At 41.3% G+C, this 288,358-nt stretch overlaps 1 protein-coding gene across 3 annotated transcripts; it reads left to right on the plus strand.

Annotated features, from left to right (window-relative positions):
* The first annotated feature begins 21,755 nt into the window (after positions 1 to 21,755).
* Positions 21,756 to 110,506, plus strand: LOC148031609 (serine carboxypeptidase-like 42). Of its 3 annotated transcripts, XM_087685192.1 has the most exons (10): positions 21,757 to 22,460; positions 23,058 to 23,165; positions 28,775 to 28,867; positions 53,046 to 53,138; positions 53,245 to 53,330; positions 53,429 to 53,707; positions 53,876 to 54,009; positions 109,498 to 109,596; positions 109,693 to 109,810; positions 110,205 to 110,506. In XM_087685192.1, exons 1-10 carry the CDS (start codon positions 22,211 to 22,213, stop codon positions 110,364 to 110,366), a joined length of 1,422 nt encoding a protein of 473 aa, XP_087541318.1. In that variant the 5' UTR covers positions 21,757 to 22,210; the 3' UTR covers positions 110,367 to 110,506. The 3 variants fall into 3 exon arrangements, with proteins under 3 accessions (XP_087541321.1, XP_087541318.1, XP_087541320.1); XM_087685195.1 differs by lacking the exon at positions 28,775 to 28,867 and having other exon boundaries at positions 21,756 to 22,460; XM_087685194.1 differs by lacking the exon at positions 53,046 to 53,138.
* The last annotated feature ends 177,852 nt before the right edge of the window (positions 110,507 to 288,358 follow it).

The following is a 288,358-nucleotide window of genomic DNA, read 5'->3' on the forward strand; positions in this document are numbered from 1 at the left end:
AAATGATGTTTTTGGTCCGATGCAAACACCATCTTTTGGCAAGTACTTGTACTTCATGCCTTTCATTGACGACCACTCTAGGCATGCATGGATTATATGCTCTAAAAGTGAAGTCTCAAAGTGTTTTGGTGCTTCAAGCAATTTCATGGCTGAAATTTTGTTAGTACCATATACACCACAACAAAATGATGTAATTGAGAGAAAGATTAAATCTTATGGATATGGCATGATGCATGATTAATTGTCAAGCTTTGCCACATAGTTTTTAGCTTGAGGTTGTTTTGTGTGCAACTTATGTACTCAATAGGTTTCCTATCAAGGCATTGCAATCTATTACTCGATATGAGGCTTGGCATGATGCTTGGTATTTCAGACATCGAGCAACTTTTCAACATTATGATGCCTACATATTATCTTCCTCTGATGAGGATGGTGATAGTGTCGTGGATTATGATTTTGTGTCTATAAATCCTCATAGAAACAACCTACCCCCAGATAATTTATTACACTCACTCTTGAATGCCCATGATGAAAATCCTTTACCTCTTAATGCTACCACTAAACAACAATTTGGTAGTATAAGTGCTACTTCTACTTCAAATTCTAAAACTTATTACACTAGTTTCTATAAGAAAGTTGGTGTCCGAGAAAAGGTTGGCTCTTTTCCAATCTGGTTTATTGATGGTAAAACACTAAAAGAGATCAAATTACTAATTTACATTACGTATGACTATGTCAGCCCACAGAAAATATTGGGTAAACCATAAACTAATCACATTGATATTCCCAATGCAATGGCTCATGGTTTTGTAGGTGGTTTAAAGCAATAGTGGATTTCCATTCACCCACAAGTCAAATCGGCTATTGTACAGCATGGTGACCCAATGCAACTATTCTTTGAGCTTCTACTTGGAGAACTAGTAGGCAATAAGCTAGATGATGTACTGGAGTCAAGAGAAGCAATTTTTCAGGTCCAAACTCTATGATCCAAGATAGTATAAGGAATATTTGATCTATATGAAAGATTTGCTATATGAAGGGCTTGGAGCACATGAAAACAATATGAAGGAGCATTTAGTATGTTCATTTCTTGAGCCTGTTCCTTTTTACTGTAAACAAAAAATGAAACAGGAAAATAGAAATTTTTTCGATAGTTTTGGACAAATCATACAGATTATAGAGCAAACCATCAAAGAGGTTTGTCAACACCAGAAAATGACTGCTCTCAATCAAAAGTTTCCTCAATCAGTCTGCAAGTCTGTTGTTAAGTTTGATGTGGATTTTGGATGCAAACAATGTTCTTGTCAACCATGAGTAATGGTGGTTACTCTCAAAACCGCTATTCTCGCTCTTTCTGCTTATCATAGGGGAAGAGGACACAATTACTTCAACAAACAGGATTCCCATGAATATCATTCCAAAAAACACAAAAGACATTCTTCTCATATGAATGGTGGGAATGTTGGATCTTCTAGACACTCAAGAAGATATTCTTCTCATCAGAAAATGTCTAATTCAGAGAAGAAGAAAGATCTCAGATGTTTTCTTTGTGGCATTTCTTCCCATCTTGCAAATAACTGTCGGACAAAGAAGAAACAAACAAACAACAATGCTGCTAAGGTCGATTTGCACTATCTTCATGAAGCTCCTTCCAGTGATGTTTTCACTTAATCTCACTATGACTATGGTTATGATTCTGACTATGATTTTGCTACTCCCAGTGAGTCAGATAGTGAAGCTAGTTATTGGTATACCGTAGCAACTCATTCTGAGTTTGATTCGGACTCTATAGTTTCTGAGGGTTCCTAGACCAATGAAACATTCTATACTAAATCAAGTTTGGAGTTGTCACCTACTCCTTCAAACTCTTCTATACATTCTGAAACTTTTGTTCCTGTGAATGTTCACGCACTAAATTTTTCAAGATGCAAAGACAGATTTTTCCTTAGTTCTCCTACTTCTACGGGTCCTGGTTCTTCTTGGAGACATAAAGGCAAACAAAAACAATCAGATTATGAAGATAGTGACACTTTAGAAACTGAAGTAGGTTCTTCAAATAAAAAAGCAAAAGAAAAGCTTCGTCAAGAATTTTTCAATAATCCGTATGACCTTCCCAAACCAAGTACTCTCAGTTCTGAAACTAAATCAAAGGCCAATATGTTTGTACCACACAATTTGGAACAACTCCATCATCCCATAACTACAACTCAATTATTAAAATCTTTACTTCATACTAATCACTCCACCCAACAGGAAGGTATGGTTATGGTGCAAGCATTTACACAAATGAAGCAAGAACTGCATTCTCTCTATAAAGTCTTCAAAAGAATACTCAAAGGATAGAAATACATTGCTCAACAAACTACAGAAGTTTTGACAGAGTTACAAACCCAAGCTACAGATCTTTCTGCCAAACCTATCAACCAAATAAGGTTGTCAACCTCTAATCAGGTACATAAAGTTAATGCTTTATGTAACCACAAGAGGTCCAATTCCAATTATATATATACAATTGGAAAATATGCCCCAATTTCCCCTCTATGTAGATGCCTTACTAGATACATGTTCTAGCCTAACTATAGCTCCATATGAACTATTCCCTCCCTAATTGTATAAAAATCACTCATCTTATTATTGTAAACTTTCAAATAACAAAAAGGTGACCCTAATCCATGTAACTTAAGCATATCTGCATCTTGGTCTAATCAAAGTGCCTATAGAGATTTAACTAATGAAGCAAATGGGCTATGACTTGCTAATTGGTATTGATATTCTACAACATCTAGTACCATATACTTTTTGGTCATAACATTTTATAGCATCATATTTGGGGAAAAAGGCAGATATTCCTCTCCTCCCAAAAATTGGTCGCAATATATATTCTATTGTTGAACTTCCTTCTACACAAAAGAAAACTTCCAAAGAACAATGGATCTAGAACGAGAAACAAAAATATGCTAAAGAGATTTTGCAAGTCACAAATCATCTTAAAACATTCATGCATGAAGATCCGCAAATGTACAAAGAAAAAAAGTTTATTTTGCCATTCCACTACCTCTCAAACCTAATGTTGTGCCAACTAAAGCTGTTCATTCTAGCATGAAAGAAGAAGACTTAATCCTCTGTAAACATGAAATTTAGACTCTCTTGGATAAAGGCCTGATTGAACCCACAACATCTCCTTGGGCGTGTCAAGCTTTTTATGTTAATAAACAAACTAAGCAGAAAAGAGGTCACAAAAGAATGGTGATCAATTATAAGCCTTTGAATGCTTATTTAATTGCTCATGGTCATCCCATTCTATTGAAAGACATCCTGATTAAAAATTTGAAGAAAGCTAATATCTTTAGTAAATTTGATATTAAATTAGGATTTTGGAAATTACCACCCAAATAAGAAGATCGATACAAAATTGGGTTTTGTGCCCTCAAGGCCACTACCAATGGATAGTCCTGCCATTTGGAATCAAAACAACTCCAAATTATTTCCAAGCACGGAAAAATTTAGTCTTCTCCAAATTCTCTTTTTGTTTGGTTTACATAGATGACATTCTAGTTTTTTCAAAAACCATCAAAGATCATATTGAGCAACCTTATCAATATGCAAAGGCTGTTGAAGAGGCAGGAATGGTGCTATCACCAACATAGTCTATTATGTTTACTACTTATGTTGGATTTTTAGGTTTCAAAATTCAGCATGGGAATATCAAGCTACAAGAACATGTCTTAATCAAAGTTCTTGAAATGCTTAATGAATTGACTATAGTGAAACAGTTACAACAACTTCTTAGATGCCTTGATTTCCTAAACTGTGCAACCCCTAACTTGGCAATCTACTCCAAATATTTGTATCCTTTACCTAGAAAAAGACAGTTCCAATGGAAACCTATACATACCCTTGCTGTCCAAAATGTCAAGAATCTTATCTGCCATCTTCAACCCCTTCACCTACCTACAAGTCTTCCTCTCATCCTTTACACGGATGCTTTAGATTCCGGATGGGGTGCTTGTCTATGTGAAGAAGAAAATTCTACCTCACCACCAACATTGCATATTTGACACTATGCCTTGGGTATTTTCAATCAGACACAACAAATTATCCATCATACCAAAGAGATATCTTTTCCATGATTAAATCTATTAAAGCTTTTTGCATCTTTGTGGAGTTTGTCCCTTTTACTATTCGGATAGATTTACAACACATGCCACGCTACCTAACCAAAAAGGTGCCAAATGAAATCAGCAACAAAAGACTTCTTCAGTGGTCCCTATTTTTTGATGCGCTTGACATCACTTTTCAACATATTCCTGGCATACAAAGTAATGTAGCATATCTTTTATCACACCAACCACCCTGAATACTTTTTGTACAAATGTTCCAACCGCACTAACTTTCCACATGTGCCAAATGGCACACACTAAAAGATGTGCCTCACACTCCTCTTAAGAGCAATGATTTTTTCCACTAACCAAAAACCTATACATACACCCCTTGTATCTCACTTGAGCACAAGCATCCAACATATCTCAAGCCTTGTATACTCTCTGCCATAGCCTTTGCTCTAAACAATAGACTTGTATCCAAGCAAGTTTTCTAATATAGTGATGATATTTCTTGCACTCAGTGATCAAGATTTCTGAGTTTTCTTTGTCTTTTGTCCCCACTTCTATAGCATCTCTATGTGTGTGTGGTATCAGAGCGGTTAAAACATTTCAGTCTCAGGAGCAAAGTAAGGTTGTTAGTGACTGTGTGAGGTTCTACTTGTTGTAAGGCTTTTAGGCTGTGTCACCGTTGGTGACGTTTGAGTGTTTATCCTCGTCATCCTGTAAATCCTTCATGCCTTCCTCCAAGACTAGTGCTAATGTTTTCAACTTTGCATTCAAGACACTCTCGGAACAATACAAATCTCTGGGAAACTCAAGGATTATTGTTGATGAGGCACATCTGAGTTCCAAATGGATTCTTTCTGGCATAGGTGCAACTCATATCTATGGTGAGAATCAATTGTTTAAATTTAAATCATCAAATGTATACATAGAAGATCAAGGCATTCAAACTGTCAGTGAAGACATGCTGGCTAAAGATCAACATATTAATATGCTTTCTTTAGTTCTTCCAAAATTCCAAAAACATCAAACCAAAAAATAGTATCCCTATCTCCATCTAGGCTACATAGCAATTGGTATAATCCCACTCTTTAGAAGAGGCCTTAATGTATCTTGCATGGCTGCTATACTAGATACTCAGCATGTTGAATTAATGGACATGATTATTGGTGCTCTTGTCTCTCCTCTGTCCAACGGACCTATCTTCTTTGAGCTTAGACCAAATTATGTAATTGCAATGGATGATCCTTATCTACCAGAATTACTTATGCTACATATCCATACTATGGGTCTTCAGATGAAAGCTCCATCTACACATCTTGCAATACAATATCACATGGTTTTTAGATTCATGTCATTAGCTATACCTAGAGTCGTAGAAGGTATGAATTCCTGGAAAGATAGAGGCCAAACAATCATCATGAAGTCTGATAAAAGCACACAAACAAAGGTTTTTACCAGACTATGTGAATGGGTCTGCTGACATAAACTTACCCCATGAGTGGCAACTTGATATCTCTTCTCTCAAGAAAAAGGAATCATTACCTCCCAAAGTGATTAAGGTTCAAGATATAAAATGGAAAACACTTCATGTGCCCCAAAGGATGGCTCGAGAAGAAGAGAAAGTATCTCAGAAGGTTTCTGTTCTAGTATAACCACAACTCAAAATATCTCCATCACAGAGAGCTAATGTTTTGAAATTTCATACTCTGCCTTGTGACCACTCAATTATGATACATGGCATCTGTCTCAACACTATAAGAAATTGATTGAGCAATCTTCTTCCTCTTCTATTGTCAATGTTATTCAAGAGTTTGAATATGAAAACAAGTATAAGGCTTCTCCATATCTTTGACCCCAGGATTCTACTTCATGGACTGTAGAATTACAAGCATCAAATTGGATGCACAGGTCACATTGAAAAGGTAGATAATTTGCAACAAGTTTGTGATAATGTGCTTATTCTTTGTCAACAACTAGTGAAATCTCAACTACAACTAGCTCCAGGGTTTGGTTCTTCATCTACTACACCATCTTTGTCTTCCCTACTTTCTGTCTCTCCTACTTCTACTGTGATAGACTGGAATACCTTTTCTACTAGAAGGCTGCAGAAAGGCTGGAGTTCTTATTTCTCCGCCCCTTCTCCTAGTTCACTTAATATGCATCACGTGTCTTGTGAAGTAGAGAATTCTAATGACAAATGTAAAGGTAAACAACTTTGCATAGCACATACATTTAAGTCTTATGATCTCCCTTATCTTAATGATTCTGATGATCGAGATGGTATTTTCAAAGAATCACAACAAATCTATTGTCCCTCATTAGTGTCAGTTATAAAAGGAGAATATTCTCACCAAGAATCAAGTTTATTTCAACCTACTCTTCAACTTGATGACTTTGCTGCAGAATTATCTGAATGTCTAGAAATGATGTTTCCATATTGGTTTGAAAGATATTATCAGATTGCATTTGATAAGGTTGATGATTATGTCTTTGAAAGAATCAGAAGACAAAGTGAAGCCAACAAGGTTCTTGACCAAATGCAGTTATGTATTGATCCAGAAGATCGAAACAAAGAATGTTTTAGAAGAAATGTGAAAAACCGTATGAATTCTAGAGTCATGGGTGAAAGTATTGAGCAATCACCCCCATTTGGTGCATATATTTATTTTACTTGGTTCATGCTTAAGGATCAGTGTAACAACATAAGAAATTAGATGTTAAGGATGTGAAATGCATCTTTGTCGATTGCAGTTTAAAAGTAGAGATTATAAGTTATATCATCCACAAACCAAGTGTATTTTGGTTAGTCGTGATATTATCTTTTGGAAAGATGTTGTACAATCTTTACTTTTATGTACCAAAGGGATAGATGTTTGCTCATAGGATGTCCATAATACTTTATTTCTTGTGTGCATAGTCATATGTAATACCAAATGAGGCATTTTCTTAGCCTATGTAGGCTTTTCATGAATCTGCAGATCGTCCTATTTCTTATGCAAATGTGAATAACACACTTCTTATACAGAGAATACAAATTGAGCAATCCAAAACCATACCAAAATGGCTAGTGCAAGCATTGTGTGATATTAAACTAGATATAACTTTGTCTAGTTGCACTTATTATGGCTCTCGTAATGCCTCTTATGCATCAAATTGTTATGCATTTTCTGTTTCTAATCTATGTGATAAGGAGATGAGTATGTTTCTCTTGATGAGGCATAAAGTTCAAAGCATTGAATAGTTTCTACTTAGTATAATGTTGTTGTCAAAAATGGTACTTGGTTCTTAGTTGTGATATTATCTTTGTGAAAGATGTTGTTCAACCTTTACTTTCATGTACCAAAGAGATAGATGTATGCTCATAGGATATCTATAATGCTTTGCTACCTTTTTTTAATGGTGTGGAATCACATATAATACCAAATGAGATATTTTCTTAGCCTAAGCAACATGTTTCTCATGAATCCATAGATCAACCAATATTTGATGCAAATGTGAATAATGCAGTTCTTGATGAGAGATCAAAGATTGAGTAATCCAAGACTATGCCAAAATGGCTAGTGTAAACATTGCAAGATAGTAAACTAGATGCAACTTTTTCTAGTCACACTCCTTCTAGCTCTCATAATGCCTCTTATGCATTGGTTGTTTCTAGCTCAAGGATTTTAGTCATAAATATACGTATGTATCATGTGGGTTTAACATAAGGAATTTTTAAAATACTATTTTTACATATTTTTAACATACAAAAGGGCCCCATATTACAAATTGAATAGAAAAGGGTTATGTTTTATTAAGGAAAATTTCACAAATAAGGATATTTATAAATAGGCCTTGAATGTAGTGATATAGAGAGTATACATATAGTGAATTCCCCAAGTTTCTGGTCTATGTGATGAGGATGGTCATGTTTCTTTTGATGAGGCATAAAATTTTTAAAAATGGATGGTTGATATGCAATCTAAATATGATGCTATTGCCAAGGATTGTACCTAGTTCTACTAACTTACCTTTGTACAAAAAGGTTGGTATTGGGTGGATTTACAAGTTTAAATGTAAATGAGATTGTAGTGTCAATTATTATAAGGCTAGACTTGTGGCAAAGGGTTATCCTTAATAGAAGGGCATTGACTTTGACAAGACCTTTTCTCCCACTTGTTGTATGAAAATAATATGTAGCATTTATGTATTGGTGACTCATAATAGTTGGAATATATATCATTTGGATATCAAAAGGAGATTTATATGAGGAAGCATATAATTTTCAACCTTGTGGTTTTGTTTAGAAGGGGTAGGAAAAAGAAGTGGGCTGATTGAAAAAGGCATTGTATAGTTTGAAGTAAGCATCTTGCACTTGGTTTGCAAAGTGTAATATTCCCGCTCAAAAATATTACTAAACTTGACTCCCCGCACGCCGCGTAATACCTGCGCAAGGTTATCTCCCGCATCGTAACTACCGGCAGTTTAATCCGTACCTCGCACGTGCAAAAACGAGGCCTCCGCATTGTGAAATCGAGCCCGGGGGCTCAAGACTGCATAACCACGGGGAAACACCCTTTTGGAGGGGGGGCAAAATGGATAATGATGAAAATAATGCAAATTTTTTTTACTAATTCCCCCAGCCGATACATGGCTGGAGGAGAGGGGAGTGTGGGGAGGAATGGGCTAGGTGAGTGGTGTGGGTTACATGAGGGGGGGAAGCCATGCACAACCCACGTGGTGGAGCTTCCCTCTCCCCCCCTTAAGCCTATATAAGAACACCCCTTAGTGGGGGATAAGGAGGATGGGACGAACAGCTGCTGCCATCGCCATGCTGAGGGGAGAAGAGGGAGAGTAGGGCACATTAGGGAGGAGGTTGCCGAACGGGATAATCGAAGGGGGAGGAGTAGACGTTCAGAGAGGGAAGTGGAGGGCTGCGCTGAGGAAGGATAAGGAGGAGAACGCTCCCGTGGCCGCCGTGCTGGAGACGTCGCCGCCAGGTTGACCGCCGACTGTTGCTGCCTATAGTGCTACTGCTGCCGCCATTTTCCCCCCTGCCATTGTCCTCATAATCCCCTCCCTTCATCAACGGAATCATCTACCCAATCATTGGCCTCTTTCTTCCACGTCGGGCCTGCTCAAGTTCAGAAGCTTCCTAGAAGCTTCTCTAAGAAGCTTCTAAAGGATAAGGCCTTTGGGCCTTGTTCCTGCGTGCCTTCCCGGTTTTTAAACCGGGTTCATAAAGCTCCTTCCCACAAGCCTTCCCATAAGCCCCAATCCCACAAGCTCCCGGGTTTTCAAAGATCCGAATTTCGGTGAAGGAATCTCCTGCGTACAAGGGAGAAGGCACATCTCGAGGCTGTTCGGAGAACGCGTAGAAGCGAGGGTAATCCGCAGAGTCCGTGATCACGCCTACGATGGCCCCCAAGAAGTCGCAAGGCGTGCCTGCGGGAGGTTCTTCCCCTAACATTCAAGTGGACATCACCGCAGATCCACAAACCTAGGTTCCACGAATTTAATTTCCACATAAAGAAATGCTTTAAAAGCACTTATGCATGTTTCAAATTCACCTAGCATAGGGATAATGCATTTCTCGCTTATCGTTAGTTCAAGTAATAGCGATAAAAGTACATTCGATAAATTATCTCTTTGAAAGATAGATAAGGATTGGTGCATATCATGAAATTGGATCGTTGCATTTCCAGAGTTGTCCGTCTTAGGAAATTAGCTGCATGTTTTTTTGGTACAATTCCAAAGTAATGAGACTAAACACCTATTACTTAGGGCAAACGAATGAAATTGTTAAGTGCATTTTTGACTGGACATGGAAGGAATAAGCGTATGTCGCATTTTAGGAAATATCTTCCTTGTAATGATTCATGAGGAAAAGTCATTAACACCCGTAGGATGTCACCCGAAAAGAAATAGCAGAGCACGAAAATGATTCTATGGACTTGCATGTGGCATGTGCTTGCAAACTAGAATAAACCAACACTAGTCCTACAATATTCACTTTGCATGAACTTCATTAACTACGTTGTAGTTAGGAAAGGGTTGCATGTTGCACATTCGTCGTGCGTAAATTTCAATTCATCAAGTGGCATTTAGAAAGGATTGCATGGCTTATCAAAGCATGAAACTCAAATGCCTAGACAAAAAGGTTGTAGGCATGATTCTTTGATGTAAGTCCTAGTAGACCCTATGAAAGTTATTCTGCAAATTATCATGCGTCTTGACTTTTAGCAAGAAAGGATAGGATTATTGCGAATCTAGTGGTACATAGAAGCAATGAATCGCATGTTTACGTGTATTGTGACATTTTGCAACTATTTTTCTCCTTTAGATCAAGTTTATCATCTCTAGGAAAGGTTCGTCCTTATCGTAAGACAAGTAGATCGAATCATCTAAATCACCTAACCCGCAAGGGATTCGTATAGGCATGGTTCAGTCGATATGATAACTACCCCAAGTGCTAACTAGGGTTTAGCACGTTAAGGATTCGGCCTAGTTTCACACTTGCTGCCAAGTCAAAACCCTCAAACCCAAAGGTCCTACCCACATTCACGGAATGTTGGGTCAATTGGACACTCATGCAAATAATGATCTAGGGTTTCTACCATAAGGATCATTCGACCTAATGCTAAAACTCGGATTGAGTTTGGAAACCCTAAGACCTATCGGCCTAGTGCAATTAGGATTGGGTTGGGTAAGAAGACACCCTAAACCCTGCTTCTTGTCTAAACATAGTTCCTTGACCAGGAAACACTGTTCAATGGGTGAAATAATCCCATGGAATAGATGCGACACTTGTGCAACAAGTTGCAACGTCGCATGGCCTTGTGGTTTGATCACAAGAGAGTTTTGCCATTCCTTGGAATGGGGTTGGCAGGTTCTTGTGCAAGTTTAACTTGCAAGAGGATGAGTAGTCATCCTGTTACATCACCTTTCTTGGGGAAAATTGCCAAGTTAAGGGAAGTTAAGTATTTGCTTGGAAGCAAAGGAACAATCAAGTTAGAGCGACATGGTCGTCACAACTTACTGTTAATTTATGAAACCTAAGGTGTTGGTTAAGTTGGGTTGACGAGGTATGACCCTAACCCAAGGACAAAAGGGTGAACAAATAGACCCTTGGGGATCTTGCCAAGTTGCAGTTGATCCCGGATCGAATGCTTGATGCATTCGGAGAGAAGGATTCACTCCTTAGCAGTTGGCCAAATAAACGACCACTGGATTGATTGTGCTTGTAACAGTTTAGGAGCATTGTTTGCCTTGTTTGCTCAATGAACTAAGGATGGAAATATAATTAATGCTTCAGGTTGAAGGCCTGAAGGAAGAGGCAACATCAGTTACCCCCGACTGTCTGCCTGACCCTAACCAAGGGGGTTGTTAGCCGTGCCGGGAACGTGGACCAAACCCGCCACGTGGAGTCTCTCCATTGAGCGCTACTTGGAGCAGGAGGATGCTTGGGTGCCAAGGGGCTCTGGCCGTAAATCCCTTGCCTTCCGGGCCCTACACAAGAGGCCAACGTGACTCGGGATTGGATCTCGAGGCCCGCATACTAGTCTACGGGCAGAATCTTGGATTAGTAATCCATGTGGATTGCTGGATAGCCTTCACACGGATTATGGATAGCCTTCGGGCGGATCATGGATTAGCCTATGGGTTGGACTTTATGGATGTATTCCAAAGATAAATAAGATAACCTGTTGAAAAGGAACTTGTTTGACATTGTTTTTCCATGTCAAGTGCTAAGATTACGTGAAGGAACCAGTGTCTAACTGGCTAATTAAGGAAGCTGCTTGATGCATGTTCAACTAAATGTGGTAGGTAATTAGACAACTAAAGCAACCCTAAGGAAAGTGCAGTGGATGTGGTCATGGGTCCGTTCTACGGATGGGTGGTCCCGGTTGGTCGGAAACTTTTCTCAATCGAAATGGACAGTAAGGAGCTTTTCTCAAAGGAAATGAACAGCAAGGGCATTGACCTAGAGTTTAGGTTACTCAAATCCTAGTTTATGTTGTTTTAGGGGAACGGAATGGGACTATGCCTTATGGGCAGAGAGGTTGAGCCGTGCATCCCTCTCGTTTCCCATTCTCCTTGAACCAAGTGCAGCATGAATCCACTTCGTCCTTGGCGTTTCTGCGTAAAGTAGTTCGCCTGGGGTTCGACGCTAGTTGCCGTTTAGGAAAGCGACCATTAGGGGAAACCCTAATTCAGGTCCGTCGTAAGTGGGAACGGCTGGAATACTTCTGCTACGTGGCAGACGCGGGAAGACCTAGATTGCAAACCCCGTAACATTCCATGGGAGTGCCGGGTGGAGCTTTCTAGACTCTCTTTCCGATGGACTGCTAAGACATGTCCTGAAAGGGAACAGGTGGACACGTTATAGTTAGTATCAGAGCGAACCATCGAAGGATCTATCTTTATAAGAAAACTTAATAAGAAGAAGTAAAGAAAATGTTGCTGTTAAGAACATTTCCTTACTTATCGATGCTGTCTTGCAGAGTCATGAAGCATGGAACAGGTTCATGGTGTTCCAGGTCATGTTTATGACCATGATGCATGCTTCAGATTATCGACATAGGCTCGATATGATGAATATCTTAGACCGCATCTATAACCCATCACCCCTGTACATGGAGCAGAGATGGATGGGTGTTTCAGGGATCTATTACATAGCTGCCCACCGACTTGCGTACCTTTCAATCAACTTGAAGAGAATTAAGTGGATGGAGGACCTAAAGATCGTGAAGCTGTTCGTCTTTGTTGAGGCTCACGCAAACGCGACCCTACATGTCGGAGTTCAAAGGGTTAACCAGAATAAGTATGTGTACAGGGAAGTGACTCGAGTAATCCCTGTCGACAGAATTAAGGTATTGGGACATCATGAGAAGAGCGGATATCAAAGGAAAAGATACCCTAATCTTCCAATGACCTATCGATTTCTAAGAATCCATGATCCCAACCCATACTATTACACAGTTCCTGTAGCTGAATGCAACATCTTATTCTCCTCGAATTAATGTATCAGCTTGTCCATCGCCCAAGAAATAATTGTACTTCGAAAGGGCTATGCCGATATGAATGGAATAATACTTTTTTTTTATCAACGATTGTCTTGACTATGAATATTGATAAAGAAGTAAAGTGATTTGGTCAGTTGGCTAAAAGCTGAAGTAGATATGTAATGTAATGTGGATTTCTTACTGGGAGGAAAGTCGACTTCGGTCAGATTCAGGGTCATGAACCTAGGTATCCATGAGTGTTTGCTCGGAATGGATTGGCTTAAACCTAATGACACCCACATTCATTGTGGAAAGGGCCAAGTTTCATTTTGAAACTCTGAAGGGGAATTGGTCACAACCCAAGGAGAGCCTGGGAAGCCGAAAATTCAATTGGCCAAAGCATCTCGAATTATAAAGGGATTATAATGATTGTTGTAGTAATTGTTTCTGTTGCAATTCCTGGTTTTGTTTTATCATAGCATTTACAATGTGTACTTTGGTGTTGTGGTATGTTCCTATGCCATCATGTACACTTGGTGATCTTGCAAGCTTCTTTGAGCAACACATTGCAAGATTAAGGATATTTCTTAGATCTAAGCATATTGTTGTTTATTTTGGACAATGAATGCATGCAATTATGGAAATTATCTACATAAAAAAGGCATCTCGGGAATGCTTATTTGTTGAGAAACTAAGTCCCTTCACATTCAATGTTTTTTTTGAATCTTTGGTAATTTTTTAAATTTCTACATACGAATGTCATATTGATTGATTTCAAGTTCATTTTGTGCAAATAAATATTATTATGTTTGAATCTTGAATATTTCAAATAAACATACAATTTGAGGCATAACTATTATAATCAAAAAGCCTAATTGTTGTTTTTAGGGTTTTAAATCAACAAGCTCCCCAAAATCATCGAAGCTATCTTAAGATCTAAAATTCAATGCAAATATTTTGAGGTTTTTCCTTATCAACATTATTGGAAATATTCAAAAGTAATGTTCCAATGGAGTATCAAGGTGGTATTTTCTTATAGAAACCAAGTAAATGCCATACTCGTCATTTTGAAAGTCAAAGTAAATATGATTGTATCCTAACAATGGAAGCCCTTACTATGTGATAGTATCATTCAAACCAACTTGGACATCCAAGTTCTTTGTTTCTTCCATAGAGCCTTTGCTTTTCTACACTTTGAATAGAGGTTTTGGGATGTTCTCATTACTTCTTTTACAAAATATGCACATGGGGGAATTTATTGGAACTTTAGCACCTACCCTTAGTCAAGAATTTATGTATCAAAAACCTATATAATATCAAACTGGTTTTGTTTGAGGAAATGGTCCTCCTTACCTTCTTCCTCTTATTCTTAAATCTTCAATGAGTTGGGATATACATTTTTAGACATCTTGACCTTTAACATTGATCAATTTTGTCACTAAATTTCTAGCTAGAAATAACAAGCTACATTAAAAGCCTCCACTTCAACCTAGATTTACTGGAATATAGTAAGAGCTTGAAGAGCTTCTCTACTTTTCTAGGCCTCTTAAGCTTTACAACCTTTGCGACCTCCATCGTAAAATCCTCACTAGGTTCAAGGTAGAAGTAGTGGATTAAGAAGAAGAATGAAAGTTTTAACTAGTCAATATATGAATGCACTTACAAGAGGCATATTATACACATATTGTAAATCATGTCTTCACACTATGAATTTGTATGTTGATTATAAAATGGATAGAACACCAATAGAAAATTCAAATTCCAATCAAGAAAGACAAAGTGAATGTATATTATCATGAATGTCAAATGGCTAGGCTACATAGAATTTTTTACTTGTGTCAATAATGAAACTTAAGAGAATCTTTGTATGAATCCATGTGAACATGGGGCATCTTAGAGTATGTCTACAGTAAACAAAAAGAAATCATGCAACCCCATTGTCATTTTGAGGATTATATACCTTCATAGTAATGATAGTGTCACATGGACACTTAAATTTGGCTTAGCTTTGATAGGGGATGCTTATAATTAGATTTATGGATATCCTTAGTAAAACCTATATCAATTTGTGAAATACATTGATGCTCAGCTTTAGCTCCAAAAGTTGTATGGTATCCATGTCTACAAGAAAGCATGACAATTGGAGGAGTTAAGAAAATAAAGTTAAGAATACAGATGAATAAACTATCCTATGAAAAAGAGAACAAGAGCCACTACCCACTTCAATGGGTATCCCCTAGGAATTATTGTAGGCTTTCAAGAACAAGCTCATATTTGCAAGGGTAGACGAGGATGTATACACAAGGTAGGGAAATGGAGAAAATTGTGGGAGATGGAGGTAATAGAAGCTCCAACTTGCAATTGTGGTAGAGGATATAGAAGAAAGATGATGGGAGGAGAAAAGTGAGGGAGATGGAGAAAAGGGGGTCTATTAGACTTGTAATGGTGGTGAAGGTTGGGAGAGGGGGAGAGTTTGAATGGATAGGAGAGGAAATAGCAACAATGGTGAATAAGAAGTAGAATCAACGTGAAAGAATGATGGGGAGGGAACAACATCAATCGTAGAGGGAATGCTTGAAATGTGATGGAGGAGAAGCAATGCATAGCAATGGTGGAGAAAAAGAAGTCACAAGGTGAAGGCTACAATTGAGAGGAAGTAGTTGAAGCAAGGAAAAAGCTATGGTGGAGAGGAATCAATAAGAATGGTGGAGAGGAAGTTGTAACAAGGCTGGCAAAGGGAGAAAAGTGAGGGAAAATCAAAAGTAGAATAGTTCTAAAACGTATTTGGGAGAGAGAATGGTCCCTTTTGGGAAGAAAACCAAAAGCTTGAGAAGTGGGGCCTAGAAAAGAATGAGTTTCTTAGGAGAATAAGAAAGTTGGATTGACAAGACCCATAAATTCAACTATTAAAATAATAACATGGATCCCCCAACATTGCACTCAATTAGCATATATTGGTGAAAGTTTATGTAGGTAAAAAATCCCTTAGACTAATGATCCAATCCTTTTTTAGTCAACTTCTCAAGAAATGCAAATATATTTATTGAAAAGTCTACCAACTTCTAAATCAAAGCATGTAGCACTAGCCTTAGCAGCCAAATATACTTTAACCATCTAACAAAGTGGCTATAAAACTTGTTGATCAAACTATCTTTAAATAAAAATTTTCATGCCATGAGGACTACATTTTTGAATCCTCAATTCACCTCAATATCACATCTTTAAGAATATATCTGAACTTAAAACAATTTCTCATTACTACATTCTTCATATATGAATATCATGTATTCTCAAATTGTCTTGGTGTGTAGCTCGGATGTATACCTACCCTACTATGGCTAGAGAGGTAACATTTGGTAGGCACTCGTGTCCCTCTCCACGAGCAACACCAGCCAAATCTCATGGGATGCATGGAGTTAGCTATTTGGATGATTTCAAAGTCTACCCTACAAATGAAGTGCTTGGCCACAATCCATTAAGATCGTCCTGAGGTTCCTGTGACTTCTAAGTCTCCTAATAGCAATCTAGCACCTAATCAAGAAGGGTCACTTTGCAATCAATCAAGATTGAGAGTGGACTAACATTACAATGGGTTCAAAGAGAGTGTAAGATGAGGGGGTGTTGAGCTAAACCGCTTTGTCCTACATTCACACTCTAGTCCCCTAAAATGGTGTTAGTTAAGCTCTAAGACATGACCCTAAGTAGTCAAGTCATATAGCTCTAGCCTAAGTGCTTCATTTAGGAACCCACATGACTAATTGAGTCCACCCAACCATAGAGTGCTCATATAGAGGGAAACACCTATTCAACCATAGAGTGTGTCTATTGAGGGAGATGCTTACCCATTTCTCATGTACACACCTAAATGTATTTGCTTATCTAATTAAGTCCTACCACACTATTTAGACATATACAAACAACTTTCTTAGTTAACTAATTATACTAGTTCATTCATGTAACTTAGGCATTGATACAAAATTACTTGAAAACTTTCCTTTAGAGAACACTTTCTCTTATTTCAGGCATCCACACCTTCTCCAAGGTGCACAATAGCTCATCAGCCAAGTTGCACCTTCTCCATGGCACATCAACTTTTTGACATTACCTTGCTCCTTATCTAGAATTCAAGGCCTTCCAATGTGTATATTGGGCTTGCAAAGATCTTCTTCACTATCCTTAGCTAATGATGGGGATTACTAGCCTACTAACCAAAGCCCCATTGGTTCCCATCCCACCAAAAGAGCAAACATTCCCCTATGATGACCTCTTGCACTAGGTGTGTTGGGTGGAATTTGGCTACTAGTAACGAGGACTCCAAGAAGATCACTTGCTTACCACATCTAATGATATGAAAATCAAGTCAATGTCCTCCATAATTTTCAATCAAGGAAAATAGACTACTAATCTAACAAAACATTCCTTTCATAAAGTAGAAGCATGAAAATTGCATACATAGCAATAGCTTCACAACCCATGGAAAAAACAACCCATGTATCATATCAAAGTAATAAGTTACAAAGCAACAATTAGCTTTAAGAAAGTTCATATCACTCACCTTTAAAAACACATTGTCCTTTTCACATTTACCAGTGAGAATCTAGAACTATTAATTCATTTCCCAAGCAAGTCTAAGGTAGTTTTAAGGCATACCATATTGGTATTTCATGGGAAATCTATTCCACATCCCTTGAGGGAGATGTCACATCACAATCGCTATCACAATCGCCTTTTGTAAGACACAATAACACAAAGGAACTCAACAATTGGAATCCATGCACAAATATTGTTCTTTAATTCTCATCATTGTTGCAACACAACAACGGCTAGGTTAAGGATCAAATAGTCCTTATGAAGGAGTCTCCAATTCTCCTTTACTTAATTTCAATCATTGTATGGCAATGCTCTTTCAAATACATTAGGTAATGATCAAGATAACATCACCACGAGCACGACAATATACTATTGACTACGAATAACTCTAGGTAATCACAGGGTTCCTTTTTGTAGGACCTCTTATCCATACCTTACAAGCCAAAGCATAAGGACTCTTAAGTTTGGAAACTCAAATTCTAACTCTCAAGTGCCAAGTTCTGCCTATAATCCCCAAATTTCCTATTATGCTTGTGTTTAGGTTTAGGGATTCATGACCCTTCTTCCCCCCTTGAAAGCTCTCATGTCCTTTTGGGGTCTCACAACCCATCTCTATAGTGGCTAGCAACTTGATACTCAATAGACATCTCTAGCTGGTCATCTTAATGCCTAGTTTTACGCATGGAAAATAATGACATGATCTAGTCACATCAAGCGAGTTGCAAGATTTAGACACAATACAAATTTATTTGGAAAGAAGAGTAATCCTTAGTCATTGGCCCTCTTTAATCCTTAAGAGAGTCTTAAGGACATATTCATACTTTAAGGAGTACTTTTTTGGATAAAGTATCTTCCTTAAGAGAGGGACAACATCAAGGTCCAATCAATATGCTTATGCGAAATATGCATCTTATTCTTAGCCTAAGAGAACAAGGTTTAAGTATGACGCTTAATGGAGTTAACACTACCTAACTTCGAGTTTACTCCACTATCATTATATTTATGAAGATTTTATTCTATCATTATCCCCTTTTAGCCTTGCAATGAGCATCTCTATAGTTTCCATCCCACCATTTCTCTCCATATTTACCTTTACCATTAGTACTCATAGTAATATTACGACTACTCCTGTTTAGAGCCAACCTTGTGACATTATCAACTCTATTAGAGCATGTAGCCCATCCCCTACGTGTTGTTGTACATATATTTAATAGGCACAAGGTAATTTTTGCATAGGTTTTCTTAAGCCTTGATAGAAAGAAAAGTTGCATGAAGAGATTTGTAGATCTTCTTGTATCCCCTATGATCATTTCTTATTTTCTCTTGTTGTAAATGCATAGATCCTCTTGTATTTAGAATCTTTAGCATATCACATGCTCGTTGCATGGCATTCTCATGTTTTAACTACTCCATGAGTAGAGCTAATGGAAAAACCTCGAGGCACCTCTATTGAGAGGTGCTTTTAGTCGGAGACTCTCTACATGCATTGCCATACATCAACATAAATATTTTTGAAACTAATGCCACTTCTATTCCCACCAATCCTCTCCCCCTTTACGAACCACTCAACTAGTTGGCCAAGTTCACAAGCATGTTCATTTCAACCTCTCACTATTGGCAACTTTTGACTATTTTTTGTCTTGCCATTAAGGCATGGCATACATCCCCCTTGGCCATCCATCAAGGCTAATGGACGTTAGTCTTTAAAAGTCACATCCATAATTTCAATTACATGTAAAGGTCTCATCTCATCATTCAATGCTCTTTGATATAGAGATCATATTTTGTTCTTTTATTAGACTTCTTTTCATTCAATGCTTTTTACCCTCGGGTAAGTTACTCATGAATATATGTGTGCATCATGTGGGTTCAAATTAAGGTATTTTTTAAATACCATTTTTATACATTTTTTACATATAGAATAGTGTAATACAAAGGGGTTATTTACAAATTGAATAGAAAAGGGTTATATTTTATTCAAGAAAATTTCATAGATAAAGATATTTATAAATAGGCCTTGAACACACATGATGTACAGGATATAAATATAGTAACTTCCCTGAGTTTTACCTATCGTTACATATTACTTTTGGCTTCCACATTTTGAAAGGATCATGGTTATTGTTGCAGAGTATCATCGTGCCATTTATTTCCTTCTCTTTATATGTGGTAGGACCATAGCCAGTATTTGGATCTTGCTGGGCTCACCATTTATAAATGCACACCATATCCCTTATTAAGCCAAAGCCATTTAGGTTAATAGAGATAAAGTATTTGAAAGCTCACCTAGTAGCATTTGGTGGGTTGCCAAGTATTTAAGGTTTTTTCTTATTTTTCTAGTCTTTCAAGTTTTTTACTTAATTTCTATTAATAGCTAACTAACTATTTAATGTGATGGATTTGATCCTTCCTCTTCATCTACAGCAATTAAAAGTAGAGACCTTATCCATTAAAATCGATACAAGATATGATGTTGTAATTCACTTTCTTTGTGATTCAATCCTTTTGTCCATTTTCTTTTATCATTTTTACTTCCACACATTTCTTCTTACTTGCACATTCTAGTGAGGATCATAAATCCTATTCACATTAAATTTCTTTACTCTATATTTCTCTCCATCTTGAAGGGCTATAGCTAATCTTTGGCTCTCATTTCTTACTTTGCCAACCATTTAGTATGATGACTACATCAACCACATCTTTTCATTTACTTCTCATGCATGTAAAGGCATTACTTGTCTTCCTCTTCACTCTATTTTAATGGATAATTTTCATTGGTCTTTGTTACATGTTGCCTTTTCACTTTAAAGTTTTACAAGGGAAGAGGCTCTTCTTTGCATGGACTCATACACTTTTTTGTTGTTTCTATCAAAGGATAGTTTATGGGCATACATGCACCTTAATGAGCCAAAACTAATCAAGTTTGGTAAAGATTAGTCTTTAATATGTAGCTTTTAACTGGCAATGAGGCATGCTAGCATTTTTAAGACTTTTAGGTCGTGCTTTTGTGGGTTATTCTTCAACTTTGTAATTGATAAGCATGCACTTATAGAATGGTTTCAATCATTCTACCATTGAATACTCTTCGAGATACTTAAAGATCTTTGGTCTTCTTATTGACCTCCTTTTTCTTTCCACGCTAGTCTTTTATAACTTTTTTCTGAAGCTCTCCCTTTTAATTTATGGGATCATTGTCTTTGGTAGTACTCCTCCCCTATCACATTGTCAATCACATGATAAACATGACTCCTTGATGTTCCTAGGGATTTCAAGTATTCTCACTGACTTGATGTTCCTAGGTATTTCAATATGAACAATATATATCATGTTTCGAACTTGTTATTGTTAATTGAGTAATCCGTTATTGAAGTTCCAAGTAAGACTCAATATTCAAGGGCTCCATGAACTTGGTGGTATTAATTTTTTTTGTTTTTCTCCTCTGCATAAAAACATCTATCATATCCCATCACGATGTTAGAAATTTGTTGCTTACTTTTTGTTTACTATCAAGAAAAGCGTATTTTTCAAAAGATTAAAGGATTTCTTTTACAATCCATAAAGAATTTTCCATAAATGTAAGTGTTATATATTTACAACTCTTAATACAATTTCTATTGCATTTTACAATAATATCTGTTCACATGGTATTCTCTATGTTTTGAATCTCTTTATCTTTAGATACGACGAGAATTAAAAAATAACGACCAATGTTCGGCTCTTTTATATTTTCTTCGTGTCTGTACAGTAAGGGACCATAGCTAATTCTCAATTAAGTGTTCTTCTCTTGAAGTAATGCCAACCCATTGGGTTTTAGCTAAGGCATTTAGGAGCTTTAGCACATAGTCTTCCCTTGGGGGGAGGGAGGGCTTAAGTGATTTCACATTCTTCTTTTTTTTTCTTGTTGAGTTGGAGGAAATTTAGATTAAGTTGTAAAATAATTGGAATACCAAATTCAAAAACAGCAACGACAAAATATTGGTTTACATGGATGTTGTGTATACATACACGTGTGTGTCTGCACATATAGCTAGTAGATGTATATATATATAAGTAACTCCGAGGAGAGGGGGTAGAAGAGACGAGGCCTGGTGCAGGTTCTTCCTATTTCCATGGCCGATTCTGAATTTTGCCTGAGGCAGGAAGGGGCAGGAAGTTATGGCGGTGGAGGTGGGCAGGGGTTGCGGTAACATTGCTGGTCAAGTCTTTTGGTCTTTGTAGAATTATCTAATCTCATTGGGGTTGCATTAGAGGAAAGGGAGCCTAATGAGTATATTTAGCCGCTTGTAGCCTTCGTCTCATTGCCAAAGAAATTCAAGTTTACAGCCATGGAGGTAGCTGCTGCGCACACACAGAGAGGAAGCTGAGAAGGGAGAGGGAGCGTCATTAATGACATGGGTGGGGGCTCTTAATGTGATATAGTGATGGTGCAGGCCGCATGGGGGAATCAAAGATGGGCTAACATCATAGAGCTAGCAATATAAATTGGACATAGATATTGCAGGAGGCTGTGGTACTGAGAGGAAGAGAATGATGAATTGCATGAGGGTTTTCATCAATATACTGGTGGTGGCGGTGGTGGTGGTGGTGGTGCATACTGTGGAAGGGACCCCGGCTGAGGACCTCATCAGGCAGCTCCCCGGGCAGCCCCCGGTGCCGTTCCGCCAGTACGCCGGCTACGTCACGGTTGACGCTGCATCCGGGCGTGCTCTCTTCTACTACTTTGTGGAGGCTCAATCCAGCCCTCATACAAAGCCCCTCACCCTGTGGCTCAATGGAGGTAATGTAACATGGCTAATCCACCCACGTAGTATGAATCTGACTTCAGTTCCATCAAACTGTTCAGGTTATACCTCAATTCCAGCTATAATCTGAATCTGCCAATTCATCAGTGATTGCCATAATCGCAGCTGACCTGATCTCAATTCAATCAATAGCGCTGTCAGAATCCCAGATCATCTGATGCCAATTCAATCACTCAGGCTGCCATACATTCCTTCCTGCATTTTGATATCTCAGCTAACTAACCATCTTCTGTCTCACGATTAATTAACCATGCTGCAAATGTGGTTAATTAGCTCAGCAGCCTGGAGCTGGACCATCTGCATGCACCTAACCAAGTGATGGCTGTAATTAAAACACTGCTTACCATCTGCATGCCATGAAATAAGCGGTGGCTGTGATTGGAGTGTTTCAGGGACCATCCGAGATAATTAAATCGGAGAGAGAGTGATAATGTAATTATACTGGATTGTGCCAGAGAAATTGGCTTTGATTAGCGCTAGGCATGTGAGATTAATAGGGAGGGATTATGGACTGAACTTGCACTAATCGGGTGAGATTAAGGATGGGTGATGGATTGAATGGATTGTTGCAGGGCCGGGGTGCTCGTCGGTGGGGAATGGAGCGTTTGAGGAGCTGGGGCCGTTCTTCCCGAACGGCTATGGCAGGGGGCTCACTCGCAACAAGCATTCGTGGAACAGAGGCAAGTCTAGTCTCTCTCTGATGATTGATGAATGAATGGATGAGAGAGAGAGAGAGAGAAAGAGGAGCTCTTTCTACCAACCTCTCTGTCTGCTTCCTCTCATTGTTGAATGTGCCCATGACAGCGGCGTCTTTCTCTGACTTTCCTCTCTGTTTATAAAACTAGGCGCTGCCACGCTGCCACCGGGAGAGAGAGAGAGAGAGAGAGAGAGAGAGACCTTATTTCTAGCTTCAGGAGGGAAATATTATATATATATATATATATCGGAGAGATGAGAGAGAGAGAGAAAGTTTGTGTGTGTGTGTCTCTGTTTGTGTTTTTCTAGCTTGAGAGAGAGAGAGAGAGAGAGAGAGAGAGAGAGAGAGAGGGAGTTATTCTAGCTTTAGGATGAAAAATGTAGAAAAAGGAGAATACAATATAAAGAGTATTAAGGGGAGGATTATACTCTAGATTCTAATAAAAAGAAGAGAGTTTTTACATTGTAGGACAGAATTTGAATGCCTTAAGAGATATCTCCCATTGGGTAGATTACATTTCTATTCCACCCTTACTTCACACTTGCTCTCATAGGGAAGATTCTAAAGATGCATTAAGAGATATCTCCCATAGGCTAGATTTCTCTATTCCTCTTTGTGAGCTCACACTTGCTCTAAAACCTTTCAGGTGGTAGCTTATCAAAAAGCCGCAAAGGGAAATTTCCCATTGGGTAGATTGTACTAGTAAAACTTTTTTTTATTTCTTGCATTTTAGAAAAAGGAGATATCTGTAGTTATCCAACCAAGCATGCGCATGGACGCATGTACTCCCCCAACAAAAAGGAGGAAGAAGATTCCAAGCAAAGTTTTGTACTCTTTTGTTATTGGTGCTCAATTCAAGTGACACAATTGACTCTTATGGATGCCAATAGGTATTTGGGTCTTGTCATATACTAGTGAACATGGTATATTTCACATGCCTTGGGTTTTTATGTGAACATTGGTTTGAAATCAAGGTGAAGGGGCCAATGGGAGACATCTAACAATCCCCCACAATATCTTTTATTTATTTACATTCCATAGCAAAAAAACCAGGGAATCTTAAATATCTTAATTAAGTAGGCCTAGTTACTAAATAATGAAGGGTTTATAGAAGAGCAACCATGCGGAGCCAATCGAGTGACACTATATCATGTATTGTGTTAAGGTTTTACAAAATCTAAAATATAGAAAAGGTATCTCACATTAAACTTATGTATAATACATAAGTATTAGTTTAAGGTTGCTAAACAACATGCATCTTGTTGTCCAAAATTGTCACTAAATTGGGATGGGGTGCATTTCGCTTTTTGGGGGGGGGGGGGGGGGGGGGTCACTTTATTGGCCCCTTTACTTTATATTTAAGAGCTAAAAGTACACACTCATAACAGATATATCAAAGTCGACTTTGCTTTAAGGAATGAGACAATTTTGTTTTAACTCTCCTAAATGACCCTTAGAGCACCAAAACAACTTTCAAAGACCTATCTCCATCTGTGTCATTTCCATATCTTGATACATTATGATCCCTAGCATTTCTGATGACCCCAATCCTTTTTAATCACCATAGGACAGTTGAGTACTTTGATTAGCATACATGATGACCAAATTCTTCCTAATCCCAAGAGCTTTGATTATTTCCCAAAGCCTCCACAACTCCTTACTCATGTCACCTTTGCTGCCTAGGAGAACTCGCTTACATCGATGGTGCAATGGAAACTTGATCTAAACATAGATTTCTCAAATCTTTGTCATATCGGACATGTTGCCCCTCATTCCCAAAAGTTGTGGTAGATATTCTCTCTTTTCCTACTACACAAAACCTAGAAAGGAGAGAACCAAGAGAGACCTTACTAAACTTTCCAATCTAATCCTTTGTAGGCAAGCTTTCATATCGTGTTACTGCCAATCACACAAGGAAATGGCACCCCATGTCTTAATTATGTCAATCAAGTCTATGAGAATACTGAACAAGAAGGCAACAATTAACAATTTAAGATTCAATGTAATTTTTTAAATGTGCTATCAAATTTGTGGAAGCACTTGATGTGTATAAAGCCACAAAATTTAAGATTCTAAAGATGCATTAAGAGATATCTCCCATAGGCTAGATTTCTCTATTCCTCTTTGTGAGCTCACACTTGCTCTAAAACCTTTCAGGTGGTAGCTTATCAAAAATCCGCAACGGGAAATTTCCCATTGGGTAGATTGTACTAGTAAAACTTTTTTTTATTTCTTGCATTTTAGAAAAAGGAGATATCTGTAGTTATCCAACCAAGCATGCGCATGGACGCATGTACTCCCCCAACAAAAAGGAGGAAGAAGATTCCAAGCAAAGTTTTGTACTCTTTTGTTATTGGTGCTCAATTCAAGTGACACAATTGACTCTTATGGATGCCAATAGGTATTTGGGTCTTGTCATATACTAGTGAACATGGTATATGCAACAATTAACAATTTAAGATTCAATGTAATTTTTTAAATGTGCTATCAAATTTGTGGAAGCACTTGACGTGTATAAAGCCACAAAACATGCATGGTAGCTAGCAAGTCAAGCATGCCAAATATGATTTCACTTCCTTTTCCCCCATTCGTACCATGTCTAATGTGTTTTTGATGATCCCATGTGTCACTTAAACTACAAGCTTGAGATGAATGTGCCATTATGCCATCAGAGTTGTTCTCATGAGCCCAAAATCAATTGCTAGTTTCCTAATCTAATCTTAGGTCACATGGAAGTGGAGTATAGGAGCCAAATTACAACTAGTTGTCGTGTCACAACACGAGAGGGGGGGTCTACTCAACTTGCAGCCACTCGAGAAAAAATAAGTGGACCACAATCTCATTTTCCATTCACAAATGTTTAAGTGGCTCATGTTTTTATGCATGGTTGTATCTTATTGCTACTTCTCCCTTTATTCCGTTTGAGAGCTTTTGTGTATGTGTACCTACAATAAATGTACTCTAAAGATTTAGTGATGCCTTTTGAGGACCCAATGCTCTTCAAAGAAAAATATAAGGTATTTACTCTCTTTGGTTCATTAAGAGGTTATCAATTGACATGTTCTAGAAGGTACATCTAGCACAAATTTAAAGTGTCAAACAACATTGTTAGGTGGGTTTTTATTTTTAGCACTCAAATTGGGCTACTAATGGTAATGGTGCATTTACAAACAAAAGAGCAAGCGATTGAGTGCGGAAGCCTTAGAAAATAATAGAGCACCAAGTGTCTTAACAAAGTTTATCTACTAGATGTATGGTGTCATTTAGGAGTAGATTGTGGATTTAGAGCTTAAGAGATTGGTTAGGAAAGCTTAGAGCTCATATGTACCACATGTATCAATTTGTCATGGTTAGCACAAATCTACTATTCATTTTAAATGCTGAGATTGTGGATTTAGAGCTTAAGAGATTGGTTAGGAAAGCTTAGAGCTCATATGTACCACATATATCAATTTGTCATGGTTAGCACAAATGTACTACTATTCATTTTAAATTTTAAAAAGTATATTATATACGTTGTTAGTGGAAATTCTGAGTTGAGTAAATTGTTTCAAATTTAGGTCATGATTCATACATTTACAATATGTAATTTTTCTAACTCATATTCAAGTTTTTGTAAAAACTAATGATGTAAAGTGAAACCTTATGTGTAGTTATCACTTATTAAAGTTTTTAAAGAAGGCTTTTGCTTTTCTTACCAACAATATACCAAGTCATTATCTTTCTAGTGGCATCGAACAAGAAAATCATTGGATGCCTTGAACCTTCCACAAGGTCGTTCACTTAAAAAGCTCGTAGAATAAAGAAAAGATTCCCGAATCTGCCGAGAGGTTCCGCACGTGGCAAAAATCATCTGTTAGCACGTGGGCAGTCTTGCAATTTGTACGCTCCATTTGTGGATATGCAAAGTACGGGCACAGCACCATTCATGAGCACCCGCCTTGTCAATTTAGTGCTTAATTATAGTCAATTACGATTGAGCTTAGTTACACTCAAAAATTGAGCTTTTCAATGATTGAGCTTAATTATAGTCAAGCTGAGGTGACAAGAACTAGCCCAGCGCAGGCAGAAATCTGATTTTGACTGGAAGATCTTCCAACACCAAATGATGCTTTCAAAGACAAGAATTTGGAATTACTGAACCTTGTCTGTAACCAGCAATATTATGGGTGGTTGTGGACCCAAATACAGTTAGTGCATCTTTCGTGCAGGCTCCTTTCTTGTATGATACGAAAGAGTCGTTCGTGCAGCTTGTGCAACACTTTGTGCTCTATCCTGTTTATGTGTCTAAGCAAAAGACGAGCATAAGAATATGCATCGGGACACCCATCTTGCTGGAGCCATTAGATCACTTTGCCCCTTTTCTCCCCTAATGGCATCTTTAGCATGAGATGTGGTGCAGTATCCAAGGCTTTTCCCATATCTATCCAGTCCATAAATTATGCGAACTCAATGGCAATGCACACATGAGAGATAGTGGGACTGGAAAGGGGGAGGAGGAGATTGGAGACGGAGAGCTGGATAATGAGTATCAGGAGGAGGGCCGTTGGGTACTAGCTCAATTTGGCAGTCGAGAGTCCAGCTGCCTCATTACATCCTGGCTAACCATTGTGATCACCTTGCAACGCCTCATAATGACCATGTTACATACAGCCTACTACCTCTTCGGCCATCCTTATAGGAGCTGTCATTTCTGTTCGATGTCCTCCCATGGATGCTGTGTGTTGGATGGGCATCTCGTTGACAAGTCCAGTGGTGCATGCTCACCTCATAACTTGTGAAGCTACCCTTTTGTTATCTGCATATTCATAGCACTAATGCATGAATGTGGCTCTTAAGTCATTATCTATAGCAATGCATTTGTTGATATGCATCTCAAACATGTGCTTTAGTGTCTTTTGATGACAAGGTTTTGAAACCAACATACATGAATGCCATCACATCCACCTCAAAACAATTTCAAGAAGGTTTCCATATTTTACATGCTTTCCATCAGTATAATTAGTTACCTTTGCTACCATGTTGTCAGGCACAATAGAGAAGCTATAAAATGGCCAAAATTTGCGTGCCTTTTTAGTTTTTTTTATTCTCTCATGTGCTTGACTTGTACATGGATTAGCCACGAGAATCCATTTAAAAAGAGAGACAGAAGCTCATGTAGTAGCCTTTTCATTGATGGGGGCACATGTAGTCGCCTTTTTATTGATGACCGGGCATTGATCTGCCCATGTGCATAATTTGTAACACATGTAAAGATTTTCTCCATTGCTTAGCCACAATTGCGGGGGACAACTCCAAATTGCCACAAAATACACGATCAAATCGATGACACATCTTTTATACTCAAAAGAAAGGAAACATCATAGACTTATCACTATCTAGACATGGCTAAACTATAAGTGTCTGGTTACAGTGTTTTGTGGTGCTTTATCAAATTTTGCTTGCAGTATCAAAACCCTTAATTCCTTAAATCCCCTGTATAAAAGAAATACCATACTGCTGTTTCACTAGCTAGAACTATACATAACCCACAAGCGTCCAGCTAGAGATTTTTTTGGGTACTGTGTAGACACATTCAATTTTTTCTTGCAGCATCAAATGTCTTATTCCTTGAGTCTCCTGCTGGAGTGGGCTTCTCCTATAGTAACACCACAGCTGATCTTACAACTAATGACCAGAAGACAGGTATTTAAGGTAGAGTGCTTTAATTCACTTCGGTATGTAGACTTGGCTGCATATTACTTAAATTTCATGGGGCATGTATTCTCAGAATATCTTTTGTTTTGTGTGTTGCTACACACTGGTATGTATATGAAGTGAACCAGAAGGACAGGCAATCACTGGTATGTATGTGAAGTGAACCAGAAGGACAGGCAATCACTGGTCTGGGCAGCAAGCTGTGAAGAAAATTTGATGGCAAGTAGCTGAAGCCAAAGGTTCCTAACTTTTCTTACAGGTGTGACACTTCGATTAAGGATGATCACTCTGCAGAACATGCAATTAAGCGATGGAGGTGGAAGATTGTGAGGAAAGGGATGCTCAAGCATATCGTAACTAGGGCACACTATGGCATGGGTATGGCATTTGACTCAGCCAAATAGCAAAGACATCAGCTAAGGCTCGGCAAAACCAGTTTGAGAAGAAGTGCCTTGTCAGTGTCATCAACCTTGGGAGTCGATTATATGGGTTGTCCCTCACTGAAGGGGGAGTCCCAGGCATTTCTTTCATCACCTAGGTGAAGGAGATCAACCTCGGGAGTCAATTATATGGGTTGTCCCTCACTGAAGGGGGGGTCCCAGGCATTTCTTTCATCGCCTAGGTGAAGGAGATCAAGGATAAGTTGGCAGCAGTCAAATCACCAACCGACGACATGCAGTCTGTACATACCTGCTTTAGTAACTTGCCACCATGATTCAAGCCTTTTAGCACTTCTTTTATAGTTGACCCGTGTGCTATGCCTCTCCAGTTTGAGCAGCTCTGCTTGAGAAGGAGCTGTGAAACCAGATCTTTCTTCCTAGTATAGGGAATAGGCACAAGCATTTGGAGCCAGCAAGAGGACAGCCAAGAAAAGTAAGTGTTCATATTGTGAAAGGGAGGCACATATTATGAAGATGTGTTGGAAATGGAAACAAGACAAGGCTCCAAGCAGAGCCAAGCACAAGTTGGCAGGCATGATTTTGATTCTTGTTCTACGAATGATGACACTTAGAAACCTTTGGAGACAGCAAAACCAGTGCCAGTAGGTGTAGTGGAACCCATGACCACGATTAGCCCTTTTAGTACTGGCATTGGCTCCCATGTTCCTTCCAAAGGGGAATGTGTTCTGATGAGGAGGTTTGACTCCTCATATCTTTTGCAGAGGTCTTCATCAGCAATTACCACTCTACAGCAACTGAGGCTAAGGATTTCTAGGGTATGAGACACTGGATGGGCTGCTTCCACATAGCTAGTTATAACAGTAGCAAGAGAGGCGACCTGCCCTAACCATTGTTCTTTGTCTTGGCCATTGTAAGTGATCTTGGCAGATATAGTACAGAAGTAAAAACTGCCAAAAGTAGACAGGCTTGTATTTGGCTTCATGATTCATGGTTGTGAAAAGTCATAGTTGGAACTAGGGACTTCTAAGCATCTCTGCTTGTGCCCGGAGTCTGGCCAGACATCTGAGTGCCTTTTTGGGCTTAGTGCCTGTATAATTAGTGGCCCTTATATTTGGGCGTCCAGCTACTTTTGGGAGCTCAGTTTCTCTTAATGCTTTGGTCTAGGGCCTTGGCCAATGTGCATAGAGGCAGGCAGCCTCTTGTGCTTATGGAGAGGGCCAAAAAATAAGTAGTTTATCACCAACTTTGATGGGTCTATCTGATAGCGTGAGATGGAGGATGGTAGTGAGAGAGACCATAGTAACATCAAAGCAAACTACAGCATTCTGATCCCCCACTTTGCCCCACACATGACATAGTTCTAAAGCATCTGTATTTGGTTGCTCACCAACAAGATTATGTACCATGCTAGCTGTAGTTTTTTGCTTATTGCCTTTTTGTAGAGTTTTTAGACTTACATTCTAGGCACTCATGTGATATATGCCCCTCTGGTTCACAAAGATAGCATTTGTTTCCGTAAGCCTTCCTTTCAATGACTTACTTGGCACTAGAAAATGACCTTTTGCCTTGCATGCCTTTTGAAAGAATGACTTAGACTAAGTCTTTGTTTTTGTTTTTTCCAAGAGAAGAAAAATCTATTAATAACGTCTCGAGAACGTCCCCTCAGGGAAAATTTAAGTACAAAGTAACTATGCAGAAAGTGTCTAAGTACATTACAAGTACAATGGTTCTCTGAACAACCTATCTGGTGGGCTATGATGCTATACCATCTTGGGGGGAGAGTCATATGGAAAAAAGTTCATGAGTCTCAGATCTAGAAGAAGATGTCTCTTCTCCTCCTCTTCCTCCTCATCCTGTCAGATCCTCCTTGCAGCCTCTCCTATCTCTTCTGGAGAGTGTGGATGATCTTTGTCTAAATCCTCGAAAGAGGCTTGGCTGTATCCTGAAGCATGGTTATACCTTGTGGTCTAGATGTACCAAGCTATAATACAAGCAATCAATGCCCATCTATGATAGTGTTCCTTAGTCATGCTTGCAAAAATTTTGGAGTGGAAATCCTACTCAAATGCTGTCCAATAATGAGGAAAGACCGTCTCCCTTGAACATCCTCATATCTGCATGCTGAAAATTCTGGAGTGGAAATCCTGCTCAAATGCTGTCCAATAATGAGGAGAGACCATCTCCCTTGAATATCCTCATATCTACATGTTGGGTCTCTATTGTGACCCAAGCTACAACCTCCTAGGTCATGACCCTGGTCTCTGCTGTGCTGTGGAATGTGATGCTAAGGGTTCTCTTCCAAACCTCTTGAGCTCTGGAACAATCCCATAGGCAATGTCTTTATGTCTCCTTTGACTCACCACATCTCGCACATTCTAGTAGGTCTTTGTTGTATCCAAGCCAAGTGACAACTGCTAAGCTCTTGTGGGCTAATAGCCATAGGAAGAGGGATACTAGGCCTAAAGCTCTATCTAGCCTCCTTCAAAAGTCTAAATTAAAGACATGCTTTCTGAGATGCCCTGTTTGTGCCAATGGAAGGCGGCTGCTAGCTGTACTATGATCCTATGCATTTGTATCCTTCTCGTGAGCCTAGTAGTATAACCAAAGAAGGCTACATCACATGGTCTATTAAGAATGGGATCTCTCCATATCAACTCTCTTGGATCCCATTCGAGTTTGTAAGGGCCTCCTCTAATAAGCCCAATATCTCCATCCATCTATAAGGTCATTGGGTTTGGGTCAGTTTGGGTCAATCTGCCACTCTCTCTCAAAGTGTGCACTCACTCTGATCCTCTGTCTAGCACATCCTATGAACTTTGTGATCCTCTTGTTGGAGGTATCCATCCTCCATCAAAAAAGTGAATGCCCTGTCTTTGCTAGTCACAACTACTAGTAGAATGTCCCCTTTGGAATAGAGACCAACCTAGGTGTGAGAATTGTGTGTGTCCATTTGCCACTTAGGAGGTAGACCCACTGTCATAGCCTTAATCATAGCCCTAGGCCGTGTGAGACCCTATAGTCTCTTATCTTTGAATCTTCTATGGTGGCTCTTGAAATGTGAACCAATCTCCTACTGAGGCGGCGACGTGTAAAAAGAACCTCCCTCAAGATAGAAAAGTCCTTTGTTTAAGGGTGTGACCCAAATCTAACCTTAAATGGTGATTGAAGAGAAGAGACTACATCCTCTTCTCTTCGGGTGTAGTTGTTGGTCACTAATGAAGGCCAGAAGAAAAGATCTCCATGCTCTGATAATAGCAGTCGAAAGTTTAACTTCAAAGCTCCTCCCTAAATCTTTGGTCCTCCTAATCTCCTAAAAAATCTAGTTGTTGAATTTTGGGCTGCCATGGTCCTCCATGTGTGGATGTGATGGCCTAAAGCTTCCCTAGACCCTATCAAAAGCTTATTACAAGCTTCTCACTTGGAAGAAGGCCTCTCTCAATGAGCTCGGCCAATAAGGCTTTGCTATGCAAACTTGGGTGTATGATCCACAAGCCTCCTCTAGACATGCACTGAATGATAGTGTCCCAAGGCACTTCTAGATATGGGCCATATGATAACATCCCAATCCACCTTTTCTCTAGTTGGGCTCCCATCTCTTCTTGACTGGATAAAGTTCTTGATAAGGTGCTTCACCTGTCCAATGCAAGATTTGGAGAATGCCCATTGGGAAGTTATGCACCACATGGTGGCAAAAAGGACTTGGTTGGCGATTGACCACCACAGATTTCCATACTAATGAGAGTCTCGCTAAGCTCCAATAGAGGACCTTTGTTTGATGCTCAAAAGAAGAGGTGCCAATTGCTACTTTGAGGTTGTCAATCCCCACGTGGCATCCAAGATATCTCACTACAGCTTTGCAAGGAATTGGTATGAAAATTAGGTGTGGTTATCATTTTGGTTGCCTAGTATCACATACCTAGAGGCCATAGGACTTGTGCCAATTAATGAAGGCTTCCCTTTTGTGTTTTGCGTTTAGGGTTTGTGCCTCTTTTGCATTTAGGGTTTTCCTAACTGTGAATTAGGGTTTGCACGCTCTTTTGGGCGTTCTACCCACTTAGTGGGCTCTAGGCCGGTCAATCCTTGAAGCATGCTTGTACCTTAGCCTAAATAGACCATGTCTATGCTAATCTAACCACAAATACATGTGTGTAACCCATGCAACACTTGCAGGTGCGACAAATATAACTATGGGTGATAAATATAATGTGCACGGGAGTGAGCCCGGCTCTCACAAAGTAATACGACCATGATAATGTGATGATGTCCATAATCCAAAATAGTGGCCGACACTTGTACTTTCTGCAGCCTTCCCAAAATACTGTTAACATTATTTCCCCCCTAGACGAGTGCCAGTCCCATGGCACTCATGTCGTAGGTAGCAGGCTGTAGCTTGCACCAAAGACGCAAAATGCTAGGAACAGTCGATAAAGGAGTAGTGGTCGTGATGGTGGAGAAATGAATGCTGTTAGATGAAGATTATATTATTTCTATCGCGGTTGGTACTGATGATAGTGCTGGTATTGGGGTAGATGGTGACTAAGGTGGTTGTTGGTGACAATCCTATAGAAGTTGGTGATTCTAAAGATTCATTTCAGGATTGATCATGTTGATGGAGACAGCTTGAATGGTCATTGGAGATGAATGGAAGATTGCAGAGGTTGGGGATGTGGTGTTGATGTAGCACTGATGATGCCAGATCCTCCACAAATTGTTGTACTTGCAAAGGAAAACCTCTCATGCAATCACTTCCTAGGGGAAAGTGCCAGTCTACTATTTGTGCACAAGACAAATAATGATGTTGGTTTGGGAGATGGGTTGAACACCAGGCAAGCCTGAAGTGTTGTCCCACACTTGAGGACCCAAAACTGTGAATAGATTATGGTGCAAATACTAAGTGAGTGCACGTGCTTACATAGTCTAATACATAGTTAGACGACTTTTCCAAGGGTGCTTCTGTTGATGATGATGCTTGATGAAGCAAAGGAACTTGAACAGATGATGATGGGAAAAATTGTCGTGGCTGAGGGAAAAGGAGTTAGCAGGTGTCCAATCTAATAAACTCTTGAAGAACATGGGTCGCTGCAGAATCAACCACACATGGTAGCTGATGCAATGGTTCGCTTTATGTTGAAGAATCTTTTCCACCTTGCTCTGGGAAGTGAGGATTGATGACACTGGATAAATCAAATAAAGGGATAAAATGTGCAAGTGACTCAGGGAGACAAGTCTAACCTAGGCGAGTGAAGACTCCCTAGGTATGTCCTTACCTTGATGTGCCCTAAGCAAATGTGCGGGAAAATGGGAAAAGGGATAGGGGGTTAGAGACGGAGCCAGCCGACTGAAGCCACTGGTCACATCCAACTTGAGGATCCCTATGTGCGGTGCAGTTCATGTGAGTGCTTTTTTTTCTCTCTTTTTTTGCCTCTCATTTTTTTCACTCTTTTTTTTCTTCTCTCTCTTTGTTCTTCTTCTTCTTTTCTTTTGGCAAGTCAAGTAGCAATAGTGATATACAATAAGGCATGCTTCCTTACAAGGAGAAATGGAAGTATGAGATCAAAAGGCTGACTGCAAAGAATAAAACTTGGCGCATAAGATGATTGGTGCACTGAGGTGCATACAATGAAGATTTGAATATTGAGCATGGACATTGAAGCACATTGCCACATTGTTGATGAAGTTGTTGTTGAAGAAGAACTGAACTTGGCAATGAAGAGACAGGTATGCTCATTGATGAAGCAATTTGCAACGATTCCTAAGAAAGTAGATGACCATTGAATGTTGTAGTCAAGGTATGTTGTCATTGAAGAAATGGAAACCTCATTGTTGAGTTCTTTAAGTTCTGTGTTTCTTCAGTGAGGCTCCAAGATAAACTCGTTGTCTTGATTGGCCTTTGATGTCTTGATGTGATGCCTCTCGAGAGCTTGAGATCTTTAGGAAGGTTCTGATGCTAGTGTTAGCTTCAAGTCGTTAATGTCGTTGCAACGTAGGATATTCATAGGAAGATTCTATTGCCAATGATATTGTCTTCAAGCCTTGAGGCTCATTGCATTGCTTTGTCACCTATTGTTTTCCTGCATTCACTTGGTGAAACTTTGAGAGTACCATGCAATGGAAAAAGATAGATGTTGGAAATAAAGGCCTCGTGCCTTTTAAATGTGCTCAGGTGTGAACACACCCTTAGCACTTGTACTTACACATATGTATCTATCCTACCGAGCATTCACGCGTGGAGGCACAACTTCCAATTTTTGTGCAATCTTGGACCAGAAATTTGGAGCTTTTCCCAGATTTGGGGAATTTGATGCAGGACAAGCAAATCTGTCTTAGAAATTGCAGGAATTTGTGACATTTTGTCCTTGACATTTAGGGCTTTTCATGTACATGCACAAATTGGGCTGAAATTTATCCAATTTCTCGACATTGATGCACATTGGACCCTGTGCAATTTGGGGCTTTTGCAGTTTGGAAAAATTTTGTGCAGCATTTGGTCATTTTATGTACATGCAGGATGAATTCCAGGCAATTTGGACATCAACACTTGGTAAAATTTAGGGATTTTGCTGAAATTTCTCTATTTTGGAAAAATTGGTCTGTTCTATGCATGATAGAGAAAATGTAAATGTGTGTTTAATGCTTAGAGCACAAAATTTTGGAGCTTTTGACCGTTCGTGTCAAATTTTATGCCCGTGGGTACATGCACAACAGAAATTGCAGCTAAAATTTGGGGATTCTCATGTAATGTGATGCATACGCCCTTGATACAACAGTAATCAGTTGGATATTGCTATAGCACATGGTTTGGTGCTTGTGAAAATTTATTTACAGATCTGAAATCTATGCTTCTATGTGGCCATTTATTGTTGATTGGTACTTGTTTGTACCTTGGTCACTTGGGTGATAGTTTTGGGCCTACATTTGTTGTTTTTTTGTCACATTTGGGCTGAAAATCATGGCTGTCAGTAATGACAATAGTAATTTGATGCACATAAAGAAGCTTGAAGGCGCACATAACTTTGTAGTTTGGCAAAAGCAATGCTACAATATCTTGTTGCAAAAGAAGCAAACAAAGCCAATCAAAACCAAAGGGGCAAAGCCCGCGGACATGGAACAGGATGAGTTAAATTTGCACGCTCAACCATAGAGCTATCAATTTTTGATGCCTTGCTGTTTAACATTGAAGGTTTGGATTCTGCATATGCTATGTGGACTAGATTGGAAGAACTGTATGCACAAAAGAGTGTTGCAAGCAAAGTGTACTAGCTAAAAAAGCTTGTATGAAAGAGGGCACAGCAATGTCTACTCACTTGAGTAAGTTTAACTCCATTTTCAGCTAGCTGGTTGCCTTGAAGTTCATGATTGAAGAGGAATTTATGGCTACTTTCTTGCTTTGCTCTCTACCAGAGAGTTAGGATATATTCAGGATTGCTATGATCAATTCTAATGTAATCCTTAGATCAATCATTGCAAAAAACTTGGCATAAGTAGTGTATATGGCCTCAAATTGGAGTAGGCATTTTGGTTCAGAGGAATTGAATTTATTTGCCAAATGAGCAGCCATGGTACTCAATGGTTGACATACTAGAAAAGGCTTGATGTATGCCAGAAGGAGGGTCAGGTTTAGTAGGGATGATCTGGAGATGTGTCTCAGCAACCTCCTTTGGAGCATCCCGGGGTTCAACTAGCTCAATTGGGACTAACTGGTGGGGTGAGCTAGTAGGGATATTAGTGGCGTTGGGCCTAGGATCTGGAGTCGCAATCATCTCTCTTCCAACTACTGTGTTTGGGGGGTTAGGAGAAGGTTTGTGTATATTACTCTGCTTCACATCATTGGATGAAGATTCAGTCATTGTAGTACTAGAAGTAGAGGTAAGATTTGGTGTTGTGTCATGCAGCCTTGGAATAAACCATTCATAGAAATTAGGATTGTATTCTAATGAAGCATGCTCATCAAGAAGTTGTGGGTCATGGGTGAGACAAAAGATATATCTAGTGATATCAGTTATCATGTCTCGTTGTCCTAATTGACTTGCAAAGTGTAGCTCTTCCTCTAAAAGAAGTTTTTTACACAAGGGATCAAGCTTAGCCAATTTAGAAATGTTGACACCACAGACAAGTGCAAGCACTCAGAGAGATGTAGGAGCAACATATGTAGGATCATGCATTGAATTCCAAAGTGCCTTTCTTTGCTCAGCAATTGTCATTTGGCGGATACCATATCGTGCAACTAACCCTCAACTAGAATACCATTTTTGTTTGAACTTACTTTTTCCTTTTGCTTTCTTGGGCAATGTTGCAACATCTTCCCAACTTGTTGTGTGCTTCCCAGTGTAAAACACAGGAATTGAGAGATGCTTCTGCTGCTCTACCTTGGTCATTTACTTTATAACTTCTCCTGTGTGACAGCCGGGTAAATCCAACAAATTTTTCATTGCTCTGACCATGTCAAAGGCTTTTCTAAGAGTTTTTGATGCTCAACAGTTTGAATTTCAAGGTCAGCATGAACATATGCACGAGCAAGTGAAGTCAATAGTGTTTCATCTAGTTCTTGAGAATCGTAGCTTTTGATTGATCTCTGTGTTGTCCCCTCTTTTCTAACATCTCCATCAATCATTTAGTTGGTTTCAAGTGTATTGGAGCCTTTGGTCGAGGAGAACGTGACTTGTGAATCAATGGGCTCATTCTGCTCTCTAAACTAGATTCTATATCCTTGTGTGAGATTGAAGTACTAGAGACTTTTTCTTCAATTGAAGTGATAGTCTTAGTCATAGCCAAGGATTGTGATTGTATGGGTTTCATCAGTGGAGTAGTCAATTGTGATAGTCATAGATGACTATGCACTTGGATCCTTGTACTGAGTGGAAGTATTCATGGTCTTGGTATTTCCAAATTTGTTTGTGACCACTTGTAGAGGGAGGTCGTCGCTCTTTTCATGTTTTCAAAGTTGTCCCTTGTGGATCCTTTTCCTTAGATTGAGCAGCTACACTAGGTTGTTGTTGCTAGATTTTGTGTTTTGGTTTCGGTGACAAAGGTTCTTAGGTTCGAGGAGATTTTGGTGGTTTTGAAGAACCATCAACAACCTGGGGTTGATGCTTATCAACACTTGAGGGCTTTATCTCATCTATCCTTGGACTTTTTGTTTCAGCTTGAGCAGCCTCACATGGAAGTGGCTGCTTTTAGCTCTAACTTTTCCCCTTGCTCGAGGACTTTTTGGACACTACCGGTTCCTCTTGTGGAGTAGCAGCAACTTCAAGTGGTTGCTCTTTTGGAATGATGGACTCAAGTGTCACAGGAACTAGCTCGTCAATCACTAACTTATCTGGTGTTGTCTCCTCAAGTATCTTGGTCCATGACCTAGATCTGTGTGTGGGTCTCTTTTGCTTTCTCTGGGATTTGGATGGGACTTGGTCTGTGGTCACGAGAGGTGGCTTTGTGGGTGGTTTTGGTAACTAAATCCAACAATTTTCCACATAAAACCCTTGAGCACGGAGCAACACTTTGGGCACTCATCATGGCCTTGTGCTAGCTCTCCATTGATGCTTCCAATTACTTGCACTAAATCTCTTTCCCCTTCTAGATGTGGTTCTATTCCCAATAGCTTGAGAAGCTGTGGTAGTGTTTCTAGTAGCTGTGGTCTTTCCTTTGATTCCAAGAGGCTTCCTACTGAGTGGTTCTCTCTTGTTCTTGTGTGCCTTGGTAGTTCATTAAGAACTCTCTGGCTGTTCGCGATGCATTTGATCTGACTCTGAGACAAGCTTCTTACCCTTCTCTAGAGAGGAGACAAGGTCCCCTTTGCTGAAAGTACTGACAATCTCCATGTCTCGTAAGCTTAGGTGTATACAATGTGCTTTGTAGTCCACAATGCATGCGGTTGCATGCTTGAAAGGTCTTCCAAGCAAGACTTCCTTTCCCATATACGGAAGCACTTAAAACACTATGGACATGCTTTCAGTCTCAACATTCAAGAGAATTTTGCATCGTCTTAAGAGGGAATAGGCTGATAGTTGCATTGGTTGGGATGAGTTCATGTTGTCCAATCTTAGTCCATACCTCATAGGTTAAGATGTTGTAATCTAAACCTTCGTCTATGAGAGTGTCAATGATGAGCTCTCGCTTGGCAATTAGTTTGACCCTAAGATATGCAGGAGGGATTAGCTCTTCATCTTCTGGGTCAGTGTTTGTGGCTTGGACCTTTCGTATATTAGGCATGGTAGACCTAGTTAGGGTACTACATGAAACCTTGCATGTTGGACAATCATGATAGATGTGAGTGATGCTACACTCAATGCATCTAAGGTCAGCCCTTGGAAATTTATCTATCACCATCCGGTTTGCTAGCTTTGGCTTAGGCTCTTGTGTTGCTAGCTCTAGCAACATGTGAATGGATAGATGGATGGGAATATTCACTCAGTTGTATTGACTCATCAGGTTTTAGGACTTCGAGACCTAAGTTTGAGTCCACTATGAGCATGTCAACAGAGAGTATGGCTCTAAATAGCTAGATGACAAACTCTTCAACTCTTCTTGCAATGGTCTTGTGTGGTTCTTGGTGTGGATGTTCTTGTTCAACTCTCTAGGCTTGTCAGTTTAGGACTTGTGGTGGCAGCTTGGTTGACAATATTTTACTCATCGGACCCTTGTAATGATTGGAATGGAGCATATTGTGATAGCAGCTTGGTTGGATGAGATTCCCCCTAATGACTTGTAATGTGTCTTATATGAAGATGTGAAAGTGACTGTTGTGGTTGTGTACTATGATCCTAAATGACTTAAGGTAATGTCAATCCAGTGTGTGTTGCCAAGGTTGCCTGGGTGCTAAGTGCAATGTGCGTCAGGTCCTTGCAATATGATGAGGTGGTAACTTAGTTTAATAGGCTCCTTGTTGAGTTCTTAAGTCATTAAGATATTTACTTCAAATGCTTGACTTCAAGACCTACAAGTTATCAAGGAACTTTCCAACACTTTGGTGTTGATTCAAAAACTCGCAAGAGTGAGCTGTGCAAAATCAAGCTTTCTTCCTTTCCAATGCAATGTGCATGGGTGCAAGCAATTCCTCAAAGTAACACAACCATGTCATGCTAACAATATGGCAAGTAAGGATGGCGCATTGATGCAAATACGTAAAGCAAAAGGTTCAAATTTAGAATGCGAGTAAGACAAATGGGAGTGAATCTTGAGGCATAGTTCAAGTGATTATGGGTGTGAGTGTAGGTGAGAGTGTGAGTGAGTATGTGAGTGATTGGTTAATGTGAGTGAGTGATAAGTGAGAGTTGAGAGAGGATGAGTGATTAGGGATGAGTGAGAGATGAGTGTGGATGAGTAAGTGGGGGATTAGTGAGAGAGGAGTATGAGTGAGTTGTGGTGGTTCAAGTGAGGGGTGAGTGGTTCATGTGATAACTAGGGTTTGTGAGGGATTAGGGTTGGGGTGGTACGAGTGAGTGCACTGGTTCGAACGAGTAGGGTTAGTGAGTAGTGCGAATGAGGTGGTTCGAAGGAAGCGGTGCAAGTTAGTATGACCTAGATGGTGCGAGTGAGTAGTGAGGTGGGTGTAAGTGATCTAGGGTCAAGGTGGTGCGAGTGAGTAGTGAGGTGGGTGTGACCTGGGTGATCCAAGTGAGTGGGCTAGGGTCAAGGTGGTTCGAATGAGAGAGGTGGTTCAAGTGAAGTTGTGCGAGTGAGGTGGTGCGAGTGAGTGATGGTGTGAGTGAGGTGGTGGTGGTTCGAATGAGCGAGGTGGTTTGAAAGAAGTGGTGCGAGCGAGTGTGACCTAGATGGTGCGAGTGAGTAGTGAGGTGGGTGTGAGTAAGTGATCTAGGGTCAAGGTGGTCCGAGTGAGTGAGGTGGTGCAAGTGAGGGATGGTTCGAGTGAGAGGTGGTTCGAGTGAGTGTGGTGGTGTGATTGAGGAGTGGTGTGAGTGAAAGAGGTGGTTCAAAGGAAGTGGTTCGAGTGAGGTGGTACGAGTGAGTGAGGTGGTTCGAAGGAAGTGGTGCGAGTGAATAGTGGTTCGAATGAGAGGTGGTGTGTGTAAAATATTACACGGCGCAGCGAACAGAATCTGAGAAAGAGATAGAGAGTACACAACAGATAAGAGGAGAATCAGTAAATTCTTTAACTCCAAACAACTGATACAAAGATGGCTCTGTCCACCCGTGCGCTTCCACTGTGTGAAGCTTAGATGGCGATCTAGACAGAAGATAGGTGAAGAGCTTAAGGCTAGCTGGAACAGCAACTCTGACTGGGTGAAAGATCAGTGACTGATGGCTGCGAAGGGGTTTAGCTTTTATAGCCCGCGAAGGTCGTTAGGTCGGCCTGCTGACCGACCTACCATATGAGCCTCCACTAGTCGGCCAGGGAATATTCCAGGGAATATTCCCTTTACCATCGGGCCGGGGGCGCTGCCCCCGGACCCCCGCCAGGGGGGCCGCTGGCCCCCCTCAGCGGCCCCCCTGGGACCCCCCAGCCAGGGGCCGCTTCCGCGGCCCCCGGACCCCACAATAGGGGCCCCTTTTAACTCCCTTACCACGCAACTCAATGCAATGTGCCTCGAGTTGCTACCAGCTTAACCACTCCGTCTAACCCAAAGATTAGACCCACAACAGTCACCTTTTTGCCATCCGGTCACATAGACCTCATCTGATATACAAGTCAGGACTCAACCAATGTCCGGGCTCACATTTGGCTTCTCCTCATAATGGGGGCCTTACAACTTTGAGCACCATGGATCATTGGTAGCACCTAATGAAGGTGGGGCATTGATCATATCTAACACCCCCCCTCAATGTCCACCCATAGAGGTGAACTATCTCCTCGGCCCAATGCCGAGTCTCTGAAGATGAACTTGAAGCAGATCCTTCGTAAGTGCTTTGGTGAAGATATCTGCTCCATTCTCCTCTGTTGGACAGTAGACCAATTCCACTATCCCATCCTCCATCAAATCACGCACATAGTGATACTGGATCTCTATATGTTTGGTGCGTGCATGAAACACTGGATTTTTGGCAATGGCGATGCAACTCTGATTGTCACATCTCAGCACAGTTGGTTCTTCATCCTGCACTCCCATATGCCATAGAATCCTTCTCAACCATACGGCCTCACATGCAGCAAAACAAGCTGCCTTGTACTCTGCTTCGGTAGAAGACAATGCCACTGTTGGTTGCTTCTTACTAATCCAAGAGAAAATTCCTGAACCCAAAGAGAAACAATAACCAGAAACTGACTTCCTGGAATCAATGTCTCCTGCCCAATCTGAGTCACAGTTCCCCACAAGAGAAGTTCCGAAACTGTATGTGATACCATAGTCAAGAGTTTTCTTCAAGTATCTGAGCACCCGCATCCCAGCCTTCCAATGACTCTCATGAGGCTTGTTTGAGAACCTGCTCAAAACACCAACAGCAAAACTGATATCTGGTCTGGTGTTACACAAGTAGATCAGACTGCCGACCAACCTCCTATACCTCCCAATGTCTGCTAGTGCTGATGTATCCTCGACGGATAACTTTGCATTCACCTCCATAGGTGTAGCTATCTCCTTGCACTCGGTCATGCCAAATGCCTTCAAGATCTCCCATGCATACTTCTTCTGAGAGATGAAGATCTTTCCTGGCTCTTGCCAGACTTCAATCCCCAAACAATAGTGTAGCAAGCCCAAGTCTGTCATTTCAAACTCAGAACTCAAAGCCTTTCGAGTTTGGTTGATCATATCTTCATAGTCACCTGTAATAAGAAGGTCGTCCACATATAGGACAATCACTACAGACTTTTTACCATCCCTGTAAACATACAAGTTAGCATCTGAGGCACATCTTTTGAAGTTTAGGTTTAAAAAGAACCTATCTATCCGCTGGTACCATGCTCTGGGGGCTTGTTTCAGCCCATACAATGCCTTCTTCAGTTTACACACTTTGTTCTCAGAATGGGGGGCCTCAAACCCTGGTGGCTGAGCCACGTACACCTCCTCCTTGAGGTCACCATTTAAGAACGCTGACTTAACATCCATTTGGTACACTGGCCACTTCTCATGGGCAGCCACTGCAAGTACCGTGCGAATAGTGGTCATTCTGGCAGTTGGGGCAAATGACTCTTGAAAATCAAACCCTTCAACTTGTGAAAATCCTTGGGCAACCAGTCTAGCTTTGTACTTTTCTAAGGTACCATCAACCTTGTACTTTACCTTCCAGATCCACTTGGTGCCAATAACCTTCCGCTTTGCTGGTCGATCCACTAGCTCCCAAGTGTCATTCTTCATTATGCTGTCATACTCCGCCTGCATAGCAGCCTTCCATGATGGATCTGCAAGTGCTTCTTCTAAGTCAGTTGGCTCCTTTACTTCTCTCATAATCTCAACCATCAAGGCCATATTGACTATGTGAGCAGAAGCCCTCCTTTGCTCCTCTATTCTCTGAGACCTCCTTGGTCCGTCTGCCTTCTCCTCAACAGATGCAGGCATAGGATTATTGTGGTCATAGAGCTGCTTCACCCAACGCGGCAATGGCTTTTCCGGTGGGGTGATGTCAGGTTGGTGAACTTTTTCCTCATCATCTGAAGATGATGCTTCCTCCTCCTTAAGGATAGGGATAGCTCTTGGGACAGGTTCATAGTGGACTACTTCTTCACTTGATGATAAAGTGGAAGAACTTGCCTTCTCCTCCTCCACTGCATGCGGCTCCTCCTTGAACACCACATCACGGCTCGCGATGATCTTCTTTGCCTCTTGGTCATATAATTTGTAAGCCTTCTGCTCATCACTATAACCCAAGAAGATACATTTTTTGCTTTTTGGTTGTAACTTGTTTCTCTTCTCATCTGGAACATGTGCATAACATTCACATCCAAAAATTCTGAAATGTGAGACAGATGGTTTCTTACCAGTGTAAGCCTCATGAGGTGTTTTTCCCTTGAGAGCCTTTGTATAGCTCCGATTTAGAATGTAGACTGCAGTATTAACAGCTTCAGCCCAAAAATGGTTAGGCAATCCCTTGCCCTTTAGCATGCATCTTGCCATCTCCACAATGGTGCGATTCCTGCGTTCCACAACACCGTTCTGCTGAGGTGTGTGAGGCGTCGTTAATTGACGCTTGATCCCTTTGCTCTTGCAAAAGCCTTCAAACTCCTTTGAGTTGAACTCACCACCACCATCTGTTCTAAATTTCTTCACACTTTTCCCTGTTTCATTCTCAACAAGTATTAGCCATTCTTTAAACTTACCAAAAGCTTGAGCCTTATCACGAAGGAAGTACACCCACATCTTCCTACTGTAGTCGTTGACAATCAACATAAAATAAGAAGATCCCCCCAAGGCCTGTGTAGGCATCTTACCACACAAGTCAGCATGCACCAACTCTAGAGGAGCCTGTGCTCTATTCTTGCTTTCTTGTGGAAATGCCTTTCTTTGTTGCTTGCCCATCATACAAGCTTCACATGGTTCCTTCAATTCAGTTATTGTAGGTAGGTGGGCAACCATACCTTGCTTTTGCATCTCCTTCAATACTGCAAATCCGATGTGTCCAAACCTTTCATGCCAAAGCTTACTTGTGCCCACTCCAGCGGTGGCTGTAAGAGCACTTAGCTCATACAGGTTGTTCCTTCTTTCTCCTTTGCCAACAATTGTGCCAGCACTATCAATAATTTCTGCACCTGTCTTCTTGAACCTCACTTCATGACCAAGATCAGTTATGGCAGCAACTGATAAGAGATTTCTCCTGATTTCGGGAACATACAACACATTTGAAAGCTTTTTGACTTCACCATTTGCAGCAACAAAAGAAATAGTACCTGTGCCCGTAGCAGGGCATTTAGCATCATTTCCAACCGTCACAGTGATGGATTCTTGTAGAGGCTGCATAGAACTGTATAGACCTTTCTTGTTGGTCATGTGACGGGAGGCCCCACTATCCAACACCCAAGAGTCAGTGGTAGATTCTTCTTGCGCCGAGGAGCACACTTCCTCAATGGTCGCCATGAATAATTCCAACTCTGCTTCAGCCGTATTGGCTGTCTCTTTCCCTTTACTTTTAAGGGTACCATTCTTTTCATCTGCCTTCTTGACACGACAATCTGCAATTGCATGTCCTTTCTTCTTACAGTAGAAGCACTCTCCTTGAAACTTCTTCTTGCCGCCCTTCTTCTTTTTGTCACCATCATTTTTGGTGGAGGAAACACCTTTGCCTTTTGCATTGGCAGAGAATGCAGCATCTCCATTATTGCTTCCTTCTCGGGCTTTCAGCCTCAACTCCTCCTCCATTAATAATGCACAAAACTCCTCAAAAGTCAAAGCTTGAGGTCTCACCTGAGTATTAAGGGCAGTTACTAGTCCATCAAACTTTTGTGGACAAATCCGAAGACACCTCCGAGCTAGCTCTTCGCTACTCTTTTGTATCCCAGCGCCAGCCATCTGGTCGCGCAGATTCTTAATCCGAGTGATGAATGCTTCAACCGTCTCTCCTTCAGCAAACTTCTCCGCTGCTAGTTGATTCTCCAAGTTTTGAATCCTTGTTTGGTTTCGTGTTTCATACTGACTCCTTAGTACATTCCAAGCCTCTGACGCTTTGGTTGTATGCTGAATCAGAGTCAAAACACTGTCAGAACAGCTTGTAACTAAGGCACACAATGCATCTGCATTCCTTCGTTTCCAAGCTCGTAGAAGATCTACATTCGGAGGAATCATCACACTAGGATTTGATGGGTCGGGGGTAGGTTGTGGTTCTGCGTCAGTCCCCAGCACAGTCTCCAGAAGCTCATAAGAATCAAGGATAGTTGTAATTTTGAACTTCCACAAGGTGTAGTTTGTACCATCTAACTTGCCTTCGCTGAAGGTTGGTGGACGAATCCTCAGTGTTTGAATAGCCGGTACAGCAGCACCACCTCCTGCACCGCTTCCTGATGCGCCAGAACTGCTTCCCGGAGTCGACATCGTTTCTCTTTGCTGTTGAAGCCTTTGCCTCTTGCACGCTCTCCGATCTCTAGAGCCCCCTGGGCTCTGATACCATGTAAAATATTACACGGCGCAACGAACAGAATCTGAGAAAGAGATAGAGAGTACACAACAGATAAGAGGAGAATCAGTAAATTCTTTAACTCCAAACAACTGATACAAAGATGGCTCTGTCCACCCGTGCGCTTCCACTGTGTGAAGCTTAGATGGCGATCTAGACAGAAGATAGGTGAAGAGCTTAAGGCTAGCTGGAACAGCAACTCTGACTGGGTGAAAGATCAGTGACTGATGGCTGCGAAGGGGTTTAGCTTTTATAGCCCGCGAAGGTCGTTAGGTCGGCCTGCTGACCGACCTACCATATGAGCCTCCACTAGTCGGCCAAGGAATATTCCAGGGAACACCTTTTTGCCATCCGGTCACATAGACCTCATCTGATATACAAGTCAGGACTCAACCAATGTCCGGGCTCACATTTGGCTTCTCCTCATAATGGGGGCCTTACAACTTTGAGCACCATGGATCATTGGTAGCACCTAATGAAGGTGGGGCATTGATCATATCTAACAGTGTGAGTGAGGTGGTTCGAATGAGTGAGGTAGTGCGAGAGAATGAGCTAGGGTTGAGGTGGTGCGAGTGACTGCACTGGTTCAAAGGAGGGAAGTGGTTCGAGTGAAGGGTGCTGCGAAGGAGTTGGGCGAGTGAGTGTGGTGGTGCAAAGGTGGTTTGAGTGAGGAGTGGTGTGAGTGAAAGAGGTGGTTCGAGTGAGAGGTGGTTTGAGTGAGTGCGGTGGTTCAAAGGAAGTGGTGTGAGTGAGAGGGGTGTTATGACGAGTAAAGTGATGTGAAGGAAGTGGTGTGAGTGAGGTGAGTGGTGTCAGTGAGTGGCTAGGGTTGAGGTGGTGCGAGTGAGTGCACTGGTTTGAAGGAGTAGGGTAAGTAGTACAAATGAGGTGGTTTGAAGGAAGTGGTGCGAGTGAGTGTGACCTAGGTGGTGCGAGTGAGTGGGCTAGGGTCAATAAGGTGGTTCGAATGAGTAAGGTGGTGCGAGTGAGGGGTGGTTCAAAGGAGGGAAGTGGTTCGAGTGAGTGTGGCGGTGCGAAGGTGGTTTGACTGAGTGAGGTGGTGCGAGTGAGGAGCGGTGTGAGTAAAAGAGTTGGTTCGAGTGAGTCTGGTGGTGCGAGTGAGAGTGGTGGTTCAAAGGAAGTGGTGTGAGTGAGAGAGGTGTTACGAGTAAAGTGATGTGAAGGAAGTGGTGTGAGTGAGGTGAGTGGTGTGAGTAAGGGGTGGTTCAAAGGAGGGAAGTGGTTTGAGTGAGTGGTGGTTTGAGTGAAGGGTGGTGCGAGTGAGGTGGTTCGAGTGAAGTAGTGCGAGTGAGTGTGTGAATGAGTGGTGTGAGTGAGTGAGGTGGTGCGAGTAGGGTTAGTGAGAAAAGAGGTGGTGGTGGAACGCATAATGAGAATGACCTTATGGGAGTGAGCTAGCGAGAGTGAATTGTAGGAGAGTGAACTCGTGAGAGTGAACTCTAGTGTCTAGTACAAGTGTACCCTAGTGCCACTAATGTGACAGTGAATCCCAATGCCTAATGCAAGTGTGAACCTCTACTTAACTTAGTGCAATGCAACGTGCTAAGTACCTACCTATAAGAATGTGTGTGCATGGTCTAAGTGCTAGAGTACAAAAAGTGTGTGCATGAGTGCAACCTAGGGAGTGTGTAAGGGTGAGTGAAGGGCCATGAGGATAAGGTGATGTGCAGGGCATGTGGAGGGTATGTTTTAAAAAATGGGTGTGCGTGGGTAATAAGTGTGTATGGGAGTGTGTCGCGTATGGTGAGGTAAAACGGGTAAGTATCTGTGGTGGGTGAATGGGGGTGTGGAAATTAGGGTTTTATGTGTGGGATGTATATGGAAGTTAGAGTTTTAGGGAGGGTTTGACGTATGGGAGAGGTGTAGTGTTAATGTGAATGTGTGTGTGTGTATGGGTGTGTTAATAGGTGAGGTGTATAGTGAAGTGTGTGTAGAGGTTTTTGTGTGTGTTGAATTGTGTACGTGTGCGTGTTGTGTATGTGTTAATGTGGGGTGAAGATGTGCAAATGGGTGTAAGCACAAGGTGTGTGTGTGCGGGCGGGGTGTGTGTATGTGTGTGCGTGAAGGGGGTTTTGTGATGAGTGACATGCACTAGTGTGTGTGTGCGTGTGTGTAGGGTGAATGAGGGTTATGTGAATGAGGGTTAAGGAAGGTTTTTTTTTTTAATTAAAAGAAATTTAAAAAAGAAGAAGAACGAACTTGACGTGGAGTCGCGCCACGCTGCCGTCGCCAGCCGCCAATGCAGTCACTGCCAGCCCTCCTATACCACGCAGCTGCCTGCGTTGTCGACAGGCTGCCGCTACCAATCGCCTCTACCACGTAGCTAGGCTGCGACCAGTCCAATGCAGCCGTAGGCAGGCTGCCGCCGCCACCAGCCCGAGACTATGTGTATGCAGCTGTCGCCAGGCTGCCTCCAACGCCAACGCAGATAAGAGAGAGAGAGAGAGAGAGAGAGAGAGAGTTTCGTCTTCTTCTTCTCCCATCTTCCTCTTCTTTCTCCTATGCTTTCTCTTCTTTTACTCTTCCACTTCTTCTTCTTCTATCTCCTTCACTCCACCTTCTTCTTCTTTTCTTATGCTCCTTAACCCCTTCCTTCTTCTTCGTACCGTCCTCGATCACTACCTATTCTTCTATCTCCTTCTTCTCTCTCTTATTTCCCTTCTATTTCTTCTCTTCCCTTCTTCCCTTTACCTCCTTTCTATCCTCTACTTCTTCTTCTATCTTCTTCTTCTTCTATGCGCTCTTGCCTTCTTCACCTTCTTTCTTCTTCTCTTACCTTGCTTACCTTGCTCTTACCCTCACCCCTTCTTCCTCTCTTACCTTCACGCATTGACACGACAAAAGCTTCCAAGGGCAATCACAAGGACGAGCAAGATGTTGAGTTAGATTTTAAGCATGAATGCATATGTAACCAATGGCAAGATAAGTAAAATAAACCTGCATTCTCAATGTTGCCACACAAGATTTCCAACAAGAGCACCTTGAGTTTTGAGTTTTTTTTTGTGTTTTTGTGTTTTTGTGTTTTTGAGTTTGTACTTCAATGTTTTTTTTCTACTCTACCCTATTTCCATCTCAACCAATGAACAAGTTCCTTCAGATTCGGCCTTCCTAACCTAGTCACATGGGTTTTAGAAGCTAGCCACAAATGTGGACTGTGAATTAGGGTTTGCATGGATTTCAGAATCTCAATACAACTGTGAATTAGGGTTTGCACTCTCTTTTGGGCGTTCTACCCACTTTGTGGGCTTTAGGCCGGTCAATCCTTGAAGCATGCTTGTACCTTAGCCTAAATAGACCAAGCCTATGCTAATCTAACCACAAATACATGTGTGCAACCCACGCAACACTTGCGGGTGTGACAAATACAACTATGGGTGATAAATACAATGTGCATGGGAGTGAGCTTGACTCTCACAAAGTAATACAACCATGATAATGTGATGATGTTTATAATCCAAAATAGTAGTCGACACTTGCACTTTCTGCAGCCTTCCCAAAATACTGTTAATAGAGCACCACTATGCCCCTTTGAAACTAGTTGCAAATCACCTTTTCCTTAGATAGGGTTTTGCCCATGCATTGGATGTATACAAGTAATACCACTTGTAGGAGTTATGTGGTGAGAAGTGCCACAGTCCACAATCCAATCGTGAGGCTATGGGGCCATCATCATTGTATTAGACGTTATTGGTGTCAAATCCTCAATTAGCTCCAAATGTGACAAGTAGATTCCTTGTCTTGTCTTGCTTAGTCTTCTCATCTTTCTTCTTCTTCTTCTTCTTCTTATTCTTCTTCTTGTTTTTCCCCTTTGTTGAGAAGATTGACTCGTTAACACCTCCGTCTTGGAAGTTGGAGAGTTCTGACCTTTGAGTTGGGGTCCTCCTGATCCAAGACCATCAGAACCGACTTTTTTTTCTTAAGGGTGTCTTTCTGCCCAAAGCAATCAAGGCAGAGTAAAATACACTAAATCATGGTAGTAATTGTGAGAGAAAAGTTATCGCCATGTCCTTTGAGGTAATTGCCTTCCTTGCATTTTGAACCATCATCTGCAATTGCCGAAGCTTACTAGCATGTTGCTACATGGAAGCAAACTTGGATGGGTTCAATGTCAACATAATCCAGAGACACCCGCTTCATCATGGTCATTTGATTGTACAAGTGATCCAATTCTAGGTATATCTCCCAAACAACGGTCAAATGCTCTATGTGGGCTATCAAGGTCGGTGTGCATAAGAGAAATAAGAATGATAGAATGAAGGCATTCGACTTGTCCCAATCTGCATGTACCTTCACCAACTCAACTTTCCTATTAGAAGAAAGCTTGGATAAATCATGGGCTATATGACAATTTATGGCCTCGATCACAAGCTCCGCTAAATCATAGGACTTTAAGATGACAAGCATCATTGCCCGCCATATGCGGTAATTCTCTCCATCGAGTTTCTGATCTTGAGGAAGAGCTCGTAACACGAGGACCTTACGGTCCATAATAGCTGGAAACTCCATGTTGAGCTTGGAAGACATTGTCACCTGAATAATGTGTACAAACCCAAGGGCAACTCCCTTTGACTTTGAAAAGGTAGCATGCTAGGCCTTCCTCTGCTAGTCTTGAACTTGTTTTAATTGCCAAAGGTGATTGGAAAAAAAAGTCAAAATTTGGAGCAAAAGGTTGAAAATGCAGCCGTTTCTTCTTCACAAATAGCAAAAACTTGCAAAACATTAGCAACTTTACTTTTTTCCTATGCTTCTCCACTCGTCTCAGCCTTGTGTTGATGCATAGCCCTCTTGTTCACCCTCAAACGTTGAAAATATAGCCTTTTGTGACACTGAAATCTCCTTTTCAGGTTTGCCCATGATCAATCAGCCCTTCAATGATGCTTTGATACCATGTCAGAGTGCAGCAAGTCCAAAAGCATATGACTGGACTGAAAAGAGAATGAACACAGAGAGAAAAGCGAGAGAGAAAGAGGCAGTGCAATGCAGAAATCCACAATGATTGAACACTGAATAAAGGGAGCAGATCTAGATACTGCAATGCATAGATATGTGCCCTAGAATTACTCCATTAGGCAAAGGGTGCACGTTGGTTGCCCAATGACCTACCAAGTCTGGAGAGGTGATAGTTATCTTACCAAAGGAGGCCAAGTGATCACCCCAGAGAAGCCGAGACATCAGAGAAAGGGTGCTTTTTAGCTTCCCAGTGGCCTACCAGGATGTACAAAGGCAAATGGAACCAGAGTGGACTTTGTCTTTTGGAGCAAAGGGAGACTTTCCTTGGAGACTCCCATGTGAGCTGCCATGAATATGGTGGATCTGGAGTCAACTACTCTTTGACCAAAAAGAGATAAATGTGCGTAGATGCATGTTTACGAGAATAGAATGCCAATGCACGGGTAAATGCAAATCATCATGCTCATGCAAAATGCTATGCAATGGTGCTAGTTGGAGTGCTTTCCACTATTGAGGGGTCCTCCACTCCCATTTTTCCACATATGCTCTTGGCATCTTCTAGAGGGTTATCTCCCTCTTTCCATCCAACCATGCGGGCGTGGAAGGCTTTAATTTTCCTTCTCTTTTCCTCTTCAAGTGCTACATTTGCAAGCTCTTCCTTCTTTGTTGGTGTCTTCTTTGCCACTTCGATCCATTTGGATTTTTCAGCCACCTTTGCTTGTGCTTGTTTCAGTATGATTGCCCATGTATTAAACTCCTTCCTCATGTGTGTCTTCATCTCATCTGTTTCAGTTTGCACATTATTGGGCATCTCTTTAGTGATTTACCCTTCCTCCCTCTTAAGGAGGTCAAGTTGGTTCCGATATTCAGTGATCTAATGCGCGAGTTCTTCAATCACCCTATTTCTCTCTTGGAGAGAGGTTTCAATCTCAGTCCTCCAAGAGGTGAAGTGTGTTGTAATCTCCTTGTATATTTCGTTCTTCCATTCTTGCACCTTCTTAGCCATCTCCCCCTTGATTTGTTGTATGGCTTCATCACACATTGCTGCCATGGTCTCTTTGATATTCTTCATATCCTGATCCTGCATTTTGCACATGTCCTGGAGCACAAGTGGTGAGCATGTCATTATTCCGAGTTTTCTCAATCTATACAACATGGTTTTCCTTACATCTCTTCTTTGTCCACACTGTGTTATTGCATTTTAGTTTCAGCTAGATTTGCTTCATTTTCTGTTTGATCTTCTGACAAGAGTGACCTGAAAGCATGTGCAACTGTGCTTTCATTCCAAAGGTATGTTATATCTCAAAAGGGAGTTGTGATGGAGAAATGCCGCTCTCAAATATGACAAGGAGACTTATTTTGTTAAGTTTGAGTTTAGGGATGGCCAAAATGATTTTCAATTAGTTTGGACAACAAGGGAGGAGCACTTGTGCATGCTATATACACTAGGGGAAATAGTTTTTGATGCAATAATATGCTGGTATCTCAGCATTATATAAAGGCATTTTTGAATTAAGCATGAAGTGGTTACTTCTTGGATATTTTGTTTCTCTGGTAGTATGCCTCATGTAAACAAGCCTTATGTGAAGCATTTCACATTAGTGTTGGTGTTGCTAGATGCGAGTCTAGTAACAGTTTATTTGCTATTAGTAGCAGCTTGGATGGGGTAGCAGTACTCTCACAATGTTGGATGACTTATACTTGTTTTCAGCATGCTTTTAAGAATACAAAGACTTTGCTTTTTAGATTTGTGATACTTTTCAGTGAGTATCTAAGAGAAATTTTGCTGGAGGGCTATGCAGCCGAAGATTCTCTGAAGTTTTTACTTGGGTGGTTTGAGAAGTTTCCGGAATACAAAAATAGAGGTTTTTTCTTAACTGGTGAAAGCTATGCAGGTATTTGTGTTTAGTTCTTGATAGATGTTTTATGAAATAATTGGAAGGTAAGCTTACTTTTGTTTCAACTTTGAAAAATCTGATTCATCTGCAATAAATCATGCAGGCCATTACATCCCACAACTGGCCTCTCTTATACTGGAATACAATGATAAGGCAGAAAGTTTGGTGTTTAACCTGAAAGGAGTAGCTGTAAGTATTTTTGATGGGTCTCAAGCTAAATGCTGAAGGTTGAGTCAGCTATTGATACATTAAATTAGTTCGTTTCCACTTTTCTGTTGATTTTACAGATTGGGAATCCTTTGTTGAATCTTGCAGTAGACAGCTATTCAACCTATTTTTACTTTTGGTCTCATGGAATCTTGTCTGATGAGACTTTCCATGGCATCACTAGTGCATGCAATTTTGATGATTATACTGCAGATGTACCTCATGGTCAGCCAGTATCCTGCAATCTTCTCTTGAACAGTTCCACGGTGGAAGTTGGAAACTTCATCAATTTCTATGACATCAATTTGGATGTCTGCTATTCATCAGTTGCAGAGCAAGAATTGCGACTGAACAGAAGGGTATGTGTGGAAGGTTGATCATTTGAGACTTGTTACATATTTGTTTCACTAATTTCGATGTCTTTTTCAATTGCTGCCATGGCATGCCCACAACATCATTCTTGGAATTTTGTCTTTATGGATAGTGAAATAGATGCCTATTTATTTTCCCTTTTGATATCTTCACAGGTCCATAATATTAGTCTTGGGGTTGATGTTTGTATGGATAGTGAAATAGAGTTCTATCTCAATCTTCCTGAGGTCCAAGAGGCTCTTCATGCCAATGTCACACACTTGGCTTACAACTGGACATTGTGTAGTAGGTATCATCTTTGATCCTTTGGTTAAAATCAGGAGTGCATTGCCATTGCTTCCATTGGAGTTTCTTAAAGGAAAGAAAGAAATAACGTTTTCTTTATGTCTTCTTGGAGCTAAGTATGTCTCATCACAAAAGAAAGTAAGTAAAAGTAAACTTCTCAAGGCCATAAGGTCTTTAAACCAAATACAAGCTCAAGATGACAATCCTAATTAAATAAAACGCTAGGTCCTCTAGACTTAGTGGGCCTCAAATAAGTCAGTCAACCTGTATGCGAACCTGTCTCTCCTCCTGATCATGGCCACCATTATCACACTATGTGATGCATAACCAGCCATTGGTTGGGTTGCCTATGAGGTATGTGGGACATTTTTTTCCCGAGAAAATAAAACTCTATTGCTGACACCTCAGGAAAATTCTTAAGGTAATAGTGAAGTACAAAGTGGGCTCAATGAATAACAACTAAGTACATCATAAATACAGTGGTGGTGTGAACAACCCATCTAGTGGCCTATAGTGCTAGACCATATGAGGCACTAGGTATGTGGACCATTAAATGGCCTGTGTGCATTAAATATGGGTCAGTATATTAATGTGGGCTTTAGAAGCTTAGGCCTACCCAACAGGGGCCAATGCAACATCCACCGCCTAGCTCATTGTGCAATGACCATGACACTACCATTCATATTTCTTGTCCCCTTGCAAGCAAAATCTGTGTGTCTCTGTGTGCACAGGCATGCGTGCACACATGTTTCATCTGATCCATCTTAGGATATGTTACTAGCAATCCTAGAGCTCTCACATATGTGCACGTGCACATGTGCAGGAGAGACACAAACACACACACACACATTTTTTGTGATATTGTTCATCAACTCATAGAAACAGTAGTAAAGCATGCCCATAACAGAAGCATCCAGATAACCGGCATAGCAACAATCGTAAAATGGTTGCTGTCAGGAAAGTCCAATATAGCTATAAGGCTGAAACGACCAATCACCTGTAAAAGCATAGTCTGGAAAACCTCCTAAACAGCCAAAAGAACTTTCCAAATCTTCGAATTGGAAATTGAGCATGCAATTTACGAGAAATTCCATCTAAAAATGTACGAGTTTCTATGCAAGACCAAATTAGACATGGTATTGTCTCATTGACATGGGAGCATCAATGGCAAGAAGAGGAGGCAATACCAAGTTTTGCCAAATTTTTTCCCACTGGAACAACCATGCATCTTCATATGAAAATCCTTTGCTCCAAAGGCAATTTGTATTTCCAAATTTTATGTATATTTGATTTCCACTAGGTCAAAGATCTATCTAAGTGCCATAATGCATTTCCCTGCTTATCAATTCAATGTGGAGTTGAAAAATCCTATACGCCTTCACGGAGGACATTTGTATGTATTGGGGTATTATGTTTAACTTTCCAATCCACCATTTTGTCATCTAACTGCAAATTTCTGCGTTCTTGTGTCTCTTTTCTCTCTCCCTCTTCTCTCATGTTCATTGTCTTTCAATCTTGTCCATATGCTTCTGTATTTGCTACACTCTAACATGGTATTAGAGCAATGTAGAAGGGCTGATTGATCATGGATAGACCTGATCGGGCGGATTCTTTGCCTGACAAAAACTTTCATTTTCAACATATGGATGCTAAGGCAAATAGGTGAAGCATGGGGAAGGAGCGAAGTTGCTGTTTTTTGTAGAATTTTGCTGTTGGTGAAGGAGAAAAGGCTATGTTTTTAGCCTTTTGGAGTAGATTTTGAGTTTTCATCACCTCTAGTGCGATTGAAACTCATTGAGGATGAGTAGAGGAAGCCCAGGCAGGCACTAGCTTCATGTACAGGGTTAGAGGGGGCTGCCCTTATTTTTGTGCAGATTATTCCATTGACAATGTCTACCGAACACGACATGGAGTTTTAGGCTATTATGGACTGTAAGGTCCTCATGTAAGTGGCTCTTCCTTCAGATCAGAGGCTCAATGGGGAGAATTACTGCATCTAGCGAGTAATAATGCTAGCCATCTTTAGAGCTCGTGGCCAAGGCTATAGACCGTCCTACAACTTGTGATACCTCCAAGCTTTCTTCTAATGAAAAAGCCAACTTGATGAAGGTACATGCACATTGGGACAAATTGAATGCTCGTATCCATTCTTTCCTTTTTCTCTCTTACACTCTAGCTGTCATTGCTTACATCGAGCACTTGATTGTGGCTTGGAAGTTATGGTTGGAGTTAGATCAAATGTACAATCAGATGACCATGATGAATTGGGTGTCTTTGGACATTCAGATGTGGATTTTAAGTCCCAACAAGTCTTCTTCTATGCAAGACAATGTCAATGAGCTTTGGCAATTGCAGATCCAGATCTAGAATGCAGAGAAGGTGATTGCCTCAGAGGACATGGTGATAACTCTTCTCTCTCAATTACAATCCTGATTCAATGCATTTTATTCCGCTTGAATTGCTTCAAGGCAAACAGAGACCCTGAAGTGGGAGGAGTTGGTTCTGATGGTTTTGGACCAAGAGGAACAACTCAAAGGTTAGAATGCTCCCCAAGTCGAAGGCTTTGATTGGTTAGTCTTCCCAACATAAGAAGAAGAAGAAGAAGAAGAAGAAGAAGAAGAAGTCTAAACAGGATAAAGCCAAGGAGTCTACTTGCCACATCTATGGCAAGACGGGTCATTGGAAGAAGGATTGCCCGAACAAGGACAAGGACACCAAGGAGGAGAAGACTACAAAGGACTGGGGAGCAATGGTCGCTCTTTCATCGGTCACCTTCCTCCATTTGGAGATGCTAGAGGATGTGCCTCCGATGGCCATAGCAATGTTGGACCCACAATCTCTTGACTGGGTCGTGGATAGTGGCACTTCGTGCCGCATGACTCCTTTTTCAGATGGTATCTTCCCATATGCGTCCGATGTATGGGCAAATTCTCATAAGTGATAGCTCTTTGGTCCTAATCAAAGGCAAAGGTAATATGTAGCTGATTTTGGATTGGCAAGGTGGTACCTACACATAAGAGGTTCTCTATGTACCAGGTTTAGGATATCATCTACTTTTGGTGAGCAAGATTTGTGCTCTTGGCCTTACAATCAAGTTTGATAAGGACTCCTTCCAAGTTCTTGATGGAGTATCTCAACAGATCCTTTGTGCAGGCCATGAGGAGAATGGAGTCTACAAGATGTGGTCTTCTTTTTCCTTTTCTTCTCTTCTTCTTTCTTCTCGAACACAGACCTGACCTATGCATACTCGGTTTGGCCACCTCAACTACGAGTACTTTCAGAAGGCAACTTATGGTTAGCTTGTGCAAGGATTGCTATAGATTGGGGTGAGCCACCCGGCATGTGTATCTTGCATTTGTGGCAAGTACCATAGAGATGCTATTCCCAACAAGGCTTCACATCGCGGCTAAGGAGCCCTTGGAGCTTGTTTCAATAGACTTATGTGGACCGATGTGGGTAGAATCCCTTAAGGGGAGTTTGAATTTTATGCTAATTATTCATGATTTTAGCGGGATGATTTGGGTGTACTTCTTGGAGCTAAAGTGTGAATCATTCTCACATTTTAAGGATTGTTTGATTTTTTAGGAGATCCAATCTGGTAGGAAACTCAAGACCTTGTGTTCTGACAAGTGTGGAAGCCTCTTGCTCAACCACCAAGACCCATAGATTGCTTATTATTTCAAGCGTTTTAAGCCAAGTGCAATGGCTACCTCTCACATAGCCATACGTGCTCACACCTACGAGTGTAGTGAGCTTACCTCCATGCTCGATCGAGCTGTCTCCTACCTCAAGCACTCTGGTAGCTCTAGGATCCAAGGTGCAAGCTCAATCCTCAAGCTCCAAGCTCCATGCTCTATTGCTACACGTAAGACAAGAGAAGAAAAGAGAAGAAAAAGAAGAGAGGAGAAGATAGAGAGCTTCTCTACCACGGTCCCTCATTCTCACAGACTCACTTCCTCACTTCCTCATGCCCTCACACTCCCTTTCTCAAGCACAAGCTTAAGCAAGCAAGAATAAGAAGAAGAAGAGAAGAAGAGAGCTAGTTTTGGCCACACACAAGAATGAGCTTCTTTGTTCACTTTTTGCCTTTTATACAAAACCCTAATTCCCTTTGGGCACCCATTCCTTTTTTACATGCCTGGCTATTTTAGCTTAGGTTCTCTTTTCCTACTTCCTTCCTATTTGCATTGTGCCTTTGCGCTCGCCCTAAACTTTTAAGGTTGTACTTGCGCTTTTGGCATTGTTTTCTCCTGTTTCTTCAGCCGGGCTGCCTTTTTCCACTTTGCCCTGCGTCTTTTTAATTTTCTTTTTTCTTTCTTGCACTGGGGTTAATATTATCTCTCTACTAGCCGAGTGCCAGTTCCATGGCACTTGTGGGCACTTGTTGATGAGGACTTGGGTGGTTGCAGGGTTGCCATATAGGTTGGTGATGGAGCTTCGTAGAGATTGAACGGGGAGAAGAAGCATCACAAAATGGATGTGAGATTGTGGAGACTGAGGGTAGATTGAGTGGGTGGTGGAGGCCTTCGAAGTCAGTGGTCGGTCATCATGGATTGTCGAATGTACCCGAAAAGGAAAAGGAAGTGCACTACCTGGGGGATATGCCTACCTCACCATGCAACGCAGGATGTCCATACTAGTGAAACTCGGAGTTGGATCGAACCTGAGGAAAGCCTGTGGTATTGTCCCACACTTGAGGACCCAGTTTGTGTACAAGGGAGGTGCTATGGGTGTGACTTAGGAAGACAAGTCTATCCATAGGTGAGTACAAACTCCCTACGTGTGTCCTTCCCTTGATGAGCCCTAAGTGTGAAGTGGGGGGACAGGGAGGGCTAGGGAATTAGGCATGGAGCCGGTCGACCGAGGCCATCGGACGTATCTAACTTGAGAACCCCTAGGTGAAGCTTTTTGTTCCTTTCTTTTTGCTTCGTGTGGGTCTTTTCTTTGTTTTCTCTTTTTTTTTTTCTTTTCTTTGTCGTTCCCCTTTTTTTTTGGTGAGATACATTGGGAGGGAGTACGCCAGACATCATCCTGATGCTCATCAACTACATTTCAAGAGGGCCTAAGAGACTTGGTAAGGAAGGCTCTACTTTGCAAGTAGCCTTTATGTCGATGCATACATTCAAAGGTGTTGTTGATAGAAAAGGGTGGCTACACTTGGTGAAGCAGCTGTCATTCTTATCTTCGAGAATGGCCATACATCATACTATGCTGGGCTCGGCTCTCATGGCTACTCTTCTTCATCTTGGCGGTTTTGTTGGAGCTACAGTGGATGGTTGAGCTTGTTATTTTGGTTCTCCAAACCCTAATTCTTCCAGCTCCTTGGTCAAGAGTCTAGCTGGCTCAGGTATTGTCATTGTTGCTTCGTGCTCAGGTTGGTGCTCTCTTTTGGTACTCTTTTATGGAGGCCGTATCTGAGGGTTAGTCTTGTAAGTTCTAGCTTCCTCCATAGCCCTTCCATGGTATCTTCACTCTCAGCTTGGGTCACATGTAGGGCTGTGTTCAGAAAGGCCTACTGTTGGACCTCAAGTCCTGCCTCCACTGCTTTCGCCCTTGTCAGTGCCATGATTTGTTCACTCTTTGCCAAGGTGAGGCATTCGGTGAGGTCTGTGAGTCTTCCAGCAGTCTCTTCCTCTCCCACACCCTAGCCTTTTCGCTCATCCTCTCTACGCCTTGATTCTAGCATTGAGTTAGCGTCATTACCATCTATTCTTGCTCTTTCTAGATTCCGAGCATTTCCTCTTTTTGTTGTTTGAGGTGGTTCAGCTGCTCTGCCAATCATTCTCGCTCTAAAAGGGCCACCTGTAGTTGGTTTTCCACCTCTCTCAGCTTTTTGGCTAACACTTTATCTCTTCTGTTAGCAGTCATGTTTGTCATGCCTTGTCATCTCCTGCCTGTGAGCCTCAGTCTGAGTCAGACGAGGACATTAGGAGCTCTGACTTGTCTATCACTTGTTTTGACGGAGGAGGTAGCTCATTCTAGAGCACTCAGATGTGCATTTCCCGGGGCAGTTTCTGCATTCTTCAGCTTGCCTCACCTACCGGACATTGTCCACCCTTTCCGGGATTTTTCTGAGCATTCCTGGCATTTTTACCAGCATTAAATGCTGGTCGGACATATTTATGGCCTCAAATTTCAGGTCGGCCAGTTTGTGGGTTTTTTGGCTATTTATAGCCATTTCCCACTTGGCAGTCAGTTGTATTATCAACTTCCCTCCTTCTTTGGCAGGGGCACACTTCGACTCCGTCATCTTCCTCCGTCTTCGGTGCTGCCGTCGTCATGAGCCTGATCTGGTGCCCTCACTGACGCTTTGGGCTGCGTGCAGGGACTGATCAGTCCATTTCAGTGTATTCAGCATTCATTTCAGTCAGTGCAGATTTTCTTCCTTCATTCTCTGCTTTCTCTCTCCTCTCCTCCGTGTTCGTGTTCTTCTTCCGTTGCGCACTCTCACATGGTATCATCGCCAAACTGAGAGCACGGAGGTCTTCATCGACTGGAGAGACACCACACCTATCATCTGTTGCTGCCCCCCTTCTCTCCAACAGCCAGGCGGCCCCTCCAGGTGGTCTGAATATTTGCGTTTGCTGCATAGGTGGTCTGAATATTTGCGTTTGCTGCATCAGCCCCTTCCAGAGGCTGCCACGTCATCAACCAGCCCCTGTCTACTTGCGTTTTCAGCTGGGCGGCCTTCTCTTCAGCTGGGCGACTCCACTACTGGCTGCGTTTTGCATCCAAGGTGGTCATTTTCCCTCCTGGCGGCTCCTCTCCAGCTGGCGCTTCTCTTCTTGGCTGCGTTTTGGTGCCTGGCAACTTTCCCTCCGGATTTTGTGCCCTACACAGCTGCGTTTTCACCTCCTGGTGATAGGCGACCTGATTTCCTGGAGTTTGGTGGTTCTTCTGGTGGTTGGTGACCCTTCTGGTGGTCATTCTTCGGCATCGGCACAGTTTTCTTTGGTGTTTGGTATTTTGCAGATTAGAAGATGTCTTATCATCAGTTTACAGGTTTTGATGATTCAGATGATGAGCTTTTGTCTCGACATTCATCTGAACGGAGGCGTGATTTCTATCACGAGGACCGTCGTCCGGAGTCTATTCCTCTTTCCCGTCCCCCTTCTATTCATGTATCTCGAAGATCCCCTTCCAGTGGGCCGAAGATGCAGCCTTTGGTACCCCCTGTACAGGTACCCGTACTTCCTCAGCTGCCCAAAGAGGACCGGTTGGATGGCTCCAACTTTTCTCTATGGTCCTGCAAGGTGGAGTGTATCTTGGACTCCTTCGATCTTTGGGAGCTTGTTTCTGTTCCTATTCCCCGGCCTCAGGTGGATCCCGCAGATGGGACATCTATGGATCGTGCAGCCTTATGGGATCGGCTCAATTCTAGAGCCCGATCTTTCCTCTTTCTGAGTTTGCAGGATTCTGTCCTTGTTCATGTTCACAGGTTGAAGACTGCAGCAGATGTGTGGAGAAAGCTCGCGTCTCTCTATCAACAGAAGACGTTTGCCCACCGGATATCTCTTGAAAAGAAGTTGCGGATGCTCGCTATTGATGATAGTCCTTCCATGAAGGACCACATCAACAGATTACAGGATATGAGGGATGAGCTTGCATCCCTCGGTCGGACGATATCTTCTGAAGACATGGCTATGATTCTCTTGACTCAGCTGCCATCGCCTCGGTTTGATGTCTTCTACACCAGCCTACTTACATCGAGGACTCGTGAGAAGCTTCTATGGGAGGAGCTATCCCCGCTTGTCTTGGAGCATGACGAGCGACTCAGAGAGGTCAGTGCTAGTGGATCCGACTCCACTAGAGCCTTTGTTGCAGGTTCGGGAGGACAGAAGAAGAAGAAGACGAAGTCAAAGGCTATGAAGAAGGACAGTTCTTCAGGCTCTGACTTAGATTCAGAGAGACCGAAGTGCCCACACTGTGGGAAAGGGACACATCCAGAGGAGAAATGCTGGAAGAAGTACCCTCACCTTCGTCCGGGAGCGAAGGGTGGATCTACATCGGAGCCTTCTTCTACCTCTACACCAGTTGTTACCCATGAGTCAGTGTTCCTTCATATCCATGCTTTGGAGGAGGATCCTTCTTCCGTGGCTGCAGTGTCTTCTGCGCAGCCTTGGTTAGTGGACAGTGGTGCTTCGAGTCATATGACTCCCCGAGGTGATTTGTTACAGGATCTCCGTCCATCAGAGGGTTCAGTCACTGTTGGTGACATTTTCTCGGTGCCTATTAGTGGTGTTGGCACATTGCCTTTGTTTACCGACCGACCTTCGAGCTCCTTTTCACAGGCCCTACATGTTCCAGATTTGGGCCTTCCCCTCCTCTCAGTTTATGGTCTTACGAGGCTTGGCACACGAGTGATCTTCACCGAGCATGCCGTTGTTCTTGAGGATTCTTTTACAGGAGCCGTCTTATCTACAGGTTGGCAGGAGAGCGGGCTTTACAGGCTCCATTCCCCTTCTTTGATGCAGGGTCCTCCGACGCAGTCTATTGCTACACCCGTTCCCGCTTGTGCACCTTCTATTCCACAGGTTCCTTCCCATCCCCCACCTTCTCCTCCGGTGGTTCCCTCGTACCTCCCATCCCTTTCAGAGGGGGACGATCTCGGTGATGCGGCTGTGGATTCCCTGGCCCCTAGTGTTTTAGAGGGGGATTCCCAGGATCGTGAGGAGCTCCTTCAGCAGCAGTCTACATCGACGGACTTCATCGACCTTGGCATTCCTCTTGCCACCCCAGGATCCGTTTCTCCCTTGGCCTTCAGCCACATCCAGGATCTGAGAGGGGGTGTTAGCAGTCATGTTTGTCATGCCTTGCCATCTCCTACCTGTGAGCCTCAGTCTGAGTCAGACGAGGACATTAGGAGCTCTGACTTGTCTATCACTTGTTTTGACGGAGGAGATAGCTCATTCTAGAGCACTCAGATGTGCATTTCCCGGGGCAGTTTCTGCATTCTTCAGCCTGCCTCACCTGCCGGACATTGTCCACCCTTTCCGGGATTTTTCTGAGCATTCCTGGCATTTTTACCAGCATTAAATGCTGGTCAGATCAGCATTAAATGCTGGTCGGACATATTTATGGCCTCAAATTTCAGGTCGGCCAGTTTGTGGGTTTTTTGGCTATTTATAGCCATTTCCCACTTGGCAGTCAGTTGTATTATCAACTTCCCTCCTTCTTTGGCAGGTGCACACTCCGACTCCGTCATCTTCCTCCGTCTTCGGTGCTGCCGTCGTCATGAGCCTGATCTGGTGCCCTCACTGACGCTTTGGGCTGCGTGCAGGGACTGATCAGTCCATTTCAGTGTATTCAGCATTCATTTCAGTCAGTGCAGATTTTCTTCCTTCATTCTCTGCTTTCTCTCTCCTCTCCTCCGTGATCGTGTTCTTCTTCCGTTGCGCACTCTCACATCTTCGTGCCTTAACCTCACACAGTTCCTTGAGCAGCTCTTCCTTTTGTAGTTTCTCCTTGCTACACTCTACGTAGGCTTGGGTCCTAACCCTTTCTAGCTCCTCGGTGAGCTTGTCTCCGATCTACTTTAGCTAGGTGAGGTACTCTTGCATCTGCTCGTTCTGTACAAGAGGACCGAGAAGCCTCTCTCCAGCATCACCTATTCTCCTTCTTCCCGGCCATGGGGCTCTTATGCAACCTTCTCCTCCATTTTTGTTTCTATTGCCTATTTGGCCTCTAGCTTTTTCCTCGAGTCGCTTATTTGCCTTTGTTGGGTGGCCATTTGGCGTGGTTTTTCGAGTTGGTAAGCTGAGAATGTTTCTTTTTCAGTTTCCAACCTTGCCTTCCTTGTTTATCAACTCTCCCAGATTGCTGACACTGTGGTACTTTAGCTAGTTGTAGACTTGCATTTTAGTGGCCAACCGGTACTTATTGTGCCCTTCCCTTGAGAACGGGAGTTGGCTTGCCATCTCAAGTTCCTGTTATGGCATAACAACTTACAATTAGCTCCTTTGAGAGTATTTTTTGCAAAAGGAAAAAGTTTAAGATCGAACATTATGGAATGGTGCGATGTTCCAGTAAGGAATGGAAACTTTTTATACTTCAAGCAATCCACACATTCCAAGAATGAATCCCATAAAAGATTTTCTTCAAGTACAAGGTTTCTTTATTCGTTCTTTTTTGCTTTTCAACCTTTTTTTCTTTTGAAACTTTTTTGCTTTTGAAATTCAGTTTGAAGTTCTGAAGTTCAAGTCATGTTTTCTTTTCCACCTTACCCCCTCCCTCTTGGGAATGATGAAAATCCTTTCTAGTGTTGGAGGATGAAGGGTTAAGGGCGTGAAGCACTTGCTTGTGGTGCTTTATTTCTTCATGAGCCAAGCATAGAACAGTGGGTTATACTTAGTGGGCATGACTGTCCATGTTTTGAGGCCTAATGCCTATTTGCATGATGTAGGTAAGGATATCGCTTAGAAAGTCTCTAGAGTTTATCCTGCTGGCAACATGTAGTTCTTCCTCAGTTAGGAGTTGATCCAAATAGAGATGGGCTGTGACATGTTCCTCTAAAGGTTGTTTGTGCATGATGGCTAAGACTCCAAACGAGGTAGGAGCCACATAGGTAGAGTCGTACACCCTGCCGATATAGTGTTCCTGCGATCAAGGAAAACTTCAAAGCCTATTGTTTGATTTTCCTCTTTTCTGACTTTGGCAGCCCTCTTGTTCCCATTGGAGACGTAGAGTATACCATTTTCGCAAAAAGGAAGAGTCAGAGTCCGCTCACTGCTCCAGCTTTTCTAGCTCCTGGCTTGTTGTAGAGACTTTGCTGTTGCTATAGGATGTGAGCAACCTTTGTTTCAGAGCTTGCTCCCGAGAAATCTTACTGTCAGCCACCTCGGGAATCTCGACGAACATGAACTCATATTCCTCCCAAGTGCGTGGCAAGGAGCACACTTCCGTTGCTAATGTCTCATCGAGGAGTCCTAAATCCAACTGTTTATAGCTCCTAGCTAGCATGGTGAAGGTGGCATCCAAGCGTCTAATGTAGGTGACCAGGTCATCCCCCATATTAGCGGCTAGGTTTGAGGCCAAGGTAAGGATAGATCTATGCTCATAGGAGGGTCTGAGGCATGCGGGAGGTTGGGGTTTGGTTGAGATGGGTAACTCCACTACTGATGCCTACCTTTTGGGTTGTTTAGTGGGGTGCTTGTCGGCGACTTGTGCGATGGATTGGTGTTGTGGCTCAATTGATGTACTACTCGCTACTAGTGGAGCAGTGGGAACTCTGTAAGTGTCAGGTTGACTTGGTCTAGGGGCAGCTGGTTGTGGTTTTGGTTGATAGACTTGTTAGGGCTTAATGTGTTTGGTTCCTTTTGGATCAATTGGTTTCTCAATTCTCGCTGGCTTATCTTTTGGTGGAGATGGACTGGAGGGCCTAGATTGAGGGGCACGCGTGTTGCTTGTAGTCTTGGGCAACCAAATTCAATTATTGCCTTCGTAGTAGCCTTGAATGTGCAATAGGCCTTTGGACACCCATCACGGCTTGACCATTCGTCTACTTCGGTAGCACCAACTTTGCCTCCTAGGCCTAGGGCGTGTGATATTCTGTGGTTATGAGTTCATGTAGTTTGGCTTCTAGGCGGCTACGATTGGCGTTTGGGCACTCATTTGAGATGTTGCTTAATGGTTTTGGCTGTGGCTCCCTTGGGTTGTGGCTAGTTTGTTTTGGTAGGGTGGAACAAGTCATGACTTCCCTCCTTAGACCTTGCACTTGGTTCCTCTATCGATGGCATTACACACTGCAATGGAGCCGCCTTGCCCTTGTTGAAAGCCGTCACTATCCGAACATTGCCAATGGCCAAGTGAATGCACTGTTAGTCATAGTTGACATTGCAGTGTGCTTGTTTTTTGAATGCACGTCCTAGCAACGATACCTTATCAGCGGCCTTAGTGTTAGGTATCACGTAGAAGATCATAGGTAGGCTTTCAATCTCGATAGAGACCACTATTTTACACTTTCCCAGCAATGAATAGGACTATCCCCCAAATGGGTTGAGTTTGGCGTTAGTAGGCTACAATTGGGGGGCTGACCAACGAACGTCCAATGGTCATGTGTAAGAATATTAAAGTCGGCTCCCTCGCCAATAAGTGTATCAAAGATGTGTGTTTTTTGGGCAGTCATCACTGACATGCGTAGGTAGGTAGGTGCCACTGCTTCTTCATCCCCTTCCTCAATCTCAGTGATGGTGGCTACTCTTACGTTTACAAGCGGGTTCAGCATTGGAGGCTCGTGTGGTGGGTGCATTGGTGTTGGTCGATTGCTAGAGCTCGTGGCCATCATGCAGAGTGATATTGATTGTGGGACCCTACTCTTCGGCAATTGAGATGGTGTGACTTTGTGGGACTCACCGGCTGCCTTGACAGCCTGTTTATAATCCTCTTCTTCATCTGAGAATGGCAGATCGATGGTGGCTAGCACATGCATCTAATTCTGCTCGTCCTCGGGGCAAGGGATATACTTTGTTAGTGGCCTATAGAAATTGCTAGCTTGTGAGTCTCCTTTTAACATAGCAGAGATGGCATCTAGGTCGATCAGAGTGGTCTTCCAAGTATCCATCTTGTCTCTCATGCTTCCAATCTATTGCATAAGAACATTAGACTGTTGCCTCAGTCTTCCATTACTGGTGCATTTCGCATCCAAGGCCGACCTAGCAAGATGTCGTAGTCTACTCCCTTTATGACTATGAAGTTCACTGAGAACTAGACTCCCGCTATCTTTAGGGGCTAGTCTTTCAGTATCCCAAATGGCCTAACTTTCATTCCGTTTGCGAGGGTGACGTTAAACCTTGCATTCTCCATAGGTGGGTTACCCCAAGTCTACATGAGGATTGCATGGCTGAGTACACTGACTCTTACTTCTATGTCTATGACCCCCTTTCGTGTGGCATCCCCTAATGCTATGACTGGTAGGATCGTGTGTATTTCCATGCCTTCCCAAAAGGCATTTACGTGTAAAAACTTAGGCACTGAGTTCAAGGTTAAGCTTGGTATGTGTGTTACTGCGTCGTGGTTAGGCAAGTCAGTCACTCGTCATGTCTTTCTACCCACTGCTTTAACCCTTGCCATAGCATTGGGTTTTGCCTAGTAGCTCTCTCAAAGGTAGGGTCACAGGGGCTGATATCAACGTCATGAGCAAGTTGCCAACCGCTTGCTTTTCGTTAGGCTTTATATTCTTTTGCCAATGATCTTGGGCATTCTGCCTACATGTGGCGTCTAGGCTCTGTCTATGTGATGTTACGTGGGATGCGGATGCGTCTCTTGATTTGAACTGGGTAGGTGAGATTGGTGTGCTCACACTAGAGAGCTCATAGATTTCATCTTCGATAATGGGTTCCGCATCCTTTAGGTGCGCTTGGGCTTCTCTCACCCACTCCTTGACCTTATCCACTACTTCCAATTGGTGTCTCAGATCGGGATATTCTCCAATCTTGGCACTTTTCTTTTCTGTTGTCTTAGGAGTAGATGTCTCTATTTTTGCATTCATGACTTGCTTCCCCTTTGGTAATGTGGTGGCATTGTTTATCCTAAGCGTAATCTTCGTCTCAGCCCTCTTTTTTCTTCTTCTACGGCTTTTCTTCCCTATTGAAGTTGTGTTGAGGTTGCTAGGTCCTGGTAATGAAATACCGGCCGGCTTTGCTTGTGCTCGGACATGACATTCAGCAGAATTGACGTGGCTTCACCATCGAGTGTTGCAACTCCGAATAGTCCCAATGGTACGGACAGCACGATAGCCGAACTAGTGGAAGGTTTCGCGTAGGGCACTAGCGTATGTGTGTGATTCCACACTCAGGGCATCTCTGGTCAACCTTCTCTCAATTGGCTTGCTCCCTTTCAGGGCATCAAGATGAGATGTGTCCTACGTGGCCGCAAGTCTAGCATGCGATGGGTTCCTGGTTCTGTCCTGGCTAACCCCTATATCATGGCCACTGTTTTCTTCCGATTCTGGCAACTCATAGGCATTAGATTCCCTCCTCTTGAATAATTTTATTCTTTTTCCTGCTACCAGAAGTTTTATGGATGTCCCATCTAGTTCATTTAATGCATAAGTAGCATTATCAAACACCTGTCTTACCACATAGGGTCCAAACCATCTTTTGGAAACTTTACGCATGGCACTATGCTGGTTGTCTAAACTGCTATCATAAACCAATACCCAATCTCGATCTTGTATGGTTCTTGGTCTTAGTCTATGCTTTTGTCAAACCATTTCTTGTTTTGTATCCTTGCTGCTCTTAATTTTCAACTACTACCTCTATGTCTTCTAACTTCCTTTCTAACTGTCTAATGCGCAAGGCCAACAACTTCTCTCAATTCAACTCCTCCTCCCAAGGTAGCACACTCCATGTGACTGTCATCTCTTCTATTAGCATGATAGGTTTTTGACCATACATCAATTCTGCAAGCATATATCCTGTAACAGCACTATGAGTTGTTATGTCAGCCCACAAAGCATAAGGGAGCAATCGTGGCTACTCTTTTATCTTCTCTCTACATTACCATGATGCTCCAATTTGGTTTGCAGGTCATACCGGTGTCGTATTGCTGCGTATCTGAGGTGTGGAATCCACCAAAAAGTTTGTGTGTGTGACTTGCGTGTTTTGTGTATACCTAGTTGTTGTGTTTGCATTTTGTTCTGCGTGTGGCTTGCGTGTTTGTGTGTGTATGATCCCTAGTTTTCCCGTAAGTGTGTTTTGAGTTATCGTCTTAAACCCGTGTGTTGGAGAAACATATGAATGGCAATCCCCAGATGCGAGATGTCGTTTTATTGCAGAACAGGTAAGCCATCATCCACCTGTATTGGCATTTCATTGTGAGAATATGCTTGAAGATTATATAATATATGGCAAAGTTGAAATCAAGAATAAGTTATGGGGCAAAAGTGTTGAGGTTCTTCCAGCTGGAGTAGTACATTTGTGCATCCCAAGGTTTGGAGACCACTTCACATGGAGCAAAATAACAACCTGCATTCCTAATGTGGTTGTTGGAAAGTTATGGATTGACAACTATGGGGAACTCACCATTCAAAAAAAAAAAACCATTCAACTGGTGAATTTAGTCGTATTTGATTTCAGAAAGCCAGCAGCAGAGAACAGGGATGTCTTACTGGAAAGGTTTTTGACAAATAAGGGATTGTATTGGTGGACAAGAGTCGAGTACTTTGCATAGACTTGATAAATTTGGTGACCGTGGACAGGATTAGGAGGATCCAAGTGTGAAAGCAAAGCAAGGCCCCTGCTTTTTGCTGCAAAGCATTGGGCCTGAACAGGGAACTTACTGCTGTGGATAGGAAGAGGGAAAAAGCATAATGCTTGCTGGAGACAACTGCGTGTTGTATGCTGAAAAGCCACATTGAAAAAGAGAGGGATATCAAGGCCATGAGAACTTGATGGCTGCATGTATGCGTCATATGGTGCTCGTTTTGAAGGTCGCATTGTACAAAAGCTTATTCAAGCAGATGGAGGAAAGGGGTCTTTTGTGGAATTCACACCAGAAAAACTCCGCTTGGAAGAAAAGCAACGTGAAGCTCGGAAAAAGCAGAAAGGACTTGGACAAGAATGGACCTGCAAGTGGTCTTTCTGAATCAAATAGTACTCAGCAATAGAGGAGATGGGCCAAAACTCGCAAAAAGACTCATCGATATCTACTTTTCTCTTTTTAAGGTTTTGACAGCTGGTGGTTTGGATGCACGTGAAAGCAAGGATGGGAAACAGAGGAAGAAGACCAAGAGTCTTGACAGCCAAAGTCAGAAACAGCTTGTTACCAATGCTGAGAATGCAGTTGAGATGGACTCACGTTTGTTATCTGCACTACTTACTGGTGTGAACAGGGCCTTCTCGTTTGTGGCAGCTGATGAGATAGATATTATAATTCAAGAGCACACACCCGTGCTTCTCCATCTGGTCCACTCTAAAAGTTTTAATGTTGGAGTGCAAGCATTGATGCTCCTGTATCAGTTGCTGGAAAAAAAAAATCATGCCATTAGTGATCGTTTTTATCGTGCTCTTTATGCAGTTTTGTTTTCTCCTGGACTTACAAAGTCTTCAAAGATGGAAATGTTTCTTGGATTGATCTTCAAAGGTATAAAGTCAGATCTCAATGCTAAATGGATGGCTGCATTCGCAAAGCGGTTAATGCAAGTGGTTTCAGAAGAGGGTTCCTGGTGTGTCACAGAAAAAGACACCATCATTTGGTGATGAAAAGCCAACGTGGATCTATACAGGCAAGTATTGGGATGCACGTGAAAGGCAGAATTGGGGGGGGACTAAAATTGGTGCATCTGAAGCGAGGGCCTAGCTATGGCGGCCAGCATTGGGCAGCTCTGACTGAATCCTGGAGTTCTCAGCCGTTAAAGAAACACAAAAGGGCAAAGCAAACCAACTTGTGTCAGTAAGCCTGCGTCTTCCTCTCATGCTGGAAGGAATACTCGTCTTTATTCCCCCAAGAAAAGCTCGCCTGCGTTTTTCTTCTCATGCTGACATGTAAGAAGGAGCTTCAAAGATCCATATGATCATTATAGTAGAAGGTCATTAAAGCTTGTGCCTTTGTATTTCTTGCTTCCTGTACAAGAAGCCTTTTATGGTCTCACTAGACAGCCTGAATCCAAGAAGCCTTTTATGGTCTCACTAGACAGCCTGAATCCAAGAAGATCACGATAGTGTTGTATCTTTGAATTCCTGATTTCTGCATACAGTGTTTGAGGTCAAGGTGTTAATGCTTGAGTTTATCGTTTTGGCTAAAAAACGATTACAAGAATATGCCTTTCGAGAAAGCACAGAAGTGGATTGCAGTCAGCAAAGTATTCAGTCTGACCATGGACAGTTTGATGTAGGATCTACAAATGCAGCAGAATTAAATCGGGTGGCCTAAAACCAGTGGACTGATCAAATTTGAATTCATCTTGTATTTTGTAAACATCTTGACAATGATACAATTGTTACTTGGCATCATTTTCTCATCTTGCTTATTCGCTTGATTGATCTTCTATCTTGAAATTCGTCAAGGTCCTCTGTGGTCGCAACTTTGCTTTCGAAAACCCTTCGACACCGGGTCATCAATTATTGGATGTTGACTGGGAATTGTCCCAAGTCAAGCTCGTTATTTTCCGGGTTGGCACTGGTTTCTAATATGTTGCCGGTTTCTTGGGCAACTAGGGTGTCGATCAGATTGATCAAGTCGGATAGAGCTACGTCCCTAATCATGCTTGTCGCTGGTTGCTCCCTAAGCGGCTTAACGATTCAAGTCTCTCAGTATTCGGTAATTGGTCTACTTGGCCACTATTCAATTCCTGGGGGTCTCCTCCTACTAGTGGATTCGTTCATCTTTTCTTATCTTGTGTAAATTCCTTGTTATTAAAAAGAATCCTCAATGTTACAAGCACTTAGATGCTAGTGGTGTGCTCCTCAAAGTGCATTATGTGAAATCAAGCTTTCAACTTATTTGATGCGCATCAAATGTTTAATTGATGCAATTGTACGAGTTCAATGGAAATAATGCAGTGCAGCACACTCTTGTCTTGATTCTTTTTATGTGGGTGATAACCACTCTAGTTGGTTTGTTCTGGTCTCTACGGTATCCTAGACATGTGATTTGAAGTGTAGCAGGTTTGATCAATTAGTCCGGATCTCCATCGGGACACGTGGTTGAGGGTCAATGGCCGCGGTCGTTTTCTTGGGCATAAGATTGCATTCGTGTGTCTGGTGGCCCTATGAGCCATTCTACACGTTTGGAGGCCTATGGGTTTGTCTTCTAGATTGGGTTTAGCCTTTGCGTGGGTCCAATTTGCTAGAATGTGGGTTTTGCACAGCTCAGCCGAATGATAGTGTCTAATTTGGAGCGTTCGAGTTATAGACTTAGACATCTAATTTGGGTACTCGTCCGAGTCCGACTTGTCTGAGTCTGAGTGGTTCTGTCCGAGTCTATGTGGATGGGCATCCGAGTCCGAGTGGGCCGTCTGAGTCCAAGTGGCCTGTTTGAGTCTAAGTAATTTGGCGGTCGGCCGTTTGAGTCCATGTGGATGGCCGTCCGAACGAATTAGGTCCAGGGTCCAAGTCGGAGTCTCAAACTCTGACGGTTTTGTGGTTTTCTGAGTGGACTTGTGACTTGGACTCGGACAACTGTGGAATCCGTTCGAGTGCAGCGGCCGGGGGTCCAAAATGACGAAAAATCACGTAAATACTCCTCATGCCTATTCTACCATTGCAACCAGGGTCTTAACTAGGATCAACAAGCATTAGTTGACACTCATAGCATATCGGTAGGGCTCGGGGATGCGGAAATACGAATCGATGAATAAATTTATACTCCTACCTTGTAGCTCTCTCTCTCTCTCTTCCTCTCTCAAGCTCTCTCTTAACTAAATGTACACAAATGAGCTTTCTCTTTGACCTCTTGGCTTCTTAAACCCTTTCTCTCTTGCCTTGTTACTTCCGCCTTCTCTCTCTTTGCTATCCTAATACCTTGAAGCTCTCTTTTCCCAGTTTTTTCCCTGTTTTGGGCTTGCTATTATAGGAGAAACCCTACTATGTATTTTTATGTTTTCCTGTTTTCCCCTTATCTAAATGCATCCAAATCACAAGCAACCACTTATAATCCAACCTACTTATCTAAATCCAAAAAACCAAAAAAACTTACTTGCAAAGGAAATCGAATACCTCTTCAACTCCATTGCTTTCTACCTATCTCAAGTACTGGTTTGGGATAAACCCTACATCAACGCTCAATTTGGAGCACACAAGCACTCAAATTTTAAATCTGTTGGTCCCAGCAACGGAACCAAAAAGTGGGAGCCTCTCACTCAACCGCCAAGATCCATGGACCGCTTATTGTTTCAAGCATTTCAAGCCAAGTGTAATGGCTATCTCTCACATAGTCGTACGTGCTCTCGCACCTACGAGTGTAGTGACCTTACCCCCATGCTCGATCAAGTTGCCTTCCCCTTCAAGCACTCCAGTAGCTTCACAATCCAAGATGCAAGCTTAAGTAAGCTCCATCTTCAAGCTCCAAGCTCCATGCTCCATTGTGGCACGCGAGACAAGAGAAGATAAGAGAAGAAGAAGAAAAGAGGAGAAGATGGAGAGCTTGTCCACCACGGTCCCTCACCCTCTCACACACACTCCCTCACTCCCTGACACTCCCTCTCCTAAGGACAAGCTCAAGCAAGCAAGAACAAGAAGAAGAAGAGAAGAAGAGAGCTAGTTTTGGCCACACACAAGAATGAGCTTCTTCGTTCACTTTTTGCTACAGTTGGTACAATCAATTCTCTTGGGCATAGTTATGCATTTCTCATCAGTTTTGTGGGCACCCTTTACCGGGTAGGGCCAGTGCCACATGGTATTATGGCAACATCTGATCGTCATTTTCCAGCATTTATTGCAGCCAATCGATTGCTCGTCGGCCAATTTGTTGGCTTCCTTGATTATTTTATTAGCATACTTTATGCTATTTATTGCCACTGGGCAGCCTGCCCACTTCACTTGTTTTTTTACGTGGTGGAGAGAGAGATGAGCTCGAGGAGATATTTCAACAATCCGTTTGTAAATATCTGCATTCTTCATTTCAGCATTCATTGACTGCTGATTTCTGCGTTCTTTTGTCTCTCTTCTCTCTCCCTCATTCTCTGATGTTCATTGTCTATCAGTCTTGTCCATACGTTTCGGCATTCACTGCACTCTAACATGATTTCTTCGTCACTACATTTAGTTTGACAATCCTCTACATGAGCAAAGAGATTCTGATATGTATTGAGATGCTTTAGAAAGAAATCTGATTTTTTGGAAACAGAGATAAATTCATTTGTGGGAAATAAGTCTTCCGCTGCAGAAATTGCTCGAGAATATGGCTACTAGGAATGCATATGTTTTAGATATTGCTAATGCTGTAAATGTGATGGTTGAAGATACAAAAGCTGATATATTGGCTAGAAAATCAGTAAATTGTAGCAATAAATAAAGGGAAGTGAGATAGATACATTATAATGATGATGAGAGTTTAGGTTTGATTCCTAAAAGTCATACACCCAAAGTCATTGGGCCCAAGCGAAGATAAAGACAGTTGTGAAGATTAGGGAGCTTGAGACTCCATGCATTGCACCTTAGGGGACTTGTATTTATGTATATTTTATTTCGGTTGGCAATACAGAGCAAAGACATTACCACTATGAAGATACCCTTGGTTTAGCACGTATGTGTACTCTTCCTCAAGGAGCAACAAATTCAATGGCACATATAATGAATGCTTTGAACAAGGTTTTAAGAGATTATATTTCTCATTTGACAATGTCATTCTTGGATGATGTACCTATTAAAGGGTGTGTAGAGAAAGAGAAAGATGAAGAGTTGAATGATCACGGCTGTAGGAAATCTGTTGCTAGTCACATTGCCAACTATGAGAAGATTTTGGCTAGACTAGACGAGATTCGCATCTTACTCTTTTTTAACCAAAGTTTTTCTTTGGAGTAGATGAAGTGCTCATTGTTGGTCATATGTGTGGGCCTTATGGTGGAAGGCCATCTCCAGTGAGGTTTGATGTGATTGACAGGATGCGGGAAACTTGTTCTTTCGTTTCAGAGATAAGGAGATTTTTAGGGACATGTTTATTCTATCTCATCTTAATACCACATTTTGTACATGTTTCTAATGACGTTTATTAGTTATTAAGGGGCAGAAATTCCAATGGGGAAAAGAACACACAAAGGCCATGAGAAAATTGAAGGAGTTGCTTGAGATTGCACCTACTCTAAGTAAGGATGACTACTCAAATGGGAGACCCATTGTCATTACAATGGATACCAACCCTATTGGCCTTGGTTGGGAAATTGGTCAAAATGATGATCAGGGAAACATGTATGTGGGAAAAACCCAGAGCGTACAATCGTAGTGAATAATAGAGCCTATAATATCGCTCAGCACCGTCACGACGCTTGGCGCTATCCCCCCGCTTTATCTAATCGCGCCCACCCCCCGTTTAGTTCACGCCCTTTGCCTCTGCTTGCTCACGCCCGCCCCCCAATGGGGATCACGTCCCTCGCCCCGCCAGTTCGCGCCCCCCAGATTGCGGCCCGTTTTTCATCCGCCAGTTCGCCCCCATCGTTTGGACATCTGTCCCCCGTCTCTAGCCGCCCACGTGACTGGCCATCTCGCCCGCTTGGCGCTTCCGTGAGGAAACCAACTGACTTTCGCCAGTTGATTTTCGCTCCTTCTGTAGAGTAGAACACGTCAAGAGCTAGTCTCACTCTCTCCAGCATCAACTCATTGTCCTCTATGTAGAGGGTTGTATCATCTGCACACTCTAAGTCTAGCAACTCAATCTCCTCTCTCACTGGAAGTCGGAGGCCGCGTAATCCACTCACACGTGACCTGAGGAAGTGAGACATCGCCTCTGCGAAGAGTAGAAATAGGTATGGGGCCAGGGGGTAGCCCTGTCGAACCGATCTCTCCAGTCAAAACTTCTCCCCTCGCCTTCCGCCTATGAGAACCATGCTGGTGGTCGATCTGTACAGGGCGGAGACCCCATGAATCCAAGCCTGGGGGAATCCCAACCTCACCATGGTGCCCTCTAGGAAATCCCAGTCCACCCTGTCATAAGCTTTCTCGAAATCCAAGAGTAGTATGACCAGTCTCTGCCCACTGTGCTGAGCCCACTCTGTCGCCTCAAAGAAGGTAAATACATTGTCAAGGATACTCCTATCTTGGGCAAAGCCTGTCTGTGTGTCATGGATGATATTTGGAAGCACGGGGTGTAGTCACCTACCAATCATCTTTGCCAGTGCCTTATAGGCCACTGGCAATAAGGTGATCGGTCTCCACTGGGAGAGCTCCAACCGGTCTCCCCCTTTGGGGAGAAGACTGATGAGGCCTGCCGAGAGACTCCCTGGTATCTAGCCTGAAGTGAAAATCTCCTGGTAGGCCCTCAGTAGGGGGTCCTTCACCACTTCCCAGTAGGTAGTGAAGAAGGCCTTAGAGAGGCTGTCCTCCCCCGAGCATTTCTGCCCATCCTATGTATGGAAAGCCTCCTCTAGTTCCTTCTCTGTGAAGGGGGCTAGGAGGGAGCCTCCCATCTCCTCTGTGACGAGGGACGCGATGTGATTCCATACCTGCTATCTACATCTCTGCTCTCTAGCTGAAGCTATCTCTTACTGGAAAAGGTGCCTGTAATAGTCGGTGGCAATCTCCATCACCTCATCTGGGCTAGAATAGGTCCTCCCATACTGATCCCGAAGGGTGCGTATCTGCTCTCTTGCGGTGTGGGGCGGGTGTACCTAGAAGAACTCCCTGCACATCGTGTCTCCCTTCCGCACCCAGAAGGCTGCTGAGGTTCAGAATGAGAACTCCGAGCGCTTGTCTTCTAGGCCAGCAATGGCTTCTCGCACACATACCTCTTGAGCTTGGAGGGTGGGATCCCCTAGTGCCTCATGCAATAATCTCTGTGTGGCTGCAAGGTCCCGCTAGAGTGCTCTCTCCTCCTCCCAGCACTATTACCTGTTCTATATGGCTACCTCTTGGTAGATTCTGCTCGACTCGGCTAGGACCTTTGCAACCTCCTTGGCTATCCGGTCCCTCCTCTCCCACTCTCTGGTCCAAATCTGCTCTATCTGTCTCGTCACCTCCTCCCTCCTATAGATCGAGTCAGGGATCCGACAGGATTGTGTGTCTAGGGCGGATGCTGGGGAGTCAAGCGCCAAGAGAACCAGGCAATGATCGGACAACGTGTTGCCTTCCAACTGCTCAATCTGGCCTCCACAAGAGCCTCCCCACTCTCCCACATAAAACCTATCCAACCGCTCTAGCACGACTCCACCTAGCTGCGTGTATCCCCAAGAGAAGTCCAACGACCTCTCCCTCCTGTGGAAGGCACGGTCTCTCCAAGCATCACATGCTCCGACTGCAAGCAAAAAGACCTCCCACACCTCCTACTTTTCCCCAGCCATGCCCTGGTAGTTTCTGCCTCTACCCTGCTGCTCCTCCAAAGCCTCCAGGTTGTTGAAATCTCCTCCAACGATCCAGCAGTCCACCTCTGGGAGTCCATCTGCGATCTCCACCCAAAACCTGCTGCGTGCCCTAATCTCCGTAGGGGCATAGACATTGAGGACTCCAATGCACGAGTCCCCAATATCTAGTCTGATCCATAGAACCCTTCCTGCCACTATCGTCCCATGATCTCGTGCACAGGCGGTGAGACTCGGGCCAATAGAGATGCATACACCTCCACTTCTGCCGTGGGCACCTATGGCGTGCTCCCAGTATGTGTGCGAGATGCCCAGAAGTACCTTCCCAACCCACTGGGCTTGGGTGGGAGTGAGCTTGTGCTCCTACAGAAGCAAGATGTCGATCCATCCAACAAGGGTAGGTTGCAGCTCCTGCCGAACAATCAACTTCCTAGAACCACGTGCCCCACTGTAGTGGAGACTATTCACATTCCAAGATGCAAGGTGTAAGCTCATGCGAAAACCTGTGACTGACCGAACAGGCATTTGTTCGGTGTGGATGCTGCTGATGAGGAGGAGAGCCTGTGAGGCATGCATGTGCGCTTTGCCGCCAGTCTGGACGGTGAACTCCAATCCCCCATGGTGGCCCTTGGCTGGGACCATAGGGGTGATAGATGCTCCAGGTGGTACTATCAATGCATCTATCAGCCATGCTGAGAATGGCGACTTTGTACACTAGTAGAAATGGGCCGCCTATGCTAGGGGCCACTCAATCACGTCCCTTGGAGCTCTCCACTATGGGGTGGCTCCAAAGATAATGCTCAAGTGTGGGACCACGGCACCAGCCCACCAGTTAATGTCCATCATGCAACCAGGCCACTGTTGTGCAAACAGTGCTAATCCTTCATCTCCCATCCACTGGGAGATGTGATCCACCACCTGACTCTTCAACTCCTCCTCAATCTGTGTGGTTATCTATTTCCTTGAGTGAGAGGCTTGAAGAAAAAAGGCGTAGTTTGGTCCATCCGGTGGTGCTAGTAGATGGGCCTTGATCCTCCTTGACTTACGAACCATGAAGATCCCCGCCTCTAGAGGTAGTGGAAACTCTCCGCGCTCCGCAACTCTCAGGTAGGACCATGGGCCACTACGGAAGAACTCCTATGGCAACAGTTGTGCCGTCTCGAGAAGGTATGGTGGGTGGCAGGGGCGGATGAGCTGGTGGCTATGTGGGAGGGGGAAGACTGCTAGTGCGCGGAGGAGGTAGGTGTGTGTGGCTCATCACCTCCTGTGGGAGGAGGGGGGGTGGGTCTGGGGGGGTCACCTCAGCCAGGTTCGGATTAGGGGGAATGCTCGGTAGGGGTGGTGGTGGGCAGGAAGAGGATCAAGGGATGGACGAAGATGCATGGCGGATGTGGAGGGGAGGGGGGCTATGGGTGAGGAGATTGTGGGGACTCAAGCGGGAGGGCAGTCTGTGGCGCGAGTGGAGGATGTGGGGGGACTGTAATCCTACCGAGTGGGACAGACAAGGGGGGCTATGGAGTGCTCTGACAAGGGGGCGTCGCACGCCCACCTGCATCTTGTTGCTGCTGACGAGGCTAGGTTTGATGAGTTGGTTGTGCCCCCCCTGCCATCTCCCTCTCCCTCGTCTCTGAACCCGAGTAAAGCCGTTGGCGTCCACCTGCGGGCCTGTTGGCGGAGCCGCCTTGGCACTGAAACACTTACAAACTGCTGCCTGATGCCCAAAATCGTGGCAGTGCAGACACTGCCCTGGTTGCCCAGTCACAATGACCTACTGCCTAAAGGAATACTCGGCTGCCTCAATCTCTAGGAACTATGGGATATTCTTGACCTCTTTCATTGCCACCCATACCTTTAGGACTCCTGCTACTGTCACTACATCTGCAAAAGACGCGGGAAGGATAGTGCCAAAGAGCCGTCCAAAGTCTTCCACCAACTGGTGATACTCAATCGCTAGGCCGAGAAAAAGAAGGGTGACCGAGTGCTGAAGAAACCTGTTGTGGAGTGCAAACACCTCCACAATAAAGCCACTGTACCAAGGGACCATGTATATGACCCCTTTCGTGGACACATATGGTGCACTGGCGAGTAACTCGTGAGCTACATCTGCCAAGCTGAGCCAGACCATGAAGATCCCTTGGCCCAATAGGATCGCCTCCACAAGCTGTGCTGTGCCGATGCGCAACGTGGAGTAAAGCCAGTCTCGAAGCTGGGCCCTGGCTGGGGAATATCCTACTACCTGACCATAAATCGTTGTTTCCATTAGCTCCAGCTCCTTAGCTCGGACGGCTAAGAGCTGCTCTTCAGAGAGGACTACGCGCAAGATGTTTGACTGGGGGGCACTCACAGAGTGCGCCAACGTCTGACCAGAGGTTTCCATTGCGCGTCCCTTCTGAGAGAACTACCAATCACGTCGCAGTGCTACCTGGGGGGGGGAGTTGCTGCAGATAGAGGGAGCAACTGGAGGGTGGGGGGATCAATGGCGGGAAGGGGGGGGGGGAGGAGAACTGGAGCAGAAGGTAGCTTGTAGAGGGGGGGCAAAGAACTGTCTGGGCAAGGAGAAGGGAAGTCTTGCCTAGGCGGATTGGGGAGGGGGGGGGGGGGTGAGGGGAATGACAGCAGCTGGGGGGTGGGGGGGGCAGTCACGCCTGGGTGGACAGGCGGAAACCCGGACTCCAGCACGGAGTGGGGCGTCCACCTGGGATTCAGATGGGTGAATAGAGGGCAAACCGTCCGGTACCTAGGGTTCCAGGTGGGACTCGACATCACTCCTGCCCAACAGTTTCTTCTTGTCCTGGATTCTATTCGGAGGAAACTAACCTACTGAAGCACGGCCTCTCACTAGGCGGACGATCCCTGGTGGTTAACCAGGTCCTCCTAGCGATGGCCTGGTACATCGCCTCGTGTTGGTGCTTTTCCTCATCGTGCGTAGTGTAGCTACGCCGCCTAGTGCGGAATTTCCTTTGGTCAGGGTTTGATGGTTCCAGGGATTCTAGGGCCAAGGTGGTGTGGGCGACCACCATATGACATAGGCCAGAGGGAGGGCTTGGGATCATCGACCCAGAGTATCAGAGTATGGCCCTCTTGGCCAAGCTAGTTGTCCACGATCTCACACCAGGCGGACAGACCTGGAAGGTCCTATTGCAGGAGGGCCTTCAGGACTGTAGACCAAGGCTTGGTGGGGAGTGGAGACCGTCCCTGAGATGGATCTTCACGTCTGCCTAGATCACCCCTCCCAAATTACCTTTCCTTCGCAGCTTACTCCGCATGTGGCAGGGCCTCTGAAAGGCCCTAATCCAGAGGCCCCCAGGCTGCCAGGAGGAAATAGATCGTCAGCCGTTGATCTGGAACCCCCAAGTTAAAGATCGGGAAGGGGCACAAATAGATAAAGCCCCCCATATCCAATGGGTTGGGTGGGAGGCCGGCCCGTACCATGAGGACATGGCGGGAGGTGTACAGGATGGCGGACGAGGAGGTGTTGCAATGAGTATTAGGTCACCAGAGAGGAGTGGAGTTGAGGAGAAGGAAGATAGACATAGCAATACCTTCGGAGTTGCTTGCTCCCCCGATATGTGAGCCGATAGAGCCCGGGGAGGTATGGGCAACTAGGTTTTCGCCAGCAGGCGTCTCCCTTCAGGTGATAGGTAGAGTGGGTGGCGCCCCACAGGGGACTTTCTTCATTGTTCAGGAGGGGGGACGTCTAGCCCTTGACAGAGAGCAGTAGGATGAGGGGATTTCTGCCCTTTCATGGAGGAGGATTCGGGTGGTGGGCCTTCAGGGGAAGACATGGCGATTGGACCTCTATGTTTTTTGGAAGGAGCTCAAGGAGTGGCGTCTTTGGATTTGGGAGGGCAGACCACTTGATGAGCTGGAGTGGGATCCAAGAGAGTGGCTATGGCCGGCCTCCGCGGTCACCAAGAAGCCACCCAAGTTTCTAGAGTACACTGCCAAGATAGGCAGTGATGCAGGAGGATATGGATTGGGTGCTATCATGTAGCAGACACTGGGCGGAGCACAACATCACAGAGGCCTTCTGACAGATCTTTTGGTGCCACCTAAGGGACAGCTGGAGGCCAAGGAGGGTGTCGTACTTCTTATGGCTGGTGGCACATGGAGGCTTGGCGGTGGGAAGTTGGCTTGCCCAGATGCAGAAGAAGGGAGATTGTAAACGTTGCACATAGCAACCTCTGGAAACCCCAAAGCACTGCCTTTGGTCATGTGAGGAGGCGCAGCTCGTGTGGAGAGGAGCATGCCGCATCCTTCGTCGTATAGCACCTAGTCTTGGATATATCTCATGGGGAGCTTTTTGTTGGCAGGCAGTCAGCCAAGGCCGTTATCTTTTGTATGAGGCTGGGATGTAGGACATGATATTCATTATCGAGGCAGAGTCGTGCGCAGTGGTCGGTTTGGAGGCTTTACCCATCCTCTAGGTATTGGAGCCCACAGTAGACCGCTCGGAGGTATGGGAGATCATAGAAAGTCTTACTGGATGGCATATTTGGAAGGCGCGGTGTCAGGAGGTCTTCGGCGGATAGAGACTTTCAGCACATGCGACCTTAGCAGAGCTCTGGACCTCCATCATCCACTCCCTCCACGGCCGATGGGACCAGGTGCAGGGCGAGTCAGGAGCTCCGAGGTCACTTCATGCGCACTTGGGGCGGCCAGGGTCTATTCTTCGTGATGCAGGCAGGCAGCCCTAGTTGGTGATATAATCCCCCCCCCCCCCCCCCCAATGGCTTCTTGCCCCCATCTCCCCCATACCGCCTTGAGAGGCTTATATACATGATGTATTAGTGACTTTGCATCAGCTCCAGCTAGTCTGTTGAGCATGAGCACTTTGTTGTAATCAGTTTTTTGAGTAATATAATCAGCCACATTTTACTTGCAAAAAAAAAAAAAAAAGGGAAACGTGTATGTAGTTAGGTTTGGAGCAAAGGTTTTAAATGAGAAACAGAGAAGATATCCACAGGTTAAGAGGGAATTATAGAGTGTTGTTCCAACCCCTAAATGTGATAATTATATTGGTGCACTTGTGATAATTGAGATGGATTGCTTGCCTTTACTTTTCGGGATGATTGCAAGCTATGCTACTCTAGACATTTCCATGTTGAGATGGATTGCCTATATAAAGTCTCTAAATCCTAAGTTTCAGTATATTGCAAGGAAAAACAATCTGGTGGCTGATATGTTATCCAAGGTATCATTTGAAGATGAGGATGAGATGATGGACAATGATGAGAAGAGTGAATTCATAGCAAAAAATATATGTACAACTATTGAAAATTAATTGACAGCTGCTGTAAATAGTCAAGTACAACAACTGTGATAGTGAGTATTGAAACTAGCCTTCCTTCCATGGATGGGTGGTAATTCCTTGATTATAAGTTAGTTACAATAGCAACATTTATTACAAAACTGAGAAATGCAAATTAATTCACAATCTTGGACAATGGATACCCTGTTGGCTCCAAAACTAGTACCGCTTTGGCATTTCTTAACTTAATTGAAGAAATAGTTGATGTACAATGGGATTTTTCCAATCCCTTTCCATATTCCAACTCCTCTTGCTATCCAAAATGACCAGTAAGTCTTCAATCAGATTTGCCCCTTGATTCGAAGAGTCAATTGGCCTTCATTCGCTTTGATAGAGATGAAAAATGCCCCAATTCATTGATTTGCTAGACCTCCACTTGAGTTTGACTGAAAGCAGCTTCAGCCCTATTGAATCTAAGTCTTGGAGTTTCCAATTTTTGGCACGTTTCCTGAGGCTGTTGATAAATTCTAATTTTTGCTGCAGATTAGGGTTTACCATAGAGAAATCTGAAATTTCTCAACCTCTGGTGATCTCAATGCTGTAATCTTCGGAGCAAGGCTGTAGAAAGGCTGGGAGATGAGAGAAAATGCTGAGGAGAGAGAAATATCAGTCATTTACTGCTGCTACCCTGTCTCAACAGCTTGTAAATGCTGTCACCTACTGTTGATTGGTCTTCTCCTGCCCCTGGTTGCCTCAGAAGGTCCTCCAATGGTTGCAGATCAGACCAATAGCATCTCCTCCCTCTCTCTTGCAAGCTGAATGCACTAAAAATGCCCTCTTTAACCTCTAAAGACGTTTTTAAGTCTTGTATGGGCGTTTTTGACAAGTGACAGCCTTCCCAAATGGTTTTTCTAGCAGTATCCATGATTAAATATTAATTTTCAGTCTTTAAACACTGAAAATTAATCTAATAATAATTTGATGCCCAGAAAAATAATTTGACTGGCCAATAATTAAATTGGTTAGGCAACTTCCATTCTCCAGTGTCTTTGCACCATCTTTAACCATTAGATTGGCATTAGGTACCATTAAACGCCACTTCTCTAGTGTCACCAACAACTGGCACCTATGGCCAAATGAATGACCCAAGCCAACAACTGACACCAGATATCACCAAGTACCTATGTAGCATAACTTATAGCAACTTTTTCCTTTGACATCCTGTAATTTTCTTGGGCCCCGGGCTCGTAAATTTATTATAACCCCAATTACATCTTACATGTGCAACATTCACTTAATGTGATTAAAATTTAATCCATATATTAAGTGAGGTTTCAAAAATACATGTCCTCGTGAAAGTATAGTAGCAAAAAAAGTGTTTATGGAAATAGAAAAAGCATGGAAAGTAGAGGAAAGACACTATAGATGTCCTCATGAAAGTATAGTAGCAAGAAAAGTGTTTATGACAATAGAAAAAACATGGAAAGGAGAGGAAAGACACTATAGATGTTATGTTTCAGCATTGAAAATATTTATGGAAGAATTGTGAGGGAGAGTGGCTGAATATTGGGCAGTACTTGAGTACAGTGAGAAGGAAAGATAAATGGACAGATGAAGAGTACAAGAGAATTAGGAGGAAAGCATACAACTATATTCTGAAGAATGGTTTCCTTTGGAAGCACCCAAAGAGAAAGAAAGTTTCTTTACTGCAAGTGATTTGTGACAGGGCCACTCAATTGTAGGTTATGCTTTGAGCTACTTTTGAAAAGATTAAGGAGAGGTATTGGTGGAAGGCTACGTAATGATGTTTCACAGTTGTTGAATCTTGCAGTACTTGCCAAATGTATTTATTTCGAGATACAGAGATGGTTTACGACCTACCTATCCTTTATCAATGCATTATAAATGGGTTGTTGATCTTGTGACCATCCCTAGAGGATTATGGCAAATGAGGTATACAATGCTTACTCGTGAGGACCTCACTAAGCAGGTTGGAGGAAGAGCCTTGAGAATCAAAGCTACAAATGTTGTATGCAGGTTTCTCCTAGAGGAAGTGTCTTGTTGCTATAGATGTGTGGATAAGATTACTGTAAGGAGAACTTGATGCCAATGAGACTAGGGAATTCTTCTCTAGATTGAGGATCAAACTTGCACTGACATTAGCTGTATCTCGGAAGGCAATGGTAGAGGTGAGAGAGGGCATCCTCCAATTGTCAAGGCATTAGCAAAGGCATGCAGAGGCAGAATTAGAGAGTGGCGAGGATTGCTTCTGTATGCATTATGGGCTGATCGTACCATACATAGTGCCACAACAGGGTATATGCCAATTGAACTAATGTATGGAATCATGCCAATAGAAGTGGCTACTACATGGAGTGCCTTGCAATGGGAGGATGGGAAAACTAGAAAGAAAGAAAGAAAAAAAGAAAGAGTATATTAACGTCTCTAAAAGGCCAACGTGGCCTATGAGACCAGAGTAATACATACAATGATGGTGTGTTTCTCAACTGGAACGAGAAAAGATGAAAAACATGCCTATAAGATTGAAAAGTAAAATAATGTCCTATAAAAAGAAAACATGTCGATGATCTAAAAGTTAAAGTAGAAATAGTCCCCCCAGACCACCTTGAGAGGCTTGTATTCATGATGTATTTGTGACTTTGCATCAGCTCCAGCTCTGTTGAGCACGAGCACTCCGTTGTAATCAGTTTTTTTGAGCAATATAATCAGCCACATTTTATCGGGAAAAAAAAAGTATTATCTTGGCTAGGTGTCATGTAAACTCATCAAGAGAGGCCTGTGTGTGTAGCTCCCTCAATGCATCTCACACAGCAGTGCTGTATATGTGTGAGGTCGCTTCAACAATATCATAGCATGGTAATTTTGGTATGTGTGATTGTGTCTCGTGTATATGCCCATATTGCATTGTGAAAGCTAGAATAGCATGGTTTGCTCTGCTAATCCAATTGGTTTGTCTGAGATTTCAAAGCTTTTTTATGTCAGGTAGCAAGTTAGGTGATCCAATCAAGTAGTCCATTGTGGTTGACCCTTTCTTGTTATTCCAGCATGTGAAACCATTAGATCCTGGCCATTGTGGCAGCCCATTAAGGATGGCCAAACCATGTGCACCTCTGAATGCCAGTAGGTTTGTTCCATATTCTGTTCTCTCTCTATCTTGGGCTGATTTGACTAATCCCACTTCATCTAATGCAATATCTCTAAACATCTCATTGCTAGTGTCAAAGAAAGCAAATTGGTGCCTACTAGTAAAACATCCCCAATGCTCATAAATCTCATTATGTCCTCAGGGGCAAACTTAAGAGTATGTAGGAGAAAAGTAGCATATGGGAATATATATGCCTCGAGTTCTATTTTTACATAACCCAATCCACATGTATCTTGCCTTTGCATCTCTATGTACTACTTGGATTGTATCTCGGCTCCCCTTGTTCCTCCAAGCCTCTTAGGCTGAGGGCAATATGTACTTTCCCATCTATATCCATATACATCAAGTAGACGGCTATCTTTTCACTGGTATATCTCAATATGCATAGCAATGTCTATCCCTTTGAAAGTATCCTCAAAATAACTTGCATGTGTCTTAAGGGAGCCATTGCAATTCCATAGTGTGAACTTCAGGGTCTCATAGGCCATGCACCATCATGCTGCCCTTTTTTCTATGATGATGACTCTTCCATCTTTGTAGACATCCCATTCACTTGCTTTTCATGCCTCCAGAACATGTGGCATGTTTTCCCTCCTGTGGGATATCTAGGTTGGGGTAAGGTCTTCATCTAGGTAGATCTTTTCTCCTTTGAGAGCAGTCCTCTTGGAGAGGAAGGCTCTCTTCTTTTCCAAGTCTTGAAACTTCAGGATGAGGACGTTTATTTATGTGTGGTCTTTCGTGACTCGCCAGAACTCAATGATGGGTACATCTGTAGCTCCAATTTCAGTGGTAAGAGCTATAGCAGCTTCAATTGGGGAGCTTTTCTCATCTAGTCCAACCACTCTTATGTGGAGTGTGTGCGCCTATCTTTTTGCCTCTTCTTCCAAGGTGGCATTCATAACTTCCACTTGCCATGCATTCCTTTGTTCTCTTTTGCCACATCTACCCATTCTACACTTTCTTTGACAGCATTCTCAACATTCTCCATGGGTTCCTTCCACCACACTTGCATAGGTGTTCGTATCTTTTTTTTAAACATCCATTTCTTTTTGCAGCTTCAGTGTGATTTGTGATTCCTTTTGTGTGTCCAATTTCCTTTTGCATTCCTCTAGTTTTTCTTTTAGATTAGAGATCATTGAGTCTTTCTTTGCCATGTGTGCATCCATTGTTTTTTGCATCTCTTTTTTTAGTTCCTCCATTTCAGCTCAAACCTGCTCTTGTATATCACTTTCCATTTCCTTCCCCATGATATGCATTTCAGTACAAAGCATGGCCAACATCTCCTCATATAGTGTTTCATTGATTTTGCACGATGTCTTCCCACATCTACTTGACACTGGAGAGACATTCTAATCTCGGGTTTTACACCCATAGGTTTTGTATCCTGGGTTCCTTGGCGGTGTATGAAACATTGTTTCCATGGTTGGTTTTGTGATTCCTTCATTGTCAATTTCTTCTGTCATGATTATAGTATATGCTGTAGCATAAATTGTTTACAGTGTGACTAGAGCAACAAACCAGTAACATAAACTGTCAATATAACATAAACTGTGACTGTATCATTAACTGTCAATGTGACTGCACCATAAAATGTGACTAGCATAAAACTGCCAGTCTCACCTAAACTGTCACTGTAGCATAAAATGTCAATGTGTCTACAACATAAAATGTGGATGTAGCATAAATCACTGCAGCATTCAGAGTATCATGGCAGTATTCTTGCCTTTCACACTGCAGACATTCCCATCAGTCACTGCAGGTACATACCATCAGACACAAACTGTCCAGTCAGTCACTGGAGACAAAAACATAAAGGTCCGCTATTGTTCATTGCAGATACATCATTACTGTCAGGTTACTCCAGCAGAGCTTACTATCGCAAAGCATTACGAGAGCATTACAGCATTACTGTGGTAGAGTATTACAGTATTACACCATTACGAGAGCACTACAGTATTACACACCACTATTCACTGCATTATGAGAGCATCACGCCAAGGCTCTGAACCTACTAAAGACTAAGAAGTTTGGCACACGCTAGAGGGGGAGTAGGTTTAGAGTGGATATAGTAAGAGTGCTGTAAGTACGGTACATACAGGTTGCAAAGTAAGTTATTGCAGTTCGGAGTTTCGGACAGCTTTAATGATCTGAAATCTGGTGTTGATTGGGGAGTCTTTGATGATGCACAACACATCCGAGGCATAAATTCACACCTAAGGAAGATCCCAACTTAGTTTGGCAGCTAAGTAAGTACATACGTGGGAGATACATGCTTTGGAAGGTTGATGTCTGTAGGAGACTGTAAGCAGGAAAATAGGACAGCAGGCTGTGCAGAGTCATTTTGGGCAACAGCTTATAGAATTTGACTCTGATCTTTTCAGGGAAGCTATAGTTTGGAATCAGGGCTATAGTTTTCCTTTAGAAAGCTCGGTAATCTGAGTTATGGTTGGAAAGTTACGAGCAATGTTATACAAGGTTGTCTTGATTGATAAGTTTTGAGAGCAAGAAGTGACCAATCATGGCGGGTGAAAAGCACTTACTGAAAAGCACTGACCCCAAGATTGAGTAGTTTGGCACATGTTGGAGGATGTGTAAGTTTAGAGGGGGTGGATGTCATGTGGTATCATGTCCAATGGATGAAAGTAGGAAAGAGTCAGCCTTTACGGGGAGTTCACTTATACACCTACTGACACTTGTTGGGTTGTTTGGATGAGGAATTGAGTTAGTTCAATGACTGGACACAAAGATTTAACAAGTGGCTTAAATGCTTAGTAGAACATTAGTCTTCTTTTTGTTACTTGACAAGTTCATGTGGTTCATACTTAAGTTTAGGTGTTTGTGGGATACTTTACACAAGAAGAGTTTTTACCTAGCCTTAATGTATGCTTTTAGGGACTTTAGGAAGGGGATTTTTTTGTTGAAATTGGATGTGAATAAGGGTAGGAAATTTAAGACAACTTCAAGGAGACGAGCGGCGCCATCAACAAGGAATTGACTGCATTGTATTCTCTCCCATCTCCCACAAAGAGTATGTAGAGTCTCTGTCCAAATCTTGAGGATAGTCTTTGCAGTAGATATGTCCAAAAAATCAATAGCTTGGTCTGGCTTTCCATAAGTACCAAGCAATAATGCTAGCTATGAGCTCCCATTTGTGAAAATGCCCTTGATTCCATACTGTCTATGAGAAATCTAGTATGAAAGTCTTGCTCACAAGCTATCTTGAGATGAGATAAGCCTAACATCCCTAAACATTCTCAAACCCACAAGCTAAGCCTCTGTCAATGAACCATGCAATTGTTCCCCATGTAGCAATCATAGAGTCTATAGTGCTACGAAACACCATCCTAAGGGCTCTCTAGATCTCCTAAGCCCATGGGCAATGCCATGTGCAATGCCTTTGCGTCTCCTCATGCTCTCCACATCTAGCACAAGAAATAGGATGTCTACCATAGCCAAGCCATGTACCAACTGCTAAACTCCTGTGTGCTAGTAACCAAAGGAGTGAAATCTTTCTTGGACTAAAGCTGTCCTCCAATCTCCTCCATAAGTCTACAAGGAAAGGTTGTGATATACCCTAGATAGTCCAATGCTTAGCTGCAGCTAGCATGGCTTTGATCTTGCTCATCTATATTCTCCTCCCCAACCTAGTGGTATAGCCAAAGATGGGCACATCTTGAGATGTCTCTGCAAATGAATCTCTCCATACCCACTCCCCAGGATCCCATTGAAGTCTCTGTAGCAGCCTCCTCCTATATGCCCAATGTCTCCATCCATCTTCCGTACAAGTCCAAGGGTTTGGGTCTAAGTACCAAGTCCTATTACAATGAGCCACAACTCTAATACTTTGTTGAGAGCATCTTGTGAACTCTGATTGATCTAGATCCTCTCGCCTAAGTCTACCATCATCTCTATTGAAAAAGTAAACACACTCTCTCCATTGGTGGCTACCACTGCAAGAAGGATCTCTCCTCTAGTAAAGAGCCCTATCCATGTCTGATCTGTCACTGTGTCATTCCTCCATTCAAGGGGTACCACCTCCCTGATGCTCTCCATTATGGCTTTGGTCCCCCTAATACCTTGAAGTTTCTATCTTTGTATATGGGCCGAAAACTCCAGAAATGCAAACCACTCCTCCATTGTAGAGGCTACCTATGTAGAGAACCTCCCCCAAGATAGGAGGGTCCTCTCTCCAATGGTGTGGCCTCTCTGTGTCTTGAGTAGTTGATTAAAAAGAAGTGGCTGCCTCAGCTTCTACTCAATACTCGATAGGTCAATCTGACAAAGTCTTGTTGATACTGATCTCCATACCTATATAATAGATGCAGAAAATTTGACCTAAAAATTGTTCCCAATCCCTATAGCTTGGATATGCTAAAATAGCCAGTGTCTGCTCTGCTGCCATGGCTGATGAATTCTTGCAGATACTAATCTCCATACTTGTATAATAGATGCAGCAAATTTGACCTCAAAATTGTTCCCAAGTCCTGTAGCTTGGATATGCTGAAATAGCCAGTGTGTGCCAGGCTTCCACGGCCCTCCATGAGCAAGAGAAATGGTCTCTAATCTCCATAATAGTAGCTTCTTCCATGGCTCCTCACCCGGAAGAAAGGCCCGCCCCTCACAATGAGCTTTACCATCAATGCTCTACTCTTAACTATCTAGGTCAATAACCCCCAAATCACCCCTAGATCTAGGATGGATGATAACACCCCTGTTGAGAAACCCTTCACCCGCAGTTTGTGTTTTTGTATTTCTGTGTTTTGCATTTAGGGTTTGCAGCCCCATAAAGGGACGCCATCCTAGACTTACTATGCCTATTTATAGGCCACTCTCTCATTCATTCCTCATAGCTAATTCATTCATTCCATTACCTCTTCTCTCTAGCCTCTCCACTACCCTCACACCCCTTGAGGAGGACATTGCAGTTTGTGGTTCGTGGCTATCTTCATCATCATCCTTGTGACATGGCACCCTTGTTCCCTTGTATCACATTCACTCCATGATTTAGAACTTCATCATTCCATTCATCAGAGTTTCTTCTCTCTTCTCTTCTCTTGTCCACGTTTGCCAAGTTCACTTCGTGTTCCTCCGCGAAAACCCTACTATCTCATTGGTACGTCATCTTTTGACATGGTATCAGAGCTGGATCAGCTCAAATAGCGGCGAAGATCCTCCACTCCAGTGAAGGCAAAGACCAGTGGCAAGTTCGGCATCCACTCTTCTTCTTCTGCTGCATCAAATTCTCGTTTTTGCAGGTTTCAAGTGTTTTCAGCTTGCTGCCCACACCCCTTTCACGGAGGACATCGCAGTCATAGCTGTCCCTTGCTGTTATCTATAGTCTGGCACCTATTTCCAGCCTTCCACTCAGAGTTTGTAGCTATTTACAGCAAAGAGGCTGTTGCTGATCACTCTCCATTCAGAAAACAATCTCGTTTTTGCAGATTTCAGGTATTTCAGCTTATTGCCCACACCTTGGACGCGGAGGACATCGTGGTCCAAGCTGGCCATTGTTGTCTACAACAGTCAGCCTATCACACACTATTCCGAGCTGATTTCAGCATATTGACAGCTGTTACTTTTTTTCTTGAGTTTTTAGTATTTCTCTCTCCTCGTGCGTTTTTAGTATTTCTCTCTCCTCGTGCGTTTTTAGTATTTCTCTCTCCTCACCTGCGTTTTTCTACTATTTGCAATCTCTTACCGCTGGTCGCATCCTCCTCCCATTGGCAACTCACTTCTAGCCCTTCCACTACCCTTCCACTCCTTGAGGCGAACATTGTGGTTCATGCTTTACATTGCCCTCACACCCCTTGAGGTGGACATTGTAGTTCGTGGTTCATGGTTGTTGACCTCTTCCTTCTTTGGCAAGGCACACTGGTATCCATGGCTTCTTTACCAACAAATGGCCAGACTATTGGGTGCTCCTACTATGGCATCACCGGACACACCACTGATGCTTGTCACCTTCGACCTTTGCTCCCTACCCCACTGGAGTATATGCATCTTGCCACATCTCCTTTCTGGGCCTCAAAGATCGTTCTGTATCGGCTATCAGAGTACTATGCTCAAGGCAATAAGACGCATTCAATGCGCACTAAGTCCTTTCCAGCACTTGGAGGATCGATTGGCGCTATGACCTCTTGGAGATTATCGCAATGCCAGCGGTAGTCTTCTCCTACTTATTTTTAGGTACAGTGCCTTCCATGACCTACGGATCTGCAATCCACTCCATCGAGAGATAGTGATTATTTGATACCGTCTCCTCGTCAGTACGCTCCTTCGAGAGACAGTGGCTGCTCGACTCCTTCCTCTTCTTTGGCTACCAAGTCCGCTCCACTGAGAGACAGTGATTGTTGCCCACCTCCTGCTCATTCTAAGCTCCACCCTTCCCGACCCTTAAACTACTCAGGTTCGAGAGGCTACCTCTAGGAGCTCTTCAGCACCCTAGATACCTTCTTCAGCACAACTGGCGGTACTTTCTTCGTCATCAGACATTTTGGAGTCCGTGATCCATGAGTTTTTGGATTTCCTATCTACTTCAGAGGGGATGTTTTTTCTTTGCCCTCAGAGGGGACATCTACTTCTTCTTTGACTTCAGCAGAGGGCCCTCCACCTCCCTCCTTAAAGGGGGAACCTACTCCACATGCAGTTCTTCACCCAACCTCTACTTTCTTGGGGTGGCTGTCTTCAACCAGTCATCTCTTCTACTGATACCCAGGATCTTCAAGTACCACCTAGTTCCAAACCTCGAAGGTTCAGCCACGACTTGGTGACAAGGCCTTCGTATTCCTTCTAGCATGGATGCATGGAGCTAGTGGCTTCTCTCTAGAGGTTGAGTTTCGGGTTCTCTGGTTCACTCTATCTACTGTTCTTTATTGCAGGTTCCCTTTTCGGTGGAAATCTTGGATCGTAGGGATCCTCTACATCTTCTTCCTCCTCTTCTCTTCTTGCCTTGGTCACTTGGTCAGCATGGAGTCACCTCCGGAGATCGAGTACGGGCATATCCTTATGGTTCTCGGCACCACACAAAGTGCGACATTCCTCCTACGCATTGCATGTTCTCATTATCTTTGTATTGGGGCTCATGGGCAAGTGAACAATTTTCCCACGAGGGACACTGTCCAAGTGGCACTTGCTACACGAGCATTCTTCAGCATGTAGCATTGCATCTCCACCTCACTCTTCTCTTGTTCTCCTTTTTGGGCCTGAGAGGGGGTGTTGAGAAACCCTTCACCTGCAGTTTGCATTTTTGCGTTTTTGCGTTTCTGCATTTTGCTTTTAGGGTTTGCAGCTCCAAAAAGGGGTGCCATCCTAGACTGACTGTGTCTATTTATAGGCCACTCTCATTCATTCCTCATGGCTAATTCATTCAATCCATCACATCTTCTCTCCAGCCTCTCTGCTATCCTCACACCCCTTCAGGAGGACATTGCAGTTTGTGGTTCGTGGCTGTCTTCAGCATCTTCCTTGTGCTATGGCACCCTTGTTCCCTTGTATCACATTCATTCCATGATTCAGAACTTCATCATTCCATTCATCAGAGTTTCTTCTCTCTTCTCTTCTCTTCTCCATGTTTGCCGAGTTCACTCCGTGTTCCTCCTCGCAAACCCTACTATCTCGCTGGTACGTCATCTTTTGACAACCCCAAGCTATCTTAGCCCTTGCAGGACTACCACCTCTACTTGACCAAATGAAATTTCCGATGGGTCACTTCACTTGGTCAATGCATGACCTAGAGAAGGCCCACCAGGAGTTATGTACGATATGATAGCTAACATAACCTAATTTGCAACTACCACCTTGCCTACTAGTGATAGTTGTGCTCCAATATAATAGCTTTTTTCTTATGCTAAGTAATAAGGGTGCCAGTTGGTGCTTTGAAGAAATATCAATGCCTACATGGTAGCCCAGGTATCGACCCAAGTGAATCTCTCATGTGGTTTTCAATCCATCTGCCAAGTATCACAAACCCAAAATCCATAGGATTTGTGTCAATTAATAAAAGCTCCTGAAGCTCTGCTGTAGTAGAAGACCTCCATTGCAGCTACAAAGGCCCTTAATTTCTTCTCTCAACCCCATTCAAGTAAATAGATGTGTCATCTACAAACTCTACATCCAACAACTCCTCAAACTCTATATTCCTATCCCTCAGGAAGGAGCTCATAGCCTTTGCAACAAATAAGAAAAGAAGAAGTGCAAGGGGGCATCCCTATCTCACTGACCTCTAAATACTAAATCTGGTATCTCTAGTCCCACCAATGAGGACATAGATATGAGCTAATGAATATAGAGCCAAAACATCTCTGATCCACTGCTCCATGAAATGCATCCTCAACATGGTTCCCTTTTTAGAAACTCCCAATCAACTCTTATCATAGGTCTTCTCAAATTTCAAGAAGAAAGACAATGAGATTTTGTCCCTTGGATCATGTAATAATTGTGGATTCCCTTAAGGTGAAAATATTGGCAAGGATGCTACGCTTCCAAATAAAACCTATTTGGGTAGGGTGAATGAGGTATAGCATTACGAGAGAGAGTCTGAGGGTGATCATTTTGGCTATAGTTTTATACGATTTTCCCAGCAAAGTGATTGGTCTCCACTAGGTGATCTTCAATCTATCTACGTTGCCCTTTGGGATGAGGTGAATCAATCCTTCTGACATCCTTTCCATTGGCATATCTCTAAATGCCATTATCTCATTAAATGCTACTAAAAGTCCCTTGATGATCACGTCCCAATAGGTAAGGAAGAAAGCCATGTCCAATCCATCATCCCCTCGGCAATTTGTTGATGGTAGTGCTAGCAAGGCCTTGGCAATCTCCTCCTCTGAGAATGGGGCAATTAAATGTATCCTCATGCTCTCTATGACCACTCTCCTAGTACTCTACCACACAATCTCTCTATCCCTCTCCAATCTTGGGATGCTTGGTCGTCGTGCCCAACAAAGCAATGTAATAATCTGTGGCCACTTGACCAATCTCTTGTGGCCCTTGGGCAAGGAATCTATCTCCTTTAAAAGTCATCTAACACCTTCTCTAGAGTATCTAGGACCTGTGGTGCAAAAGAATTCTTTGTTCACCCTATCTCCTACCTATGTCCAAAAAGAGTCCCTCACATGGTACTTATACTTTGATCTGGCCTCCATAGCATCTATTTGTGCTTTGGCTGCACACTTCCTCTCTGCCATCCACTTACATTGAGGTTGTCTTTCCTCCTCCCTTTTAATTGCAGCCAATGAGGCTCTAGCAGTCCCCCTCTTTCTCTAAGAGACCTTCCCCCTTGCTCCTAGCCTTACCCTTGAGAAAGGAGCTGACCTCCTACAAACTCTCATCAAAGTCTCTAGCTCCCTTTCCCATTGAAAATACTTGGCCCTCCAAATCTTGGTAATATTCTCCCTCAATTCCTCGTCATAATATAATTGTAAAAGAATTCTAATGTTGGCAGCTGTTCCTGTGGCTCCCTCCATAAGAACCAACTATACTAGTAAAGTGGTTCTTGGACAATACAGACTAGATTCTCCTCGTCACAAGCATAGTCATCTATATAAAATCGTCCAACCAGGAGAAGATCCTAGCACCAGCTATCCTATCTCTTTTGGAGAACTGCAAAGAACCTGTAAATCTACCAAATTCTGCAATGAACCAAGGGTCCTACCCTTTGATGTGGCAGATAAATCATAAAATCCTTCCAAGGTGCTTACTCTCATCCTCTAATAGTGTCTATCCATCTACCCCTTCTATCCTCCAAGGCCTCGACCATATTAAAATCCCCACCTATAATCTAGTAGCCAACATGAGGTAGAGACCGAGTAAGTGTAGACTAAAAAAGTCTTCTCTCCCTCTAGCTATTAGGGGCGTATATGAACAATAAGCTTATTGGCGCCTTCTCCACTCTTACAGATACCCAAAGTGCTCTTTGTGTTATAAGAATGCCCCAATCCTATACTGCATGAACCCAATGCTCACCAACACAAGGCATACTCCTGCCTATTATCGATACGTCAAGCTCTACATGAGCTAGCATCCACTACATGCCTTAGTGATGGGCAAGATATTATTCACTAGCATGTTAGGTGACTGACATGAGGATACTCTAGCGATTCTACAACTGGACCACACCCACATAATCCATCCTTGATTATGGCACATTCATTGTGCTACCTCTTCTTTTCTTAGCGGGTTCACACTTAGTGACCACGTGTACATACATTGTTGTAATACTTTCATATTAGTTTTTTATCATGTTGTAGACTTAGTTCTTTTATGTGGAAGAAGAAGAAAGAAGAAGAAGAAGATTTATTGCCCTATCCCTGTATGTTCTCAAGTCTCCATTGCTTTTGTGTATGTATACTCTTGGGTACTTCACCTCTCTCCCCTTTTGTTTGTTTTCATGGTATCAAAGCTGTCCCACAACAACACGGAGCTCGATTGAAGATTGAGGTGAAGGCGTTGGAGCATGAAAGCAAGCAAGCAAGCAACAGGTAAGAAGCTCCTCTACCTTGATTGATTTGCATTAGGTTATAGCCGTAGGAGGCTCCTGAGGCTAGTAAGGCTGCTTCGATTGTAGTGAAAATTGGTGAGCACAGAAAGAACGGTGTATATACTGTAGATTTTCCCTTAAGGGCTCTCCCCCTATGATTTTTGGCATCTAAGGTCACTTGGGCCTCTATTCAAGACCTGCAAGTGGTCCTAACAATAGAATTTGGGTTTATTATAGTTTCAGCTATGTACAAGTACACAGGTTATAAATTTTGAATCTGTAAGGTTTTAGGTGTTTGCTAGGTTGTAGAAACAAAAGGCATCTACATAGAGATTGCAAGTTGCAGCCATTGTTGTGCAATCAGTGAAAAAAGCTATGTTTAGTTGTGATGCACCTAGTATCAGTTTGCTTGCAAATCGCTGGTTTTTGCAAGGTTTTTTGTTTTGTCAAAATGTCAGGCAACTTCAACCAAATTGTCAGCAAGAAGCTTGATAAAAACAATTATCCTACATGGAAGTTTAGGATGAAAATTTTCTTGAAGGATAGATGTGTTTGGGATTATATTGAAGAAGACATGAAAGTAGCACCTGAAGTTCCCATATGAAATGCTATTGCAGAATAGGTGAAGTCTAAGAAAGATTGGAAGTAAACATAGAGTAATGTCATGTATTGGCTATCTAACAATGTCATAGATAGCATGATGGGCTATTTGCAAGAATGTGAAACAGAAAGCTACGACTTGTTGAAATGTCAGAGTAAAAGCAAGAGTGTGCACAAGAGAAAGAGAGAGAGCTCAAGTACAAGAAGAAGATATTGCTTAATGAGTTATTCACAAGTACAACTAGTACTCTCTCCTCTACATTGAGAGTGACCTTTAGGCTATTTAAATAGCCTCTGGATGGCTAGGGATAGGGTTTACCCTTGCCCTCTAGTTCATTCACACCCAGCTACCCTTATCCACCCTTGCATACATAGGGTTCACATGCCTATCTCTCAATACCCCCCCCCAATGCCAGAGTGGCATTGGACTATAAGACATGTTAATGCCCCCCCTCAAACAAAGTGGGATGCCTTTATAAATCAGGCTACAAGAGTGCTTATAGGTAGAGGATTTATAGATTTAGAAAAGTCGATCATCAGGTGAGTTTGAGACAAAGTTGGCCTCCAATTCTTTTGGTACTTCAGGGATGGTAGGGCATTTACTAGTAATATGCCATGCCTTCTTACATTTATTGCACTTCATTTTGTCATGATATTTTTTCCAACAGTTGTCGACAAGATGTCTCTTCTTGTTTGCAGAAGGAGCATTTAGTGGATACACCATGAACCAAGAGTTGGTCACAGGTTGTTGAAGTGGATGCCTGACTAGTGATGCCTTCTTTCTGATTTCTTTTCTCCTCATCTAAACAAGATTGGATGGTGCTTTCCAAGGTTGGATTAGGGATATTTGTAAGAGTAGTTACAAGGGTTGGAAATACCTTCTTTACAACTTTTAAGAGAATTGCAATGGCATCTTCATCAGGAATTGGAGCTTGAACTAAGGATAGTTGTGCCATGAGCCCCTTTATGTGAGAAATGAACTTACCTAGGTCTTCTCCTTGCTTATACTCCAGACTAAAAAATTCGATCTTAAGGAAAATTTTAGAGTTATTTCTTGTAGCATCATAAAGCTTTTCAAGCTCACCCCATTTCTATTCGGCAGTGGAGAGTTGGTCAATGTGATGGATTAAGGATTCATCTAGACGAGCATAATTATGGCTTGAGATCTTTCATAATCTTCTACATTAAGTGGATTTGATGGATCAATAACCTTGGTCCCTTTGATGAAGGGCTAGTAGCCTCGTTCCATCATTTAATACTTCACTAGTATCTGCCATGGATGAAAGTCTTTTCCATCAAACTTACGGATTTGAGGTCTAACATCGGCATAAGCCATGGCTATGATAGGAAGGTCTTACTAATTTATGTAGGCAATGACAGTGTCTAGTCCTTTATACAATGGCCAGTAAGTGCGGAAGCAAAAAGAGATGACTAATTCACAGCAAGCTTAAATCCATTGTGTTACAAGATGAGATGTTATAATATTCAATGTGTTTATACTAGATTTAACAAATATCCAACAAGCAAGTGATTAGAAGGCTAATCAATAGTGTTTAAAAACACTAATGTCAAGCTTAGTGAGATGCTTGAGTGAAGACAGGTTAAAAGTCGGCTTCCTGGTAAGCTTGTTGATGTCCTCCGAGTATTGGAGCTGCTCCTAGATCTGGAACAAACTTCAGAGAATATACTTTAGTGATTAGAATCACTGTTAATGATTCCCAGAGTGAAAAAAATGAAAATAGGAGAGCTTGAAGCTTCCTGACTATGGCTGCCAAGAAACCCATAGCTAGGGTTTGATAGAGATCTCTTCTTGTGGACAGATATTTGAGGAGCCCTCTTATGGGAGGATAGCCCACTAGGGGGGCTATCAAAGCCTGAAGGTATCCGCCAATAATTCATCCTCTACGATATGCATGATGTCCCTGACTGCGTCCGCCTGCGTTTTTTGATAATGGCATCTTGGTGCGTGGCCAATGTTGGGGTTTGTGGTGGTGTCCTGAAGCACCTTGAGTTGCGGAGCAACTCTCCAAAAGAAAGAAAGGCAAAATATGCTCTCTTTTTTTCACCCCAGGTCCTCCAAAAAAGGTGGGTATGGCAAGCAACTATGGAGATAAAGAGGTATAGTGAGAAAATGACATACTCATGTGCACTTGGTGGGAAATGTAGTTGAAGGAAGTTTGTTGTATCAGAGATGGCTCTGATACCATATTGAAATATCAAAGAGAGAGCAAGAGTGTGTACAAGAGGGAGAGAGAGCTCTCAAGTACAAGAAGATCTTTCGTAATGAGTTATTCACAAGAGGGAGAGAGAGAGCTTAAGTACAAGAAGAAGATCTTACTTAATGAGTTGTTCACAAGTACAACTAGTACACTCTCCTCTACATTGAGAGTGACCTTCAGGCTATTTAAATAGCCTCTGGATGGCTAGGGTTAGAGTTTCCCCGTGCCCTCCAGTTCATTCATACCCAGCTACCCTTATCCACCCTTGCATACATAGGGTTCACATGCCTCTCTCTCAACATAACTCAAGTCAGAGCTGAACCGAGTGAAAAGAGAGAACCTGTCCATTAATGATTATGCCTTGAAGATCAAGAGTACTATGGGAGCTCTTGGATCTATCAGTGTGGTAGTTGATGATGATGCTGTTGTGTGTGCATGCTTAGATGGACTTGGGGATGAATACAAGAGCTTTAGGTTATCTATGAATATAAGGGATGATATCTCTAATTTCAGACTTGATTTCTATGTTGATACTTGAGGAGAAGAACCTTAGCTTGGATTCCTCTTCTTCTCAAAGAAAAAACAAGTCGGAACAAGTGTTCTACTCTACTAGCAGAGATAGAGGTCTTGGCATGTTAGAGGTTGTGGTAGAGGCCAAGGTGATGGTCGTAGTCAAGGTTATGATGCATAACAAAATAGAGGAGGACAGTCTCAAGGAAGGGGGAGTCAAAGAGGACAAGTTGCATATTCTAATAGGCAATAGAATTCTAGTGATAGCAAAGAGTGCTGGCATTGTGGTAAAAAAGACCACATTTCTAAAAATTGCTTCGAAAAGAAGGCTAATATTAGAAATGGGAAAAAGCAACAAGATAATTATGCATCTAATAGCAGAAACAATGATGAGAGAAGTGAACAATTGTTTGTTATGCAACACTTTATGAATACTATGATTGCTTATGGTTCATCAAAGAATGATGTATGGTATATAGATTCAAGTGCCTCTAACCATATGACTTCTCATGAAGAGTGGTTTAGAGAGATGCGCAGTTCAAAGTCTCTGGGCTATGTGGAGATCGAGGATACTACAGCTTACCCCATTACTCATGTTGTAAATATTTCTTTGAGTATACAGGATGTCTAAGTTAGATACTTCGCTGATATGCTATATGTACCAAATATTACAAAAAACTTAGTTTCTGTTGGTCAGATGGTAGAACAAGGATTGCAGGTTTGATTCATGATCTCTCAAAGTGCTTCACCAAATTTTTAAAAAAAGGATAGGATAGTAGTGTTTCCAAGGGCTAAATGCCAAGGGCAGACCAGTGACCCAATAGAAGCGCCGCCAAAGTTAAGGAAGTCGACTTAGCCACAAAGAGTGAGAAACCCAAACCTATATTCATCACATATGACCTCACTAAAAAAGAAGGTGTGCAAACCTAATCAATCTCTTGAGAGAGTTTAGGGAAGCCACTAGCCATAAGAAATATGATACCCTCCTCGGCCTCCAGCTATCCCATAGGTGGCACCAGAAGGTCCGTCGGAAAGGCTCCGTGATGCTGTGCTCCACCCATTGCTTGCTACGTGATGGCGCCCAATCCATATCTTCCTGCATCAGTACGTGTCTGCCAATCCTGGCAATGTACTCCCGAAAACTCGGTGGCTTCTTGGCGACCGCAGTGGCCGGCCATAGCCACTCTCCTAGATCCTACTCCAGCTCATCAAGTGGTTTGCCCTCGCAGATCCAAAGGCGCCACTCCTTGAGCTCCTTCTAGAACACATAGGGGTCCAGTCGCCATGTCTTCCCTTAAAGGCCCACCACCCGAATCCTTCTCCATGAAAGGGCAGCTATCCCCTCATTCTGCTACCCTCTGTCAAGGGCCAGACACCCCCCTCCTGAACGGTAAAGAAAGTCCCCTGCGGGGCGTTGCCCACTCTACCTGCCACCTGTAGGGGGATGCCTGCTGGTGAAAACCTAGTGGCCCATACCTCCTCGGGCTCTATCGGCTCTTGTATCGGGGGAGTAAGCCACTCGAGAGGTATTGCTACGTCTATCTCCCTTCTCCTTAACTCCACTCCTCTCTAGCAGCCTGATACTCGCTGCAGCACCTCATCCGCTATCCTATACACCTCCCGCCATGTGCTAATAGTACGAGCTGGCCCGGCCTCCCAACTAGTCTACTAGATGTGGGGGCGCTCGCTAATCTGTGCCCCTTCCTGATCTTTGACTTGGGGATTCCAGATCACTGGTTGATGGTCTATCTCCTCGTGGCAGCCTGGGGGGCTCTGGATTAGGGCCTTACACAGAGGCCCTGCCACACGCAGAGTAAGCTACGTAGGAAAGGTGATCTAGGTAGGTGATCTGGGCTGATATGAAGATCCATCTTAGGGACGGCCTCCACTCACTGCCAAGCCCGGTTTACAATCCTAAAGACCCTCTTGCAATAAGGCCTTTCAGGTCTGCCCGCCTGGTGTGATGCCGCAAACAACTAGCTTGCCCAAGAGGGCCATACTCTAATACTCTGGGTCTATGATCCCAAGCCCTCCCTCTGACCGATGCCGTATGATGGTCGCCCACGCCACCTTGTCCCTGGAACCCCTGGAGCCATCTGATCCTGACCAAAGGAAATTCCGCACTAGGCGGCAAAGCTACACTAACCAGGAAGAGGAGAAGCACCAACACGAGGCGATGTACCAGGCCGTCGCTAGGAGGACTTGGTTAACCACTAGGGCTTGGCCGGCTAGTAAGAGACGAGCCGTGCTCCAGTAGATCAGCTTCCTATGAATAGAATCAAGGACAGGAAGAAACTGCTAGGCAAAAGTGATGTTGAGTCCCACCTGGAACCCTAGGTACCGGACGGTCTGCCACCCATCTAAATCCCAGGTGGACGCTCCACTCGGTGCTAGAGTCTGGGTTTGTGAGGAAACCAACCGACTTTTGCCAGTTGATTTTCACTCCTGTTGCAGAACAGAACACCTCAAGAGCCATCCTCACTCTCTCCAGCATCAACTCATCGTCCTCTATGTAGAGTGATGTATCATCTACATACTCTTGAGTCTAACAACTCAATTTCCTCTCTCACTGGAAGTCGGAGGCTATGTAATCCGCTCACACATGACCTGAGGAAGTGAGATATCACCTCTACAAAGAGTAGGAACAGGTATGGGGCCAAGGAGCAGCCCTGTCAGACCGATCTCTCTAGCCGAAATTCCTCCCCTCGCCTTCCACCTATGAGAACCCTGCTGGTGGCCAATCTGTAAAGTGTGGAGACCCCGCCAATCCAAACCCAGGGAAAACCCAACCTTACCATGGTGCCCCCTAGGAAATCCCAATCCACCTTGTCATAAGCTTTCTTGAAATCCAAAAGTAGTACGGTCAGTCTCTGCCCACTGTGCTGAGCCCACTCTATCGCCTCAAAGAAGAAAAATACATTGTCTAGGATGCTCCTATCTTGGACAAAGCCTGTCTGCGTATCATGGATGATATCTAGAAGCACAGGGCGTAGTCGCCTACCAATCATCTTTGCCAGTGCCTTATAGGCCACTAACAATAAGGTGATTGGTCTCCACTGGGAAAGCTCCAACCGGTCTCCCCCTTTGGGGAGACTGATAAGGCATGCGGAAAGACTCCCTAGCATCTATCGTGAAGTGATAATCTCCTAGAAGGCCATCAATAGGGGGTCCTTCACCACTTCCCAGTAGGTAGTGAAGAAAGCCTTAGAGAGGCCATCCTCTCCCGAGCGTTTCTGCCCATCCTATATATGGAAAGCCCCCTCTACTTCCTTCTCTGCGAAGGGGGCTAGGAGGGAACGTCCCATCTCCTCTGTGAACGAGGGATAGGATGTGATCCCAAACCTGCTGTCTACATCGCTATTCTCTAGCTAAGAGTGTCTCCTACTGGAAAAGGCATCTATAGTAGTCGATGGCAATCTCCATCACCTCGTCTGGGCTAGAACGAGTCCTCCCATACTAATCTCGAAGGCTGCATATTTGCTCTCCTACGGTGCAAGGATAGTGCACCTGGAAGAACTCCCTGCACATAGTGTCCCCCTTCCGCGCCCAGAAGGCTGATAAGGTGCGGAAAGAGAACTCCGAATTCTTGTCCTCTAGGACAGCAATGGCTGCTCGTGCGCACACCTCTTGTGCGTGGAGGGTGGGATCCCCTGGTGCCTCCTGTAATAATCTCTGCGTGGCTGCAACGTCCCGCCAAAGTGCTCTCTCCCCCTCCTAGCTCTGCTGCCTGGCCTGTATGGCTGCTGCTTGGCAACATCTGCTCGACTGGGCTAGGACCTCTGCAACCTCCTCTGCGATCTGGTCCCTCCTGTCCCACTCCCTGGTCTAAATGTGCTATCTGTCTCGTCACCTCTTCCCTTCTATAGATCAAGTTAGGAATCCAACAGGATCGTGTGTCTAGGGCAGATGTTGGGGGATCAAGTGTCAGGATAACCGGGCAATGATCAACAGACAATGTGGTGCCCACCAACTGCTCAATCTGGCCTCCACGAGAGCCGCCCCACTCTCCCACATAAAGGCTATCCAATCGCTCAAGTAGGACTCCACCTAGCCGCCTGTATCTCCAAGACAAGTCCAGCAACCTTTCCCTCTTCTGGAAGGCAGTGTCTCTCCAGGCATCACGTGCTCCGATTGCCAGTAGAAAGACCTCCCATGCCTCCTGCTCCTCCCCAGCCATGCCCTGGTAGTTTTTGCCTCTGCCCTGTTGGTTCTCCAAAGCCTCCAGGTTGTTGAAATCTCCTCCAACGATCCATGAGTCCACCTCTGGGAGTCCATCCGCGATCTCCACCCAGAACCTGCTATGTGCCCTAACCTTCGTGGGGGGGATAGATATTGAGGACTCCAAGGCACGAGTTCCCAATATCCAATCTGATCCATAGAGCCCTCCCTGCCACTATCATCCCGTGGTCTCGTACACAGGAGGTGAGACTCGGGCCAATAGGGGTACATACGCCTTCACTCCTGCTATGGGCACCTATGCCATTCTCCTAGTAAGTGTGCGAGCTGCCCGAGAGTACCTTCCCTACCCGCGGGAGTGAGCTTGTGCTCCTGTAGAAGTAAGATGTCAATCCGTCCGACAAGGGCAGGCTGCAGCTCCTACCGAACAATCAACGTCCTAGAACCACGTGCCCCACTGTAGTGGAGACTATTCACATTCCAGGATGCAAGGTGTAAGCTCATGGAGAAACCTGTGGCTAACTAAATAAGCATTTGTTCGGTGTGGAGGCTGCTGATGAGGAGGAAAAACTATGGGGCATACAAGTACGCTTTGCCATCGGTCTGGGCGGCGAACTCCAGTCCCCCATGGTGGCCCTCAATTGGACCATAGGGGTGATAGATGCTCCAGGTGGTACTATCAATGCATCTATCAGCCATGCTAAGAGTCGTGACTCTGTACATTGGTAGAAATGGGCCGCCTATGCGATCACATCCCGCGGAGCTCTCCATTGTGGAGGGGCTCGAAAGATAATGCTCAAGTGTGGGACCTCGGCACCAGCCCACCAGTTAATGTCCGTCATGCTACCAGGCCACTGCTCTGCAAACAGTGCTAGTCCTTCTTCTCCCATCCACTAGGAGGTGTGGTCCGCCACCTGACTTTTCAGCTCCTCTATTTGTATCGTCATCCAATCCTCTAAGTGAGAGGACTGAAGGAAAAAAGTGTAGTTTGGTCCATCCGGTGGTGGTAGTAGATGGACCTTGCCTCTCCTTGACTTACAAACCACGAAGATCCCCACCTCAAGAGGACCTCAAGAGGTAGTGGGAACTCTCCACGCTCCCCAACTCTCAGGTAGGACCATGGGCCATTGCGGAAGAACTCCTGTGGCAACAACTGTGCCCATCTCAGGAAAGTGTGACGGGCGGCAGGGGCAGATGAGCTGGTGGTTGTGTGGGAGGGGAAGCACTGCTGGCGCGAGGAGGATGTAGGCGTGTGTGGCTCATCACCTCTTGTGGGAGGAGGGATGGATCGGGGGGGATCACCTAAACCGGGTGCGGATCAAGGGGGGTGCTTGGCAGGGGAGGTGGTGGGGGGGAAGAGGGTCGGGGGATGGTGGGATGGTCGAAGGTATGTGGTGGGTGTGGAGGGGAGGCTAGTGGTCTTGGAAGAGGGGGGCCGTGGCCAGGGTCAGTGGGGGGGGTGGGTGTGGGGGTTGTGGGATCTCAAGTGAGGTGGTCTATGGTGCAGGTGGTGGATGTGGGGGAGTGCGGTCCTGCTAGGTGGGATGGGCAGGAGGGGGCTATGGAGTGCTCTGCCGAGGGGGCGTTGCACGCCCTCCTGCTCCTTGCTATTGAGGCTAGGTTTGAGGAGCTGGCTGCGGTCCCCCTTGCCGTCTCCCTCTCTGTCATCTCTGGACCCATGTGAAGCCATCAACATCCACCTGTGGGCCTATCGGTGGAGCCACCTTGGCTCCGAAACGCGTACAATCTGCTACTTGATGCCAAAAGTCATGGTAGCGCAGACACTGCCCTGGTTGCCTAGTCACAATGACCTGCTGCCTAAAGGAGTGACCTCCTGCCTCAATCTCCAGGAACTTTGGTATACTCTTTGTGTCTTTCACAGCCACTTGTACCTTTGGGACTCCTGCAGTTGTCACTGCATCCACGAAGGAGGCAGGAAGAACTGTGCCAAAGAGCCATCCAAAGTCCTCCACTAATTGGCGGTACTCTACCGCCAATCCGGGGAAAAGTAGGGTGACTGGGTGTCTGAGAAAACTGTTGCGGAGCGCAAATGCCTCCACTGTGAAGCCGCTATACGAGGGAACCATGTGGATGGACCCCTTCGTGGAGGCATAGGGCGAGCTCTCCACTAACTCATGAGCTGCGTCCGTAGAGGTGAGTCAAACCATGAAGATCCCTCGGCCAATGAGGACTGCCTCCATGATCTGCACTGTGCCAATGTGCAGCGTGGAGTGGAGCCAGTCCCGCAACTGGGCCCTCGATGGGGGGTGTCCAACGACCAAAGATTGTTGTTTCTTTCAGCTTCAATGACCTAACCAAAGATCGCTGTTTTTTTCAACTCCAACTTTGTGGCTCGAACGGCTAAGAGTTGTTCCTCAGAGAGAATGATGCGCAAGGCATTTGACTGGGGGGCACTCACAGAATGCACCGGTGTTTGACCAGGGGTTTCCATTGCGCGTCCCTGCTGGGAACCTACCAATCACGCTGCTCTACTACCGGGGGAGGGAGGGGGGAGGGGAGTCAATGGCGAGGAGAGGGGGGCGGGAGAGGAAATTACTATTTTCCAAACGGTGTTAAGACCGCCTGGCTGGGCCTCAAGGCGAAAGGGGGGGGGGGGGGGGTGTGGAGGACCAGTGGGCGGCTAGGGGGGAGGCGAAGTGCATGTGGGCGTAGGGCAGGGGGCGTAGGCGGGCGGGGGGGGGGTATATAGGGCAGGCTACAGGGGAGGCAACAGCGGGCGTAGGGCAGGCAGGCGGCCACAGGGCAGAGGGAGAGGGAGGGAGGAAAGATTGTCGAGCAGGGGGGGAGGAAGACTCCTGGAGTGGGCGCAGGGCGGGATTGGCGCAGGTGTCAGAATAGTCAGAGGCAGGGGACAACGATGCAGCGCGATGGCGAGAGCTGGCTTGCCCAAGTTTAGGGTTGATGGGATGCATAAAGTATGTGAAGCATGTCAATTTGGAAAGCAAGAAAAGCATACATTCCCACATAAAAAGCATGTATACAAGAAGCCACTTGAAGTGATACGTTTTGATGTGTGGGATCTGATAAAGAGTACAACTTTAGCATATCTAGGTATTATGTTTCCTTATTGATAATCATACTCACAAAGTATGGGTTTACTTTATACGTGAGAAAAGTAAGGTGTTCAAACTTCACTCACTTTAAAAGCTTTAAGGCTTTGGTTGAGAAGGAGACAAGGTTGCATATTAAATGCGTAAGGACAGATGGAGGGGGAGAATTTGTCCAATGATTTTTTTTATTTTTCGCAGAAAAATGATATATAGAGACAGTATACATGTAGATATATTCCGAATCAAAATGGAGTTGCTAAGCGGAAAACAAGCATATTGTAGAGGTGTCTCATGTACTGATGTCAATTAGAAACTTACCTCATTACTATTGGGCTCAATCAATTGCTATTGCTATATACATTATGAATAGGACACTCACTGCTATTGTATATGGAATGACACCCAAAGAGAAGTTTACGGGTAGAAAGCCAGATGGGAGAGAAGTTTATGGGTAGAAAGCCAAATATATCCCATTTGAAAGTATTTGGATGTATTGCTTCTATGCATATTCTTGATGAGTTGCAGAATAAATTGAATCCCAAAGCAAAAAAATGTATATTTGTTGAATATTCTCTTGAGCAGAAGGAATAGAGATGTTATAACCCTATTGTACGTGAGCTGAGAGTTAGCAGGGATGTTGTTTTTGATAAAGTGAGTAGCTCATATAGTAATGTACAGAATACAGTTGAGATTGATGCGCATGAGAGTGTGGTTGTATAGAAAACAGGTCAACAGTCACAGACATTACGTGGACCACAAGAGTCTTCTAGTCATGATTCTGTTGATAGACTTTGAAGTGGCAGATTGAGGTCATAGGTTACTCCACTAAGTACATCATAGATGTTAAGTAAAGAGAAAGTGGAGACTCATCTATTGTGACAGATGTATCATTAGATTTCTCTCATGTTGATGTTGATTCAGATGGCTCTGAGTAGAGCTTGGATGAGGAGTTGGGATTCCATCTATTAAAACACATGGTGTGCATAAAGCACAAGAGAATGCTAAAGTACTCGGTAGTGATCCAACTCCACGCGAGTCAAGTAGAGCAAGAAAGCCAACGCAGTGAATGTCATATGATAGCTATGTAGCTCATCACTATGCATGCATGGCTAAGGTTGTGCAGGATGTGGAATCCACTGATTTTGAGGATACAGTGGGTAATGTTTATTGGGATCGTGCTATGGATGAAAAAATGGTTGCACTTATGGATAATGACACATGAGAGTTAGTACCCTTGAAGGCAAGAAAGCTATTGGCTGCAAATGGGTTTACAAGGTCATCAAATGGATCTATTGAGCGCTAAAAGGCATGATTGGTTGCCAAAGGGTATACGCAAACTCATGGTATTGATTATAAGGAGACTTTTGCTTTTGTGGCTAAAATGGCCATTGTAAGGACTGTCATGCTAGTGACTACATCAAAGGGTTGGATCATGCATCAAATGGATGTAAAAAATGCATGCTTGCACAGGGAGTTGCAAGAGAAAGTTTATGTGGAGTAGCCACCTAGTTATGTAGATGAGAGTCATCCAGATTATGTATGTAGGTTTCGTAAGGCCTTGTATGGACTCAAGCAAGCACCTTTGGCATAGTATAATAGGTTTGTAGAATACCTTGTCAACATTGGATTTTGCAGAAAATAGGCTGATCACTCACTCTTATGTATGTGAGAGTGATGTAGGTATTGTGGTCATTACTATATATGTGGATGATTTGATCATTCTGGGTCATAGTGAGACAGAGATGGACAATGTGAAGGGTCTTCTCAAGACTGAATTTGAGATGAAGGATTAGGGAGAGCTGTGTTATTTTCTTTACATTGAGATAATTAGGACTCCAGAGGATATATGGCTGTCACAGAGACAGTATGCATTGGATATGTTGAAGAAGTATGTTATGGCTGATTGCAAGCCTATTTCTATACCTTTGGATGTTAATGCTAAGCTTAGTGCACATAAGGGCGACTTGATTGAGGATGTTACTATGTATCAGAAGATTATAGGCAGCCTTATTTATATGACGATCACTAGGTCAGACCTAAACTACACAATTGGTTTGAAGAGTTAGTGTATGTAGCTTCCATGGAAGCCACATTTGGATGCAGTGCGACGCACATTGCGCTATGTCAAGTCCACATTGGATTGTGCCTTATCCTATGGTGCAACTATATCATTGGATTTACATGGTTACACAAATGCAAATTGGGCTAGTAGTATTTCAAATAGGAGATCTACCAGTGGTTTTATGTTTTTCTTTGAAGTGTTGTTGTTATGTGGAGCAACAAGAAACAACCAATAGTTGCCTTGTCTAGTATAGAGATGCTGCAATTGTAGCATGTGAGCTAGCTTGGTTACGCAAGCTACTTGGTGATTTGGGGAAGTAGGTGGATAAGAAGGTTATCATCTACTGTGATAATCTTAGTAGCAGTCAATTGGCTAGGAACCTAGTGTATTATGCGCGGACCAAACACATAGAGGTCCATTACCATTTCATTCGTGAGCAAGTTATAGTAGGTAATATTGACTTGGTTTATGCCAGCACAAAGGATCAAGCTATTGACATTTTCAACAAGGCCTTGGGAGCTGGAAACTTCAATGCTTCAGGACTATGCTTGGAGTTCACGAGCTCATAGTGAGCTCAAGGGGAAGTGTTGAGATGTCGTGAGCTGGCATCCACAATGTGCCTTGGTGATGTGGTAGGATATTATTCACTGGCATGTTAATTGATCGACATGAGGATACCACAGTTTATATATTGGTTAGTGATGATATAAGATGTCGTGCGAATAGGTTTCAACCGCTATCTCCATGCTTTTGAGGAATGTGGGGGGCCTTTCTTTTTGCACGCGCGCATGTATAGTGCAATCTTTACTTCTTTACTTTGCTTTCCTCTATCTTTTCATATTATATTAATTAACATAAGAATTACCTTAGTACTTTTGAGGTATGTACCAAGCTGATGGTGCAATCTTGACATTATAATTACCTTTGTGTGGTTTGTTTCTCAATTTGTCAAAGCTTTCCAAATCGAAATGATGCAGCTTCAGTTTAATTTTGGTCATTATGATCTACTTGGCAGCAAAAAATCATTGAATTACTCAATTGAAGATTCTACTATCGATATGAAACCATATTTGGAAGACATTTTAAAGCACGGGATTCGCCTTTGGGTCTATAGGTACATAATATATGATCGAATTTTCTGAATTCCAGATTTTCCCATTCTAGTCTTGCAGTGCACCTGAGTTTTGCTTTCCATTTTTACTTGTTGTAGTGGAGACTTGGACTCGGTTATACCATTGACAGGTACACGAACAATTGTTGACCATTTGGCTCAAAGCTTGAAGCTTTCAAAAACAGAAAGCTATAGAGCTTGGTATCATATGGGACAGGTATCTCTTTTTCCTGTTTGTTTAGGTTGATGTTGCATGTATGAACACACTATTATAGTACTTCTTATTTCAAAATGCAGATGATGCATGCATGCATGCATACATTACATACTTATAGACACACACACACACACTCTCTCTCTCTCTCTCTCTCTCAGCCCCCACAGTCACAAGTGATGGTCATTTTTGGACTTGAGTATTGTGGGTGTAGTAGCTTCTTTCCAATCCATGTTCCATTCCATGGCAATTGCCCCTCGTTCCTCGTCCTGTTTTGCATCCTATGTGACTGTAAAATCAAAGAAACCAGAAATAAGGAAAACACCTGTATCACACACACCACACCCAACATACAAGTTTTGAAGTGGATATAAAATGCAATATGGCTGGCACGCAGGTGGGTGGTTGGACTGTTGTGTATGGAAATCTGACATATGCCACTGTACGAGGAGCAGGGCACATGGTTCCAATGACGCAGCCAGCAAGGGCTTTACTCCTATTCCAAAGCTTCTTATTAGGAAGCTCACTGCCTCTCAACAGGGTTGCAGAGAAGCCATGACGCTTGGCCCAAACAGTGCAATTTGTCAGTCCTTTCTTATTGAAGAAGTAAAAACTCGGAGGTCGTAACTGCGTTTAGTGGAGACACACTCGGCACAATTAATTAATCATTTGATAATATCTCGTCAAATTGTATGGATCCATTTCTCTTCATGCTGGTGCACTTTGATGTTTTTTCCAACTCCTCTTAATGCTTGTTAAGAAAAAGCTCTTATTTCCGAAATCCTCTCTTTCGAGATGTTGTATGTATGATGCAATATTTCCTTTCTCATGGAAGAAAGGGAGGCGTGTTAGTATGGTCGAAGTAGAGCTTTTGTAAGTATGGGTTTTCATGTAAGCCCCACCCAACCAACACTCCCGCCCCCTTTTGTAAGCATAATTCAACTATCCCCTTTTGTTTCATACTCCACTTCTCAATATGTCATTTCCCACTCCACCTTCTTGGCTAGCTCTAATTATGTAAGTAGTTTATGCTATGATATTTTTTTGACATATATTAATTAGTCCATTATATGATCCTTTAGGTACAACGAACTAATAACATAATCAGATGTTGAACATAAAATATATATTTTTAAAAAAAATTCAATTCCTTTATAACAATTTCGTGATTGAGATTCTTGACTCGCATAGAGTACCACCTCTTGGCTAGAATTTGTTTTCCATCTCAAATCATGTGATGGGGATCATGAATTGGTCATATCCTCCCTTGTTCAAGAGATCATGAATTGGTCACAAATTGGTCATATCCTCTGTTATTTGAGGGATTCATTGGTCAAGAATTGATTATATCTCAAATCACACAATGTAAATCACAAAATGGTCATTGGTCATATCCTTGATTGTTTGAGGGAATTATTGGCTTATAGCTTTTCTAAGCTTCTCAATGCCTAAGGTGGTTGTCGTATTTCATCTCTTGGCTCTCTTCCCTAGGTATCAAGTGGTTTCACCCTTTAATCTCATGTTTATCGAGTGAGTATTGGATTCATGGTTGCATAAATGCACAAACATAACTTGGAGAAGAAACTTGAGAGCACAACATGAAGTGTATTGAGAGAGATCAATAGAGAATATATATAAGGCCACATGAAACAAACCTCCTAGAGAAGGAAAAAAATGCCTTGATACTATTCGCACACATTAGTATCAAAATATAGTAACAAATTTTTGTGCTCCATTTGTGGAACACGTCGGAATTAGGACCTACACTTATTTTTTTCAAGAGCTTCAATACACTAATGGCTTTCGACTACCTTTCACATAACCACAACACATACTTCTCTCAAAACTAAACTATTACCTACCATTCCCTCACATAAAATCATAAAATGAATTGATATTTAAGTTGTAGTGAATAATGACTTATGTCTTCTTTGTAGTCATTTGCTAAGGCTCATTGCTTACTTCACGATCCATAGCCACTTGGTTCCATCCACATCCTTGCCTCCAACTTCAAATGTAATATGGAGAGGAGAAGAAGGATAGAAGAGTGACACTAGCTTGACGAGCTATTCCTCACTCTCTCACAACAACTCAACCTTGCACAAGCACCCTTAACTTCACCTCTTAGCATGAAGGGCTAGAAATAAAGAAAGAAGAAGAGGAGGTGAGTTAACCTCCCTAGTTTCTCAATTCATCTCACACTCGCTCTCTCTCCTTCACCCTTCTCGGTTTTTGCACATGCATGAATATCTTGCTCTAGTCTTTTCATTCCTTTTATACATGACTTTTAGGGCTTTCACCCCTTTTGGGCATCTTGCCAACTTTATGGCCTCATGACTAGTCTTTCTCTAATTTCATGCTTTTTCTATGGTCCATGAGCCATCTTGAGATAAAATTAAATAGAGCACCTTGATTTATTCTTGAGATTTTATCGATACTAATATTATGTGCATGGAAGTGAGCACAACTCTCGGATTTATATGGCATAATAATAACTAGGCGCTCCGCGCCTAGACTCGCCCCGGCGCAGGCGCAATTTTTGTGGGCGGGGGTGCTGGACGCGTGGCACCCGCCCCCGCGTTCTCTTTTTTTTCTTGTGGGGGAGGTGGGGGGCTGCCACATGGCACCCGCCCCCCACCTCTCGTTAACTAATAGTATAGATGAAACCACTTTCTTACACATTACACATGATGGTACCTAAGTTATTGTAGTGCAGTCCATTCCAATTTAACACTAGTACATTATGTTTTTCCTTGACGTGTATCATTGTCACGATTTACGCTTAACATTATTCCCCTCCTAGATGAGTGCCAATCCCATGGCACTCAATGTCGTAGGTAATACACTTTAGCTTGAATTAGAAAATGTGAATGTTCAAGATTTCAAGATGTTCTTCTTGAAGGAATGATGATGTTTAGTGATGAAAAATGCTACTTGGTACTTGGTAATTGGTTGTCAAAGTAGTGGTAGTAACCTTGTTAATAAGGGCACTAAAGACTATGACATTTTAAAGGTATACTTGATCGGTAATTTCTAATTATGGCTCATCATTGAAGGAAATAAGAATTGGGTTGAACATTGTAGAAGAAGGAAAGGGTAGTGTTAAAAGAAGAGGTGATGGTACATTAAGTCTCTCTCCTTAGGGGAAAGTGCTAGTCTTTTTTTCCCCTACATACAACATGCTTTGTTGGTTTGTGAGATGGGTCAAACTCCAAGAAAGCCTAGAGCATTGTCCCACACTTCATAATCCAAAGTAGAGGTGATGGTACATTAAGTCTCTCTCCTTAGGGGAAAGTGCTAGTCTTTTTCTCCCCTACATACAACATGCTTTGTTGGTTTGTGAGATGGGTCAAACTCCAAGAAATCCTAGAGCATTGTCCCACACTTCATAATCCAAATTGTACACAGACTATTGTGTGAATACTTATGTGAGTGTATGTGCTTACTTAAGTATTTAGTTAGAAGATAGCTCCATTAGTCCTTCATAGTCACATAGTCGATGAAGCATGGGTGATTAGAAAATATGAAAATAATTATTTGTGCTAGGAAAAAGGGTGCTCAGAGAAGATTATGGAGATGCACTAAGAGTGGGATTTTGAGCCAAAAAAGGGCCAAGAATATGCCAAAATTTGTCAATTTGAGGCAAAATGAAAGCCCATTGGAAGTGGCGGATATGGACCTAACCATTTTAAGCGACCATTAAGATGAGTTTTCAAAGCACTTTTAGAGACGGACCTTGCAGCAATCATGGATTTTTATAAATTTCTTTGAGCAATGGGATGGACAACGACAAGTGCAAAGCAGTGCAGGACACCAAGATGGTTATGCAAAAATTTACAACTCACAAAATGGAGGCCAGATGCAGAAATGGGGAGTGCCCAAGTGTGGAGGAGGAAAAAAGGTGCAAAAGAGACTTTAAGTGGGTAGGGGTGGTGACTATTGGGGCTTTCCCCTCCCCAAATTCAACACGATGGGGTCGGGGTTCTTGAGACCCAAAACACACAAAGTTTGAAGCTTCATTGTGATATGTTTGAGGGCTGCAAATGATAAGATATAGAACATGTGTCCGTGGCTATGACTTTTTAAAAAAATTTGAAATCTATTTGTGTGAAAAATAATATTTTTTAAATTTTGGTTGATCACACAATGTTAATGTAGAATGGTATTAAATGTGATAATGGACCACTGTCCAATTTTTTGTCCTAAATCAAAATAAGCAAAAAATATGACATCTACACAGAGACAATAAAGAAAAATACCTAAAAATTGTTAGATATGCTCAATGCCCCACCCTCATAAGGTGCCACCAATGATTCATGGTGCTCAAAGTTGTAAGGCCCCCATTATGAGGAGAAGCCAAATGTGAGCCCGGACATTGGTTGAGTCCTGACTTGTATATCATATGAGGTCAATGTGATCGGATGGCAAAAAGGTGACCATTCTGGGTCTAATATTTGGGTTAGACTGAGTAGTTAAGCTGGTAGCAACTCGACGCACATTGCATCGAGTTGCGGGGTAAGGGAGTTAAAAGGGGCCTCTATTTTGGGGTCCGGGGGCAGCACCCCCAGCCCAATGATAAAGAGAATATTACCTAGAATATTCCCTAGCCGACTAGTGGAGGCTCATATGGTAGGTCGGTCATGCCGACCTAACCGCCTTCATGGGCTATAAAAGCTAAACCCTTTCACAGCCATCGATCATCTATCTTTCACCTAGTTAGAGTTGTTCCAGCTAGTCTTAAGCTCTTCACCTATCTTCTGTCTAGATTGCCATCTAAGCTTCACTGTGGACAGAGCCATCTCTATATCAGTTGTTTGGAGCTAAATAAATTTTCTAATTCTCCTCTTATCTATTGTGAACTCTCTATCTCTTTCTCAGATTCTATTCACTACATCGTGTAATTTTTACATGGTATCAGTGCCTACGGGGCTCTAGGGATCGAAGAGTGCGCAAGAGGCAAAGGCTTTAACAGCAAAGAGGAACAATGTCATCTTTCGGAAGCAGTTCTGGCGCATCAGGAAGCGGTGTAGGGGGTGGTGCTATTGTACCAGCTATTCAAACACTGAGGATTCGTCCACCAACCTTCAGCGAAGGAAAGTTAGATGGTACAAACTATACCTTGTGGAAGTTCAAAATTACAACTATCCTTGATTCTTATGAGCTTTTGGAGACTGTGCTAGGATTGATGTAGAACCACAGTCTACCCCCGACCCATCAAATCCTAGTGTGATGATTTCTTCGAATGCAGATCTTCTACGAGCTTGGAAACGAAGGAATGCAGATGCATTGTGTGCCTTAGTTACAAGCTGTTCTAACTTTGATTCAGAGCATACAACCAAAGCATCAGAGGCTTGGAATGTACTAAGGAGTCAGTATGAAATGCGAAACCAAACAAGGATTCAAAACTTGGAGAATCAACTAGTAGCGGAGAAGTTTTCTGAAGGAGAGACAACTGAAGCATTCATCACTCGGATTAAGAATCTGTGCGACCAGATGGCTGGTGCTGGGATACAAAAGACTAGCAAGAAGCTAGCTCGGAGATGTCTTCGGATTTGTCCACAAAAGTTTGATGGACTAGTAACTTCCCTTAATACTCAGGTGAGACCTCAAGCTTTGAGTTTTGAGTTTTGTGCATTATTGCTGGAGGAGGAGCTGAGGCTGAAAACCCGAGAAGGAAGCAACAATGGAGATGCTACATTCTCTGCCAATGCAAAAGGCAAAGGTGGTTCCTCCACCAAAAATTATGGTGACAAAAAGAAGAAGGGTGGTAAGAAGAAGCTTTAAGGAGAGTGCTTCTACTGCAAGAAGAAAGGACATGCAATCGCAGATTGTCGTGTCAAGAAGGCATAGAAAAGAATGGTACCCTTAAAAGTAAAGGGAAAGAGACAGCCAATAGGACTGAAGCAGAGCTGGAGTTATTCATGGCGACCATTGAGGAGGTGTGCTCCTCAGCACGAGAAGAATCTGCCACTAACTCATGGGTGTTGGATAGTGGGGCCTCCCGTCACATGACCAACAAGAAAGGTCTATGCAGTTCTATGCAGCCTCTACAAGAATCCATCACTGCGATGGTTGAAAATGATGCAAAATGCCCTGTTGCCGGGCACATGTACTATTTCATTTGTTGCTGCAAATGGTGATGTCAAAAAGCTTTCAAATGTGTTGTATGTTCCTGAAATTAGGAGAAATCTGTTATCAGTTGCTGCCATAACTGATCTTGGTCATGAAGTGAGGTTCAAGAAGACCGGTGCAGAAATTCTTGATAGTGATGGCAAAGTTATTGGCAAAGGAGAAAGAAGGAACAACCTATATGAGCTAAGTGCTCTTACAGCCACCGTTGGAGTGGGCACAAGTAAGACTTGGCATGAAAGGTTTGGACACATTGGATTTGTAGTGTTGAAGGAGATGCACAAGCAAGGTATGGTTACTCACCTACCTACAATGTGACTGAATTGAAGGAACCATGTGAAGCTTGTATGATGGGCAAACAACGGAGAAAGGCACTTCCATAAGAAAGCAAGAATAGAGCACAGGCTTCTCTAGAGTTGGTTCATGTTGACTTGTGCGGAAAGATGCCTACACAAGCCTTGGGGGGATCTTATTTTATGTTGATTGTCGACGACTATAGTAGGAAGATGTGGGTGTACTTCCTTCGTGATAAGGCTCAAGCTTTTGGTAAGTTTAAAGAATGGCTAACACTTGTTGAGAATGAAATAGGGAAAAGTGTGAAGAAATTTAGAATATATGGTGGTGGTGAGTTCAACTCAAAGGAGTTTGAAGACTTTTGCAAGAGCAAAGGGATCAAGCGTCAATTGACGACGCCTCACACACCTCAGCAAAACGGTGTTGTGGAATGCAGGAATCGCACCATTGTGGAGATGGCAAGATGCATGCTAAAGGGCAAGGGATTGCCTAACCATTTTTGGGCTAAAGCTGTTAATACTGCAATCTGCATTTTAAATCGGAGCTACACAAAAGCTCTCAAGGGAAAAACACCTTATGAGGCTTACACTGGTAAGAAACCATCTATCTCACACTTCAGAATTTTTGGATGTGAATGTTATGCACATATTCCAGATGAGAAGAGAAACAAGTTACAACCAAAAAGTAGAAAATGTATCTTCTTGGGTTATAGTGATGAGCAAAAGGCTTACAAATTATGTGACCAAGAGGCAAAGAAGATCATCGCGAGTCGTGATGTGGTGTTCAAGGAGCAGCTACGTACAGTGGAGGAGGAGAAGGCATGTTCTTCCACTTTATCATCAAGCGAAGTAGTAGTCCACCATGAACGTGTTCCGAGAGTTGTCCCTATCCTTAAGGAGGAGGAAGCATCATCTTCAGATGATGAGGAAAAAAATCATCAACCTGACATCACCCCACCGGAAAAGCCATTGCCGCGTTGGGTGAAGCAGCTCTATGACCACAATAATCCTATGCCCACATCTGTTGAGGAGAAAGCAGACTGACCAAGGAGGTCTTAGAGAATAGAGGAGCAAAGGAGGGCTTTTGCTCACATAGTCAATATGGCCTTGATGGCTAAGATTATGAGAGAAGTAAAGGAGCCAACTGACTTAGAAGAAGCACTTGCAGATCTAGCATGAAAGGTAGCTATGCAAGCCGAGTATGACAATATAATGAAGAATGACACTTGGGAGCTAGTGGATCGGCTAGCAAAGCGGAACGTTATTGGCACCAAGTGGCTCTCGAAGGTAAAGTACAAGGCTGATGGTACCTTAGAAAAGTACAAAGCTAGACTGGTTTCACAAAGATTTTCATCGGTTGAAGGGTTTGATTTTCAAGAATCATTTGCCTCAACTGCCAGAATGACCACTATTCGCACAGTATTTGCAGTGGCCATCCACAAGCAATGGCCAGTTTACCAAATGGATGTTAAGTCAGCGTTCTTAAATGATGACCTCAAGGAGGAGGTGTACGTGGCTCAGCCACTAGGGTTTGAGGCCCCCCATTCTGAGAACAAAGTGCGTAAGCTGAAGAAGGCATTGTATGGGCTGAAACAAGCCCCCAGAGCATGGTACTAGTGAATAGATAAGTTCTTTTTAAGCTTAAACTTCAAAAGATGTGCCTCAGATGCTAACTTGTATGTTTACAGGGATGGTGAAAAGTCTGTAGTGATTGTTCTATATGTGGACGACCTTCTTATTATAGGTGACTATGAAGATATGATCAACCAAACTTGAAAGGCTTTGAGTTCTGAGTTTGAAATGAGAGACTTGGGCTTGCTGCACTATTGTTTGGGAATTGAAGTCTGGCAAGAGCCATGAAAGATCTTTATCTCTCAGAAGAAGTATGCATGGGAGATCTTGAAGGCATTCGGCATGACCGAGTGCAAGGAGATAGCTACACCTATGGAGGTGAATGCAAAATTATCCATTGAGGATACATCAGGACTAGCAGACATTGGGAGGTACAGGAGGATGGCTGATCTACTTGTGTAATACCAAACCAGATATCAGTTTTGTTGTTGGTGTTTTGAGCAGGTTCTCAAACAAACCTCATGAGAGTCATTAGAAGGCTGGGATGCGGGTGCTCAAATGCTTGAAGGAAACTCTTGACTATGGTATCACATACAGTTCCGGAACTTCTCTTGTGGGGAATTGTGACTCAGATTGGGCAGGAGACCTCTCTTATGGGGAATTGTGATTCCACGAAGTCCGTCTCTGGTTATTGTTTCTATTTGGGTTCAAGAAATTTCTGTTGGATTAGTAAGAAGTAGCCAACAGTGGCATTATCTTCTACCAAAGCACAATATAAGGCAGCTTGTTTTGCTGCATGTGAAGCAGTATGGTTGAGAAGGATCCTATGGCATATGGGAGTGCAGGATGAAGAATCAACTGTGCTGAGATGTGACAATCAGAGTTGCATTGCCATTGCCAAAAATCCAGTGTTTCATGCACGCACCAAACATATAGAGATCAAGTATCACTATGTGCATGATTTGATGGAGGATGGGATAGTGGAACTGGTCTACTGTCCAACAAAAGAGAATGGAGTGGATATCTTCACCAAAGCACTTATGAAGGATCTGCTTCAAGTTCATCTTCAAAGACTCAGCATTGGGCCAAGGAGATAGTTCACCTATGGGTGGACATTGAGGGGGGGTATTAGATATGCTCAATGCCCCACCCTCATAAGGTGCCACCAATGATTTATAGTGCCCAAAGTTGTAAGGTCCCCATTATGAGGAGAAGCCAAATGTGAACCCGGACATCATTGGTTGAGTCCTAACTTGTATATCAGATGAGGTCTATGTGATCGAATGGCAAAAAGGTGACCCTAATCTTTGGGTTGGACTGAGTAGTTAAGCCGGTAGCAACTCGAGGCACATTGCATTGAGTTGCGGGGTAAGGGAGTTAAAAGGGGCCTCTATTTTAGGGTTCGAGGGCCGTGGAAGCGGCCCCTGGTGGCTGGGGGGTCCCAGGGGGGCCAGCGGCCCCCCTGGTAGGGGTCTGGGGGGCAGCACCCCCGGCCCGACGGTAAAGGAAATATTCCATGGAATATTCTGTGGCCAACTAGTGGAGGCTCATATGGTAGGTCAGTCATGCCGACCTAACTGCCTTCACGAGCTATAAAAGCTAAACCCTTTCACAGCCATTGATCATCTATCTTTCACCCAGTCAGAGTTGTTCCAGCTAGCCTTAAGCTCTTCACCTATCTTCTGTCTAGATCGCCATCTAAGCTTCACTATGGAAGCGCACGGGTGGACAGAGCCATCTCTGTATCAGTTGTTTGGAGCTAAATAAATTTTCTAATTCTCCTTTTATCTGTTGTGTACTCTCTATCTCTATCTCTTTCTCAGATTCTGTTCGCTGCGCCATGTAATTTTTACAAAAACGGCGTTTTGGAATAGAGAAAAAAGGACAAAAATTAGTTTAAGAGTGGAAAAATTACTGAAATCACAAAAAGGTTTGTGAGTGTATAATGGTTGCAGAGGATGAGATTTGCATTAGTCTACATCCATTTGTATGTTAAAGTGGTCATTTTTGGAGGGTGTTTTGATGGAAAAAATAGCATAAAACATAGGAAACATCCTAAATAATAAATGAACATATAAAGATGCTAAAATATCAAGAATCTTCCATAGAAATATAAGTTCTTGTGCATTGAACTGAGCATATAGGATTCATGTGATAAATTAAAGGGACGGTAGCACGAATTAGTCCGATGCTGTGTCTTTACAATGCAACACTATGTTAGAAAGAAAATCATTGAAAGAATGTTTTTCACATGACATGTTGGCTTATTTGTGGTTAATTTGTTTGAGCACTAAATGGCATTACACACATTGCATTTTCATTCTTATACATGGTATCAAGAAAGAGGAAGACTCTTGGATGCATTGCAATTGGTTTGCTAAAACTATTGATCAATGATGAGAGTGCGAGAATCCCTGAGCTGTAGGATAGTATAATTTTCTTTAGGGATTGATTAAGTGAGGAAACAACAAAAATATCTCTTGGAATGTGCAGCTTGAAAAAAGAGTGGACAATGTTATGATTGTGTTTTATGTTTGAGATGGCACATCCTGGGGCCAATCCTTGGGGTGTAGAAGAGCGGTAGGAGCCACATTGACTGGTTGGGGGGTGCTCTATATGTGTATCCAATGAGGTGTTAGTCACCTATATATGTGGGATACTCCCTCTATTGGAGTTGAGATGGGAAAAATCATTGGACTACAAATCGATATAAATGCATGATTTATTTAGAGCAGTGTGTAGCCTCCAATCACTCCTGACCACCATGAGGCTATAAGGGTGGTTTGGTGAGCATAGGAGTCCACCAACTAGAGCCTTAGAGTTAATGTCGAGCCCATTTTTGGTCTCGAAAGGTGGTGCATTTGCTAGGAGCTGCTAATAAGTGATGGCGGTTTTTGAATCTTGGTTAATAGGGACCACTTGTTTAATATGTGCTAAAGAGAATTGATCTATTATTTCTTGATAGACACCATCAAGCTGAGGTCCAATGTCAAGAAAGAGATGAAAGGGATAGACATCAAGCTAAGATTCTTAGGAGATATTCTCCTAACCGCAGTAGTCTGATATTGCTAAGAGTGAGAGGTCTTATTGACCCAATTAATATCCTAGCTAGTCCATCAGGGGAAGGAGGAAGTTCTAAGGTTCCCCTTTCTGCGAAAAGCCAATCTACTTCAAGTGGGAGTGTACCCCTTCTGGTACAAACCCCTAGAGCAAACCTGGTCGTCATGATGACACAACCAATTGTGATACCTACATGAATGTTGGATTTGCTAGTCCTAGGTTTCCCTCTACCCATGTTTAATGGGTTAGCAGATGAAGATACGGAGCTCCATATTAGTGAGTTTGAGAAATTAATATTCAATTGTCGAATTCAAGATGAAGGACAACTCATGATGCTTTTCAATATGACTCTTAAAGGAAGAGCTACAATGTGGTATCATGGCTTGGAGGCTGGGACCATAACCACAATCAACTTATTCTTTATGGCTTTTCGAATAGAGTTTGCCCCTAAGAGAGTTTACAATAGTGTTGCTCAAAGGATGTACTTGCCTCCTGATGGAATGAAGCATGTATTTATTACTGCTGGTTATTCTCAATTTACAACAAATAGTTCATGTTGCTTTAAGCCTATGGAAGCTATGTGCAAGGTTGAATGCATATTTACAAGATGGGCTGCTAAGAAACTAAGAGCATTGGGTTTGTTAACTAAAAATGAAGGCATTTCAAGCCTCTTTAATGGATTGAATATTATTGACACTATGTTGGTTTAAGCCTATGGAAGCTATGTGCAAGGTTGAACGCATATTTATAAAATGGGATGCTAAGAAACTAAGAGCATTGGGTTTGTTAGCTAAAAAAGAAGGCATTTCAAGCCTCTTTAATGGGTTGAATATTATTGACACTATGGTTGAAATTTTAGCAAACCATACATGTAGAAAATGAGGCTGAAAATACAGTGTTGTCAGTATGTTCTTTAGGCATGTATGATGTTATATCATTGTTTGCTCATCAGGAAGGATTACAATGGGCTGAAGTAGTTGTGGAGACAAAATATAAGATGGTTGACAAAAAGGTGAAACTAGTTACTTTGCTGCTTCCACCAAGACAGGGAGGGTCTATAAGAGAAAGTGTCAAGGCATCCAAGTTTATGGGATCCTAAAGATATAGGTCATCAGTTTTATAGAGTTGAAACATTCCAATCTACTCCTATATTAAGAAAGGTTGATTATTCACATGGGAAGCCTATCATTATTATTATAGATATGATCCCAATCAAGATTGGATGGGAAATCGGGCAAGATGATGAGGAAGGGAAAAGATATACAAGTCTGTTGGTGCTAAAATATTGGCCAAACAGTAGAGATTAAGGTATCCACATGTAAAAAAAAAAACAATGGGGAATTGTGACAACCTTTAAATGTGATAAGGAGTATTTTATGGGTGCTTGTGTAGTCATTGCGATTGATTGTTTATTGGTATTGGATATGATTACTAGTTGTGGTACCCTAGACTTTTCTATACTCTAGTGGATTGCATACATCAAATCTTTGAACCTTGAATTTCAGCATATTGCAGGAAGAGATAACCTGGTGGGCTGACATGTTATCTTGGGCACGCTATGAGAATGAAGATGGGATGATGGATGAGGAGGAAGAAGATGACTTTCTTGCTATTCAAAATGATGTTTTGGTTGGTGAAACTGAATTGGAAGCTATTATAACTGCATGTACATCTCTCATTAATGCAATGACAACATTAAATGAAATAAGTACAGGAGCTGGTTTGCCAAGTACAAGTGGTGTAATAGTGAATTTAGCAATGCAGGAAGTTGCTACATCACTAATAGAAGCTTGGACAACAAAGAGAAAACACTTTAGATGCTATGTATCTTGTGCAGAATTGTTTCTGGAAGACAAATATGCAAGAGACTTGTTGAGAATTGGTCAATACCTCAACAAATTAACAAAGAGAGAAGAGTGGTCAGAGTTTAAGAAGAGCAAGAGGAAAGCTTTTGGGTTTTTCTTAAAAGATAGGTATTTGTGGAAACATGCTAAGAAGAAATAGGGTATGCCATTGCAAGTTCTAGGTGATAGAGCTTCACAAGTAAACGTTATGCAGGAGTTTCATGAAAGCTTATGGGCTGGCCATAGAGGTGTTTAGGGTACTTTTGCAAAGATCAAAGAAAGATATTGGTGGTAGGGCATGTATGAGAATGTTACTCACTTTGTGAAAACATGTACGACATTTCAAATGTATTCATTTGTGAGACATGAGGATGGATTGCAATCCACATATCCCTTATCTTTTCATTTTAAGAGGGTGGTGGATTTAGTAATGATGCCTATACAGGTCTTTGGAAAATCAGGTATCTTGTACTTGCCCATGAAAACTTGACTAATCAAGGGGAAGGGAGAGCTATACGTACCAAGATAACAAATGCATTGTGTAATTTTCTCTTAGAATAGATATTTTCTTAGTATGGCTGTGTGGGGAAAATTATAGTAGATAGGGTGAACTAGATTTTGATAAACCCCATGATTTCTTTGCAAAATTGGGGATAAAGCTTGCTTTAACTTTAGCTTATAACCTTGAAAGAAATGGCAAAAGTGAAAGGTCACATGTCTATTGTGAAGGCATTTGCAAAAGCATGTGGAGAGAAGGTAAAAGAGTGGCTATAATTGCTCCGTTATGCTTTATGGATTGACAAAATAACTCATAGTGTTGTTACACGATATATGCATGTTGAATTGATATATGATAAAAAATCTATCATGCCGATAGAGGAGATGACAGTCACATGGAGTGTGCTATCTTGGGAAGAGAAGCTCAATCGAGAGGAGTTGTTGGCCTTACTATGTATTAGACAGTTGGAAAGGAAGTCAAAAGGTATAGAGGCATCACTTGCAAAGTTAAGAGCCGCAAGGATATAGAACAAGAAACGGTTTGACAAAAGACATAGATTGATACCAAGAACAATACAAGATGGGGATTGGGTTCTAGTTTATGACAGGAATTTGGAAAACCAGCATAGTGCCATGCGTAAAGTCTCAAAATGATGGCTCAGACCTTATGTCGTAAGATAGGTCCTTGATAATGCTACTTAATGCATTAAATGAGCTAGATGGAATAGCCATAAGAATTCCAATAGTAGGGAAAATAATCAAATTATTCAAGAGGTGAGAATCTATTTCCTATGAGTTGCCAAAACTAGATGAAAATAGTGGCCATGACACAAGGGCTAGCCAAGGAGATATGGAAGATGAAGAAGCAAAGGATATGGTTGCAGAGGATGAGGAGGACTCTGAATTTGGTGACAACTAGGACTTTGGCATACACCGCAAGATGTGTAGGTTCAGAGGGGATGGACGTCGTGCCGCTACATGGGCATAGTGTAACAAACCCAGAGTGCATCATCATCCAGCTTTCTTATTAATCTAGAAAGTCAATGTCATAATTAGTCATTAGTGTTAGTGTCCATAGTATAGATGGTTCAAAAATATGAGATTTTTAGACACTTTTAGTCTATGTTTGATATTTTGGATATTATTTATTGTAAGTATCCTAAAAAGGTGTAGAAAGCTTCTAGAATAGGGTGACATGTAGAAAGTAAGTTACTTTTCAACCACTTTTGGGAGATCTCATGCAAAGAGAAGGGCTCCCAAATTTGTGTTGTACGCGATCACAATTTTCAAATAGTAAACAACACTCTGGACGGGAAGAGGGGAGAAGGAGCAATCTGAAAGAATTTTGATCACATGTCCTAGTGTTTTACCCCATTTTGAAGCCAATGGAACCATCACATTTTTCATCTAAACAGCAAAGTAGAAGCTCGTATTTAGTGCACATTTTTGCGTATAACAGGGAGCTCCAGGAGAGATCTACTGCTTGGAGATTACTTTTGATTAGTAGCAAATATTGTCTAGATAATCCAAGAACCATTTGTCTTGGAGTTTAGCCATCAAACGATCAGCTTATGACTATTATAATAACCAAGAATACACAGGGCTGAAGTATATTTGGAGTCTCATACAAGGATTTTGTTTACCTTTTCAGGTTCTATCAATACATAGTGCTCTTGGGAGAACTACTTGGGCTTCTCCTGCCAAGAAATCATCTAAACCTATTGACATTTGGATTGTTTGAACTCTTTGTCTTGGATGTACAACAGAGTTTGCATGTAATACGTGTAGAGCCTGAATCATTGACATTTGTCTTTATCTTTTGTAAAGGCTTTGGTTGGTAGACTTGGTAGAAGGTTTTATGATTGATTCATGATGTATGGACATGTCTTGAAGAGAACCTAATTTCCAACATTCTTGGGATTCATTTGAATCTCCTGCCTATTCTTTTTCTTATCTTCTATCTCCTATTCTCTGCTTCCTTCTCTCTTAGATCGCTGATGGATACGATCTTTTGACTAAAATCCCTCTGACAACATAAGTCAAACGTCGAACTATTTGTTAATGGAGGAAGACATCAAACTTTATCTCGGGCATCATGAAGGATCAACTTTAAACATGTCTCCATAGGAGTAGCAATAGGCTTGCTATCTTCTAGGGTAGACCAGAATTTTGCAACAATATCTCTACATAATTTGTTTGATATAAAGCAATATCTCTATCACACTTCTGAAACTGAATGCCCAAATAATAATGTAGTAGATCCAAATCTGACATGTGAAAAGATAAATTCAAACCAACCTTACATTCAATAATATGTGTCTCATTAGGACTAGTGAGTAGCATGTCATCAACATAAACCATAATGATTAGAGGCACATCATTCTTATATCTAGCATATAATGGGCTATTAGTGGGACTATTCTAGAAAAAAACACAATCAAGTGTGTATGTATCTTCTTATATCAAGTCTAAGGTACTTGCTTTAGACCATACAAAGTCTTTTTCAATATGCATACTTTTTTTAAATTACATACTCTACAAAAAACCATGAGGTTGCTCATATAAATCAGCATTAAGAAGTGTAGTTTTGATGTCCAACTAATGTACATTCCAACCATTATGAGCTGCTAATACACAAATGCTATGAAATATTGTTATATGGGAACAAGTGGTAGCAAAGGTCTCATCAAAATCAATGCCCTTCTACTGAGCATAAACCTTTGTCACAAGTCTTGCTTTATAGTAATCGACAATACCATTTAACACCATATTAGGGAATATGGGAAATTCCCATAAGTTTGGGACACGTGGTCAAATCTTTGGATTTGTCATAACTTGAACACTATAACTCCAAATTGAGCGCTCTATAGCTCAATAGATTCCATTTTTCAAGCGCTTTCCAATGACAGGTCACGTCATATGGTTTTGAGAAACTTATGGGCATGCTATCCGGATGCCACATTTTTAGTATTCAAAAATTGGGAATTGGGAAATTCCCAAACTCACTAATATTGTGTTATTTGGCTTTGGTTTAACTTGTAAATCCATTTGGTATTAATGGACTTCTTGCTAGGAGGCAAATCGCCTAATAAGATTCAAATACTAGTTTTGATAATAGCATGATACTTAGATTTACATAGTAGCCATCCAATTTTTTGAATTTTGTGCCTTTTCAAAAGTCACAAGATCATCCTTATCACACAAAATAGGAACAATCAATGCATGACAATCTAATATGTAAGAGTCACTTTGAGAGCCCAAATGAGTACAATTAGCCAATGGTGCATCGAAGTTACTACCATATAATGTTTGTATCAACAATGTTCTAGATTGTTGTATCTCTACTCTCTCATCAAGAAATGCATCATTTACACCCACATCAAAATAGACTTATCTACATTATCATGAGAAACGTATGTAGGTTGAAAAATTCACTACAAGATATAGGCCTTATACCGACGTTAAAAGCGACAAAAATGCAAATAACAAAATTTGTCCCCATTGTCGCAAAAAGTGTCGTTATTGGCAATGCCATAGAACAGTCGGTATCAGCGTCGGTATTGGCATCAGTATTGGCGCTGATATTGACGCCAATACCGACGGTTTGCGACGAAAATAACGATGCCAATAACGACGCGAGCAGTAAAATTTGCGATGCTAATATCGATGGTAACAGGAAAAAAAAATTATGGCAATTAGAGCCATACAAAATAGTTTTTGCACTGTGTACAATGCGCTTGCAAACAAAAACTAAGTATACTGAAATCATAACACTGATACATGAAATAAATACATGATCGCATAATAAGTGATTGGTACAATCATGACAAGATATCACTAATACATAGAAAATGTCTATATAGATCAGGCGACCAAAAAATAAAGGTGTGTGAGCTCCAGGGATCCAAGGGCGAGCTACATAAGCTCGCCCTCCGAAAGCTCGTCGCGCCGCAAAGGAGCATCGAATGGACTCTGCAAAAAAAGAAACAACACATCAGTTCACCATACAATAATGCATTCTAATTAAACATGGTAACTACGGACAAGAAAGATGAGTGACTTACAGGGCCATCGCGTCTATACAATCGGTTGATCAATGAAGTGAGACCGTGCCTCTTTGCATATCAGGTCTCAAGGCCGGTCGGATGGCGATTTGTAATGGAGCGCTGCAAAGAAAACAAAATGCTAACTGTTAGAAACATGATTGTCAATACAAAGGATATTGCAAAAAAATAAACAAGCAAAACAAAAGAAAAACTTACAAAGTCCTCCAAATATGTCTTGTGGCCGCCACTCCCAAGATGATGGACCACTCTGGCCTCGAGTCGTGCCCTCGCCGCCTCGCGCTGCTAACTCCAACTTCCTGGAGAATCTGTAGCCTTCTCCCTCAGTCGGCGCCAGTCGTCCGCATCTAACCACTCGGGCTTTGCAGCCCCACTCTTGATTGCCTTGCGTGCGTTGGATCGTCTATGTGACATATATGCACGCATGCAATCCATCATCCAGCCCATAGAAAATCTATCTACTGAGGCTGGAACCGGAAACTCCTCATGCAAGGATGCTACTATGTAGTCCTTGCTCCCCTCCGGTATGTTCTTCCAATGATCTAAGACCTTGTGCCGAAAAACTTGTTGGCACAACTCTCTCATGCGATCCATCACCCTCCTCCCCTCATCATTCATGATGATGGCTCCTAACCTATCATCGACTAGATATCCATATCCCCTTGGAGTTTGCCTAAGATGGGTCCTCTACCATCTGTGTCCATGCTCCTGGGCATATCCAGGAGACCCCTGTGCATTCGGTGTACCGACCAAGGTAATATCTCTCAGAGTGTCACCCATAGGGGTGCCACTTGTTGCTGACGGCTGAGAAAAAGCTGGAGTAACTGGAGTAGACGTCCCCACAGGTGTGACAAATCCTGGAGGTGACGCAACTCTCCTGCTGAATGACGAGACGGAGACATCGCGTCCGTGCCTCCACAACATCCACCTGAGCCTGAGCCACGCTCCCTGGAAGGGCCACGAGAGCGAGGAGTCACACCTGTATCCCGTGTCGACCGTGGGCTCATTGCATCTGTATCTCTGCAGCATCCCCCTGACCCGGAAGCACTCCCTCCCTCTGGCCCAAGTCTGGAGCGTCGAGCTCGTTTGCTCGAAGCTGAAGCATCCGATCGCCCTGAAGTGGATCTAGCAGAGCGCCTTGACGAAGACCGAGACAGCTCCTGGTCTGCCATATCTCTGAATCTCGCGATCTGGTCTGGAGACATGCGTGTGAATATATCCTGTAACTCCTCATTGCTCATCCCTCGACTCATCCTGAAAATGTTACCTACACAGACAAAAAATGATGTTAGTATAATCAATTTAAATCATACAAAGCACAGTAATATAAATCCTTAAAAAAAATCTCACTTAAAATGCATATCTTATGTACCCTTATAAGCGATTGGTCAATGAGTTGAGTAAGTGGATGCTCCAAGTATGAAGTATCCTATGGTGCCATGTCAATCTCTTGACACAACTCCGCATACACTGGAAGGTCGATAGACATGTTACCACAAAAGGATGAGTCCACCTCATTCTCTTAGACTCCTGTATTTCCATCATTGTTAGCCGATGCTGGCTCCAAGCTTTCGGTGGCCTCCACCCCTTGCAATATCGACCTCTCTATTTGCATATTATCTTCATCTATGCTCTGAACATCGCTTTGATCATATACTCTCGCACTTCAGGGAGTTGAAGGTATAACATACCACTATCGAGGTTGTCGGGGGTTTGGATAGAAGATTACCTGTTCACAAACACATACAAGAGAGTTTAAACCATTATGACATAAACCATGTCGTAATACAATTAGCAAACAAATGAGTTCATGCACCTGTTCACAATGGGCCGGCAACACAAAGGTGTCGCGCAAATCCATCCATTTTTTTTCGGAATCTATTTCAAGAAATCTAGATGGACCTCGTCAAACTGTTGCTTCAACTCCTCCAAGTACCACTTTGAACCATTGCACATCGAATAGTATCATGGAGAAGCTACGGTAATCCACCGTAACAATACTTTGCAAGTTCCCAAAATACTCCATCTCATCCACAACTGTGTTTGGATCCGTTGCTCGTCGCCAGCTCTCTTGCTCGAACCTTGCCATGATACCATAGTCCATTGTGGAGCGCATTTTGTCAATACACTCAACGCGAAAATGCCGTCCGCGCGACCACGCTGCACTATATATTTTGTACTGTACATTGAAACACTCAAATTAGATGTCGCATATAAAATTTAGATATAACAAATCCTAAATCCCTCATCACTTTTGGACTACATCCCCTCAAGAATTCCCACTCCTCCATTGAGACCTCTGTCCCTTCCCGAGACGCTGCGGTCAAAGCTCCATGCAACCATCGTGTTGACATGAACCGCGGCATCTCATCCATGCCCTCGGGATATCGAATCGGTCGATGAAACATACTATGTTGGAATTCAGTTCGCGCTTTCTCTCGATCTTGCCTAGCGATTTGGTACTTGGCAAGCTACGTCTCCATAGAGGCATGGTGCAACATATAAAAGCGATTCACCTTCTTTTCCATTGAGGCATCCATTCTTTTTTCTACCCCATTTCCAACCACCACATCTCCAGTCAGTCTATCATCGTCCTTCAGCGACCATAGCATTTCGTTGTCTGGATCCACCGTTGGTAGCCATTGTGAAATATGCACTAGCGCCTCAGACACCAACCAACCTTCAACCATGCTACCTTCTGGCCAAGCTCGTTGTCGCACAAAGCCTTTCAGGGTTTTCATGAAGCGCTCCAAGAAGAACATCCATCGCGTATGGACACGTCCAGTAATCTCCACTTCATCTACAAGATGCACAAGAAGGTGGATTTGTATCGTGAGCATGTTGGTGGGCAGGTATTTCTCAAAGAGACAAACCGTCTCCACTGGTCCCCACCTTGCGAATTCAATAGAGGATGTCTTAATCTCTTTCTGTGAGATCCATTGCACCAAAGTCGACAACCTATAAATGGCCTCGCGTATTTCTGGAGTAAGACATCCTGCGATCGCGATCGGTAGTACAAACTGCCACAAATGAGAAAGCATTATGAATAATGGCTACACTCTAAATAGCAAAATGCGCACGCCAATTACAATCCATTCGTAGTACAAACTTGACATATCTTATGCCAGCCATGGGATTTTAGCCCTAATAATTGGTCATCTTTAGAAAATGCAAACCTGAGAGAACGCATCATACCCGTCAGAGTGCAGATAGACTTGACTACTTGCTTCACAATGCGCTCTTATTTAGTGGATAAAACCCAAGGAGCGCGAGGTAGCTGCATGCAACCATCAGCACTCGACTGCGGCCAAAGCGCCTCCATCTTACCTACCTCCTTCAAATCCATTCGTGCCCCTATAGTGTCTCTTTTTCCTATGATGTGGTCCCATAGCAAGCTGCCCACATTCTTGAAAATATGCATGGGATCCAACAAGTGGTTGACCTGTAAGTGGGTCCAATATGGCAACTCGTAGAAAACTGAGAACCGCCGCATTCTGTTTGGATGTGATTCTGCATGGACCATTTTCAGCTCGTACCAGCTTGCGGCGTTCATACATGTTGGAGGTCATCCAAGAAAACCTTCCCTGAGTTCATGATCCTCTGGTAAGAAAGTAGCGTGTCCTTGATATACCATCTTCTTTATGGTTCGTGACCTTCCCTGAGTTCATGATCCTCTGGCAAGAAAGCAACGTGTCCTTGATATACCATCTTCTTCATGGTTCGTGACCTTCGGGAGTCTAACTATGGCCCGCACAATGGACATGCATGATAACCTGAGGTAACCAGACCTGTTCCAACACCACGACCCAGTGAATACTTGCTTGAACGAGATAAAATATAGATATTACCAACGAGAACGGAGGCCTGTTCACCTGAGCACTCTCCAAATCCCGGAAAGTCATGCATCATCCACATGAGAATGGCTCGAATATTGGCTGACCGCCGACCATCGCGCCTGCTCATATCTTGCACGGTGACCCCCTTCCACAAAATCTTAAGCTCATCGACTAATGGACGAAGATACACGTCCATATTTTTGACTTTGTAGCAACCGGGGACGAGTAAGCTAAGGATGAGATGTCCTTTCTTCATAGAAAGCCATGGAGGGATATTGTAGTTGACAAGGACTATAGGCCACACACTATAAGAAGTTGAGCGCAGACAGAATGGGTTCATGCCATCCATTGCAAGACCGAGTCGAAGATTCCTTGGCTCTCGCCTGGGAAGGTAGAGTCAATGTGGCTCCATGCACGTGAATCTGCTGATATTCTTTGAACTCCATCCATGGACCTATTCTGCGCATGCCACATTGTCAAGCTCGCCATGCCGGACGTATGAAATATATGGTTTATGCAGGGGATAAGTGGAAAGTGTCTGAGAATTTTTTGAGGGATGGTTTGCCCTTGCAAGTCATGTCGATACATGTGAGTACCACACTTTAGACATGTCTCCATAGTCTCGTATTCTTCTCGAAACAGTATGCAATCATTGATACATGCATGGATGTTGTTGTAGTCCATGCCAAGCTTTCGTAAAACATATCGTGCATCATCACGAGACTCAGGCATGGTATTTGCAGGTGGTAATATATGATATTTCAAGAACCTGAAAAAAATCATAAATACCTTGAAAAAACACAAATGTTTTTAATAATAGTGCAAAAAAAAAAACAACGAAGCAGATGTACAAGGTACCTGAACAACTCGGTCACACTCATATCGCTCCACCTGTATTTTGCTTGCACACGTAAGAGTGTAAACAGTGTCTTCAAGCGAGATACTCGGCACCCATCATATAATGGTATGGATGCTTCCTCTCTAAGCAGATCAGAAATCTCGACATCCATGGGAATCAATGAATCGATCATTGCCTCCATCGCATGCTCCAAGATTGTAGGTAGGTCTGGAAGGTTACCTGTCTCCTCTGGCATTGACGGTATAGATTGGCCTTGCAAGTGGTGGATTGGCTCATGCACTCCATCCATCGCATGCCCACGAACTCTTCTAATTGGCTGCAAAGGGTGCACTCCTCCTTGGGACGAGACATCACCTCCCTAGATAGAAAATTTGCCAGCGAGATCCAATCTTATTGTATATGGTGTTCAATTAGCTTGTGAGTACAATGCATGATTGATATTAACTTTTCTTACCGTTTGCTGAAAATCCACAATCGCCTGATCAATGATCATAGATTGAAACTCGCCAAATAATCATACGTGTTCTGTAGACAATCAGCGTTTTCATCTAATTGCCAGCTTGCATTGAGAGCAAGGACATGGGACACGCTAATTAAGATACGCCTCGTGATCTTGAACAACAAGACCTTCATCGTTTTCCATTTTGTCTACGTTACAACAAACAATTTGTTTTTGTTATCATTCTTTTTTTTCCTTAAATTGTTATCCTCTCCTTCTATCTCTCTCTTTTTCTATGACCACGACCACGACCACGACCACGACCACGACCACGACCATGACCACGACCACGACCACGACCATGACCACGACCATGACCACGACCACGACTACGACGACGACGAGGACCACCACCACCACCACGACTACGACTACGACGATGACTACGACCACGACTACGACTACGACTACGACCATGGCTACGACCACAACCACGACCATAACCACGACTACGACTACAACTACGACGACCACAACCACGACCCACGACCACGACCACGACTACGACGACCACGACTACGACTACGACCATGACTATGACCATGACCACGACCACGACTACGAATACAACTACGACCATGACCACGACCACGACTATGACGACCATTACTATGACCACGACCACGACCACGACCACCACGACCACGACCACGACTATGACTACGACTGTGATTATGACGACGACTACGGCTACAACTATGACTATGACTACGACCACGGCTATGACCATAACCACGACTACGACTACGACGATCACGACATGACTACGACCACGACCATGACTACGACAACCACAACCATGACTACGACCATGACCACGACCACCACGACCACGACTACGAATATGACTACGACTACGACCACGACCACGACCACGACGACCACGACCACGACCACGATCATGATGACCATGACTATGGGTAGGTTGCACTCATTAAGAATAGGATTGGCGATTCACCTCATCTTCTCTCCATCATCAATAGAATTCTCCTTTACCATTTACAACTCACCCATCTTCTCTCCACACTATTGCACACTACAATCTCTATGAGGGCATGAGATTGGGATCTCCACAGATACCAAAGCGCATGATCTCTAGCTTGATGGTTGCATATATACTACTACTACTCATGGAATAAACCTTAAAATAGTTATTATGCTCAAATATATGAGGGTTAGAGCATAAATTTGTTCCTAAGACTATTTTAAGGAAGAAAGAGGATTAATGATAAAAGAGTGTCCTTTCTTAAGTGATTTTATATTATATTTATTAATTAAAATTGATAGTTGAAGATGAGTTTCCTAAGAGATCTTGTGGTGATGCTATTTTAGTTTTGCGAAGCATATATATGAATGATGTTGTTTTAGTTTTCTATATTTGTCTTTTTAAGAAGAGATTGATTTTTATGGAATATCCAAAGTTATTTTTGGGATTACGTTATGAAAAATGAATGTTTTTCATACTGATAGGCTAATTGCCTTCGTTGTATATTTGCGTGGTGGAAGCTAGGACAAGCCCCATGTATGAGAGGTCTCTTTGCAAGAAGAACATTATACTAGGAGGCACAAGTATGCTAGGGCTCTCTAGCCATATATCCCTTAGGTTTGTTGAGGATCGGCCTAACCCCTATGAGCCTAGGATGAGCTTATTGTAAGGTCCTATTTACTTTTCTCTCTTTCTCTCTCTCTCTCTCTCATTTCCTCTCCCTCCCTCACCCTGACCCTCTCTTTCTCTCTTTCCCTATTAGGTTTAATGATTTTTCTCTCTCCTCTCTCTCTCATATTTCTTGTTCTCTCTCCTCTCCATCTCTCATTTCCCTTTCTCTTTTTCTCTCCCTCTCTCATTTCCTCTCCCTCTCTCACCCTCACCCTCTCTTTCTCTCTTTCTCTATTAGGTTTAATGATTTTTTTCTCTTTTTCTCTCTCCTCTCCCTCTCTTATTTTTTTCTCTCTCCTCACCCTCTCTCATTTTCCTTTCTCTCTTTCTCCCCCTCTCTCATTTCCTCTCCCTCCCTCACCTTGACCCTCTCTTTCTCTCTTTCCCTATTAGGTTTAATGATTTTTTCCTTTTTCTCTCTCCTCTCTCATTTCTTTTTCTCTCTCCTCTCCCTCTCTCATTTCCCTTTCTCTCTTTCTCTCCCTCTCTCATTTCCTCTCCCTCCCTCCCTCACCATGACCCTCTCTTTCTCTCTTTTCCTATTAGGTTTAATGAATTTTCTCTATTTTTCTCTCTCCTCTCTCTCTCTCTCTCATTGTTTTTCTCTCTCATCTCCCTCTCTCATTTACCTTTCTCTCTTTCTCTCCCTCTCTCATTTCCTCTCCCTCCCTCACCCTAACCCTCTCTTTCTCTCTTTCTCTATATTAGATTTAATGATTTTTTTCTCTTTTTCTCTCTCCTCTCCCTCTCTCATTTCCCTTTCTCTCTTTCTCTCCCTCTCTCATTTCCTCTCCCTCCCTCACCCTGACCCTCTTTTTCTCTCTTTTCCCATTAGGTTTAATGATCTTTCTCTCTCCTCTCTCTTATTTCTTTTTCTCTCTTCCTCTCCCTCTCTCGTTTCCTCTCCCTCCCTCGCGCTCACCCTCACCCACACCCTCTCTTTCTCTCTTTTCCTATTATGTTTAACATCTTATCTCTTTTTCTCTCTCCTCTCATTCTCTCTTTTTTCTCTCTCCTCTCCCTCTCTCATTTCCTTTTGCTCTCTTCCTCCTTCTCTCATTTCTTCTCCCTCCCTCTCCCTCTCCCTCTCCCTCTCTCTCTCCCTCCCTCTCTTATTTCCTCTCCCTCTCTCATTTTCCTATTATGTTTAATGTCTCCCTCTCTCTCTCTCTCATTTCCTCTCCCTCCCTCTCCCTCTCCCTCTCTTTTTCTCTCTCTCCCTCCCTCTCCCTCTCATTTCCTCTCCCTCCCTCTCCCTCTCCCTCTCCCTCTCCCTCTCTTTCTCTCTCATTTCCTCTCCCTCTCTCATTATACACAAATTATACAAAAAATAAATAAAAAAGAGAGAGAATACACTCTCCCTCCTCGTTCTCTCATTTCATCCCCCTCCCTCTTCCAATTCCTCCCTCTCCCTCTCCCTCTCCCTCTCTTTCTCTCTCTCTCCCTCCCTCTCCCTCTCTCATTTCCTCCCTCTCCCTCTCTTTCTCTCTCTCTCTCTCCCTCCCCCTCCCTCTCCCATTTCCTCCGTCTCCCTCTCCCTCTCTCTCATTTCCTCTCCCTCTCTCAATATATATACACAATTTATATAAAAAAAAGTAAAAGAGAGAGAGAATGCACTCTCCCTCCCTCTCCCTCTCTCATTTCCTCCCCCTCCCTCTCCCTCTCCCTCTCCCTCTCCCTCTCCCTCTCCCTCCCCCTCTCTTTCTCTTTCTCTTTCTCTCCCTCTCCCTCTCTTTCTCTTTCTCTCCCTCCCTCCCCCTCTCTCATTTCCTCCCCCTCCCTCTCCCTCTCTTTCTCTTTCTCTTTCTCTTTCTCTTTCTCTCCCCCTCTCTTTCTCTTTCTCTCTCAATTCTTCTCCCTCTCTCAATATACACAAATTAAACCCTAAACAAGTAAAAGAGAGAGAGAATGGACTCACCGTAAAGATTTGGCGAGGGTTTGGTGGCTCCTCTTCGCGACAGTGGCTCCTCCTCTCCTTCGCGAATGGCGGCGGGCGGCAAGCCTTCTTCCTCTCCCTCTCTCACCCTCTATGCAAAACGATCGCTCTCTCTCTCGCTCTCCCTCTCGAAATGTCTCACGAATGTGCGAAATGAAACACGCTCGGGTTTCGGCCCTCTTTTTTTTCCCTGTGGGGCGTCGCTATTTGCATCGCAAATGCGACGCTAATAGCGACGCCGCTATTCCTACGTCGCTACCCGCTGTCGCTATACCTACGTTTCCTTGTAGTGATTGTCTCATTCGGTGTTGCATGTGACAATGCACCTTTGAAAAGAGGCAAAAAAGTGTCATAGATACCTTGTGAGCATACATTCATTTGTTTTGTAAATAAAAGTAAATTCTAAACAATGTCTTCCATTAATACAACATCATGAATGACCAATATATGCTTACTTTGTGGATTGTATAAATTATAATCATTACTTTCATTATTGTATCCAATAAAATAACATTTTATAGCCTTGTCATCCAATTTCTTATGTTGTTGCACTAGTACCAAAATATAAGCCAACCAACCAAAAACATGAAAGAAAGCTAGAGCAGCTTTTTACCATGCCAAGCCTCATATGGAGTGATACACTCCAAAACCTTAGTGGGACACTTATAAAGTACATAAGCTATATATAAAATAGCTTCAAGCTAAAGATTATGTGGCAAAACTTGACTCTTAATCATACATTATGCCATCTCCATGGGCGATCTATTTTCCTCTCAACTACATCATTTTATTGTAGTGTATATATCATTGTATATTGGTATTTTATCCCATGGTTAGCTAGATATGCATTAAATTCCTTTGATGTGTAAAATTTCCCCTGGATCTGAACAGAGAGTGCCTACTTTACACCTTGATAAATTTTCAAAAATGCTAAAAAATTTCTTGAAGAACAACCCTTTGGACTTATCTTTTAAGCCACATAAAGAGAGATTCTAAAATGTACATATGTCATTAACAAACTTCACAATCTAGACAAACTTGGCAAATGCAAAAATTGGCAAAATTTTCTTTTTAATCTTTAGTATATGCAACATATCTATAAGTGTAAAAAAATTACATTAATAGTAGCTAGCACTATTTTTCCAACTCATTTGAAATTATAAGTGGAGTTATTGGCATATGCCATAGTATTGCTCTTAGGGGTGAGCTCAAGAGTAGTGAAGAGATTTCCTAGAAAAGTAATATACTTCATGGCACCATTGTCAAAGTACCATACAACTAAATCCACAACAGACATGCAAGAATCATGTAAAGAAGGGTCATAACTACATTGTGTGCCAAATGTCCATTTTGTATCCAATAGAACATCTCTAGATTGTGACTAAGGAGCAGAGGCATATGTAAAAATCATACTACCCTATATCTTCTTAGCCTCTTTCAGAATCAACTTAAAACCATCTTTTATAACATTATCTTTTGCATTACAATACCTGCAAAACATGTGACTCTTCTTTTTCTTCTCATCCTTATTAGCCTTCTTTGTTTGAGTAGTAACATTTGCAAATTTTTGCTTACTAACAGAAGAGGAAGCTTTACCTTTACCTTTTTGACTAGCTACAAAAGCTTGGTTTGGAATACACATAGTGGACCTAACATAGGGGAGTTTTAATGTCTTAAAAATGCCTTTTAGGATGATGTAGAGAGAGAGTGCTCTATAACAATAGAAGTAAGGCCTTTGTTACACAAATTCTATTTTTGAAAAATCAAAAAAATATTTTCTAAAGAGATATAAAGATTTATAGTTATACATTTTTACTTAGAGTACTGGCTTTTTATCCCTTATGCTATAATTCTAGTAGTCTTTATATTAATGACATAGAAACTCATTCGCTTCATATTACTGACATGATTGTAAATCTAAATTCAAATCACAAAAAGTTAGGTGCTTCAGACTTCTAGCTTATCTTTTTTCCTCCTTATTTGGGTTTTTCTCCTCCCTCTGTGTGTGTGTGTGTGTGTGTGTGTGTGTGTGTGTGTCTCCCCTTTCTCTCTCTCTGTCACCATGGATGGAGAAATTTAATGTTCAACAAGGTGCCTAAGCTCTTGGACCACATTTGTACTAGTGTTTAATTAATTTTAAAATGATGAAAAATAGATTCATATTTGATTCAACTTCTTTAATGACAAACATTTGTGTTAAAAAGTTTTGCAAATATCAAAGAGGAGAAGAAGAATATACAATATGAAGATATTGAAGCAAATCTATTTGCTTTCATCATAATTGGCATCATTTTTAGGACTCCTTTAGGCTTTCTTTGATCCTTTGTTGCCATAGAGGCATGGAGAATATGTCTTTAATTTGTTATGGGTTTGGAAATATATTCTTCCTTGTCCATTTTCACTCTTGTGTCTTTGGTAAACATTCTTTTTAATATCTTTTTAAACCTTGTTCTTGCCTTGACAATCATTCTCTTGTTGTGGTTAGGTACAATTGATAACCATATGCTTCGATAGAAAAAATAAAAAAGTGTAAATTATTTTGTAGGTAGCAAAAATTCAAATGATGAGAGAAGCCTTAAAACATTGCACTTACACCTTGACATTTCAATGGGATTCCTTCAAAGAATTAATGAAATAACAGTACTTGACTTAGAAAGTTTTGGTGGCTTTAAGGCTTGATGAATCCTCTAATATAGTTATCTAGGATTATAATTTATCTCTTAGTAGTTGATTTGTTCCTTACCATGCTAACAATGATTTATAAAACAATTTAAAAATGTTGTAAGGTCTTCCTAGATCCATTTTCATTAATTCCTTTGCAAATATCCAATGCCAATGATGGAAAAAAAACTTGGATCTATGGTATCCCATTTTCATTTTGCAAGTTTGGATACATACAAAAAAAACTAAAATTTGGTGACTTTGACCCCAAAATTGAGCTCTATAGGCCCAAAGACCTTAACAACGACTACAAACATGACCTATTTGAGCTCTAGATAAAGTTTCAAAGGTGCAATCTTACATTGTGTCCCATCAAAAGTGAGATACTAAAAAAAGAAGAAAAAGTGGCGCAAGCTACCATATTTGTGTTTCATAAGACAATGGTGAAGAAGGACAATATGGCTTATGAAACGCGACATACTAAAGAACCAAAAGTGATGCAAGCTACCATATTCATATTTTATAGATAGTGGTAAAGAAGGACAACGTGTCTTATGAAACATGAAATACTAAAGAAGCAAAAGTGTTGCAAGCTCCACCATATTTGCATTTCATAAGACAGTGGTAAAGAAGGGCACAAAAACTAGATGCTTCAACCCTATAGTGTGTCTTATGAAAAGTGAAATACAAAGAGGAAAAAAGTAGTATAAGCTATCATATTCGCATTCATAAGACAATGGTGAAGACTGGTGCAAAATTAAAAGATAATGGTGAAAAAGGATACAAAATTAGATGCTTCAGTCCTACGGTGTGTCTCATGAAAAGCAAAGTACTAATAAGAAAAAGTACTACAAGACATCATATTTGTGTTTCATAAGACAATGGTAAAGAAGGGCACAAGATTATATGCGTCAGCCCCCCTTGGCTTTAGAAACATGTTTTTTTAGCCCATAGCATGCATAGACACTCAAAGATTGTGTTTCTCAAGACAACTAGTTGATAATTATCAATCTCACCAGTAGCTATCCATTTTTTTAGAAAATAAGCCTTGCAAGGATTGAAACCTCCATATTCAACATCAAAGTTCCATAAAAGATTGGGAGATGGAAATTAGACCTAGAGATTTTGGCTTGTCCTAGTGGTTGATATTAGAGTTCAATAAAAGATTGGGAGATGGAGATTAGACCTAGAGATTTTGGCTTGTACCAGTGGTTGATATCTTCCAAGAGGTATGCACTTGCCAAAACTAGATTTCTTGTGAAAAACAGGCTTGGAATGCAATGAACTATGTCCTTGTAAATGTCTTATTTGAAATATGGAGTATAGGGCTTCTCAAAAGTGGTCAATAGCCTTGGATTAAAAAAAAGATCATTTTTTATAAAAGATGTACACTTTTCAAGGCCAAAACAACTCTTATCTTTTCTTTTTTGGAGTCCCTTTGTAAACCCTTCTTTTCATTCTTAGCTCATTTCTTCAAACACTCAAACAATATAATTGCATACACACAGTTAAGACCTTGAATATATAGGTAAGATATCCTCTCTCAAATGTGCCTATTTGTTCCTTTTAGATATTATGAAATAAAGCATATGTAGTTTTTAGATAGATTAGGATAAATATTTACATATTGAACTATAAAAAGATGTGTTTTGTTACAGTGTATATTTGAAACTAATGTTGAGAAATTTCTCATGCAATTATTTTTTGAAATTTTTAGATTGAAATGAAAACTTGGTTAATAATGAAATACAAGCTATAATTATCCCAATTAATAGTGTAGATTTATATTACGTATGTCTTGTAATAAGATTTGATTCATTTAATACTTGAAATCTAGTTTTTCTCCCTTGTCTTATGAAATGCGATTTTAGTTCATGACTCTATAGTTTGTCTCCAAGAAATTCATGTTTTTTACAACAGTCTAACTTTTTCTCCCTTGTATTATGAAATGCCATTTTAGTTCATGACTACGTAGTCTATCTCTAAGAAAATTGTGTTTCTTACAAACAGTTTTTTTTCCCTTGACTTATGAAATGCGATTTTAGTTCATGACTCTATAGTCTATCTCCAAGAAATTCGTGTTTCTTACAATAGGCTTACGTTTTGTATGGGATTTTGTTTTGGATAGAGACAAAGCATGTGTAAATATTTGTGATAAAAAGTAACAAAAAAGAGGCTATCCTCTAAAGGAATAAATTGATTGACAAGACAAGTAATTATATGTTTTTTAACTTTCTTCGCAAAGAAATAAATTCATCCAAGTTCAAGGATATTAAGGCAATATTGAATGTTACTTGATTTGATTCATTTAATACTTGAAATCTAGTTTTTTTTCCCTTGTTTTATGAAATGCAATTTTAGTTTATGACTTTATAGTTTGTCTTCAAGAAATTCACATTTCTTACAATAGTCTAACTTTTTCTCCCTTGTCTTATAAAATGCAATTTTAGTTCATGACTCTGTAGTCTATTCCAAGACATTCACATTTCATACAAAGAGTCTAACTTTTTCTCTCTTATCTTGTAGAATGTGATTTTAGTTCATGACTCTATAATCTATCTCTAAGAAATTCACATTTATTACAATAGTCTTACCTTTTGTATGGGTTTTTGTTTCTCGAAAAGACAATGCACATGTAAGGATTTGTGATAAAATTTGACAAAAAGGAGGCTATCTTTTGAAGGAATGATAAGGATATCAAGGCAATGTTGAAAGTTCCTTTCAACGTTCAAGATCTTGTGGAGGATCTTACTAACAAGATTTAATTATTATGAAAGATTATATTATATATGTATAGATCCTTACAATTGATAGTTATGTGCATTACACTAATTCACTAACTAGTGCTCTCAAGAGAACTCTTATTTCCATGTAGAACCTCAGTAATGTGAGAAGTTCAATTTCAAAATATGTTGGAAATCAAATGAATGTATCTTTTCTTGAAAAAGTAGGAAATTTATCTAAGTTCAAGTACATCAAGGTAAGGTTGAATGTTCCTTTCAACCTTCACGAGCTTCTAGAGGATCCTACTATTGACAAGCCACAAGTTTATAGGGAAGATTATACTAGGTGTATAGAGAGTCCTATAATTGACAATTATGTGCATTACGTTGGCTCAAGTAACCAATGCTTCCAATACAAATTTTATTATTGGGTGGAATCTCATTGAAAGTAAGTTAACCTTTATCAAATATTGTGTCCATGGATATGCTAACTAGCACAAATTTGGCATGTGGAATTAGCCAAATCTAAATATTATCCAAAATGTGAAATTGTTATATCATGAGAAAGCTCTTCAAACAAGGAATATTGATGTATAATTTCAAAACCATTATGATTTGATTTGTAAATTTTATCATACACCTATTTTTTAAATATGTTAATGCTAATAAACACAAAAAGCATAATGGGTTAACTTCTTGTTACCATGCAATATCTCATCTCTATGTTTTGTTAGTAAGTGAGTCTTCAATCTTAGAACGTCTTTCTCTATAACAAGATTGAGTTATATCCTAAAGAAAAAGTATAACCATTGCTAATACAGCGCATCAATGAAGAGCTATTGTAGAAAGGAGATGTGCTATTGTTTATGGAAGCTTTAGGATATAACCTTCCATCCAAGCAAAGGTCAAGTATTTTTTTCTTCAAATCTTCATACGTACTGGACTCTAAAATAGTTGAGTTTTGCTCTTTTTATGATTGGTTCATACTCATATTCTAACTATATACAAAGATAATAATGAAAGTTTTTACCACAAATGTAAAGTTTACTAGATGATTGATCTATAGATAAGGATGTGATTGAAGATCAATATTCGAAAGCCATCTAAATTCAAAAAAGAAGAAGAATAGGGAAGAAACTAGCAAGAAGACGGATAAAAAAATAAGGAAATGATAATAAAAGGAGACAATAATTTTTTAAAAAAAAATCAAACTGAGTATTCATTGTCACTTTTATGATAAAAGGTCAGATCATTATTGGGCCAATCCACCTATAATCTTTGTGGAGGCCCAGATTTCTAAATTTGATGTAGGCCACAAGAATGCTATGATAATGATATTTTACGATTTTAGATATGCTTATTCATAAAAAAATATAGATTTTAAAATAACCAAAAAATAATTCTTTAATTCCCAAATATTTTCTCTCTCTAGGATCTCTTACATTGCATTTTTGAGACCTCAAAACTCTGCTAATGGTTTCCTAGATTATTCTTCTTGTGATAAAACAAAAATCAACTCATCAAACAACAAAGCATTCGTATTGCCTTTCATCATCCAATGAAGAGTAGATTTGATAAGAATTAGGAAGACAATTGAGAATAATTTGTATAAGTGGATTGTCTAGCAAAATCTCATCTGCAATAACAACTACTCCTTAACATATTTTATCTTTGTCAAAAAACCATCCATGGAGTCACCTTCATCCATATATTCACTTTCTAATTGCTTACATAGATAAGCAATACATGCCACCCATTGTACATTTAATAGACAATGCAATTAAAGCATGAGCCTCTACAACTTTGCCATCCCAACAAATCTCCTATAGAGTAGGTAGTGTGATATTGTATCAACTGAAGGAAAACTAAAATCTAAAATATTGTCAACAATATGCCTCTTTTTGTTGCTTCTAACACATCACTAGGTCATCTTTTGATTCCATATACAATGTTCCAAAGCCCCTTTGCAACCAATACATGATGCACCATATAAGCCCATAGTAGATAGCTGGTTTCATACAACTTGTCCTCAATAGCCAATATATAGGATAATCATTGTTTCTAGACATGGCCATTGATTGTACTTGATGAAAAAGTTGCATATATAGAGAAAAACATGCACAAAAAACTTTGTTCTATATAGCATAGTATTAGGGAGACTGTAATGGTTCTTATCTATAGAAATGACTGATGCTAAAATTTTTGTATAAGAGGAAGAAATAGCGTGGGTAGTACTAGTAGTAGCGTAAATGGATGTGTTGAGTGTTGAAATGACTTGTTTTTTGGCTGATTTTTGTTGTTTTTGAGAGCTGAATGGTTGATTTTATGGGATGATTGGTTGATTTAGAAGTGGATTGAGAGTGTTTTGGATGATATTGATTGTGTTTTGGAAGTTCATGATGTTTGTTGATGGTTCTGTGATGTTCTGATAGGTTCTGTATACCTTCTATTTTGTTCTGTTTTGGTCTGTTTTGTTCTGATTGTCTTCTGTAAGGAGGGATGAAGTATTGATTGATGAAGAATGAGATATTGTGAAAGCTTATTGAATGGTTTGTGAGAGTTTGAAATGGTTTGAGAGTGAGTTATGAGGTTTTGATGACCTTCTGTAACCTTCTGTAGGTCTTCTGTAGAGCTTCTGCTTCTGTTCTGTTTCTGTTCTGGTACTGTTCTGTGACTGTTCTGTATGCTTCTGTAAGTGTTCTGTGGAATGTATGTGTGACTTTGGGAAAGTTTTCTAGCCTTGGAAAGAGGTGAATACAAGTGCAAAAGAGCTGAAAGAAGTGGAAGAAGTAGCTGCTGAAGACTCAAGAGAAGACTAGAGTGAAGTGACAGTAGTGAGCTATGAAAAGACACTGTAGTGGCCCTGGTGACTCTTCATATCAGACATACCTCTTGGGAGGGGTATCCACGACCTAAGAGTGATTATTGAGTGTAATTTTGAGAGATTGTAGTGAGGATATGATGTATTATTGATGGAGTGAGAGAGAGAGAGTCAGGGATAGCCAATTCTACTCAAACAGAGTGATTGTATATGAGAGATTGAGAGAGAAGACTATGAAGATATTGAAGATGAATACTATGTGATGTATTTCCATTCAAAGATGGTGTACTTCTTTGCTTTCTTTGTTCTATTGATGGATTTTGTGAAGATGTTGAAGAATATGGTTGATTCTATTAAAAACCGTGGGAGATTTACATGATGCTGCATGAAGATTTGTTGTGCCTGGTGTTCTTTTCTTCATTGTGATCATATGAAACATGATAAACAAGCTTGTTGATGTTACAAGATATATTTTCTTGCAAGAGAATTCCCTTTTCCTTGGTGTTCCTCTTGGGGCTCCATGTTTTTGGTGCGCAGCCGGGGAACACTTGCCAACAACAAGCACCAAAAGAGGCTGAAAATGAAGAAAATGGCATTGTCAAGAATAGAAGAATTCAATGGATGTTTGTAAAGTTCCTTCTTCCACTGAAGAGTTGGAATCCCTCATAATCAAAGCCACTTTCCACAAGAAGTTCATCCCACAATGGCGGAAACACATCACCATCATGATGCATGCTCTATGTGGTGGACAGTTTCCTCTTCCTATTGAAGCAGCAGAAACTTGCATCTTGGTGGCAAACTGTTTGGGAACAAACTGAAGAGCAGAAACAGAGAGGATGACCATCCATGGAAGATTTGGCATTCATTGAGAAGTTTCCAGACAACATCAAGTGGGAGATTGTGAAGAAGCTTCAGGAGTCTTGGTCTGTAGAGGTTCACAGGGACAAGAAGGAAAAGAGTTGGAATTTGTTCGTGGATGCTCAACAGCAAGATACATGGGATGCTTGGTGTACTGATAATCTTCTGTTTGTTCAATTAGCAACCCACTGGAAGTTGGTAGATAGAGTGTTTTTCACAACATACACTATTGAAACCATCAGAAGCTGGCATTACTATGATGATGGCACCACCACAATGCTCAGACGTATGCATTTTGACACCTTCAGAACCGAATACCTTCCCCTGTGTAGTGGCATGAAAGCAAAATTCAGGGACGTTGAAAAGAAAGAAGTAGAAGAAATGTTGGCAAGAGAGTCCTACAGAGACTGAGGCCTTCTGTTAACCCTCTGTGGAGCACTAACAACATAGTGGAGCCACACCCCTGATGAATGACGCAATAAAGAGGCAAGCGTTAGAACGAGTCCAGAGGTACGTGAGAAGAGAGAAAGCAAGAATCAGAGCCGAGAGCGAGCTCGCAGCAGAAGCCGCCTTTGACACCCTTGCGGAACTCTTTACAGAAGTCCCAATGGCACATCAAGCCCTTCCTCCTCCTGCTGGAGGTCCACTTCCAAGCCAGATCCGTCCTGGAAATATTGATGATAGACCAGCGAATGTAGTTCCATTGCCAGTTTTTAAGGGAGAGTACAATGAAGACCCCGATCTTCATGTAGCAGAGTTTATGGTAGCATGTGTGGCTAACAATGCCAGAACCCCTGAGCATTGGTTGGCAATATTCCCCGCCACTTTCAAGGGTGCGGCGTTTCAGTGGTATGAGAGACAAGCAGCAGGAACTTTTGGCACATGGGACGACCTGAAGTTGGCCTTCCTCACTAAATTCAGGCGTGAAGGTTTTGAAGAGCGGATGAGAGAGGAATTTATGAACCTAAGTCAGTCCTCTGGAGAAAGAGTAGAAGCCTATGTCTCACGAATGGAATCCATCCTGAAGAGATGGACTAACCATAATCTAGATGATGGCATTCAGAAGGGGGTGTTTCTCAGAGGATTACAACCAGAAGTCCGTAAGTTTGTGGAGCTGCAAAGACCAGCCACACTGCAAGCTGCAACAGAAGGAGCAAGACTGTACGATGAAGTGGAAGCTCGATTAGCGATGAATACAGGAAGAGGAGTCCTACCTCCTCTGGTGCCAGGAATGATGTACCCACCTAATGCAGTCCCTGGGACTGTTCCCTATCCCTACCAACAGATGCCCCCGGTATCACAGTACAGTGCACCAAATCCACAGTGGCCACAATCCATGCCTCAAATGATGGCTCAACCATAACAACAATGGTCCCAACCAATTTCCTCAATGCCAAATCAGCAGCAACAATGGAATCCTACCAACTGGAGCCAACAGCCAACAATTCAAACAGGAGCTCTGAATCAGAACCAGAACAGAGACCCCTCTGTACCAGCCCAACCCGTTTATGCAGTAATTACAGAGACTCCTCAAAACCCTCCTGCCAGTACGTCCGGAGGAGAAAGCTTGAAGGATTATTTATCCAACTCAGTTGCAAACATTAAAAAGGAGTTGATGGATGTGATTACAGAACAACTACAGACGTTGAAAGTGAATACCGCAAGCATATCCAATGTTGCGGGAGCAGGAAGAGATGTGATGCAGTCAAATACTTGGTGTGGTAAGTGTCATCAAGCAGGCCATTTAGCCACTGAATGTACACGAAAACCAACCATTCCTGGGGCCTTCTGTTCCTACTGTTTGCGGAAGAACCATACAGAGGACATTTGCTCTCTGAAGGAGATGCATGATAGGAGAAGGAAGGAAGAAGACGCAAGATTTAACTTGCTGGAATCCAAAATGACAACACAAGATATTTGACCCAAGCCTAGAGAGTTTGGTCCTAATTTCGGACCTAGAAGATTTCCTTCTCAGAGTTACAGAGGAAGACAGTCTTGCGGTGGTCAGACATCAGAAGTGGAGTGTTACAGATACGGAGAAAAGGGACACATCTCACCAAATTGTCCAAATCCTCGAAGGTCAGTGGATTACAAGCCCTTATGCAGTCGATGCAAAGGAGAATGCCACACTGCAAAAGACTGTCCAAGCCCAGCACCAGTGAAAAACAGTGCTACTGATAGTCCGTCCAAGGCCCAAGAGCCTACCTCCAATTTGGTAGAATTGGAAGTTGCTGCCATCACGCGTGCAAAGCAGAAGGAACCACCTATCCAGAAAGAAAATAACCCCCCGGCCAGAACAGTGAAGTTCAATCTTCCACCAGAAGAACAGAACAGAACAGAGCCTAACAGTGCCGTACAGAGCCCTACAGTGCCACAGAGAGTTACAGAGACAGTTACAGAGACAGGACCAGGGGTCCAGGATATAGAAGAGGGAAGTGCCACAAGTGGCAGAAGAAGTTCCTGTAATTCCTCTGATGGAAGAAAGAGGGAAAATGAAAATGGGTGTTGCTCCATTCCCTAACCGGTTAGAGAAGCCAGTGGATCCTATTAAGGAATACGATCTAGTTAGAGATCTAGATACCTTTAGACCAAACCTCACATTTCGACAATTATTGATGTTGTCTCCCAGTTGCCGGAAAAGATTCAAAAGTATACTGACAAAAAGACGTGGTTTAAGGATTGCTCCCTCAACAGTGACAAAGTCCAACAAGGCTCCAGAGCCTGTAAAAGAAGTGGATGTGGCTAATGCTTTTCTAGATCCGGGTACTCCAGAGACTGGCGTATGGATAGAAGGTTGCTTTATTTCAAATGCACTGATTGATGGTGGTTCATCAGTGAACATTATGATGGATGTGACAATGAAGGATCTAGGCCTACAAGGTGTGCAACCAACCCAATGGCTCATCAGACTAGCGGATCGGAGTAGAATCAAGCCTTTGGGCATTCTTCCATATGTGAAGACTACTGTGGCTGGAAAAGATTATTGGCTGACCTATTTGGTGGTGAAGCCAAACTCTTATGGTACATCCTATCCTCTGTTACTAGGCAGACCATGGCTTTTTGAAGCCCGAGCAAGGACGGATTGGTTTAAAGGAACTTTGACCTTGGGCAGAGGACCCAACAAAGTGGTGCTGAAACTGTATGGTTCTCAAAAAGGACATGGATCCACCTCCTTGGAATTATCTTCTGATTCCCCTAACGAGGCTACAGATGGAACATCAGCAGACGAAGATGCTGTCAAACAGATCCTTCCCAAGAAAACAGTGGTGCATTCCTTAACAGTGGATACTGTAAGCCGACTTCCAAAAGATGCAAAGCCATTATCAATGGGTGAATACTTCCTGCCTGAATCAGGAATGCCTTCTGAAATCACCTCTGACAGTGAGATAGAAGCATGGATGTACTGCTCTCCCTGTTACATGGCCATAGCAGAGCCAGAGACAGAGGCAGAAGAGGAGACAGAGAATCTGTTCTTCTGTTACAGAGCTCCTACAGAAGCAGAAGCAGAAGCAGAGACAGAAGCAGACGCAGAGACAGAGACAGAGACAGAAGAGGATGGATATGATATGGACGAAGAAGGTTATGAAAGTGATCCGGAAGAATCCATTCCACCTGAAGAGGATACATTTGAGGAAGAAGTTCCAGAAGCATCAGAAGCCGATGAGCTCATGCTATGGGACAGAATGGTGATGGTACCATTCGGTCTGGTAAATGGATCTGCTCATATGCAAAATCTTTATAAGAAATGGATTAAGAAGAACAAGCCGTCTTTTGAGAGTGGCTCCTGCCGTCCTAACCCATCCTTGCCAAAGAAAGATGATGATGATGCACCGTGCCAACAAGCACCGATCCCACCAACCCAACAGGCATCAGAGGGTCTCTACATCTTTCTTTTCTCTCATCTATTCTCCCTTTGTGTCAACATAATATTTGACATATATATTTTAAGTATATAAGAAAGTCGCGCGTGTATCTCGGATTCTATAATAGTGGTATCATAGCAGGTCTCTTTGCTTTTCTCAAAGTAAAGGCGATCCTTGTAAGAAGAAGGTAAAGATGGCAACTGAGGAAGCACCTACAAGTGAGCAATTATAGGCTCAATTGACAGAGTATCGTAGCTTGTTGGAAATTCCCGAAGTATATCAATTGATTGACAACTTAAGGGCAAGGGAAGAAGCTACTTATGAAGGACCAAATTTTCCAAAATATGGTGATACTGGAAGAAATACCATTGCACCAATTGATGGTAAAGGTGCAAAGCATCCAATTGTTGAGAAGTTTCCTAGAAGGAAGAAGGACTCTTGGGTCAAGAAGAGTAAAAAGACCTCAGTTCGAGTGAGGCGGATAAGGAGGGAGTCATCTCCCTCAGCAACTAGCTACTCCCCTGATTACTCAAGTTTCTTCTCCTCCTCATCTTCTAGTTTCTACTCTCTTGGTTCTAAGTCTCGTGCAATCCACAAACGGAAAAAGAGGGACCATAAGAGGAGCAAGCTTAAGAAGACTAAGTCTTTCAAGTCTAGGGATAAGGACACAAAGTTTGACTCTTACTCCGGTAAGAGAGATCCTGCTAAGGCGTTAGCCTTTTTCAGGCAATTTGAAGTTACTTTTTTTAATGGTAATTTCTCAGAAGAGTCCAAGCTAAGGCCTGTAGGTATGCACTTGAAAGACACTGCTAGCAATTGGTGGTTGACTCTCATTTTGGAGGGAAGGAAACCTACGACTTGGGAAAAGTTCAAGAAGAAGTTTTATGCTCAGTTCTTGCCTCCTGATTTTGAGAATGATGTCAAGAAGGTGTGGGATTGGCTAGGCCAGAAAGAGCATGAAAAGGTCACTATTTATGTGGATAAGTTTTGGTCTACTCCTCTCAAGGTTACTTCTTTCATGGAGATCAGCGAGAAGAGAAGAAAATGAAGTTTGAAGCTGGCCTACTCCCTCATTTACACAGAACCATGAAGGTGTATCCACATGAAACCTTATCTTGCATGATGGGAGTTTGCCATCATAACTGAAAGTTTGCATACACCTGGTACATCTCAAAAGTTGAAGACAAGTTCTTATAGAGCTAGACAAGAGCAGCTCTATGATCAACTAAGAGACATGACTAATCGAATAAGACCTACCTTTGCCCATGACCAATATTCAAAGCCAGAGGGTAACAAGAAGAAGCATAAGTATCTCTCACCCTCTGAGATACAAAAGTACAAAGAGGAAGGAAGGTGCTTTCTTTGTGGTGAGTTAGGGAATATGAAGCCTGATTGTCCTCACAAAAGGAAGGAAAAAAATGTGGTTAAAGATCCTCCTCTGCCATCCTCAAATTCTATTCTGGATGTGCAAGCTAACACTCATTCAAATGAGAAGAAAAGACAACACTTAAAGGGTTGGGGGACACTCAACAATCAACGAGTTTTGATACTCTTTGATCCAAGTTCCATAGATAATTTTGTGTCAGCAGATACTATTGAAAGGCTACAAATTCCACCAAATCGATTGGGAACACTAATTGGATCAGGTTCAGGATTTGAAGAAGGACTTACAACCAATTGTACTCCTATCCAAGGGAAGTTGAATCTTAGAATTGGGGATTACCGCAACTAAGAATCTTTTCTACTTGCACCCATAGGTAACTGTGATGCTATCTTAGGCATGCCTTGGCATTAAAGATTAGATCTCTTCTCGATTTTGTTAAGAAGACCCTTGCATTTCAATTCAAGGGTCAGAACATAGTATGCATTGCTGATGCTGGAGATTGGCCTGTGCCAATGGTTAGTCATGTTAGCATTTCTAAAGAAATGAAGAAAGCTATTTTTGCGTACATGATTTTTGTGTGAGAGTCAAAAGAAACTAATGATTCAAGGGCACTTGGTGCCTCTAATGAACACACAATACCAACTAATGCTTCTAAGTCTGAGACTTTAAAAGAACTCCTCTCTTTAATTGATCAAGCTAGACATGATTTTGTTAAACAATATGAAGATTGTTTTAGTGATTCACTCCCAAGAGAGTTACCTCCTAAGCGCCCGGAAGATCACACAATTGATCTTATCCTAGGCAGTTCACCACCTAACCAACCGCCCTACCGAGTAAGTGCAAGTCAGCAAGAGGAGATCCTAACACAAGTAAATGAATTGTTGGAAAAAGGGTTAGTTCAACCTAGCTTTTCTCCATACTGCTCTCCAGTATGGAGAAGAGCTAGGTTAGTTCAACCTAGCTCTTCTCCATACTGCTCTCTAGTCTTACTTATTCAAAAGAAAGACGTTCTTTCCGCATGTGCATAGACTACAGATCTTTGAACAAGATCACAATCAAGAATCGTTTTCCTATCCCAAGGATAGATGATATCTTGGATAAGTTGCAAGGGGAAAGTATCTTTAGTCGCATTGATATCAAGAGCGGCTATCACCTGATATGGATAGCACTTGAAGATGTTCATGAGACAGCTTTTCGTACGACATTTGGACTATACGAGTTCTTAGTCATGCCATTTGGTTTGACTAATGCACTCACCACATTCAATCAAATGATGGAGAGAAAATTCAGACCTCACTCAAAGTTCACAGGTGTCTTCTTTGATGACATTCTAATATTTTCACGGTTTGAAGAAGAGCATAGAAAACATATATCTATTGTTTTTCAAGAGCTTTGCAAGCATAGACTATAGGTCAATGCTAAGAAGAGTGAATTTTTCCTTTCGGAAATTCATTACTTAGGCCATATTGTTTCTCACAATTTGGTGAGAATGGATCCTGAGAAGATTCAATCCATTGTTGAATGGCCTACACCTACTTCTATAAAAGTGCTAATTCTACTGTTTTGGACCTTTTGCAATCCTATGTCTCTGATAATCAAAGAGAATGGGAAAAGTATTTGCCTTTAGTAGAGTTTGCATACAATAATACGGTGCACTCTAGTACTGGTAGGCACCCTTTGGGATAATCTATGGTAAGCCTCATTTACCACCCATTCTTCTTACAAAGGATAAGATCTTTGCAGCATATGAGTTTGTTAGAGACATTGATACAACTTTCACTCAAGTAAAAGCTGCTAGACAAAGGACACAAGAGAAGCATAAACGCAAAGTAGATAAGCATCGTCATAAGTTAGATCTCAAGGTGGGGCAATATGTTTTTCTTAAGTTTGAGAAGGCTCGCTTGAAGAAGCAAAAAGGTCACAAAGGGTAAAGTGGTTAAGCTTTCTAATCGCTATTATGGCCCTTTCAAGATCACAGATAAGATAAACGATGTGACTTTTTGTTTGGATCTACCAAGTCATTGGAACATTCATAATGCTTTCCATATAAGTTTGCTATGTTCCTATAATGGAGAACCTCTAATGGAACCAATCAAGGAAGATTTACGTGACATAGAAGAAACATAAGAGTTCCTTGTGCCTAAAAGAATTTTACACCATCAGGACAATACTCTAAGGTGACATAAGGTATTACGGAAATATCTGGTTAAGTTTAAGAATTATCCCTCATTGGACGCTCAGTTTATGACTGAGAGAGAACTACAAGACTTTCCAGATCTTCTTAAGGACTATGTATCCCCTCTACAGTTGAGGTCAATTGTTTAGAAGCCAGAGGGATGTCACTAAATTGATTGCTTATTACGCATTCTCTATTTAATAATTTCATGTCAATAAATTAATGACTCACTTTTCTTTAAGTGTTGATGATGATCTAACATGGCCATGAAACCATTTAGAGACCAGTATTCCTAGTGCATCACTTAATGGGGTGATCAAAGCACTATGACGAGGATATCTAGTACAGGTAGTACAAGTTATGAAGGGGGAAAGAAGTGTTTGCCAAGTGTAAGAGTGTACACAAGAACCAAGGAGTTACACATAAATGAAGATGGATTGAGTTCTAAGAGGAGGAAGTGCATTATCATTGTGTATATGTATTTATGTGTGCATCTAGGGATGCTTGGGAATGTTTTACTTGTGTGTAATGAGCATTGCATTCATTTGGGGTTATCCTCTCCCCTACAAGTCAAGGTTTAAGGTTTTTTCTTTCATTAAGAAAGACGAGAGAGGGAATTCTCTCACTAAGAAAGACGAGAGATGTGATCTTGTGGAAGTGAGAAGAGAAGTGATTTTCTCTTTCTAAGGTCTAAAATGACACAAGCTTTTGTGTGGAATTCAATCTTAAGGTTGAGGCCCAAGGGAATCTAATGAACTCTCCTTATCTATGACTCAAGGTGGTTGCATGGACCACAAGTTAAGAGTACACTTTAAAAAACAGTTTTTTGAAAAATCCATTTTTAAAATATCTCGCAATAGAAAAAGGATCTCGAAAAACGGGCCGTGTGGGTAATCGGAAACAGCGAGATCCACAATTTTGTGTTGGACGTTTTTTCATCCAAACAACGCATAAAGAGATATCTCGAAATTAGTGTTGCAGAGTGGAACAACCACATCTTGCATGAAGATCAACTCAACTCTCTCTCCAAGAAGAGAAGCTCTTGAAAGCCTATAAAAGAGGAGGCTCTCCTTGGGTGTAAGGGAGAGGTGAAGGAAGTATCACTTTGCATGTATCCAAGAGAAGAAGAGAAGGTGCAAGTGCTGCGGAAGCTCTGCTAAAATCAAGTTCCAAGAGGAGAAGAGAAGGTGCAAGTGCTACGGAAGCTTTGCCAAAATCAAGTTCCAAGAGGAGAAGAGAATGTGCTAGTGCTGCAGAAGCTCTACTGAAATCAAGCGCCAAGAGGAGAGCCCTACACATATTGTGTAGGAGAGAAGGAGACTCAAGAAGGATCAAAAGGTACCAACTTCCAAGTTGTGCAAGTGTTAGCCGGTTGTATACTGTGCAAGGAACCATGATCTTGTTTCCAAGATCTACAAGTAAGAACTGGCTTATGTGTAACGGAGGAGCTTGCTCCTTGTCAATAATATAACTCCACAAGGGGGGGGACCGGCCCATCTTCCAGTCCCTATTGTGTTGCCAATTTCTCTACCTCTCTCTCTACATCTCTCTTTTTTCTCATTTATTCTCCCTCTGTGCCAACATAATATTCGCCATATATATTTTAAGTATATAAGAAAGTCGAGTGTATATTAGATTCTATAACATGTTGTATGTAAATATCCTCATGCAAGTTCCTATATAAGAGATTAAACTTTACATCCATCTGCACCAACTCCATATCCTTTCTAGCAACCACAGCAAGAACTGTATAAAGGGTGTTTATCTTGACTACTAGTGATAATACCTCATCAAATTCAATCCCCTTCTCTTGCTTTAATCATTTGGCCACCAATCTTGTCTTTTACTTAGACAATGCATCAGATGAAGAGACCTTCTACTTGTAAACCCGCTTAACTCCTAGGTAGCATTGTTTTCCAAAGAATCCATCTCTGGTTACATAGTTCTCTTCCATTTATGATTGTCATCCCTAGTCATAGAATTAGCATAGCAAGAACACTCACCACAATTCATGGACCTAGTCTAGAGATGGAGTATATCTATCTGGTAGTTTAGAAACCCTCATAGGCATATGCAAAACTATCTCAATAGGAGCTTCTCACTATCTCAACTATCTATTTTATAAGACATTAGGCTATCCATGATCCATGGCACTCTCATCTCATCATTAGTAGGCTGTCCAAGCCTTACGTCATGTGGAATAAGTTGTATAATCTACTCATGTGTTGGTTTCCCATCCTCCTTAAACACTACTCTATAGATCTCAACCATTTTAATGGGTTGATTATGCATTTTCTCCTCATTAAAAATGGAATTGTGGTTTTGTACTACCTTATTTGATTTATGATCTCACAAGGGATAGCCCATTTCACTTGACTTTCCATAGCCAAGAAAAATGCATTTCTTGGCCTTAGGATGAAGCTTAGTCTACTTATCTCTAAGTGGACGCATAAATAACTCATAACCAAAAACACATAGGTGATCATATAACTAGGTCTCTTGCAAAACCATAACTCCTATGGTATCTTATGATCCAATGGCTTGCTAGGGAGTATATTGATCAAATGCACTATTCTCTTTATGCTTGAGCTCAAAATCCATTAGTGTAACCATCATTAAGAGCATAGTACGGACCCTTTTCTAAATGGTCCTATTTATCTCCTTAGTTACATAATTTTGAGCACAATTCTTAGGAGCTCTCAACTCTCTCTTGATACACATCTTGCACAAAAATTTGTAAAGGTATTTGAGGTATACTCTCCACCATTATTATTCCTCAAGCACTTAAGCTTCTTACCTTATTGACTCTTTGAAAATGATAAGAACTTTTGAAATGCATCTAAACACATCACTCTTCTTATGAAGAGGATAAGCCTAAAAATTTCTTATAGAATTTTTATGCAAGTGAAAAAGTATGATACTCCTCCCTAATAGAGCTATGGGCCTACATAATTTCCTGTGAAACAAATCAAGACATTTTAATTTTCTACTCCTACACTACCTCTGTTATGTGACATTTTAGTTTGCTTTTCAAAGAGACAATGCTCACATAAACTAAGATTATAAAAAATTAGACAAGGAAGATAGTTCAAATAGCACAAAAATTTCATTTTGGTGACTCACATATGTCCCAAATGGCAATGCCATAAAGAAATATATGGCTATACAGTGATAGCCACAACATGGTATTTAACACCAAAAGCACACAAAGGATAAGTATCAAATTTTGGCCCTTTGGCCATAACAAAATATCCCATGCAAATCTTCTACACATGATCACCAAAGATTACTCTATAACTAGAATCATTGGCCTATCCTACATTGATTAAAATTTTTGTCAAGTGTGAAACATGCCATAAATTCTACAAGATAAATGAAGAACCATTTGGAAGTGATAGCTGTATATTCCCAATGCTTACAATATTGCATGCATAGTTATTACCAAGGCAAACACATCCTCTCTTTCTAGAATCATAACAAGAGAAGTACTCTCTATGTGAAGTGACATGAAATGATGTTCCAGAATCCAAAAGTTAGTTCAGAGGTATGTCACTATTTAAGGCAACAAACAATGCATTACCCAAAGAGGATATATAAGGAATATTACCATTATCATTGCTATATGCATTTATCCTCTACCTTTGTCATACTCTTCTCTTCCTTTTTGCCATCATATTCATTTTTCTTTTTCCCTGTTGCTTCTTCTTCCACTTGTAGCAATCCTTTTGATGTGTCCCTTCTTGTTACAAAGAAGCATTCTACATCCTTTTTGCTACGTGATTTTCTCCTTGAATTTCTCATTGACTTGCCTCTCTTATAGGAGTTTCCCTTGGCATTTGATATTCCTCTCACCATAAGTGCACTAGATCTCTTTGATCCCACATTATTCTTTTTATTAACTCATAAATGGGCAAACTTCTATCCACATTAGCACTCCTAAGGCCACTTGTGGACATGGAGTTACTCTCATGGTAGTCTTAAAAGTGTCCCAACTCTCAAGAATGCTGATTAACAAAAATGTAGCCTTATTCCAATCATGGAATGTGATCTTCTAAGATGTCAATTGGCTATAGATAGTACTGAACTCATTTAGATGGTTGGACATGAAACTCCCCTTCAACCAATATACATATGAAGCTGCACTTTCTTTCTCATAAGGCTCACTATGCTTTTTCATAAACAATATGCATCTTCTATGCATTTTTCATTAAAATACATGGACTCTGAGAAACATAGATCTATATCTCTCATTGCACTCTTCTTTTTGAGCTATGGAATATCTCAATCCAATATCAAATGCAAATGTTATGTCCAAAGTATCAAAGTGCTATCAAACTACCATAACTATCCATGACTTCTAGAGGATACTCTATATTCACTCAAAATGGATAAAATGGATCAAAATGAATGCTTCAAAGATATTTTTACTTTCTTCTTATATGTACACACATTTGAGAGGAGAAAAATATAAGAGAACTTTGAATTGTCTTCTCTTTGGAAGCTTCCATGCTGCTCAATCTCTCTAAGTATGCAAAACCTCATTTGGAGCATCCAAAGTCAAGGTATTTTACATTTGGTGGCTACCCAAATGCAACCAAATTGGGCTAAGAAACCCTCAAATAGAGTCTCAATGGATCCCCAAGATGAAGCATATGTTTACCTTAGATGTAGATTTTAGTAATGAGAATAGAATCACTATCAAGATGCAAATACCAAGCACTAATGCCAAAGAAGAAGCTCAAATCCTCAATCTTCACAATAAAACTTTGCTCCCCTCACTACAACTATGAACTCCCATGAATACAAACATTTCTCTATTACTAGTTGAGGGAAAATCAATGATGGGATGTGTGGTAAAAGCTATCTAGTGCAAGAATGTGGTTATAAAAATGAATAATATTCTTGCTCAATAACCTTGACTATACATGTACACACTTATTCTTTATTTTTTGACTGATAAGACAATATGATATTGCTCACAATAGAGCTATTAGAGACATTGTAAACATAGTATCTTCTCTCTATCTCTCTTTCCATATCTATGCAAATTCCATTATCACTACTTCATCAACTAGTATTAGAGCTAATGGGGTTCTCCAACCAGTGCTAGTTGTTGAGATAAACACACAATAATTGTGAAATTGGACAGACTCCTATTCTTTCAGAAGTTGCAAGTAGGTTTGGCGATAATCTCTCAACACTCTGCTCTAGCTAACCATGCATCTTTCTCTCCAAGCCAACACAAGACAAGCTTTGAGGTGTAGTGAACTCACCTATCTTATCTCTCCACATTATAGTTCAAAATATGGAATGCTTGAAGATGGTTCTATGACCCAAGAAACACGATCCTATGCCATTAATCCTTTGCATCCACCGCGCAGAGCATACCAACAAGTCGAGAAGCTAATAGAGCAGAAGAAGAAGAGAAAGAAGAGGACATGGAGCTTCACCTTCCCTCAGTCCTTGCTCAACACATCTCTCATTTACTCTCTCTCTCTCTCATCCAATCTCAACAATGGAAACAAGTTGATATAATAGAAGAAGAGAATAGAAAGCTTCAATGGTTTCACAGATAGAGCTTTCGTAGCATGAATAAACCAAAATCGTAAATACAACTAAGACCTCCTACCTCTATATAGACACAAATTAGAGTTAGGGTTTGCATCCCACTTTGCATTTTAGGATTTGCGCTCTCTTTTGGGTTTCCTTCCTTGAAGCATACTTGTACCTTAGCCTTATTAGACCATATCTACACTGATACAATGGCAAATACATGTGTGCAATGTGCACAACACTTGTGATTGCAACAAATACAATGCGGGAGATAAATACAATGTGTACAAAAGTGAGCTTGGGGCTCTCACAAAATAACACATCCATGATATTTATGTGTCCTTGAGGTACAACAAGTAATACAAGTACCCAAAAATAAGCATTGAAGCACTCCAAATATAGTAATCCTTCCAAAAAATAGTCTTGACACTTGCACTTTGACCTTCACTTTAGCCTTTTTCAAATACGGTTAACATTATCCCCCTTTGAGATGAGTGCCAAAGTCCCATGGCACTTCCAAAAAATAGTCTTGGCACTTGCACTTTGACCTTCACTTTAGCCTTCTTTAAATACGGTTAACATTATCCCCCTTTGAGATGAGTGCCAAAGTCCCATGGCACTTAGATCAAATGTAGTCATGGAATGCTAGGAATAATCAATGAAGAAATAGTCTTGGACGAGTAATACATGTGGTTGTGATGAAGAACTCTAGAGAATGATGATGGTATTCATGTTGCATGCAGTATGGGAGGGTGATGGGTGTTGGTGAAGAGACACTGGACCAATAGTTCTTTTAGGGAAAAGAATTTAAAGGCCCACCAAAAAAGAAAAAGAGATTGCAAAAGATGGGAGAGTTGATCATGGATGTAGAAGGGAGTGCCCATGAGTCTCCATGAGCTTTGGTACCTGTAAAGTAAAACCTCTCATGCATTCACTTCCTAGGGAAGAGTGTTGGTCTTCAATTTGTGCATGGGACATAGAATATATTGGTTTGGGAGATGGGTTGAAGCCTAAAGTATTGTCCCATACTTAATGGAGCCCCAAGAGGAACACCAAGGAAAAAAGAATTCTCTTGCAAGAAAATCTATCTTGTAACATCAACAAGCTTTTATTTCATTCTTTTGATCATCAAAACAAAGAAAACGGCAATTCTTCACGCAGCCTCATAGTAGATATCTCCCATGGATTTGATAGAATCAACCATAATCTTCAACATCTTCACAAAATCCATCAATGGAACAAAGAACACAAAGGAATACACCATCGTTGAATGGAAATCAATCACATATTATTCATCTTCAATGTCTCCATAGTTCTCTCTCTCAATCTCTCATATATAATTACACTGTTTTGATAGAATTGACTATCTCTGACCCTCTCTCTCTCTCTCTCTCTCTCTCTCTCTCTCTCTCTCTCTCAATAGCACATTATCTCCTCACTACAATGATCTCATAATAACCCTCAATAATCCTTCTTAGGTCGTGGATGCACCTCCCAAGAGGTATGTCTGACATGAAGAGTCACCAGAGCCACTACAGTGTCTTTTCACAGCTTACTACTGTCACTGTCACTTAGTCTTCTCTTCAGTCTTCAGCAACTGTTTCTTCCACCTGTTTTAGCTCTTTTGAACTTAGATTCATCCTTTCCAAAGGTTAGAAAACTTTCCCAAAGTCACACATACATTCTACAAAACATCTACACCTACAGAAGGTCTACAGAACACTCACAGTACAGCACCAAAACAGCTACAGTACAGTTACAGTACAAAGACAGAGCAGAGACAGAGGCTCTACAGAAGGTCATCAAAACCTCATAGCTCATACTCAAACCATTCCAAACTCTCAAAAACTATTCAATAAGCTTTCAAAAGATCTCAATCTTCATCAATCATCAATCCATGCTTCATATAGAAGACAATCAAAACAAAACAGAAACTATACAGAAGGTATACAGAACCAATCAGAACCTATCAGAACATCACAGAACCTCATATCTCCACTGAGAATCATTATGAACTTATAAAAAATAATCAATATCATCCAAAACACTCTCAAATACTCCCATTAACAATCATAAATCACTCTAAACCCATCAAAAATCAATCATTCAGACCTTAAAAACAATAAAAATCAGTCAAAAATTCAGTCTTTTTCCACTCTCAACATATCCCCACACTTAGAAAGGAAGCGTCCTTGCGACCCAAGGAAAAGATGAATATAAGTTCACTAAAGAGCTCAATTTGGATCTTCCTTCAGATCTTCAATAATCTTGCTAAAACACGACCCCAACTTATCACCTGTATCTGATAGAAAAAACTACTAAAGGAAAACTTCATCATTCATTAACTCATCCAATTAATCATTTAAAAGCCATAACAAATTTTTAAAGGATATAAGAGGTTCTCTTCAGCTTTCCACCATAGGCTTTCCATCCAACAGCAATCTTTTGAAAAGAGCTCTCGAACAAGTATTCACAATCAATACGAACTCATCACGTACAATTAAGATAACACATACACAAACACTAACACAACCATCTGAATGACACCTCCAAAAAGAGATATATCATTAAGAATCTGAGATACATTGCAAAGGCATCAATGAAGATGATCCCTTTTAAAGGCTTGATGGTTTCAGAAGCGATCCATGGAGAAGGATTCATCTACAAATGTCTTGGGAGGATTTTGAAAAAACTGCAAGCAACACATCCTTTCTAGCAAGACAAGGTATCTACTAGGGAGACATAGGGCATGAAAATATAGAAAATCCAACTGGTGGGAGTCAATGTTCACATTGACATTCATACAAAGTTTTGGAATGACCTTTTGATCATTATGGGAATGCCTATGCATGTATGCTAGATACCAAGCAAAATGAGCTGTCAATCTCACCAAAGGATCTAGAGACTGTGAATATTGGTGAGAAAAATGAATATAGTTTTGGTATGCTTGACTGGCAGTTGTCCAATCTCCTGGAATTATTGGCCAGTTTATCTGAGGTCCTGTAAGAGAATCATTCGAGCTCCATCCTCGTCTTCTTGGAATCTGCTGATCAAACCCTTCATATTCACTAACCAACTGAGGGGGTTGAGAGATAGAAGTGGCAGGAGATGGAAGTGGAATAAGTAAAAGTGGATGAACAGATGGGTAGGAAAAATCATAAAAGGAGGAATAGTTTAAAGAAGGAGTGGCTGAAAATTTTAGGGAATCACGGAAGGGTGTTAATTGATAAATAGGAAAGGTAGAAGGTACATGAATGGATGGAGGTCGCTTCTCCTGCGTAGTGCCCACCACATTTTTCGTCATGGCATGCTTTCAATACTATGCTGATTTCATCTCCTGCAACACATCTTCGCATCACTTCATCTTTGCCTTTCTTGTACAGGGCACCACCTAGCAAAGTGTAGGGGGCTGATTCTAACAAAAGCTTCTTCCTCTCACGACTTGAGATGCCAGGAGGATACCGTTGAGTTGCCAAGAGGTTGGCTATGTCTGCATACTAAGGAGTAATTTTTTCAACTAGAAAAAAGGAAGCATCAGGAAGGTCTGGATCATCCTGTTCCTCCTCTTCTGTTTGAGGAATTCGTGATAGATGATCGGCTATATGGGAGCGGCCAGGCTTAGTGACTACTTCAAAGTTGAACTCCTGGAATAGGAGCAACCATCTCATCAGTCGTCCTTTAACATCTGCTTTGTTCATCAAGAAGGATAGGGCTTCATGATCCACATAGAACTTGAAATGTGTGGACAATAGATAGTGTCGAAACTTCTCCAGTGCAAACACCATTGCCAAGCACTCAAGCTCTGTCACTGTATAGTTCCATTCCCTATCAGTGACCTTTTGGCTTGCATAATATATTGGTTGATCTAATTTAGAGGAGCCCTTTTGACATAGGACATTACCTAGCCCTTCAACTGATGCATCTGTGTGCACATGAAACTCCTTCGTCCAATCAGGAGGCTGTAAAATAGGTGCTTGAATCAGGCATTGTTTTAGGGTATAAAAGGCCTCTTCACAGTCATCCGTCCAAAGGAAATCAACTTCTTTCCTTAGGAGCTTGTGTAGAGGGGCTGCCTTGGTTGCAAAATGTGCAATAAATCTTCTGTAAATAGCCCACATGGCCAAGAATCCTCTCAATTGCTTGAGGTTTCTTAGTGCTGTTAAGGCGGCAATCTTTTCAATGTTTGTCGGGTTTGTTGCAATTCCTTGTGCAGAAACAATATGGCCCAAAAGCACTCCCGAGGAGACGCCAAAGACATATTTGTCGGGGTTGAGAGAAATCCCATACTCTCAGCATCTGTCAAAACATTGCTCTAGGTGTCTGCAGTGCTCATGGATCAAGCTATAGACACCGAAGTCATCAAGATACACCTCAATGAAACCATGCAGATGATTCTGGAAGGCCACCATCATTACTCGTTGGAAGGTGGCAGGAGCATTACAGAGCCCAAATGGCATCACTCTGTAGGCATAGGTTCCCCATTCTGTAGTGAAGGTTGTTTTGGATTGGTCCTCTTCTGCAATTTGGACTTGGTTATATCCGCAAAATCTATCCAAGAGGGAATAAAGCTCATGGCTTGCCACTGTGTCCAACAATTGATCTGTAAAAGGGATAGGAAAATGATCCTTCTTCGTCTTTGAATTGAGCTTTCGAAAGTCAACACATATTTGAAGTTTCTCGTTCTTCTTGGGTACTACCACAATGGGCGAAACCCATTCACTGTTAGCCACGGGATAGATGAACTCTGCTTCAAGAAGGAAGCGAGAAGTTTTCTAGGTCTAACAAGATGGTATAGGTTATTCATAAAAAACTATGCCCAAATTCTAGCACCTCTTACAAACTTACTCAAAAAGCAAGTTGCCATTAATAATTGGACGCCAATTGAACAGTCTAGCTTTGAGCAACTAAAGCATAGTTTGGTAATTGCTCCTATCTTAAGGCTACCTAACTTAAGAAAGGAATTTGAAGTTGTCATAGATGCCAGCTCTCTTGCATTGGGATGCGTGCTAATGCAGGAAGGTCATCATGTAGCTCACTCTTCGAGAAAATTGAAAGCCCATGAAAAGAGATATGCTACTCACGACCTCGAGTTGTTAGCTATGATTCATGCTCTCAAATTATGGACACATTACCTACTTGGAAAAAAGTTTTTCTTAGCCACATATCATAAAAGTCTTAAGTGGATTTTTACTCAGCCTGGCAATGACAGTGGATCAAAAATTCTATAGGAGTATGACTTTGAAATTAAGTTCAGACATGGTAAAGAAAATGTAGTAGTAGATGCTCTTAGCTGTAAAGCCTTCCTTAATGCTCTTATCACGGAAGAACCATCTAGGGCAGAAACTCTAGCTACAATGGTATCAATGCCAACTAATCCTATCATTGAGTTGTCTAAGGATGAAGCAAATAAGGACCCAGACTATTCCCAACTCAAGACTAGTATCAAGAATTCTCTATAGATGAAGATGAAGGATTTGTTTATTTCAAAATGAGACTATGCATTCCTTCAAGTCAGACTCTCAAGAGGAGGATACTTTGGGAAGCACATGACTCTCCTTTTTCAGGACACCTGGGGTATGCAAAAACTCTTAATGCTATTAGGAAAAGCTATTATTGGCAAAGACTCAAGGGTGATGTACTTAAGTATGTCATTGAATGTCTAAATTGCATAAGGGTAAAATTTAAATGTGTTAAGTTACCAAGAAAACTCCAGCCACTTGACATTCCCCAAATGAAATGGGAGTTTATTAGCATGGACTATGCAAGGAGCATATAACTCAATAATGGTAATAGCAGACATGCTAACAAAGGCTTCTCATCGTATTCCAACCAAAACCAATTACAAAGCTTCACATATTGTAAGAATTTTTGTAAAAGATATTTTTAGGTTACATGGGTTACCTAAAAGGATCATCAGTTATCGTGATTCTCTTTTCACATCACATTTCTAGAAGAGTTTATTTGAAGCCATTGTTGGGACCCAACTTTGTTTCATCAACATTACTTATCATCCAAAAAATGATGGGCAGACAGAACGAGTTAATGAAGTGATTGAGGATATTCTACGTGCATATTACAGCAAGGAACCTAAAAGGTGGATTCAATATCTACCCTCGGTGGATTTTTCTTATAATGCCTCCTATCATCGAAGTATTCAAATGACTCCATTTCAAGCACTATATGGTCAAGATTGTTGTATGCCACTTAATTTTTCTGATCCTACTCTAAGGGTAGAAGATTCGAGAAAAATGTTAAGAAGAAATGGATGATCAAATCAAGATTATTAGACAGAATATTCAAGCTGCCAAGGATCGACAAGAGGCGACAAGAGGCATATGCTGATCTAAAAAGGCAAGAATGAATCTTCAAAGAGAGAGACATGGTCTTTATCTATGTCCATCCAAAGAAGATTTATTTGTCTTTAAGAGAATTTAAGAAGCTAAGTCGAAGATATTGTGGACCCTATAAGGTTCTCAAGTGCTTAGGACCAAGCGGTTACAAGATACAACTCCTTGAGAATATAAAAATCCACAACATATTTCATGTTAGCTTATTGAGAGCATACATAGCTAACCCTAACCATATCCTTGATGGTCCATAGGTTGTAATACCTAACCAAGGAGTCCTTGAGCTACAACCCGATGTCGGAGCATTTGCGGTCAAAAGTCTACTGCAGGGGTAAGAGACAGCAGGGGGAAGGGAGATTCAAGGAGTGGAGTAGACGGAAGAGAAGGGGTTGAAAGAAAGAGAAGATATGAAAGAATAATCACAGAAAGAAATAGAAGACGTAGAATACTACTCACAGAATTAAAGTCTTTCAGTTTATTTCTCCATTATGATAAGACAAATCTATTGTACACAAAAACGTACACAAAATAATACCTTCCTCTATGCTGCTCAGACCACCAATCTGATGCTTCCATTGGCTCCGAAAGGGGATTAAAATACCAGCACACCTAGCCAGAATTTTACCAGATCACTCCTTCTTCATCTCCCACTTCGGAGTGTTGTTCACTGCCTAAAAATAACGATCGCGACATGCACGATTTCGTCCATCTCTCTTTTTACATAAAATCCTCACAGATGGTTGAAAGCTACATGGTTTCTTTTGCATGTCATCCTAATCTAGAAGTTGTCTACAGTTTTTGGATTTTTATAAGAGAAAATATCTAAAATATCATAAATTGGCTACTTGTCCAAAAAACTAATATGTTTGAACCATGGACACTAACACTAATGTCTAAAGTGGCATTGGCTCTCTAAACCAATAAGAAAGCTGCACTTTAGAGTTTTTCACATGGTGTGCACATGTAGCGGTATGACATCCACCCCCTCCTAACCTGCACATCCTCTGGCATGTGCCAAAGTCTTATGGATCCGCAACGTTAGAAGAAGTATCCTCTACCATGTCAATGTCTTCATCTTCTACCTATTCTTCTTCTATATTCTCATGTTCATGCTGAGTATCCAGCTCCTTCAACTCATATGCCAAAGACTCCCTACGTTTAAAGAGTTTGATACATTTTCTAGCCACTGGAATCCTTAGAGTTGTCCCATCCATCTCATTTAATGCATAGGTAGCATTGTCAAAAAACAACCTTACCACATATGGACCAAACCACCACTTTGTCATCTTTTGACTGGCACTATGCTGATTTTCTAAGCTACTGTCATAAACTAGCACCTAGTCTCCTTCTTGTATTGCTCGTGGTCGAAGTTTGTGTCGCTTTTGTCAAACCTCTTCTTGTTCTTGATCCTTGTAGTCTTCAGCTTTTTCGTGGCTGTCTCAATGTCCTCAGGCCTTCTTTCTTACTGTCTAATGCATAGGACCAGCAACTCTTCTCTATTTAAACCCTCTTCCCATGGTAGAACACTCCAAGGAGCAATAGTCTCCTCAACAGGCATAGTTGGTTGTTTTCCATACATTAATTCAGTAGGCATATACCCTGTAACTGCACTATGAGTGGTCCTATCAGCCCACAAAGCAAAGGGTAACATTCTTTGCCATTCTTTCATCCTGCCCTTGCATGACTTTGCTAATGCCTTAATGATAGGCTGATGACCTCTTTCACTTTTGCCATTTGCTTCAGGGTTGTAGGCTGAAGTTAAAGCCAGCTTGATACCCAATCGTGAAAAGAAGTCACGAGCCTCATCCACATCCAATTCTCCTCTATTAGCAAACCACTTTACCAACATGACCATACCTACAAAAGACTTCTTCCAATAAGAACCTGCAAACTACTTGAGTAGTCTTTGTCCTAAGAGCTCGACCCTCCACTTGATTTGTCAAGTCTTCTCGTGCAAGCACAAGATATCTCATATTCCATAAACCTGTAGGCATGGTAACCAAATCAACTACCCATTTGTAATGCATAGACAATGGATAGGTTGGTTGCAAGCCATCTCTATGCTTTACCATGGAATACATTTGATAGACATTGCATGAATCCACAAAATGTTCCACATATTTATACATGTTTTGCCACCAATACTTCTCTTTGATCTTGGAAAATGTGCCCCAAACTCCTCTATGTCCAGTCCATAAGCTTTCATGAAACTCCTGCATCACTTGTTGTTGAGAAGCCCTATCTCCCAAAACACCTACTGGAGCTCCTCTCTTTTTCTTTGCATGCTTCTATAAACATCCATGTTTTAAGATAAACCCATAAGCTTTTCTTTTAATCCTTTTGAATTCAACTTTAGACCATTCAGCCTTCTTTGTCATGAGGTTGAGATATTAACCTATTTTCAGCCAATCATCCTCGTACAACTCTTCCAAAAATTGTGTTCTCATTGAAGCATAACATTGATGATGCTTTCTCTCTACTGCCCATTTCTTCTCCATGGCTGTAAGCTCTTTTCTTATTGCTGAAATCCATGTTACAACAGTTGTACCTGCAGTAACAACAGCTGCATACTCATTTCCTATTGTCATAAAGTCATTTTTAGCATCTATCACATCATCCTCTTCATCTTCCATCAACTCCTCTTCATATTCAAACCTCGCTCATGAAAGCATGTCAGCCACGAGGTTTTCTCTACCTGCAATATGCTAAAAATTAGGGTTAAGTGACTTTATATATGTAATCCATCGTAACATGGCAATATAGAGAGTTGAGCAATTTTCTATCATGCCCAGTAGAGGTAGACAATCAATCTCTACCACTACATGAGCTCCCATAAAATACTCCCTATTATACTTAAGGGTTGTCATTACACCCCAAAGCTCTCTTTTGACTTGAGAATAGAGTCGTTGGTGTTCATTGAAGACCTTTGCTCCAAACCGAATGGCATATCTATTCCCATCAACATCATCCTAACCCACTGCCCAACCAATGCCAATTGGGCTTGTATCTACAGTGAGAATAATAGGTTGCCCATTCTCATAATTTGCTCTCTTTAGTGTTGGGGCTGAAATCAATAAGCTCTTTAACTTCTGAACTGCCTTTGTATGCTATTTTCCCCACCAAAACTTTTGCCCTTTTCGCAAGAGCTGATATAGACTTTCAGCCACATGAGAAAAATGTGAAATCCATATTAAGTAAAAGACACATGCACCCAAAAATCTTCTTACCTCGGATACATTTGAACATGTCTCCTGCATCCTACTTATGGCATCAATCCTTACTGGTGAGGGCTTTCTTCCATTTGGTCCACACATGTACCCAACAACCAATACTTCCTCTACTCCAAAAACTGATTTTTCTCCTGACAAAGTCAAATGCACTTCTTCAAGATGGTTCAAAATCTTGTCACAATCAGCAATATGATCAGCCACAAATCCTCTACATCCCTGATCATTCAGCTCTTCATTCTTCTCATGGATATCGCACCCTTTTATTGGCACATTATCAAGAAAGGGTAAGATCAACTGAGGAATATACTCCCTCAAAAATTTATGCATAGCATTCATCATATGCACCACTGAATTGGTTGCCCCTTGTGGAAGCGTACACATCCTAACCAATCCAAGTGGTGTCTTCATGGTAGTGATATCTCGGCTTTCTAATGCATGCTAGAACTGATCATATCCTGAATATAAATCTCCCAAAGAGTAAATTGCCTTGCCTGCAAATGCTTCTGCAAATTCATCCACTTTCAAACCTGATCCAACATTTCTTATGGTGACTTTATTAATTGGTTGCAAATCTTGTATAAACCTCAAAGAACCATTCTTCTTTGGAACAGTAAACCACCGATTTGAATATGGAGCTGAAGAGGGCTCCAAAATCCGCATCCTGATCTTCTCATTCAAAAGCTTCAGCAACTTAGGCAAATATGCCTGAGGTACTAGAATAGGCTTTAAATTCCATGGCACATGAGGTCCGTTCATATAATTGTTATTCCATCTGTCCCCTTCTTAATAGAATGGCAAACCAAACTAACATCCCATTCCCAAAGTTCTCTAGATCTTCTCATGAGGATCCAGGTCTTTCATCCACCAATCTGATGCCACTTACATAACTTCCTTGGCTAGGTCAATGAGCCTCACAAAGTCAGTGTATTTGAATCTTTGATACAAAACAATGCCACAACTTGGCTAGTGGTAGAACATGGATAGTAGCATAGCCTTAAGGAAGGAGATAAATCAGTCCAAGCTTACATGGCTAAGTTCACAATCCTAATAGTAGAATTGACCCAAATGCTCAACCCAAAGAGGAAATGTTAAATAACCTATATATCCAAGGTGTCAAGAAGCCAATTTAGAAAGATTTTGCTTTTGAAACACACTATTAGTGAACTTGGAAAATTTTCACAAGTTTAGGACCCATGGTCAAAACTTTCTCTTTGCTATAACTGTTACACCGTTGCTCCAAATTTATTGTTCAATAGCTCAATAGATTCCATTTTCCATAAGGTTTCCAATTATGTGCCATATGATAGCTTTGGGAAACTTAAATATGTCTTTTTGGAGTCCCAATATTCTAAATAATGAGTGGTCCTGTGGGATTTACTAAAGGAGAACTTAGGTGTGTTTGGTTGGTCATATAAAGAACTAAAGGGGATTGATCCCACAGTATGCCAACATCACATTGACCTAAAGCCTGATGCCAAACCTATAAGGCAAAGACAAAGGCGTATGAATCCTAATTATTCTACTTTGGTAAAGGCTGAATTATCGAAGCTTCTTGAGGCCGAGTTCATTTATCCTGTGGCTAATAGTGAATGGGTTTTGCCCATTGTGGTAGTACCCAAGAAGAACGGGAAACTTCGAATACGTGTAGACTTTCGAAAGCTCAATTCGAAGACGAAGAAGGATCATTTCCCTATCCCTTTTATAGACCAATTATTGGACACAGTGGGGGCAGGTTATGAGCTGTATTTCCTCTTGGATGGATTCAGTGGCGGATATAACCAAGTCCAAATTGCAGAAGAGGACCAATCCAAAACAACCTTCACCATAGAATGGGGGACCTATGCCTATAGAGTGATGCCATTTGGGCTCTGTAATGCTCCTATCACCTTCCAATGAGTAATGATGGCTGCCTTCCAGAATCATCTTCATGATTTCATTGAGGTGTATCTTGATGACTTTTGTGTCTATAGTTTGATCCGAGAGAATTGGGGACACCTAGAGCAATGTTTTGACAGATGCCGAGAGTATGGGATTTCTCTCAACCCCGATAAATGTGTCTTTGGCATCTCCTCAGGAGTTTTTTTGGGCCATATTGTCTCTGGACAAGGGATTGCAACAGACCCGACGAGAAGATTGCCACCTTAACAGCACCAAAAAATCTCAAGCAATTGAGAGGATTTCTTGGTCATGTGGGCTACTACATAAGATTTATTGCACATTTTGCAACCAAGGCGGCCTCTCTGCACAAGCTCCTAAGGAAAGATGCTAATTTTCTTTGGACTGATGACTGTGAAGAAGCCTTTAATATCCTAAAATTATGTCTTATCCAAGCACCTATCTTACAACCTCCTGATTGGATGAAGGAGTTTCATGTGCACACAGATGCATTAGTTGAAGGGTTAGGTGCTGTTTTGTGTCAAAAGGGCCCCTCTAAATTAGATCAACTAATATATTATGCAAGCCAGAAGGTCATGATAGGGAATGGAACTACACAGTGACAGAGCTTGAGTGGTTGGCAATGGTGTTTGCATTGGAGAAGTTTCGACACTATTTATTGTCAACGCATTTCAAGTTTTACGTGGATCATGAAGCCCTGTCCTTCCTGATGAACAAAGCAGATGTTAAAGGATGACTGATGAGATGGTTGCTCCTATTCCAGGAGTTCGATTTTGAAGTGGTCACTAAGCATGGCCGTTCCCATGTCCTAGCCGATCATCTATCACGGATCCCTCAAACTGCAAGAGGAGGAACATGATGATCCAGACCTTCCTGATGCTTCCTTGTTCCTACTTGAAATAGTTACTCCCTGGTATGCAGACATAGCCAACCTCTTGGCAACTCAACAGTATCCTCCTGGCATCTCAAGCCATGAGAAGAAGAAGCTTTTGTTAGAATCAGCCCCCTACACTTTGCTAGGCGGTGCACTGTACAAGAGAGGCAAAGATGAAGTGCTACGAAGATGTGTTACAAGGGATGAAATCGGCATAGTATTGAAAGCATGCCATGATGAACCATGTGGTGGACACTTTGCAGGAGAAGCGACAACCAGGAAGGCTCTACTAGCAGGATACTGGTGGTCGACCCTCCACAAGGATGCATATGACTACTGTAAGAGATGTGATGCTTGTTAGTGAATGGGAAAATCCACTAAAACAAGTACCATGCCACTGCAACCTATTCTTCCTCTAGAGCTGTTTGAGAAGTGGGGCATTGATTTTGTGGGTCCCATTGATCCACCCACTAAACGGAAACACAACATATACATCTTAGTATGTACGGATTATGTCACAAAGTGGTGTGAAGCTAAAGCTCTGAAGCGGGACAATGGCAACAGCGTAGCCCTGTTCATGTATGAGAATATTATCACCCATTTTGGCAGTCCTCTCGAGTTGGTAAGTGACAGAGGTACTCATTTCCTTAACAAAATCATGGAGGAGCTGACAGAGTTGTATAAGATCCACCATCGTAAGTCCACTCCTTACTATCCCAAAGCCAACGGCCAAGTTGAAGTCACCAATTGCATTCTCTGCTCGATCATGACAAGAATGATTGCTGCACATCATCGCAACTGGGATGATCAACTTACAGAGGCCCTCTGGGCATACAGAACCTTCCATAAGGCACCTACAGGACAGACACCTTTCCAGCTAGTGTATGGTACAGAAGTTGTCTTCCCTATTGAATTGGAATTGCGCTCTTCGCGAGTGGCAGTTAAAGAACGCTTGGGAGATGATGAGTCACTGCAACGCCGCCTTCTGCACATGGAATGCTTGGATGAGATACGGCGGATGGCCCTACAGTGTATGGAAACCACTCAAGCGCGACGCAAGGCCTATCATGGCAGTTTCATCAAGCACAATGAGTTCAAAGAAGGTGATCTTGTCCTAGCCTATGATTTGAGATTTGGCAAGTTTCTTGGCAAGCTTCAACAATGATGGATGGGACCATACAAGGTACTTGCTATCAATCCTAATGGCTCCGTTCAGGTGCAAACCGTTGATGCCTCTAATGATCCTTTCGTGATCAATGGCTATCGTCTGAAGAAGTACTTCTCTCCCTGGGGATCTTGACAATCACAGTCGACCTACCCTTCCCCTTTTGGGTGTTGCACTGTCCTTCTCTTTGTGCTTCTGATAGCCCTTATGATTCTCCTCATGAGGTGGTCTTGTTCTGTTAGCCTCTCATAGATATCTCTCAACCCGACCTTGTTCTCTTCTCGTTTGATCCAACAACAGTGGCAAGGGTGGTCCTGACACATGGTATTTCTACCATTCTCTTTCTTAACGAAAAAAAGAAAAAAGAAAAAAGAAAAAGAAAAAAAACAAAACTGTCATGGGAGAAAAGGAAGAAATTCCTTGTCATAACAGGCCTCGTTCCAAGAAAAGGTGGAAACACCCTTGGGCGGGAAGCTGACTGTGGAAAAGATGGTAACACCCCGTAGTTCAAGATAGCTGACTCACCAGCCACACCTTTTTAGCAAGTAATTTTGAAGCCACCTTCCTCGGTGCACTGTCTCTGCAATATCAGTCCGACTGTCCTTCTTAACATATGATCTTTCTTACAAATCATTGAAGTACGAGACTTGTTGGTTGCCTCCCTGGGTACGCCTTGTCTTCAAGATCCTAATGACAATAGCCGACATGATCTTCATTACCAACCTCTTGAGTGATGTGAGATTTCATCCTAATAGGATGGGGATGTGAGTATGGGCTGCCCTCTGTATCTATAAGCAAGTGAGACAGAGGGTGGGGTGAGTGACCAGTGTTTCCCTTCAAATCTAATGAGAGGTGAGATGTGTGAACGGAGTGTTGCATGCATGGGATGGGCCTCTCAACGCACAACGCACGATCTATTCCTATGCACTGCACCATAAGGCTCCCTGGCCTTCCTTCTTGCACTATATGTTGGCAAGGGTGGGATGCACAATTGCACCATCAAATATGCACAAGGCATACAACCTCTGCATAAGTGAGTGAGGATTACATTAATGGGTTTTAGGAATAGGCTACCCTCTGTATCTTTCAACAGAGCGTGAGACAGAGGGCGGACTGAGTGTGACGGATGTTTCTTCAATCAAGTATTGAGAGGTGAGGATTGAGGGACGTTACGACCATTGGCGTAAGGTATGTTTCTGTTTCCCTCTGCACCCACGCGATGGGTCTCTGCCATCAACACACGACACGTCACTCTGTTCTGTACATTGCACTACAAGGCTCCCTGACCTTCCTGCTTGCATCTATGCCAGACGGGTTGGATGCACTGATGCACCATCAATTGTGCACCTTGGCATACTCCCTCTACACCACCCCCTTGTCGATTCCTAAACCGGGTGTGAGATCTGGGTTTTCATCAATATTACCTCTAGTGATGTAAGTTATGGAGCGAGTGACTATTCTCTCATTCCATCTGAGTGCCCGTGAGTTGATTGACTCTCCTTCGTCAACAACACCTCCCCCGACAGGCTTTATCAACCAGCTACCTCCCTGGGTGCTGTTGCCTGGTCCTGCCATGCTGGCCGAAAGCTAGAGCGAGCTGTGGTACCTCTTGCAGCCAACTCCAACCCTTCTGTAGCAGTGACGGTTCCTTCGACCATATGCGAAACAGGCCAAGTCTTTCTAACCTTATCCTTATGATTGCAAGTGTACGTTATGTTTTAAGTGTAGGGACGCCCGCGTCCAGTCGCGGTTGATGAGTCCTAGGTTATGTTGCTGCATCTAACCCTGCCCGATAAGGTCTTAAGTGTGGGGACGCATCCCTGCACATCAGTTTTGCATATCATCATGGAAATACATCTATCCACCTCCAAATGCGGAAATTCATTTTTATGCTCTGATGGGGTCCCTTCTTGGAATGAAGGAGACCTAGGGGAGAGAAGGAGAGAAGGGAGAGACTGCAGAGAGGAGAGAGAAAGAGGAAGAAGATGAGAGAAGAAGAGAGAGAAAGACTAACAAAAGAGAGAGAAAGACAGGAAAAGAGAGAGAAAGAGGAGGGAAGCCATGAAAGCTAGGAGGAAGGAGAAAAAAGACTTGATTATTGATAACTGATCCCCTAATTGGGTCTCTCAACACCTTATATACCCTGTCAGTATAACTGGGTATTCCCATGCTAACCTGTGTCCTACCCGTCTATCCCCACTCTTTTACATTCCATCCCGACCCCAAAGATTTTTGCCCTCAAAAACAAAAAGAGGACTTATGGCTCACAGCGAAAAAAAAGGGGGGGGTTGCAAAGTACTACTCTAATCAGCATTACAAAGGAGAATATAGGAGAATCTCATGTGGAATTGGGGCATAGAATTGTGTATATGATGTATATGACATGCCAAGTTGATAGCATATGAGTTTGGCCTCCAATTCTTGACAATTAGGGGCTGACAAAAAGAGGAAAGCATGCTGTCCAGAATAGGCATGCTAAAGAAAACTGGTCATAACTTCCTATGGGCATCTCTGATTGAGGCATGTGACATGTCAAAATGAAGTTCATTGAGGGTGCTTTCAGCCCAGGTAGGTTATGCAAGGGTGCACTTAATGCAGGCCCAAAACTGTTTGAAAGTAGATGGCTGTCTACTGCAAAACAGGCTCGAGTTGTCTTCAGCCAAGGTTGCCGCCTCAAGGTGAGGGAACTTCATCAGGGGAGTGCTGATGTAGATAGAGCTTTCTTTCAACCCCCGAGATCAAATGGATAACCTACATGGTAAGCATCACCAGCATACAGGTCATCCATGCAAGCTTGGGTCTCTGCACTACCACCGGGGTCAAATGGAAAGTGGCTATCCTTTCCATGCATTGGGTTACCATCCACAAGTAAAGCTAGAATGGTTAGTACCATGCTGTCAATAACACATGGGGTTGCATAAGCTGAGAAGTGTATTGCATCAACCCTTATATGTGACATGTGTACAGACTGAAGGTCTCCTGGAAGGACATGTTTTCTTGATCCGTAATATGAGCATGATCTTTAAGATCTTCATGATCTTCTTTCTTGAATGAAAGTTCATCTTTCTTTGGACCCACATCAAAATGGTCTTCAGCAAGATATGTCCTATCCTTGGCATAATGATATTCGAATACAAATAGGAGTTTTGCATTATGTGCTCTACATTTGTCTTGATGATCACAAGATATTGGCTTAGCACATCGATAGCATAAGCCCGCAGCATGCAATTCCCGTATCGTATCACTAGTAAGGTGTCTAATGCGTTTAGCCTTAGATAGCAATCTAGACACATGGTCATCACCATTGGTCAGCTCAGTAATAGTTCTGACATGCTGCTCATAGTCATCTTGCTGCTCATTGTACAACAGATGGCTGCCCATGACCATAATGCTCATACTGTCCATATGAAGGGTCATGCCAATGTGGCTACGGCTCATAATGATAATCATGATGTCCACACATATTCTCATCACCATTGGTCAGCTCAGTAATAGTTTTGACATACTGCTCATAGTCATCTTGCTGCTCATGTACAACAGATGGCTGCCCATGACCATAATGCTCATGTTGTCCATATGGAGGGTCATACCAATGTGGCTACTGCTCATAATGATACTCATGCTGTCCATATTGCATATGGTAATAACAGCCCTGCTGCTCATTTACATCAATTTTCTGTTGACTATTACCAAAACTTTGGCCATTTGTTGCCCATAAACATGCTGCCCAAGATTGCATGATGATTGTCCAACATGACTACAATGGTGTCCTTGCATCCTAGGCTAACCATAAATATGATGAGTGGAAATTCCATGAGCATAGGTATCGGCATGATGATGGTCATAATCATTGGCTTGCTGCTCCTGCATTGCATAAGAATCTCCATATGCATGCTGCTGACCAATGTTGTATGAGCTACCATATACATGACCATGATCATGACTTGCATAAGAGCTATGTTGTTGCATAAAGGAGTGCTTGTAAGCGTAATCATGCTGTCCATAATGGCCATAATCATGTTTCCCATGATAGCCATACTGATGATCGAATCCATTGGAGTATGATCCACCCTCATGACAAGGTACATAGCCTAGGTGTTTCCCAAAGTTGTATTGTACAATACTTTGGTTATCAAAATTGCCCATATGTGATTTAGCTTAGCATCCGGAAACTGACCTATATTGTTTGCCACATCAAAGCATCAAAAGATCCCTAGTGTTACCATTGAAAATTAGATCTACACACTGCTATTTGTTATTGTATGTTGCTCACTCTATACAACACACTGTTCACTATGTGTTAAAAGTTAATCAGACTTATCATCCAATGCTTTCTCCACTTAACATATGCAAATCTGTAGCATTGGTGGTAGCAAACAAGCTCCCCAAGCTAAGCACTTGTTAGCTGAGCAATCAACATGCTTACCATGCAGGGATTGGATGCCAGAGTACTTTCAGGGTATACACGTCAAGTTCAGTATCAAGATCAACAGTGGACTTGTCACAATAAATGCAAAGGATGAGAATACAAGGTCCTCCTCCATTTATTCATGAGCCTAGGCCTTCAAACTGCACTGTGCTAGACAACTTAGGGACACCTAAGCTAATCACTTGAGCTGCTTGCCTGACAAGATAGGTGCATTTGCCTCAATCTCACCTTCAGACCCTTCCAGGGTCATTAAGACTTTGACTTGGTAACCATATCTACCTGAAAACTAGCAAGTATCAGAAGTTGTAAAAGTTCTATCCTTGAAGCACCAGACAGTAGTAAACCCTTTTCCCCTAGATCTGGCCAATGCTACAGCAAAAATGTACTCTTGCTTGAGTGCATAGGTAGGGTTACCAGCATCAGCTTGCTTTTTGATGAAGGTAAGCATTCAGGCTCTTACTTGATGTTACCCCTAATTACAGCACACTTTTATACACCTCTAACCATATAACTCTCAAGCATTGCAAAGCACCCATATATAAAATCCAATAAGCATAAGAGGATGTCTCAAGGACCCCAAGCTTGCTCTTCCAGTTAAGAGAGCACCTGCTGAGACAATGGTGAGAATTATGCCCAAAATTATTTCAGTGACCTACTGATCTCAAAACTTGATGGTGAGCAAGTAGCTGCACTACATCTCTGACCAACATGCCCAACACCACCAACTGCCATGAAAGGGTCTTCACACACCCTGTCCTAGAAATGCCTTACTGTTAGGCATGTGCTTAATTATTCTTGCACCATGAAGGTCGAGCACCCTTTTGCTAAAGCTTCCACACAATTCCAACCAAATAAGTAGGTTCTAACATTACTGAATCATAGGGTGAGTGGCTCCACAAAGATTCAATAGGACCCTGGGATGGTCATAACAAGGAAGGAAATAATGATTGACACCTTGAATGAGTACAATTCTCAAAAAAAAAAAATCACCAAGCCACTAGGACAGCTATAGAATGATGAAAACCTTGTCCATAGTAGCAAATCACTAGGCATCCACTGTGGCTACTATATCTTCCACTAATACATCTTTGCAAGCTCTCTTTGACTGTGTTCATTACTTGGATGAACCTGTACTGCTTCACTTGTTGCATATCTTCAAAGCTGATGTAACACTGCTTCCCTTTTTGCATATCATCAAAGCTGATGTAACCAGCACTAATCCATTGCCCTCAAAGCAATTATCATGGCATGAAACCTTGTCAAAGGGTGCTTTTTGGACAATGAGCAATATCTTTAGCACTGCTTCACTTGTTGCATATCTTCAAAGTTGGTGTAACATTGCTTGGTAAAGAGATTCCTTACCCTACAATACACTGCACACTGCAAATCCTTATGAAACTCCCAAGTCTGGCAGAAGTAGGACAAAGCTTGGCTACTTAGAGAAGAAAGGGTGCAGATCAAGATCTGCAGATTCATCTCAACAAATTATTATCGCTATCTTTATAACTTGCCCTCCATAGATGACAGAAGGGTTGCCATTGCAGAGGCTGAAGAAAGCATAGGCACCTTAGCTGAAGTGCTGGATAGTGGAACACAGAAAGAAAAGGAGCTTGTGGCAGGGATTTTCTTTCTGTTGTGCACCAATAGTTCTGAGCATCTCCTCTTCGATATTTGGATACTTCATAAGCCGGACATCAAACACCTCTAAGCTTGATATCAAACACTATGCAGTCCATTCTTCTTTGACCAGAGATTGGACCCATGTGCCTTACCAGGTTGGGGATATTGTGGAGTCTAGCATTATCCATAGCTGCCCCTGCTGACTAGATAATTCCATCATGCTCTAATTCTTACAAATGGTGCTAATCTGTGTCATCACTCAACTCAGGCTCATCATTTTTTGGTGAATGTGTGTGCCCATTCCAGTCCGCGTTGTTGATCCATTGCAGCACTATTTCCCAGTGAGAAGCCGCTCTGCTACAAAATCTTTGCGGAGTCACCTTCTGATGCGGAGTCATGCTTCAATGATGTGAGCAAGGTAGCCCTCATGCAGCTGCTCAATTTTGCAAAGGCCATGGCCATATAGGCCGTAGAGCTCCAGAGAAGCTTTTCAAGATACTGGACATGTATGAGGCCATATGGGACATGATTCCAATCATAGATGCGATCTTCAAAGGGGAAGGATGTGTGAATTTGAGGTCAGAAACTATGGGCATTTTGAGCAGGCTTGGTGATGCTATCCGTGGAACCTTCTCTAAGTTTGAGAATGCAATACAGAAAGAGACCTCGAAGGCTCCTGTGCCTGGTGGTGCAGTTCATCCTCTGGCTCGGTATGTCATGAACTACTTGGGATTTATGTCTGATTACACAGAAACATTGAACCAGTTGCTCTAGGATAGAAGAGAGCTGTCCTAGAATGTATGATAGTCCACCTAGCTCAAAAACTCCCCAAAATGGTGTATGCCTTCAAGCATGTGATGCATAGAGGGCCATGCCACAAATTAAACTTGGTGGGAGATTGAGATCCAGGAGGGGAGGAGAGATCTTCGCTGGCACTCCATGGGAGCTCTCATGAAAGTCTCAAAATGAAGAAGAATTCTCTTTCGAAAAAGTAACCACGGTTAGATCTCATCTAAGTGTTGTCTAGTCCTCCTCCACTAAAACCCTAGAAATTTTACCTCAATGTTGAAAAACGAGCTACCATTTTTGTCTTTTGGCCTCCAAATTCAGTCAAGCTTTTTGCCATAGTTGTGTAAACTCCCAAGAAAGCTGCCATCTCTATAGTACTTTTTGGCTGCTGGGGTTCTTCAATGCTATACCTGTGCACAGTAGGGTTTCCTAAGACTGAAAAAGGAACTAAATCTAAAGGAAGGAGAGAGAAAGAAAGGACCTAAAAACTAGGCTCTGATACCAACTATAATGAAGGAGACCTAGGAGAGAGGAGAGAAGGGAGAGACTGCAGAGAGGAGAGAGAAAGAGGAAGAAGATGAGAGAAGAAGAGAGAGAAAGACTAGCAGAAGAGAGATAAAGACAGGAAAAGAGAGAGAAAGAGGAGGGAAGCCATGAAAGCTAGGAGGAAGGAGAAAAGAGAGACTTGATTATTGATAACTGATCCCCTAATTGGGTCTCTCAACACCTTATATACCCTGTCAGTATAACAGGGTATTCCCATGCTAACCTATGTCCTACCCATCTATCCCTACACTTTTACACTTCCCCACTCCTCCGTTCTATTTCACCTTGTCCCCAGGGCTGTTCCTTGTCCGTTTGCCTTTATCCTTTGTTTTGCCATTTTTCCATGTGAACACACCCTACGTTCGTTGAGACTCACATCCAACCTTACATCCCTATTTGTCCCTTCGAACTGCCCATTTTTCCTTTTTACCAATCCCTGTTCCGACCGATGGTTCTTGAGTTATTAATTTTTTTCGCATTTCCCGTAAATTGGACTTTCTTCCATGTGAATGCACTTTTATTTCTTCCAAACACAAATCTGACATGACAACCCTGTTCTCCATCTTTCTCTTGACATTTTTCCTTTTTGCTTCCTGTCCTTTTGATGCATGATTCATCCCATATTAATTTTTGCATGTTTTCGGGCCCTTTTCGTGCATATTTTTAATATTTTTCCATGTGAACTAGCCCTACTCTTTTCAGAATTCCATTCTGACTGGATCGCCTTGTTCGGCCACCCTTCCTACACAATTTTTATTTTTTCCTGCCATGTTTTGCCATCTGGATTTTTTGTTATTAATTTTCATTGGTGTTTTTTAGCACCATTTTCTTGTTTCTTCCATGCGAATGCCTTCTAACCCCATCCGACCTGAGATTTGATGTGATAGCCCCGACGGTTTTTTTTTTTGGACATTTTTCCTCTTTATTGTCCTCGATTTCGATGCACGGATCATTCCATATTAATTTTCGAATCCCTTTTCGAGTACGATTTTTGGGCTTTTCCCATGTGAACACGTCCTCTCTCGATCGAAACCGTGTATTGACATGATAAGTTTGTTGGGCACATTATTGCGCACATTTTTCTTTCTTTCTACCCTGCCTTCCGATGAGTGGATTTTTTCATATTAATCCTCGTATATTATTTTAGAGCCGTTTTTTGTGTTTTTTCCATGTAAACACCTTGATTTTGCCCCGAATCCTGTGTTGCATTTTTCTATCATCTTCCTCTCGTCTCCCGGCACATTTTTCGTTTTTACTATTTTTCGATCCGGTGTATGGTTTGGGTTTTATTAATTTTTCTTCCTCTTGACGTGTGACCACGTCCCTTGTGTTGCGCATGAACGCGCATGTTTTTGGTTTTAAGTGCCTCGGGACACCCCCGTGGCCTCTGTGCCTCACTTGTCGCCATCCCCACCCTGTTTGATCCCGTTGATGCAAAATTTTTTTACTCCCGCCTTGCGCCTGCGCGCGGGTCGGGGATGCGCTCACCTTTTAATGGATTTCAAAACAGAAATACAAAAAAAAAACACACACACACACACACAAAAACAACAAATAGCAACAATAGCAAACCCCGAAAAAAAAACACAAGACAAACAGCAAACCACAAAACACCGACACAACCACTAATAATTAACCACAAAAAACACACACACTAAAACAACGAATAGTAACAACAGAAAACCAAGAAAAAAAAAAACAAGACAAAAAGAAAAACACCCAAAACCGACACCACCACAAATAATTAAGGGAAAAAAAACCAAACAAACAAAAACAAAAAACACAAGCAACACACAACACAACAAACAATAAACAATAAACAAACACAAATTAAAAAAAAAACAAAAATAGAAAAAAACAAAAAAAGAGCAACAAAAAAGAATCAAATAGAGAGAGAGAAAAACGCCAAACTAACAAAGACAAAAATTAAAAATTAAAAATAAACAACAAAAAAATAAAAACCACAATTTAAAAAAATAACAATAACTGACTTACCTGTTCGTTCCCTCCTCTTCTCTTCAATCGCGCTCGCCTTCCTCCCTCTTCCTCCTGCGTCTCTCACCTCCCTCTCCATTGTTGCGGCCGGCCTCTCCCCTCCATCGTCCCTCATTACGGCCCTCCTTCCTCCTCGCGGTCCTTTCCTTCCTCATCGCGAGCATCTCCTCCCCTCCGCCCCATCTCTACCACCCCTCCTCTCCAACCCTCGCGCTCCACATCGCTTTTCCCCTCGCGCTCCACACCTCTCCCTTCGCGCCTCCCTCTTCCTCCTCCTCTACGCCGCCTTCTCTCCTCGCCTCCTCCCCTTCTCCGTCGGCGCCAGCCTCCACTGCCATCTTCTCCTCCTTCTCCTCTCCCCCGCCGCCCCATCTCCTTCCTCTTCCTTCCCCTCTGGTTCTAACCTCCATAACTTAACTAACTTACATAACTTAACTAACCTACATAGCTTAAGTAACCTATAACTTAACTAACTTAATTAACTTAGCTAACATGATTAACTTAACTCACCTAATTAACTTAGCTCACCTAATTAACTTCCATAATCTAACTTTCTTACCTTACCTACTATACTTAGTTAACCTATCTCACTAGCTCACTAACCTAGCCCTAGTTTCCCCCCTTCTAGCCCCCTTTCCTACCCCTACCCTACGCTACCCCCACCCTCCACACGCAGTGCGAGCATCCAGGTGTGCCTGTGCGTACGAGAGCTGCCAGTGGGTGTTCACACGCGCGGACGCGCGTCCGGATTTTGTCCGTACGGTGGTGCGTGCCATTCCTAAGCACACACAGCTGTTCACATGCAGCCCGTGTATCTCTTTTGATTTTCCACAAACCCGAGAAAAATACTTTAAAAATACCTAAACACACTTAAAAATATTAAAAATTTTATAAAAATTAAATTAAAAAAAGTTACTGAAAAATTCATTACTAAATTTGGTAATTTTTTGATTGATCTTGCTAATTATAATATAGGAAATTAATTGCATAAAAAATTAATAGTATTTAAAATCCTTTTTAAAATCACTAAAAATTGAGAAAATTTTCATTAAAAATCCCTAAAAATCAGAATTAAATTAAAAAAAAGCACAAAAAATTTCATTAATGCATTTGACAGCTTTTGGAATATTTTTTAAACTAAAAACACCTTGGCACATGATCATTCTATTATTTTTGGACCTAAATGATCATTCTATTATTAATCTAACTTTTATTTTTGGATCTAAATGATAACTTTTAATCTAAAGTTATCATTCTATTATTACAAATCCATTGTTGAAGCCTGATGGTTTTATTTTCAATTAGGTTTGGTTGATACTCTAATAAATCAAACATTAAAATTTTTTAAAAAATAAAAGCACACCTAACTTATGATTTTAAAAAATAAAATACAATAAAAATTTCACCCAAACACTAATCAACATTACCTAAACCAAATGTTTATTTTTTCCAGTTAGTGGTTTTTGCTCTTTTGTTGGATTCCTTGCATTTGTGAATACTTAGTGCGCCCTTAGTCTCTTGCATACACACCCGTACCAGATATCTATTCTTCATACTTTATTTATTTTTTGTCCTCCCTTAACCATAGTTAATTGTTAAAATGAACTTTATTCACCCGCTTTTTCACACATGCTCGCGCTAAACACACATTTTTCTAATAACTTAAAATCAACCCGCCATTCACTTTGCACGGGCTATGTGCACTTCAGAGGCACTTTAATTTTTTAAATAAAAACGAACTAGCCGTCACAAAAATGCACACGTTGAAAAAAAAAAGTGCTTCAGACACATTAAAATTTTTCATCAATGAATATGCATTTAGAGACCTGAGCCTGGGGATCGCAATCCGGGTTTCGTTAAAAGCAGCGTTTCACATTAATAAATTATAACTAACAATTTGAAAATAAACCGCCATTTTCTTATTAAGGTTTACAATCTAATAAAATTTCAACCATTGTTAATAATTTCTTAAAATGGATACTTCATTAAAATCATTTCCCTCACTGCAGTTTTTTTTCCTTTTAAATAAATATGCTTCGTGAGATGGGCATGTATATTTCCTTTAAGCTGACATTGTTGATCAAAGTTCTGATTATGTCCTGATTAGGTTTTTGAGATATTATGGTTTGATTGTGTGATACGATTATGGGTGCAGTCTATAGTTTTCTTTTTTGCTTGATACGAGGTCTTGGGTGCCTGTTTGTTGCATAGCATGAAGCTTTCGATTGCATTTTTGTAGGGATCATGCCGAATTTTTTTAAGTATGTGGGTTGTTTGGGGTGGTCCATTGGTTAGTTACGTTTGTGTGTGCTTATTTTGATCGATTTCTTTTTTATAGCTATTTTGTTATTTTGCAGGCATTCTTTGTGATTGTCTGTGTTTGTGGTGTATGTATGTTCCATCTGAATGGTGCCTCAAGCTTCTCCTCCTGTTCAGTAGGGATTATTCTTCCCTACTAACTTTTGAGCCTATCGCGAAAGCAAGCCTTGCAACTTTTGTGGCTGCTTCACTCCCTTTGATTCTAGACAATCCGGCCCTATGTGATGAGTTTCTTGTGTCATACAGTAAGAAATCGGGCTTGATTCGAGGTACTTCCATGGTTTTGACATCTAGAGGGTTAGGAAAGGCTTTGTCTCTTCCCTACAAAGGAGAACCCTTTGTTACAGCCCGACAGTTATTCTCAAATGACGAGATTTTCAAGCTGTTACAAAAGCAGACTAAAGAGGTTCTCAATGTCAAGAAGGTGACTAACACTTCAGGAGTGTCTTTTTCAATGATCACTGATCCTCTCTAGAAGCTAGTCTGCCAATTTCTCCAAGACAGGTTTATGCCTTCCAAAATACCATCCCACTATTTGTCCAAGGAGCTCTTCACAGCTTCCAGGATGGTGCTAAAAGGGGTTGCCATTGACTGGAGTACTTACCTTCTTAGGAAGATGGACCAACATTTTGTCAAAGTGACTAGAGGGAATGTTACCAACGTAACTTATGGTTCATATTTATATGCTTTCTTGACATATTCAGGCCTTAAGAAGGGTGTGCTATCCCCTCCTCCATTTGACCTCGTTCCTCTCCCTCCACCTTCAAAAGATTCAGAACCCATTGACATAGAGGATCTTGATTCCCTTCCTCCATTGGTCATTCAGTGGAAGCGCTTGAAGCGTGTAGCAGAGAAAATTTCCCCAGTCATTCCTTCAGTAACAGTTCTTGCTACCTCTGGAAGTGACCTCCCTGCCTACCTCACATGCAATAACTTATTCAGGGCACGTCGAGAGAGTCCTTTGGAAATATCAGTTCCTTCATTGAACAGTTTAGTGTCAGGGGATGCCATTCCTTTCCTTTGTAACAACATCTAGAGTTCTATTGAACTCTCAGTGAGCTTGTGTTCAACAATTATATGCTTCCTTCTATGAAGAATTGATGCAATCCAAAGACCAGATGCATAAGGCAACTACATAGTTAGCCTCTGCTAAAGACACTCTTGCTGATCTATTTAAGCAGATGGAGTAGCAGACACAAATGATTGAGACCCAGAGAGAAGAAATATCTTCTTTGAAAATTTAGTTAGCAGAGGCTCAGTGAGAGGTCACTAGAGTTTTGGAAGAGAAAGAGAAAATATCCAAAGAAGCTCAAGAGTTTAAGACTCTTTTAGATACGAAACTCTTAGCTTTGCAGATTGCTCACAATACATTGGAATCCCAAGCTTCCCAGATTAAGCAGTTGTAGGACCAACTGGCGCCGTCACGGTCCATTCCTCCAAACCCTAGTGTTCCTATGATTCCTTCTATATCTCAGCATGACTTGACAGTTCTCCAGAGACAGGCCATATTATGTCCGTTGTTTCAAGATAAAGTGGAAAGATTACAGTCTAGGATGGATTTATTATGGTCTACATTTGAGCAATTTCAGGAGTATGTTCCTCTAGACCATTCCTTCTTTGTTCACTATCAGTTGCAGAAGTTGGCCTTCTATATTAAGCTCTCAACGATGGATCTCCCTCTTCCAGAGGATGGTTGGAGTGGGGCTTGGTCTTCTGATTTGCTAACAGAAGTTTTTCGTATGGTCTTTAAAGATTCTGTAAGGACAGATACCATGTTACTGTCTTATATGTATCTATGCGGTGATCTGTTAATTTCAGATAATGTAGATCTAGCTTGGTATGTGGGGGATGTGGTCTTACAAGTTGCCTTATATGCCAACCATTTGGAGTTGAGGATAGATGACATGTTCTAGTGCTATTCTTATAAAGTGGCTACTTGCCCTGACACTTCATGGCATTCAATGGTTGATTCTGTAGTCCTGAACCAACGCCAAAATACAGCTTGTACTTATGTGCAGAACACTAACCAACTGAGGGTGGATCTCCTGGCTTATCTTTCCAAGAACCATCCATTTGATTCATCCTTCTTTGATGCCTACCATCAACAATCTATTTTAGGTCCCTCTGTTCCTATATTAGTGAATGATATAAGAAATATTAGGCCAGATTTAGCCTTGAGATCAAGCTTTCAAGTATATATCATCACACAATAAAAAGAAAGTTTAATATTTTGAAAGCACTCATTGATAGAAGCATTGCACAAATAATTTATTTCATATTCACATCCAAGAGAGTTTTTTCAACATTACACAAATCATATATTTCATTTTCACAGCAAAAAGAGTATTTTAGCATTTCAAAAAATCATCTTTTTCATACTCACAGCAAAGAAACTATTATTCGCAGAGTAGTGGTCATAAAAAAAGACAAGCACTCCAAGAGATCAATCAAGCAACTGAGAAGAAGAAGAAGACATTGAATTTCCAAGAGTAAGTGCCTATTCTCATTGCTACAAAAGTAAAGATTACATTTAATTTTCATAGTGATTCTTATTTAGATAATGCTTGTATTGCTTGATCTTAATATCATTCTATACTAATCATATGAAATAATAATAGTATGATTTGTGATAATTTTATGGATTGAATTAATTTAAAGAGAGTATGCATTAGTAGAGATTAGAAAAGAAGTGGAGAATCACTAGTACCAAATCAGTGTAGTTTAACTCAAAATAAAAAACAAAGTAGAGAAGAGTTTAAAACATGTTGTAGTTAGTAGAAATAAGCAATTTGTGCTATTCGTAGCATAGATAAAATCACTCGTGAAGTAGTAGAATAGACACGCTAGGGAGTGGTGATCATTCATTGCCCTATAAAATTGTTGACCATTTGGAGCAAGGGTTTTGATTTGAAGATGCAAACAATTTTGGTCACAATATCCAGATTCGAATCAAAATTTGCACTACACAATCTTTTTTAGTTGAGATAATGAAACAGTAGAGAGTACTCAGAGAAGAGCAAGGAGGCAAAACTGCTAAAGCCTAGGGGTGCAAAATCCTATAGTAAGAGAGGGGAATTATAGAGGATTAGGGATGCAGAATCTGCAACTATGAAAACACAACAAAGAAAAAACTTAGGTCAGAGAGTTGTATGGAAGAGAGAGTGAGGAAAAGAGAAACTCATTTTGAAAAATATCATGATTAGTTGTAAATATTGACATCGTGAAAATGATAATTTAATATATCTTGCTCTTTGAATTATCATAATTCATTACAGAATACGAGTAGATTTAGATCTTATTTTTGTAACTATTTTTTAATTTCTTTAAAGATTTTAAGTCATGTTTAAAAAAATCATGTAATGGCTATATTGTCGCTTGACGGGGTCTATAGGTAGTCCTCGTACCCTATCGCTTGGAGCATTGCTCCCAAATACCCATCAAGGGTGTTGCCCCGCAGGGCGCTATCCCCTAGATCCCCCATTGGAGGTGTTGCCCCTAGGCCTCCATAGGAGGGTGTTGCCCCCCAAAACCCCCCACTCGAGGCATTGTCCCCCAAATTCCCATGGGGGCACGTTGCCTCTCAATCCCTTGCTACTACTCTTGCCCCTAGATTACCACTCGGGAGAAGGGGGGGAGGGGGATATACCTAAGAACCCATGATTGGGATACTACCCCTAGATCCACAACTAAAGATATTGCTTACACACTCCCTATCCTGTTAAAGATTCTACTTTCGAACTATTATTAAGCTGGCTTCTAAATCCCTAATGACATTACACATTACACATTAAGCACATTAAATATACATAATCTTATAGAATATGATATAATATATTTTAATTATATTTAATAATTATTAATAAAATAAAATAAAATAATATATTTAATATTTTAAATATATTTTGATACTATATTTCATGATGTGTACATAGTACGATATATTAATATACCATGATTTAGAATAAAATAATATAACAGAAAAAAATGCAATATGATACATTTTATTATTATAAACAAGTAGATACTACAAGATTAATAAATATTTAACCACGATACAAATTATATTTCCTTCTTAAATAGCTTTTAATTGATGGTAAAATTTCCTCAATCTTTATAGCTTCATGCCATAGGGAATGAAATCTCTTATTCTTTGGAGATACTTGTAGTTTCAATATTTAAGCACAAGGTCAATATTTCTCATAAAATATCCTATCCTTGTGTCATGTGTGGAATACATGAAATAAAAGTTTCGATCATTTGGTTGAATATTTTTTTATGGAGATCACAAAGACTATTTATCCTTGTTGTCATGTGGGATGCATATAATAGAGGCCAATGACCATTTGGCTAAATCTTGTTCTATGGACATCACAAATAATTATTATCCTTGTTATCATCTAAGTTACATACAATAAATATTTTGACCATATGAATAAATCTTTTCTTGTGAACATCACAAAGACATTTAATCCTAACTCTTGTATAAAATACTTGCAATAGAGGTTTTGACCATTTGGCTAAATCTTTTCCTATAAAGATCACAATGAATTTTTATCCTTGTTGTATATATTATGCTTGAGGTTTTGACCATCTGCCTAAATATTTTTTTATGGAGACCACAATGAACTTTTATCATTTTTATCATGTGAAATACATACAACAAAGGTTTCAATAATTTGTCTATCTTTTCTTATGGAAATCACAAAGAACTTTTATATTTCTTATGGTGTGGAATACATACAATAGATTTTTGACCAGGTGGCTAAATATTTTTCTATATACATTATACAGGATTTTTATCCTTGTTCTTGTGTCGAATAGATATAGTAAAAGTTTTGATCATCTGCTATATCTTTCCCCAATGAGAATACATGAACAAGGTTTTACTTACATAAAGGATAGCTAATAAAATAAAGTAAAATCAAGGGCAACTAAAAATAATGGAATAATATTTTCTTTTTTAGTTTAGGGCATAGTTCATGAGAAACTTTATTTTTGGCCATATGGTCAAATCTATCTCATTTTTATAAGATGTTTTCATTAATACTTTATATTGTGGATATTGAACTCATTTTATCTAATGCTTTAGTATTTTTTTTCTTCTCAATGAAACTTGATACTTCATTGTATTTAGCAATTTCATTACTATTTTCTTCTTTTTGAGAGGTGACAATACACAAATGATAAAATCTCTATTTTCTCACTACTACAGATATCATGGATAATGAATTTTGTTTTGGAGAAACTGTGAATTTGTTTTGTTGGTCAAAACTTGGGAAAGTGCATGCAATATATCCAAATGACACATGCCATGGAGAAACACTTCAAGATGGATATATTTGAGTGGCTATTGATAAATGTCTAAATGTAATGGCATATTTACCATTCCTAATAATTGATGTAATAAAGATTCATGAAGCTATAAGTAGTTTTGCAAAATGGGGAAAGAAAGATATAGTGGTTATGTCAAAATAAATAATAATTCATGACGAAGGAGATGATTAGAAATCAAACCATGTCCTACCTTTTGAGGATATTGATGTGCTTAGCATTCATGAAAGTTGGAGAGAATGTAGAGTGATGCTATGGACACAAGGCAACATGATGTGTGTTGGATGTGGGTTATATTATTGGCTTTTCCATATGATATGATAAACTTTGAATTGTTGGGAGAAGAGGATGTTGGTGTGATCAAATGACAGGAATGTATATAGGTGACAACCTCCACTATGTCACTTTGGAAAGATGGCCTATTAAACGGATCACCTTTGATGATGGAACACCACTACTATAATAGCAATCATACATGCAGTTCATCTCTACAAATGCTTGTGCCAAAAACATGGAAGACATGAAGATTCTGTTTCTGCAAAAATAAATAAATAAATAAAATATCATATTGTACGGTCAATAGAAAGCCTCAAATTGTTGCCCCTAAAGATGCAAACTTGAGAACTTCTATGGACTCCATTTCATAGGTTTCCACAATTGATTACTGCCAAGAAAAGTGCTGTTAATTTGTTGATAGAGAAGCAATGCAATAATTGTGTAAATACTTTTGGGGATTTCAATTCGAAGAATGCAAAAACTCTGTTTATGACAAGTCATCATGCAGGATTGATCATGTGGGAACAAGGAAATACAGCTTCATCTTCAATGGATAAGTGGTATGTGGAAGGGTGTGGTATGAGATTCACGGAATCCCAAATACATCTTTTTATAGGTGTAGAACATAATTTGAGCATCCTGTGAGGAGGTAAATGCATGGAAACGGGGGGTAATAAGAATAGCTTGGTATCACACAAAGATGGAAAGAGCCATCCTTAGAAACTTTGTCAAGAAGAATGCAGAACGAATGTCACATAAGAGTAGAACAATGCAAGTGGATCAAGGAAGACACAATTGGTCATCCCAAATGTTTACAAGAAGGTACATATATGGGTAGAAATAAATTCAACATTGGATGGTATTGGATATGTAAGAAAATGTCATTGTCCACCTTCAATCATATTTGGAATAGAGAGTTCAAGCATGTAACCTTAGCAAAGACAAGTGAGTTCTCCAAATGTAGTATTTGCTCAGAGATCAAAGAGTAACTTCCACCAACAAAGTGTCTTCAAGAGTGAAATGTGCTTCTGAAAAAGCATTAATGTCACATGCTACAACAATAAAGTTATCAGAACATATACTATAGTTGGCACTTGGCCTTAGCATTAAAGCCAAAGAAAAACTTGTGCATCATATATGATAAGATGGACTAGCAAAAGATAGCTATCCCTAGGTTAAGGCTTCGATTAAAAGAGATTGAAAGATTTGCTCAACTACCAGCTTCTTTAACATGCATGATTACACAGGGAGAAGGAAAATATGGACATTTCTCACTTGATCTATGGCCTCATGATCCTAACTTCACAATTTCCTCATTGTCCTTGTGCTTCATGAGATGTACAAGTAGATGGAATGCCAAGATCAACCTCCATGCTACTAAAAGCCCTCAACAAGAGAAAAGCACTAGACCACCATCAAGATGTTATGCAAAATAAAGCATGTATCAAAGATAATACACCACAGGATGGCCATCATAATTTCAAATGATTGCCAGAGACCTTCCTACTTTCACTTGATAATTGTTGATCAAAAAATAAAATAGCTATCCCTTGCATATCTATCATTGTTTGTTGCATGAGGAACATTCAAGATGATCCATCTTGGGTTTCTCATGGTGGGTCATACACATGAAGACATTGATGGAATGTTCAGCAAATTTTCAAAGAAGCTACGAACAAGCATGACCTTCACTTTTTCTTATCTTATGCAACATTTTCAATCGCACTAAATGACAAGGCCTACACCTTTCTTATTGACACATGTGCCTAACTTTAAGAGATACATTGAGGGATACTTGTGTGATTCCAAAGATACACTTCTTGGTAACTCAAAACCTCTTCAATTTCAATTTTATATACAATAAGATACATTGAGAGAGACAAGAGTGTGTGTGTGTGTGTGAGAGAGAGAGAGAGAGAGAGAACTATTTACAAGTAAAAAGGAACTATTTGTTGCGACACATGTCATAATCCAATGTAAAACAAGTTCTATCAAACCTAGAGTACTCGCAAAAATACTTTTGCCTTGAGAGAGAGAGAGAGAGAGAGAGAGAGAGAGAGAGAGAGAGAGAGAGAGAGAGAGAGAGAGAGAGAGAGAGAGAGAGAGAGAGAGAGAGAGAGAGAGAGAGAGAGAGAGAGAGAGAGTGAGTGAAAGCTATATATCGATAAAGAGAGAATTGTTCGTTGAAACACATGTCACAATCCAATAATGTAATACAAGCTCTATCAATTTGGAGTGCTTGTACAAATGTTTCTATATTGCAAACATGAGAGAGAGAGAGAGAGAGAGAGAGAGAGAGAGAGAGAGAGAGAGAGAGAGAGAGAGAGAGAGAGAAAACTATTTGTTGAAACACCTTTCATAATATAATATAATATAGATTCTATCAATCCATAGTACTAGCAAAAATTATTTTTAGGTTGCAAAAGAGAGAGAGAGAGAGAGAGAGAGAGAGAGGGAGGGAGGGAGGGACAGAGGGAGGCAGTGGTGATGGTGAGATAGGTGGCATAATTTGAGAGAGAGAGAGAGAGGGAGAGAGGGAGGGACGGAGGGATAGAGGGAGGCAGTGGTGATGGTGAGGTAGGTGGCATAATTTGAGAGAGAGAGAGAGAGAGAGAGAGAGAGTAAGAGTGTGTGTTGTGTGAGAGGAGAGAGAGAGAGAGAGAGAGACAAAGAGAACGAACTACTTACATGTAGAGAGAGAGAGAGAGAGAGTGTGTGTGTGTGTGTATGAGTGAGTGAGTGAGTGAAGGTAGTGGCAAAGGTAGTAATAGTGGTAGAGCTAGCAACGAGGGCGGTGGTGTGGTGACGGTGGCAGTGGCGGTGGCGGTGGCAACAGCGATGGTGGTGGTGGTGGTGGAAGTGGAAGTGGAGGTGGATACATCTAAGGCTAGAATAAGTGAACTATGTGAAATAAAAATAGAGGGGTTTCCAAATAAAACTCGCTCAAAAGCTCGCTCAAAAAACTCACTTCTTGCCCTTCCCCCCTCACTTCATCCTCTTCCTCTTCTAAGTAATTAGTGGGAAATATTTTCGACCTATTATATGCAAAAAATGCATCCCCAAGGTCACCTTTCTCATCTTCTTTCTCATCTTTACAAAATCCAAGACATGCTTCAAAAGATGAATCATTCAAATCATTGAATTCATGAATTACATCCTCGAGATATTTATCCTTGGCATTCAGAACCCGATTCAGGCAAGATAAGAGTCTAAGTTGGGGTTTTATCACACTCCGGACGCAATGGTGATGTCGGATTTGCCAAATTTTGATGACAAAATATTTTGCAATAGATTTCAGGTCTGAGACAACATGTATTTGTATGCCTATGGCTTATGTGATGCTTCTACTGATGTGTCTATTGATACCGAATCACTTGTGGATGTTATGTCTCTTATGTGAGACACATTTGGAGCTGATTTAGCTTAGCCATTGACTGTTTTGAACAATACCAGATCTATCCAAAACAGGGCAGCCACCAGTTACTTCAATTTTATGCTTACAGGTCTTGGCATTTGATGCCCGATTATGCCCGGTTGGTGCCTATACATACAGGAATGTATCCCTATGGTTTGCCTATGAATTTGAGCTTGGATTGAGCACTGACTTACTCAATTTACAGAGGTTATATGCTGTTGGAAACTTTAGGGCTGAAGCTATTTATGCTATAGTTGGGTTATGCCTATTGGTCACGGGGTTCCTTCCGGCTACTCGAAATGATGCCATGATGTATTTGGACTATGCCACATGTCTTGTTTATGCTCTGGAATGCTTTTGAGCTGAGATTAGAGCTTGATTTGGGTTTGACTGTCACTTCTTTGTAGCTGGAATTTCATCTATGACATGGTTTATGCCTAGGCTACCCAGAACAAGTTATGATGTCTTTGTGAATGCTTTATGCTTTGGCTGTGGATGGCAGTTGTTTGAGCTTGTCTCGACATTCATTTGAGTATTCCCTTGAGCAGTTGGACATTGACTTGGATTTTTCCGTTACAACTTGGCTTTTTCCATTATGACCTTGGATGCTATTGCGGCATTGTCTTAGTTACCTGTCTTTGGTACTTTGACTTGGTTTGCTTGAGCTATTGAGCTCGTTTATCTGCCTTTTGAGCCAGTGGGAGCATCTTGTATGCTTACCGACATTAAGCAGGAGGCTTATGATATTTGAGCATTTTGCAAATACTTGAGACTTTGGAATCTCTTACACTTACATGTTGCATGGTTCATGCACTGATATCTTGGAATTGCTTTTGACCTGAGCTTGGGCTTTGCACTCTAGTGAGCATACACCTACTGGTGTCAGGTCTTGCTAGTGTTATGTATACTTTGACCTACTGTCCAGGGGGTATGCCTACTCACTATAGATGCTTTGGTGACATGTTTGCGTGCTTGCTCAGGGTCTTGATGACTGTTTGGTGTTGATTTATGCCTATTTATGGCTGGTCATGTCTTGGCTATCATTTATTGACTTGGTGCAGTGATTTGATCAGCAATTGACTCTCACAGTACCCTGCTGTCATTTATTACAACAAGCATATAACTCCGGCCTGACATGGATTTTTCATGCTGAAATATTCTGAAATGATGTACTTTCACTAGTACTTGGTGGGCAGCAACTTTGGCTACACTTTTCTCGCCATTTTCTCTCGATTTTGGTGATTTTCTGGTCATTTTCTACAGTAAACAGCAAGCAGTTTTGAATTGTCTATAGTCTTCCAGCCTGCATTATGGTGAGTTCATCCGTTGATCATGCTATTTTCAACATCACTAAGCTTGATGGTATGAATTACTCTTATTGGAAGAGCCAGATTTGGCAGCAGGTGTTGGTGCAGAAATCGCAGATCAAACCTTTGAGGTTAAGTGGGCATCCACCTGCAACTATGCCAGATGAGGAATGGCTTGAGCTTGATGAGTTATGCAAGTCCACTATTGTATTATCTCTCATAGAATAGGTTTATTACAATGTATTTGAGGAAGAACAGAGTGCATGGTAGTTGTGGGATAAAATCAAGAATCTCTATGACAAGAAAAGTCCAACAGTGAGTCAGATGTATTGGGGCTGAAGCAGCTTATGGATCTGCGCATGAAGGAGAATGTGACTATGTCTACTCACTTGAGCCAGTTCCATGCTATACTCAAGAACTTGACTTCGCAGTACATCACTTTTGCAGAGGATGTCACTCCTCTTTTCTTGCTTGGTACTCTTAATGAGTCACGGGATGTATTCCGCACTGCATTATGTGCCTCTACTGCTACCTTTGAAATTATCTGATGTTGAGAGTGCTCTTCTGCAGGAAGAGGTTAACCGTAAGAATTTGGATGCCTCTCGTGTGTTGCATACTATGACAGTTAGAGGTAGGAACGATGGATATGGAAAGCATGGCAGTGGCAGTGGCCGTGGACGGGATTCTCAGAAATCTCAGTCCAAGTCTCGTGGGAAGTCACGTAGCAAATCACGTGGCAAGAATGCAGATGTTACTTGTCACCATTGTGGGAAAAAGGGCCATATTAGGTCACAATGCCATGAACTGTGCAATGAAAGGCGCAAAGATAAGGGGAAAGACAAAGTGCGGGATAAGTCTTCTGATCACAGCATAGTGCCTGCAAAGTCCAGTGTTAAAATTGAAGAGATCAATGTTATGTAGCCTGAGGATGTTGATGATGATGATTATATCCTTGCAGCTTCTTCTAGTGCTTCGCAGATGACATAGATACACTCTATATATGCACAGTGTTGGCTCTTGGACTCAGGTGCGTCCTTTCATGTGACACCTTGTCGAGAGTGGTTTCATTCATATCGTATTGTTTTGGGTTCTGTGCGCTTGGCTGATGACAGCTCTCTTGATATTGTGGGCATTGGTGATGTTAGGCTGCAGTTTACTTCTAGTAGTAGTTTTGTTATGCAGGATGTACGTCATGTACCTTCTTTGACACGCAGTCTCATGTCAGCTGGACAACTTGATGATGCAGGTTATCATGTATCTTTTGGAGACTCTGCATGGAAGATCACTCGTGGTAGACTTGTGATTGCGAGAGGTGCCAAGGCTAGCAGCCTCTATCCCTTGATTGTATCCACTTCTTCCCTTAATCATGTTTTGTCTATGGATTCTATCCCACATGTATCTCTTTGGCATGCCCGTTTGGGCCGTATGTCTTTGAAGGGAATGAAAATGCTTTCTGGTTTGCAATACTTACCGCCCCTTGATTATGCACGTTTTGATTCATATGAGCATTGTCTTTATGGCAGGCAGACTAGGTCTTGCATAAGAAGTCTGGTAGGCCACGCATGAGTAAGCCCTTGGAATTACTACATTTGGATGTCTATGGACCCATGCCTTGTCAGTCTATGGGTGGTGCAAAGTATTTTGTTACGTTCATAGATGATTTTTCACAAAAAGTTTGGGCTTATCCCATTAAGCTGAAATCCGATGTCTTGGCTGTGTTTCAGAGATGGCTTGCATTGGTTGAGAACCAATCTGGGTATAGGCTAAAATGCCTAAGGACAGATAATGGGGGTGAGTATGTTTCACGTGCTTTTGAGCAGTTATGTGATGAGAGGGGTATTAAGCATCAGTTGACCGCCCCCTACACCCCCCCCAGAATGGTTTGGCTGAGAGGATGAATAGAACCATCCACGAGCGTGTACGTAGTGTGCTTAGCCACGCAGGCCTACCACAGATCTTTTGGGCTAAGGCAATTAGTACAGCTGTGCATATCATAAATAGATCACCTTCTAGTGGTTTGGATTTCTAGGTTGCAGAGGAGGTATGGGCTGAAAAACCTCCCTCTTATGCACATCTCTGTGTCTTTGGATGTGAGGCATTTTGCCATGTGCCCAGGGACAAGAGAAGTAAGCTGGATCCTAAGAGTGCCAAATGCATTTTCCTTGGTTACGGTCTCTGGGATCCACAGGCACGAAAAGTCATCCGCAGTCATGATGTAGTCTTCCATGAAGACAAGATGCATAGGCAGCTTGAGAGAGTTGTTGAGATCTGCAGGGTCATATTTGAGGAGGAGCCGAGAACTCCCGCACAGCCATTTGGACAGCCTACAGCTGCAGAAAATGCTCATGGTCAGGGTGTTGGACAGGCAGCTGGCCAGGTAGCAGAGCCTGCCGTGAGACTGCCGTGAGATGGTCTACTAGAGACAGACGTCCACCTAATAGATTTCAGCCCTCGATGCATTATGTCTTGGTTACAGATGCAGGAGAGCCTTTCACTTATGATGAGGCTATGTGCAGGGGTGGCAGTCACTCCTGAGAGAGGGCTATGCAGTCTGAGATAGACTCCTTGCATAAGACTGAGACTTGAGATTTGGTTTCCTTGCCTGAGGGCAAGAAGGCTTTGCCATGCAAGTGGGTGTACAAGCTAAAAAGTACCCCTGAATACCCCAAGCCGGCATACAAGGCTAGATTGGTAACAAAGGGTTTTAAGCAGGAGCATGGTGTGGACTTTGATGAGGTCTTTTCTCCTGTGGTTAAGATGACTACCTTGTGCTTAGTCTTGGCTTTGGTTGCTCAGCTTGACTTGGATTTATGCCAGATGGATGTCAAGATGGCTTTCTTACATGGGGACTTGCATGATGAGATTTATATGGAGAAGCCTAAGGGCTTTGCAGAACCTGGCAGGGAGCACCTAGTGTGCAAATTGAAGAAAATTCTTTATGGCTTGAAGTAGGCACCTAGGGAGTGGTATCATAAGTTTGATGCCTTTATTCAGTCACAAGGCTACAGCACGAGTGCTATGGATCCGTGTCCTTACACGAAGAAAGCCCGTGATGGTTCTTTATTGATTTTGGTACTCTATGTGGATGATATACTGGGAAAGCTCATGATGAGCTAGATGCTCTTAAGGTGCAGCTCAAGAAGAGCTTTGAGATGAAAGATCTGGGACATGCCTCTCACATACTTGGTATGCGCATTAGACGCGACATGCATCAAGGACTCCTCTACTTGTCACAGAGGGAGTACTTTCATAAAGCCCTTGAGCGCTTACTCATGCAGGACATAAAGCCTATTGGCTGTCCATTGCCTTCTTATGTGAATGTATCACAAGCTGATTATCCGCAGATAGATGAGCAGAGGGCCGAGATGGCCAAGATTCCCTATGCATCCGTAGTGGGCAGTCTTATGCATGCCATGATTGCCACTCATCTAGATATTGCCTTTGCAGTTGGTGTTGTGGCACGCTATATGGCTACACCTGGCAAGAAGCATTGGGATGCCGTGAAGGGTATCATGAGGTACCTGAAGGGTACTATAGATATGTGCATATGCTATGGCAGCCAGGCTACAGGAGTCGTGGGGTACACTGACTCTGATTATATAGGACATGCAGATAGTAGGAAGTCCGCTTCTAGCTATGTATTCACCTATGCTGGAGGTGCTGTTTCTTGGATATCCAGGGTGCAAAAATGCACTGCCCTTTCTACTACAGAGGTCGAGTATGTTGCAGCCCCACTGAGGCTTGCAAGGAGGCCATTTGGTTGGGTCGTTTGGTGCTGACCTTGGTATTGATGCTATCCCTACACTGCATTTGGATTCTATGAGTGCTATTCAGTTAGCCAAGAATCCGTAGCCAAGAATTCGGTCTTCCATGCGAAGATGAAACACATTGAGGTGAGGTATCACTTTATACGTGGGGTCGTTGAGGACAAGTCTGTTGATCTTGTCAAGATCTTGACTGACCAGAATCCTATAGATCTACTCATGAAAAGCCTCTCTACAGATCGCTTTGCCTTCCTCAGGAGGTTGATGGGCGTGGGATGAGATGACGTCTTTCCTCATTCTGTTGTACATGTATACATGTTGTCTTTTTCCTTTTCTTTTCACTCCTCACTAGGCCAGATTCGCTTTTAAGTGGGAGGTTGTTGGGGGTAAAGGCGCCTCTGCCTAGCCGCCCGTGTATTACTACACTGACAGTCACCACCACTGCACACTGCAGGTGGCGGGCGCCCATCACCGTCACTTTATTCTTTATTCTTTTAGTGACAGTTTGAATAAAGGAAGGCCCGATCACACATTGTGGCTATTGGAGTTCCCATTTCTTGTCTCTCTCTTTCTTGCTTTTGCTCTCCTGCCATAGCTCTCGAGTGCAAGTTTCAATCCTTCTCACCTTTCAATCCTGTGCTAAAACCATTAAAGAGTCTAGGGTTGTATCTTTTGAGGTGGATAACTAGTGACTAATATCACTATCAGAGTCATTATCTGATGAAAAATTAGCAGCATATTCACTAATACCCACTTGTTCTACTTTGTTAGGCTGATGCACAATATTCACCTCTACTTTTTTTACTCTTGCTGGTCATTGTTTTTTAAATAACCAAGCATAAGGCCCTTCATTATCGGTCGTCTCTACTTATGAATCATAGAATTCACTATTAGATTTTTCATCCATCTCACTAACTACTTCGTCTCCTAACTCCCTTAAAGACCCTTTTGTAATAACTTGTATCTTGACCCTATCATTTTGTGGACCAATTACAATTGAACCTTTATACCAATCCTGAATGCACCTTGCTTGGTATAACCAAGGTCAACCTAGCAACAGAGAATATGAAGAGATATTTGACAAGGAGCTAACTACTAGGTAATTCACATCAAATTCTAGCCCAACAATTACAGATTTCACATTGCGAAGCAACCCCAAAGGAGTCACTTCCCTTTGATCAGCCACGTGTAAAACTATATGGGTAGGTTCTAGATTCTTCAACCCTAATTCTTGCATCATTTGGTCTGTCATTAAATTGACTGTTGAACCACCATCCAATTGTACTTCATTCAACAAATGTCCGTTGATGGTAGTGTCTATAACTGGTGCTCTTGGATCCACAAATAAATCTACAAATTTTACTTCCTTAGTTGTTCTCCTTTTGGATGCATTTACAATTCACTTTAGAAGCGTTAATCTCGATCCTTTCCTCCTATTTTGAACTAGCTTATGATAAAGCTACCTTCAACATATAGGAGCTATTTCAAGCAACTGTCTCAAGTTAATTGTTCATTTATCTCCTCCAATTCTGCCCAAAGATCATAGGCCTTATTAACTATTTCCGCTTGCTCTTTTCTCTCTTCTTTTGGAGGCACAAGTCTTTCAGGAAAAGGAGCTACCCCCACCTGAATCTTAGGATTTGCCAAGGGCACAAGCAATAATGAGTGATCAGAAGAGTGTTGAGGAGAATCCAACTAAAGAACCTCTATGTTAGAAGATACATCCTTAGATTTATCCTTCATGGCTCCTTTTGATTGTGAATTCTCTGCTCCTTTTGCACTCTAGTAACAACACCAATCATAGGGTTAGGCTTAAAAGTCACCCTACCAGGTAAAAATTTTGACTTAACATTACTCTCTTGCTCTTTCATTTCTACTTCGATTAAATTTGCAGTGGATGTTGAAGGTTCATTGGAGACTTGTTTACCTTTGTCATTAGTTTTGTTTTCCTCTTGCTTAGGACAATTCTCTTTGGTAATGCCCTTTGCCACTACACCTCCTACAAAGAGGGGTATAGTCTTGACTTTTACGGGTGTCTGGAGAATATGTAGCTATGTGACCTTCTTATTGATATCAATAGCAAATTACTGGTCCTCTAGGCCTTTGTTGTACACTTTCCCCCATTGGATTACCAAAATTACCATCGTTTCTCCTGAAAGGAGAATTTCTTCCTCAGTTTCCATCATTATTAATTGTTTTGTGGCACTGGAGGTCTGCCTTGGGTAACAAATCCATGGGGCCAAATGGGTTGATTGGGAGGCCCAATCTCATAAGTAGTGTTGTTGCGATCCATATAATTGTAATTTCCTTGCATCGCACAATGTTGTTGTTGTTGGCTGATCTTGTGCCAACAATTTGTGTCTAAATGCCCCATTTTAAGACAAAATGTACAAAATGGAGGATGATCGAGCATTAATCGTAAAGGCGTTGGGCATTGAGTAGCCACATGGCCATAACCGTGACACTTACCACACCAAATATTTGATCTAAGTGGGTTTGAGATCAAGCTGCTCGAAGGTTGTTGCACATTAGCAGCTTGTGTTGTTATTGAATAAATTTCTTTCGATGGTGCTTGAACTGCAACCATTATTTCCTCTTTTAATTGTCCTAGAGACTTTGAAATAATTTTGGCTACTTTACCCTAATCTAAAGTGGATTGATTCTAAGGCATAGAAGGCATGCTTGTCTGCATCATATAGGTTGAGATTGAAGTGTACGGATTTAAAGGTACACTTGACACATTGGAACTTGCATTTGCATATGGATTTAAGGGAACAATCACATAAGACACATTCTTAGACACCTCGCTTGAAGTACTGGTGGGGTATTCCATTCAAGGTTCTTTGAATAGATCATTCTACCATTGTTGGTTGAGTTGCACTTCTTCCTACCATCTAGCATGTGTTTTAGCATCTGCCAGTTATTTGGCCTTTGAAGGCCAACATGTTGATGAACTTCGGAATTAAGCCCATCGATAAATTTATGATTTTGTATAGGCTCATCAGGGACTGGATTCATCGTTTGGATACGCTCAATGTAATGCTAATCGTTTCCATGCGCTCAATGTAATGCTCAACACTTTTGGTTGCCCCTTGGGATAAATAGTCTAATTGAAGAGCTAACCGATCTTGAAAACCTTCTTGCCAAAACTTTTCTAAGAATTCTCTTGATAAGGCACCATAGGTCCCTTTATTTTGAGCATTGAGGTTATTGTACCATTTGGATGCTTCATCTTTTAATGTCGCTAGAAAAATATAAAACTTTTGATCATCATCTACTATCTCATTCGTTATGCAAGTCACCTCAAAATTTGCATGTGAGCATTGAGATCTTCATTCCACAATCCCCCAAATTGGGTAAAATCAGCTAATCTTATGGGACTATGAGCCCTTGTCTCTTTAAATAATGCCCCTAGCCCAAAATCTTGAGTAAAGTCAACCCACACATTTTCCTTAGACTCCCTAAATAAGGATCGCAACTCTAGATTGGGTACATCTTGAAATGAATTTCCTTTAGCGAGGAATCCTAAATAAGAATTGTAATCCAAAATCTGTTATTTGCTCTATCCATGAAGCCTCCACTGGCTCTCTAAATAATTGGCAAAATCCAAAATCCAACTCTAAGTCCCAATCAGTGGATGGCTCATTATGTCCTACTATAGCATTAGCTTCCCTTTTTATACTTTCACCACTCTGTCTACTCCTTTCTCTAATGGGACTACTAGTATTTGAAATTGATCGATTCCATTGATATGAATCTTCTTCGCTTTCTTGTGATGGGGTTCTATCAAATGGTATGTTAGGACCAAACAACTCTACATTTTAACTTGACGCAATGTCTATTCCCAAATTCAGCAAAGCATTCACCCTTTCTAGCCTCTCTAGTAGTCAAGCCTCTTGTCAAGTTGCTTCTTCCCTTGCATGCTGGTCTCAAGCTTAAGTTTGTTGTCTCTGTCTCTCCTTAGAACTCATCCACCACTAATTTAGTACCCACTAATGTCATTCTTCATAAATTTTGTGTGACTTATATGTTTTCTCCTAGAGCTCCAAAATTAGGGTTTCTTTTGTTGCATATGCACTCAATAATTTGAGAATAGTTAGCAATTCTGGAACTACTTCTCCATATGGTAGTTTCTCCTTCTGCTCAAGAATTTGAACTAAAATTTTAGTTACCTCTCTCATGTCTTTTGTGTCAAAATAAAATTTCAAGCCTCTGGATATACGAATCCAAGGCAACACATCATTCCATTCAACCCTTCTAAATGTCTGATAAGCTATGCGATAATACCAATCAAAGGGGTATGACACACTAATCGTATTTATTTCAATTTTGTCTATCAGCCCAAAATGTGCCGCTAAGAAAACAATGGTTTGTGCACATTCGTTATACCCCTAACTCTAGGAGGATAATTGTTCAACATCTATTATTAACTGTGGACCAAAATATTTGCCATCCTTTGCTAATTCTATATCTCTTTCCCAATCTAACACTTGCCTTTAGCAATCCTGGGGAAAATTCAAAAAATAGTCTCTTAAGAAAAAGACTTTGTTATCACTCATTAACTTCCCGCAAATGCGCCCTAGGATTCAGATATCTTTGGGAGACTCACCACCTATCTGAGTGCACTTGACTCTTGGCAGTGAGTCCGGCAAATGCACCAAAAAATGACCGGCCAAAGCCAATTTTAAGCCAGTTGCCAAGTCAACTCCTAAGAGTTGTTGCACCAGATAGGCGATATTTGTTACTAATTTCAAAAACTTTGTCTAGCCTTCCAAGTATTTATGATATTATTTTGCCATAATAGTCCAACTAATATCACTCAATGCCTAAGAACTAAGCAAATCTACTCAATTCTTTTGTTTCTTTTTTCAATAATGAATTCGTGGGGAGGTCTCTAGATTGGGCACTAGAATGCCAAGCCTAGGATAGCTATGGTTCCCCCCCACTTTCAACGGTGGCTCCTTAGAATTTTCTCCTGCCATACTTGTGGCAGTTTATCTAGGAAATTTGTTTAACTTTAGAAAGATTAGTTTTAGAATATAGATCCAATGGATTTATTAGTACATATCCATTTAAGTTCCTTTTAATTGTTTTCTTCTCCACATTACACTTAATTTCTTTTATTTATTTAAATCAACAAACATTCATAGAAAATCAATTGACATTCCACAAACGGAGAACTTTAATTCCCCCTTTTTAAAGCACAAATCCTCTCTGTATTGTGCAATTCATCGTTGCTCTTAATGTTTAAATAATTACTTCATTCTTACTTTCCAATAAAAACTTCATTCTCTCCTATCTTTAAACTAAACATCAATCATGATAAAAGCAAGTTCTTTCCACATGCTTACGCATACACATACACACTTCATTTTAAACCCAATATCTCCCCTTAATTAATAAATTACTCTAGTGACTCTCCACTCTTTACTTTCTTGATCATCTAACCAATGTTTATATGAATAACATGTAAGATTCTAGTATAGATACTGAGGCTTTCCCTCATGCCATCCATGCAACCAATTGTGCATTCAGTGTTATTTAAGAAATTTTATATTTAATCTTTTGATAGTAAATATTTTATATTATTTATTTTTTATAATTCATAGAAAATTTACCAATAGTAATGTTGAGTAAGAATACCCATATACTTTCCTTAACCCCCATTTGACATAGATTAATGCAATGCATATATTCTTATTTTGTATAGATTCATAAACATAAGGTTTCTTATAAGTATTTCCTTAGAAAGTATCATTAAATTTTTTTAATTTTTCTCTAAACTTTTAGAAAGTTTAGTAAAACTCAAAAATAGAATTTTAACTTGCTTATGAAATATCATGATCTTTTATATGTGAAAACATAATTTTCTATCAATAAAAACTCTTATTTTTACTCAAAATAATCATTTTTAAATTTTAAATCCTATTAAAATATCTCAAAAAATTTCAACAAACTTTTCATAGTATAAAATTGATTAAAAAATATTATATTTAATAAAAATTCACTAACAAGTTTTATAATAAGTTTTCTATGCAGTTTTAGTGCAAGTTTCAAGCATTTTTAACATTTTTTTATTTTTAAAAATTAAATCAAACATTGATAAATATAAAAAACCTTCAAAGTGGGAAATATGGCTTTAAGACATTGCATAAAAATTCTAACCAGAGAAAATTATAACATCATACTACTTATTTTTTGTAAACGAAATGAAGCCCTTACTTGGTAGTATGCGAGTCGTAAAATCACATCCTTGGAAGTGCATGTCCCATAGTCTCGCTAAGAGATTCTATCCACCCATTTGTCTTGAATATCAAGCTTTCCACTCTTCCCTTTTCCGAGACTCCCACGTGTCAATTGCCTTGTTGCAATATGAATGAGCCTTTATATGCTTAAAGCTTAAGCCTTAATTAAAAACTTAATAACCATGGCTTCTTTCTCAAATGTAAATGATGATGTATGAAGGGGAAGGAGACTAATTGGAGATATTGGCCATCTTTTGCACGGAATCATGTGCGAAGCCAGGCGATTAAAAGCCAGAAAATTCTTCTACCAACCTATCACTTCAATTTGTCTGGGTATGTTGAAGCTCCATATGAGTATTCAAGGCCAAGAGAGCGCGATAGAGGAGAATAACAAATATTAGCATTATCTGGCCAGAGAAGGTGCCCTCTCTCTCTCTCTCTTTCATTCTCTCTCTCTCTCTCTTTTATCCCACAATGATGGTGCCTTGATGACATACAAAAATGGCCTCTCTTCATGAAGAAATGAACATCACCATGTCTTTCAATTTGGAATGGGAAAGAGAGATGGCGTTTTTGATGAGGGAAAGATCAAATTGTGATAGATGATGGCCATCCCAAAGCCAAGCAATCATTCATGGTTGCCTTGAAGATGAAGAAGATGAGAGGTATGATTAGCTATGATGAGATTGTAGCAAAGGTGGTGATCCCTCTCCGTTCGATTTTCTCTCTCCTCTCCTAGGCCAAGAAGGTGCCTTTTCAATCATGGTTCCAACCATTTTTTTCAAATTTCTTCTTCTTTTTTCTTCAAAATCCATTTCATTTTATTCCCGTTAAACTATTTAAGGTTAAACTCTTTCTATGATTAAGCCTAGAGTTAGGAGGAGGCATATAGTAACCCGATGATGGTGCGTGTGATGGCCAAGCATTCCAAGACATGCATTAAATCTTCCCAACTATTCCCAAACTCCATGTCTTTCTTGTTGAGCATTGGTAGCTTTGTCAATAAGATTACAAGCAACGAGCTCAACAAGACTATAAGATAAAATTGATTCCAATAGACAACCATATCTTTAGCATTTAATTCATGGTGAGAAAGATGACAAAGAACAATCTTTATGTGCCAACTAATCGTCAATACTTTCCCTTGCCATCGTAGTGCTTTGGACTCGCATCTTGCAAAACTAGCTACACCCTTAGTTATATGAGCCAAGACCTTTGAATGTCTTGACCTTACCATCCCTAGCAGAGCTTTAATTCTCCCTCCACCTTTTACTTGCCTCGCAACTTATCACTTCCATGCAGTAAACCCCTTTTTTTCTACTACAAGTCCTAGAATACTATGCTCAATGTAACATCCTTCTTTTCCCTCTTGCTGGACTGCGCGACCATCCTTCGAAGATAATAACTACAATCGCATTTGCATTGAATTAATATAAGAAGGTGATAAGAGTGTATCATATGTATATAAGTTTATTGAAAATTTTGGGAAATTTTTAGCATGTATCTATGTATTGTCACGAACCCAGAAATAGATCTACACACAAATAAAACATAGAGAGCATCAAGCTGCTTCAATAAAATACACAATATAATGTAGATCATAGTTCTCACCCTACCCCTTACAAAGATCAAGACATGAATTCCATAAGGGATAGGCCAAACTTAATCTAATAAAGAGAGCAGGAGCTAGTCACTAACCAACTACTCTAATACACATTGATGAAAAGAGCTATCAAAGAGGTCATTCTAAGTGATAGTCTGATCTGGTTACTTGAGCTAGGACAACTAGACCAATAACTCCCACTAGGTGAGTACTCCTATAGCCTGGTCCACTTGAATTCATATATTTTTTCTTTTTTCTCATTTTTAATGCATCATTACTTAATACTTGAACATATAAAAAGGAGAGAGCTGAGTGTATTGTGACCCAAGGAGAACAGGTCCAATCTCGGTAAAGAACCTACCAAGCTCTTGCAAGGCAATACTAAATCCCTTTTTCATGCTCACTTTTATTTTCTCTCCAAGCATCCTTATATTCTTTTGGCTAGATGCTATCCCTAGATGGCAAGGCCTTGTAAATGAATGAAGCTACGAGGAGAGTAGAGAAGAGTTTAAGAGAGAGAAAGAGAGTAAGAAGAAGAGAACAGAAGACTAGAAGAGGAGAGAGAAAGATAAAAAAGAGGAGAGAAGGAAGGAGGAAGCCATGGAAGCTGGAGATGAAGATGAAGAGTATGTTCTTGATAATAACTCGTTGCCCTAATCTAGGACTCTTACACTTTATATACCCCAGTCAATGTGACTGGGTGTCTAAACCCTAGTTTGTATGTATCCTGCTTGTTACAATCCATCCCCACCCTCAAGGTTTTTGCCCTAAAAAACAAAGAGAACTGGAGGGGAGTGATGGGTGGGCTAAGGGAGGGTTGCAGAGTACTACTCTAAGCCCTTTTATAATGAAAATTAGGTTGGTAAAGACTAGGGACAACATGTTGTCTAGGACTAGCGTGTTGAGGTAAATAGGTCATAACTTTTGATATGGGGTGTGCCACACGTCAAAACGGAGCTTATGATTGACGAGTACTTTCAACCAATGTAGGATGCACATGCTTGAGATTTGGATAAGTACAAAAATGTTATAAAACAGTGTATAGTCTGCAAGCATAAGGTGGTCAAATGGGGCATAACCAGCTAGTCTTCAGTCCGTTGGGCCTCTTAGAGGTGGGGGAATTCATTGACAATGGTATTCAGGTGCCAAGAGGATTCTTCCAAGGGTTGGCATTGCCATTTGATGAGGTATTCTTTAATGGATTGAGACCTTAAGTGCTTATCTCGCTGCCCAATGATTACCTCAGGGATATACAGAGTTATGCCTTCTTCATCTATGGGGGGAAGTTCTTCCACATAGTCCACTAAGGAGCCCATGAAGGGTTTCAGCTCACTGACATGAAACACATTGTGGATTTTTGTGGTAGGGGGAAGTTCTAAGTTGTAGGCCAAGTCACCAACTCTCTTTAGAATCCGGTATGGGCCATAGAAGCAGTGGGCCATCTTGTTACTGCTGCCCTCTTTGAGAGTAGAGTAGCGGGACTTAGACACTTTCAAAAGACCAATTCCCGTTCTTGGAATTCCAAATGCCATCTTTTCTCATCAGCATAGAGTTTCATGTGTGTCTAGGCCTTTTGAAGGTTCACTGTACATTGCTTAAGTAAGGCTTTCATGTGATCCAACTCAACCTGACTCTGAGGGTTTATCTTATCATCAAATAAGATTGTGGGGAGGGGAACTTATACCCATATAAGGCCTTAAAATGGGAAACTCTAATGCTAGAGTGTGTGGAGTTATTATATGCAAACTCAGCCAAGTGGAGCCACGTATCCAAACTATGTTGTACATCATGGCAAAAGTGCCTCAAATATGTCTCAAGCCATTTGTTCACTCTTTTAGTCTTGCCATCAGTTTGAGGGTGGAGTTTTCACATCCATGGGGATCAAGCTTGGTCCCCATGGATGTGAAAACTGTCTGCCAAAAGTTGCATCCGAATGATGTACTATGACTTGTGGTAAGCCATGTAACTTGAAGACATTTTCCATAAACTAAGTGGCCACTTGAGAGGCATTGTATTGGGTTTTAGTGGGGATAAAATGGGCATCTTTGATGAGTCGATCAACTACCACATAGATACTGTTCCACCCTTTCTTAGTCATAGAAAGGCCAGTGATGAAGTCCATTGTGATATGAGTCCATTTCCCTTTAGGGATAGGGAGGGGTTGCAAGAGGCGAGCATGCCTGAGTGTATTGTCTTTGTTCTGTTGTCATGGAACACATTTGGTCACAAAGTCCTTCCATAAGCCTTTCTAATGAAAGCTCTTGGAAATCCTATCATATATTTTGAAAACACCCAAGTGACCCAACAGTGGGGCAAGAATGCATCTCTTCCATGATCTTCTACATGAAGGGGGAAGTGTGCGGGATGACAATCTTGCCATGGAACCAAATAAGGCCATGCTTGAGTTGATATTGGGAGTTTTCAACCATGGCCCCATGCTGTAATTTTTGGAATATGTGGCTGAAGTGATCATCTAACAAGTAAGCCTCTTGAAGCTCTTCAACCCAATCACAGTGAAATTCTGAAATAGAGGATACTCTACATGTCGACATCTGAGAGAGTGAATCAGCCACAATATTATCATTTCCCTGAGTGTGCGAAATGTCAAAGTCAAAGTTTTATAAGGTTGCCACCCCCCATCGCCTTTTGTTAGGAGTCAAAGTGGACTGAGTCAAGAAGTATTGGAGGACTCAGTGTTCACTTTTTACTTGGAAGCGCCTGCCATACAAATAGTGGTGCCATTTCTTGATGGCATAGAGGATGGCCAACATCTCCTGGTCATATACATTCATTTGCATCTCCTTCTCATTAAGCTTGCGGCTCTCAAATGCAATCACAACACGCTCTTGCAAAAATACTGCACCAATACCCCTGCCACTAGCATCACAATGAATGGTAAACACCTTAGAGAAGTTAGGGTAGACAAGGATGGGGATAGAAGAAAGCACATCCTTTAAATGTTTGAAGCTATGATTAGCAGTGGCATCCCAAAAGAATGACTCCTTTTTTAATCTATCAATCAAAGGTGTTGAAATGGTGGGATAGTGCTTAATGAAGCATCTAAAGAATGAAGAGATGCCAAGGAAGCCATGCAAAGAAGTGGTGGTGGAAGGAGTGGGCCAGTCCCTAACACATTGCACCTTCTTCGGGTCAGCCTATGCCATTTTTGCTCACGATGTGTTCCAAGTACTCCACAGATGTCTGCATGAAGGTGCATTTGATCTCCTTAGCAAAGAGTCAATGCTCTCTCAATATGTCAAACACCCTTCTGACATGTGTCAAGTGCTCCTTGGATGACTTATTGTAAGTGAGGATGCCATCAAAGAAAACAAGCACAAACTTAAACACAAAGGGTTGTAGGATTTTGTTCATGAGGCTTTGAAATGTGGTGGGGGTGTTACTCAACCCAAAAGGCATAACTAGAAAATGATAAAGTCCACGATCAGTGTCCTGAAGGCTATTTTGACCTCATCTCCCTCCCTCATACGAATCTGATGGTAGCCATAGTGCAAGTCAATCTTAGTGAAAAAGCATGCCCCTTTCAACGCATCCAGCAAGTCATCAATCCATGGGATGGGGTAGTAGTTCTTCACTGTTATTTTGTTCAAATCTCTGTAGTCAATACACATGCAAAAGAAGACATCTTTATTCTTGACTACCAAGCTAGGTTCAATGAAACCCATCTCTAACAACTCCTTAACTTGCTTTGCAACCTCTTCATGCTCACACTTAGAGAGTTTGTAAGGGGGCTTGTTAACTGGCTTGGAATGGGGCTCTAAGTCAAGTGGGTGGTCCACTTGCCTCTTAGGGGGAAGGGCTGTAGGCATCCGAAATAGGTCACTGTACTCCCCAAGTAAGGCCTGCATGGATGAATCATTAGATACTACAGAGGGCTGACCAAAATTGTCCTTATTCAATTGAAAAACAAACATTTGTGAACATTTCTTAAACTCCCATTTGAGTTGCTTTGCTGTAATGAGCTGAAAATCAACATGATCATGAACTCCCTCTAGGCGGATGGGCTATGCATCATAAACTCCATGTATAATTGAGAGAAGTTCATAGAAAATTTTCTCTATTGATTTAGCAAATCACAACCCAAGACAACATCAATGGGGTTCATATCTAGGGCAATTAGATCAACCAATGCCACATAATTTTCAGCCAAGTGTAAGGGGATTGCAGGACATACATGTGTGCTCATTTCTTCTTCTCCATTTGCTGCTTTGACCTTGAAGGGGTGGTGTAATTCCATAGGGATGCATTTCAACTGATCAAGAGTTGATTTATTGACAAAACTGTGGGTACTACCATTGTCCAAAAGGATGAAGACATGCTTTCCATGGATACTTCCTTGAATACATAGGGTGTTGGGACTTTAGGAACCCATCCAATTGTCCAAGGAGATAGAGAAAAGGGAAGTGGTAGGTGGGTGGGATGTCTGGTCAAGTATCCATGATGGATCATCGCTTGGGTCAAAAGGAAACCCATCCTCCGGGTTATAGAGCTGCTCGTGATCAACATCCTCGGCAAGCTTGGCCTGGTCGATGGGTAAATCATCCTCATCATTGTGCCAATCTTTCATGACATACATACTATGAACCTTGACCTTAGCTATCTTGTATGGGCACTTGGAGGCATGATTAATAGTCTACTTATCCCCACATTTAAAGCATAGTCCCCTTTCATTCCGTTCCTTCACAACATCCGGAGAAATGATGCGTTGGCCACTGGATCCATGGGAAGGTGATGCAATGGACTGTTTATTTTCAACATAATTATTCTTAGCATTAGAGCCAAATGATGTCCCAAAAGTGCCCATTTTTGTTTCAGGAAGGCGAGGTAAGTGGGTACTTTGGGGTTTTTATTAGGCATAGAAGTGCCTCGGAAACCACCTCCGTAAGGGGCTGATTGTGAAGGGATGCATGGTTGTCCAGAATCTTATTGAAAATGTTCATTCTTATGGTGCTTTCTTGCATATCTCTCAGCTAGTTGAATTGCATCAAACAGTGTGGTAGGTTTCTGGGCCATGATATCTGCTACCGATAGGCTCAATTCCAAACCATAGATATATTTTTGCAATTTAGCATCATTGCTAATACTCTCCACATACATGGTCAAGTTCATGAACTAATTTGTGTACTCACGTATAGTGAGGCTACATTGGTCAATAGTGTACCACCTTCTTGCCAACCACTCTTTTTCCACAGGAGACATAAACACTTGGACCATATGCATTTAAAAATCTTCCTAGTCAATGAACTGATGATTATCACGATTGATGCAGTGCCACCATGTGTGGGAAAATCCTTCCAAGTGGAGAGAAGAAAAAAGTATATTTTGATCATCAGTGTGGGGGTAGATATTGAAGTAGGACTCCAACTTGGATGTTCATTCCTCCAAGTCAGATGGTGAGGAATATTTTCCATTGTACTTTGTTAGGATGATCTTGTCATGTAGATCATGAGGGCCATGCTGCCCATGAAACCCTTGCTGCTGCCCATACATCTCGTGGTGGCCATACATACCTTGCTATCCATGCATCCCATGTGGTGCATTTATCCCATGCTGTCCATTATAGCCAGGCTGTCCATGATTGACATGATGGCCATTGGTACCATATTGTCCATGATAGGGCTGGTTCATATAGGGTGCATAGGGGCTCCTAGGGAGAGTGGGGGAATTTCGACCAAGGGTGGGAGAGGGCCTCAATGGGGTGTTGGCTACATGGTTGATAGGGGAGTTCAACAAGGGCTCATCATGCACATGAGGGGTTCACCAATCTCGTAGGTAGAAGGGGGAATTCCCATAGCACCAAGTATACCTTGTGGACCATGCAATTGCTCCTGATGTATAGGACGTCTAGATTCATGCCTAGAGTCATTGACCTTCTCTTGGGATGAAGTGGTAGCTAATTGAGCAACAAGAGTAGTGAGCTGCTCCAAGGTCTATTGATTCCTCGAGTTTGAGATGGCCATGTGCTCGATGGCTTCATCAAACTTGGACATCATTTGGCACTGGTTGGTGACCATGTCATTATGTTGTTCCATGTGACGAAGCTCATGCTGACATAGGGTGTGATTGAGTAGGGTGTATGGGTCCGTTTTGGGCATTTCCTCCTGTACATCACCATGGTAATCTTGTGTCAAGCTCACACATGATTCATGGAGGTTCAGGAGTCTCTAATCTCCCTCTAGAGTTTCTCATGAGCCTTGCTTTTGCCTTTCTGGCTAGCCATCTAGATGAAGTCCACATGACCTACTATCAGTAAATGGGGTGTAAATTTTTGTAGGAAACTCTGATTGATGAGATTTTTGATTCAATCGGAGGGGAAAAAGTCCTCTTCAAGATGAGCTATTAACCTTTGTGACAAAAAATGAGCAGAATTTTATGCAATGGAATTATTGTGCTTGTCCTGGAGCGGTCTGCACCCTATCCACAATGACCCTAGTGCACAAAAATGGGCATAACTTCCAAGTCATTGCCCCAATTGGGGAGGTTTTTGATTAAAACCAGAGGGGACAAAGCTCTCTCCAAGGTGAGCTATAGGGTTCACTCCGAGATTCAAAACATACTTTTCTGTAATGGGATCTTTGTGACTATCCTACATGACTGTGATAAAAAACACTACTTGTCTCTTATTTTGCAAAAGCTTTATATGGATGGAGCATAGTTTGAGAGGCTTGATCAGTAACATGAATAGCATCTTGAGCATACTGAGCATTATCCCAAGCATCATTTCATACCCATCTACTCTACCATCAATGCATATGTGAATTCACTGCCATATATCTCTTCTGACTGCTTATGCTTCGAGTGGCATAAATGGGTGCCATTAGCATCGAGGAGGTGTCCAAAGGGGATCATTGCATCAGGGAAGGTGGAGATCATGGGAAAGTACCTGCACCTGCATACAAGTATCGAGATCCGAATCACCAGAAGGTGGGCAAAGTTCCCCCCTAGGCCGGGTTGTGCACCCCTTCAAGGTCTTAAGTGGTAAGGGAGGGTCACCTCTCTTTTGTCGTACCACCTCGCTTGGCATCGATCTTTTTCCTCAGTCATCAGATTATGCATGGCAGACATTTTTATTAAGAAATTAGCATGAGATGCATTGGAAAGGAGACATTGGGCCTTTTCATGAAATGCAAGGAATGAAGAAGGGTTAGGGTAGGGGTTACCTTGGCAGTCCAGTGACTCACTAGCTGCCACTTACCCAATTACAATGGATATTACTCACTTTGAGGCTTATCTAAAGTCACAAGACAAGAGCAGTCAATACAATGAATTTCTGGACTAAATATAATGTATGCATACAAGAGGGATTGATTACTAAGACTATGCAATCTTAATCTCTCCAACAAAGGGGTTAAGTTCAGTAAGTGGACAAACATGAGATATTAAGATCAGATTGACATACCTCTTCAGAGCTTGGAGAAGATGGTTGAAGCATAGCCTGTCATGATGCCCATTTTCTCCATCAAACAAGCTCAGTTGGTTGGAGCACTCCCATGGATGAAGGCTTTAGCATTCAAATGCTTCCAATGATGATGGCTCTCTTGCTTCTTCCCAAGCTTGAGCTTCAATGAAGGGAAGCTTCAAGTGAAGCTTTCATGGCTACCCACAAAACTCCCATGCATGCTGAGCTCCATATCTTCAATCCCAGTAAGAGAGGTCATTCAAGGGCTGAAGGGCTTGTGGGGGGTTGAGCTTTCAAAGATAGGAAAGAGTTGGGATGAGTTCTAATGGTCTGAGATAGATTCACTTAAAGAATCCATGGCTACCTAAACTTTCCCAGACTGTCCATCTTGGAGGTTGATGCATCGCAAATTGTAGGGGCTGGGCAGTAACCCCCCCCACTTCACTGGTTGATCTGGAGCTTGTGGGGTTAGGAACAATGTCCCAAGGCTGGTTGATGCTAGGGAGCAACCTCAAGCTAGATCTTGGAGGTTTTTGGGGCTGGTAGCCATAGCAGCTTGTAGGATAAGAGAGACAAGGAGGGATGGAGCAAAAAGTAACTGGGGGTTTGCCTTCTTCCAACTCTTGGAACTCTAAACTTAGTCTAGAACCCCTAAAATTTTCATGAAAAGAAGTGATGACCTGCTATTTTAAGAGTTTTACCTCCAGATATGTCTGAGTCTTCAGCCATAGCTCCTGCTTACTCCAAAAAGTTGAGATTAATGGTAGTCCTTCTTACTGTACCTATACCTGTAACTTGAGTAACTAGGGTTTTTGGGATTTTAAAAGGGAGAAAGGGGAAATAAGAAAAGGACCAAAGCTAGAAGCTTTGATACCACTTGCCATGTGTTTGGTTGGTTCGGCCGCATTTGATGGTTTTTCATTTTAGTGCTATACTAGATAGGTTTGAAGAAGCACCTTGAGGGAGCCAAGTGTTGTATGGAAGCTTCTTGTTGCTAGTGAAGGTGATGTGTTTCCTTTTTGAGTTCTTTCTCCTTAAGCAAAATGTGTATGTGTACTAGGGATGTTTCTTTTTTGGGGATCAACAATTAAATTATGAAGTCCTAGGATTAGGTTAGGTATATTTAGGGAGATTTGAGCAGTTGTGTGCCTCTTGTGAAGGCATTGTTAGGCATGCAAATATATGCCTTAGTGGTAGCCTTAATGACCATGTCCTCCTAGCCTACTAGGAAGGTAGTTCTAAGAATTTTTGTTAGTTGTGAGGTAGCAAGGGAAGCTTGTTGAATAAAAGAACTATACCACTATCCAAAAACATCCATTGTATGATAAACTACTTCTAGAAGAACATCTACATGTGGCTAGCAGCCTAGGAGTAGGGAGCATGGTACTTGATCTTAGCGCATACGTCTTCTGTCTCACTCAAGACCCTGCAATCCTAGATCTATATTCTTCCCATCACTACAACAGTGACTTCTTTAGCTGGTTTCCTCCAAGGCTACATGAAAGGAACCATAAACCATCTCTTGGTTCTACACTAGAGTCACCCAAACCTCCAAAGCAAGAGAAAAACGACTCCAAACACAACACCTACTTTGATAAGAAGCAATAGAGGCATGTTTCAATGGGTAAGGACAAGAGTCTAGAGCAAACGCCCAACCAAGAGCAATTGCTAATGCAATCGGATGAGGGGCTAAATGGAGGGGAATTAGCTGAAGAGATAGACTCTCCAAAAAGAGAGGCAATTGCACCCTCACAACCTAGCGAGGTTGTTCAGTAGGGGCTATGTCCCATGAGGACACATAAAAAAAAGAGAATGCTGAGGCCCAACCAAGCACATCAATGACTGACCTAGTTCAGGGTCTTGAGTCTTTAAAGGATACACTCGATTGCCCAAGAAAAAGAGGAGAAAAGAACAAAAACAATGGCAGTTGCAAAAGTGGTTATAGACACCAAGAAGATTGAGACCAAGAGTGCTGAAGAGCTGAGGAATAAAGCATCGAGTCCACCCATGAATGAACCCATTGCCATCTCCCCTAACAATGGCGAGACCTCAGACACATCCATGTATTTAAATTAAACAAAGCAACCATGGCGAGACCAAGAGTGCTGAAGAGCTGAGGAATAAAGCATTGAGTCCACCCATGAATGAACCCACTGCCATCTCCCCTAACAATGGCGAGACCTCAGACACATCCATGTATTTAAATTAATCAAAGCAACCATTACCATCAACGATTACTTCCAATGCTCAATCCAGTGATAGTAGAACTTACATGGACCAATCAAGTGTGGATACAACATTGTCACAATAGGTTGATGAAACTATACCAATCACATTCAAGGAAAACCATGGCACAATAGCAGCAAAGCCTCAGGAGAAACATGAAAACCCTGAGGACATAAGCGATCCTAGCATTGACCAATCTTGCTCATCTAAGCATGAGCCCCCAGCCATGCTAAATCCTAGGGAAATTCCCAGAACCTTGCATGAGATAACAACTGAGCAAGCCCTCACACAACATAGAAGTATCATTGACTAGCCAAAGACCAAGCCACTTTTAACCAGGTGGTCAAGCCAACTCCTAAGAGTTGTTGCACTAGATAGGTGATTTTTGCCACTAACTATAAGAACTATGTCTAGCCTTCCCTAATATTTACGACACTCGTTCGTAGTAGTCCGACTATTCTCATGCAGATATCTAGACTTCAGTAAGCTTACTTAGTCTCACACTTCATTTTTAAAAAAAACTTTTATGGCTAGATCTCTATACTGAGCACTAGGATGCTAAACCTAGGATAACTACAGTTTCCCCCGCCCCCCCATCTTTGAGGGGCGGCTCCTCATAAATTTATCTTGTCATACTAGTGGCAGTTTATCCAAGAAGTTTTGATGTTTGACTTTAAGAAGATTGTTTTCAGGGTATAGATCCAATAGATCTATAAACACACCTCCATTTAATTTCCTTTTAAGTTATTTCTTCTCCATATTTATATAATTAATTATTTTTATTTAACAAATAGCAAACATTCAAAACAATCAACTAACATGCCACAAACCCATAAAATTTAATTTCCCTTTGAAACGTTTTTCTTCTCCATATTGTGCAATCCGTCTTTGCTATTAATGTTTAGATAAATAATTCATTTTACTGCAAGGTCCCAGTCCTGCCAAGGACGATCCACAGCCAGGGCAGGAAAGGGTTGCCTACCCTGAAGCTCCGACAAAAGCTTTCCCCATAAACCACGGTATCCGCGTGGGATCTTGAAAAGTCTCCTAGCAGTCCGAAACGATGCGAGGACATTGCGAGTGGCAAGGGTAGCATCTGCAATCGAAGTCACACCTAAACGGGCCATGCGGTTAAATCTCGGTCTGAGCTGATGTTTGTCTTCCCATGAAAGTAATCTCGATACTGCCAACAATTCCAGCTGAAAGGAGTTAGTCTGCAAGCGGTCCCCTACTGGATGCCAACGGGCCTTTTGGAGCACCACTTTCCAAGAGCCGACCAAGTGCAGTAACAAAGAGGAAGAGGGACTGGAAAATCGAGAGTCAGCATTAAGGACATGCCACCAGGAGGCCCCGAAGCCGTGTGTTACCATGGCGTAGTCCACTGTCCTCAAGAAAATAATGGGCTATGATGGTCCACGGGTGATGATCCACACACATGGCACGAAAAAGAGACCAACGAAGAGCCAGCATATGAGTTTCTGTATCCAAAATAGCTCCACCACCCATGCGTGATGGTAACGTGCTTTCACTCCTCATGTTTACTAATATCAAGCATGATAAAGACAAATTCTTTCCACACTCTTACGACTCACATACACAGTTCATTTTAAACCCAATATATCCACTTAATTATTAAATTGTCCTAGTGGTCCTCCACTCTTAATTCTTTCGATCATCTATTATGAGACCCTCTATAATCTGCAAGAAAATGGACAAGTTGAAAGCACTAGTAAACAACTTGTGGGTATCCTGTCCAAGATAGTCTCCAAAAAGAAACAGGACTGGGATATGAAATTATATGTAGTAGTATGGGCATACAATACAATGTTTAAATGAGCCACTAGCCACACCCCCTTCAAATTAGTTTATGGGGAGGAGTGTGTCTTGCTCTTATAAATTGAGTTGTCGACCATAAGATTCGCAATCAATCATCCTTTAGGTGACGAAGATGCCCTATTTGAGTGTTTTACGACCATATCCCACTTGGATGAGCTCAAATTGCAGAGTTTGCTACAGTAAGAGGTAGCTAAACATCGGATGAAGTGACTGCATGATCTAAAAGCGAAAAAACATACCTTTAAAAAATGACAATTAGTTTTGTATTATGATGCGGGTAGGAAGCTATTTCTAGGAAAGTTGGAACCTAGATGGGATGGCCCTTACAAGGTAGTTAGGATAGGTAAAAATAAGTCCACGTCTTTACTACCTGATCTACAAGGAGTGGTATTTAAAAATAAGGTTAATCTTAATAAGATTAAACCTTATTATTTGTGAGTATACTAACGTGATAAATGCATTGCAGGTCCATGTTGGGGTTGATATGAGATCTACAGGAGAGCTTAAACTGGTTGTTGATGGGGCGGTTAATTCCTTATTTGGAGCACCCATATCTAGAGCAAAGATATCATCAAGGGAAGCTTATCTGGTGGAGCAAAGGATACAAAGTGATTGAGCAAGAAGACGAAACCTTTGTGTGGGAAATCAAAGTTTTCTGCCATCATTGCTTACAAATTTTGACAAGCATCCCTATTGAGTTTAATGAAGAAGGTGGGATGGAACCGTTAGTTCATCCTCTAAGCATGTTGAATTTTGACTATCATAATCACGAATAGAGGAGTTACTGATGGTTGGCTGTGTAAACCCATTGTGGATGTATACATTATACTTTGATGTAGCGTCTAGGGGCCCTAATAAAAAAGGGAGTGTTGGAGTAGTTATCTGAGATCCTCGACGTAGAGTTACAATGAAATTAGATGTTTATCTTAGGGTAGGATTCACTAACAACATGGTGGAGTATAAAGCCTTGATTATGGGACTGAACATTGCCAAGAAAGCTGGTATTCGGTGGTTGTTAGTGAAAGGGGATTCCCAGCTGATCTTAAATTAACTAAATGAGACATACACATTCCGGAATCCCATGCTTTGCATGTATCATCGAATTACTATGACCCTACTTGATGAATTTGAGATCATCTCTCTTCAACTAATCCAACATTCTTGGAATCAGTTTGTAGATTCATTAGCCAGCGTTGCTTATGAAGAGGACCTCTTCTTCAACTGTGGTCCTCCTCTGGATATTGCTATTGATAATGAGACAGGACCTGGTCACTTGTGTGGAATTTAATCAGACCACACGTTATATGGAAGGCAATGGTTGGTATGAGTAATGTGAAGAGTGGCTGAGACCCATCTACTACTATTATTTTGGACCCATAGGTTGGTTTGACGACATGTTATGCGTACGCCTCTTACTATATATGCAGGAGAGATGGGTCACAATTTAATGCATTTAGTTTAGGGCTAAGAGCCCTCTTTTTCCCCTTGGAATGGAGCATATTTTCATCTATCTACCTTATTCCAAGGAGGGATGCATAGGTGATGTTCTATTTGATCTCATCAGGCCAAGAGGGCCAGTTTCGTGAGGTTTTAATGTTTGATTTCTTTAGGCCAAGAGGACCAGTCAGTTTTGCAGTGACATGATTTATTTCTTTAGGCCAAGACGGCCATATGTCTATTTGGTGCACGTACGTTTAATGGTTTTCTCTTTTAGTGATTGCATCATACAGGTTGATGAAGTCACTGGAGGGAGCCTTTGCTACAGAGTGTTGAGATGGCAAGCTCAACATGTGCGGACATTGATGATGGACCGCTTGGCTAGATGGGTCAGCATATCTACACTAAACATGTTGGTGGTCATTATGACACTCACATGGCCACTGACTTATCACTTATTATATTTAGGTTGTTACACCTACCTACAGCTGGCAAAGATATACCGCCAGTCGATTAGTGTAGTCGGTTATGCACTGTTTGAATTAGAAGGTCACTTTTCTTTATGTTGTATCTTATCTTTACTTTCTGTACATTGTATAGTGTGTGGAAGAAAAAGAAAAAATCAGCAAGAAAACGTTTTGGCCTCCATATCTCTTCTTGTGTTCTTGAGTGAGCTTCCTCTTGTGTATACAGTGTGTGTTTGACGCAACAACTCAAGCAAATCCCCCCATCATGCGATTCTTGACATGGTATCAGAGCTACGCCACTGAGAAAGGCTGATTTTGAAGGCTGAAGTGAAGGATAAGAAGCAAGGTTCAAGCAAGCAAGCAACGGGTAAGAAGCTCTCCCATTCTTCCACTCTCTCTCTTGGATAGTGTCTATGGAGGCACTGAAAGTAGGGTAGAGCAAAAATCTAAGATTACTATGAGATTTAGTCTGCGAGAAGAGCACTATATTTCTTATAGATTAGTCCTTTGGGGCTTTCCTGCAGTTATCTTGGGCATCTGAGGCCATTTCAGGCCCCATTTTAGAGCCGCAAGGTTGCGGACAACAATTTCAGGGTACACTGTGATTTCGACTGTATTGACTGAAAGTGGGTGCACAGGTTACAGATTTTGAATCTGTAATTTTTGAGGTGTTTGCAGGAAGTAAACATAAGGTCTATCTACAAACAGGTTGTAGATTACATGGACTATTGAGCAATCAGTGAAAAAGGTTGCTTGGTGTATTGCTGCGCATGTGTTGTGAAACATTGCAGAAGACTAGCTCGCTATGTTGTATCCTTGTTTGCGATAATGGCAGAGCAAAATGGAAATCCCATTATTGAGAAGCTTGACAAGAACAACTACCCTTCATGGAAGTTCCGTGTGACAAACTTCCTCATTGGAAAGGGCCTTTATGAGTTTGATTCAGGTGAGAAAAAGGAGCCAGAGCTGGGCATCCCTCTGACTGCAAATGAATTAAAAGCATGGAAAGAATGGAATGCGAAAGACAAAAAGGTGATGTACTGGTTATTTGCAGTCATTGATAATACGATGTTGGGATATATCAGGAATGCAGAAATTTCACATGCAGCTTGGACAATTTTTGAGAGCATGTTTTCAGTAAATACAAAGGCACAAAAGATTCAACTCAAGCAAGACTTGAAAGCCTTGAAGAAAGAGAATTTTCTATAAATGAGTATGTGTTGAAGGTGAGGAGCATTGTAGATGCTTTAACAGCGATTGATGCAATGCCTGATGATGATGATTTGGTTTCATCCACTTTGAGTGGCCTTAATAATGAGAAGGTATGGAAATCATTTGTTACTTCAGTATACGTACGAAAGCCATTTCTAGATTTTGATGAGCTGATCTCTCTCATGATTACCAAATAGATCAATATGCAGGGTGACTCATCTGAAAAAAATGGTGAGCAGGTTCAAGCATTTTACTCAAGTTCAGAAAGGGGACATGGTAGATCCTCTTCGAGAGGCCATGGTATGGGACGTGCTAGCAATAACCAGCAAAACAGGTTCAATCAACAATTTGGTGAAATGCAAGTTTTTGGAGGCCGGTCAAACTTTAGAGGCAGGGGGAGCTCTAGAGGAAGAGGTGGATGGCAGAATAGAGGTTCTGGAAATTCTGCTATTGTTTGCCATTATTGTGGCAAAACAGGCCATATTGCAGGCCATTTCTATGCTAAGAAGGATGATATTCGCAGTGGTAAATTGCAGCAAGGAAACTATGCATCGTCTTCACGACATAATGAAGACAAAAATGAGCATCTGTTTGTTATGCAGCATATGATGAATGCAATTATAGGAAAGGGGACACATGATGATATATGGTATGTCGATTCAGGTGCATCTAATCATATGAACAGTCATGTTGAATGGTTTGGAGAGATGTAGGACTTACAAAATCCAGGTTATGTGTAGACGCATGCCACCCAATTTCACACATTGAAAAATTTTCATTGTCCTTGTATGATGGCTAGACAAAGAGTCTAACAGATGTATTACATGTGCCATCAATCACAAAGAATCTAGTGTTTGTTGGCCAAATGGTAGAGTAGAGGTTGTAGGTCCGATTCAATATAAAAGCTTGTTTTGTAGAAGAGTTTAATGATAAGTGCCAATTGGTCACAAAAGGAAGTAGAGTTGGCCACATGTTCACTTTAGATACTGGAATTCCTGCAATGGATACTAAAGGAAAAGGAGTAGTTGCAAATATTGAAATATGGCATAAACATATTGGACATGCAAATGTGCAAAGGATGAAATTAATGCAGTCTAGAGGATTGGTTACACGGTTTCCTTCTTTTAGAGTTTCAAAATTGCATAAAGTCTGTGAAGCATGCCAGTATGGTAAGTAGGCAAGACAACCCTTCTCGCATGATAGAGAAGTGAGTAGAAAAATACTTGATGTAGTGCATACGGATGTTTGGGGGCCTACACAGAATGTATCTCTTGGTGGCAGCAAATACTTGTCACATTTATTGATGACTGTTAAAGGAAGTTATGTGTATACTTCATGAAGGAAAAGAGTGATGTGTTTGAGCACTTCAAATCTTTTAAGCCAGCTATTGAAACAAAAACATGCTTAAAAGTGAAGTGCTTGAGATCATATAGAGGGGGAGAGTACCTCTCTAATGAGTTTAGTGGCTTGTTGAGGACTCATGGGATAAAGAGGCAATTTACTTGCAAGTATACCCCACAGCAAAATGGGGTTGGCTGAAAAGAATATGACCAAATATTTTTGGTCTAAGGCTATCCATACTCCTATCTATATTATGAACATAACCCCCATAGCTGTAGTTCATGGGATGACTCCTGAAGAATGTTTTACTAGCAAGAAGCCTGATGTATTGCACTTGAAGGTATTTGGATGTGTTGCATATGTTCATGTGCCAAATGAGCTGCGGAAGAAGCTTGATCTAAAGGCAGAAAAATGCATTTTTATTGGATACTCTTTAGATCAGAAAGGGTATCGCTATTATAACCCTATCACATGTGAGTTCAGAGTGAGCAATGATGTTATCTTTGATGAGATGGGCAGCTGGTATGCACCTGATGGTGATATATTAGATGATGATAATGATTAGGACAGCTATGTGCAGAAAGAAAAACAAGAATCACAGAGTCTTAATGGACCAGAAACATCATCTGGTACTATACCTACAGTGAGCCCTTGGTCTGGGAGACTAAGGAGTAGCCTCACATCTTCAGGTGGATCTATAAGTGTTGCAGGGAAGGACAAAGGAAAGAAGAAAGTGTGGATGATAATGATGCATCTACTAGTCATTTGGGATTTGACGGAGATTCTAGTGGTTTAGAGAGTTTGGATGATGAGATTGGTATTCCTTCAATCAGGATACCAGGTGTACAGAGAGCTCATAGTAATCTGAAGGCTCCATTGAGTGATCCGGTGGTACAGAGATCTAGCAGGGTCAGATACCCTATTAAAAGATTTGATTTTGAAGGTTATGCAGCTCACCATTATGCTTATATGGTGAAACTACTTGAGGATGCTGAGCCCACTTGTTTTGAGGATGTTGTTGGTCATGCTCATTGGGATGCAGCAATGGATGAGGAGATGACTGCATTAGAAGCCAATAAGACTTGGGATTTGGTAGCCTTACCTAAGGGTAAGAAAGCTATTGGCTATAAGTGGGTTTACAAAGTCAAGCATAATGAAAATGGTTCAGTTAGCAGGTATAAAGCTAGGCTAGTTGCAAAAGGCTATGCTCAAACATACGGTATAGATTATGAAGAGACATTCAGTCTAGTTGCTAGGATGGCAACTGTTGATTGCCTTGGCAGCAGCCAAAGGTTGGAGTTTGTAGTAAATAGATGTTAAGAATTCCTTCTTGCATGGTGAATTGTAAGAAAAAGTGTATATGGAGTAGCCAACAGGTTATGAGGATTTAGAACATCCCATATATGTGTGTAGGTTAAAGAAGGCACTCTATGGGCTGAAGCAAGCACCTAGAGCATGGTCTGACAAGATTGGAGAGTATGTTGTCAATATTGAATTTTGTATTTCTGATGCTGATCACTCACTTTATGTGAGAAAGAGAAATGCACGCTTGGTCATCATAGTCATCTATGTGGATGACTTGATTATTACAAGTGATAGTGACAATGAGATTGCTGAAGTTAAGGACTTCTTGAAGAAGAGGTTTGAGATGAAAGATTTGGGTGAGTTGAGATACTTTCTTGGTATTGAGGTGATCAGATGTGATGATGGTATATGGCTATCCCAAAGGCAGTATGGCTTGGATATGTTATCCAAGTATGGTATGACAGCATGTAAGCCTCTTTCAATACCATTGGAGAAAAATGTGAAGTTGAGTGTCGACTTTGGGGATGAGATAGAAGACCCTAATATGTTCAAGAGGATAGTAGGGAGTTTGATTTACATGACTATCACAAGGCCACACTTGATCTATATTGTTGGCCTTGTCAGTCGGTTTATGAAGATGCCTATAAAGCCTCGTTTGGATGTTGTTAGATGTATATTGAGATATGTGAAGTCCACTTTACATTATGGACTTTTTTATGAGGCAGGTAAGGACGTACAGGTGTTTGGATACAAAGATGCAGATTGGGCTGGTAGCATGTCAGACAGAAGATGATCTACTAGTGGATTCATGTTTTCCCTTGGTAGTGTAGCAGTTACGTGGAGTAGCAAAAAGTAAACTATAGTTGCTTTATCGAGTACAAAGGCTGAGTATAGAGGTGCTGCTATGGCAACATGTGAGGTGGTATGGCTGCAAAAGTTATTAGGTGATTTGGACATGCAAGGAGATGGTCCAGTTGTCATTCATTGTGACAATATGAGTAGCATACAGCTAGCTAGGAATCCAATGTTCCATTCTAGGACAAAACACATTGAGGTGCACTACCACTTTGTGAGAGAGAAGGTACTTGCAGGAGAGATTGACTTTGTATATGTCAGCACACATGATCAGATAGCTAACATTTTCATAAAGGCATTGGGTGCAGAGAAGCTTCGAAAGTTTCGAAGCTTACTTGGAGTTGAAGAGATAGAGTTGAGCTTGAGGGGGAATGTTGAGATGGCAAGCTCAACATGTGCGGACATTGATGATGGACCGCCTGGCTAGATGGGTCTACACATCTACACTTAGCATGTTGGTGGTTATTATGACACTCACATGGCCACTGACTTATCACTTATTATATTTAGGTTGTTACACCTACCTACAACTAGCAAAGATATACTGCCAATAGTTGATCAGTGTAGTCGGTTATGCACTGTTTGACTTAGAAGGTCACTTTCCTTTATGTTGTATCTTATCTATACTTTCTGTACATTGTATAGTGTGTGGAAGGAGAAGAAAAATTCAGCAAGAAAACGTTTTGGCCTCCATCTCTCTTCTTGTGTTCTTGAGTGAGCTTCCTCTTGTGTATACAGTGTGTGTTTGGCGCAACAACTCAAGCAAATCCCCCCATCACACGATTCTTGACACAGAGGAGATCTTGTGGTCATTCTAGGTGATTTTGACCCCTTCCTGAGTCTTTTCCCTTAAGCAGATAATGATATATGTGTGTGTAAGGGGGTACTTTCTTTTCGTTTGTTGGGGACTGGCAATCAAGGCATGAAGTCCCAGGTTTAGGTTAGGTATGTTTGAGGGAGGTTTGAGCAATTGTTACCTCTTGCAAAGGCATTGTCAGGCACTGAAAGACCTGTTTTAGAAGGGAGTTCTAGTGACCCTATTCTGCTGACATGCTAGGCGGCCATTCTAGGAGTTCTTGTTAGTGTGAGGCAATTAGAGAAGCCTGCTCTTAAATATCCAAAAAAGACCAAGTTCTAAACCTATCTAAAAATACATATACAGAGGTGTGTAAAAAGGGGTTCTAACCCCTCTCAAAAAAATAGAAAAGGAAAGAAAGTAAAATCCTTGAGCTATTGTTCATTGCCTTGCAAAGGCCTAGTAGGTTCCTAGGATGAGACATGACCCAGGGCCGATGCCTTGTCTTCCTGGGGGTGGCATCCAGCTGAAGAATAAGAAAAGGAAAGGCAGGTTGGAGCGAAAATAAAAGTGAGCATTAAAAAAGGATTAAGTGTCACCTCGCGAGGGCTTGGTAAGTTCTTGGGTACCAAGACAAGACCTTAAGCCAATGCCCTGTCCTCCTTGGGTCACTACGCTCAGCTCCCTCCTTTTTACACGTCCGAGTATGGAAAAATAAAGGCCTAACATGAAATGTGCTAAAAGATAATGCCTTTTAATTAGGCTATAGGAGTCCTCGCCTAGTAGAAGCTAATGGTTGAGTTGTCCTTAGTTAGGATGGTAGTTCAGACCACCACTTAGGATCACCTCTTTCATAGTTCTTTTTTGCTTGGTTGTGTTGGAGTAGTTAATTCGTGACTAGCTTTAGGCTTTCTGTCCGATTATGCTTTGACCTATTCCTTGTGGACTTCATGCCTTGGTTGTGACAAGGGGTAGGATGAGAGCTATGATGTGTTTTGTTGTGTATCTATTTTGTATCAGTTTGATGCTCTTTATGATTGTGCATGTGCAGATTTGTTCGTGGGATTCAACGCGCTGAGTCACCCTATCCCCTGATCGCCAATGAGCGGTGGATTTTTGCCTCCGAAAGGTGCTTAAAATTTTTCAAAAAATCCTATTTTCAAGGGAAAAATAAACTCCGTCGAAGGTGATAAAGGCAATTAGGTCGATTTTAAGCGACAAGTTAGAGACGGGTTTCGAAAGCACTTCAATATGCACCAACTGAATTTTATAATTTTTGGATTGGATCCCGCGAGGTGCCAGGTAGTGTGGGATCCCAAGACAGATTTCTAGAAATTTACAGACCTCGAATAGAAGGCCGAACGCGAGATTGGGAGTGCCCGAGATGGAGGGACGAATGAGAGGTAAATAAATGGGCTTGTTAGCCAAGGGGGCTGACCCTTGGGTCTCCCAAACCCCCCAAATTCTCACGCGACCACCAAGGAGGGGGGCATTTTTTTTTCGTGAAGAAGAAAAAGAAGGTGCCATGGCAGGAAACGACTATTGATGAGGAGGGGAGGGGAGAGGGCAAATGCCACTTCAATACAATCCCATAAACCAATTACAATAGTGATCTACTTCTAATCGTTGCCTTCGACCTGTGAAATGGTTGCCAAGATCAGAAGATCCTATTTTAGTCTTTCTCTCTCCTTCCTCTCTCTCCCCTAAGAGGCAATTCATGTGGAAGAAGCTCGATTGATGAATGCTCGTCCAATGTGGTACCAGATTGCTTCCAAATCGAGTGGGGCTAAAGATGGATGATTGGGGAAGGGCTGAGCATCGATTCCTAGACTGTTTCGCTATCTTAAATCAAATTTTAAACAACTTGCAACAATGAAAAAATGGGTAACTCTCTTTTATGAAGGAAAATGGCTATTTTTTGAGATTTTATTGGTCAAATGGTGTTCATATTGGATGAAAATTGGTAGGAATGGTGTTTGATATTTTTTTGAGGCTTGTGTGGAAAAAAAATCAGAATACATAATGCCATAATACTGAAAATAAATTTCTAAAACCCGAAAAACATGCATTTCACAAAGAAAATGGGATTTTTGTCATTTCGGGTTTGATAAAAAATATGCATATGGGATGAAATGTGGGAAAAGAGTAATTATCAGTTGTCATAATTAGAAAAACTAGTAAATATTCTATTTTCTTGATAAATAAATAGCAAAAATAGAAAAAAGTGAAAAAATAGGTTTTTGTGCTTCGAAAAAATAGAGAGAAATATGATTAATGTCCGTGCATGTTTGGTAAGGTTGAGGCATGAGATATAGCCTTAATTCACCCTTTTTTATGTGTTTTAGTTTTTTTTTTGCTGTATACATTGAAAATGACAAAAAATAAAACCCTACACCTATGCAACAATGCAATACATAAACGGTAGGGGAAAAAGAAGTGTTGTGGAAGCGTTTAAGTGCTAAAAATGAGTAAAGTATGATCTTTTGTTTATGGACATCATATGGGATGATAATAATTTAAGTTTTAAGAGGCTAGTAGCACGAGATAACTCGGTGCTAGTCTCTAGCAACATAGTAATAATGCATAGATTGAAAATCATTGAAGGGCTGATTTTTACACTCCACTTTGTTGATTCATAATGATAAATGTTTTTGCATAATAAGCATACACTTTTGCATTTTGCATGCCATATGGTATAATCTTTTGGATGCATAGCACTTGTATGTGCCGAAAACTGACCAACGCTGAGAGTGCGAGGAAGTCCTTTATTGTAGGTTAGATGAGCGGTTCCTTGGGGATAAGTTTAGTGAGGAAATATAAATTCTTGGATCGTTTGATAAATCAAAGAGTGGACTATGTATCGTGTGTTTTATATATTGAGGCAGTGCATCAAGGTGCCAATCCCCAAGATGTAGGAGAGCTATAGTGAGGCCATAGTGTTTCAACCGAGGGTTTGCCTCTTTTGTATATGATATGAGGTATTATACATATATGTTATGGGATCTCCCTCTAAGGAGAAGGGAAGCTAAACGTTGGACTGTGTCCTACTACAAACGCAAGATCAATATTAGAGTTTAGTGTAGCGTGAGCCTTAGACGCTCCTGGCCATGAGGCCGTGCGGGGTATCTTGTGTGTCTTAGAGGTTTGGCTAGTGCTAGAGAGACAGTGTCGGGCCCATTTTAGGTCCTGAAAATGTGCGACACGGCCAACACAGTAACCAAGCGTGCACAAATAGATGCCGCTAACAAGATATAAACCAAACGCTGGGTGAAATTGCAAACAAAAGACAACTACAAAAGATGAACCACAACAGGCCTCACCTCTTGCGGAGCATATAGAACCCTATTATGCATATGAAAACGTGGAATACTATACGGTCCAGCATGAATAGGATCAGGACTATCATCATCAAGATGAGGAAACATAGCATCCATCCCTAGAATCTCCATACCTGCAATTCATAAAACAAGCCCCCCAAAAAAGAAAAAGAAATCCAAAATATGGATGAGACTAGGTTTATCCTAATTATAAATCTAACTATACCTGGCTAACCCTAAGTCAAAAAATTCTTAAATTAAAAACCATTAACTCTAAAAATCTCATTCTCAGTATTAATATCCTACACATCAATGGACCCATTATCATAAACATTAGTTAGCTTAAAAGGTCCTAACCAGCAAATTTTGAGCTTCCCAATAAATTTGTAATATCGACTATCATATAATAAAACTAAATCATCTTCTTTAAACTCCTGTACTTTAATGTTTTGATCATGCCACGCCTTACGACGTTGTTGCATTACTTCTAAAATTTGTAGAGCTAATAGTCTTTCCTCATCCAAATTCTCTAATTGTAAAATCCTTTGTGTCAACGATTCAGTCTCACCTAAGTGTAACAAGAGCGCTTCTCGTAGAGTAGGCAACTCTTACTCAATTGGAAAAATAGTACTAGTTCCATAAACTAAATTGAAGGGTGTATTTTGCACTGTCACCTTATAAGTGGTCCTATAGGCCCATAATGCCTCATACAGACACTCATCCTGCTTGTGATAAGCAACCGTTTTAGCTAAAATCAATCCCGCAAATAATGCAATTGGTTACTTCAACTTGGTCGTTAGCTCTAGGATAATAAGGCGTTGATTTGCGATGCTTTATTTTGTATAATTCCATTAGCTCGCTAATGAGACTATTCAAAAAATGGGAACCTCGATCACTTACTAATTCTAGTGGGCAACCAAAACATGTAATGATATTCTCATACATAAACTTAGCCACTTCAATGGATTTATTTGACTTAAGCACTTTCACGGTTAGATCGATATCTGGTTAGATCGATATCAAACCAAGATATAACGGTTAGATCGATATCTGGTAGGTGGATCAATTGGGCCCACAAAATCAATTCCCCATTTCTCAAAAGGCGCTAATGCCAAGATAGGTGTCAAAGGCATAGAAAAAATTTTAGAAGGACGACCAGTCCTTTGACATACATCAAATTTTTGGTAGTAATAATAAGCATCTTTAAATAGAGTAGGCCACCAATAACAAACTAATAGAACTTTCCATGCTGCTAATTACCAACAAAATGGCCACCACATGGCTCATCATGCAATGCCCTAAGAACCACATGGACTTCATCTTCTCTTATACATCACTGATAGATACCTTCGCATGGAAAGAATTTATAAAGGTAACCTCCTAATAATCCATAGGAGCGTGCTTCCATTAAAATTTATCGCTTACATTGTTTATCAGCACCAAGTGGATAGTGAGTTGTGCTAAGAAAATTTGCAATATCAGCATACCATGGAATTTGCGTTTCCACAATAAACAATGATGCATCTGGCAAATCATCCTCCACACCTTCTTCCTTATCAGATGTTAATAATTGTGAAAGATAATCAGCTAAAACATGAGCTCTACTAGGATGAGTAACTATTTGAAAATCAAATTCTTGGAATAACAACATCCAACGAATCACATGTCTTGAAAGTTTTGCTTTATGAAGCAAATACTTTAATGCTCATAAATGGTAAATTTATTCCCTAATAAGTAATGATGAAAATTTTCCATCGCAAATACCATTGATAAGCATTCTTTCTTAGTGGTGGTATAATTTCCTTCTGCATCACTTAAGTTTCGGCTCGCATAATAAATTGGATGATCCACCTTATTATCATTTGCTTGGCATAAAGCAGCTCCTACAGCATACATAGATGCATTTTCATGAATATGGAACTCTTTAGTCCAATCTAGGGGTGCCAATACCGGTCCTTCAATTAACTTTTTCTTAAGAAATTCAAATGCTTTCTAGTAGACATCATCCCAATTGAAAGGAGCATCCTTTTGTAGTAAATTTGTCAAAGGTGATGCTACTTTTGCAAAATCAAAAATTAACCATCGATAATAATTTAGATGCCCAAAAAATCCACGCAATTGCTTAAGGTTTGTTGGAGGTGGAAGTGCATAAATCTTAGCAATTTTAGTCGGATCCATAGCAATGCCTTCTTTAGAAATGATATGCCCCAACAACATTTTTTTTGGCACTCCAAAAGCACATTTATCAAGGTTCAAGGAGATACCTACTTCGTCACTACATTCAAACACGCACCGATTGATCAGGCATTTCTTTTGCTATCCCATAGCACAAGAGTCATCTAGAAAAACTTCCATCCATTGTTGAAGAAAATCTTGATAAGCAGCAATCATAACTCTTTGAAATGTTGCAAGTGCATTACATAAGCCAAAAGGCATCACTTTATAAGCGAATGTATGCCATTCAGTAGTAAAGGTAGTTTTGGATTGATCTTCAAGATGAATCAGTACTTGGTTGTAACCACTAACCAATTGATGAAAGAATATAGCTCATGGCTTGCAACCTTATCAAGTACATGATCTATAAATGGCAAAGAAAAATGATATTTGTGTGTTTTGCTATTTAGCTTTCTATAATCGACAAAAATGTGGATCTTCTTATTGTTCTTCTTGGGTACTACCACAATTGGGGAAACCCATTCACTATATGCAACATGATATATGAATCCATCTAGTTCAACTTTGATACCCTTAAGGTCCTTATATGACCAAGTAAAACTTCTTCAAATCTCTCATGATCTTGGATTTCCAATTGAGCTCCCAAATTTAAGTATTTTCCTTCCGCCATTTTAAGTTTAACTACTTGAACTTCAGGCTCTTCAATAAACAAAGAAGCTATTTTAAGTATTTTCCTTCTGCCATTTTAAGTTTAACTAATTGAACTTCAGGCTCTTCAATAAACAAAGAAGCTATTTTTTGAAGCTTAATTGTAGCCACATCTTCGGATTTTTCCATTGATACATTTTCAAGTTGACTACTATGCCTACCACTTGATTCTAGTTCTTCTTCCCTCGCATTCACAGAATTTACCAAGGGTAAAGCCCTATAAGGGATAATAGCAAGGTTATCTTGACTAGTGCCATCAGCGTCTATTCTATAGACATTTACTATCTCAAAAAAGGAGTTTTTAATATATCTTTCCCAATGTTTATCTAAGCATCCATTAGTGGTGTTTAAACCCTTATTAGACTTCATTATAAATGAAGATTTTATAGAATCAATTACGCTAGGTATCTGCTCTGAATCACATGGATATTGAGCATATAACTTACAATGATATCACCGTAAGATTCTGTTATGCCATTCTAAGCATTCTTAATCCTCTAAACTCCAAGACCATTGATTATCTTTAAGCTTGAGAATTAATGAATGTAGATCCTCATTTTACTTGCCTTGAATTTGATAGCGCAGATAATGTATGACCTGTTTGAGTTCTACAAAATCCTTAGGTGTCATAGGTTTGAACCATTTAAGTTGTGGTTCCACCCCATCCCCATAGATAGTAAAATCCACCACCCTTTCTTTTGGATGAGGTAATACCACCTTCACATATACTTTGTAAGCGATCGGCTTTGCTTAATTTTAATTGACTTCTATGATGTCCCATTAGTGGCCCTTGAGAAAAATGATAAGTCTTTTGTCGAGTACCCCTAAAGCGCTTAAGGAAATGATATAACCAGGGAGCGATAGTAAACCTTTTCTCTTGCAATCTAGTTCCAGAAGTAGACAATATCTTACTACTTTTATAAAATTCATTTGTTTTCTCACATTCCACTAAGCCTTTTCTAGGGATTGGCAATGTATGTTCCAGTCGTTGCACATCATTATTTAACTTAGATTCTTGCTCTTCTAAATACATTTCTAGAAGTGCAATTTCTTCTAGATATCGCCACTCCCTAAATTGAAATTCCAACTTTTCTTTTTGTAGCTCAAAAATTTTCTTCATTGCTTCATTTATAGCAGTCATTGCTACCTCACGTTCTATTTCCAAAGCCTTATTTAATTCACTAATAATTTTGACATAATTACCATGATGTTCACTAAAAGTTTGTGCAAATCTATTGAAGGCCAAAGATGGGTCATCCTTATCATCATGCAATATTGGTCTTTGTAAAGGTTTGCACCCATCCCTACTCCTCCTTTCTCTTTCCTTCCTTTCCAATTATTGATAATAATAAGTCCTTTTAGTTATATCTAGCCATTGTTCAAATCCAAAAGGAAGAGCATTTTCCTCATAAGGGAACACAGCAAAGATCCTACTCTCAAGCATGCCATTATTATCCTTAGTAACATCAAATTCTTCCATATTTTCCAAAGAGGTTGTTGAGATGTCATCTATATTAGATATCATTATCTGAGGCATGTCTTCCTCTTCTAATTCGTCCATAGAAACCGCTTCTGACCTACTATACGTAAAAAACTGCATCTTCTTGATTATTTTCTTCCTTATCCATGGATAATTGGGAACATGTTTCAAGTGAATCATCAAAGTATTGCGCTTCCCTTGCAGAGAGCATTAAGCAGTCTAGGGTTGTATCCTCTGACATGGACAACCTATGAGTAGTATCACAATCCAAATCATTATTAGATGAAAATGCTACCACATATTCACCAATACCCATTTGTTCTACCTTGTGAGGTAGATGTTCCATATTCACCTCTACTTTTTCTACTCTTGTTGGGCGCTGTGTTTTAAGTAACTAGGCATAAGGCCCTTCGTGATTGGTTCTCTCCATTTTTGAATCATAAAACTCATTGTTGGATTTCTCATCCATTTCACTAACCACCTCATCTCCTGACTTTTTCAAAAATCCTTTTGAACTAGCTTGTATTTTAACCCTATCATTTCTAGGATGACCAATCATAATCAAACCCTTGTATCAATCTTGACTACATCTAGCTTGATATAGCCAAGGTCATCCTAGCAACATAGAATATGAAGAGATATTTGACAATGAGCGAGGTACTAAGTAATTCACATGAAATTCTAGGCCAACAATTACAGATTTCACATTTTAAAGTAACCCCAAAGGAGTCACTTTCCTCTGATCAACCACACGTAAAACTATATGGGTAGGTTCTAGATTCTTCAACCCTAATTCTTACATCATTTGTTCTGTCATCAAATTTACTGTTGAGCCACCATCTAACTGCACTTCATTCAAAAAATGGCCATTAATGGTAGTATCTATAACTAAAGCTCTTAGATCCACAAACAAATCTACTATTTTTATGTCCTTAGTTGTTTTTCTTTTGTAAGAATTTGCGGTTACTTTAGGGGCGTTACTTTAGGAGTGGTTACTTGGGTGGGCCAATTTCATCAGTCGTATTATTACGATCCATGTAATTATAATTCGTTTGCATTGAGTGAGCTTGTTGTTACTCTTGACCTATCTTATGCCAACAATTTGTATCTAAATGACCTGTCTTAAGGCAAAAAGTGCAAAACGCTAGATGGTCAGGCATTAATCTTGAAGGCGTCCGACACTCTGTAGCCACATGGCCATACCCATGACACTTACCACACCAGATATTAGATCTAGGTGGATTTGGAGTTGAGTTGCTCGAGGATTGTTGTGCACTAGAAAACTGTGTTGTTATCAAATAAATTTCTTTCAAAGGTGTTTGCACTGCACTCATAATTTCCTCCTCCTAGGGATTTTGCAATAATATTAGCTAGTCTTTCTTCATCAAGAGGGGACTGAGATTGAGGCATAGTAGGCATTCATGTCTACATCATATAGGCTGGAATTGAAGTGTACGGATTTAAAGGTACACTTGCTACATTGGAACTTGTAGTTAGTGATGGATTTAAGGGAATGGTCACATAAGACACGTTCTTAGGTAGCCCACTTAAAGTACTGGTGGGGTATTCCATTCGAGGTTCTTTAAATAAATTCTGTCGTTGTTGTTGACTAAGATGTGCTTCTTCCCACCATCTAACATGGGTTTTAGCATGTGCCACTGTAGCTAGCTATTGTAAACTAACATGCTGATGAACTTTAGGATTAAGCCCATCAATAAATTTATGCTTTTGTGTGGGCTCATCAAGAGCTAGATTTATCTTTTGAATAATTGTCTCCCTATGCTCAATGTAATGCTCAACACTTTCGATTGCTCCTTGTTGGGACAAATAATCCAATTGAAGGTTTAATCGATCTTGGAAACCTTGCCGTCAAATTTTTTCCAAGAACGCTCTTGATAAGGCAGCATAAGTCACTTTATGTTGAGTATCTAGGTTCCCGTACCACCTCGCTGCTTCATCTTTTAATGTTGCAGGGAAGATATGAAGCTTTTGGTCATCGTCAAACTACTATCTCATTGGCGACACAAGTCACCTCAAATCTTTGAGAATGGGCATCGGAATCTTCGTCCCACAGTCCCCGAATTGCGTAAGTCAGCTAATTTGACTGTGTTGTGAGGCACTGTTTCTCTAAATAATATATCTAGCCCTAAATCTTTGGTAATATCGAACCACATAGGTTCCTTGGGCTGCTTAAATAAAGATCATAAAATCATGTATATCTTGAATTGAATCTCCTTGGTGGAAAATTCTAAACAAAGATCTTAGTTCAAAATTCGTTACTCGCTCTAACCAAGGAACCTCTTTTGGCTCCTTAAATAATTAGCACAATCCAAAATTTGACTCTAAATCCCAATCAAAGAGCGGTTTAGTAGTCCCTACTATAGCATTAGCTTCAGTCTCTCTACTTTTTCTACTTTGTCTACTCCTTTCCCTAGTGACACTACTCGTGCCTGAGGCCACCCGATCCCATTGATATAAGTCTGCTTCACTTTCCTTTGATGGTGTTCTAACAAGTAATATGCTAGGCCTAAGAGGTTCTACGTTTAAGTTAGACACAACGTCTATCCCTAAATTCAGTAATGCATTCATCCTTTTGAGCCTTTCTAATAGCCAAGCTTCTTGTCACGCCGCTCGTTCTCTAGCTCCTTGATCGTGAGCTTCATTTTGCTGTCTCTGTCTCTCCTCCGAATTCATCCACAACTAATGAAATAGCTATTACTGTCATACTCCAAAATTTTGCACGTTTTATTTAGAGCTCTTCTAAAAGTCCAATAACCATTGCGATAGTACCACTCAAAGTGGTACGACACACTAACTGTATTTATTTCAATTACATCTATTAGCCCAAAGTGCGCTGCTAATAAAACTATGGTTTGCATGCAATCATTATAGCCCAAACTCCAAGAAGATAATTGTTCTACGTCCACAGTTAATTGGGGGCCAAAATATTCACTTCCCTCTACTAATTTTGTGTCTCTTGCATGATCCAATATTCTCCTTTGAAAATCTTGGGGCAAGGGGAAAATTCGAAAAATACAAAAGAAGTTGCATGTTCACTCATAAATACCTAGTGATTAAATATCCTCCCAAGATCAATCACCTGTTTGAGTGCACTTGTCTCCTAGCAAACACACAAAAAATGACTAGCCAAAGACCAAGCCACTTTTAACCAGGTGGTCAAGCCAACTCCTAAGAGTTGTTGCCCTAGATAGGTGATTTTTTCCACTAACTGTAATAACTCTGTCTAGCCTTCCTGGGCACTAGGATGCTAAACCTAGGATAACTACGGTTCCCCCCATCTTTCAGGGGTGGCTCCTCATAAATTTCCCCTGCCATACTAGTGGCGATGTCGTAGCGCGTAGGGTTGAAGGCCACTACGAGGGTTTGGCAAGAAAACTAGACAAGATAAATGGAGATGTGTCTTTAAGAGATAAGTAGACTACAATGAATGTTTTCAAGAGGTACTTCACGATCAATCACTGGGGTTTGAGAGAGAAGAATGTATGGAGGTTCAAGAGCTCAGACTCTGGATATGGTAGAGATAAGAGAAAGGTTGAAGTTTTCAAGCCAAGTCCTTGAAGATGTTAATAGAGCTTCCAACTGCTTGTTCTTAGCAAAGTTCACAAGAGTATTACCTCATAAGTTCTAACTCAAATCAAGCTTGTTTTTCCTTAATTGTAAGAGCAATCAAAAATTATGAAATGAAGTACAATATGCTGTCATCATGATCATAAAAAACTCTTCATCCCATCACTCATACATGATGCCATAACATGAATCAACTTTGCATGATTACATTCAATGTAGACTATAAGGGACAAAAGCTTATAAGTCAATTACAAGGCTTGTAGGGAAAAGAGACTTGCATCAAGAGAGCTTCAAATAGAGATCCTGATAGGGATAAGTCACCACAGCCAAGAAATAAAGAGAAAAATCTCCTCTTAATTCAACTCAAAGCATCTGAGAATGGTCTACAAACATTGCCCTGCCATAGGGGCACATAATACTTGCATATTTCAACAAGATATCTTCTATAGAGCAAGAAATGAATTAAAAGAACACTGCTATAGCTAATTCTTTGAATATGGTTGGAGATATCAGCCCCAAATCAGCCCAAAAATCTTCCAGAATTCACCTCTGATAATAGCATAAACTTTCCCTAACACGGAGTGCATAGATCAACCAAATACAAGTGTCTATCATACCATATGAAGCAATAGAGAAGAAAAAGGACCTATTGTCCACAAAATCACTGTGTGGCCTACCTATTTCATCCCATATACATGGCATCTACCTTTCAAGAAGACACTTTGATGAAATACAAAAGCAGCCCCTATACTCCAGAACATGTAACAAGCAATAGATAGCTTGCAAAATAAGCATGTAGAAGTAGGAGAGAAGAAGGAAATCCTGATGCCCTTGTCAGCCATGTTATTGGCTTTCTATTTCAGCCCCAAGTATGTACATAGTGCAATCAAGATGCTCTCTTGATACCCCTTCTAAAATGCTTATGCAATGTCAACTTGCACCAAGCAAATCAATATCAAGTAAGACCAATTAATGATCATGAATCTTCAAGAAGAGAAAGATAAGTGATGTTGCCCACAATTCTTTGTTTGGGCTGCCTATTTCAGCCCACTTTCTTCACATAATCAAATCAAGAAGGCTTCTTGACACACCTCTCTTCAAGCTTCTACAATGGTAGCTTGTTGTAAGCTTCTACAATGGTAGCTTGTTGTAAGCTTCCAAGAGCAAGAATGAGCCCCTTGATGAGACAAGATGAACTTTAGCCCTTTAGATTACAGGTTCGGATAGCCAATAGTAGTCCCCATTCAACTCTTGAAGGACTCAAGTGAGTAAATTTGATGCCTCTCTTGACATGGGAGTTTAGAGTCAGCATATAGAATAATTCACAGGTCAAGAATAAACCTTCTTCAAGAATCATAAGAGAGATTCAATGAGTATGGGATGCTACCATTAAATACATATTTCAGCCCTGTTTTACACAACCAAGAGTGGCCTTCCATTTTCGTCAAGGCATGGAAAGAGTAGCACTTATACGTCAAGTGGAGTCTTTTGCAGTTACTTGTGGTTGCATGGCTTGAGCTTTCCCCTTTGTGTGGTGTCTTGGACACCTCAATCACTCCTCCATCCATGGCACCCTGTTCAGCCTGAAAAATGTGGTGGAAAAAATGGTTGTTCATGCTACCCTCTTGTCTCTCACTTGAGTAGATCATAGGTATCATAAGTCACACAAGTGATAATGCAAGACATATACAATGTCCTATGCTCAAAGACATAGCCAACTTCATGAACTTTGGTGGTTCTTCTCTATAATGAACTTGTGAGTCATGTTTTTGAATAACTACATCACTGACACATGTAATCGGGCTTACAACCAAGCCATAATTGTCCAAAATCACTTATATCATGACATATGTAGCATGACTTACAAAACTTTATTTTTCTCAAATAGTGAATGTACTCTTAGAGAGGAAAGGATTCAAGCTAGAAGTCATCACATATTGCCAATGAACCAAGTTGAATGTTTCTTCTAAAACAATGAATGATTTATAGAGCATACTTCATAACCTATGGAGTAGACTTAGGTGACTTAGTCTTGTAAACGCATGAAAAACACCTTACAACTTTTCCTTACCAAGAGCTAGCAAGATCGTCATGTAGATAATCAAGCTGTAATTTTCACATCATGAGCATAGACTCCCATGACAGTAGTTTATCCAGGAAGTTTTGAGGCTTGACTTTAAGAAGATTGTTTTTAGGGTATAGATCCAATGGATCTATAAACACACCTCCAGTTAAGTTCCTTTTAAGTTATTTCTTCTCCACCTTTATATAATTAATTCTTTTTATTTAATAATTAGCAAACATTCAAAACAATGAACGAATGTGCCACAAACCCAAAAACTTTAATTTCCCTTTGAAATGTTTCCCTTCTTCATATTGTGAAATCCGTCGTTGCTATTAATGTTTAGATAATTAACTCATTTTTATTTTCCCGATGGTAACGTCCTTTCTCTCCTCTTATTTACTAATATCAAGCATGATATAGACAAATTCTTTCCACACTCTTATGACTCACATACACAGTTCGTTTTAAACCCAATATATCCCCTTAATTATTAAATTATCCTAGTGGCCCTCCACTCTTAATTCTTTCAATCATCTAAGCATTTTTTAATATATAAAGATGTAAGAAGCTGGGAATAAGGATTTAGTGTAAAAATAATATTGATGTTATGCCATGTCACACTGACATTGGTATAAAAGGAGAGGACATGTAATTTTTCATTATCTTTTGACACATTAATACAATTACTGACCTCTCCCATCTTGCTCATAGCTTCTATGGCTTCTCTCTCTTTCATGTCTTTCTCTCTCCAATTCTAGTCTTTCTCTCTCCTCGTCACTCTCTTTCTCTCTCTTTCTACAGTATTTCTCTCTCTTTTGTAGTCTTCTCTCTCCTCTATGACTAATGGAGTGTTGCAGACCATCTACACTTAGTAAGAGACTACATTTGGAGATCTTCAAGGTTGGATATGGCGGTAGGAGACTAAAGTGGCAGGTTTTCATCAAATTTCATGCAAAAGTGGAGGTAACTAGGGTAAAGGAGAGTTAATCGGGCTTAGTTTGGAAACAAACTGTGGTTACTTTGAAAAGAGGGAGTCCTCTTTCCCCTTTCTTGGAGTTTCTTACAAGTTTCATGGAAGTTCATTAGCAATATGTGTTCATCTCTCTCAAGTCCCTGATCTTCTTGGCCAAGCACCATCAGGAATAGCTTTCTTGCTTCAATACCTACAGGATGATTATCTATTTGGTCAAGATTGGCTTAGCAATGGACCCAGGAACAACCCTGCGCAATTTTCGGGCTAATTCCAGCCTATTTCCTGCATTAGATGCTTCATCTCCAGCCTCTGGCACTCTCTTTGATCATTGGCAAGTGTAAATCATCAGTGATCCTTGAATATTGAACTCTACTCATGAACTTTCAACCCTCCTGTAAACCCTAGATGAACAGTCCATGGCAGCCATGAAAGCTTCAGGCCAAGCTTCCATTTGAAGATTCTTCATCAATCTAGCCCGTTGATTCCAGCCTATTTCCTGCATCAGATGCTTCATCTCCAGCCTTTGGCACTCTCTTTGATCATTGGCAAGTGTAAATCATCAGTGATCCTTGAATATTGAACTCTACTCATGAACTTTCAGCCCTCCTGTAAACCCTAGATGAACAGTCCATGGCAGCCATGAAAGCTTCATGCCAAGCTTCCATTTGAAGATTCTTCATCAATCCAGCCCGTGGGATCAAGGCATTAAAGATTCTTCAACAAATTACAAAGGTTTCAGCTCGTGGAGGACATTGGAGCTCATATTGAAGGTTTATTTTGGGGCTTTTCTTCAAGAGGCTTGAATCTTTGGTATTCAAGTGTTCAAGCAAGGCCGGGGCATTGAGTCTTCACGGATTTGAGCATATTGGAGCTCATATGGACTGATTTAGTGGATATTTCAAGCTTCATGGTGGATTTATGGTGGATTTTGAAGAATTCTTCCATCAATGGGATTGGAGCTGACATCTATAATCTTCTTCAAGCTTAATCAATGTATTTCTCTCGGTTAATCTCTAAAATCTCACAATAATCCACTTGCTAATGCTTTTCCACTTGTTGATGATAGATTATTGATCAATTAATTCTCTGAATTGATTAATAGATTAGAGGTTAGTGTTATTTCCCATTAATCTCAGCCTATTCCATTGAATTTTAGTATTGATGCAATCATAACCTCATCATAGATATCATTTGCCAAGTTTGATGCATAACCTTGACTTGTTTTGGTTAAATTCTTTTGCCCAAGTTGAAATATTGTAAAAGGGTAAGTACTAAAGCAATCAATGAGTCACTGAATTGCATTGGTAAGACCCTTTCCTTATCCAAATTTTCCAGATTTCATTCAATTGCATCTCATGAAAAGGGCTGAATGAATATTTCAGCAATGCATTTCATATTGGTTGATTAGAATAGAATTCCATTTCCATGTTGATATACCCATGGAGGAAAAAGGTGGATGCCCGGGGAGATAGTGGGACAAAAGAGAGGTGACCCTCCCTCACTATCAAACATCCCGAAGGGGTGCAACCAATCGACCCGAGGGGAACTTTGCCCACCTCCCGGTGATTCGGAGCTCGTATAGGGAGCCTGTAATGTCGTTTTATCCCTCACATAGGTACAACCAGTGGAGAATTGAAGATTGAATATTTTCCAAAGGCTCAAGTATCTTCAGGATCAAAATAGGGTAAAACACGGATTTTACAGGGCACTACAGGGCATTTACAGGTTGTTACAGGTACACCCTTCATTACTGAAGTACAGATGCAGGTACTACATGGTACCAAAAATTTCTACTCATCCTTATATAGGGTTTGGTAACCATTTGGGGTTACTATTTTACCTTACAGGGTCAAAACAAGGCATGTATAGGTCAAAACAGGGTGCAAGCATGGACAGTTCAGACTCAGAGATCGAGTTGCATAATTTTATGTCCTAAATTTGTCATAGCGTGCTATAGCTCATCTTGAAGAGGGCATTCTTGGCTTCGATTTGAACTAAAAAAATTTGAAATTGGAGCTCCCTAGCAAAAGTTATAGCCATTTTTCTGACAGTGGGTATTGCAGGACTGCACTATTATGGTAGGGCATAAGGGTAAAACTAAGGTCCAGGATGATTATGCTCAAAAAATTAGAGATTCCATGTTGGATAATGCACCTCAAGAGAGCCTTGAAGAGCCTCAAAAATAAGGGAAAATCAGCATACTCAATGATACCTTGTACGTACATGAACAAAGACATAGAGAATGTCATGAGGCCCTACTATCAAGAATGGAGCAAATGGTTTTGTCTACTGATCAAATGAAGTCTTCCATTGAGAATTTAATAGATTCAATGACTCAAAAAAAGGCTTCCATTGACAAGTTGGTGGAATCTAATGCTCAAATTATGGCTCAATTCTCCCAATGGATGTAGATGCAAATGGGATCTAAAGAACCCAAGGAGAAAGCCTATTCAAACAGTGAGCCTTCAATCCCACTTTAGCCATCTAACCAAAATGGTCATGGTCATGGAATTATTGGATGAAGAGGCATTCCAAATAGCCAATATGAAGTAGGTGAGACTTCACAAATACATGATGACTATTTGGGAAATTTGAATGGAGCTAGCTCTCAAGCTTTTGGGCTGAATACTCAACTTCCTAGGGGTCCTCTACCAACAGGAAGATTGCATAGTGGTTCTCAGCCACCTATTGGGATATTTCCATCTCAATTTTGGGATTCAATGCATGGTACTCATGATCAATCTATTTTGGGACAGCAACCATTCCATGAAAGAGAGCTGAAGGACAAGATCATTTTAGCCAAGTTTAATGGTTAGTTATCTTCACCATCTGATTTAGAGGAGTGGACCTCTAAGATGGAATCTCACTTTGACATATTCCCCAAAGTTGATGACATGAAGATTCATTTTGCTTCTTTACATTTGGAGGGATTTGCCCATACTTGGTGGAGATATATAAAAAGGGAAAACATACTTGTAGAGAAAATATTTATTTCAGCCTGGTTTTGGACAGCCACAAGGACTGTTTTTAAATAGGGGCAAGTTGGTAACACTTATGGCAGCAATCATGTGCCAAAAGGGAGCTTAAGGGTGCCAACTTATCCACCATTCAATGCTTCTAAACCTCAAAGTAATTTCAGGACAGCAAATAGTCCTAGAGTTGGCTTCAAACAAGGGAACAGCAAGCCTAAATCCATTTCAGCCAACATGAATCCTAAGTCTATTCCTATGGATTTTTACAAAGAAATAAAGGATAAAGGCTTATATTTCAAGTGTGGGGAAAAGTATACACCTGATTATGCTTCAAAGTGTGTATATAAAAATGTCAAACCCAAGCTTTAAAGTATGTTAGTCTTTGAGGATCTTGAAGATGAGGTGGATAAAGCTAATGCAATTGCACTCAATGCTAAAAATGAAGATCTCGAGGAAGAAGTTAGGCAAGAGTATTTCTATGATCCAGCCAACTCTTTTCCTTTTAATCCAGGTGGAAGTGTTCCTTTTGATCTAGGTGGGACTTGTAATGAGCAACTGCTGCCACTAGTTGTTCTATTTCCATGGATGCTTGGATAGGTTCTAACAGCCCTAATACACTCCGTATGAAGGGTAACATTCATGGAAAGGCTCTGTTCATTCTGATAGATAGTGGCAGTACCCATAGTTTTGTGAATAAGTCCATCATGGACAAGTTGAATTGTATTCCCACAGATTTACCACATCCCATTAGAGTTCAAGTGGCCAATGGTAAAGAAGAAATCAACACACAGATATGCCCACAGGTTTCTTTACAGCTGGCTGAAAATTTTGAAGCAAAAGAAAACCTGATTACTTTGGAAATGGGGCCTATAGACATTGTATTTGGTTGTGATTGGTTGATGACATTAGGCAAGATCACTATGGATTTCTCACAGTTGTATATGGAGTTTATCTTCAATGGATAGCTTATCCATTTACAGGGGATTCCTAGTAGATCAGATTTTCAGCTTATTACCATTCAACAACTCAAAAGGGAGTACAAGAGGCACTCACAAATATTTGTTTTGCATTTGAATAAAGAGATGCAAGATCAGCCCAATAATTCAATAAACCATCCAGCCTTGACAGCTTTTCTTGAGGAATATAGGGATTTGTTTGAGGTGCCTACTTCATTGCCTCCCAAGAGAGCAGTAGATCACCCTATTGATTTGGAGCCCAACTCAAAGACAATCAATAAGCCACCTTACAGATTATCTAAGTGTGAATGAGAGGAAGTATACAAGCAAATCAAGGAACTTCTTGAGATGCAATTCATTGAACCAAGTTCTTCACCTATGCATCTCCAGTTCTGTTAGTCAAAAAGTAAGATGGATCTTTCAGAATGTGCATTGACTACAGGGATCTTAATAAGATCACAGTGAAGAACAGGTATCTGATACCCAGGATAGATGATTTGCCTGATGAGCTCAAGGGGGCTTAATTCTTTACGAAGATTGATTTGAGGTCAGGGTATCATCAGATTCGCATGCGAGAGGGTGATGAAGTCAAAACCGCTTTCAGGACTGATCGAGGGCTCTATCATTTCTTAATGATGCCATTTGGGCTTACAAATGCTCTTGCTACCTTCTAGAGCGTGATGAATAAGATTTTACAAATGCTCTTGCTACCTTCTAGAGCCTGATGAATAAGATTTTGCAGCCTTTCCTCTTTCAGTTTGTCTTGGTGTTCTTTGATGACATTTTGATCTGGAATAAGACTTTACAAGATCACTTAGCACATATGAGGAAGGTTTTTGATGTATTGAGACATCACATGCTTTTTGCTAAGGAGAAGAAATGTTCTTTCATGTAGATTGAAGTGGAATACTTGGGACATATTTATAGTGAAAAGGGATATAGGTTGATTCCAAGAAGGTGTAGTGTATAAAAGATTGGCCAACACCCACTACTACTACCTCTCTTAGAGGATTCTTTGGTTTATCTTCATTCTACCACTGATTCATCAAGCATTATGCGGCTATTGCAGCTTCTTTGACTGACAGGTTGAGGAAGGAGGCTTTCTTTTGGGATGCTCTTGGAGATAGTAGCTTCAACCAATTAAAGGGACTCCTTACCTCTGCACCTATCTTAGTATACCCGGACTTCTATTAAATATGAGGGATCTAGAGCATGGCATATGTGGAAGCTATGGAGTTTGAAAGAGGAAAAAGGAACTCATGAAGACATTGACCCTGACTAGGACAAATTGTTACACAAGTGAATTAGATTCCAAGATTGAGACTTGAACTCATAAACACAATCTTGTGTATTGACAATGACATGACACTTTACTGGACGGAAAAGAGTACTATCATTGCATTAGAAAAAGAGTGCAAGTGCAATGCTTTATAGGATTTGAGTGCTGGTACTTTCTCCTACTCTGCATATGGGATTCTCGTCCTGAGCCCTCAGTGCTCCTCAAAAAGGAACTAAAGTAGGTGTGATTGCAAATATTTCAACACCCCTCCTCAATCACAACCAGAAGTACAAAGTGTATAGAGGCTTTAGTGAAAGCAATACCTGCAAAGTGTGGGCACACCATAAACATGGCAAAGCACCAGAGGCTATCGCAGAAAAGGCTAAGTGTGGGTACCACAAACGTGATGGACGTCCAGAGGCTGTAGCAAGGGCCTCACAAAGTGTACAGAGGCTATAGTACAAGGCTAACTGAGGAGTTTACAAGTTTATGTTTAAGGCATTAGGGCTAGGAAATACAAAACTAAAAAAGTCTATCTGAATAGAAGGACTAATGAGTTTTGTCCTTCTCCTGGTGGTCTTCTTCTTCTTCTTCTTCTTTCTTTGCTCCATTTTCTTCTTCTTCTTTGACTGCAACTAGATAGGCCTTTTGGGACCTCTTTTTGGCGTGGCAAAACTTCTCAGTGTGTCCCGTCCTTTTGCAGAAGTCACAGAAGAGCTGATCCTTCTTGCCTTTGTACCTATTGCCAACATATAATGCATGTTCATCTCTAGAGGTGCTTGGTTCTTTCTTAGTTTTTAGCTTCTTTTCCTCCTCTAACGATGATGCTTGGATATCAACAAGTTTAGGGTTTGGCATATTAATTAGAGTTTTTGATACATTATTATATTCAGGAGGAAAATTCTTAAGGAGAACACCGATACAAACATCTTCTTCCATTTTAATGTTGATTTTGCAAGTTGGGTCAGAAGTCCTTCCATGTAATTTAGATGCGTGGCAAGTGATGTGTTGGACTTCATTTCAAGCCTGAAAAACTCAATCGGGAGACCATACTTTGATGATTTAGACTGTGCACTGAACAAGAGTCAAGTCTCTTTCATGTATATCATGTGAAGTCTCATAGTTATCCACATGGTGGATATAGCTGTCATCTAGCTCTAGTTTGATAATGGCCTGAGCCTTATCATCGTTCTTTTGCCAAGTGACAGCAAGATCCACATCACGGGGCTTCTTTTCTTTTCCAGTGGTAATGGCCCAGAGGCCCTTCTTCATCAGGATGAGTTTGATGCGGGCCAGCGAGGTATGAAACCCGCATCCTTTGAAGTGAGCAATTGGAGAGTCTTTTCCCATGTTAGAAGGCTGGAGCAACAGTAGATCAACACTAGATTTCAGCAGAGCAGATTTGATTTTTAATGTGTCAAAAGACACAAGCAATGGCAATGTAGTATCAAAAGAAACTAGTTTGAACTTTGATGCTTGTTGCTTGAGTTTGACTTGATTCTTGATGCTTTTCTTGTCCTTCAACTTGAGTCCCCTCCTTGCTGATGGATACTTGAATCCTTGCTGGAAATTGAGTTGGGAGCTCAGATTAGAGTGGCAGTAGCTTTGTTGAGTCAAGAGGAGTGAGAGAAATGAAGTGGGAGAAGAGCTTGAGCTTGATGTTGAATGCTTGGTCTTCCAATCTTCATCATTCATACAAGTGGCAAAGACAATATAGTGGCTAATTCTCTTTCTCATATGTGGGCTTGCAAAGTTTTAGCTATGACTGAATTGCATAATGATTGGATTGAAGAACTATAGGAGGCTTATCTTTTGGATGAAGAACTCAACCATATTTTTCAAAAATTAGAACAAGGTCTTATGGAAGAAAACTCACATTATCAGTTAAAAAATGGACTTATTTGGTTGAAAGGCAATATTGTCATTCCTTCTACCTCTTCTTTTACACGGAAAATTATGGAGGAACTACATTCTTCGCCTTTAGCTAGACATTTGGGAGTTTTCAAGACCTATGACAAGATTAGTAAAATCTTCTATTGGAAAGGCTAAACTCAAATTATTCGCACATGCCTACATCCTTATGGACATGGACACATTCCCTAGGGAGCAGCTTAAGGAATATTTGTCACATTTTATATCCTTGGAAGAGCAAGAATATCTTAACGAGGACTATGACAAGCTCCTACATGAATGCAAGTAGCTCATCTTTGACGAGGAAGCTGACAAACTACGCTTAACTGTGACATTCAACGAAGCGCTTTTCCAACCAAATATCTTAGAGATAGAGCAACTAAAGTGACAACCAGAGGGTCAAAGTAAATTTAAAAAATGTTGGTTTGAAAACCATGCTACAATGGCTGAACTTGGAGCCCAGAGTCTCAGAGGAGCAGCTGGCCAAATGGGAGTCTCAAAGAGACCCGTCGACCTATGTGGCACCAACTTCCTTTTGAGTACTGACTACCGTTCAAGATATAAACTTAGCTAGAGCTAGCCAAGATAACTCTCTGATTGATAAAATTATCACTAAGGAGCCACATGTTGCCAATAGGCTCAGACAAGGCACCATGCTACTCGATGTTGCAAAATAGCTATTGTTACCGAGTAGGTTGCCACAATTGCTAGATATGTATGCCACACTCCAGTACAATCTTGATTGGTTTTTATCCTCACAAGTGATATGGATTCATAAGCGTGTATATAAATAAACAATGTGTTTTTGTGACTGTGTATAAATAATACCAAAAGAAGAAAAGCCAACACACACATAAGCAATGATAAGTGCACATGATATGCATCGAAGTCAACACTATGGGATTGAGATAAGTGATGTCTTTTTGAGCTGCACCTATTCATTATGGTTGAAGCATATGAATTGCATGTACTCTCACAAGTTACCAAGTGAATGTAGGATGACACAAGTCTCTATATGAAAGAGTTTAATGTCCAAGTCACCACAAGACCACCAACCCCATAAAGAACCATTATGGAGAAAGTGGCATAAATACTAAGAACAAAGAGCCATGATGGAAGCTCCACTACTGGAAGAGGAAATCACCCCTATAGAAAGCACACCTTGCATTTGAGCATGGGCCAAAGCATAGTCATTGGCTACTCTCACTTTCCTCGCCAAACTCTACATCCAAGTAGGAGCCACGCTCTCAACAACAACACTCATTTCTTCATCAACCAAGATTTAATTTGCCACATGCTCTGTCCCTTGTCCATGCACAGCTCACTCTAGTTGCTATCTCAATTGTTCTAATGTCTCACATGTTACCAAAAGTTTTGCAAAATCTCAACTGTATCACTTCATCTCTACAACTGTTCCTCTAGCATCGAGGCTAGTAACACAATCATCTTTGTAATATCTTTTTTTCATAGCCTTTGGATCTCGACATTTCTCAATTCGAATGAAAGGCTGATAGCCTCAACGATTTGCATTTATTATATTCATTTTATAAAAAAAATTTAAAAAAGAAAAGAAAAGAAAAAATGAAGACACCCATGATCACAGCATAGGACCTAAGGGTCCTCAAACTAGGTACATCTAGTGACCTTGGATTGATGGCTCCATCCCTAGTCCCCTAGCCCTTTATACATCCCCCACAATTGTTCAGGGCACATCAAGGGCAGGACATACCTAGAGAGCTTGTCTCGCCTAACCTATCACCCTAAACCATTTGCACGATTCTTTTTTGCACTCCATCTCAGTGCCATCCCCAAAAAAAAAGGATGATTATTATCTTAACAAAAAAATGGGAATTAAATAATCTTCTTGTGGATAGGATCAAAAGTACTATTCATGAAGATGTGGTGTAAAGGAGAGCTAGATGGATAACATTACCTAAACTTAAAGGTTTACCCTCTCCTTCCTTTTCATTCCCTCCTGGATTGAAATCGAATGTAGCATCATGGAAGCTTATGCGTCCGTTTTACCCTACAACAAATGCTATGGCTATTATACTACAGCGGGCGCACGTAAGTTGTTGCATAATATTGATTACCCTTGTAGCATCTTGCCAATAGCAGCAAATTAGTGGTAAGCAAGGCACGAAAGACCATGAAAAGTACACCATACTCCTCAAACAATACAAGTAGCCACCAACTACCAAAATCTAAGGCGTCGATGAGCTCAATTATGCTATATCGTGTTGTCAAAATCACAAATGATGTCTCAAGAAGCCTTCAAGTATACTTCTCCTCAACATCGACAATTTTTTCCAACCCATTGAACCCTTGCTTCATCCACACATTGCTAGAAGGAACCAAACCGGCAATCTTCTAACTACGTAATATATAAATATGCACATGCACTCACATAATATTTTCACCATAGTCTAAATATAGTTTGGATCCTCAAGTGTAAGACAATACTCTCGGCTTGCTTAGATTTCGTCAACCTGTCTCCCAAACCACTCAAACTACGTATTGTGCATGATAAGAAGACTAGCACTAACCCTTAGGGAGAGACCATATGAGAGGTTTTCAATTGCAGGGATTGAAGTCTCCAACAAAAGTGTCGTTAGCTCTTCATCAACACTCAACTTTGAACTCTTGTCATTTATCATCATCACCAAAGAATCGTCATTATGTGCAGAATCCCCAAAACACCAACACCTGTGCTATCCATGAGTGTAAGTCCCAACAAAGAACAACCCTACCATCAACTACAACAACCCTATCACCAACCAATCAGGCCAACAACATGCCACCAATGACCTTCATCCACACCACCACTGAAACTCCCCCAAGACAAACCACAGCAGTTCCTTCCACCCATGTCTTCAGTGCATGCCAAGCCTACTACCTACGGTGGAGAGTGCTATGGGATTGGCACTCATCTAGGAGGGGGGTAATGTTAACCCTCAGATGAACAAGGTGGAAAATCTAGAAAATCTAAAGCAGAAGACAAGGCCAAGGAAAAAGTGAAACGGAAGACAAAGGCACGCCAAGAAAAATGTGGAAACACAAGAAGTGCAAAAAATTCCTAAATCAAGGAGAGAGGCACACAAGAAAAAGTGCAAGTCAATACTTTTGTAAAAGAGCGCAAGGCGCACCATGATTTATTTCGTAAAAGAGTGCTAGGCTCTTACCCATACAAATTGTAAATGTTTAGAGGCACGGGTTGAGGCCATGCCAATAGGGAAGAGAAGGAGAAGGGTTGGAGGAAGACCAAAAAGGGGATGACTGCCCAAAGGGAAATAAGATCAGGGTTTTGTATTATAAAGTTGAAAAGTGAATGATGAGCCCATTCTTGGGTGTGACCAAAAGTAGCTCTCCTCTTCTTCTTCTTCTTCTTCTTCTTCTTCTTCTTCTTCTTTCTTGCTTGAGAGTGTGAGGGAGTGAGTGTGTGAAGGCGACACAACAAGGGAATGGGGCAATAGCGACGGCCCTTTGCGATACAAAAAAGCAGAGTCGCTAAAAGCGTCGCTAATAGACGTCGCTCCTTTGCGACACAAAAAAGCAGAGTCAGTAAAAGCATCGCTAATTCTATTAGCGACACTAATAGCGATGCTTTTAGCAACGCAATGTATATAGTGATGCTTTTAGTGATGCTAATAGAGACGCTAATAGCAACGCATATAGCGGTGCTAATAGCGACGCCGGTCTGAGAAAAAAGTTTTGAAAACCTGGGCGTGACATTTGCCAAGAAAAAATTTGCGAGAAAGAATGAAAGAGAGAGTGAGAGAGCTTAAAGCTTTGAGAGGGAGAGAGAGAGAGAGGGAGAGGGAGAGAGAAAGAGAGAGGGGGAGCTCATCACCATCATCATCGCTATCGCCACTATACACGAAGAAGAAAGAGAATTGTGCAAGGGAGAAGGGAGGGAAGGTGTGAAGAGAAGGTACAAAGGGTTTCATCTTCACGCCTTTGAGGTAGGTACATTGGCTCTTCTTGCTTTGTTTTTGTGTTCTCTTCTTTCCTTTTTCTTTTTTCTTTGCAAAGAGATACATGGAAAGAGAGGGATGGAGGAAGGGAGGGAGAAGAAGGAAGGGAGAGAAAGAGAGAAAGAGGGAGAGAAAGGGAAGAAATGAAACAAAGAGAAAGAGGAAGAGAGAAATGAGAGATGAAGGGAGGGAGAGAGGAGGATGAGTGAGAGAAACAACGAGAGAGAAAGAGGGGGGAGAAACAAAGAGAGAGGAAACAAAAAAAGGGAAATAAAGAGAGAAAGAGAGGGGGAAAGAAATAGAGAGAGGGAGAGGGAAGGAAGAGAGGAGGAGGAGGTAGAAAAGAAGGGTGAGGTAAAGAGAGGAAGGAGAGTGAAAAGAAGAGAGAGGGAGGGAGAAAGAGAGATAGAGAAAAAAAAATAGAGAGCGAGAGAGAGGAAGAGAGAAATAGGAAAACAATGAGAGAATGAGAGAGAAGGTTAAGAAAGAAAAGTAAAGGAGAGGGGGGAGAGAGAGATAAAGAGAAGTGGGGTGATATTTATTTCAATATCTTTGTCTTTTAAGCTTTTTATTTTCTATCTTTGATTGTCTTTGCAATGAGATGAGTTGAGTGAGAGTGGGGAGGGAAGGAAGGAGAGAGATAGAGAGAATAAGGGAGGGGAAGGAAGAGAGAGATGGAGAGAAATAAAAAACGGGAGAGAGAGTGGCTTCATAAAAATGTGTCAAAACCCAAGCATGGCATTTTACAGGTTTATAAACAAGTGAGAGAGAGAGAGAGAGAGAGAGAGAGAGAGAGAGAGAGAGAGACACCGCCACCACTGCCGCCATCCATGAAGAGGGAGGAGACAAGTGTAAAGGAGAAGGAAGAAACTCGTGAAGGTGAAGAAAAAGGAGAGAAGTATGAAGGGATTCTTCTTCAAGATTTGAGGTTAGTGCATTATCTCTTCTCTCTTTGTTTTTCTCTTTTCTTTACTTCTCTCTTTCTTTTTGCTGATGAAGAGTGTATAGAGAGAAGAAGTGAGAGAGATCAACGTGTGCAAGGGAGATTGAGAGAGAGAGAGAGAGAGGCCGTTGCCACTGCCAATCCACCACAAAAAGAGAGGGGACAACTGCAAAGAAGAAGGAGAGAAGCGTGAAAGGATTCTTCTTCAAGCTTTGAGGTAAGTTCATTCTCTATTCTCTCTTTGTTTTTCTCTTTTCTTTACTTCTCTCTTTCTTTTTGTTGATGAAGAGATATATAGAGAGAAGAAGGGAGATAGATCAATGCAAGGGAGATTGAGAGAGAGAGAGAGAGAGAGAGAGGCCTCCGCTGCCACTGTCATTGCCACTGCATCCACTAAAAGAGAGGGGACAACTACAAAGGAGAAGGAGGGAACCCGTGAAGGAGAAGAAGGAGGAGAGAAGCGCGAAAGGATTCTTCAGACGCCAAACTTCAGACCAGGGATCTGCACGTATTTTTTTCCCGAAAAAAAAAATTGGGCTCTTGGCCACCTAACGAGTGCACCTGTGAAGTTTCATCACATTCCGATAAAAGGTTATGGATTTACGATCACACGATGGACAATGCGTATGAAGCTGCATTAACCTGGTTTTGGGGTTTAAATGGGTTAAAAGTTTATTCTTTTTCTCATTTTCACATCTTGCTTTCTTTACTTCCTTCATTCTCACACCCCCAACCTCTGTCTCTTCTCCATCTTGCCCTCCTCGAGCTTGCATGGCAGGCACCAAGCAAGCATGTCACCATTTCTGGGCCATGGAAAGGTCTCATGCCAAGGCTCACCACCTCGAGCCTCCTCTAGTGCAGCAATAGGTGCTCCCAATAGAGCACAAAAACCACCATAAAAGAAGAGGAGATGGAAACTAGGCACTATTGCCCTTCTGGAGATAAGGAGAATCCAGCGCGAATATGAGCTTCTCATCTCGAAAAGATCTTTTCATAAGGTTGCTCGGGAAGTCATGCAAGACTTGGAGCTAAAAGGGATGGAAAGATTTTGGGCGCGAGTGCAGGATGGCCCACCAGTAGGAAGGTAGACTGTTGCATCTATGATGGCAGAAAGAAGAGCCTAGATGATGTACTACATGTACCTTCTATTACCAAGAATCTATTGTTGGTTGGACAGATGGCAGAACAGAATTTGCAAGAATTTACTATCAGTTGTTGAATAGATGATTTCAGCCCAATACACATGGCTGTACATTCTAAAGTACAAGGATGAGGTGCTCGATGTCTTTAAGAAAATGGATTTATAAAGAGAAATGCAAGTCAAATGGTTCATTGGAAAGGTATAAATCCCGGTTGGTTGCAAACGGATATGCACAGTAATACATCCTAGATTATGAGGAGACTTTTAGCTCAGTTGCCAAGATGGCAATGGTGAGAATAGTCATTGCATTAGCAGCTTCTAAGGGCTGAAAATTATGACAGATGGATGTCAAAAATGCATTCTTGAATGGTGACTTGCTTGAAGAGGTATACATGGAGCAATGTGAGGGTTATGTACACAACCTGAGGTGTATATGGAGCAGTCTGAGTGTCATGCAGATCACAGCCTATTTACAAAGAAGACAGAGCCAGAAACATTGCATAAGCAAACTAATAGCTACTTTAAAAGAATACATTGTACACTCGGACACATGGCCTATGTGTGCAATTCCATTATAATGGAGGTGGACTATTGCTAAATTAGTAGTATTGAAAGTTGAGGTTAAAACCAATGTTGCTTTACATGGTGAGATTTGGATCATGCCATACATAATCGCACACCCCATTGGTTTATTTGACTAGATATGGTTATTATCAAAATATTTAGATATTACTTTGTTGACACAATTTTTAGACATTAGGTGTAGGTGACATTGGCAAATGAATTATGCAAGAATATTTAGTGCATATAGCTAGAAGGGTGGCAGGGCTCCATGCCCTGCCACCTAAATATTTTCCCCTCTGTAACCATTGCTATTTGCATCGAAAATTTACTCTGCAACAATTGCTATTAGCATCGCTATTTGTGTCGCTATTAGCGTCTCTATTAGCATCAATATTTGTGTCTCTATTAGCGTCTCTATTTGTATTGCTATTTGCATCACTATTAGCATCTCTATTAATGTCGCTATTAGTGACGCTAATAGCGATGACGAGGGTAAATTTTTCCATGAATAATTCCGTCGCTTTAAACATCGCTATTGGGTCTATATGTTGTAGTGTGAGGGGCCGTGGTGGAGAAGCTCTCCATCTTCTCCTCTCTTCTTCTCTTTTCTTCTCTTCTCTTCGCGTTCACCACTGCGAACCTAAGGGCAGAGTCTTTTGCAAGATTTTTGAGATAGATTATGCAATAATTACCTATATGAATTGGTTAGTGGCAGTGTGTTGGAAGTTTGGCATGCTTCATCAGAGTTCACATCTGATATCATTGGGAGGACATAACTATGAGAAGAATATTATCTACAATAATATGAAAATTAGTCTGTTCTCTCTACCCAAATGTGGATTTTCTTTGAGTCATATGGAATTGACATGCAAGGTTCGAGCCTTTGGATGACCTTACATCCAATGCAATATTCTCTGTGGATGATGATGTTGAGATTCCTTGTGATACCTTGACATTTGCTTTCAATGTATGCACTAGCGCACATGACAATATGGTGGAGTTTATACTCTAAATGCAATAGATATAGCCATCAAGACACCAATCCCCCCTCGGCCAAATTTGCATGGAAACGAAATAAAAAAGGTGGCGTGCTTTGAAGAGAGCATTTAAAAAAAAGTAACTGAAGGGGGGAAAAGGAAGCATCATTGTGCAAAAGAAGATGGACAAATTCTGGCACGAAGGAGGAGGCCAAGTGATTAAAGTCTTCATCAAGAAGATATTGGTGGCCAAGCATCATGTCTAGAGTTTGAGAGTGCAATGACTATTTGAGGGAATTTGCCATCACCATGGATAGGAGTTCAGCATGAGGTAGAGAGAATGGAGGCAATGTTTAGTAAATCAAAACAACACCTCCCGCAAGACCGACTGATCAGAAGGATGTATGTAGTGTTAAATGATATTACTACATGAGAAGGACTATGAATTATGGCAGCTACATCATTGCATGAGGATGGCCAATCAAAGGTTTTGTTGTCATGGAGAGAAGAGGGAAGACATCATTCGAGTCAAGTAGTAGAGAGGCAACATGTGGAAGATGTAGCAACCTATAGTTTTACCAATGAGGAAGGTTGACTTTGCAACGTGAACGCGTGAATACTGAACTCACTGAAGTTAGTGTTGTTCCAATTCTCTCTCTCTCTTTGGAAGAAGAAGGCATCACAGGGAAATTAGCTTCAATAGGACTTGTCACTCTGCGTGCAGCTCGACAATCTAGACCCCAATAGATCCCAAGCAGGTCTATTTGTCATTTGTGCCATGTGAGCATGGGGGTGGGGTCAGTGGGGTTTGTCAATGTGTCTCAAAATGGCATTACGATTTTCACTTTGTCCCTTTCACGTCATCATGAAAATTTTCACTGCAATGCTTGACTGTCGGAGACGTGAGAAGTTGGGCCCATAATCATTGCGAGAATAGAATAATGGCAAGGGAATGTGCATTGACATGCCACAATGATAACTGAATGACCAACGACATTGAAGCCACCTTCTGAGCCTCATGTCATTCTCTTTGAAATAAACTATTATTTTAAAGAAATCAAAGCCTGATGTTTCGAGTACGTAATTGGTGGATCTTGAGGGAAATAGAAGCGAATAATTAAGCGACGCATGCTCATTCAACAATTAGTGGATTAAGAAAATAATTAAGCAAATAAATGGAAGCAAATAAATTTCCCAAAAAATGACTAATTTCAAAATGACTAACCTGGCGATGCATCCTGACGTGCGTGACTCCTAGGGAATAAGATTGGACTGCATAGAAGGCTAAGAAGTAAAAATCTCACTCTCCCCCTTCCCCCATTCTCTCTCTCTCTCTCTCTCTCTCTCTTCTCAGACCGTCTATCTCTTTCCCATAATCTCCCCTCCCTCTCTCCATCTCCCTCTCGCAGACATAGTCTCCGACATGAATTGTTTCCTTGATATTGAAGGATACACATGCTACTTAGCTAGTGGAGGTTTCAGTGTGGTAGACTATGCAATGGTACACATGAATGATTTATGCATGTTCAGAGAGTTCTGCTAGGTGAAAAACATCCAAAATCGGATCATATAGCTTTGGGTTTGACACTTGATATTTGCCACCATGTAGGACATGCAGGGGACACATTAGGTACTGGTGCATTCCGTATTGATGTAGACAAGAAACATTGGTCACTTGGATAGTCTTATGAGCAATCTTACTAGGAGCACATGGGCTGATCTAAGAGATGCAATGTTAAATACAGCTATAGAGGTTTTTTGGGAAACTAAAGAACAGTCACAAAAATGTCAAAGGATTACCATGGAAGAAATGGTTTGATGATGAATGTAAGGCTACATGTAGAAAGCTGAAAATCCTCCCTAAGGGACAAGAAGGAAGTGAGGTGGGAAAACAATATAATGCTCTCATGTGTAAAAAGCAACAAAGATATGTAGTGGCCAAAGAAAGTGAAGATGCTAGGGAGTTTGAGAAATGTCCAAGGCAAGCATGGAGAAAATTGCAAACCAAACAGTCAAGTGTTATGGGGGATTTTAAGATGCTGACATGCTATCGTATGTTACAGAACTTTACATGCTTAAAGGGGTACAAACCATCATATGTGATATACATACATAGTCATTTAGTGCTCTGTTCACTTTAGAAACATCGGAGGTAGCCCTCAACAAGATGGCTAATGGAAAATCATGTGATACTTTGCAGTTGAATGCAGAGATGTTGATTGAAATGGACAACAAGGGAGATGCGACTATTTATGTTGCATGTGATACATCATGCTTTTGCATATGGTTTTCCCCAAGAATGGTAGGAGAATTGGATACAACTATTGTATAAGGGAGGAGATCACAATTTTCTCATGAACTATCGCACGATTATGGTCAGTTGAGCCATGGCAAAGCTATTCAACACTATCCTGGAAATGCAATTGAGTAAATGGGCAGAAAGTAATAACAAACGCACTTATGGACAAGAAGGTTTTCACCCTGGTCATAACACCATAGACCATTTGGTTACTTTACATGTGCTTATGGATGAAATTCGGCTTGAGGTAGCAACCTTACATTGCTATTTTGTGGATTTTAAGAAGTATTTTGACACTGTACCAAGGGTTGGCTTATGGAAATGAATGCAAGAATTAGGGGTTCCAAATTATCTATGCATGGGAATTTATAGGATATATCAATGAGTGGTGTGCCGCCTCAAAGGTCGCAACGGGCTATCACAAATATTTGAGAGTAATATGGGAGTTAAACAAGGTTGCCCACTCTCCCCTACATTATTTGGTTTATGCATTGATAAGCTAGAGGAAATACTTCTCAGGGGTATGAATGAAGAGGAAGCCAAAATCCCGCATATTGGCATGTTTGCCATCTTGCTCCTGCTTTATGCAGATGATGTAGTCTTCTTTACATATACTAGGGAACACATGCAGCAGTTCATGGGGATTCTTGAACAATTTTGTCAAGATAGTGGTTTGACAGTGAATGTCTTCTTTACATATACTAGGGAACACATGCAATAGTTCATGGGGATTCTTGAACAATTTTGTCAAGATAGTGGTTTGACAGTGAAATACTTCTTAGGGGTATGAATGAAGCAGAATCCAAAAGCCTGCATATTAGCATGTTTGCCATCTTGCTCCTGCTTTATGCAGATGATGTAGTCTTCTTTACATATACTAGGGAACACATGTAGTAGTTCATGGGGATTCTTGAACAATTTTGTCAAGATAGTTTTGACAGTGAATGTATAAAAAACAAAGCATATGGCTATGCGTACCAAGCAATCAAAGACCCCACCAAAAGTACATTATGCAGGACAGTCTATAGAGGTAGTATCTACTTTCAAATACTTGGGGATTGAGATACCTGCATACCATAGATGGCATACATGTATGGAGCGGCAATTAGCGGCAGGGAAAAACAAGTATTATCACTTAAAATGACTGCAGTCGTACAGATACTAAATGCTAGAAAATACGTTGTATGATTTTTGATGCATATGTTCTACAGATGGTATTATATGGAGTGGAAGTGTGGGGGGGAGCATCTCCTCATCTCCATGGAATGACATTGAGAAGCTGCAAAAAGATTTTATTCATAGATGTTTGGGCATCAAAAGCACCACACCATATGCTTTTGGAAACTGGCCGTTGGCCAATTGAGGTACATGCTATGATCCGAGTAGTACTGAGATATGCCACTTGAGTACGTCAAATGGATGATAGTAGGCTCCCCAAACGGGCATGGGATGCTAGCACACACTTACAAAAAATGTGGAAAAGTAAAGTTCTTTCAACAGGATGGGTGCTTGATATGCGAAAATGGTTTAAAGGGTGGGGAGTGGATAGATATCTAGATATGGCATCCGAAGATATATGCATGGACACATTTCAATCAGACCTCTTACGAGCATATCAAGCAAAACATCAAAGCAAGGGAGAAAATGGAAAACTTGCTTATTACAGTATGCATATGTATCCTTCATGTTGGGAATCCTACATGTAGGTAGAGGCACACACACAGCCATACATAGCCAACCCACTCTCAGTGGTATTTAGACGAAGTATTGCACAACTTTGAACTCGATCACACACTTTATTGATCGAGAAAGGTGCATGGAATGGACATGCAAGAGAGACAAGGTTATGCAACCTCTGTGCACTACAGATTGTAGAATCAGAGGAGCACATGATTATGATATGCCCAACATATGCACACATACGGGCTGACTTTGATATCTCTTTACAGGGGCCACTTCACCAGTTTTTTACCACTACTCCTATATCAAAGTTAGGGGCTCTCATTGCTCGCATGTTACGCTTTCAGGAGAACCACGCTGCATAGATCATTCTCTTACAGTCGCTACCCATTCCTACCATGGGGGAGGAGAATCATTGTATATCTGGAAAGGTCCCATGGGTCATAATTTGGCCTTCTGTGGATGATAATAAACTGCTCTACTCTACTCTCTCTCTCTCTCTCTCTCTCTCTCTCTCTCTCTCTCTCTCTCTCTCTCTCTCTCTCTCTCTCTCTCTCTCTCTCCATACTAAACAAATGGACAACCAAAGCAAGGCTAATCGCATTAACTTGCAAAACATGCCTCCTAGTTCATTCGATGGTGCGCAGCTTCAATTGGAAATGAGGCACACCCCCAATCCAAGTAGAATGTATTGCACCTCGCTTACATCCCTTGGAGCAGGCTCGTCGATTATAGAAGATCGGATGGCCCAATGAATTTTCAAATGCAATGGACCAAGAAGCATGTAGCTGTAAGCCTCACATAACCTGACATTGATAGCTACCTCTTGCAAACTACGTAAGTTTTTTTGTACTACTATGTCAATCAAGAAGGTTATTACAAATTGATTTCGATTTTTAAAGAAGCATATAAGGGGTGCATATTCAACATGTGTCTCATATATAAAAGATACTTCACAGGTATTGGTGTGCATTTGGTCCTAAAGATGCACTTGAATGTCCTCCTTCCACCACACATAAGAAAAGAAGAGTCTCATTAGAGAGACATTTTGTCTATGCAATTATCTAAACAAAGGTTCCTATTGCATAGATAATTGCATCATTGTGCTCGGCTGCAGACACAAAGGCTTGGTTGAGGGCATTCAAAAATAAAATCCTTTGACTACAATAAATCTTGGGAACCGAATGCCTTTATGGTAGATGATGCGCAAGCTAAAATTATGACCAGCAAGTAAGTACTATGACCTCTATCTATTGTGTTATTTGGGAGTTTCATTGATTAGTATTGTCCATACAGGGAGGTCTTTGGGGTTCCAATTTATCTTTGTATATGGCATGTACAATGTTTCTGGTTGAGGAAATTAATAAAAAAGGTTCATGATCCATCACTTCAAGCTAAGATGTTCAGATGTTTGGGGGACATCATGAACATGCGCAAATGCACTTGTGGCAACACAGTTCAAGAAGAGGCCTCCTCACTTGTTGACTTTTTCATTGACAAGTACAAATCCCAAGAGGCTTTCATTCGTTATTTCAAGGAGCAATGGTTTGGATGTTTAGGTAAAAGAGAGAATATGTGAACTAGTTTCAATATAATCAAACTTATTTAATGGAGACATGCGTGTTGGCTTATGCATCTGTAGAAATGTGGGTTCATGCAACAAGAGTACTACCACATGCCAATCAAGACACAAATGGAAGCATTGAGTCATACCATGGAATTTTGAAATCTCAATATTTGATTGGAAGGAAGACAATTCATGGACGACATCTAGATTGGCTACTTCAGAAACTTCTAGGCCCTTGTCATTCTTTCTATTGGTATTAGGATATGTTGAAAGAGGTGGGTTTCAAGAAAAATTTCAACATTATGGATGTTGTAGTCAATTCATATGATTAGGCCAAGAAGATACGTGAAGAACATATAGTGTTCTTGGGGGAAGACAAAAAGGACGCTAAGGTCCTTAGCCAAAGCAATGAAGATATTTGGTACACAGTACTCAATGCAGATTGCGAGTGGGCATGTTGCTTTTGTGAATGGGTGATCAAGGGAAATATTTGCAAGCACCAATTGCGAGTCCTAATGTTTCATGGCCTTGAGCCCACCATGTTATTGGGCATATCCTTGGATATGTACAACGACACCTTTGCATGGCCTTCACATAAGTGCATACCTTTACTTGCATATTATTTGAGGTATTGTTTTAGTATTCCAAGATTTTTACTTACAGGTCATGGCTTCGTGAATATGGGGGGGCAAACATGTGCAATGTTGAATTCTTCCATATCACCACCACATGAGCTTGCACCAAGTGAGTGATCATCTTGTGTTTATAGTGGAAATCATCCAAGGTTTGTCCTAACAAATGTCCATGTTATTCTTGCAAGGTGATGGTCCCCAAAATGTGGCAGATACTGGTAAATGGGAAGAAGAACTATTTTCCACATTTAAAAAAGTTCAGGTTGTTTGTGGTAAGCACCCTTTATAATCCTAAGAATAATATAATATGATCTATTTCAATAAGTCTCAAAAGGCATCCTTGCATCCAGGAAATGGTGCAGACCTGCTGTCTCATGCCCTTCGTTTGGCCCACCAAACATTGGCTGCCTTGCAACAAATGAAGGCCTCAAAGTTGGACATGGCTTCACATCCATGCTCCCAACTTCAACCAATAGATGATGGATTTGGGAATTCCTTGGTGCGTGCAAAACCCTTCATAGAGTAGCAATTGTCACAATCTCAAAAGCAGACATGTGCACACAAAAGAGTACTGGATCCTTTTCGAGTTCTCCCAAAGAAGAAGAGGGAGAAAATGCAAGAGAAACTAGACCGCCTTTGCAAGGAAGATAACAATGGAGTTATGTGACAATAGCTATTGAAGCATAGAATCCCTAGTCGATAGCTATTTCAAGTCCTTGTCAATATTATAGACAATGTGTTTCTCATTGACTGTGTTTTAGTAGTAGCATCACTCAAGTCTTTTAACATTATGATGGAATATTTACTTGAGATTTGTCATGTGATTTTCATGATTGTATCAAAAAGGGTTCATTAAGATGTTTCAATAGTTTGTTTGAAAGGTCCTTATAGTTTGTAAGGCTATCATCGTAGAAATTCCATCATCGTAGAAAGCCCACAAAAGGGAGAGAATGCCCAAATACCCTACAAATGGGTGAGAACACCAAATTGTTGCATGCTCTAAAACGTACGCTTTGGAAAGTAAGTGCACCCATTGAGCATCCATTCGAATCGCATCTAGCCTTATTATATCTCAAAAGGCATCCTTGCATCCAGCCTTATAATGTGCCAAGTATTGAATTCCCTAATTAACTTGCCTTTAAAATGCATGTGCTCCTCTAATGGCATCAAGACACTAGCTTTGATCTACATTTTGAATGTAGATGTTTTCAACAGTGAACCGCACATTAGCTTTGATCTACATTCTGAATGTAGATGTTTTCAACACTGAACCGCACATTAAACAATGTAAGAGTGACATGGAGGGTGGATTCATGTTATCAAACTCGTATATATTGCAAAATAAGTCAAGCAAAATAATAATTGTATATTTTCCGAATGAGTTCCTCACTGGAGACTTTGGCTTACATCAATCAATACAATTGGCGAATTGGTGAAATGACTACACGAGACAGGCCCTGGATTGTAGTGGCCGATGTCAAGGCATTGGGACACATTGTGGTCAGTATCATTTCTAGAATAAAAGTAGTAATTATACCGTGCAGACCAGTTCACTGTTCAGGGATTTCGAGAAGAGAAAAGGAGTGGAATGCCAACCAGGGGGCGATTGTACCCTAGCTCTCAAAGTGCTTCTCCAGCTATGCACAATGTCTCAGAGCACGTTGCTTGTAAGAATTTGCGGGCATTTCTTGTGCTATTCCACGCTTGCAAGAATGTCAGGCAATTCTCTTACTAGTGCTTTGAGCTAAATCCAACAGATCTTATTTGGATATCCCTTGCTGGATGTGATTGTGAAAGAAATCCGAAAAAACGTTAACAGAACCCTGAATTCGCAATTATGAGGCCCGCATTGACACACTTCATGGACATGGGAAATATGTTCCAGGAATGAATCCTCTAGATGAGGTATAATCCAAAATGTTTACATACCACATGCGCAAGACCACTTGGCTATTAACCAACCAGATGTGCCACAATTTTATACTTATACATAGCATTATATATTTACCCATCATGCTAAAAAGAGAGACATAAGGACCGATTCCAAAAGATGCACTCATTGTGGAAAACAACAATAACCGAATGGAACCACGATCAACGAAACTGAAATTGACTTTGGCAAGCACCAAAACAACATTGTTGGAATACTGAGTAGTAGATTCACACTGGCCATAATTGTAAATGACCAAGACAGTGCCACACCAAGGCCACTCTCCAAGAAGAGTTGAGACTACATGAACAATGTGGGTAAAAAGCAAGAGAACAACCCAACAAATCATGGCGAAAACTATCGGCATTCAGACTACCCTACATTATTGGAGTCGCATGGTTGAATAATCTCCATACTAGGATGAGGCACGTCCATGAGCACTATATTTATGCCGACCAGCATTAGAAGCTTGTGTAAGGATATCGCTCCCCTCAATTTTCACATTTTGCTCCCCCATATCCAAAGAATCTAGAAAAGCAATGCACGATCTAGATCACGTATGCATCACACTCATGGCATCTAGAAAACCAATTGTAAGGTAGTTGTGAATGAAGGTGTCCTTCTTTACAACGTAATAATCCACGTGTTCCTTGCACGCACACTGCAATATTGTCTCCATCTTCACAGAAGCTTTGACAACCATAGCGTACTTTTTTTGTATGCCTTTTCATCAAAATTTATTGGTTTGGTAGGGGTACCAGGCGATGCCATGAACCTAGATAGTCTACCTCGCTTCATGCTAGGCACTATCCAGGCTCTTGGGTGCTCTGTGATTCTATGGTTATTAATAAACTCAATCTGTTTTTTTAACATTGAGTTTTTTTTTCAAACGTCGGAGTTTTTTTTTAAACGTTGGAGTTGGCCCACCCATTCTATGGTTAACGTTGAGTTTTTAAAAAAAAATTCAGAGTGGATTTTAAAATTTAAAACATGTCCTTTCTTCTTGCAGTAGAAGCACTCTCCTTGAAACTTCTTCTTGCCGCCCTTCTTCTTTTTCTCACCATCATTTTTGGTGGAGGAACTACCTTTGCCTTTTGCATTGGCAGAGAATGCAACATCTCCATTGTTGCTTCCTTCTCGAGCTTTCAGCCGCCGCAACTCCTCCTCCATCAATAATGCACAAACTCCTCAAAAGTCAAAGCTTGAGGTCTCACCTGAGTATTAAGGGCAGTTACTAGTCCATCAAACTTTTGTGGACAAATCCGAAGTCACCTCTGAGCTAGCTCTTCGCTAATCTTTTGTATCCCAACGCCAGCCATCTGGTCGCGCAGATTCGTTGGTGTGTTTTTTTTAAATTGTGGTTAGGTAAAGGTTTAGTTAAACATTGAGCTTTTTTCAATGCAAATGCACTTTAAAAGTTTAGTTGAGGAACACAAACACTTAATATGTTTTTTTTAACATCGAGTTTTTTTCTAAGATTGGTGTTTTTTGTTTTAAAACGCTGGCATGGGTAGGACCCCTGTCTAGTCACTCGAACCAAAAATGGATTTCTCTTCTTTTATAATAGTCTAGTAGGTTGAACTAGATTGTCACGTGATGCTAGTCATTTGAAGACTAGCACGGTGAAATCCCAGCTTGTTTGTACCTTTCCACATGGTTGATCTCAAGTGGGGTCAAGTCGAAGCGGGCCCCGGGTGAGTCCACCATGTACTACACAACAAAGTTACAAACCCACCTGCTTGTGATCTATCCTGAGCACGATAATCTAGGAGTCATAGGCATTAAAGAACCCGCAGAATGACATTAAAGCCTCTTCCTGCATATTGTAGAACAATTGCCCTACTGAAGCTCTCCCTTTAGTCGTATCATCGTGGGTTAAAGGACAGAACGACTATTGATTTGCAGAAGATGGAGGCCGTGAGCAGTGATGGCGACTTTTTCTTGCAGTGATCCTTAGGCTTTTTAGATGAAAAATGCTTTGACCGTTCTAAAAGCCCAAAAAGCCAAAATACAAAGAGCTTTATGCTTTTATGGAAAGCAAACTCAATGTGTAAGTATGTGAGAAAACTATAAAAGAGAGGGGCGAGAGGTGCAACGGATCTCATCCTATTTTTTGTAAAGCTTCTCGAATCTTGATGAGAAGTTTCTTGTGTAAGTGGAGGTTTTGTGTGATCCTATTCCATGTGAGGTGTCTTGAATCTTAAGAGGCTTCTTAAATCATAAGAGGCTTCTTGAATCGTAATATGAGCTCCTTATCTTACTCTTCTTCTTGTTAAATTCCTTATATTTTGAGAGGAGAATGGAAGGCTACTTGCATAGCATTCTTGCAACAAGCGATTTTCATGAAGGAGGGCTTCCATCTCGCCAAACATCCCTACAATGAGCAACTTTCACGAACTCCTACGTGTATCCCGTGAGACATCTGGTGAACCCGATGTGAAAGCGTCACTTCTAATCATCAAGATGGGAGATCCACCTTCAACATCGACTGTTTCTTCCTTTTTGACCAATGAGATAAAGACTTTGTTACGAACTCTTTCTTCAGCCATTATGATGCAAAATCAGTAGGTGTAATTATCCATGCAGTAGCAGCAGCAGTTGCATCAGCAGCAACAGTTGAATCGACAGCGACTGTTGCATCAAGACAGGAGCATACGCATGGTGTAACTAAAGCGATCGAGGCTGTGGTTAGTGAGCGAAAATTATTTGATGGCCAGAATATTTTAGCCTACATTAAAGCCTTTGAAAGCCAGATGCACCTCTTCGGAGTTTCGACCAAGTGAAGCAACTATTTTTTATGACTTGTCACTCCTGCATTGCAGGTTAGAGTGACAAATCTATTTGTGCAGGACTCTAACTGAGATGTTTTTGAGAAAGCGCTTAAAGATGAATATTTTCTAGAAGATCATGATATTGCTAGGCAAAAGACATTCAGAGAGTGGGTTTATCAGCCCAACAAAGGACTCGTTACTTTTGAATTGTTGCGGGAGTTTGAAGAGTGATAGAACCAGTTGGATGCACTAGAACAAAGATCTCTGAACTCAGAGAAAGTGGAGTTATTCTTACATGTGACTAATCCTGCACTTCATGATGATTTGGAAGAGCTGCTAGAGGATCATACGCAGCCTATGGGATTGAAGATGGATTGGTAGGATGATGTCGATGCTGTTTCTACACTAACAAAGAGGAAGAGATGGAAGGATCGCTTGCAGAACAGGTTGCAATCACCACTAGCGATGTCTTCTCCTACCACGACTTCTCGTACTTCTCCTATTGCACCATCCACTATTGACAAGAAGCCAGAGTACAGAAAAAATATAAAACTATTGACAAGAAGACCAGACCAGTTGTAGAACTGTTATCTTTGGATATTGATGAGGATTTGCCAATGTTAATGCCATTTATGGAGATGGATATGGATATAAACGTCAATGTTGTCAGGCATAATCAAGACTTAATCCATTAAAGAAGGAAATAGAATTTGGAGTCACGAGATTGTTTGATAATCAACCAGCCAAAGAAGAGGAGGATGCTATGGAGAATATTTTTGTAGGAGAGAAGACAAAACCATTAGATGATATGATGATCTCCTTGATTGGGTATGGAGGTAATCTCACTACACTCGTAGAGAGAGATAGCGTGTCGGCTATGTGAGACGTAGCCATTAGTGCTTCGCTCGAAACACTTAAAAGAATAAGTAGTCCGTGGGTCTTGGCGGTTGAGCTTGAGCTCATCTCTACATCAAGGCTTTGTATTCTGCCATATTGTTAGTAAATCCGACCCTAAGGTAGGTAACTAGTTTCATCCGTCAGGGATCTCTAATAACTGCCATGATGCTCCCCTTTCTTATTGTGACCCCAGAATGCTCCATCAAAATACAATTATAGGTCCATAAAGTGTTTACACAGCCGACCATTGTTAATGTCTCTATTCGTAACTATAATAATCAAAGTTCAACATATTTAGAGGGTGAATCAAAGGCTCCATTCCATCTTCTTCATTGCAACCTACAGGGATACTTGTCAGAATAATCAAGTAGTGATGGGCAGAAGACTATGATTTCCTAAACAAACATCTTGTCTTCTTACTCAATAACTTTATAACCTTTTCTTCACTAAATGATCCTTCCCTCATAGTATCTTTGCTCTAGATATGGGCGCTCTAAATAGGGGATTAGACCCCTCTTGTAGGTTTCAAATAATCACAGCATAGATCTACAATGAAAAATTTTATCTCATTAGTATGCTTATAGATAATAAGCCTTAATCTTATTAAGATTATCCTTATTTTTAAATTCCACCCCTATAAATGTGCTAATAATATGATCGACTTGTTTTTACCTATTCTAACTATACTATAGAGAGAATGTCCCACTTAGCCTTTAACTTTTTGGAAAAAAGCTCTCTATACACATCATAGTACATTATCAAATGTAATTTGTTAAATATGTGCTTCTTTGTTGTCATGTCATGAAGTTGTTTCATGCAACGGTTAACCACCTCCTAGTGTAATAAATACTACAAGATATAAGCCTTATACCAACGTTAAAAGTGACAAAAATGTTCATAAAGAAATTTTCCCCCGTCGTCGCAAAAAGTGTTGTTATTGGCGATGCCATAGAATAGTTGGTATCAGCGTCGCTATTTGTGTTGGTATCCGCCTCGTATTTTGTGACGCAGATACCGACACAAATAACACTGTTGATAACGACGCTTTGCGACGCATTTTGCAACGCTAATAGCGACATGTATAGTAAATTTGTGATGCTAATTGCGACTCTAATAGGGGAAAAAAAATTTGTGGCAGGGCAACTATGTGCTTTATTTGGGCCATACAAAATAGTTTTAATAATGTGTACAATGTTCGTGTAAATAAAGGTAAAGTGTACTTAAATCATAACACTGATACATGAAATAAATACATGATCGCATAATGAAAGCGACCGGTACAATCATGGCAAGATACTACTACTACATAGAAAATGTCTACACAGATCACGTGACCAAAAAAGAAGGGTATGTGAGCTCCAGGGATCCAAGGGCGAGCTATAGATCCTCACCATCCGAAACCTCGTCCCGTCGCAAAGGAGCATCGAACAGAATTTGCAAAAAAAGAAACAACTACACATCAGTCCACCATACAATAATGCATTCTAATTAAACATAGTAACTACGGACAAGAAAGATGAGTGACTTACAGGGCCGCCGCGTCCATACAATCGGTTGATCAATGCAATGAGACTGTGCCTCTTTGCATATCGAGCCTCAAGGCCGGTGGAATCGTGATTTATAATGGAGTGCTACAAAGAAAACAAAATACAACTGTTAGAAATACGATTGTCAGTACAAAGGATATTGCAAAAAAACAAGCAAGCAAAACAAAAGAACATTAGGAGAAATATGGACTCTCTTTTTTGCCCCTTAAGGAGTGAATAAATAAATATAGGCCTAACCAATGAGAGAGCTGGGATTCCAAATTCATGTAACACGAATTTTCTAGCCATATCTTGGCCCAAATTTTCCCTCAACAATAAAATAAGGGGAAATGTGGGGAATACAATGCTGACACTTTGTGGAAGTTTGTGACTCGAATTTTCATTTTCATTTTTTTTAAATGTTTGACTTTTCATTTCTCCCCTTTTCAGTTTCCCCCACTTTCTTAGGCGGATCTCAAATTCGTCATATCTCTTTCCCCGCTTCTTCTTTCATGACAAAATCTTACTGCCTCATTGTTGCTTGCCCTATCTGTAACCCTGTGAAATTTCATTTCCTCCACACAAATACAAAGTGAGTTTCACACGTTTTATGAGAGCAGAGCTTGTTCTACCAAAGCCCTAAGATTTTCTTCACAAAACTTTACAGGTATATTGTTCTCTTCCATGGATGTTCTATGCTAAAGTTTTATATCGTTTTGACAAAACCTGTGCAAGTTATGTGCATTCTCTAACATGTAATTTCTTTTGTTTTGGTACTCTAGGAGTCTCTTACAGTCAAGAACAATGATCTTTTGAACACTCAACTTCTTCTTCAACATCTTACGGTTTCTTTGTAAACAAAGTTACAGGTATGTTGTCTTGTTTTTTGGCTACTCCATGGTTAAATTTTATCTCGTTTGGACAAAATGTATGCAATATATATGCATAGTGATTTTTCCTTTGTTTTTTTACTCCCAGAGTCTTTGAGGGTGGAGAACAATGATTCTTTAAAAACTCAACTTCTTCAACATCTTTGGGCTTCTTTGCAAAGAGAGCCACAGGTATATTGCCACTTTTTTATGTTGCTCCATGGTTAAGTTTCAACTCATTTGGACAAAGCCTATGTAAGTTATATGTATGCTTTGACTCGATATTTCTTTTGTTTTTGTACTCTAGGAATTTGTCAGTGAAGGAACAATGGCCTTGTTATAAGTCAACTTCTTGTTCAACATCTCTAGGCTTCTTTGTGAAAAGAATTGCAGGTACAACGTTTTTTGTAAATTGCTCCATTTAAATTTCATTTCATTTGGAGAGAACGTTTGCAAATTATACACACGTTGATAGGTAACTTTTGTATTTGGTTACTATAGATGTCTTCGTGGAGGAAAAACATTAGTAACATACTTGCAGTGAAGGTCTTCAATAGGAAAGATAGTGTCGGTAATTGGATTTGTGATAAGTACTATAAGTTTGATTGGATTTTGATACACCCAAGTACTCGAGGGAGTTTCAAGGTCAGGTGTAAGGATGTTGCAAACCCTAGCAAACATTGGAAAGGTAGAATTTTCTCAGAAAAGTGTTCAATGGAACAAGTACAGTAACATAAGTGTTGATCCAACATGTTTATACGCACAAACAAATCTCTGTACACGATAAGAACTACATGGAAAATTATAAACAAAACAGTAAGTTTTTAAATTGTATAATTGTTTATTCTTTTGCATCAGAGTTGTTTTTAAAAATCTTTGCACTGTTCTAATTCAATCTTGTTTTACTAACAGCTCTATAACCATCAATTTTGCATGAATGGCAGAATGTGGAATGTTTGAATGGTAGGATACATGTTTGGCATGAAGACATAGGTTCTTTGAACTATGATAATAACTCTGCAAGTCAACTTGCAACTCAAAATATCTTTTTTTATAATTCATTGTATGTAGTAGAAAGTCAGAGATTGCAGCATGTCCCCTTTCCGCCACTATCTAGTGGTGAATGGTTGATTGGTAGCTTGGAGTTGTCATGAGCATGTAAGTCCAAGATAAAATTTGACATCAATAGTGCTATGAAACCCACCACATGCTCCAAAGATGTGCATCTTAGTTGGTTTATTCCATTCTCATTGTTTGCACATTTGTTTGGTTCATGTGATGTTCTGAAGAAAACAAATATTACTTATCAATGCAAGTGTCCATCCGAGGAATGGATGAGTCAGCTATTGGGTGAGTCTTGGCAAGTCAAAAGAATACATTTTGATGAGACGATTGAATGTAGGGTCAACCAATCTGATCTCACATTCAGGTAAATCTTTTTTACTACTTTGAATGCCTTGATTTGATTGACATAGGTCTTGCTTAAATGAATTGTTATGTTATTCGCATTTACTTACCATTATTTTTGCTTTTATTACAAGTATTTCATCGCTAGACAAAATCTATGCATTCGCTTTCGATATAGAAGATGGTGACTTTTGTGAGGGGAGTGGATCAGTTTGGATCAAGATACTCGAGATGAGACACATAGAGCTCTTATAGATGTGGTTATCTTGTGAAATGGTCATAATCCTTTTGTGGTCAGTGCAGAGAGCCATTGGCCCATTTCTTTTCTTGTGAAATGGTCATAATCCTTTTGTGGTCAGTGCAGAGAGCCATTGGCCCATTTCTTTTCTGAGACAAGAAATCCAATTAATGTCCAATGAGCCCCTCTGAGACTTCTATTTCAAGTTAGATAATAGAAAGCTCAGGATTCGTAGTGAGCAATCCATGACATGTAAACAATGTGCTTCTCCACATATCCTTGAGATAGTGGAATCCTTGTAAATTTTTTTACATAAAGAAGGGATATAAACTTTTTTAAAACTTCTGTGTACTTTCAATTTAGATAATCTTAGTTTACTATGATACAAGCGTGCAATAATACATACTGTAATTAGTCAATCGTGCTGGTTAAAATCATAATTAAATTGCATGTTGGAGTTCAGCTGTAACCTATGCAATATTGTCTTTGCATAATTATATATTATAGCTCATCTCTTCTACTTATTTCTTAAAATTAAATATTAAATTGGATCCAATGGATTTTGAAGGTCTTTCATATTTCTTTTCTTAAAAAATTTCTATATTTTCTGTTAACTGGACTTGCATATACTTAGCGATCTAAGTATATTCGAGGATATAATAATGTAGAACAAAGTATTTGTCTGTATGAGTAATTTTAATGGTTACTTTAAAGTATTGAAATAAAGAAACTAAGGTAAGAGTTTTAATTTGAAACTTTAGTATTAAAAAAGAACCTTTATCTAAAACCCTGGATACATAAAAGCTATAACTCCAAACTCATTTTCACTTTCATTCTCTACTTCCCTACACTTGTGCTCTCCTCCCTTCTCTCTTTGTGTGCCATGGCTACCACTCCCGCCTTCGCCGCATGGATTAGCTCCACATGCTAGGCACACATAGGAGATCAGATATACCCTAGGTTTTGCATGACCTTGAGTCTAGAGAGCTCACTTTTTGCCGTAGACCCTAGCTCTAGTATACTCGCATCATTTTGTGATACGGCAAACCCTCTCACATGCTCTATTCCGAACTCTGCTCTCAAATGGGTCCCCATAGATTTCCTATATAGTTTACGTGCTGGATCAAGCCATGCAAAGGTAATAAATCAAGCCCTCATACATGTGGAGCAGTATCTCCGTGTGAGAGCACTGCCCACCTCATCCCAGGACCATGCCACAATGGATCTCATCAAGCGCGATGCAGCATTTGCCATATATATTTTGTACACTGAGGTGCAAGAGGACAGTGAGGAAGACATCAACACACCCTCTCGGCCACAGCTAGAGTATTTCGAGAGGGAGCCTAAAGAGATCACACTCAATCCGAGAGTAGAGGCAGCACAAAGCTTAGCCATTGTGCGCCCACCTCCTTGCCCTGTTGAGATCCCGACAAGCGATAAGCCACCCCTCGCTTCTGTCCATGCTATCATCATCGAGGGGGTGGAATATTTACTTATGCAAGATGTACTAGAAATTTTGGAGCTAAGGGAAGAAGAGCTATATTGTATCATGGTGTGTGATGCACGTGATGATTTTATAGATTTTGATATACAAGATGCGCTAGCACATGTTGATGAGGTGGCTCGATATGATGGCATGAGTGTCGATGACATCTCTATCATTGTGAGCATCCAAGAGTAGATTGAGAATGTGGCGCCACAGTATAAGATCTCACATGAGGAGTTCAAGCAATTTCAAGAAAGCATTTTTGGACCTTGATCCAACTACATAGTACCTTCCCACCAAGAGAGAGACGAGGGTGGCCCAACTGCAGGAGTAGACCTGGATACTCCATTACAACAACAGATATATAATGCAGAGAAGGTAATGTTATCAGATTAATGTTATTGAATTTGTGTCAAAATTTACTAGTAGGGCCTCTAGGGCATCGGGAGTATGCACATTAAATTTTGCCGAGATCAGGCCCCCAAAGCTGCCCTGGTCGGAAGCTCGCGTTTGTGGGCCTGAATCTGCAGACCAGGGTAGCTCTGGGGGCCTGATCCCGGAAAAAATTGATGTGTATACCCCCTAGGGCATTGGGAGTATACACATCAAATTTTGCCAGGATCAGGCCCCAAGAGCTGCCCTAACCGAAGGCTCGCATCTGCAGATTCAAGCCCCCAGATGCGAGCCTCCGGCCAGGGCAGCTCTAGGGGCCCAATCCCAAAAAAATTTGATGTGCATACTCCCGATGCCCTAGGGGCCCTACTGGTAAATTTTGACGCAAATATGATGTATATATCTTTACCACACTCCATGCATAGTGAGTTTGAACAATGAGTCTAACACTGAACTTGTGTGATGCAAGACATTGTCTATATAGATAAATTTTCATCTAGACAAGGTGGCCGATCTAGTAGCCAAGGAAGGGTGCAGGACTCAGCATTGAAGGAGTATATCGGCCAGCTTGTGAGCGATATTTTTGTATTCCATAAGATATGCTCTTCGGCTTTTTCTGAGAACTTCTTGAAGTTGAGGGTACTAACAAAGGTTGGGCCATTTAAGACCATCCCAACAAACTCTAGCTTGGAGAAAGTAGTATTGCTTCGTTGTTCGAAGCTCCTCTATTTATTCTCTAGTACTAGGTCTGGGCCATTTTTTTCCATAGTGGCTCATGACATGGTTATTGGTGTTGAAGACCCCAATGTCATTAGGCATGAACTACTAGCTAGGGCAAAATGTGTTGTTGCCTATAATCAAGAATAGCTCTGACCATGGGGATTCTAGCTCAAAGAAGCCTAGGAGAGACTAGATGTACTTAGTGCCAAATGATATCTCATCACCAATGTAATGTAATTTGTAATCTTCTCTTGAAGTAATGAAAACCAATATTTGTTGGATCACTACAAGGGAATGGGGCAATAGCAACGGCCATTTGTGACACAAAAAAGTGGTATCGCTAAAAGCGTCGCTAATTCTAATAGCAACACTAATAGCGATGATAATAGAGACGCTAATAGCAACGCAAATAGCAACGCTAATAGTGATGCCGATCTGAGAAAAAAGTTTCGCGAAAACTCGAGCGTGACATTTTCTGAGAAAACTTTTGTGATAAAGAATGAGAGAGAGAGAGAGAGAGAGAGAGAGAGAGAGAGAGAGAGAGAGAGAGAGAGAGAGAGAGAGAGAGAGAAAGAGCTCATCACCATCGCCGCCGCCGCTATACATGAAGAAAAAAGAGAAGTGTGCAAGGGAGGGAAGGTGCGAAGAGAAGGTACAAAGGGTTTTATCTTCAGGCCTTTGAGGTAGGTACATTGCCTCTTCTTGCTTTATTTTTGTGTTCTCTTGTTTTCTTTTTTTGTTTTTCTTTGTAAAGAGATACATAGAAAGAGAGGGAGGGAGGAAGGGAGGGAGAGGAAGAGAGAAAAAGGGAGAGAAAGGAAATAAAGAGGAAGAGGAAGAGAGAAATAAGAGATGAAGTGAGGGAGAGAGGAGGATGAGTGAGAAACAACGAGAGAGAGAGAGGGGGGAGAAACAAAGAGAGAGGAAACAAAGAAAGGAAAATAGAGAGAGAAAGAGAGGGGGAGAGAAATAGTCAGAGGGAGAGCGAAGGAAGAGAGGAGGAGGAGGTAGAAAAGAAGGGTGAGGTAAAAAGAGGAAGGAGAGTGAAAAGAAGAGAGAGAGAGAGGGAGAAAGAGAGATAGAGAGAAAAAATAGAGAGCGAGAGAGAGGGAGAGAGAAATAGGAAAACAATGAGAGAATGAGAGAGAAGGTTAAGAAAGAAAAGTAAAGGGAGAGGGGAGGAGAGAGATAAAGAGAGGTGGGATGACATCTCTTTCAATATCTTTGTTTCTTAAGCTTTTTATTTTCTATCTTTGATTGTCTTTGCAATGATATGAGTTGAGTGAGAGTGGGGGGAAAGGAGGGAGAGAAATAGAGAGAAGGGAGAGGAAGGAAGAGAGAGATGGAGAGAAATAAAAAACGAGAGAGAGAGAGGTGCTTCATAAAAAAGTGTCAAAACCCGAGCATGGCATTTTACAAGTTTGTAAAAGAGAGAGAGAGAGAGAGAGAGAGAGAGAGAGAGAGAGAGAGAGAGAGAGAGAGAGAGAGAGAGAGAGAGGCCGCCACCACTACTGCCATCCACGAAGAGGGAGGAGACAAGTGTAAAGGAGAAGGAAGAAACTCGCAAAGGAGAAAAAAAAGGAGAGAAGTATGAAGGGATTCTTCTTCAAGCTTTGAGGTAAGTGCATTATCTATTCTCTCTTTGTTTTTCTCTTTTCTTTACTTCTCTCTTTCTTTTTGTTGATGAAGAGTGTATAGAGAGAAGAAGTGAGAGAGACCAACATGCACAAGGGAGATTGAGAGAGAGAGAGAGAGAGAGAGAGAGAGAGAGAGAGAGAGAGAGAGAGAGAGGTCGCTGCCACCGCCAATCCACCACAAAAAGAGAGGGGACAACTGCAAAGAAGAAGGAGGGAACCCATGAAGGAGAAGAAGAAGAAGGAGAGAAGCGTGAAAGGATTCTTCTTCAAGCTTTGAGGTAAGTGCATTCTCTCTTCTCTCTTTGTTTTTCTCTTTTCTTTACTTCTCTCTTTCTTTTTGCTGATGAAGAGATGTATAGAGAGAAGAAGGGAGACAGATCAACACAAGGGAGAGAGAGAGAGAGAGAGAGAGAGAGAGAGAGAGAGAGAGAGAGAGAGAGAGAGAGAGAGAGAGAGAGGCTACCACTGCCACTACCATTGCCACCACATCCACTAAAAGAGAGGGAACAACTACAAAGGAGAAGGAGGGAACCTGTGAAGGAGAAGGAGGAAAGAAGCGCAAAAGGATTTTTTAGACGCCAAACTTCGAACCAAGGGTCTGTACACCTTTTTTTCCCAAAAAAAAATTTTGGGCTCTTGGCCATCTAATGAGAATGCGCATGTGAAGTTTCGTCACATTCCGATAAAAGGTTATGGATTTATAATCACATGATGGACAGTGCGTATGAAGCTGCATTAACCTAGTTTTGGAGTTTAAATGGGTTAAAAGTTCATTCTTCTTCTCATTTTTACATCTTACTTTCTTTGCTTCCTTCATTCTCACACCGCCAACCTCTATGTCTTCTCCATCTTGCCCTCCTCGAGCTTGCATGGCAAGCACCAAGCAAGCATGTCCCCGTTTCTCGGCCATGGGAAGGCCTCATGCCAAAGCCCGCCACCTGGAGCACAAGGTGGAGCCTCCTCTAGTGCAACAATAGGTGCTCCCCATAGAGCACAACAACCACCAGAGAAGAAGAGGAGATGGAAACCAGGCACTATCGCCCTTCGGGAGATAACGAGAATCCAGCACGGATACGAGCTTCTCATCCCAAAAAGATCTTTTTATAAGGTTGTTCAGGAAGTCATGCAAGACTTGGAGTTGAAAGGGATAGAAAGATTTTGGGCATGAGTGTGGGATGGCCCACCAATAGGAAGGTAGAATACTGCAGCTATAATGAGACAGAAAGAAGAGCCTACATGATGTACTACATGTACCTTCTATTACCAAGAATCTATTGTTGGTTGCACAGATGGCAAAACAGAATTTGCAAGAATCTACTGTCGGTTGGATAGATTATTTCAACTGATATACATGGCTGTACATTCGAAAGTACAAGGATGAGGTACTCTATGTCTTTAATCAAATGGGTTTATAAAGAGAAATGCAAGTCAGATGGTTCGTTGGAAAGGTATAAAGCCCCGCTGGTTGCAAAGGGATATGCACAGCAATACAACCAAGATTATGAGGAAACTTTCAACTCAGTTGCCAAGATGGAAATGGTGAGAATGGTCATTGCATTAGCAGCTTCTAAGGGTTGTAGATTATGGTAGATGGATGTAAAAAATGCATTCTTGAATGGTGACTTGCTTGAAGAGGTATATATGGAGCAGTGTGAGGGTTATGTACACAACCTAAGGTGTATATGGATGCTGGCTAGCAACCCCATCTATCACGCTAGATCCAAACACATAGAGGTTCATTATGATTTCATCAAAGAAATGGTACTTACAGGACATATTGATCTACTTCATGTGAAGACATAAGACGAGGTAGCAGATATCTTTACCAAATCACTTGGTAAAGAGAAATTTGTTCGTTTCAGGGATCTACTTGGAGTACAGTAACTAGTTTGAGCTCAAAAAATGGAGTTTGAGAAGGGGGAGGATGAGCTTGATTCTTTTGATCTTAAAATACCTCCATCCATTGAGATTGAGGATGAAGACAAGAAAGAAGAGATAGAAGATGACTTAGACATAAGTAAAAACAAGAAGAAAGAAGTAGAGCTTAGAGACACTATCACTCCCTATATAAGTGTTTTTGGCTCCAACACCATGGTATAACTCTTACAAATGTCCAAATGCTCCCCCAAAAAGACTTGAACAAGTTTGAAATAAGCTAGAGTGAGTAGAAGATCAATGGTACTTATTCATACCTCAGGCACCTGACTATAACGAGAGCTTGAAGTGAAGCTCTTCTTCTTGGGCCTGACAAGTGATAAAAAAGCTCCTTGAGTAATACTTTTTTGAATTGATTATATCTAGCTTTTGCAATCAAAGGATTCAGTTTTTCTTTGAAAATCTGATACACAATTTTTAGACATTAGGTGTAGGTGACATTGAAAAATGAATTATGCAAGAATATTTAGTGCATATAGCTAGAAGGGTGGGAGGGCTGCATGCCCTGCCACCTAAATTTTTTCCCCTCTGTAACCATCGCTATTTGCATCGGAAATTTAGTCTGCAATCGTTACTATTAGCGTCACTATTTGCATCACTATTTGAATTGCTATTAGCGTTGCTATTTGCATCGTTAACCTAATTAGCGACGCTAATAGCGATGCAAATAGCGACGCTAGTAGCGATGCTAATAGAGACACAAATAGAGATGCAAATAGAAACTCTAATAGTGACGAATCGATCCCACGACGCGAATAAGATGACGGGGGTAATTTTTTCCATGAATAATTCCGTCGCTTTAAACGTCGCTATTGGGTCTATATGTTGTAGTGGATTTGCGTGCAATGTAGTTTGTCATACGCATCATTTATTATTATTTTTTACTTGAATATTACGTTTATTTATCAGATTTATATGCAACACAATTCATACCCTAAATTTAATACGTAATGCTTTATCAAGATCGTGCGTAATATGTATTCCTTCAAACGCATGTAACGATAACTCAAAGACATAAATAAAACAAATAACAAGTGAATAAACAAAAATAAGACGTGCCAAAAAAATTATATTCATATTCATAACATTTTACATGGGATCCATTACAACCAGGGTTTTACAAAATCTATTTAAAAGCTACATTCCGTATATGTTTTGGTAGTACATCCCTATCGTTGTTGATCTCCGCGAGGGCTATCCTTCCATTGCCAAAAGAACCTCACTATCTGCAAATCCCTATTGGTGATGATGACTCTCCTTGCATGTACTGCTGCATAGACCGAGTCTTCGAACAAGTCGATAACGTAAGCTTCGGTAGCTTCTTGTAGTGCAAGGAGGGCTTGGGCAGTCCAACGATCGGGTTGTTGCAAGCGTGTTCCATCTGGGAAGTGCCTCCTACTATTCTTAATGAGTATACCATCCATAATCTCACGCACTAGCTTCTAGAATGGAGCCTTTGGTATCAGGAGGTGTGTGGTCTTCTAGTAATGGTCGATCTCACGAAGAGCCACTATGCCTGGCTTCCATCGACACTTGCAATGCTGATGTGGTGGTGGTAGTGGTAGAGCTAGTGGAGATGACCTCTGCATAGGATTTCTAGGGGGTGTCTTCCGGCCGCTTGCTTGGTGCGTGCCATGTCTTCTAGGAGAGAAAAACCAAAACTCAAAAGTGAAATGTGTAAAATGAGGTGAAACTTTAAACTTATAGCAGTATCCAGGCTTTGGAAAAATATGACAAGTGATCTGATTGATGTGAAATTTTACCTGTGGACTCCTCTAGCGTACATCAACTACAAAAAAAAATTGGTCTCATCAGAAGTCTTTAGGACACCTGTCCAAAGGCCGGCGTCTGGGGCCCTGAATCTGGGGTGTTAACCCTCAAATGAACAAAGGTGGAAAATTCAGAAAAGCTAAAGCAGAAGAAAAAGGCCAAGGAAAAGTGAAACGAAAGACAAAGGCACACAAGGAAAATCTAGGAACACAAGAAGCGTAGAAAAGTCCCAAATAAGGGAGAAAGACGCACAAGGAAAAGCGAAAGTCAATACTTTTGTAAAAGAGCACAAGCGCATCACGATTTAATTTAAGGAGCACCGGGCTCTCACCCGTGCAATTTGTAAATGTAGACGGGCAGTGGAAAGGAAGCTAGGAAGATAGAAGGACAATGGGAAAAAGGGCCTAGGCCACGGTCAACCATGCAAAAAAGGGGATAAGGGGATGACTGCCCAAAAAGGGATTTAGGGTTTTGTATATAAAGTTGAAAAGTGAATGAGAAGCTCATTCTTGTGTGTGGCCAAAAGTGGCTCTCCTCTTCTTCTTCTTCTTCTTCTTCTTCTTCTTCTTCTTCTTCTTCTTCTTCTGCTTGCTTGCTTGAGCTAGTGCTTGAGAGAGGGAGTGTGAGAGTATGAGAGAGTGAGTGTGTGAGGGTGAGGGACTGGGGAGGAGAAGCTCTCCATCTTCTCCTCTCTTATTTTCTTCTCTTCTCTTCTCTTGTCTTGCTCACGATGATCGAGCTTGGAGCGTGGAGCTTGAGGATGGAGCTTGCTTGAAGCTTGCACTTGAATCGTGGAGCTATCAGAGTGCGTAGGAGAGGAGGTAACTCGATCGGCATGGAGGTAAGCTCACTACACCCGTAGATATGGATGGCACGTCAGCTATGTGAGAGGTAGCCATTAGTGCTCGGCTTGGAACGCTTGAACAATAAGCAGTCCGTGGGTCTTGGTGGTTGAGCGAAAGCTCCCACATTTTGGTTCCATTGCCGGGACCAACGGATTCAAGCCTTGAGTGCTTGCGCGATTCGAATCAAGCATTGAAGTAGAGTTTTTCCCGAATCAGTGCTTGAGGTAGATAGGTAGGAAGCGAGGGAGTTTGAAGAGGTATTCCATCTCCTTAGCAAGTAGGTTTTTATTTTTTTGGACTTGGGAAAGCATGATGGAGTAGTGTAAGTATTTTTCTTATAATTTTTTCTTGCATTTAGGAAGGATAGGAGCAAAATATTGGAGCAAACAGTAGGGTTTTCTGTTGCTATATAACAAACAGGCTGAAACAGGAAAATAGGGGCACAGATTTAGATTTCTGGCTGGAAGAGTATGAGGGACTAACTTCTGAGGTCACAACAGGCTGGGATGGGGCAATAAGAGGCCCAGGGAACTAGGAAAGACCACATTTGACATCCTGCAGAAGAGAGTGACCTTGAGAGCCAGAGCGAGAGAGAGAGAGAGAGAGAGTGGCAGGGAGACCTCTGAAGTGCTGATCGATTCCAGCGCCACAGTGATTCCAGGTAAGTATGGCATTTTCTTGTATTGATTTGCATCTATTTGGAAGGCACGGCATGATTCCCTGGCATAGGCGTTGACCTCGAGGAATCGCACCCAACCCGTGGGTTGTCGTCCGCGTCGTCGGACCAATTCGTTCGAGTCCCAGAATAGGACTGCCCGAATTTTAGAGTCAGACCTCTGACTTCGAAAATCGGACCACTTTTCTGATCCAATTCCCAAAATCGGACCAGTCCCAGAATCGGACCACCTTTGCCTCTCTGATTCATCTGATTTTGAAAAGTGGACACTCGGACCCTAGAATTTGGACACAAGGAACCAGACGGCTCAAAATTGGACGCTAGTCAAAATCGAACGTCCGATTCCAGAAATCGGACGTCCGATTTTCCAGAAATCGGACGTGACCAAAATCGGATCACTGGGCTGATCGGACAACCCAAAATTGGATGTCCGATTCTGATAATTGGACTCCTAAAAATCAAAAAACTGTCAAAATCGGACAGGTATCTAGAACACAAATTTTGATACATCTAAATCCCAAAATTGACTCCAAAGGCTACGTACAGCTAAAGGCACATCATAGATCCATCAGTGGGCTAAAACTTAGAGCAAGTAGTTCAAAATTTAGCTATAAACAGTCCTCCAAATTGCGCATGGTGTTTACCGTAACGGCCCTATGGGCCAGGGGGAACTATCCCCCCCGGACCCCCACAGAGGGGGCTCTGCCTCCTCCGCACCTCCCCCAAGTAGGTTGGAGAGAAAATGTGTGTCGTGACAAGTCCTCCAAATTGGAACCTAGTGTAGTAATGGCTCTACATGAGCATGGACTCTCACTTGCAAAAGAGCAACCAAAAGTCCATACCCAAACAGAGAGAAACAGAGACCCTAGAACATCAATGGGCCAATCTAGCCAACAAGAGTAAAAAGGCCACACTGCAAAAACACATGCGTGTTGCATTCGGACTGCATCTAGTCAAAGCGGAAAGCAGCAACATCAAGCTACAATAGCGAGAATGACTAGATATGGCAGTCCTGACAATAGATGCTCCTTGAATAGCACTGCACTAACAATCCAAGACATTAGTGGAGAATCTACATATGGGCGTGCAGTTGGGGACTCAAGGGCATTTGTCAGAAGGCTTAAATTTTCAAGCCAAGACCCAAAAGATGAAGACGTAGTACGACCTGCTTATCTTAGGGTCAAACTCACTGTGAAAAGAGAGCATACTATCGATGCTCTGATTGATGAAGGAGCAGATTTTAATATCTTGACCTATGAATCATGGACCCTACTATGCCAACCAGAGCTCACACCGACTAATGCAACTCTTAGCCCTTACGGGGGACACCCACAAGCACTCATAGGGAAGTGCAAAATCCTTGCGACAAATGAAATTGAAAGCTTGCCTATCCTATTTCATGTTCCTCCAAATAGTGCTAATTACAGGAAGGAAACCCTCCTAGGAAGACCCTTCAAAAGGGCAACCAAGTGTGAGGCCGACAATGTAGCACAGAGGATACACTTGACACTATCGGGTGTGAGGATAGTCACAACCTTTAGCAAGGGTGACCTCATCAAACCTCGAGGGAAAGGCAAAGAGGGTGCTAACATAATAGTCAAGCCTACTAATAACGAGAGCAAGGACTTGTTGGAAGAGTTGATACAAGCACAGGTCAAAAAACGAGAACTAGTGAGTGAGGCCATGCCTGAAACAAGAAGGTCAAGAGACAATGCCAAAGATGGGCTTTGGACTTACAAATATCGTAGAAGTCCCCAAAAGAATCCCAAGCCTGATAGACGAAGGCATCGATGGAGAGTCAACACAACACCACGATGGATATCCAAAGCATTGCTATGTGCTCAAGGGTATTATGCAGGTAATCGATGGATTTGGGTGCCAAAACCCCTTGCAAAACCTCCTTTGTCAATTGAAGGCCAGATTGTATCAAGAGCAAAGAAGCATAGGAGGAGATCTAAACGAAAAACCAACTCTCGAGTCAACAACAGTGGAGTGACCGAGCCCCTCATGGTCGAAATCAGGAAACCAAACGGGACCAATCGGAGGGTAGATCCTCAGCCTAGCGTGCTTGACAAGTAGATATCAGATGTAATCATTGAGGATACGCAAAAGCCACTAGTGCCCAAGGAGCCTTTGATTCCCCAAGAGGATAGCAAGCATCATAGGCACAACATTGCTCATGGCAAGGGTAAATGCTCAACAAAGCAAATAGCAAAATCATCTAACAGCACGAGAAAATCTCCCAGCCAGTATCAAAGCCACTTAGGAGTCCCAAGTCTCCTACACCCTCTTCCCCTAAAAGGACATAGGAAGCACAACAATCATCAAGTGTGGCTACTCAATCCCAATCTCTACCTACATGAGAGCTTCCAAATGTCCAAGAGATAGGACACGACACTACCCTTAGCTCTCAACCTAAGGATATGCCTGTGCAATCCACCGTGGCTAGCTCAATTGATACTCAAGTGAATGCTCTAAGGGAAACAAAAGACACAATCACTTCCAATCAACCTAAGGACTTGACACCGCAATCCACCAATAACAGCAAGTCCACTCAACTAGTTGCTACTACTTCCAATTAGGGATCACAGTAGTCATAGCCCTTGGCCGTAACAATGCCCCTTGCGGAATGTGTCCTTAGTAGTTCACCTGTGGAGGAGGTGTCGCAACCAACTTCATTGACAACTCTAGCATTTCCAAAGCACCTAAAGTCTAGGCTAGAGGAGTTAAACAGAAGGGAAGAGCTAGACTCTCCGAAAAGGGAGGTAGTTGTACCCTCATAACCTAGCAAGGCTATTTAGTAGGCCACGGCTATGTCCCATAAGGACACACTAGAGAAAGAGAATGCTGAGGCCCAACCAAGTACATCAATGGTTGACCTAGTCCACGGTCCTGAGTTGTTGAGAGATACACCTTCACTGACCAAGAAAAAGAGAAAAAAACAGCAGTGAAAACAACAGCAGTTACGGGTGGTTGTGGACCCCAAGAACATTGACACCAAGAGCATTGGAGAGATGAAAAATAAAAAGTATCAAGTCCCTCCACCAATGATCCCATTGATGCCTCTCCTAATAGCGGTGAAACATCAGATACATCCGTGTGCTCTGAAAAATCAAAGCAGTCGTTACCATCAACGGTTGCTTGCAACACTCAATTCACTGACAACAGAACTCGCATTGACCAATCAAGAGTGGATATAACGCTGTCACAACAGGGTGACAAATTTATACCAATCACATCCAAGGAGAACCATGATGCAATAACGAAGCCTCAAGAGAAACATGGAAATCCCAAGAGCATAAGAAATCCTAGCTTTGACCAATCTTGCTCATCTAGGCCTGAGCCCCCAACTATGCTAAATCCTAGGCAAACTCCTAGAACCTTGCATGAGATAGCAACCGAGCAAGCCCTCGTTGAACATAGAAGTGTTGCAGAATGCTTAACCGAGTTGGATGCTAAGCTCAAAGTGTTCGCACGTGTCTATGTCCTGGAAGACATGGGCGCATTTCCTAAAGAGCAGCTTGAAGAATACTTGCCATTTTCCTTATCTTGGGAAGATCAAGAACATCTTGACGAGCACTATAACGGGCTCCTGTATGAACGCATGCAACTCATCTCTTATGAGGAAGCCGACAAACTACGCTTAACTCTAACTTTCAATGATGTGCTCTGCCAACCAAACCTCTTATAGATAGAGCAACTAAAGCAAAATCAGAGGGTCGAAGTCAATTCGAACAACGTTGGTGTGAAAACCGCATTGCAATGGCCAAGCTAGGAGCCCATATCATGACAGCCTCAGAGGAGCGATTGGCCAAATGGTGGTCTCAAAGAGACCCAACCTATGTTGCACCAACTTTCTTTCGAGTGGTGCTGACTGCCATTCGGGGTACGGACTTAGCTGAAACTAGCCAAGAGAACTCTCTGTCTGATAAGGTTCTCACTGAGGAGGAGTTACATGTTACCAGTAGACTCGGACAAGGTTCCATGCTACTCAATGTTGCAAAATATCTATTGGTATTGAGTAAGCTGCCACGAGTACTAGATGTGTGTGCCACACTCCAGTACAATCTGGAGTTCTACAATTGGCGTTTATCCTTGAGAAGTGACATGGATTCATAAATATGTATATAAATTAAACAATGACTTTTGTGACCCTGTATAGACAATAAAAACACACACAAGCAATGACAGTCAAGCGTAGGGAGAAGAGTTGGGTTCAACAGGCTAGGCTCCTCAGGTCCTCCTCAGGCTAGGCTCCTCAGGATCCTCCTCTCACCACACATTTAGAAGTTGTGTGACCATTCCCACCTCCAGATGGAGGGCATGCAACCCTCATTACCACCATAGGAAGCCCTAACCAACATCTTTGATGGTGTAGATAGGGTACCATCCCTTTCTATAAACCTTTCCCCCTTTCCGGTCTATCCTTCCTAGGATGAGCCCTGCTCCACTCCATGACAACCAGTCCATGCAACTTAGCATGAGCCAAGATCTGCAAATGGCTGGAGGCCAAATGAACATCATCATGGGGGCCATCCCTCTACAACAAACACTACATGCCTCACCTCTCTCCTCCTCATCATATGCGCTTGATAACCTACTGTATAATCCCTTCCATGCGGATAGTTTTACCCTGCCTCAAGACCTAGTCCTTGGTTCGCATTTTGTAGGTCCCCCTACGGTAATCAACATGGAGCACCCAATGCAGCTGGCTTGGAAGGATGCTATCCGTCGTCAAAGGGAGCATGCAACACAAGTGCCCCCACCAGAACACTACGTGCTTACTCTAAAAAGGTATGCGCTGGAAAGAGGACCTAAAGGACACCGCCTAGGACGCATGCCAAAAACACCCCGAGCCAAGAGGACGAGGGCTCAAGGGAGCACACGGGGTGTGGCGATACTAGCCTTGCAGGCTCCCAACAAACACTCGGGCACCAGGTGCTCGAAAGAGGAGAGGGCAACTCGAGACAAGCAAGAATTTGATGCATTGTTCAAAAGTATTCTGGAAATAGTTGCGGCCAGGGACTACACCATTCAGGTCCCGGGTGACATCTTCCCTGCCCAACCTCACAGGAGCCCCTCATCAGCAAAGCCTCAGTCACCCGAACACCCAGACTTGCCCCGTTTTGTACAAATAGAGTAGCCCCATGTTATGTAAAAGGCTTATCAATTGCTACTTGGCCATGACTTTTTGTCTCTAAAGGGTTACAAACTGACATGTTCCCCAATTGTAAAAACTTTTCATATCTACATTTACTATGTTTCACGCCTTTAGCAAAAGAAAAAGATAATCAAGCGCATGTGACAACTAACTAAGTCAACACCATGGAATTCAGATAAGTGATGTCTCCTTGTGCTGCACTGGTTTATTATAGTTGCGGCATATGCCGTGCATGTACTCTCATGAAGTGACAAGTGGATGCAGGATGACGCAGGTCTTTGTGTGAAAGTGTTCAATGCCCAAGTCACCGCAAGTCCATCGACCCCGCAAAGAGGCGCGACAAAGCCATGCTGCTGAAAGTAAAGATCACGGTGCGAGTGCCCACATCGCACGGGCCAAAGCATGATCTTAACCACTTCCTCTTTCTGGGTTACACTCTACGCCGGGCACTCATGGCAGTCGTTACCTAAATTATACCAACATCGCACATTCCAAAGAGGGTTGCAATATCTCAAGTGTATCTCCCCATCTCAACGACTGCTTCTCTAACAACGAGGCTAGGGCACAATCATCACTGTAATATCCATTTCCTGAGCCTTCGAAGCTTGACATTTCCCAACCCATTGAAAGGCTGATAGCCTCAACATATTGCAATGGTTGTACTCAGGCAAGTCCAAAAAAACAAACAAACAAAAACAAAGAGAAGAAAGAAAGAAAAATAAAGAAAGCACAAGAAAAAGAAAATGGAAAAGGAAAAAAGAAAAGAAAAGAAGAAAAAGATACAAAGCACCCATGATCACAACACAGCACCTAGGGGTCCTCAAATTAGGCACGTCCAGTGACCTTGGTCGGCTGGCTCCGTCCCTAGTCCCCTAGCCCCTTAGCATCACCCACCATTGTTCAGGGAACATCAAGGGCAGGACATACCTAGGAAGCTTGTCTCGCCTATGGTTAGACCTGTCACCGTGACTCATTCGCACAATTCCCTCTTGCACTCTGCCTTAATACCATTGCAATCAATTGTGGTAAGCACTGCACGAATGGCCATGAAAAGGACACTATCCTCATCACGTAGGTCCAATACCTACCAGCTACCGACCGTGTAGTGTCCCTGTGTTCAATTATGTTACGTTGTGCAGTCACAACACAAAGGATGTCTCATACACCTTCACGTGTGCTTCTTCTCAACATGGACAACTTTGCTTCATCCACACATTGTTACAAGAAACCAGCCGCGGTCTTCTAACTACGTAATATCTAAGTATGCATGAGCATTCACATAATATCTGCACCAAAATATATACAGAGTTTGGGTGCTTAATTGCAGGACAATACTCTCAGCTTTCTTAGAGTTCGACCTGTCTCCCAAACTAATTGAACTATGTCTTGTGCACGATAGAGAAGACTAGCACTACCCCTAGGGAGAGACCACCTATGAGAGGTTTTCAATTGCAGGTATTGAAGACTCCAACAAAAGTGTCGTTTGCTCTTCATCGACACCGAACTTTGAACTCTTATCCTTTATTATCTTGCAAGCCCACCAAGAATCGTCATGTGCAGAATCCACAACAAACCAACACTTGTGCTAGCTATCAGTGCAATCCCCAACAAAGAACAGCCCTACCAACAACTCCAACAACCCTACCACCATCCACCTAGGCCACCAACACCTTCCTCCACACCACCACCAACACTCCTCCACGGCAACTATTGATGTCCCTTTCACCCACGTCTTTAGTGCATGCCAAAGCCTACTACCTATACCGGTGAGTGCCATGGGACTGACACTCGTCTAGGAGGAGGGTAATGTTAACCCTCAAACGAACAAAGGTGGAAAATCCAGAAAAGCTAAAGCAGAAGAAAAAGGCCAAGGAAAAGTGAAGCAAAAGACAAAGGTGCACAAGGAAAATCTAGGAACACAAGAAGCACAGAAAAGTCCCAAATAAGGGAGAAAGATGCACAAGGAAAAGCGAAAGTCAATACTTTTGTAAAAGAGCTCAAGCGCATCATGATTTAATTTAAGGAGTGCCGGGCTCTCAGCTGTGCAATTTGTAAATGTAGACGGGCAGTGGAAAGGAAGCTAGGAAGATAGAAGGACAAAGGGAAAAAGGGCCAGCCATGTAAAAAAGGGGATAAGGGGATGACCACCCAAAAAGGGATTTAGGGTTTTGTATATAAAGTTGAAAAGTGAATGAGAAGCTCATTCTTGTGTGTGGCCAAAAGTGGCTCTCCTCTTATTCTTCTTCTTCTTATTCTTACTTGCTTGAGCTTGTGCTTGAGAGAGGGAGTGTGAGAGTGTGAGGGAGTGAGTGTGTGAGGGTGAGGGACCGGGGAGGAGAAGCTCTCCATCTTCTCCTCTCTTCTTCTCTTATCTTCTCTTCTCTTGTCTTGTCTTGCTCACGGTGATGGAGCTTGGAGCATGGAGATTGAAGATGGAGCTTTCTTGAAGCTTGCACTTGAATCGTGGAGCTACCGGAGTGTGCAAGAGAGGAGGTAACTCGATCGGCATGGAGGTAAGCTCACTACACCTGTAGATATGGATGGTGCGTCGGCTATGTGAGAGGTAGCCATTAGTGCTTCGCTTGGAACGCTTGAACAATAAGCAGTCTGTGGGTCTTGGCGGTTGAGCAAAAGCTCCCACATGGGGATTCAGGGCCCCAGACACAGCCTCCGGATAGGTGTGCTAGAGACTTTAGATGGGGCCAATTTTTAAATATCCATGAGTTTTTATGATGCCCGGCATGTGGGTGAAGTTTCACCAAATTTTGATTTATAAAATTGACGGTTCAATCATTTTTTGAAAATACATTAACTGGATTATACTTCACTGATAACAAAAAAACTCACCACCGCACCAAGTGTATGCAACTGCATACTAAATGTGTTGTCAATCAAACTATGTGAAATATTAGAAACTTAACATTTCACAAAAAATAAGTCATGGGTCAAATGGAGTATCCCATATCGGATATAATGTTGCCAAATCGCTAAATACAGTAAAGATATAGTGCATCGGCCCATGTACAATTGATTTACTGATGTGTGTGTGATTGTGCATTGAATTTATCCTTAACAAAACTACTTTCAAAATTAGAAACTTGAAAATACACACAATGCAAATCATGGAAAAATATAATAACAAATATCAGATTTGGCATTACGAAACCATGAAATACACGGTAGATAGTGCAATATTGCATGAAGTATAACTAGAGTTAGGAAAAATTTAGCTCTATTTTGTAGACCACTACTATCAAATACTTGAAGGTCTACTGGAAAGATAAACCAAAACTAAGCTCCTTACAATCTACAACCAAACCTGAGCTAAAAACATAGATCCAATTACAAGGCAGCTTCTCAAAGCATATTGTTGACATTAAGATTAAATGCATCCTTGTTGTTGCGGATCCTACGAACAAGAACAATATCTATGGGCTTAATAGTGATACATCGGGCATGAATGGCTAAAACTTGAGATTAGATCAATTAAGTAACTTTCAGTTGCTTCTTGGAGAGCAAGCAAGGCTTGGCTTTACCATTGCCCCACATTCCTTGCTTGGTTCCTTGAAAAGAACTTGTGATGATGCCCTAATTGCAGATCTTGCAATATTTCTCACACCAACCTAGAGAATGGTACCTTAGGAATAATCAAGTTGGCACTCTTTTGGAATTTCCTTATCTCATATAGTGCAGCTATGCTAGTCTCCATCTTTTTTTCTTATGTGTTAGAGGACATGTATTACCAGCTGGAGCAGTAGTGGGAGGTGGAGCAATTGGAGCACGTGGACCACCATTTGTGGACAATGGCGAACCATCATTATTGACCACACTAGGGCCATCATTGGTGGACATAGTAGCACCACCATTATTAGCTGTAGTAGGGCCACCGTTGTCGGCCACCAAGGGGCCTTTGTCACTCACAGTACGCTCACTAAATTCAAAAGAGTGTTGAGCTCTTGCCCTTGCAGGTGCCTTCTTGATAGGAAGCTTGGAACATGCCATGGCTGTGATAATGAAGGATAGAAAGGTGGAGGGTAGAGTGAAGAGTAATGGGGAGAAATGAAAGAAGAGACTTGACTTAAGTACGAAACTTTTAAACTTATTGTAGTATAAATGAACTTTAAAATTAAAAAACATAGTTCGAAATCGACTTTGAAAAACATAGTGACAAACCTTTGAAATTTTAAACAAAATTTGCAAGACATCTCATGTTAAAGATAGGAGTATTGATGTGTCATATCCTGGGTACCTATGCTCTCTCGTGGACTCTAGATGCATCAAAAGTATTATCTTTATCTAGGTCTCCATTTCTTGCCATCTCTCTCTTGGGTTGCCAACCATTCTACGTGGCGTTGTCTAGCTGTGCTAATTTCATATCTTGCTTTTCTCACTTCATATATTGCCCTACTTATAAATTCTGCTTGAGAGGTTTTGGACTTCTTTTCTTTTTCCTCGTATCGTATCTCTAGTCTCCTATACCACCATTGTAATAATTGCCTCATAGAATTGGAATCATTGATGCCACCTCCATGATCAGTTGCCTTTTGAAAAGCACAGCGAGCTTGCCAATGAGATCATTCCATGCCTTGAGTTGACCATACTGCCAAACTTCCTTGATCTGCAAAGTATGGACCATGTGCTTCAAGTATATGCTGCACAATAAGAGATATTAGAAACACAAAATAAATCCAAATGATGATCTTGTTTTGTAATGGTGACAATACTGACCATGTAGTGTGTTATACTATTTGTAGTCCATG

Source organism: Lygodium microphyllum, chromosome 9 (assembly GCF_053477565.2).
Source record: "Lygodium microphyllum isolate KBCC chromosome 9, Lygodium_microphyllum_v1.1.10, whole genome shotgun sequence".
In the NCBI taxonomy this organism is placed as follows: Eukaryota; Viridiplantae; Streptophyta; class Polypodiopsida; order Schizaeales; family Lygodiaceae; genus Lygodium; species Lygodium microphyllum.

Bases quoted from the DNA above. Each gene is read 5' to 3' on its own strand.
- LOC148031609 (XM_087685192.1), top strand. From the start codon at position 22,211: ATGATGAATTGCATGAGGGTTTTCATCAATATACTGGTGGTGGCGGTG. The intron at 28,868-53,045 runs GTATTTAAGGTA...AGGGCTATGCAG, and splicing joins AACTAATGACCAGAAGACAG to CCGAAGATTCTCTGAAGTTT. The intron at 54,010-109,497 runs GTATCATCTTTG...TCTACTTGGCAG, and splicing joins AACTGGACATTGTGTAGTAG to CAAAAAATCATTGAATTACT.